General features: G+C 49.9%; 9 protein-coding genes across 20 annotated transcripts; 3 read left to right on the top strand and 6 right to left on the bottom strand.

Annotated features, from left to right (window-relative positions):
- Window positions 1-11,088: 11,088 nt before the first annotated feature.
- On the bottom strand, window positions 11,089-18,268 carry EMC10 (ER membrane protein complex subunit 10). Of its 2 annotated transcripts, XM_063092236.1 has the most exons (8): window positions 18,100-18,268; window positions 17,090-17,162; window positions 15,672-15,781; window positions 14,490-14,594; window positions 14,021-14,202; window positions 13,760-13,853; window positions 12,586-12,672; window positions 12,304-12,364 (listed from the first exon to the last, which is right to left on the bottom strand). In XM_063092236.1, exons 1-7 carry the CDS (start codon window positions 18,211-18,213, stop codon window positions 12,586-12,588), a joined length of 765 nt encoding a protein of 254 aa, XP_062948306.1. In that variant the 5' UTR covers window positions 18,214-18,268; the 3' UTR covers window positions 12,304-12,364. The 2 variants fall into 2 exon arrangements, with proteins under 2 accessions (XP_062948305.1, XP_062948306.1); XM_063092235.1 differs by lacking the exon at window positions 12,586-12,672 and having other exon boundaries at window positions 11,089-12,364; window positions 18,100-18,267.
- Window positions 18,269-18,345: 77 nt separating this feature from the next.
- On the top strand, window positions 18,346-23,982 carry GARIN5A (golgi associated RAB2 interactor 5A). Its single transcript, XM_063092264.1, has 5 exons — window positions 18,346-18,599; window positions 18,837-18,925; window positions 19,329-19,459; window positions 22,072-22,357; window positions 22,865-23,982. Exons 1-5 carry the CDS (start codon window positions 18,557-18,559, stop codon window positions 22,919-22,921), a joined length of 606 nt encoding a protein of 201 aa, XP_062948334.1. The 5' UTR covers window positions 18,346-18,556; the 3' UTR covers window positions 22,922-23,982.
- On the bottom strand, window positions 23,513-46,339 carry MYBPC2 (myosin binding protein C2). Of its 2 annotated transcripts, XM_063092202.1 has the most exons (28): window positions 46,200-46,339; window positions 45,048-45,125; window positions 44,444-44,530; window positions 44,131-44,279; window positions 43,546-43,663; window positions 42,768-42,816; window positions 42,541-42,600; window positions 40,272-40,468; window positions 39,902-40,034; window positions 38,128-38,252; window positions 37,930-38,035; window positions 36,672-36,844; window positions 36,391-36,556; window positions 35,227-35,333; window positions 34,853-34,882; window positions 33,846-33,985; window positions 32,606-32,765; window positions 32,417-32,521; window positions 31,807-31,995; window positions 31,223-31,357; window positions 29,213-29,380; window positions 28,943-29,031; window positions 28,641-28,836; window positions 28,173-28,312; window positions 26,932-27,091; window positions 26,613-26,749; window positions 25,067-25,253; window positions 23,513-23,646 (listed from the first exon to the last, which is right to left on the bottom strand). In XM_063092202.1, exons 1-28 carry the CDS (start codon window positions 46,216-46,218, stop codon window positions 23,636-23,638), a joined length of 3,414 nt encoding a protein of 1,137 aa, XP_062948272.1. In that variant the 5' UTR covers window positions 46,219-46,339; the 3' UTR covers window positions 23,513-23,635. The 2 variants fall into 2 exon arrangements, with proteins under 2 accessions (XP_062948272.1, XP_062948273.1); XM_063092203.1 differs by lacking the exon at window positions 45,048-45,125.
- Window positions 46,340-49,809: 3,470 nt separating this feature from the next.
- On the bottom strand, window positions 49,810-55,350 carry SPIB (Spi-B transcription factor). Of its 3 annotated transcripts, XM_063092240.1 has the most exons (6): window positions 55,328-55,350; window positions 54,269-54,296; window positions 52,493-52,565; window positions 51,977-52,209; window positions 51,409-51,559; window positions 49,810-50,108 (listed from the first exon to the last, which is right to left on the bottom strand). In XM_063092240.1, the coding sequence occupies exons 1-6, from the start codon at window positions 55,348-55,350 to the stop codon at window positions 49,810-49,812; spliced, it is 807 nt and encodes a 268-aa protein (XP_062948310.1). The 3 variants fall into 3 exon arrangements, with proteins under 3 accessions (XP_062948310.1, XP_062948311.1, XP_062948313.1); XM_063092241.1 differs by lacking the exons at window positions 54,269-54,296; window positions 55,328-55,350 and having other exon boundaries at window positions 51,409-51,524; window positions 52,493-52,558; XM_063092243.1 differs by lacking the exons at window positions 51,977-52,209; window positions 54,269-54,296; window positions 55,328-55,350 and having other exon boundaries at window positions 52,493-52,558.
- A 1,040-nt stretch (window positions 55,351-56,390) lies between these two features.
- POLD1 (DNA polymerase delta 1, catalytic subunit) lies at window positions 56,391-84,280 on the bottom strand. Its single transcript, XM_063092204.1, has 27 exons — window positions 84,229-84,280; window positions 73,381-73,589; window positions 72,886-72,999; window positions 69,700-69,852; window positions 69,491-69,616; window positions 69,252-69,420; window positions 69,086-69,167; window positions 68,886-69,015; window positions 68,372-68,538; window positions 68,019-68,123; window positions 66,283-66,423; window positions 66,091-66,201; window positions 65,284-65,475; window positions 65,014-65,102; window positions 64,821-64,937; window positions 64,436-64,549; window positions 63,997-64,144; window positions 60,919-61,014; window positions 60,573-60,710; window positions 59,503-59,678; window positions 58,986-59,138; window positions 58,753-58,855; window positions 57,917-58,049; window positions 57,721-57,834; window positions 57,362-57,414; window positions 57,186-57,283; window positions 56,391-56,569 (listed from the first exon to the last, which is right to left on the bottom strand). The coding sequence occupies exons 2-27, from the start codon at window positions 73,586-73,588 to the stop codon at window positions 56,464-56,466; spliced, it is 3,336 nt and encodes a 1,111-aa protein (XP_062948274.1). The 5' UTR covers window position 73,589; window positions 84,229-84,280; the 3' UTR covers window positions 56,391-56,463.
- A 1,444-nt stretch (window positions 84,281-85,724) lies between these two features.
- NR1H2 (nuclear receptor subfamily 1 group H member 2) lies at window positions 85,725-92,438 on the bottom strand. 2 transcript variants are annotated; one of them, XM_063092222.1, is made up of 10 exons: window positions 92,314-92,438; window positions 92,067-92,203; window positions 91,376-91,437; window positions 91,157-91,288; window positions 90,524-90,814; window positions 90,167-90,438; window positions 89,774-89,953; window positions 88,999-89,098; window positions 86,688-86,896; window positions 85,725-86,286 (listed from the first exon to the last, which is right to left on the bottom strand). In XM_063092222.1, exons 3-10 carry the CDS (start codon window positions 91,416-91,418, stop codon window positions 86,140-86,142), a joined length of 1,374 nt encoding a protein of 457 aa, XP_062948292.1. In that variant the 5' UTR covers window positions 91,419-91,437; window positions 92,067-92,203; window positions 92,314-92,438; the 3' UTR covers window positions 85,725-86,139. The 2 variants fall into 2 exon arrangements, with proteins under 2 accessions (XP_062948292.1, XP_062948293.1); XM_063092223.1 differs by having other exon boundaries at window positions 92,067-92,200.
- An 8,051-nt stretch (window positions 92,439-100,489) lies between these two features.
- NAPSA (napsin A aspartic peptidase) lies at window positions 100,490-107,900 on the top strand. The gene is made up of 9 exons (XM_063088731.1): window positions 100,490-100,581; window positions 103,989-104,130; window positions 104,212-104,335; window positions 104,526-104,644; window positions 105,264-105,463; window positions 106,611-106,733; window positions 106,828-106,972; window positions 107,396-107,494; window positions 107,715-107,900. Exons 1-9 carry the CDS (start codon window positions 100,490-100,492, stop codon window positions 107,898-107,900), a joined length of 1,230 nt encoding a protein of 409 aa, XP_062944801.1.
- A 4,402-nt stretch (window positions 107,901-112,302) lies between these two features.
- On the top strand, window positions 112,303-125,288 carry KCNC3 (potassium voltage-gated channel subfamily C member 3). Of its 5 annotated transcripts, none has more exons than XM_063092211.1 (5): window positions 112,303-113,172; window positions 117,408-118,515; window positions 119,396-119,398; window positions 120,140-120,331; window positions 125,152-125,288. In XM_063092211.1, exons 1-5 carry the CDS (start codon window positions 112,303-112,305, stop codon window positions 125,286-125,288), a joined length of 2,310 nt encoding a protein of 769 aa, XP_062948281.1. The 5 variants fall into 5 exon arrangements, with proteins under 5 accessions (XP_062948281.1, XP_062948284.1, XP_062948282.1 ...); XM_063092214.1 differs by lacking the exon at window positions 125,152-125,288 and adding an exon at window positions 120,582-120,685; XM_063092212.1 differs by lacking the exons at window positions 119,396-119,398; window positions 125,152-125,288 and adding exons at window positions 119,337-119,366; window positions 120,582-120,685.
- A 3,754-nt stretch (window positions 125,289-129,042) lies between these two features.
- MYH14 (myosin heavy chain 14) lies at window positions 129,043-216,382 on the bottom strand. 3 transcript variants are annotated; one of them, XM_063092200.1, is made up of 42 exons: window positions 216,307-216,382; window positions 210,952-211,362; window positions 206,334-206,490; window positions 203,152-203,179; window positions 202,917-203,019; window positions 202,257-202,280; window positions 200,804-200,896; window positions 200,366-200,429; window positions 197,612-197,710; window positions 196,413-196,553; window positions 180,050-180,145; window positions 177,363-177,481; window positions 175,954-176,106; window positions 175,651-175,824; window positions 175,136-175,309; window positions 173,587-173,701; window positions 169,869-170,056; window positions 168,157-168,278; window positions 166,273-166,342; window positions 165,979-166,139; window positions 164,762-164,870; window positions 162,205-162,336; window positions 161,128-161,334; window positions 159,586-159,723; window positions 157,596-157,719; window positions 156,807-156,978; window positions 154,978-155,190; window positions 154,296-154,440; window positions 153,409-153,615; window positions 149,877-149,981; window positions 149,641-149,793; window positions 148,245-148,493; window positions 144,746-144,958; window positions 141,299-141,511; window positions 140,020-140,181; window positions 139,018-139,146; window positions 138,355-138,443; window positions 138,147-138,270; window positions 134,888-135,096; window positions 132,161-132,269; window positions 130,372-130,544; window positions 129,043-129,927 (listed from the first exon to the last, which is right to left on the bottom strand). In XM_063092200.1, the coding sequence occupies exons 2-42, from the start codon at window positions 211,357-211,359 to the stop codon at window positions 129,774-129,776; spliced, it is 6,018 nt and encodes a 2,005-aa protein (XP_062948270.1). In that variant the 5' UTR covers window positions 211,360-211,362; window positions 216,307-216,382; the 3' UTR covers window positions 129,043-129,773. The 3 variants fall into 3 exon arrangements, with proteins under 3 accessions (XP_062948270.1, XP_062948269.1, XP_062948271.1); XM_063092199.1 differs by lacking the exon at window positions 216,307-216,382 and adding an exon at window positions 214,555-214,751; XM_063092201.1 differs by lacking the exons at window positions 202,257-202,280; window positions 216,307-216,382 and adding an exon at window positions 214,555-214,751.
- Between the last annotated feature and the right edge of the window lie 38,609 nt (window positions 216,383-254,991).

Genomic DNA, 254,991 nt, shown 5'->3' with positions numbered 1-254,991 from the left:
ACACACACACCACACAGACACACACACACACACACCACACACACACACACACACACAACACACACACACACAGACACACACACACACACACACACACAGACACACACACAGACCACACACACACAGACCACACACACACAGACACACACACCACACAGACACACACACACACACACCACACACACACACACACACACAACACACACACACACAGACACACACACACACACACACACACACAGACACACACACACACAGACACACACACACACACACACACACCTCTCTCTCCCCATTTGCTGCCTCCTCACACAAGGTCTTCAATGGTCCAGCTGCCTCCCCAGGGAAGAGGCCTCTGAACTTTCCTCATCTTTAATTTCCAGGTTATTTTTAAAATGTGATGTTTGTCCTATAGAGGACATACTACAGTGACTCGTGTCTCACAGATTACGCAGTAGACCTTGTGTCCTCCATATTTCATGTTTGATCATTTTTTCTAACAAAAAACATCTTTAGGAGGTCAGGATGCGGCGTGGGTCATGTTGTGGGGCCCAGAGATGCACTTTCACTTCTGTCATCCTCTTCCTCTCTCTCTCTCTCTCTCTACCTTACCCTGTCCCTTCCCTCTCGCCCTGCTCCCTAGGGCTTTCTCACTCATCCTCCTCTTCTCTTTTCCCTCCTCCCCTCTCCCATCTCTCGCTTGCTTTCACTTTCTTTCTCTGGCCCAGGCCTCTGCCGCTCTCCGCCTCCCACCCTGGCGGGCTTCCCTCCAGCGCCATGTCTGTCACGCGCACGCGCCACGCTTTCCTGCACGCGCTGATTTCCCTCACGGTGCCTTCCTGTTTCCCTTGCTCAGCCTCCTCCTCCTCCTGCTCCTCCTCTTCTTCCTTTTCCTCCTCCCTCGTCCTCCTCTCCTCCTCCTCTCCTCCTCCCTCCTCCTCCTCTCCTGCCCCTCCTCCTCTCCTCCCCCTCCTCCTCCCCCCCTCTCCTCCCCCTCCTCCTCCTCTCCTCCTCCCTCCTCCTCCTCTCCTCCTCCCTCCTCCTCCTCTCCTCCTCCCTCCTCCTCCTCTCCTCCTCCCTCCTCCCTCCTCCTCCTCTCCTCCTCCCTCCTCCTCCTCTCCTCCTCCCTCCTCCTCCTCTCCTCCCCCTCCTCCTCTCCTCCTCCCTCCTCCTCTCCTCCTCCCTCCTCCTCCTCCTCTTCCCTCCTCCTCCTCTCCTCCTCCCTCCTCCTCCTCTCCTCTTCCCTCCTCCTCCCTCCTCCTCCTCTCCTCCTCCTCTCCTCCTCCTCCCACCTCCCTCCCTCCCCCCCTCCTCCACCTCCTCCCCCCACCTCCCCCCTCCTCCTCTCCTCCCCACCACCCCCTCCTCCCCCACCTCCACCTCTCCTCCCCTCCACCTCCTCCTCCTCCACCCTCCACACCTCCTCCCACCTCCCCCCCTCCTCACACCCCTCCCACCTCCTCACCACCCCCACCACCTACCCCTCCCACCACTCCACCACCTCCCACCACCCACCACCACCCTCCTCCTCCTCCCACCTCCTCCACCACCTCCTCCCACCTCCACCCTCCACCTCCCTCCACCTCCCTCCTCCTCCCACCATCACCACACCACCCTCCCTCCCCACCCTCCTCCACCCTCCACCTCCCACCCTCCACCACCTCCTCCACCTCCCACCCACCACCTCTCCTCCTCCACCTCCTCTCCTCCTCCCTCCCTCCACCTCCTCTCCACCCTCCTCCCTCCACCTCCTCACCTCCACCTCCTCCACTCCTCCACCCTCCTCCCCTCCTCCCTCCTCCTCCCTCCACCACACCACCTCCCCTCCTCCCCCCCACCTCACCTCCTCCCCTCCTCCTCCCCCCTCCTCCCTCCTCCTCCCCCCTCCCCCCCCTCCTCCTCTCCTCCTCCCCCCTCCTCCCACCTCCTCCTCCCTCCTCCCCCCTCCTCCCACCCCTCCTCACCACCTCCACCTCCTCCCTCCTCCACCTCCTCCTCCTCCTCTCCTCCTCCTCTCCTCCTCCCTCCCTCCTCCTCCTCCTCCTCCTCCTCCCTCCTCCTCCTCCCTCCTCCTCCTCCTCCTCCTCCTCTCTTCCTCCTCTCCTCCTCCTCTCCTCCTCCCTCCTCCTCCTCTCCTCCTCCCTCCTCCTCCTCCTCTCTTCCTCTCCTCCTCCTCTCCTCCTTCTCTCCTCCTCCCTCCTCCTCCTCCCTCCTCCTCCCTCCTCCTCCTCCCTCCTCTCCTCCTCCTCCTCCTCCTCCTCCCTCCTCCCTCCTCCTCCTCCTCCTCCCTCCTCCTCCTCCTCCCTCCTCCTCCTCCTCCCTCCTCCTCCTCCTCTCCTCCTCCTCTCCTCCTCCCTCCTCCTCCTCCTCTCTTCCTCTCCTCCTCCTCTCCTCCTTCTCTCCTCCTCCCTCCTCCTCCTCCTCCTCCTCCTCCTCCTCCCTCCTCCTCCTCCCTCCTCCCTCCTCCTCCTCCTCCTCCTCCTCCTCCTCCCTCCTCCTCCTCCTCCCTCCTCCTCCTCCTCTCCTCCTCCTCTCCTCCTCCCTCCTCCTCCTCTCCTCCTCCTCCTCCTCCCTCCTCCTCCTCTCCTCCTCCCTCCTCCTCCTCTCCTCCTCCCTCCTCCTCCTCTCCTCCTCCTCCCTCCTCCTCCTCCCTCCTCCCTCCTCCTCCTCCTCCTCCCTCCTCCTCCTCCTCCTCCCTCCTCCTCCCTCCTCCTCCTCCTCCTCCTCCCTCCTCCTCCCTCCTCCTCCTCCTCCTCCTCCCCTCCTCTTCCCTCCTCCCTCCTCCTCCCTCCTCCTCCCTCCTCCTCCTCTCCTCCTCTCCTCCTCCCTCCTCCTCCTCTCCTCCTCCCTCTCTTCCCTCCTCCCCCCTCGTCCCTCCTCCTCCCCTCCTCATCCCTCCTCCTCCCCTCCTCCCCCTCTCCTCCTCCCTCCTCCTCCCTCCTCCTCTCCTCCTCCCCCCTCCTCCCTCCTCCTCCTCTCCCCTCCTCCCTCCTCCTCCTCTCCTCCTCCTCCTCTCCTCTTCCCTCCTCCTCCCTCCTCCTCCTCTCCTCCTCCTCTCCTCCTCCCCCCTCCTCCTCCTCTCCTCCTCCCCCCTCCTCCTCCTCTCCTCCTCCCCCCTCCTCCTCCTCTCCTCCCTCCTCCTCCTCTCCTCCTCCCTCCTCCTCCCTCCTCTCCTCCTCCTCCCCTCCTCCTCCCCTCCTCCTCCCTCCTCCTCCCTCCTCCTCCTCTCCTCTTCCCTCCTCCTCCTCTCCTCCTCCCTCCTCCTCCTTTCCTCCCTCCTCCTCTCCTCCTCCCTCCTCCTCCCTCCTCTCCTCCTCCCTCCTCTTCCGTCCTCCCTCCTCGTCCCTCCTCCTCCCTCCTCGTCCCTCCTCCTCCCCTCCTCGTCCCTCCTCCTCCTCTCCTCGTCCCTCCCTCCTCTCCTCCTCCTCTCCTCCTCCCTCCCTCCTCCTCCCTCCTCTCCTCCTCCCTCCTCCCTCCTCCTCCCTCCTCTCCTCCTCCCTCCTCCTCCCTCCCTCCTCTCCTCCTCCCTCCTCCTCCTCTCCTCCTCCCCCCTCCTCCTCTCCTCCCTCCTCCCCCCTCCTCCTCTCCTCCCTCCTCCTCCTCTCCTCCTCCCTCCTCCTCCTCTCCTCCTCCCCTCCTCCTCCCTCCTCCCTCCTCCTCCCTCCTCCTCCTCTCCTCTTCCCTCCTCCTCCTCTCCTCTTCCCTCCTCCTCCCTCCTCCTCCTCTCCTCCTCCTCTCCTCCTCCCTCCTCCTCCTTTCCTCCCTCCTCCTCTCCTCCTCCCTCCTCCTCCCTCCTCTCCTCCTCCCTCCTCTTCCGTCCTCCCTCCTCCTCCCTCCTCCTCCCTCCTCGTCCCTCCTCCTCCCCTCCTCGTCCCTCCTCCTCCCCTCCTCGTCCCTCCCTCCTCCCCTCCTCTCCTCCTCCTCTCCTCCTCCCTCCTCCCCTCCTCTCCTCCTCCCTCCTCCTTCTCTCCTCCTCCCTCCTCTCCTCCTCCCTCCTCCTCCCTCCTCCTCCTCTCCTCCTCCCTTCTCCTCCCTCCTCCTCCCTCCTCCTCCCTACTCCTCCTCTCCCCTTCACTCCGTCCTCACGTTCGCCTGCACCTGCTCCGCCCTCTGCTTCTCCCACGCGACTTCCCTGCCCACCCCACTCCGTCACCTCCACGAGGTCTCCACTCCCTGTCACTCCTGTCCGCGCGCTCACTCACGTTTCCTGTACCTTCTACAGATGTCCCTACTGCTCGCTCCTCCCCCTCCCCCACGTTCCTCCCTCAGCCCCAAGCTCCGCTCCTGGCCCTGACCCGTCCTCCTCGCCGTCCCTCAGCCTCTCTCCGCACCGTCCCCTGCCTTTCTTCGACTGCCTCTCAGTGTCCTCGACTTTCCCCTCCTCCTTGTCTCAGCCTGTCTTCCTCCCACACCTGCTGCCATACCTGGTGTTTCCAGCCTCCCCCTCACCCCCGCCCGGCCTCCCTGTCCCAGCGACGGCCACAGCCGCGGAGGCCCAGGCCCCGCCTGACGACCTGCCGGGACAGGGACCGGCTTGTCCGCGTGCTGGGGACATCCATCCTGCCTCGGACGATCGGTCCTGCAGTCCTTACGAAATCGTCTCATGTCCTCCCACGGCCTGGGACCATCAGTTCGTGTGTCTCCTCCACAGCTGCACATTCTTGTCTGTCTGCAGTTCATTAATGGGGACACGAGGACATGACCCCATGACTTGGAAGAACATGTTAGCACACAGGAGGTCACAACATGGACGGCGGGAATTGCTCCCTCTTCTGTGCCTTCGTCTTCCTCTCCCTCTCTACCTCATGCCTCTATTCTCTCTCTCTCATAGTGTGCCCTGCTCCTGTTGACATCAGTGACCTGGTTTTTTGCTTTTTTTCTTTAGTATTATGAGCATAGTCGTCGTAAAGTCTGTGTCTGACTTTTCCAGCAGCCAAGGGCTTGCCAGTCCTTTTTACTGTTTCTACTGACTCTTGCTCATGGTCCTTCTTTCCTTGCATGCCTGGTTACTCGAGACCCTGCGCTGCTCGTTGGATCTGAGAAATGACCTGCGGGACTAGGCCGAAGGCATATTCCTCTATAGCGATTTCCCAATTGTTCCGCTGGACGTTGGGGGCAAGACTTGAGGATCTGGGCCCAGGCTGCACCTCCTCGAGGTGGCTTGTCCACCCTCCCCTGGGCTGGAGCTCACTGGGGTCCCCTCATTGCAGGCCCCCTGTGAGGGCCTTGGGTTCCCCTTATCATCAAGGCTATCCAAAGGACAGTTTAAATTTCCCCAGATCAACAGATCCCTCGGAGCAAAGACGTCAGGCTGCTGCTCACCTCGATGAGCTCCCATCCCCTTCAGGCTGACCTACGTGTTCCTATGGTCTGGCCAGCAGTTTGATGCTTTTAAGATTTTCAGAGTTTATCCAGGTTCCCAGCCGTTTCCAGCTACAGGGTTGGTCCAGTGACCTGGCCCACTGTTACTGGATGTGGGAGGCGTTTTCAGTCTTTCTCTGCTTTTTATACTCTTTCTGTCCTGTCGCTTTCTCTCCTCTTTCCCCTTCTCACTCTCTCACCTCTCCTAGTCTCTCCCTTGCTCCCTTTTTCCTCTCTCCCCTTCCCTTCTCTCCTGCTGTTCTTTCTTCCTCCCTCCCTGTTCTGTCTTTCACATTCTGTCACACACACTTCTCTTTCTGTTCCCTTCCATCCGTCTCCTTTCTCCCCTCTCCCTTCCGTCAGGTCTTCTCACTCCCTTCTCTCAGCTTCTCTTCCCCTCCCTCTTGCCTCCCTCTCCTCCTTCACGGGCCCCTTCTCTCCAATCCTCCTTCCTCTCTCCATTTCTCTTTACCCTCTATTTCGATTCTTCCTCTCCTCCCTCAAGCTCTCTGCCTCCCTCTTTCATTTCGCCCCCAACCCCCCCCCTCCCTGGCTTTCTCTCCTCTCTCTCGTTTTCGCCCCGTTTTCTCTCCTTTCTCCGTCACTCTTCTTTTCTCTCCTTCTCCTGCTCCCCCTTTTGCACCCTCGCCCCCTCTGGCCCTCTTCCCCTCTTCTCCTCTCCCCCGCTTTGCTCTATCTCATAGTCTCTCTCTTCCTTCTTATCCATCTCCCTCCTCTTTCTCTTTTCCCTGGCTCCGAACCTTCCCCTCCTCCTCTCCCTCCTTTATCCCCATTCTGTTTTCTCTCCTGTCCTGGCTGTCTGTCCTGTCCCTCTTCTCTGACACAGCCTATTTCTCCTTCCTCTGTCCCTCTTCTCTCCTTTCCTTTTTTCTTTTCCTCCCATTTCTGACTCTCCCTTCTCCGTCTCTTCTCTGCCTTCTGTCTTTCCCCTTTCTCCACCTTTCCCTTCCATTTTTCTCTTCCTGTCCATTTCTTTTCTCCTCTCTCTGCCTGTCCCTTCCCTCTCAAGTTCTCCCTCCCTGGTGCTCTTTCTTCTCTTTCCTCACTTTCTCTTCCCTTCCCTCCCTGTGTGGTCTCCCTTTTCTCTTTTCTTTTTCTTGCACTCTCTTCCCTCCTTTCTTCCCCTCTCTGAACCTGTCTCCTCTCTTCCTCTTCGCATCCTCCTCTTCATTCCCACTCTCTCGCTCTCTCACGCTCTCTCCCTCTCTCTCTGGTCTCTCTCTTTTCTGTCTCTCCCTCTCCCCTTCCCTCCCCTCCCCAAGTTCTCAAACTCACTGGCCTCCTTCCCTCTGAGCCTTTTCTTCTCCCTGTCTCAGGGAGGCTCCTGCCCTGCCCAGCCCTCTGCACCCTGACCCTGTGGGATACTCTCCCTCTCCTGCCCTTGGTGCTGGAGGTTTCCAGGTTCTGAGCATGAGGCTGGAGTCCACCCAGAGGCCTGAACTGGCTTGGTAGCAGGAAGCTGGCCAGCCCAGGAATGGAAGGACCTTTGTGACACACATTCTCTCTCTCTTTTTTCTGTCTGTCCTGGACTCTGGACACTACCTCGAGGAATAAAGCCTGCTATAGGCCCAGGAAGGAGGAAACAAGAAACAGTCTCAGAAACAGGAAATGAGTTGCCTACAGACATTCAGCACGTAAGTGGCAGGGCCAGAACTTGGTAGGCCCCCTGGGTTGGCTCCTGGGCTTCTGTCTGAGCTTGGTGAGAAGGGCAATGATGACCTTCTGCTCCATTCTTCTCCCCAACCCTCCACCATCTTCTCTTCCTCCAGCAGCATGGAGCACATCAGTGAGGGAGGACCTCGCCCGACTTTCATTTCACAGAAGAGAAAAAAAATAGGCACCCAGTGTTTCTGAAGACCAGCAACTGCTAGGACAGTCTTCGTGGGAACCCTTACCTTGCCCAGAGGACCAACAGTGCCTTCTGCAGGGCACTTCTCTCCATCTAGAAGGGCCACCAGGATCTGGCTGATATATTCTCAGACTGCATGAAATCCTCTACTGCCACGTACTGGCAAAGGATGGAACTATAGCCCGGCTGTATTAGACACTGAGAATGGTCCCAAGAACAGTGACTAGAATTCCTGGGGGAGGAAGGACTTGGGGGTGGGGGGGGCGGGGTAGCCACAGGGAAGAAAGGGAGAACTTGTAAAATTCTGTAACAATGAACATGTTTGTGGCTAATCAAATATAAACATTCACACCCAGCAAGCTTCTTGGTATGCTAACTTAAACCTCTGAACTTCACATGTTTTCAAGTCATTCTATGGGTGGATTCTCTTCTGCATCCCCACAGAAATGCAACTGGGACTTATATTGTTGGAAAATCGGATTTGGTTTACACGAGCTTGCTTTGGAGACTCCATTTCCAGAGATTGGGCCAAACTGAGTTTGTTTCCTTTGTAATGATATTGTTATGCCTTGTTAAATGGAAGGTGGGTACAGAGGCTGATGGACTGACAGCTAAAGTGGCCCCAATATTTAGCCACTGATCCTCACCATGGAGTCTCTGATGGGTTAAATAAAGAAACCTGTAGAATTGTTTCCAGAAGCCACAATCTGGGGTAGTAAAGAATCTTACAAAATTCTAAAACTAGTCTTCTATACTTTCAAGGATTGCTTGCCATGCAACTATTTGCTAAAAACATCTAAATGGCAATATGAAGCCCTAGGCTGGGAAGAGGGGAGCTTTTTCATTGCTAGGGAGCAGGCAACATTTTAAGGGGCAAAGAAGGACATTCAAGGGATGAAGCAAGAAACGGGGTGTACACAATCCCTTCACTGAACAAATGCTCAGTGCCAGGTGCTCTCATGTCATCTTAAACCAGAAGTCATGAGGCTGGGGTGAGGGTCCAACAGAGAGAGAATGTGGGCTGAGTGGGGGGGTCAGGACAGTGGAGATAGAGGGGAGATGGCAGAAAGAGGAAGGAGGGATGGGGCTGTGAGGGGAAGGGAGAGTGTGAGAACAGTGCCTGAGGTCTGGCCTGGTGGTATCTATATGATTCATTAATTAAGGGCCTCAAATGCGTGTCTGAGGGGCTGAGACTTGTCCTAGGGGTACTAGCAGGCCATGGAAGGACATGAGCAGTGAAGCAGCGAGGTCAGCTCTGGTGTCAGAAAAACCCCAATGATGGACTAGAGGAGGGACACTGGTGGCTGGGAGGCCAGGGAAGAGGCTGGGCTGATGGTCCAGGTGGGAGAGGATGAGGCTTAAGCTAGGGACAGGGCCATGGGGACAGCAGTGAAGGGATGAGGCCAGGAGGAACTAGAGGGATAGAAATGATGGTGTGCAGAGGGACGTCACTGGGGCAGAGCCGCACTCTGGTCTGTGAAGGTGGGCAGGTGGTAGCACCACTTGAATAAGGATCCCTGGAGGAGCACCCAATCTGGGTAGGTGGGAGACGCATCCTGGGGAAGGAGCCCAGGAGGCAGATAGGGCTGTGGGTCTAGAGATGAGGAGGGTGGTCTGAGCTGCAGATAGGTTTGGGAACTGTTAATGAAGAAGGGCTGTTTGGAACCTCCAGTGCAGAGGGGTGTGGCTGAGACCCAGAGTGGCAATGGGGCAGCACACATCACAAGCACACACACACCCTTTGTCCCCCAGCAAGTAAGTCCCCATCTTGCCACATTCCGCAGATACATGCACATGTGCAAAATGATGCAGGAAGGTGGGAATTCCTGCAGCGATGCTTGGAACAACCCAAAGATCCACCAAAACAGAACCCATGAAATAAACTCTGAGCCATCCATATCACGGAATGAGGGTGTACTTTATATCAGAAATGGAAAGCTCTCCAACTTACATCAAGTGAATGGGAAAAAAAGCAAGAGCAACACACTCTTGCAAAACTACACGTGCATTTGCTTGTTATGTAGAGAACATCTCCAGAACAATGATCAGGTGACAGAAAACTCAGGCTGCCCCTAGGGAGGAGAACTGGATGGCAGAGCAAGGGCAAATGGAAAGCTTTTTGCTGTGGATCCTACTGTATCTTGTCAGTTTTGTACTAAGTGCCTGGAGACCCTGTCAATAAGACAAAAGAGTGAACAAGCTCTTCAGCGACAGGCAAGGGTCAGAAGAAAGTTTAATAAGAACAGAGCCCTGGGGAGCCTGTAGAATCTCAGACACTGAATTCACCATACATAGAATTCACCACAGAATAACTGACAACTTGAAAACAATCAAAAGTCTTAGAGAGAAAGAATGTAATCAGATACATAAAGATCCCAAAGCACAATCCATTAAAAAATAACCAGATAGTCCTACAAATGACTGGGAGATGGGACTGGCAGTTAGCTCATTTGGTTAGAGGCGGTGTTGGTAACACCAAGGTCAAGGGTTCAGATCCCCATACTGGCCAGCTGGAAAAAAAAAAAAAGACCGGGCTTGGGGGAGAATACATCTACAAATTAGACAAAGTGTTAAGAACTCTTTAGACAAAGTGTTAAGAACTCTTGAGCTGTGAACACTTTCCAAAAAAACATCAATCCTTGTTCGCATAGTGGTAAGAAAAAAAAAGAAAAAGAAAAAGCATCAGTAAATACCCCTGGGATAATCTAGGAAAAGAGAAAAGTGGACTTCACATGGAATGAAGACAGCAAAAACACAGCACATGCTACCTCTTGTTGGTGGAGAAAGAAACAGAACAACCCCAACCCTGGGACCTGGCTTTATGCACTGAAGCTAAAAAAAAAAAAAAAAAAACTTGTAAAAAGATAACCCCCAATGCCAGTAAGCACGTGACAGAACAGATACCCTCATAAATATTGAGAAAATGTAAATTGGCCAGACCCTTTGAGACTCTTAGGGTGGGGGTGGCAGGCCCCTGGGGGTGGACTCTGAGGCCCTCAGCAAGACCCAGAAAACAGAGGAAGAACTTTCAGACCTGAGAAACTTCCTCACATGGGAAGCACCAGAAGAACCCCAAGGAAAAGGAACTTCAAAACATACATGCTGCCGCTGGGCAAAGAACAAGAACAGCTCTCAGAATACAACAATGGCACAAACATGCTCCACCTCGCTCTCGGCAATGCAGAGTGTAACAACACCATGATACCTTTTCTTAACCTATTAGACTGGCCAAAACCCAAAAGTTTGAGAACACAGTCTGTCGGCGAGGCTGTGGGGACACAGTCCGCTTTCACAGGACTGGAGCAAAGGGGTCACCCCGTGGAGGGTGACTTGGCAGTATGGATCAAATTTACAAGTGTCATTTTCCTTTGCTCCTGCAGTCCCAGCTCTGAGGTTTTATCCCAGTTATATATCTTAATCGGTCAGTAGAGGGCTTCCTGGTGGGGCACAGAGAACAAGGAAGCTCTCTGGACCCTGGCAAGTAAAGATCTCTGGAATACACAGTGCCAAGCAAATAAGCAAGCACAGGACGGTGCACAGAATTTGCTACCTCTGTGTTACAGGAAAGGAAAGTACTACACGTTCACATCTCTTCGTGCTGGCATGAAAACACTCTAAGGAGGGAAAACAAAAAATGAATAAAAGTGATGGGAGGGAACAAAACTTTCCACGTGCATCTTCTCATCCTGTTTTGACAGTCGAGTCACAGGAATGCATGAAAACGCTTCCGATCTGCCACAGTAATTCCACTTTCAGTCACACGCCCCAAGGAAATCATTCAAACTCACACCAAAGAAAGATGGGACGGCCACATTCACTGTAGTACTATTTATAACCACATAAAGCAGGAAGCAGGCTAAAGGCTGAACATTCTGGGAACGGTTTAATAAACTGCCATACACAGCTGAGCATTACACAGTAATTACGATGACGACCATTTTTTTGGTTTCTGAATAATATATTAAGTGAACAGCAGAATTCAATAAAGCCTGTACATCAGAGCCATCCTGTAGTCAAAACAACAGTTGCACTTGACTGCTAGAAGCAGTAGCTTTTCCAAACATCTACGCATTTCAATATATCATCAATGTTTTTAAATAGACAACAGGCGCAGGGGTTGGGGGAGAGTATAAACAGCAAACGCCCAGCACTGGCAGTCCTCTCCTAAAGTCCCAGGCTGAGCCACGGGAGAAATGCTATTTATATCACCTGGCCCTTGATTCCACTAACTCAGTTTTTTGTTTGTTTACTTTAAACATCCTTTTTCTTCAAGGCCTATGGTGGTCCAGGAGCCCTGAAGGAAGGGATGTTTTATCTGCACTGGGCAAGTAAGGTTAGACCAAGACCCTGGCTGGGAGGAGAAGTCCAGCCCAGGGTGCAGTGGCCAGCCCACCTGGAGGTGGAGGTGGCTCAGGCACCCTCCAGGGAAGGCAGATGGGAGAGTACAGTGTCAGACGAGAGAGGGGGAAGCCATGGGAGCCTGGACAGAGCATCGATCCTGGCTGGGAGCAGGCAGCATGAGAAAACTATCACCACCCCCGCCCTGGCTCCCAGCATCTGGTGCTCCTGACATCATAAGGAACTGAAAGGCACAGAGACTGGAGAGAACTCGGCATGTTCCCAAACTGCAGGGTTTTGGGCAGGTGTCTAAGGGAGACACGAGGTCACAGCTGGCACAGTGGCCCAGAAGCTTGGACTCTGTCCCATGGGCAAAGGGAAGACCCTGGGGCTGTAGTGGGGCTCCAGGGGAGGTGGGGCTGCAGCAGACATGGGTGCCAGTGTCAAAGGGGCCTGAATCCAGCCACTCTTCCACCAACAGTAACACAGACGTCCAGAGGACAAGGGGCTCTCCCAGGTGGCCAGATGGCTCCTGGGGAGGGGGCATCCTTCTAACCTCATGGGATGGGGAGATGGGAGGGGTCGGCAAATCCTTCTTGGCATAACTAAGGACGCAGAGAATTCTGAGCAGGAAGGGAGTCCCCTGGGTGAAAGAGGCCAGAACACTAACCAGCCCCAGTCCCCTCACCGGCCACTGCCTCCACCACCACCTCCACCACCACCACCACCCTGGCCCCCGGCATCTGGCGCTCCTGACATCATGAGGAACAGGACAACAGGAATGATGTACATCCACTGTGGGCAGACAGGAGGATGGACAGACAGACACACAAGAGAGACAGAGAAAAGGAGGTGAGTGTGGGAATCGCTCTGCCCAGGGTGGGGAAGGTGGGGCCCGGTGTGGGGGAGGGGCAGTGGGGGGCGGGAGGCCCAGGTCCCCTACAGTCACTACAGGTGGGGGAAGGGCCAGCGGGGTGCAGGGAGGGGCAGAGGCGGGAGGGGGTCTCGGTCCTCACTCAGGCCTCCTGCGGCAGCGGCGTGGGCCCCGGGGCAGTAGGACGCAGAGCTGTGAGCAACACAGCCCCCCCCAGGATGAGGTGCCACTGAGGAGGAGGGGGAGTGGAGGTCAGTGGGGTCCTGCAGCCACCGGGGGGGGGGAAGACCCTCAAGCAAGCAGGAGGGCACAGCCAAGGTAGACAAGCTCTTGGCCTCTCTGGGCCTCAGTTTCCCTGCAGCTCAGCTGTTAGGCTATCCTAACATGAGGAGCTACTGAGGCTCTTGGGGTAAGCCACTCTGCAAAGGAGGGCTCAGGAATCATGGGCCATCAGCATCCTCCCACCCTTGTTTGACAGGCCAACCGGCCTCCAGCTGTCCCCTGCTTTGCCTGGGGGCCTGTGCCTAACAGGGACCAGAGGCTTGGAGGGAACCATCCTTCTCTAGATGAGCTGCCTCCTACTGCCCCAGGCCTCAGCCTCAAGGCCCCTCACCTCAGACCTGCTTCTGGTGGAATAGGCTCTTCCTCCCCAGTTCTAGGCGGGCCTCCTGGGCACCTTCACCCAGCACCCTGCAACCACAAAGCCCCTACCCAGGGCCACATGCCTCCCAGACCCGGCTCCTTGGCTCCTCTCCGCCTGCCTGCCCAACCTCCTGGAGCCGCCTCCCACTCCATCCTTTCCAAGCGTTCCTCATTCCTTTTAATTCTCTGCCCTAGCTCTTCCTCTCCAGCCTCACAGCTCCAGCCTGGCTCAGGTCAAGGCCTCTCCCCAGATCTTCATTCAGGCCTCCAACCTGTGCCCAGAGCTAGCCATCCCTCCCCGACTACACCCTCCACATTGCTCTTCCTCCAAACAATCCTCCAGTCAAGACTGTGACAGCTGTGCCTGTGTCTACCCCAGCCTGGGACCCAGGGTCCAGGTTGGCTCCTAGCACTGCTGAGCTCTGGGACCATTTTCTTGAGCTGGTGCGGGCAGGGCAGGGATGATAGGGCATGGGTCTCCACAGCTCTCAGCCCCTTCCATCCAGGCCTAGATTCAGCCCAGGTCCCAGGGGATGTGCACAGAGGCATCAGGAAAACAAGCAGGCCCCACACGCAGGAAGCCAGGAAGACAAGGCACAGGACCGAGGGCAAGGGAGAGGGCAGGGAGCTCTGGATGGAACAGGGTAGAAGAAGGCAGGGGGAGCCCCACTCACATATTTGGCAAAAAAGGACTTCTGTTCCTGGGGATTCTTGGCCTTCTGTGCCTGCTCCATCTCCAGGCGCTCAATGAAGGCTGCTGTCTCAGGGCTGCAGGGCGAGTGGAGGGAAGAAAAGGGGGTAAGGGGCTGGAGTCAGGGACCCAGAGACCCTGAAGCAGACAGGAAGAGCAGGGGGAGGAGGCCAGGACCACAAGCCAGCAGGGACAGCAGTGAAGGTAGCAGAGAGATCCCCTCCCCGACACCTTGAGCCCTCACCCTGGGGCCATGACTGGCGGCTGCAGCTGCACTGAAGTATTGAACAGCTCCAGGTCCACGTCCTCCACCTCGTGTCCTCGGCAGCCCCCAGGGTGTGTCACCACTGACACACCCACCACATTGCCAGCCACGTCCACATGCAGGGTCAGCTCGTCTGAGAGGTGTGACTCCATCAGGGAGCACTGATGGTGGGGAAGAGTGTCAGGAGTAGGGAAAGCAGGGGCAGCTGCCCAGGCTCCTCTGCCAGCCTCTTGTCCCCTCTCACAGGACCCCCAAAGCATCTTTTAAAACCTTCCTGTACCTCCCTGCCAACCTCAGGCAGAAGCCCAAGTTCAATTGCATCCCCAGTGTCCCCACAATGCTGCCCATTAAAGCAGCCACCACACTAGGGAATGAATAGTGGATGCAGGACTAAGGCATGTGGGAGGAGCAAGGAGGGTGGCTGGTCCTTGCCACCTTACCAACTCACCGCGGGAACAAAGGAGGAGACATAGCCTCCGGCTTCTGGGCCATCAGGGGCCCCTGGCCGCCGTGGGACCCGGACACGGTACAGACCATTCAGGGCTGCCACATCCTGCAGGGTGGGCAGAGGAGGGTGCTGGTGAGAAGAACGGAGTCCAGCCCCTGCCAGGCCATGACCCCCTACCAGGCCCAGGAAGGAAGGTCCTTCCCCAGTCTTGCCCACCTAGCATCCTGCACTCCTGCCTGCCCAAGACTCTTCCCACTGGGATGGCTCGGCTGGTGGGTGAGGCCAGGAGTGGCTGGGGCCATCCCACCTGCGGGAGAAGCCACCACGAGGAGAGTAGAGCCCAGCCCAGTGACAGAGTGAGTCCCAGGGACATCTTCCCTGTGCCTGGATCCAGCCACACCTGGTGCCTGTCTCATGCCTGCACTCCCCAGTTGCATGGGCATTAAGTTCTCTGGGGGCAGCTGCGACAGGGAATCATGTGGGCACCACGCGGAAAGGCTGGCTGGAGCAGACCTCACCCTCACATGTTCCACAGGGAGAGTGCCTGTGTGCACACGGCTGCCACAATAAGGCAAGTTTCCCAGCCTCCCCCTGCAAGGAATAGAAGTGGAAGTGGATGGTGCCAACTCTTGTGAGCTTTTCCTAAAAGATGTGGCTCCCTCTACCCTCCTCTACCCAGCTTCCTGGAGCCCCAGAGCCTCCCTGCACCATCCCTAAGGAGGTCCACAGGGCCTGGAAGGAGCCCAGGCCCTTGAAGAGGCATGAAGCAGAGCTACAGGAGAAGAGACCTCTTGTTTAACCATGAGTATTTTAAGGATGTCTTTCTCCTCACAACCAAATGTGAGTATCATTCTAAATGATCGTGAAATGTTTCGGCTAAATCCAGAAGGGTGAGAGGTGTCAATCATCTGAAACATTTGGGGTTAGAGGGTGTGCCAGGCAGAGGGAACAGCACAGGCAAAGGCCCTGAGGCAGGCATGTCATGCTCTGGGGCACTAAGGCTGACCATGGCACCATCCGGCCTGGGGTGGGCCTCATGGGACAGAGGAGGAGGACAGCACAAAGAGCTGGGATCTCATCTAGACCTGGAAGGAAGGCTGAATGGGGGGCCACAGAAAAGCAGATAGAGAGACTGCTGGATGCCACCCATCCTCCAGCCCAGCCCTAGGGTCCCCACCTCACCCTGAGTCGGCCTCGCTCCTCTTCACTGAGCTGCCGCTGTGACAGGGACAAGGTGCCATCCTGCTGGTTCCACAGCAGTGAGCCCCGCTTCTGAAAGTGGGCGCTGTCATCTGTGGGGATCCTGGGCTCAACGACCACTCCTTGCTGCACCCTTCAACCTTGGCAGGTGCTGGGAAACCTGGTTTCAAATCTCGGCCAGGTCTCCACCCAAGAGTGATCAGGTTGCTTCTGCATCCTTAGACTCCATTTTCCCATTTGCAAATTAAGAGACAACCCCACCATGTTCTGCCCTCCTGCCTCACAAGGCAGCCCACAGCAGTCACGTGAACCTCAGGGCTCCCAAGCCCTGCCTTTGTCTTGCCAGGTGACTCACAAGCAAATATGAGTATCATCATCCTAACTGATCATAAAATGTTTCAGCTGAATCCAGAAGTGTGAGGGGCCAATCATGTGAAATGTGTGGGGTTAGAGGGTGTGCCAGGCAGAGGGAACAGCACAGACAAACGCCCTGAGGTAGGCATGTCATGCTCTGGAGCACTAAGCCTGACCATGGCACCATTCAGCCTGGGGTGGTCCTCATGGGACAGAGGATGAGGACAGCGGGAAGAGATTGAGACTTAGTTTCCCCAGATGCAAAATACAGGGGCTGCAGAGCTCTGGAGCACCCAACCACATGGCTGTGTCAGAATCAATAGACTTGTACACTGGGCAGAATCTGACTTAATAGGTCTGGGGAGGGTCCCCAGCTTCAGGGTTTGTAAAAAGGTTTGGGAAACTCAGACTTGATTAGTAACCACTGCATAGCACTGACATCTGGCTCTGGGAACTTGGACGCTTGTGTCATGGCAGTTTAAGTTGGGCTTTGGAGCTGATTCCAGCTCTGCCATTCATTTACAAAGGGACGCTGTGTGGTACCTACTCTAGCCTCAGGTTCCTCTTCTGGAAAATGGGGCTAACACTAACATCTACTGCCTTGCATGACTACTGTAAGGGAAGGAAGAAAGGGAGAAAGGGAGAGAGGGAGAGACGGAGAGAGGGAGGGAGGGAGGAGGGGAGAGAGTGAGTGTGTCTGGCCGGTATGGGGATCTGAACCCATGACCTTGGTGTGATAAGGCTGTGCTTTAACCAATTGGGATAACCGGCCAGTCCCAACATTTGAGTTAAACAAGCAAAGCATCCAATCATTAATGCAGGGCACACAGCGACTGGTCAGAAGTCTGCTCTGAAATCATTACTGCTATGCTGACCTTTCCGAAACTGGGATTTGTCTTATAGGTACGGGGACATTTAAAGGAAGTGTTTCTCTTCTCCTATGTCCCTCTCTCCAGGGCAGAGCTATTAGTAATTCGATGGCATGTCTCACACTTGATGGCACCCGGACCACGTAAGTGCCCAGGGGAGGATGTTGCTGGACTCACCGATCTCGAACGAGTGCTCCAGCAGCAGCCCTACTATGCCACAGCCCTCACCCTCTCGGCCTTCTGCCCCACTCTGCAAGAAAGAGAGAGAACTCGAGGTGAGGACCCACAGACCCCAGGACAGACGGACTGGCGGGCTGAGGGAGGAGCCTCATTCATGACTTGGACTCCTGCCCCAGAAAACCAGCCCGTACAAACACGACTAACCTCGTTTCCAAGGCAACTATCCCTAGGTCACTTTCATATCTTGCACCATACGTATTCATGAGTTAAAGGACACTCTCCCTGTCCAAGGGCTTCATTTCCATGCTGATAACCAAATGACCTAGTTTTCACCTCAACAGCCCCAACCTCCAAGACGCGGCCTGAGTTGCACCCCTATCAAGCACATTCAAGATTGCACGCCTTCCTTTTCTCCAACTCTCCAAATTTCTTCTACCTCTCCGTCCTCCACCTACCCACGCCCTCGCACCTGCGCGACTTCGTTTCCACATTAAAGGATTCCGTGAGCTCAAGATTCCACCCCCTCATGCATATTCACGAACTGAACTCCTCTCTAATACCTTGAGCACCACCCCCCCTTTTTCATTTTAACCTCTCCGACGTCTGATTCCCCAAGATTCCATCTGGGACACACCCTCTCATGCATATTCACGACTGCGGTCCCCATACGTTCGTAACTTGCCCAACCTGCCCCTTGGGCGCCGCGTCATTTTCACCGCACCGAACGCCCAGGAGCCAAGATTCCGTCCGAGCCCGCCCCCTCATGTATACTCACTAGCTAGAGCCTTCCGAACTATCCCCTCGCTTTCTCTCCCACTCCTGCGGCCTTGTGCCCGGCCGACACCCCTCCTGCGCGTGCATCACTGCAGTCTGGCTCTCCACGGTTCTCCCGCCTCCTCTTCCCTCTCGGCCGTGCACAGCCTCGTTCCAACCTAAACGCACCTAAAGACCCATGACCCACGACTTCCGTTGGCCTCGCCCACTGTGCAGAACTAATGAGCACTCACCCCCCGCGCAGCGGCCCCAGCGCGGCACCCGCTGCCCCGGGCCCGGCTGGGCGCTGCTGCCGCCATCAGCAAGAGCAGGAGGAGCCGAGTTGCCCCAGCGACGGCCTCCGCCATCTCGACCCCTTCCCACCAGCCAAAGGGCGGGTGTGAGCGGAGCGCCGCGGAGCACACTGGGAGTAACCGGCCGTATCCTGACGCCCGTACGCCTGCGCCGGCTCCTCGCGCCTGCGCATTGGCGCCCTCCGCAATCGGGGCTGGACGGCAGCGGGGCTGTCCCCTTTCGTTGGGTTTTCCTGGGGCCGCCCCTCCAACGACGTCACCTTCTTAGATGTTCTCTTCTCGGTGACGTCATTCTACCCTGTCCCCGATATTGTGACGTGACATAGCCATTGGCCCCGCTGTCTTGTTTTCTCCCCCGGCTCCTCCCTCCACTCCCACAAGCGGTAGGGGCGTTGCGATGAAGCGGAGGAATGTGCCTAAGCCAGCCCTCGGTGGAGCAGGTGAGGCGGGACCGGGTGGGACGGCAGGTGAGAGGAGGAGCCAGGCCAAGAGGGGTTGGACCTGGTGAGGGAACCAGGTGAGGGATGGGGCCGGCAGTTCGGAAGCATCTGATACCCCTTTTCTCAACGCGGAGCTGCCCCCTGCTCCACCTTCGGGGCGGGCTGGGCCCAGCCTCCTGGGATAGACCCCCTAACTTCGCCCGCTAGAACACCCCCTGGTTCCTGCCTGTCCCACAGGCCGTCCCGGACGGCTTCAACGCCACCTAATGAGCGGCGAGTTCGACGAGCTGCGAGACTTCTCCATCTTTGAGAGCAACTTCGTGCAGGTGTGAAGCCCCCAAGACACCCTCAGCTCCAGAGCTTCGGCCTGACCCTCGACCTGACTTGGGAAACCTCTGCCGTCCCTCCTTCTGACCATTTTTTCCCATAACGTCCATCTCATGGGATCCCTGACCTCCAACTCCTCCTATGTGACCTCTGACCACTCCTCCCCCCACCCATACCTCTAGCCTTTTAGCATCTCTGTGAATCCTGGCCGCTGATTCCCTTGCCTCAGTTTCCCTGACTTGACAGCCATGATTTCTTGACCTTTAATCACAAGATATCTGACCCCCAAACTGATTTTCAATTCACCTGGTCCATGATCTTTTTACCCTACCAAGATTCCTGACTTCTGATCTCTTCTCAATTCTGCCCCACTTCTATCCTGTCTCTGACCTCTGGCCCCAGGTAACCCAGTTAGGAGAAGTCGCCAACAAAGTCACAATGGGGGTGGCAGCCTCCAGTCCAGCCCTGGAACTCCCTGATCTGTTGCTGCTGGCGGGCCCTTCCAAGGAAAATGGACATCTGGAGCTCTTCGGGTGACTGCCCCCACCTAAACCTAGACCTTTTCCTTCTCCGCTCTGGGCACCCAAGCCCCCAGGAGCACCTGCTGTCATCCAGACCACCCCTAGGGCAAGGAGCCTCGAATGGCTGCCAGCCCTGTCTGGGCTGCTGTCCACCCAGCAGAATAAAGACAGGGCAATCCACAGGGGCCAAAAACCAGGGTCTAGACAGGCATGAGGGAACACTCTTCAGCTATACCCTGGTAGGGGTAGGAGAATGACCATTTGTGCAGTGTCTACTGCATGCCAGGTGCCCCCTGGGCCATTCACATGATCTCATCTCAGACCTCATATCCTCACATGGTGGGGCTCCTTAGCCCCATCCTCCAAAGAGATAAACTGAGGCTCAGAGAGGAAAGCGAGTTTGCCCAGGGTCCCACAGTAGGTCAAGGATGGTCTGAGATTGGAACCTCGGGCTCCTCGTGATGGCTGATCTCATGATTCTTGAGCTCCCATGCCATGCTACATGCTGCCTGTTTTGGCCTTAGTTTTTCATTGAAAGAGTAATACAAACACGTGGGAAAACAAACATACTCCAAAATACAAAACAAACATGGCACTCTAAACAAGCGAGCCAACTAGCCAGCCCAACCTATCTTGCTTCTATCTAACCAACTTACAGCTCTGAGCTGTTCTGTAACAAGTTACCGACAGGCATATATGTGTTCACCCTTTCTTTAAAAACAGCAGTAGACACATGCTGTATGCTCTTTTTCTGCTGTGCTCACTCCCTCATCAGCACTATGTCAGTACCCATTTTATATCGGCATAGTACCAGCCACCACATTTATTTATTTATTTATTTATTTTGGATGTACGCAATTGAACAAGCTCTGCCCCCTTGAGCACCAAGCTTGTGTCCATCCTGTTGCTGTTACAGTGTAGAAGGAATGTCCTTGAACAATGTCTGCCTTCAGATGGCCTGTGTTCAAATCCTGGACTCCCTTCTTCACTGGCTTTGGCCAACCTCCCTACCTGTCCGTGCCTCAGTTTCCTCATCTGGGAAGTGGAAATAAGAGAGCTCACCTTCCAGGGCTATCAGGGGATAAACTGAGTAAATGTTTGTAAAGCACTTGGAACAGCACCTGGAACAGAGTGAGTACTCCACATATGTAAGCCGATGTTTTTCCATTTGGTAGGGGACATAATAAGTCACCCACTGAGGGACACTGAAATTTCCTCTGGTGTCTTGGGGTTATAGCCAATGTGGCAGGGGTTATCCATGTGAGTAAGTCTGTGGACAGGTGTGAGGGTATCTGTAAGACCAGTTCTTAGAAGTAATATTGCTAGGCCAGAGGGGAGTATGTGCCTACCCAATGTTTGGTTAAGAACATAAAGGAATGTTCCTGACCTGGGCCAAGTTCCCCACCTTCTCGACTGTTTCCTCCTCTGCCTTGTTGAACCTTTGAATCAGGGTGGGGGCCTGAGCAATTCATTTATTCAAATAATCAACAAACATCCATTGAGCACCTGCTATATGTCAGCTCTGCGTACTAGGGAAACAGCATTGGACAAAACCAGGCCAGAATCCTTGCCCTCAAGGAGCTCACATTCTACTGGGAAGGCAGACAGAACACATAGCCGTTTGTCAGATGGTGTAAGGATCTATAAGACAGGGCAGGGCCATGGTGAGGTCTGCAAGGATGGATGTGGTTGTAAATAAGCCAAGAGGAAACCTCCCTGGGAAGGAACTTCCTGAGAAAGATGTGAGGGAGATTAAGGGGTCGAGTCATGGGGATGGCTGGAGAAAGAGGGTGTACCAAGTGGAGGGAACAGCCTGTGCAAAGGTCCTGGGGTAGAACTGAGCCTGTGTTCGTGGAACAGTGAGAAGGCTAGTGTGGCTGGAGGTACAGCAGCCGAGGTCAGAGAAGGAACAAAGGGGCAGATCCTGCAGGACCTTGTTTTCACCCTGTGTGAGCCGGCAGCTGCAGCGAACGGGAGGCTAAGTAAGGCGTTAACTGGCGCCCTCTGACGGCCTCATGGAAAACAGACTAGGAAACAAGGGCTGAGGCCAGAAACCCAGGCGGGAAATTACTGTGGCTGGACCCCAGGATGGTTGTTGAGGGAGTCAGAAGTGGTTGGATTGTGGATACATTTTAAAGGTGGAGCCACCAGGATTTGATGGCAAGATTGGTTGAGAGTGTGAGAAAGAACGTCGAGTCAGGGGCAACTCCAAGATTTTTGACCTAGCAAGGCAAGAGGGTGGGGAGTAGGAGGCGGGAATGTAGTTAAGGCGGCAAAGAAGAGGAGTAGGTTTGCAGGAAAGGAGATCAGGAATTTGGTTGTTTGACATGTTGTGGTCTGATGATCGATCCGACATCCAAATGGAAATTTCAAGTAGGCAGTTGCATATTTGAGTCTGGAGTTACGGAGTTAGGACCAACAGGACACAAAAAGGTGATTTTGGGTTGGAAGGAAGTTGGGGATGTATTTATATTCAAGAGGCAATGGAGGCGAAAAAAGATTCCTTGCGGGCAGAGGGAGGAGTGGTCAGATGTGGGAGGCTGGACCCTGAGGGCGCCTGGAGAAGGGAAGACTGTTGATTCAGGGAGAGTTAAAACCTGAGACCACCCCTTCCACATGCCCAGGCTGTTCCCCTTGCAGTTTGTCCAGCTCTTCGTCCACGACGAAAGCCGCTGGCAGCTCAAGGTCAAGTTCTGCACCGGCCGCGCCTTCTACTTGCAGTTGCGGGCCCCGTCCGAGACTCGCGATCGCGAGTTCGGCCAGTGGGTGAGGCTGCTCTACCGCCTGCACTTCAATTCAGCCCAAGGAGCTGTGCCTTTCACACAGGAGTACTCAGCACCAGAGGACGACGAGGAAGAGGAGGAGGAGAAAGAAGAGGAAGAGGAGGAGATCTGGCTAGAGTGGGAGAAGGTGAGGGGCGGGACTCCTGTGTCTGGGGGAGGGGAGGGGGCTGGGAGCCTGGATGACTGTCTGAAAATGGAGGTGACCTGGTCCTAGACTCCTGAGTCCTTGAGTGGTATGAAGTTTGTGGGTAGAAGACAGCAGGGCCTGTAGGGCCTTGGTACCCCTAGCTAAGATGACTACAGTTTCCTAATTGGAAACATACCCAGACCCACCCGCCAGCGTCTCTACCCTTACCAAAGTGGGATCTGGAGAGGGAATGTGCACCCTGAAGGGGCGGGGGCAGCCAGGCCATATGTCCAGTTCCTCTTAAGTCCTGGAGGGAGGGGAAGGGCGACAGTCCCAGGAGATGGGGGCATCTGTGGAGCCTCTTCCTCTGGAGACACCTGGCTCCTTACGGTGGTTGCCATTCCAACATGGCTTCCCAGTAAGCACCAAGTCCCTTCTCCCCACTCTCAAACTGCAGATACGTCTGCAGGTCAAAGCCTCTGAGACAAAACCCTCTCTTGTACCCAGCATCAAGCCACAGAAGCCAGACTTGACCCACAGGCCTCCGAACTCTGGGGACTCTGATTCTTCTAACATCCTTTGAAGTCACCAAAGGACCAAAGTTCAAAGCACCTTACCTCAGGGCCTGGCAGATGAATTGTTAAAGTTAATAAAGATCTGCCACTTAAGACCCAACAACCTGGTCATGACCAGATTCGTCGCCATCACCAATTCAACATGGCTGCCTCCCAGAAGTAGCTTTTCCAGTATGGCTGCCTCAGTATAGTCTGCAGTTCGCCGTGTTTAGCTCCTTGGGCCACCAACGAGACCTAGTACTCACTATTACGACATGGCTACCTCAGCAGTCTTCTCAGTCTAGCCTTTGCTTCATCTTTGACACACTGCAGTTACCGTTGCAACCAGCCTGCCTCCTCTCTCTCCTAGGAGCCAGTCTGAGAGGGCTGCCTCCAGCTGCCTCCATGGCCTTGGGTTCACCTTTGACTCTCTGCAGTTGCTACGTTAATGTGGTTGCCTCACAGAAGTAGATGTTCCGAGATGGCCACCGCAACGTGATCTGTTTTATCATGACTGCCATTCCAACATGACTGCCCCAATGTGCCTAACCCCCAATGGGAGAAGGAAGGCGGAGCTACAGATTCAAGAAGGACAGACACATGAGAGCCCCAGACAACACTATTTTGTTCTCAGTGATAACTTGGGAAAGGAGAACACGGTTTGGGCAAGTCTGGGATTGCGGTTAGGACTCAGCAGCATTGTCTTGACAGGTGGGAGACAGTTTCACTGCAGCACTGTGGGGGAAATGAGGAAAGAGTAGGTGAGGTGGGTCCACCCAGGCCCCTCTGCCTGCTGTATCCGCATGACCAGCAGGGGGAGGAGCACGATGACTTGTCATCATCTAACACCTGTCCCTGACCACCATATGGCAGCCAATGCAATGTCATGGTGCCTGTGATTACTGTCATTTTGAACCCTAAACTGGCATGTTCTGAGCAGCTGCTGGCTATGAGTGGTCACTGGAATCCTGAAGTCAGTATATGGTGATAAAGGTGACAGCATAATATTAGGGTCAGCCTGGAAAAGCAGTGATCTAGAATGACAGACACTCAGGTCTGGAAAGTGTCCTCTGTGAGCCCTTGTTATGAGTCTGCAGCCACTTCTGTCTGCTGTGCTATCGTCAGGGCCAGGGGAAGTCTGAGTTGGTCAGAAGTCACAGTTGAGGAGGTACTCGGGAAGCCAAAATTAACGTCAGCCTGGTCTGTGGGACATGGTAGTGGCCTCCTCACTGAGCCTTGACTGGCCACCTTGTGATAGACTGGAGCCCAAGGCAAAGGAAGTGAGGAAGAGCATCCCAAGCACAGGGAACAGCACATGCAAAGTCCCAGTGACAGGAGGAAGCATGGACAGTTTGTGCAACCACCAGCACCTTGGTATGGCTGGAACATAGTATGGGGGAGAATGAGTACATGAGGCTGGGAGGGGGAGGGGAGCCAGATGCAGGACCATGAACACCAGGCTGAGGGGCTCCAGGGGCTCTGGGAGCCCTGGGTGGGCTGTAAGCAGGAGGAGCAAGTCAACTCTGGATATGGAGACCCTTCTAAGGCTGTTTGGGGATGGACAGGAAGGAGAGACTGGAGAAAGGGAGGACAAGACAGAGGCTGGACAGATCCAGGAGGAAGAGGATGAGACTGGAGCGGTGGGACACAGAAGAGGGGATGGGACAAGGAGAGGCAGGGGCAAGATGGACAGAGCTTGGGGACAGGCTGTGGTGGGGGAAGCATTTTTCTGGGCTCCCACAGCACCTGGTCCTCTGCCATAACCCATGTTTGTTTCAACTCTGTGTCAACCCATCTCCCCAAGTAGGTACACGCCCACTGAAGGCCTTGGGGATGTTTGCTAAGCTCATCTCTACCTCGCTCATCTCCACCTCATTCACTTGCCTATTATTTGTCCTTCAGCTCCTTTGGAAAAACCTTCTGAGACTCCTCCTGCCCAGGCTGGACCAACTCCAACCTGTGCTGCCTTCATGACAGCAAATATCACAGCATCATTCCTGTTTGGGTCTGAACCTGGCTTCCCAATCATCCTCCCAGAGGGCCCAGGTCCAACTCCTCTCTAGATTTCAGCAACCTCAGCACGGGGGCCTCCAGTTAAGTTTGCAAAGGACCCAAATGAGGGGTCAGCCAGTGTTGGAGACTGCCACATCCTCACCTCGGACATCCAGCTTGCACTCAGCCAGTGCCTCCCCCAGCTCATTGAAGGCCCGACAGGAGTAAGTCCCAGCGTCGAAGGGTGAGGGGCGGCGAATATTCAGTGTCAGGACTCCCTGGTAGTTGGTCATCAGGAACTTGGGATCTTCACGGATTTCCATCTTGTTCTTCATCCAGACCACCTTAGGCTGTTGAAGGAAGCGGGACAGGAGGCCAACTTAGGGTCCCCAATGGTGGCAAAATGAGGCTCTGGAGGCAGATTTAGATTCTCATCCTGGCTGTGCCACCTCCTTGCTGGATATCCTTGTGCTAGTCACTTCTACTCTCTGACCCTCAGTCTCCTCTTCTGTAAAAGCAGGTTGATAATCCCTACTTCATAGGGTAATGGGGAGGGCTCCTCACTGATCTCAGAATAAAGAGCTCACTCCTCATAGTGGCCCACCGGACCTGCAGGATTTGCCCCCATTACTTCTCTGCCCTTACATCACCCTCTCCCTCCTTCCCTCTGCTCCAACCATACTGGCTGCCTCACTGTTCCTCAAGCAGACTAGACAGGCTCCAACCTCAGTACCTTTGCACTGGCTTTGTTGAAAGAAAAAATGAAATGAATAATCAAGAAAAAAAAAGAAAGAAAGAATAAATGAAGTGAATGAGTGAGTGAATGAATGTTGTAAATAAACACATGGAGTAAATGAACTGAGTGAATTGATAGGTGAATAAATGAATGAATGAATTGGTAGGTGAATAAATGAGCAGAATGAATTAATCAGCAGAGTTAGTGAATAAAACAGATGCATGGAGATGGAGAAGGTGAACTAATGAATCCATGCTATGCCAAAGGGGGCTGAAGCTAAAAACCTGGAGTCTAGACCAGAAGTCAGCAAATTTTTCCTGTTGTGGGCCAGACAGTAAATATTTCAGGCTTTGTGGGCCCTATGGTGTTTGTTGCATCTACTCAACTCTACTGCCCTGCAAAAGCAGCCATGGACAAAACTTACATGTGCATGGCCCATGTTCCAATAAAACTTTATGGAGAGTAACAGGTGGCAGGCAAATTTGGCTCACAGGCTGTAGTTTGTGAACTCTTGGTCTACATGAGTCCCTGGAGCTCAAAGATGCAAGTGTCCTGTCCATATTCCCAACAGGAGTCTGGAAACCAGGATGGAGCAGGAAGACCCTGAGGAGTTGTGAAAATCTAGGCCACCCTTGCCCCCAGTGGTTTCTGTTTTCAAGAAAAACAGAAAGCTTATCCTTAGATAGGACAAGAGAGACTGAATGACCCTCTCCTCAGGCTGCCAAGATGAGCTGTCACCTGGCAATCGTGAGGCAGAGAAAAGGGCAGGAAGGCAGAGTGTAATTGTCTGAGACTTGGGCTCTGGCCAGAGGAGGAGAAAAACAGAAAGTGGGTTAAAAGTGAGCAAATCCCATGAAACAGAACTCGAAGAAGGGCTGGTGTGAGGGGGAGTGGGGGCTTCATCGTGCTGAAGATTTCCTTCAGGGTTCCACATGCCTGACATACACAGATCTGGGGCCCCTGTCCCCCGCACCTTCGGGTTGCCTCTAACGGCGCAGTTGAGAGCAGCAGCATATCCAGCCACGACCACCCGATCTATTAGAGGCGTCAAGAACTTGGGAGCCATTCGGAAATCATGTTCCTTGTACTCAAGCGGTTTGAAAGTGATTCCTGGTAAGAGGAGACAGACCTGTAAGGTGACTGATCTAGATTGTTCCCTGACCCCAACCAGGGAACAAACTCCAGCCACCTCTCCCCCATCGTCCGTCGCCATCAACATTGAGTCCAGGCTAGACCCCAGCCAAGGTGGTGGTCGGGGTAGGACCGGGCCCTGTGGAGGGGTATGGTGGCACCTGTCTTGAGGATGCGGGCTGTGTTCTTGGAGACACCAGGTGAGTCGCTGAGCCCACAGATGTTCTCACTGAAAACACGGAAGTAGTATTCGTTGCCCACGATGAGGTCAGACACAGTACAGCAGGTGTGCCGGTTGTGTTCATAGACGTTGAACCACTCCTGGTGAGGGGACAGAGAGGGATCAGGCAAGTCAGGGATGCAAGGGGAACAGATACAAGTGGACACAGACACAAGAAGGGCCAGGGTGAAAAAAGCTCACCCAAGTGTTAAGAAAACCCATCCCTCATCGCAGCACTGTTCGCAGTCTCCAACAGTCTGAAACAACCCAAGGGTCCATGCACAGATGGACAGATAAACAAATGTGGTTGATCCAGACAATGGAATGTTATTGGCCATAAAAAGGAATGAAGTGCTGACACATGCTACAACATGGGTGACTTTGAAGACACTGCCGAGTGAAATAAGCCAGACACAAAAGTCACATGTTATATGATTCCACTTATACCAAAAGTCCAAAATAAGTAAATCCAGAGACAGAGAGCAAATTGGTGGTTGCCAGGGGCTAAGTTGAGGGAAGAAAGAGGGGTGACTGCTAATGGGTACAGGGTTTCCTTTGTGGTGATGAAAATGTCTTGGAGGGCCAGCTCGTGGCTCACTCGGGAGAGTGTGGTGCTGATAGCACCAAGGCCACGGGTTCGGATCCCATATAGGGATGGCCGGTTTGCTCACTGGCTGAGCTTGGTGCTGATAACACCAAGCCAAGGGTTAAAATCCCCTTACCAGTCATTTTTTTAAAAAAAAAAAGAAAAGAAAATGTCCTGGAACTAGACAGAGGTGGAGGTTGCATAACATTGGGAAGGTACTAAATGTTGCCAAATTATTCATTTTACAATGGTTAATGGTTAATTTGGGGTTTTGTGTGTTTTTTGGCAGCTGGCCTGTACAGGGATCCACACCCTTGATCTTAGTTGTACAAGGCTGCTCTCTAACCAACTGAGCTAACTGGCCAGCCCTATAATGGTTAATTTTGTTATGTGAAGTTTACCTCAATAAAAAAAAGAAAAAGAAAACCCATCACACAGCAAATCCACCAAAAAGCTACCCTCCCACCCCTGCCCATTCTCCCAATCTCTCGGCCTCAGTCTCCCCAGCTGTGAAATGGGAACACTGGCACTGGCTCTAAAGACCCTGCAGCTTTTCTCCCCCATCATCCCCACCACGGGCCCCTCTGTTCTCTCACCATGGTTTTCTTGTCAGCTTTCTGGACAAAGTACCCCGTGATCTCACTGTTCCCGTCATCTCTGGGGGGCTGCCACTGCACCAGAGCATTAGTGCCCCACACCTCCTTCACCATCACGTTCTCCGGTGGCCCTGCCTTTTCTGGAAGTGGGGGTGGGGGGCAGTGTTCCACGCCAGCACAGGAGTTCTTAAAAGTCCAGCTCCTACCCTCCCGCCGCCCTCCCCTCCCTGACACCTGCTGCCCTCACCTCCTCTCCTACACCTCTTCCCCCACTCCCATTTCCTCACCTTTTTGCCCCATTCGCACCTCATACTCCCCCATTCCAGTCTCTCTTCACTTCCTCCCCTCCTGCGCCATCCTCATCTCGCCTCACCTCCTCTCCCACCCCCCATCTCATTGCCTCCTCATCCATTCCCCCCTGCCCCCTGGCCCATGGTCCCCTCCTCCCTGCCTGCCCCAGCTGCACACCCACAACCCGGATGTGGATGGTGGCCGTGTCCTTCATGTTCTCGATCTGCAGGCTCAGCTCATACTCCCCGGAGTCAGAGCGTGCTGCCTGGCGCACAAAAAACACAGTGTCGAAGTCGCTGGTCCGCACGTGCACTCGGGAGGTGTCCAAGGGCGCCCCACCCTTCGTCCACACCGCCTGGGGCCGAGGCTTTCCCTGGAGAGGAGAGGGTGGGTGGGGAGAGGTCAGCCAGGGCTTCACAAATGTGGAGGGGTCTTGCTGCAGGGGCTGATCCCTGACCCCTGACCCCAGCTTCACATACCTGGAAGGGGATGACAAGGTTGAGGTGTTCTCCCACTTTACGAATGTAAGTCTGGCGGAGATGGCGGGGAAGACGGATTTTGGGTTGCTCTGAGGGCACAAACACAGGGAGGGAGCTCAGCACTGGGCTGGGGGGACATTCGAAGGATGGAGAGACCAATGGTGATGAGGTTGTCTTGGGGAGGCCCTAAGGATGACACAGGGAAGGGCAGGTCAGATGATACCAACTTGGCCCTTAGAAGAGCAAGGTCAGGGGCCAGGGGTCACTCACCCACAATCTCCCGGATGGTAACTGGCTGGGCCAGGGTGGCCGGCTCACTGCGACCTGCAATGTTGACCCCAACGACCCGGAAGAGGATCCTCGCTCCTGTTGGGAGATCCTTGACGGTGAAGCCACATCGCTCCACGGGCTCGGTGTTAGCAGGGACCCATTCCTCAGCTATGAGAAAGGAGCCATGCTGGTAGATCCCATGGCCTTCCTCCTAGCCCTCAGCTCACTGCCCTTCCAGTGACTTGGGTTCCCCCACAATGATTACTGAGTTAATCCTCAGCAGCAGCAGAAGCAACAGCAGCAGCTAACATTTGTTAAGCATTTTTGTGTGTGTGTGTGACCTGTAAGGGGATCATAACCCTTGGCTTGGTGTTGTCCGCACCACACTCAGCCAGTGAGCGCACCAGCCATCCCTATATAGGATCCAAACCCGCGGCCTCGGCGCTCCCAGCACCACACTCTCCCGAGTGAGCCATGGGGTCAGCCCTGTTAAGCATTTTTCATGACTGGGTTCTAAGGTTGGCATATGTGTTAGCTCATTAATTCTCACCTCAACCCTATGTTCTCCGCATTCTAGGGATGGGAAATTGAGGCCCAGAGAGGTTAAGGAACTTGTCAAGGTCACACAGCTCAAACGTGGTGGACTAGGAATTAGAATCCAAGCCTGTCTGACTCCAGAATGCTCTTATGCTCTTCTCTACTGCCAAGGTCGGTACAGAGGAACAGGGAAAATGGCTCTGTCTGAGGGCACAGCAGGGGGAGGCTGGGGAGCAAGCATCCAGGTGTGTTCGGGAGAGTGAGTTGCAGGTGGTGGTCAGAACCCATTGGATTTCTTGCCTCTTGGTTACATGCCTTTCTGTGTTGTGTTTATGACTGTGGGTTGGTGAGCCAGTGTGGGTCAGACCAACCATCAATAGAGTGAACCCTAACAAGACTGGTTCTGAAACATCAGAGTGGCTTGGGCACATGTGAGGGAGGGGTCAGCCAGGGTAGGAATGGGGTAGAGAGAGCTGGGATGAGAAAGAGGGAGAAAGCTGACAAGAGTTCAGCCATCCATCACTTCCATGCACTGTCGAATGCAGTCCTCACTGTACCCTGTCAAGATGGAAGCTGTCTTCGCCATTTTTAGATGAAGACACTGAGGCTCAGAGACTTGGCGAAGGTCGCACAGAAAGTGCTGGGGCAGGATTGGAACCCACGTCTATCTGACTTTAAGGCCTATGATGTGGTTTTGAGGTGATCCCTTGTGGCATCCCTGTGAGATGACTGTGTCAGCAACATCTCCATAGCCACGGCACTGGTCCTGGCATGCAGTCAGCACTCAGTGAATGTTCATGCAGAGGACGATGGAGGGTTGGATATATGGAAGTTTGGATGATGGATAGACAGGTGGAGAGAGAATAGATAGTAGATAGACAGATGGTTGGATGGTCATACAAGTGGATGGAAGGAGGGAAGGAAAGATGGAGGTGAAGCAATAAATATATGGATAGAAAAATACTACTGTATGGGTGGATAGTCAGATCATGAAAAAGATTTTCAGAGAGATGGAGGATGGATGGATGACTGGGCAGGCAAGTGGATGGCTGGCAGGAAGAAAGAAAGGGAGGGAGGGAGGGAAAGAGGGAAGGGAGGAAGAGAAAGAGGAATAAAAGGGGGAAAGGAAGGAAGGAAATATGGGTGGGTAGATGGATGGATAGAAGGAAGGAAGAAAGAATAAAGGTAGTGGATAAATAGATGGGAGGACGGATGGATGCAAGTCGTTGCTGTACGGCGGACAGATGCTGGGGAGGGAAGGAGGAAGGGAGAGAGGACAAGCTGGTCACTTGGGGTCTGACTTGACTCAGTCCATCCTGTGGGATTCATGCCAGTACAGACACAGAACAAGGGCAGCCACTGCATGCCACCAGACATCTCTTTCTGCATGGCCCCGTTTCCAGTTCCCTGGACTGGACACCCCTTGGGGCTCTGTGTAGGCCACCCCCCTACCGGCCTGGCAGGGTCACTCACAGCCTTCCAGGCAGTACTCCACCAGGTACCCATCGATGCCGCCTGCCCCAATCCTACTTGGAGGCCTCCACTTGAGTGTGGTGGTGGTGTCTGTCACATCCTCCACCGTCAGGTGCAGGGGTTCACTTGTGGGTGCTGTGAGGATCCAGAGAAAGGGGAAATGGGGATAAATGAGAGGCTAAGGGTCAGCAGGAAGGGGCAGGGGGCAGAGGTGGAGTCACTGATCAAGAAAGGGATCAGTATGGTGGGCTGGAAGTCAATGAGTAAGGAAACGTCATCCAGGGTCATTAAAACATCAAAATATCAAGGGAGGACAGTGAAGTCTCCAAGGTCAGGGGTAGGTGTTAATGAGGTCAGAGGTCAATGAGGTATTCAGGCATCAGCACAGTCTAGGATCCTAGAGATCCGTGGTTAATGTAGTGGGTCAGGAAGAGACCAGGGGCATGTGTGGGGTTGGGGGCCAATGTGTTGGGTGAAAGGGATCAGAAGTCAGCAGAGTATGTGGGGACAAAGGTGTAGGGTCAGAGATCAACGTCGAGCAGAGTATAGGTCAGAGGTTCAGTGAGAGGCCCAGGAGGCTTTACCAATAGGCATAAAGGGCTTGGTGTACATGCTGGGCTGAGAGACTCCAATAGCATTGACGGCAAAGACCCGCATCTCATAGAGGACGCCCTCAATCATATTGGTGGACTCGTAAGTTGTCTCCGTGAAGACCTCAAAGTTCAGCTTCATCCAGCGCTGAGACCCCTTCTTCTTCCGCTCCAGGAGGTACCCTGAGGGCTCCCCAAACAGAGAGGAGCAGATGGTCATGGGGCGCTCATGGGGTCACAGTCCTTTGGGGCAGTGAGGGTCACATCTAAAGGATCACATGACAGAGAGTTCTGAGGACATGAATCTTGGGTTGATCTCAAGCATCACAAAGCTACCAGTCATGGAGTTAGAAATCAAGAGAGGTCACCAGTCATGAGTCAGGAGTCACAGAAAACCCAAGGCTACTGGCCAAAGGAAAATTCCCAGGTCGCTGGGGAATAAAGAATGATGGGAGAAGAGCAAAGGGGTTGTGGAGTAGCAAAGATGGAAAACCAGGTCTCAGAGGTAGGTCACTGAGGATGCAAAGGACTCTGGAAGGTCAAGGAAAAGTCAGAGGGTAGGGAAGGTCAGTGGTCATGGGGACAGTGGCACACAGGCACTCACCAGTCACTGGCTGCCCCCCGTCATACTTGGGTGGCTCCCAGACAAGGATGGCCCAATCCTCTCCAACTGAAGTGACTCGCACAGCCTCCGGAGGATCTGGGACATCTGAGGGGGGCAGGAGAGTCAGGGGGCCCCTCATGGCCTCGGGGAGCCACCCCATGGCTCAGCCCCTCAGCTTTCTCTGCTCACCCACAACCCGCAAGAAGATGGAAGCCACATCCTCGCCAAGGGGGTTGGTGACCTTGATGGTGTAACGGCCTTCGTCTGCCCGCTCGGCACTCTCAATCACAAAGCTGCTATAGTCCACCCGATGCTCGATGCGGGTCCGGCCCTCCGTGGTCGAGAACACCTGGACACAGCCACCAGATGTCCTAGCTCCACATCTTCTCCCCAAACCCAGGCCTGCCTCCACTCCCCCACCCTGCTCAAAAGTCTTCAATGGCTCCCCATGGCCACAAAACGCACAAGTCCCTGGACTCAGCACAAGAGCCCCTTTTGGATCTCCACCCAGCTTCATCATTCCTCTCTACTGCCTTCCTTGCCCTCCTTAAAAACACCAGACTGTCTTGTCCCCAAGACTTTGCAAAGCTGTTCCCTGTACATAAGACACTATACTCTTACTCATCCTTTAGGACCCACCCAGAAGTCACCTCCTCCAGGCAGCCTTCTTGGATGCCTCCCAGCTGAAAGTGGCTCCATCCCCTGGATTCTCATAGCTTCTGGTATCTCCCTTTATCTCTGCCTCCAACACCCTGGACTGTGACTGTTTGGGCACTTGACTGCCTCTCCCCAGAAGTGAAGGCTCCTGGAGGGCAGGGGCTGTGTCTGATTCATGTTTGTATCCTCAATGCCTACGCAAAAAGCCTGGCATAGATAGGAAACCTCAGGGGATGCTTGCTGAGTGAATGAATGAATGAAGATTTAGCTAAATCTGTCCATTTTACAGAAGAAAACTGAGGCATAGAGGAGAGATGAAAAATTAAATTATCCCAGGGCCTGGGACGTACAAGGTTAAAATACTTGTTGGATGGAAGGATGGAGGGACAGATGGATGGATGGATGGATGACATATCGATAAGTGGATAGATGAATTTCTGAATGGACGGATGGATAACTGGATTCATTGACAAATAAATGGACAAATGGATGAATTACTGGATGGATGGATGACTGGATTTATCCACTGATTGGTTAATTAGCTGCTGGATGAATAGGTTAATGAATGGAGCACCCACCATGTGACAGGCCTGAACCAGGTGATGGACAAACATAGTCTCCAGTCTTCAAAACAATCCTATGAGAACGGAATCATCATCCTTATCTTATGGAGGCTGAACTGAGGCTCAGAGGAGAAAAGCAGCTTGCCCCAAGTCATGCAGCAGAACTGAGAGGGACAGGAGCCCAGGTCAGAGGGGAAGCCCCAGCCTACCTCATCTCCCTTCAGCCAGGTGGCCACGGGAGGCGGCTCCCCTGTGATGGCAACGTCCATCCTCAGCTTATTTCCAGCCACAACTACAATAGAATTCTCTGAGGTCTTCCCTGAGCAGTCCAGGTGGATCTTTGGTGGCTCTGGTGGCACAGAGAGACATTGGGGAACTTGGGGGTGGGCAGCCGAGCCCTCCCAATCTCCACCAGAGGAATCCTCCAAGAAGCGAGGTTACAACAGCAAGAGAACCAGGAGCCCAAGTCCCCAACTGCCTCTTCTCTCAGACCCAGGAGTCCCGGCCCCCAGCTCCTCCTCCCTCAGACCCAGGAATCCGGGCCCCCAGCTCCTCCTCCCTCAGACCCAGGAGTCCCGGCCCCCATCCCCTCCTCCCTCAGACCCAGGAATCCGGGCCCACAGCCCCCTCCTCCCTCAGACCCAGGAGTCCAGACCCCCAGCCCCCTCCTCCCTCAGACCCAGGAGTCCGGACCCCCAGCTCCTCCCCCCTCAGACCCAGGAGTCCGGGCCCCCAGCCCCCCTCCCTCAGACCCAGGAGTCCGGGTCCCCAGCGCCCCCTCCTCCCTCAGACCCAGGAGTCCGGGCCCCCAGCCCCCTCCTCCCTCAGACCCAGGAGTCCGGGCCCCCAGCCCCCTCCTCCCTCAGACCCAGGAGTCCAGGCCCCCGGCCCCCTCCTCCCTCAGACCCAGGAATCCGGGCCCCCGGCCCCCTCCTCCCTCAGACTCAGGAGTCCGGGCCCCCAGCCCCCACCTACCTCGGACCCAGGAGTCCAGGCCCCCAGCCCCCTCCTCCCTCAGACCCAGGAGTCCGGGCCGCCAGCCCCTCCTCCCTCAGACCCAGGAGTCCAGGCCCCCAGCCCCCTCCTCCCTCAGACCCAGGAGTCCGGGCCGCCAGCCCCTCCTCCCTCAGACCCAGGAGTCCGGGCCCCCAGCCCCCTCCTCCCTCAGACCCAGGAGTCCGGGCCCCCAGCTTACCACAGTAGTCCTTGGTCTTACCTTGCTTAGGTACATACTCCACTTTGATTTCTGGAAAACAAAGAAGACTGGACAGTTAGATCTAAATCCAGTAGGCTCCTCATCCCACCTTCACAACCCAGAGGAAGAGGCAAGGGTCTGGCAGTCACTCTGGAACTGGGGTGCTGAGCGTGAGGCTCAGGCCCGTGAGCCACCCCTACTCCCGTGTGGACACACTTCAGTGTATACAATGCTCTCTCCCTTCATCTTCTTGTCTGACTCTTCCCATGAGCTCAACAGACCCTTGCTGTCATCCTTATTGTACAATTAGGGAAAGCTAATCCTGAAGGGAGGCATCCTGGGGTCCTGGGGTCTGGGTCCTACAGTCCCCCAGGAGAAGGAAGGGACATCTTCACCCAAGAAGTTGAGCTTGGCTGAGAGAGACAGAGCATAGCCATCAGGCACGAATGTGTAGTCTCCCTCATCCTCTGGACGGACGTCATCAATCACCAGCTTGTGGGTCCTAAAGGGTTGGGGGAACCAGGTAGGGGTAGGCCAGGTCAGCCTGGGGATCACCACGGAGCCAGACTGCCCCATCTGTTTCCCTCAATGCTACTTTGAGAAACACCCAGCATTTTTATTCAGGGCTGTGGAATGCTATGGCCTACTTCCTAGCTAATCCTACTTCCTACTTCTAAATCCTACTTCCTGGCTGTGTTACCTTAGGCAAGTTACTCAACCTCTCTGTGCCTCCATTTCTTCATCTATAAAAGAAGATCAACGATAAGAGTGTACATCAGTGTTCTTGTAAAGCATCTAGAAAAGTATGTGGTACAAAGCAAGAGCTCTGTGGGCGTGGTTCCTTATACAGAACATAGAGAAAGCCCACACCCTGCCAAAAGCTATCCCCAGGAAACCCACGAGTGCATGACTTTCTACCAGCAACATAGTGGCCCTGCATTCTGTAGGTAACCAGGTATTTGTCTCCAGTGTCCACATGTTATGTGTTATCTGTTGAATTCCAGCCTCTGTCTCCCTAACTGGACCCTCCCATGTAGACTGTACATGGTTTTTCCCTCCCTGTATCAGTTCCCTTGCAATGAAACCTTGCAGTGCCCCCTTTTGCCCACCAAGTGGTCGAGTCTATTTCCCACCCCTTGAATCTGAGCTGGTCTGGGACTTTTTTTGCTCAGTGGAATACTGCAGAAGTGACATTGGGACAATAGAAGGGGCAGAAGTTTCCAGCCTAGGCCACAGAGGCCTTGTTTGTTTTCATCTCTCAGGACCTCTGATTCTGCCATGTGTACATGCCAGGACTAGCTTTCTGGGGGATAAGATGCCATGTGGACAAGAGTGGTGGCAGCTGAGGTCCTGAAAGGGCCCAGGCAAGACTAGCAGAGCTGACATTCACCAACCACAGAGGCAAGAGTGAGGCCATCCTTGATCAGCCAGCCTCCAACCAACCCACAGACTTAAATTAATCCTTGTTCTTTTAAACCAGTGAGTCTGGGGGTGGTTTGTTATGCAGCTGGAGCTAACTGATACACACGCCCCACCATGCCCCCCAGCCCACTGCTCACCTCCCCACATGGGAGATGGTGATCCTCTTGCTGGGCCGCACCTCAATGCCATTCTTGTACCACTTGCCAGTCACCTTCTCGTCAGAAACCTCACACTTGAACACGGCCTGTTCTGAGGCCTTCACTGTCAGATCCGCGATACCCTGCAAGACTTCCAGCTGTTTCTCTGGGTGGGGAGGGAAGGAGATGGGGACGCCACTACTCCAGTCAGTCCACAAATACTTGTGAGCACCCACTGCATGCCAAGCACTGGCCCCCTGCCCCACCCCAAGGCCCCATACCTTCCACAATGAGCTCAGCCTCACATTGGCCACCATTGGTCATGACCTGATAGCGACCCCTGTCCTCCTGGGTCACATCTGAGTAGATCAGAATGTGGCGCTTCCCGTCCTTCTTGAAACGGTATCTGGCATTGTAGGAGTCCTCCCGGGTCAACTCCACACCGTCTTTCATCCTGGACAGAAAGGACATGAAAGGGGCAGTTAGGGGCCAGCACAGCTCTCGCTCAGGGTCTCCGAGGGTGAGTCAGGGACCAGAGCAGGGGGGTCAGAAGGGAGATCACAGGAGGGAGGAGAGATAAAGGTTGGCAGAAGCATCTTGAGTGATGGGTGGGTCACAGGTGGGGTCAGTGGAGACAGAGAGAGGAGGAGGTCTCAGGCCACAGGGAGATGCCTCAAGTTCCTAGTTGGAGGTTAGGGGAAGAGGTCAGAGCACAGAGTAAGCCTTAGGGTCTCAGAGAGATGTCAAATATTGTGGCCTCTGTAAGTGGTGTTTGCCCTGCCCAAGGCACTCCCCTCTTCCCAGTTCACTTATACCTCCTGATCATTCAGATCTCAGCCTGATTGTCACCTCCTCCAGGAAGCCTTGCCAGAGCTCCTGAGTCCCTTCCTCCTATTGAAAGCTGGTACAGCAACTATTACTGCTCCTTTCAACTGCTTGTCAGAATAGAACTTCTATATTTATTTGTGTGATGACTTGACTAATGCCTGTCTCTCACTTCTACACACACACCTCCACTGCCAATTTTCCACATTATAAATGCCATAAAAGCAGGTACCATGTTGACATTTTTTTCCTCCCCATTATGTCTTTGATATGCAGAAGAGTGGCACCACACACTAGATGCTCAATAAATATTTGCTGGATGGGTGAATGTATGTATGGATGGAGGGATGTATGAACCAATGGGATGGATGGAGGATGAATGGATGGATGAATGCATGGATGGGTGGGTGAGTGGATACATGGGTGGATGGACAAAAGACGGATGATTGGTTGAATGGATGAATAAATATTCAATGAAACAGCAAGGATCAGGAAAAGAACCCTAAAGAGGATGGGATGGGCAGAGGTCAGAAGTTCTGGAAAGAGGTCATGGGTGAAGGCCAGGATCATAGAGAAAGGCTGAGGTCTCCTGGTGGCTACTGAGTAAACGTTAGAAATCTCCAAAAGAGGTCATAGAGTGTCTCATAAAGATCAGGGCTGAGACAAAGCAATTGTGGGCACCTGTACAGAGATCAGGAATCAAGGATCACTTACCACATGACCTGGGCACCCTCTTCCGACACCTCCACCATCATTTCCACCCGGTCACCCACAAACACTTGCTGGTCTTCGAGGGGTGTGACAATCAGGACTGGAGGTTCTATGGAGCAGAGGAACAGAAGATCAGTAGTTTCAGGACCCTCTCCAGAGTTACACTCAGGCCCCACACTCAGGCCCAAATCTTGGCCTCACCTTTGACAAAGAGCTCGGTGAAACATTTCTCATCCTTGACGGCTGCCTCGTAGGCAGCATCATCTGCCAGTGTGCACTTGTTGATGGTGAGAATTCTCTTCTTACCGACATTCTCAAACACATACCTGGTGTAAAAGTCTCACCTCAACCCAGGGCATGAAGCAGCTGCCTAGCCCTGGATAGATCCTGTTCTCAGGGCAAGTCTCTCTCTCCCTCTCAGAGCCAAATTGTGTGGGAGGGGAGAGAGGATCCAATTTCTATTATTTAAATAACCACAGCAGAAATGCCAACTGTCAATCCACATCCATCATCTTCTTCCCTTTAGCAGGCAGCACCTGGCCACACAGCTGGAACTACATTTTCCAGTCTCGTCTGCAGCTGGAATGGCCGAAGGGCTGAGTGTGGGGAGGCGGAATATGAGTGGAAGTGATGCTTGTAACTTCCAGGGTGTCTCCAATTTTGAGACAAATTGCTTGCTCAAAACTTCTCTCCATCCCCCCCTCCTCTCAGTCAGAACACAGACATGCCCATGACCCTGCTTCACCAATGTGGATGAGGACAATGCCACAGAAGATGGTGTCGCCAACAGCATGGACAGAACCTGGGTCCCCAAATAGTCTCTTGGAGAAAAGCTGGCCCACTGTCCTCAATCAACCAGAAATACACTTCTCTCTAACTTAAATGTATTTTGGGAACTTTTTGTTACAGCAACTTAACCTGTACCTTAACTAACACAACTTTTTATCTTACCAAAAAAGCTCACTATGGGAATTTTTTTTTTTTTTTTTTTTTTTTTTTTGGTGGCTTGCCAGTATGGGGATCTAAACCCATGACCTTGATGTGATAAGGCTGCAGTCTAATCAACTGAGCTATCTGGCCAGCCCTCATTATGAGAGATTTAAAAAACACTGCCAAGGAAAAAAAATTTTTTTAATGCATCCATAATTGTCCACTGAAAGACAATTGCTGCAAATATTTTAGCCTCTTTCCAATCTTTTTATCTATACATTTGTAGATTAACATTTTGTGAAGCAGAAATGGGAAATATATTTTTTGCACATAACAGTAACCTTGGGCCAGCCCATGGCTCACTTGGGAGAGCATGGTGCTGACAACACCAAGTCAAGGGTTAAGATCCCCTTACCAGTCATCTTTAAAAAAAAAAAAAAGAGTAACCTTGAACAGTTTCCCGTATTAGTGTATATTTTAGAACATCTTTTTCAGTGACTGCATAGCACCTTAGTAGAGACCTGTACATTTTGGTTGTTTTCCATTTTTTGCTATGATAGCAATTGCTTCAGTGAACATCCTTGCAGCTAAATATGTATAACCATGATAATTCCCTTATAATAAACACCTAGAATTGCATAGTCTAAGGGCTTTGTAATACATTATTACCCTTTTGGAGATTTACCAATTTACATTCCCACCAGCAGCATTTGTGTACCCATTTCCCCATGTCTTCTCCAGCACTGGGTTTTATCATTTTGTAAAGCTTTTTCCCATCTGCACAGCACAAAGATTGTAGTTTTGTTTTGGATTTTTATTATTATTTGCAAGGTCGAAGGTGTATTTCACATCTGATTGGCTTATTTGGATTTCTTCTCGTCTGAATTCCTGTTCTTCATGGCCCTTCTCTATTTTTTCTAGTGACTTATTTGTGCTTTTCATATAGGTGTGGGAGTGCTCTTTCTTGGTTGAGAGTGCCTCATCTTATTTCTGAGCATTCTTTCTGGACTGAGATCTCCCCCCACAGGGATGGCCCCAAACATACTTGCTACTTGGTTTGATCTCCTGGCCGTTCTTGAACCATTTGAGGGGAAGGTCTGGATCACTGATCTCTACCACCAATTTGATCTTGTTGCCCCTGTCCACCTGGTAGGCTGGATCCAGCTTCTTCGTGAAGGCTGGAGATAGAGGGATGCAGAGGGGGTGGACATGAGGGGTCCTCATTCCCCGGGTCATCCCCATAAGTGCCAAGCCTCCCTCCGCCGACCAAGGGCTCTCCAAGCTCAAGGTCAGAGGCTCAATTACTCCTCAGACTGGGACCTCCAAAAGACAGGTCCAGGGTCCAAACATCAGATAAACCATGATTCTGGGGGCCCCTATGGGCAGGGCCCACCTCCCCTCAGACCAGTGCTGACCTTCACTCTTCTTAACCTCGACCTTGGCCTTCTTGAGCCGCTTCAGCATGCCACGGAGGTCTGTGATGCCATACTGGAAGGCGATTCTCTCGTACTCACTCTTCTTCGCCCCTTTCAGGAGCTCCCAGATCTCTGGGGGGATGCCTAGGTCATCATCATCTTTCTTCTTCTTCTTCTTCTCCTCCTCAACCACCTCCCTGAGGGTGGGGGAAACAGGTCCAGACCACCAGGCAGTGAGGAGGGGAAGGTCTGCTTCTGCCTGCTCCACTTGCTTGCTGTGTCACCTACCCAAGTCACCTGCCCTCTCTGGGCCTTATTCTTTTCTACCTGAACAATCGCCCCAGCCTCTTCCCAAGCATGCTGGCCTCCAGTCTCTTCCCTTCCAGTCTGTTCCGAGGGATACTTCTGATACCCACATCAGATGCCATCCTCTCCCTGTTCAAAACTCTTCCATGGCTCCCCCACTACCTTTAGTAGGAAACCCCAACTCCTCAGCCTAGTAATCTTGGACCCACCCGCCTTCCCATCTCCTCCTCTGCAACCATCCAGACCAAGCTACTTGTCTTTTCCTAAACCTCTGGGCTCTTTGCTGCCTCCCAGCCTTTATACAAAATGTTTCCCTGCCTTCATGGTCCCTCCCCACCTTCTCTTCTCTATAAACTCCTCTTCGTCCTACCAGACCTAGTGCCCAAGTTCCCTTCTCTGTGAGGCACTCCCTGTCCTCCAAGGCAGTGAGTTGCTCTTGCTGTGGGCCCTCACAGGCCCCTGTGGGACCCCATCCCTAACCACACCAAATAGTCTGTCTGTGGTTCAGACCCATCTTCCCAAGACAATGAGTGAGCAAACATCAGGGACCCAAACTGCTCTCTGTCCCCTGATCTCAGCTGATGGTGTGTTAGGCAGGAGGTCTCAGAAGATGTCTGATGAGTAAGAGAGTGAATGAATGCATGGATGGATCTTTGGAAAGAAGTACAAAAGGGAAGGCCACAAAGACATGATAGATGAGTGAGTGAATTTGGGGACATATGAATATTTGGATTGATGTACAGAGCAGTGGGTAGGTGGACTGATAAATAGGGGGGTTGATGGATGGCTAGGTTGGTGGATGGGTGGGTCAATAAATGAGCAGGTGGGAAGATAGATGGGGGATGGTTGGGTGAGTGGATGGATTGATGAGTTGGTGGGAAATGGTTGGGCAGGTAGTTGGGTGAATATGTTGACGGAAGATGGCTAAGTGAGTGATTGGCTAGCTGGAGACAAACAGATGAGTCTATTTGTAAATAGGGTTGTTGGGGATTTGGTTTGGGGACAGATGGATGAGTGAAGGATGGGTAGGTGAACCAGCCGATAATGAATCAATGAGGGAGTGGACAAGCATTATGCTGAACAATATGAAATTGCCAAAATTCAATCATTTTAACCATCAGTTTCATATAGTTCAATCTAACAGAGAGCTATCTGGGTGGATATGTGTGTCAGTAAAGAGGTGAACAGTTGATAGAGGAATGCCTGGCTAGATGGGTAGGTGGATGAGTAGATGGGTGGTTGGGATGTTGGATTCAGCTGGGAGAGAGACACAGGTGCAGATGGATAGACAGGTGGGAAGATGGATGGATGGTAAGAATGGATGGGTGGTGGAGAGGTGGATAAATGGGTGCCTCAATAGGTGGGGAAGTAGATGAATGTAGTGGGTGCCTGGAAGATGAATGAATGGGTTAACGAATAGGCAGCTGAGTGTAATGGCAGATGGGTGGATGAACAGGTGGGAAGATGGTGGGTAGATGAATGGATATGTGGGTAGACAGATGGGCAAATGAGCAGGTAGGTGGGTGGACGGATTAGTAGATGGATAAGTAGATAGCTGCTTGAATGAACGGATGAGTAGGTGGACTGGTGGGTGGGTGGAAAAGTGGATGATGGATGGTTGCTTGGGTGAGTAGGTGGATGAGTAGGTGAATTCGAGCCTAAGTAAATAGGAGAATGGACGTGAGGATGATGGGTTAAAGGCTGAGTAGGTAGGTGTATTGGTGGGCAGATGGTTGATTGGACGGGGTTGTGGGTAAGGTTTGGGCGAATGAGTGGATGAGTGGATGAACAGATGGCTGGAAGGACTGGTGGATCGAATATTGGGTCGGCAGGGAAAGATGGAGAATGTGGCAGATGGATAAGCAGGGGTGACAGTGGGGAAGCAACGGAGCAGGGGAGCATCAACCCCCATCCTCCTCCCCTTGAGCCCCATCTCCCCTTTATGTCAGCTGGGCGGGCTCACCTCTTCTTCAACAGGCTGCTGAAATCCAGCTCACCAGCATTTTCTGACTTCCCTTCACCCCTGTGGCCATTGAGAGGAGGTGTGAACCCCCCTGATGTCCTGCCCCCTTAGACTTATCCCGGAGTCCCCAATCCTCCCTTTTCCCACATTTCCCCCTCCCAAAAGAGAGCTTCCCATGGTCCTTGACACCAGGAGACCTACCTCTCCCCCGGGTCCAGGTTACTTACGCACGTTTGAAGCTTTCTAGATTCTGCCCAGAGGCATCCTGACGAGGTGCTGCGAAGAGGCAATGGGGGAAGGGAAAGTGAACTGGAGGCAGAGCCTGATCCAAGACCAGGAGCTCTTCTTCAGACCCTCACAGCCTGTTCCAGGCCCCTTCCCTCCATCTCTTGGACCAGCACACCCTCTCACCTAGGCCTGGACCAGCTCGTACTCATTTTCCTGGTTGCCACCCACCAGCCTCTCTCAGTGGCCTGTTACTCCCCTCCCACTCACACCTGGGCCAGCACGTCCTTCTTCCCATGCCTGGGCAATCTCATTCCCTGTGCCCTCCATATTTAAGCTGCCAACATCCACAGGTGCAGACCCCCAGAGACCGTACACCCTCAGGGCTCCACACACACATGCCCCCAAATCTGTATAAGCCTCCTATTAATCCTGTATCCCCTTCATACACCCGTGTTCTCCAAGCCTGGACACCTTCACTTCCCAAGCTTTACTCCTACTTTCTCAAACTTGGAATGTACATAACTGGCCTCCTAAACCTTCACATGTGCACCCGAAGACCCTAAACACTTTTAAGCCCAAATCTACACCGTGTCCTACTCTAAGCCTATAAATTGTCTCTCCCATTTTGGATACCCTGACCCCTAGATCTATACTCCCTCCTCCAAAAGCCTGCACCCACCTCAATCCCATGTCTGTACACTCTCCCTACACTTGGCTGGTGCATCCGCCCCCCATCCCAGAACTATAACCCTTTGCCCCCATCCCCGGCCAGCGCACCCTCCACATCGATGTTGAAGCCACAGCTGTCGCAGGTGTTCTTGGCTTTGACCTCGAGGCGGTAATCCCCACGGTCCCCCAGTACCACCTTCCCAATATGCAGCTCCACGGTGTATACCTGGGGGCCAGGGCCAGGGGTATGTGTGCAGGTGACCACTCCCCAGAGCCACCCCACATCCCCCAGAGCCCACTTCATAACTGTGAGACAAATCCTCATTCCTACCCCAAAGGAGGGGCCAGTGAAGACCTAGAAGCAGAGGGAGTGGCTTGGAACCCAGTGGCCAATTGTCTCCTTCCATGCCTGGGCAGTCTTAGCTCCTGGGACCCCACGTCCCTGACTCCCTGAGACCTTTCTAGGAATGCACATGGCTGTGCCCAAGTGTGCTCTTCCCCAACCCATTCTCTTCTACCCAGCACGACCTCTAACAAGCAGCCCTCCACAACCTCTATCCTTGGCGGTCCCATTCTCCATCTAGAGGACTCCAGGCCCACAATTATGCCTCAGGCAACAGGCCTCCTGAGAAGCAGGTCCTGCATAACTTCTAGCCCCAGCCCACACGCCCTCTCGTCCCACAGGGTCCTCACATTGCTAGCAGAGTCATGGGACTCCTTGAAGGAGAATCGGGCACCGCTCTTGCTGCCCAGCTCCAGCCACTTCCCCTTGAACCACTTGATGGTCGGTTTGCCTTCAAACTCCTTCCCGTTCACCTTGGCTGAGATCACCATGTCCTTTCCTGGGTGGGGATGGGGATGGGAGCAAGGGACCAGTCAGGAACAGTAAGACTCTCCAGAGGAGGACTGTGAGGGTGAGAGATCCCAGCCCTGTCCTCCCTCAGTCCTCAAAGTCCGGGCGCCCAGCCCCCCTCCCTCAGACCCAGGAATCCCGGCCCCCTCTCACCAGTCTCCACCGATACAGAGTCTGGCTTCTTCAGGAAAATGCCGGTGGGCTCCTCAGCAATGGGAGACTGGCCCTCAGGTGAGGCTTCTGCTCAGAAGACAGAATTAGGAGGCCTGAGATAGGCTGAGGAAGGGTCAGTAGCCACTTCGGGGAAGGGGTTTAGAGCCAGTGAGGGACAGTCTGCTCAGAAACCAAAGACCATGCGAGCAAAGTGGCTTTTCCTGACCTGGGAAAGACCACATGCACACCCAGGTGGCTGTGTGACTTTGGCCAGGCACCCCCACCCCTTTGGGCCTCAGTTTCCCCCTATGTGGATGGGAGGGTTCTAAATGCGCCTTTGGGATAAGAGAGATTTAAAGATAGACTGAGGCATTTGGAGCTGGGCAGGACTTGGTGACCAGTCAGTTGATGGAAGCTCAAGGTCTGGCTGAGGGGCCGGGCTCTGTCCTGGGGGCACTGGGGAGCCACAGGAGGGCTGTGAGCAGGGGAGAGGCAGGTCAGCTCTGGGGCCCTGTGGGGACAGACTAAAGGACGGAGAACAGGGAGAAGATGGGGAGATGAGATGCCAGCTCAGATGCCAGAGCCCAAGGGAACACCATCTCACCTTTAGGGACCTCTTTAGGGGGAGCTTCTTTGGAGGCTTGTTTGGGGGCATCTTTACCTTCAGGGGTCTTTTTGGCCTCTGTGAGGTAAGAGATGTTCACGGTTGAACATGTGCCCAGCATCCTCCAGAACCTGGGAATCCGGGCCCCAGCCCCTCCTCCCTCAGACCCAGGAGTCCAGGCCCCCATGCTAGGTGTAAATTTATCTCTATCCTGAGAGTCTGTGGGATCAGGTTTCCCTTATCCCAGGCATGCCACACCCCATCTACCCAGGCCACCAGATCCTGACCTTTTGGGTCCTGGTGGTATAATTAGCTTTGCCCCTGGGTTGGAAACTGGACACTTCGTGCTGACCACAGCATCCTTCACCTGCCTTGCCTGGCTCCTGGCCCGCTGGGGCCCCAGCTGCAGCACAGGGCCGGACCCCAAACCCAGCCTGGTTGGCCTGATGCCAGTGGACTGGACGCCCCAGGAGGGACCCCCACCAACCCCCCAGCATGGGCTTTGTATCTCCCATGTTGTCTTCCTCATCGAGAGAAAGCCCCACTCCATATACAGAAGGGGGTCCGTAAACTCCACATAAAGAAAGGACTCTAGCCCCTAGATGGAGAATTCCCCCTAATTCCTACATAGGGAAGCCTCAGTTCCCTTAGAAAGGAGGTTCCCTTCATCCTTACATAGAGAAGAATTTCCCTCTGTCTCCACACAGACGGGAATCTCTATCTCTATACACACAAGCACCCCATATCCTACTGAGAAAGAACCCAATCTTCACTCAGGAAAGTGGTCCAATCCCACCCAGAGGATGCCATCCCCAAATATAGAGGATCCCAATCACCATGCAAATACCCCCAACCTACACACACAGGATCTTCATCCCCATTGAGAAAAAGGGACCCCAATTTACAATCGGAGAATCCCCATCTCTCCCAGAGATGGGCTCCCCTCTCCACTACAGAAAAAGGAACCGGCTTACTGCAGGGGGAAGGGGACCCCCCATACACATGAGACCCCCATCCCACACAAAGAAGGGAATCCCCTCTTCACACAGAGAAGGCACCCCATTCTCCTAACTCCACAAAGAGAGGAGCCCCAAATCCCCATTCAGAAAATAAGACCCATGTCCCACATAGGGAAGGGGTCCTGGCAGCCACCTGGTTTTGCCTCAGGCATGTCGCTGGACCTCCTCCCACTCCTCTGACAGCAGCTGCGTCCTCTAGGCCCTAGGGAGGACAGGTGGGCCCCCAGGAGGAGCCCTTTAAGGAGTTCTGGGACTCCCAGCAGGCTCCGGGAGGCATTGGTCAGCCGCCCCACATTCCGCCCGCCCTGTGTTCTAAAGGGCGAGCAATAACAGCTGGACAAAGAGGCAGAGCCGAGTGCCAGGTTCCCAGGGAGGCAGGCTGGGGGCTCGGACACCCGGGCCTGAGGGAGCAGGCGCTGGAGGCGAGGGCTCCGGGCTCTCGGGGAGGAGGTGGCTGTGCGCCCAAACTCGCGAGTCGGGGGGCGGAAGAAGCAGGGCGCCGGGGAAACGACGAGGGCCTGGACGCCCGGGCCCTGAGATGGGGTCTGAAGGGAGTGAGGGCTGGAGCCAGGACTGCGGCACGAAGGGGGCGGGGAGAGGCGGTCTAGGAAGCCATTCTTAGCATCTGCGAGTCAGGAGTTTTCGGGAAACCAGAGCTGGGAGGGAGGGTCCGGTTTCCCAGCGTAGGCAGGACCGCTGCCGGGGGAGGAGGTCTCTGTGCCCGCGCTGAGGGCCCTGGGGCTCTGGGACTCCGGAGTCCCAACCCTCGAGCGTGGGTAGAATCGAAGTCCTGGGGCCCCAGCCACCTGGGGCCCCGGACTGGCCGCTGTCCCTCCTGGGACCGTGCCGACCCGCTCCCCGCGACTGTTCCCGGAGTGGGTGCGGCGGGCACCGGACGCGGGGGTGGGGCGGGTGTCCCCGGCGGGGACGGGCAGGGAGGCTGGGAAGGCCCTGGAGGGCTGCCCGGACGTTGGCGCCCTTCCCGGCAGGGGGACCCGTAGCTTTCGGAATGGGGTGGGGGGCCGGCTGGTTAGCCCAGTTGGTTAGAGCGCAGCCTTAGAACACCTGAGTCACTGGTTCAGATCCCGGAACCGGCCAGACGCCAAAAAAAAAAAAAAAGGTGAATGGGGTGGTGGCTGGACGCCGGGTGGGCGGAGAGGCCTTGGGGGAAGGACGGGACTGGGGCGGCCAGGTGCTGGGAAGAGCGGGAGGGGGCTGTGAAAGTGGCGGAGAGGGTGTAGGGGATTTGTGATGAGGGCGGGGGAACGTAGAGTGAGTGACCCAGCGTGAGAGAAGACAAGCTCCCCGAGTTTTCTTCCTGCGCATCTCCCCTCTCCCCTCTTTTCCAAAACCCCCTATGAGCCGGAAACTTCTCCCCCTGCAGGGAGTGCCAAGCCAACCCGGCTGCAGCCTTCCTGTGACGTCACGGGTTGCCAGGTAGACTGCCACGGCACTCCCGGGAGCCCAGCGAAGTCGTGGAGGCGCCCCTGCCAGGCGTGGCGCTGCCAACTCGAGCTTCGTGTCCCTCGCCGCCAGCCCAGGGGCTCAATCCAGAGACAGGCGGACAGAGACTCAGAGAATGGGGGATAGAGATCCAGACAGAAGAGGAAGCGGGGACGAGGTGGGGAAGAACTCTAATTGGCAGGAAGGGAGGAAGACATAAAAATGAAACGCAACTCCCAGTGCCAGCATCTCAAGCCTCTTATTTTGGCATTAGACGTCAGTCAAGACTGCCTATTCGATCTCCTATCTCATCTTCCCCTCGCTGTCGCTGTGTCTCTGAGAGCCAGTGGGCCCCAATGGAGGGGCAGGATTGCAGTCTCTGACAAAGGGTCCCAGGAGCTTTGTCTACCTTGATTTCTCTTATTTTATTTATTTTATTCCACATTTAGGGTGACGATAATAGCTTTTGCAGAAAGTACCTTCTTTGTAGGAGGAGGCCCTGGGGAGGATATTTTGCACCCTCTTCCTCCCTTCTCCCCCTCCCCCACCTTCTCATAAGGGCAGGTCCCAGTCCAGCAGCCGTTGTGTGTCCCCACGTGGACCTCTTGCCTCTCTGAGTCCTTGATGCTCCTCCTACTCCTCCTCCAGGCCGTCGGTGGGGCTGGGGTGGATTTCAGAAGGTGTGTGAAAGGCTCAACAGGGCTGCAAGGGCTTTTTAGAGATGTTCCTCCTCCTCTCCTCTTTTCACAGAAGTGACAAACTGAGACCAGGCAACAGCAAGTCATTCACCCTAGATCCCCAGCCCACCCAGGCTCAAGGACTTGGACCTCCAGCTCTTTGGCCCACAGCCTGTGATTCCCCCGGGGTCTCAGTCAGCGCTCCCACAGTTCATCCAGGCTTCAGCTCCAGCTGGGTTTACACAGGAATTGAAATGCAAATAGTTGGGGGTCAAACAGGCTGATGATTGAAGCTGCTGGAGTTAAGACAGCTGGGGTTGGCAGGGACTGGGGCAGATTGGAGAACAAATGCCCTGTTAGGAGGGGGCCACTGTCCTGCTCCAGCCTCTCCATACCGAAAAGCTGACCCACTGTCGCTGGATTGTTCAAAGTTTTAAGCGAAGCCAGAAATCTGCAAATCTCCCTATTTTGAAAGGTTGGCTGGTAATTCAGATTCCCTCCCAAAACACTGCTGTGAACTAAAAAGAAAACACCACCAGGGACCTGGTTTGCCTGGGTCTGGGGTGGTGAGTTGACCAGCTTGAGACCTCTAGTTAGAAATGACATGGGGAAGGGCTGCCAAGATCATCCAGAAATCAGTTGAGTGGCCAGAATGATCCTCAGTGTGGCCACACGGAGAGTACCCCAGGAAGGGTAGAGTCCCCATAAGAACTCAAGGCTGCTTGTGAGGTCCCTAAGGGGGCATATCAGATGGGGGACCTAGGAGGGCCTCATATGATTGAAGGATCCTAGATATGACAAGGGTATCCCAGAGGGGGCCCAGACATGACAGAAGGATCCCAGAGGGGCCATAGATGTGACTGGAGAATTCCAGACACAAGGAAAGTGACAGCAAAGTAGTTCCAGAGAATTAGGGACTCTCAAAGAAATTTGGGGGGACAGATGTGACAAGAGAGTAATAGATGGGCACATAGACCTGAAACTTGATAAAAGTTTCCCAGAGGGCTCAAGACATAACTTGGAGGTTTCAGATCCAACAAAAGGGACACAGACATGAGAAGAAGATCCCAGAGGGACTCCCCAAACAAGGCTTAAGGTTGCTGGCAGTGCCCCCTCCTGGTGTGATGATCTGTGGGCTCCGTGCCCCCCTCCCCATGAGATTGAAGATTCACAGACACACGAGGGATCTCAGAGAGGTCCCAGACCTGGCTGGGAGATCTCAGATATCACAAAGAGATCTCAGAGAAGCTCTTGGGATTCTGGAAGCACTGTCCGCTCCCAACCCCCCTTCCTCCATACACACACAGTATAGTTGTCTGTGGGTTCTGTGACCCAATCGTGCAGATCCCTGGAGATCCTGTTCATGATAAAGGAATCCCAGAGGGACCCCAGACACAACTGGGGGATCCCAGAGGGACCCTGAGTAGGGCTTAGGGATTATGTCAGCACCCCTCCCCCCAAACGTGGGGATCTAAGGTGTAGGGACGCCAACGTGACACGGGGACCACAGAAGGGTCCTGGCTGGGCCACGAAGTCCTTAAGCAGCTCCACAAGAGGTGTGGGGTTCCCGGGCCTCCCCAGGCAGGGCACGAATCCCTGAGAGCCCCGAGAACCTAGGTGAGCTCAAGCCCGGCGAGCGGCGAGCAACAGCGCACTGTCGAACTGGTAGGTGAGCTTGCGCTTGACCTTGCGGATCTCGCCGGTCTTGGCATAGTTGCGCAGAGCACGCGCCAGCTTCTGGTAGGTCATGCGCTTGCGGTTGCCCTTCTGCTGGCCCCAGCGGCGCGCAAGGAGCTCCTTGTGCTTCGAGGAGAATTGGAAGACGCCGGCACCCGGCTCCACCCACCACACGCACTCGCGCATGTCACCGCGCGTCAGCAGCCCCAGCAGGAACTGGTACAGGCGCAGCTTCTTGCGCGCCCCTGCAGTGGGAGAGGAGGACGCGTCAGGGGGGGTGTCCCTTAGGCTCCGCCCGCACGCCCACGCCACTCCCACCCCGGCCTCAATCTCCCAGTCCAGAGAAGTGAGGGGAAGGAGGTGGCTGTTAGGTACACCTGACTCTGTCTTGTCTCACCAGGGGCAAGTCAGTTCCCCTCGGTAAAGCTGTTAGCCCCAGAACTCCATCCCCCTTGCGTGCTTTAATTTTCAAGATTTGCGTTTGTCCTATTTTCTCTTCTGCGGCCAGCACATAGTAGTAATACATATTTGTTGAGCCCACGATGAAAGAATCTGTGAAATCGTGACAGTATTCCTCCAAGGGTGGCGGTGAATAGATCTGGAGTCGGTTTGAAGCCACCTGGCCATTTCTCCAGCTCCTGGTCTCCTAGCCTCTCAGCCCCAGACGGGGTGGGGTCCTGGGAGAGGCCAGAGAGACATCTGACTCCTGGGCTCCTATAAGCAGCAAGGGACCCTACAGAACTAGGGGTTTCAAAGCAGGGCATTAAGGGGCTGACTGTTTACTCAGTCGGTTAGAGTATGGTGCTGATACCAAGGTCCAGGGCTCTATCCTTGTACTGGCCAGCCTCCCCTGCCCCCCCAAAAAGCAGGTCATTGGATACAAGAATCCCGCCTCTGCTATTTCCCAGTTGTGTGACCTTTGGATGGTGACTTAACCTCTCTGATGGTCTCCTCAGCCATAAACAAGGCGTGTGTGTGTGTTTGTGTGTGTGTGTGTGTGTGTGTGTGTGTGTGTGTGTGTGTGTGTGTGTGTGTTTTCAAACCTTTATGGAGCATTTGCTTTGGTAGGCGCTTTACAATTATGAGCTCATTTAGTCTCCATCATAACCCTATGAGATAGGGATAATGACCATGATGCCGATTCTACAGATGGGAAACCGAGGCCCAGATAGGGAAAGTATCTAATGACCTCAACTTTCCAGGGGTTGAGCAAAATGGACGTTGTGCACAAGGACATAAGCAGGGGTTGAATAGTTGGGTTTTGGGGGGGTTTCTTGGTGGCTGGCTGGTACAGAATCTGAACCCTTTGACCTTGGTGTTGTAACACTGTGCTCTAACCACTGACAACCCCGTTATACAGACAGGAAACTGAGGCACACAGAGGTAGAGGCATTTGTCCAAGATCATACTGCCAGCAGGTGGCATGGATCTGGGAACCGCCTTCAGTGCTGGAGTACATAGTAGATGCTTGAGAAGCCATGGTTCTTTTAGCTGCTTACCCCCATCTCCAGTTGGAGTCCCCACATCCCATCCACTCCCACATACCTGCCTCAGATCCCCTCCCCTCAGGGCCAGTCACGAGGGCCTCATCTGACTCGCTGTCTGAGACCTCCAGGGCAGGACTGTCCAGCAGTAAATCTTCCTCCTCCGACAGCACAGGGCTGGAGTATGGGGCATATGCTGGAGGGCCCAGAGTCTGCGGAAGGTCAGGATCACCTACACGTCCAGGGTCCCCTTCTCCCTCCCTCTGCACTCCCTCCACTTTCTCCTCTCAGACCCCTGCTACAGCCCTCCCATTCTGGTCTCCGTCTTTGTTCACAATGTGGACTCTGGCCTTGGTTCAGATCTCCACGTCGTGGCCAGGGAACACCTAAACTACTTTCGTTGGAGCCTGTCCAACACAGATAACACAAGTCTGTGCTGTCTCTTGGTTTGTGTCTGTGCCTCTGTCGGCTTATTTGTGCAATGGAGTAATAATGCTGCTTCACCTCAGAGGGTTACTAAAGGGATAAAAACGGTTACTATGTGCACAAGTTTTAACGCGGTGCCTGGCACCTAGTAAACCTCAACCAAATGATTGGGATTGACTTCAACTATCTACCCTGCCCCTCACCTGGCTGGTGAAGTCCTCTGTGGGGTACGCTGGGAGGCCGGGCCCTGGGGCCTCCAGGCCGGAGGCTGGGTTGAGGCTCCCTGCAGGGCTGTAGGTTGAGGGTCCATAGCAGAGCTGCACAGCCTGGGGGTGGCCAAAGGTGGCTGCTGCTGGGTCGAAAGCTTCATAGGGGGCAGTTGGGACAGGTGCCAGATCCACAGGGAGACTCCCACAGGGATAATCCCACAGGGAGTCTAGAAGAAGGGCACTGAGTCAGAAGCTGGGAATTCTGATTGAGACCCCTTCCCACTAGAAGCCCCTAGCACAGAGGGGCCATTGTGGGCTGTGCAAATCTCTGACCCCAAGATTTGCATGAGGGAACAGATGGGTGGGAGAGGAAAAGGGAGGAGGTCTGGAGGCCTGGGCTACCCTTATCCTGCTGTGCTAGGTGATAAACTCCCCTGGGCCTCAGCTCCCACATCTGTGAAATTTGCCCAAAGCCCAGGTTTGGGGGGTGGCACGGCCAAGATCACTCACCAGGAGCCCCCTCTGAGTTGGGGTAGCTGGAGTGCTTACAGCTGTCCAGGTCATAGAAGACACCATCTGGATACTAACAGGTTCGAGGAGGGGAGGGGGTTATTTTAGGCTTCGGAGAGCCACTGCCCCACCCTGGACCCTTGTGGAAACTCTGGCACAAACGGGAGAAAAGAGGAAAGTCTGGAGAGAACAGAAACAGAAACTGAGAGACATACACACAGAGAGACACAGAGACTAGGCACCAGAGACAGTGGCAAAGAGAGAGACATACAGAGATACAGCAAGTAGAGACAGACACAAAGCAAGAGGGACACACAGAAGCCAGCTCCTGCTAAGATTGGGGGTTCCTGAGAAACCTAGCACTTTCCTGGTGTACCACAGGCACATCATAGCACCTGGGGAATGTAAAATTAAGAAAAAAACAAAAATTAAAACATAGCGCCTGGGAAGGTACAAAGGATGTCTCCAGCTTTGCCTGCCTGGTGGGGTGGTGGAGGGAGGTGAGGGCTGAGAGGAGGTGGGAGTGTTTTTACACAGGTGGGGTCTCAACGCTTCTTTAATCCACCTCCATATTGCTTTGATTTGTCCCAAGACTCATGTGTTGCTAGATACACCATCCCTATGACCCAGCAATCTCACTCCTAGGATTTACCCAAGAGAACTGAAAATGTGGGCCGGCCCGTGGCTCACTCGGGAGAGTGCGGTGCTGATAACACCAAGGCCACAGGTTCAGATCCCTATATAGGGATGGCCGGTTCGCTCACTGGCTGAGCGTGGTGCTGACAACACCAAGTCAAGGGTTAAGATCCCCTTACCGGTCATCTTTAAAAAAAAAAAAAAAAAAAAAACTGAAAACATGTGTCCACAAAATAGCCTTGTTCAAGAATAATCAGAGCAGCTTTATTAATAGCTCCAAACTGGAACCAGCCCAGGTGTCCATCAACAGGAGCATTGGATAAACAAACCGTGGAGCAGTCTGATGGTGGACTACTACATAGCAAGGAAAAGGAACAGACACGAGACACACACTTCATGTTGAGTGACGGAAGCCAGGCCCCAAAAGGGACATGCTGCATAATTCACTTTATGTAAAGTTCAAGAACAGGTAAAATGGTGGAAAATATCAGACAGGGGTATTGACTGGGAAGGGACATGAGGAAATATTCCGGAGCAATGGAAATGTTCTCTATCTTGATCTGGTTGGCGGCTACACAGGTATGTGTATAATACAAAAACTCATTGAGGTGTACACAAGATTCGTCACTTTACTGACTTGTAAGTCACACCTTAGTACTTCAAAAAAAAAAAAACCAACAAAACTCCAGGTCAGGATGTGATGGGGAAGGGGTACAAGCAGGGTTTTTTTCAACCACATCAGTAAGATTCTATTTCTCAGATTGGGTCATGGGGTCAGTGTGTTAGGTATAGTATTCTGTGTGTCAGAAATATTACAGAATAAAAATTTTTTTAATATAAAAAAAGGAGAAAAGGAAAGAGGGAATAAATGCACTTGCTGAATGGGGGATGGACAGAGAGAGGCACACAAAATCAAAAGAAAGTGGACTCAGAGGCTCAGAGAAGGCGAGACATCAGAAGCACATCTGTGATGGGGCTGGGGAGTGGCAGGAGATACCAAGGGAGAGTTCAGAAAGACAAACTGATGGCAGGGGGCGGAAGGAGAAACTGAGGCAGGGAGCAAGCCACTTCTCTGAGGGAAGTCATGGTAGGCCACGTGGGTTTCCCCACCCCTCCCTGGCCCCCAGGGCCCCAACTCACCAGACAGCTGAAGTATGGCCCGTCGAGCCTAGAGGGGGAGAGACACAGGGGCATGTCAGGGCTTCCTTCAGCCATCTGAGTCTCAAAGTGATTGGGGGACTGACGGGGGCTGGGGGGAGGGAGGCAGCAACAGCTGTGACCACCGCAGCTCTGCAGTCTGCTGGGTGTCCCTGTGTGAGACCAGCCCCACCACATCCACCCCCACTCCCCTACCGGGACAGGAAGTGGGGGGTGGGAGCCAGGCAAATGTCCCCCTCCCCCTAGGGATTTGCATAGATGGGGGGGCAGGGAAAGTGAGGGAGAAAGTCCCCAGGGAGAAGAGGTGGGGTAGGGAGGGGGCCTGGGCCAGTGGGGCCTTGGTTGGTGAATTGGTTAAATGGGTCCACCTTGGACCAGAGAGAGATGGAGAGATGTGTGGGCAGAGATGGGGAAACACAGAAGAGACCCAGATGAGGGGCACGAGGAGAGGTGGGAAAAGAGAAAAGTGTGGAAAGAGACATTCACACTCTGATGCAGTAATTATTTCTTGAGCCTCAGAAATACAGAGATGGGGAGGTAGACAGAAGAAGAGAGAGAGAATAGATGGACAGAGAGAATCGGAAAGAGGGTGAAAGATACAGAGACAAAGACAGAGCCAAGGAGAGAGCAAGAGTTAGAGAACGGAGACCCAGAAACAAAAAAAGAAACAGAGTGAGAAGCAGACAGGGGGAGCGACAGATGTAGCAAGACCCAGGGAGGGACAGAGACAGAGATGTAGGGAAGGAGAGGAACAGAGGTGGAGACCCATTTGCAGAGGACATCAGCAGGATGGGAGAGAAGAAAATGTCGCAAAAAAATGAGATCTTTGGGGACCAGGAAAGACAGCAGGGGTGCGGGGGATGGAGGAAAGAGTCTGAGATATAGAAGAATCAGAAGGGGCAAGAGATGGTGTGGGCCCTTCCCCTCCCACGCACCTGCCCCTGGGTTGAGCAGAGGAGACCACTGCCCGTGGGTGAGGCCCGGCAGAGGGGTAGCATGCGGTGAAGGTCCCAAGTGCAAGTTTAGGGGGACCCCACTTACTGTGCAGCCTCCAGAGCGAGCATGGTGGTGCTGGGATAGGCTGGGCTTGCCGCCCGGCTGCAACCACCACCCCTATTTATACCTTGGCCCAGCCCCGTGCTGTGGGGGGCGGGGGTGCCGGCCTGTGAGCTTGGCCCTCCTCGAAAATCCCCTTGGGGAGGTCAGGGGAGGGGGCTGGATTGCACAACCCCTTGGTCACGTGGCAGGGAGGGTGGGCCTAGGAACCATCTGGATTTGGGGATCCCCATAGTTGGGGGTGAGGATGGGGGTGTGACCCTGAGGGGCAAAGATGTGAGAAGCTGGATATGGGGGGACCTGAAAAAGTAAAGGAAGAATCAGGGAGTCACTGTGGTCCATGAAGGGGGAATCAGGAAATGGGGGGGAGATCTGGACCCAGGAGCCAAATTTCAGCAGGAGCAAAGGGGAGTGGGATGCTGGGAGCTGGTGGGGGAGGGGGGGAGGGCGCCAACAGGATTTATGTCCCTGAGGGGGGTATGAGATGGAGGTGACTCTGGAGCACTGATGGTGTCTGAAGGCAGTGGGGGGCTGTGGGGACAGATATGGGGATTGCCAGGGGGTCTCATAAGTGAACATTGAGGGGGGAACCCATATCCAAAACCGATCATCAGGACCCTGAATGGAAACATCCGTGGGTGTGTGACAAAGCAGGGGCCCTTGGTTGTGCTGTAGAGTGGAAGCCTCCATGCCAGGGGCTGCCCCAGGGGCTGGAGGAAACAGGTCAGCACCTGGAGGGTGGGGCAGCCACCAGGGACCCCAGGACTGGCCCCCAGGGAGGGGTGGGCTGGTGCTGGACACCTGGTGCCCCGAGCAGGGGCAGGGGAGAGCTTGTGGAGAAATGTTCGCTCAGGTCCATAGGGCAGGGGTCCGAGGGGAAACTGAGGCATGCCTGACCTGTGTGGGGCCGCAGTAGAAGCAAGAGCCCAGGGATCTTATACTACGGTGAGGAGGTCCAGTGGAGGCCTCAGTGAGGTCCGGGGCCTGGCACCAGGGCTTATGATATTGAACCTTGTCCCTTCCAATCCCCCAAAGACCAAACAGCAGGTAGCAAAAGGCCTGAACTTTATTAATTCTCACCAATCTCCTCCCCACCCCCATCCTTGTCAGTGCCACTGAGGTCACCAGGCCTCAGGGCCAGGGGGACCAAAGCGTCGCAGAAGCTGCTCCTGGTCCTCCAAGTCCTTCCGAACCTTCTTGCGCATGTAGAAGATGGGGCAGTCTCGGCTGTAGGCGAGCAGGTGGGGTCAGGGCAGAGTGGGCAAAGGGTGCCCCTGCCCGTGGACCAGAGGACTGGTGCCCAACCTGGGGATGGCGTGGGGGGCTGCAAGCACCTGTCCCTGGGGCAGGGGCCATTCCCAGGACTTTGGCTCCCGCCTGCTCCCCATCCCCTCCCTCCTGTTTGCTCAGCAGGCACAGGGGGAGCAGATAACAGCGGGTGCCCGCCAAAGTGCTGGGCCACAGGCTGTATATCACCTGTCACCTGGCCTGGGAACCTGCCCTGCCCACCTGTTCCCTGGGGAAAGCCCAGCCCCACCCTGGGAGAGGGGGCCAGGATGGCAACAGGTGTGTGTCCAGAGGGCAGCCATCTCCCAGGCAGACACTGGGTGACCGGCCCTGGTTCTCTGAGCACCCACAACCTCCTGGGGGCTGAAGGGCACTGGCCCATGTTGCAGACGGGAACACAGGCTCCTGAGACCTCACTGCCAGAAGGGGATGTAGGGAGGGGTGCTAGGGTCGAGAGACCCTGGTCGGGAGTTTGGTCCACAACGCACAGGTCTTGGGAGCTGGGAGGGGGCTGAGCAGGCCAGGGTGGGCATGGTGGGGCCCAGGAGATGCACACCTGGTGCAGATGACATCCTCATGCAGGCTGCCCTGACAGCGTTGACACTGGGTCCAGAGGCGTGAAAAGCGCTCCTCCAGGGCATTCAGGTGGGACACCTGGGGATAGCAGGAGCTGAGAAGGGTGGCCCTGGCCCCCCAGAAACCACCCCCTTCTGGCTTCCCCTGATCCCTTACCTCCTTCTGATATAGCTCTGACTCCCGGGGCTGGCAGAACTCACACACAGCTCCTGGGTGTTGGGGGGGAAGCAGGTCAGAACAGGACCTGCTGGCCTGGGCCACCCTATCCTTGCCCCTTCCCTGCCCGCTGCCCATCCCAGCTTCTGAAAGTCCCCTGGAGGCTAGAGAACAAGGGAGTGAGTGTGTAGGGAAAACTCCCCTGGGGAACTCCCAGGGCGGGGGGCTGTGGACCCTCCCGTTGGGGAGCAGGCAGAGGAGAGCCCCCCCACCCAGTCCCAGGGCCTGCTGGGCAGCAGTGCCAGCCTGTGGGGTGGGTGTCTAGGAGGGCAATGATGGAGGTGGGGCCCGGTGCTCACCCTGGTGGTTCAGCACAGTGCGGCAGCCGATGCAGCAGTTGCGGCGTTTGGCAAAGGCCAGGAGGCCACCCACCTTGCCTGTGAGCACTGTCTTGCAGCGTGTGTGGTCCCCCCCTGTAGGAGGAAAGGGCAGATGGTGAGTGTGGTGCCCTCCCCTGCTCCCAGGTACCCCCACCAACTTGGGCGCCCCTCATACGCAGCAGCACGGCTTCAGCGCGGCCCTCTCCCAGGATGGGCTCGAAGATGCGCAGGAGCGGCTTGGCAAGCTGCTGCTCCAGGTAGTACTGCGTGTCAATGGGCAGGCTGTGCTCCAGCACGAAGAGGGGGTCCTGCAGCAGGGGAGTCAGCAAGGTCACATGAGGGAGGGGACAGGGATGACATAGTCATGCATCATGTAAGGGCACCGGAGCCACTGAGGTCCTTTAGCCATAAATGGAGGAGGCAATGGTGTGGTGCAGCCACCAGGCATGGGTGCTGCCCTGGAAACTGTGGCATGGTGGGGGAGGAGAATATGGGTCTGAGATGGGGTCAGAGGTCATGGGGAGTCACTGGGCCACAGGCTCTGTGTCCCATATTGCAATGGAGGCCACAGGTAGGGGTCCCCAGGAACAAAGGAAGGGTCAGAGTTCATGGAAGCGAGGAAAAGGAAAGGTCGTGGAGGTCAGAGGTCACTCGACATCTGGGTAGCATGGGGGAGGACATGAATCCAGGGGAATTAGAAGCTGCAGAGCAGGGATCAGGGAGAGACAGAAATGGAAACAGACACACAGAAACAGAGATGGAGACGGAGATGCTCTGTGTACCGGGGGAGTCTGGGGCCCCCTTTCTATAAGAGGGAGCAGGAGAGGGGTCAGGATAATGGGGGATGGGGGAGGATGGAAGAAAGCCTCTTGGAGCTGACTCCCAGGGGTGTCAGAACCCCATGGGGCCCGCACAGGGACACACCCCTCCCCACTGGCCCGCCCATCCTGGAAAGCAGAAGTGAAAGCAGAGGAGAGCCAGGCGGGCGCGGGCAGCCCAGGTGGGCCTGACCTCGGACTTCATGTAGGCAGCCACGCCCTTGGCGGCGCCGATGATCACGTAGGGGACGCGGTCACCCAGGCTGGGTGCACTCCCAGGGTCCCGCTTCCTCATCCTGCGGGGAGACCGAGGTGGTGGGTGGGTGAGGTCAGGTGGGGTGGCAGAGTGGGGGGTGCAGGAAGTGGTAGGCACAGCTGGCAGGAGGGGGCTATTTCTGGATGGCCCCCGCCTCCTGCCTGTCGGACCTCTCAGCCAGCTCCACATGGGCCTGCTTGCCGGCGTAGTCAGCGGCCGCACGGGTAAGCTCCTTGGTGATGACCAGCTGGGAGATGTCAATGCGGTTGCACAGCAGGTCCGAGATGACCTCCTGTGCGTGGGCCACAGCACCCTTGGGGTCTCTGTAGGGAGGGTGGGCCAAACAGGCAGGCATCACCAGTGGCCACTGAAAGCCAGGCTGGCACCTGAGGGCTGGGGGACTAGGAGGGGATCTGTGGGTTGAGGCCCAGGGAAAGGAGGGGCCCTGCCTGGCCACAGGCTGCAAAGTGGCAGAGGAGGGACCTGAACCCACAGCTGTCCAACCCAACTCTTTCCACTGCTTCACCACTGAGGAGCTGGGCTTGACACCTGTGTCCCCAGGGGAGGTGGGGCTGGGGGCCGGGACTCCTGGGTTTGAAGAAGGAGGGGCTGGGGCTGGGCTCCTGGGTCTGAGGGAGGAGGGGGCTGGGGGCCTGCACTCCAGGTCTGGATGGAGGGTTCACACACCGGTCAATGAGCAGGCGGCGCAGTGAGGCGGTGACTAGGTTGGCCACGAGAGGGCAGTTGTCCCTGCGCACAGCCTCCAGGCCCTTGCAGTCCATGCGGTCGTGGGTGTCTGGCCGGGAGGAGAAGAGCAGGCCTGCATAGCGCTTCTTGCTGATGAGCAGGTAGGGGAAGTAGACCTGGGAGAAACCCATGGGTGAGACCTCTGAGACTGTGGGGGCCAGTCCCCAATCATGGGACTCCCCACCAGACACTGAGGACACACAGGGATGGTCGCTGAGACACAGGATCAGACACTTGGGGAGCTACACCCTAAAGTAGCAGAATGAACTCTAGAACCCTAAATGGCTCTTGAGCACCCTCAGCATGCCAGGGACCCCAATCTAAAACAGAGAGTGGAATAAACCTAGAGATGCCCCCTAAAACATGAGATCTAGACAGGGGGATACAATGAGGCAGCCCCTGAGAGAGAGAAGATTAAGATCCAGGGGTGAGCCCTGAGGCAGAGACTTCCTCAACTCAGAAGACTCCAAGTTGGTACACCCAGAGGTGCATGTTAGAACTATGGAGAATGAATATAGTGTGAGGTTTCCTGGAGCCAAGCCCAATGCACCCTGGGAGCCAGGAGACATTGGACGATGGTACCCATATCCAAGATCCCCATCAGGGTCCCCACCACTGAGGGACGCTCCCACACCTGACAGGCACTGGGAAACCCCCAAACCAGAGACACTGTGGCAGGGTTTACAAAATCCCACAGGATGATGTCCCGTGTTACAAAGCCCAAGTCTTTGTAGGTTTCCAAAACCAAGGCCCCAAATTCATGCCACAAAATAACTTGACACTGGGACTTATGAACCTGAAGAATGGGATGTCCAGAGTACCCCAATCAGGGCACCCCAAAACAGAGAGACCCTGAACATCAGGATCTCCCAAATCCAGACATGAGGTAACCCCCAAACTACTGCATTCTCAAGCTTTGCAGGCACCCCGAGAAACAGACCCCCTCAACTGGCAAGACCCATACTTGTTTCCACTCTGAGCCCGGAGTATAAAGGGGGGACCCCATATACCTTCTCAAACTCGAGCCGGATGGGCGGTGGGAAGTGACCTGATACCCAGTCCGCAGCCTCCTGCCCCAGAGCCATTGCCTCAGCCACAGAGGAGACTCCGAATTGGCACATGACAGAGTCAGTGTCACCATACACCACCTGGGGAAGGACTGTGTGAGGGAAGTCCCCTTCTGCCAACTGGGGTGGGCAGGGGGCAGAGGGGTGGGAGGGATTTGCTACCATGGGAGAACAGGCAGAATGTGACCAGGTGACTGGGAGGTGCGGGGACATATGGGCCCAGCTTCCCTGCAATCACCCCCACCTGTTCTGGGCCCACCTTAGGGCTAACGGTGGGATAGCCCCTGACCTTGGCATTGGCACCATAGCCGTTCTCCACTGTGTACTTGGACTCGACCAGTTGCTTGGTTTTCTCAATCATCTGACGCCCAAACCCAGTGACACTCTGTGGCGTGGAGAATAGAGCAGAATAAAGGCCCAGGGACCACCTGCAGTGGACACGAGCTAGGAGGTTCCCGCCTCCACCACTTCCAGGTGGTGTAGGCTTGGGCCAGCCACTCCACCCTCCTGGGCCTCAGCTTCCAAATATGCAAAAACGTTGCTACTAGGCTGCTCCTCAATGATCTGATGAAAAGAAGTGGGTTCCCTGGACTAGAGCTCCAGGCATGAAGGAAGAATAGACTACATCAGAAGGCCATTGGAGGGCCGGCCCGTGGCTCACTCAGGAGAGTGCGGTGCTGATAACACCAAGGCCACGGGTTCGGATCCTATATAGGGATGGCCGGTTCGCTCACTGGCTGAGCGTGGTGCTAACACCAAACCAAGGGTTGAGATCCCCTTACTGGTCATCTTTTTTTAAGAAAAAAAGAAGAGGCCATTGGTTCAGTGTTTCTCTGACACTGTGATGACCTGGGCAGCTCTCACTGACATGCCTTGCCCCCTTGCTGAAAGCCAGCAGTGCCACCTCCATCCCTGCGCAAATAGAAATGACCCTACTGACACATGACAAACGCCCCCAGGGTAGGGAGTAGTACCACCCCCATTGAGAAACCATTTCTTTCCAACTGTCTCTTTTTACAGATAAAGAAACTGAGGCTGGGGGGCAGGGACACCAAGGGAGTTGGGTGTGATTCTGTGGATCCAGTCTGGGTTTTTGGTTTTTTTTTTTTTTGGCAGAGGGCAGCTGGCCAATAGGGGGATCCGAACCCTTGACCTTGGTGTTACTGATACCATGCTATAATCAGTTAAGCAAACCAGCCAGGGCCCAATCTTTGTCTTTTAACTATAGCATTCAGTTAATTTACATTTAGTGTCATGATAGACTATTTGGGCTTAAATCTACCACTTTACTATCTGCATTCTACTTGTTCCACCTGTTCTATGTTCTTTTTGTTTTCCTTTCTTATCTTTTCTGGAATGATTCAGAACTTGTTTATTATTCTATCCCCCTGCCCCCATAAGCTTGAGAGACAGAAATAAGAGGCCAAGGGACAGAGACAGAACAGAGACAGAGGGAAGGGGCTGAGAGAGAAAAGACAGACAGAAAGGGTTAGCAAGCAGCAGCCCTAGAAGGCAAAGCTGCGCTCTCCTAGCCTGGCTCTGCTTAAGGGCTGGAGCCTAATATCCACCCCTTTCTACCAAGGAGGGTGGAGAGGCACCTGGGGACTATGGAAGGCCAAAGAGGGGAGCAGAGGTGTCATGCAGTAAAGAATTCACCCTGTCCAAAGAAAGGTCTGGCTCTTGCCTTGCTCCTGGGACGGGGACTAAGGGGTGTTGGGGACCTCTAAGAATGTCCTCCTGTCTGATAAGAGTGCCTCTGTTTACCTGAGACCTTAAGCCACATCAGGTAGTTTATGCTAACATGGCTTATGGTGGCAGCCTTGGGCCATGAGGAATCGGCTTGACCTCTGGGGCTAGAAATTGAGTAACTAAGGTCAGTCACATGGGTGTTCCATACCTACAAAACCAACCTCCAATAAAAAGTCTGACCCCAAAGCTCAGATGAGCTTCTCTGGTTGGCGATATTCTGTGCTGTCACACATCAGTGCTGGGAGAAATGAATGTTGCCTGTGCAACTCCACTGGGAGAGGACAACCGGAAGCTCCATGTTTGGTCTTTCCACGTTTGGACTCTCAGAAGCCCTGCCTGCCTGGTGCACCTCTTTCCTTTGCTGATTTTAATCTATCTCCTTTTGCTGTATTAAACCCTAGCTGTGAGTATAACAGCTTTTCTGAGTTCTCTGAGTACTTCTAGTGTATCATTGAATCTGAGAGTGGTCTTGGGGACCCCAGAACTGCAGATGGGTGGGTGCATGCACAGGCCCCTCCTACCAGAAGGCCCACCCACTGGCAATTCCTCCACACCTTCCTTCCATGTGAAGACTGACACAGCCCAGGTAGGGAGGGAGCTCCCCATGCCTGGAGGTAACCAAGCAGAGTGCACCACCACTAGTCTGGAAAGTGCTGAGACCCAAACCCCAGCAAAGGGACTGGACTGGAAGACCCTTCTAAAGCATTAGGCTGGGAGCTGAGGACTGATCCCAGTTTGGCAGAATCTTAGACCTTTTGTTTTTCTGTCCAAGCAGCAGAGCGGCTGTAGGTAAGCAGGCCCAGGATGCTGCTGCAGATGGTGAGGGAGACAATGGGCTTTTCTACCCCCATTCCCTCCCAAGGCCAGGCACTGACCAAGTACCCAACAAACATCTTCAGTGGGGCACTCACACCCATGGCAGCAGGGAGGACCCCAGCATGTGCTCCAACAGTGACTGAGGTCAAGTGACTCAACCAAGGACACACAGCAAATCAAGCGTCAGAGCCTGGCTATGCTGCTGGGTGTCCCTGAGACCTCTGAGACAAGGCTGTTCCTCCCATCAGTGGGAATCTGTCCTCCTTCCTCTTCCCCCTTGCAGGACCAGAGGAGGTGGGCTGGGGCATAGACTGCTATGGCAAGGGGTCTGTCCGGTGACCATGAAACCCCTCACATCTCTAGGCCTCTGTTTAAGTGTCACCTGCTCAGAGTGGTCTATCCTGCCCAGTCTTAGTGCTCTCTGCCCCACCCCCACTTTGTCTGTCTGCAGAGCCCTTGGTGCCCCTTGCATCTTAAACACGCTTACTGTTGTCACTGTTCGTGTCCCCACTAGTCTGTGAGCCACATAAGGACAGGAACTGTCATCCGCTTTGTCACCCTCTGTATCCCTAGGGCACAGGGCAAGGCCTGGCCCACAGCATGTATTAAGTGTCTTTTGAATGAATGAATGAATGAATGAACCAATTGCTCAAGCCATGTTGGCATCCCCTCTCCAAAAGGCCAGTGAATCAGGACAACTAGGCCTGGACTCCTGGACGCAGCTCCACCACATAGACCCTAGTTCTCCTACAGAGGGGGCCCATTTGCCTCCCGCCTGCCCTCCAGGGCCCTGAGGGCTCACCTGTGAGATTTCCAGGCATGGCAACTTGCCCACTTGGGCGCCGGTGAAGCCATATACGGAGTTGGCGCTCACCTTCAGCGCCAGCTGCCGCCCATCCAGGACCTGCCGTCGCAGAGGGTCTGTCTCCTTGGCCAGTTCGGCCTTGGCCCTGGGAGGGGGTGGGGGTAAAGGCCTCTCACATGGTGCCCCAGGTCTCGGGGGAAACTAGAGGGCCAGGGAGGAGCCCAGGACACTGGGCTTGCCGTGCACTGCACAGAAGCACCCGGCCAAGCAGGTGAATGAGAGCTACCTGGCGGGGGCGCCTTGTTCTAACTCACACACACCTGCAGGTGAGTGGGCTGGGCAGCACTGGGGTGACCCAGCAAGGGACAGGGATTGCCAAGAAGCCTTAGCAGGTCGGAGCTCTGAGCAAGGGTAGGAGGGGGGCTCAAGAGTCCACCTCTTCCGAGCGCTGAGCAGGTTCTCCAGGATCTGGGGTAGCAGCCCCTTCCGCACTGATGTCTTCACAAACTCATCCCCTGTGGGCGTTTTGATGAACTGATCCGAGGTCAGGCTGGGTTGGGAGATGACGGTGGTGACTACCAGGTTGCTCTCTCCTTCACTTCTAGCCCCACCTCTGCCCTAAAGACTGCATTGAAGACTGGTCCTGGCCTTGGCCCTGAGCACGTTCAGGCCCCCTCAAGCTGGCCCTACCTCTGGGGTCTCCTCCCCTTTCCTCCCTACTATTCCTGGACCTATGCCCATCTTCCCTGCCAGACTGGAAACCCCTGAAGGTCAGGCCCAGGCTAGCCTCAGGGGACAGGTGCTGAGTGAAGGCTTCTTACCCCAGTTTCTGGGCAGCCCCAGGCCGCAGAAGCGTGGTGTAGCACAGGTTATGGGCCATCATGATGGACGGGTACAGTGAGGAGAAGTCCAGGGTGGCAATGGGGACGTCATAGTACCTAGGGAGGAGGAGCCACAGGGAAGTGTCAGGGCCAGAGCCCTAGTGCTACCTCCAGCACAGCCTCAGGGCCTCACCCTTTAAGGGGCTCGATGACAATGGCTCCTGTGTAGTCTTCGCCACCCTCCGACTTCACCACAGGCATCAACAGCCCCTCGTGCATGGCCTGGGAGGGGAGAAGGCAGAAATGGAGGAGTGGGCACTGAAGACTGGAAAAGGGGGTAGAGAGAGACAGTGAGGAGAAAGCAAGTCCAGGATGTCATGGCCTGGAGAGGGGCGGGACGTGCCTGGTGGGTCCCCTCAGTGGTGAGCGGTGTGGACGGCCACCCTGGGCTTGGCCCACTGACCTGCCGTAGCAGCTGGGACACGACCTTGACCTGCTGGCCACGGCTGAGCAGGTAGCTGAGTGGCACACCGGTGACACGTGCCATCTCCATGGCATTCACCAGCACCATGAGTCGCTCAAGCAGCCGCAGTGGCAGGAATGCATCCTTGAGGCAGTACACAGCCAGGCGGCGGCGACTCTGGTCATTCCCGTTCTGGGGACAGGCACCAATGGGGTCAGGGGTCAGGAGTGGGAGGTGGGCCCATGGGAGGAAGTAGGAGTTGGGGCTCCAGGGTCAGTGTAAGGCAGCCTGGGGAGGGGGAGGGAGGCGAGATGGGGCAGGGGTGGCTTCTGAATGGCCAAGGAGCAGGCAAGAGTCTAGTAGGGATTGAGGTGGGGAGTAGGTCAGGGATTCGACAAGGTCAGGAAGAAGACGGGGCAATCTGAAGGGCTGGTGTGGACTCAGGGTCAGGGAAGGAGAGCACAGCAAAGGTCACAGTGACAAAGGTCACTGGAATAGGGAGAAATCTGGAGTCAGAAAAAGGCGGCTAGCAGGTTGAGGTCACAAATCACAGAAGTAGATGACAGAGTGAGATCAGAGCTTGAGGTAAAAGGTGGAGGTGCGAGACTGGGGAAGTTAGAGGCGGAGGTCGGGAGGGTGGGTGAGAGGTCAAGGTAGGGGACGAGTGTGAGACTGAGGTCAGAGATTGGGGCTGGAGGTGGAGGAATGAGGTCGGGGAAGGCAGGAGGCAGAGGTCAGAGGCTACAGGTGGTGGGGGGTCAAGGCCAGGTGGGGTTAGATCCAGGCAGGGTCAGGGGTGGGTGGCACCTGCAGGTCTGTGATGATGCTGTGCTGTACATCCTCCTTCTGCTCACCCAGGAAGTGGAAGCTCACAGCATTGAGAGTGTAGGAGCGCAGCTTGTACTCTCGCAGCAGCACCTGGGAAAGGGAGAGGGAAGGCTGGGCACAAGCAGGGGCAGCAGCATCCCAAGGCCAGGGACACAACTGGCCCGGACCTACCTGCAGCATATCCATCTGCACACGGCCCACCATGCTGACCACCTTGCTGTCCCGCCGGCCCATCTGCTTCGACTGGAACGATGAGTCCCGGATGTTGGAGCGGAGGCCGACCACACGGCCCAGGAAAGGGAATGTCTGTACCTGGTGGTGGGGGGTTGGGACAGCTACTTGGGCTGGGTGAGGCTACGGTATGGGGCAGGTCAGCCCATACTAAGTGTCCCAGGTCATGTCGGACACAGAAACTAACCACAACAGCCCCTACATGCGACACTGGGGGCTGGGAGCAGGGGCACCTCTGGGTGCAAAAAGACCCTCTGGGGCTGGGGTGGGAGGGCAGAGGCTAGTGAGGGAGTCTGGAGGGGGAGAAGAAGCTGCAGCTGGAGCTGGGACAGGGAGAATCGGGGGCCTGATGAGCTGTGGGGGGCAAGGATGGTACCCAGAGGCTGCAGCCTGTACCTAGATGGGGAACAGGGAGGGGCAGATTTGGGTAACAATGCTGAGCTCAGTGGGGATGTAGTGAGTGGACGGAGCCTGGGGTGGCCAGATGGGAGCAGAGGAGGAGGCAGACCGAGGAGCTAGGCTAGAGACAGCGGACTGAGGGCACCGGGGGGCAGGAAGGTGGAGAAGAGGTCCTTTCAGGCTGTTGGGGGCAGACTAGAGGAAAGGCTGAGGCTGGGTTGAGAGACCAGGAGGGAGAGGAGAGGCCTGAGCTGGGGCTGGAGCCGAGGGTAAGGGGCACTGAGGGGAGAGCAGGGTAGCGGTGACCTGGGTACAAATGCCAGGCTGCTTCTCCCTGGAGCTGTTGGGGCCATAAGAGTTTGTTTTATGTTTTCATTACCAAACTGGCCAAACATACAGAAAAGTAGGTAAGTAACATAACATACCCCATTAGGAGCTGAACTGGGTCCCCTATCAAAGACACGGAAGTCCTAACACTAAGCACTTCAGAATGTGACCTCATTTGGAAATAAGTAGTCTTTGCAGATGATCAAGTTGAGGTCATTAGAGTTGGCCCTAATCCAATATGAATGTGTCCTTATAAAAAGGGGAGATTTGGACACAAAGACACACAGGGAGGAAAGATAATGTAAAAAGACACAGGGAGAAGGCAGCCATCTGCAAGCCAAGGAGGCCTGGAACAACAGTTTCTTCCCTTACAGCTCTCAGAAGGAACCAGCCCTGCTGATACCTTGATCTTGGACATTTCAGCCTCCAGAACCATGAGACAATTTCTGTTGTTTTAAGCCACCTGGTCAGTGGTACTTTGTTACAGCAGCTTGAGCAGACTGATACACTCTTATATACTCACACCCACATTCAACAAGTATTACTACATATTTCAACAACACCTGCCACCTTCCTTACTCTTTGCTGACGTATGCTAAAGAAAGGCCTAGATTCAATGGCTAGTTCAATGGCTTGTTGAACTCCTGCATGCTTCAGTCTGCCCCACGAAATATACAGGCCTACTCTGAACTTAACCATAATGCCCACTTCACCTGTGACAAAAGCCACAGTAAATTTTTGAACTTTAAGCAGGGCAGGGCCAGGCCCCGGACACTTATGGAGCTGCTGGAGATGACAGACTGCAGGTACACAGAGCAAGATGGACAGCCTCAAGCAGGACAAAGCCACATGGAGACAGAGCAGAGAGGAGGCATAGGGCCCTGAGGTCCCCTCACCCCCCACCAGTTGGGGCATCTGAGAGGAAGCCTCCCCACCTGCCTTGCCCTTACCTTGAGGAACTGGGCCCGAGAGATGAGGTATGGGAGGTCAAAGTTCTGGATGTTGTAGCCGGTGATCACATCAGGGTCCATGGTGCGGACAAAGGTGGACCAGGCCTGCGGGTAGGAGGACACAGAGTCACCTGGTCTTTTCCCTATTTCAGATCCCCTTACTCCCAAGACTGTCCCAGAAGTCCCCTGGTGCTTCTGAATATATCGCAGAACCAGAGGGGAAACACTTAGCTCTCAATGCACAGGGATCCAACCAAACCCTTGGATTTGGTCATCTCAGCATCCAGGGTCCAGAAGGGGATGACTGAGATGTAGAGACAGGGAGAGGGGGGTGTTAACAGAACAAGAGCCACCTGGAGCAGTTCCTCTTCCTGCTCGTAGCTCTGCACCTTGGCGCCCAAGATGGGGGCGCAGGGCCGCAGGGTGAGTGCCAGGCGCAGGAAGGGCTCCGGCTCACCCCAGCGCAGGCCCAGCGAGCAGATCTGGATCACGGGGTCCCGCTCAGGCTCAGGGAAGATGCCTGCAGAGGGCGGGAGGAGAAAGATGCAGGAGACCTGACTCCTGCTTCTCCATCACAAACACTAGGGTGGTTGCCCCTCTGGATCTGCCCCAGCCCTTTCACATCTTTCTGACCCCACTGCCTGCAGACTGCGCGATCCACCCAGTTACCATTCTGTCCTTATCTCCAGGCCCACTCTCTCAGGATCAATCTCTTCTAGCCACACAGGCTGAAACTCTCCTGTCCCGGGGCTTTTGCACTTGCTGTTCCCTCTAGCGGGAATGCTCTCCCCGCACCCCTCTTTGCCTGAACCTGGCATGTTACAGACGAGCAGAGGAGGGGGAGGAGCCCAGGCCCTGGGGACAGACCTTTGCGGCCAGCACACTCGATGTCGAAGCTGAGCACGCGCAGGGGCGCAATGCGCTGCCACTGCCCTTCTGGCGGGTGACTGACCACGTCTGACCACAGCACGTCTGCTTCCAGCTGACACAGGGTAGCCTATGGGGCAGGGTCAATCAGCCGCAGCAGTGTCCCGGCTCCCTGACCCCGCCCTTGGAGAGCCCCGCACCTTCTCCTTCGGCCTCAAGAGGTATTTCCCAGCTGGGAGCTCCAGCCAGTTGCACCCAACGATATCCGTGTCCACCATGAACCTGGAGGGGACTGAGAGTCAGTAGGCAAAGGTTGTTGGGGGCGGGGTGGGGGCAGAGGTCGGAGAAGCGAGGTAGGAGCTGTACCGGATCTCGAAGTCCACGTTAGCCTCATAGAGTGCGAAGCTGGGGGTGCCCAGGCCTGCCACGCGGATGCCCTGCTCCAAGAGGCGGCGGGCAGGTGCCACAAGGCGAGGCAGCGCCAGGGTGATGCGCAGAAATGGTGAGGGGCCGTGCCCGTGGTACCCGAACATGCCTGTGGACAGAAGAGTCTGGGACAGGCCCTGCGGGGGCCCCACCCACTGGTCCCCAGGGGCGGCACTCACTCTCGCGGGAGCACAGCTCCACGGCCAGCACGGCTGGCCCTGTGAGCTCTTTTCCTCCGCGCTGGTCCCGGCTGATGGCTGTGTTCAGTTCCCGCTGCAGTTCCACCAGGTGCTCGGGCCCAAAACCTGGCGTAGGAGGGCGGTCAGCGGTGCAGGAGGCCTCTAGGAGGTGGCCAGGAGCCGGGTGTCCTGGGTCAGTGGCCACTCACCAGGGGGCGCCGGGGTGTAGAAGTACGGAGAGAAGCCGTGGATGTGGCAGCAGACAGAGACGCCCTCATCAGTGACCCCAAAGGCGCGGAGCACAGGCACGGAGCCGCAGGACGGGGGCCCCCAAGGCAGAGGCCGTGCTGGGCCTGGGGGGACTGTAGGATAAGGTATGGACCTCCTTAGACGCCCGCAGCAGGACCCAAGCTCTCCTGTGGTCCAAACACAGCCCCCAGCCCTGCAGCCTAGGGCCTCCTCCCCCGCTACCGGCTTCACCACACTGTTTGCTCTTCCTATTTGTCTCTTCCCTAGTTCCATTTCCACCATTATCCTCCTACAACCCATTTCCCACCAGGTAGCTACTGGGAGGCCCCCTCCTTACTGTTACAATATAAAAAAATTTCTTGTAAAAGTAAAATTGGCTTTTGGTATTTATGTTTGGTGTTATGAATTTTAATGCATGTATAGATTTATGCAATCACTACCAAAATTGGGACACAAAACAGTTCCATCACTCCTAACAGTTCCCTCCAGCTGCCCCTTTGTAATCAACCTCCTCCCCACACCCATACACACACTCCTGGCACCCACTGATCTGTTCTCCCTCACTACAGTTTTATCTTTTCTACACTGCCCAGATAAACGAAATCATCCAGTATGTTAGCTTTGGAGTGTGGCTTTTTGTGAGATAGGAGGTGCTCAGTCCCCCTGGAATCGGGTTTCAGGCCACTCCCCTTGGTCTCAAACCACCACGCTAGGACTCAAGCCTGGTCTGAGTTCTAAACTACTGTGGCCTGTAGCACCTATTTTCAGTAACAACATGTAGAGATTGAGACGACAGGAGGCAGATTTATGTAATCTCGGTGGCCAAGCATGCTCAGTAAAAAGGAGTTTACCCCTTAAATGACTTCCCACTGGAGGGGCTATTAAGCACCTAGGATTTTTTTTTTTTTTTTTTTTAGCAGCTGGCCAGTATAGGGATCCAAACCCCTGACCTTGGTGTTATTAGCACCACACTCTAACCAACTGAGCAACTGGCCAGCCCCAGCACCTAGAATATTCCAAGTGTATTTGGTACATGTGGCAGAATTTGACCAATAAGCATGCTCTAAGAGACTAACTGAACATGTGCAAGGCTAGGTTACATAACTGGGAGCCACTCCCTTCGTTGAATATTCATTAGACATCATGAATATGTATAGATAGAAAAACTATAAAAATGAAATCCAGGAAGAAGGCGGAGCAGTTGCTCACTCTCCTGGAGCCAGTCAGCACTTTAAGGTGTGTATTTCTTACTTTTTGTATTAAACTTGCTGCAGCTGCTGCTCAGTCTCTGGAGCCAGGCTGAACTTTCCCTGTGAAGTCTGTATTTCTCATTCTCTATATTAAACCTGTTTTCACTTTCTCCTCTGACTGTCTTGAATTCTTTCCCGTGGCAGAGTCAAGAATCTGGCAGAGAACAGGGTAGCTTGAGGCCTGCTATTGGGCCTCCCCACATCCTCCACTCCGGTATCATTTGCACTCACTCTGACACCTTTGAGACTCATCTATGTTGTTGCAGAGTCAATAGTTTGTTCCTTTTTATTGCAGAGCGGTGTTGCATGGTATGGATGTACCACAGTTCATCTATTCACCTGCTGCAGGACATGCGAGTCATTCCCAGTTTTTGGTGGTTATGAACAGAACTGCTATTAACATCCATTCCATGTACAGGCTTTTGTTTGAACCTAAGCTTTTGTTTTTCTAGGGTAAATATCTAGGGGTGGAGTTGCTGGGTCCTATGGTAAGAAAAGGTTTAACTCTGTTAAGAAACGGCCAAGGCCGGCCCGTGGCTCACTCGGTAGAGTGCGGTGCTGATAACACCAAGGCCACGGGTTCGGATCCTATATAGGGATGGCCGGTTTGCTCACTGGCTGAGCGTGGTGCTGACAACACCAAGCCAAGGGTTGAGATCCCCTTACTGGTCATCTTTTAAAAAAAAAAAAAAAAGAAACGACCAAACTGTTCCCCAGCATGGCTGCACCATTCCACATTTCCACCAGCAATGCACAAGAGTTGCTCCATGTCCTTGTCAGCACTTGCTGTTGTCAGTCTATTTTACTTTAGCCATTCTAATAGGGGTGTATTGTCTCTCCCTGTGGCTTTTATTTGCATTTCCCTAATGGCTAATGACAGTGAGTAGCATTTCAGGGGCTTCACTGCCATCCTCTTGGGTGAACTTTCTGTTCAAGTTCTTTGCCCATTTTTGACTTGGACTGTTTGTTTTCTCACCATTGAGATCTGAGTGGTCTTTATGTATTTGCAATACCAGCATTTGATCAGATATGTGGCTTGCAAACCCTTTCTCCTAGTGTGTAGCTTGTCTTTTCATTCTCTACAGGATAGACTTCTAATACACAAGTAGGAATGGGTCTCTCCATTACCAAATATGTCCCAGCTCACTTAGAATGGAAACCTTGAGGTCCTTGCTTGGGCCAACAAGATCTCAGTGACCTCCTGGCTTTCATCTTTGTCCTTTGTGCCCCTGTTCCTGCCACACTGGTTTCCTCCTTGCTGTGCCTTAAACAAACCTGACCTGCTCCCTTGTCAGGACCGTCTGCCTAGAATCCCTCTTTTCCAGACATCCCCTCAGGTCCTTAGCCCCTCCTCAGAGGCTTTCCCCAACCTCCGTGATACACACTCTGGCACCCTCCATCCAAGTTTACCTTCCTCTGTAACCTTCACCACCACTGGATGTTACGTTTCCTTTTTTATTGTCTCTCCTTCTAGAACACGAGACTTTGAGGGCAGAGACCTTGTCTGCCTGGAATCGGGCCTAGCTCAATGTAGATGTGCAGTAGCTTCTAACTGGATGAATGAATAAATAAATGGACAGATATGCCTCTCCCCTCTGCATGGAGACAACTCTTCTTACCTTCATGCCTCAGCTGGAAGGTGCTCCCCTCCTCCAGGAAGCCTTCTTGGACCCTTGCTCCCACCCACCCACTCTGACTCCTTGCCTCCTGCTCTGGCACCCCAGCCCTGTCCTTCCCTCTCATGGCCCTGGTCACCAGGGTGGGGACTTCCTGGGTCAATCTCCTCACACAGACACTGACTGCTTGAGGGGCAAAGCCAGGGGAGTTGACCTGGCCCGGTGTCCACCCCAGGAGCTCAGACCCCCCTCACTCTGCCTCTCTACCTGCCAAACTCACCCACATAATGGTCGATCTCCAACTGCTGGAAGATGAGGGGCTCCGTCTGGGGGTCGAGGGTGGGCGGGGTGGGCCGAAGCCAGCGAGAATCTATGGCTGACAGGGATAACTGCCCTGGGGATGGGGAGAAGTGGGGCTACATGGAGTCATGGTCTTCCCTCAGAAATAAGTAACTGCCCTCCCAGGCCAGCCCATTATTCCTCAGATGGCATCTGACCTACAAATGAAAAGTCAGGTGGAAGTGGTGGTCTGGGTCAGGCAGGAAACTCAGGAGAGATTGGGAGCCAAAGGTCAGGGTCAGGAGAGAAGTTAAAGGCAAAAAAGTTTGCATACTGGCATGGGGTCAAAGGTCAGCCCTTTATAGGACTCCAAATCTGCCAGAAGTTGTGGGTCAAAGTGGGGTCTCAGGTCAGCCTTGCAGCTGACTCTTCATCCAGAGGCAAGACTAGGAGTGGTAGGGAGGTTGTAGGGGGTTCCTGCTCTAATAAGTCTTACCATCTGCAGCCCCCTCCAAGGCTGGCTGCAACTCCTCCTCCTCCTGTTCTTGTAGCCTGTGCTCCGCCTCCATCTCCTCCATCAGTGCCAGCTCCTCCTCAAACTGAGATGGCTGAGGTGCCTCATCTTCATTCCAGAGGCCCCCACGGGCACGCTTCGGGGGCACCCCGGGGCCTGGGCCTGGGCCTGGCCGCCGTTTACCATCCATCCTGCTGGGCAAGTCAGGGCTTGGTAGAGGTTCTGACCAGAGATACCCCTTCCCTTGTCTTTTCCATGGCCTCCCATGCACCCACCATGACCTCAAGCCTTTTAATACTCTGGAGTAGTTAAAGAATAACACAACTCTCCACCTTGTAGGGTGATGAGGTGCCTGGCACATTCCAGATTATTAATTGTTAGCTAATACAGTTATGCCCCTTTTTACTCCCCACCTCAGTTTAATCCTTACCTTAGATGCTCAAGCTCTCCACAAACTTTTCCCTTTTTTGTCCCTTACAGACCCCTCATCACCTGCCCCGCATGCTCTCAACCCTTTCTCCCCATCAGACTTGGTCCTTGGCACATCCCTTTACTTCCCACAAACCTCTGGCCCTGATGCCCTGGCCTGCCCACCAGTCCATCTGCCCAGGCCTTCATTCAGTGAACAGCTGGGAAGCACTGACTTCACTCTAGGCACTGCATTAGGTGCCAGGGCAGGACCTGACTGACATATGAATCTGATCAGGTCCCTTCCAAGCTTATAACACTGCAGAGGCTACTGCATTAAAAAAAAAACCCTTTTTTTTGAAAGAATTTCAAATTCATAGACCTCTTGTATACCCTTCCCCCTAATTGCCAATATGTTGCTACATTTGCTTCCTCACTCCCTCTCTGCCTTCTGCCCTCTGACATATACAGGGTGCACACATCATGTTATCATTAGTTTTCCTGAAGCATCTGAGAATTCACTGCAGATACCGTGCCCTTTTATTGCTACATACTTTAGCATGTAGCTCTTAAGAACAAGGACATTCCCTTAAATAAGCACCGTACAATGATCAAATCCAGGACATTTAACACTGACTCAAGAATAATATAAAATAAATGAGTAATGAGATGGAAGCAGTAATAAAAAATCTCCCAACAAAGAAGACCCCAGGACCAGAGAGCTTCACTACCAAATTCTACTAAACATTTAAAAAAGAACTAATTCTAATTTTTTCCCAAATTCTTTCAAAAAATTAAAGAGGAGGGAATACCTCCAACCTCATTCTATTACCTTCATACCCAAACTGGAAAAAGACAAAACAAAAAAAGAAAACTACAGACCAATATCCCTTATGAATACAGATGTGAAAATCCTCAACAAAATACTAACAAACCAAATCCAATAACACATTAAAAAGATCATTCACCATGAGCAAGTGGGATTCATTCCAGGGACACAAGGATGGTTCAACATATGCAAATCAATAAAAGTGATCAACATCACATCAACAGAATGAAGGAAAAAAACCCATACGATCATTTCAATAGACGCAGAAAAAGCATTTGATAAAATCTACCACCACTTCATGATAAAAACACTCAACAAATTAAGTAGAGAAGGAATGTACCTCAACACAGTAAAGGCCTTACACAACAAACTCACACCTAATATACTGAATGGCCAAAAATAGGAAGCTTTTCCTATAAGATCTGGAACAAGACAAGGATGCCCACTTTCCCCACTTCTATTCAACAGAGTACTTACTGGAAGTTCCAGCCAGTGCAGTGAGGCAAGAGAAAGCAATAAAGGCCATCAAAATTGGAAAGAAGGAAAATCAAACTAGTCCTATTTGTAGATGACATGATCCTATACATTGAAAACCCTAAAGACTCCACAAAAAATTACTAGAATAAATAATTCAGTATAGTGGCAGGATACAAAATCAACACACAAAAATCAATAGTGTTCCTATATGCCAATAATGAAAGTTGAAGAAAAAATCAAGAAAGTAATCTGATTCACAATAGCTACCAAAAAAAATGAAAACACCTAGGAGTAAATTTAACCAGAGGTGAAAGATCTCTACAATGAAAACTATAAAACACTGGTGACAGAAACTGAAGATGACAGTAAATGGAAAGATATCCCATGTTCATGGGTTGGAAGAAATAACATCATCAAAATGTCCAAGCTGGCCAGTTAGTTCAGTTGGTTAGAGTGCAGTGTTGTAACACCAAGGTCAAGGGTTCAGATCCCCGTACAGGCCAGCCACAAAAGCAATCTTCAACAAAAAGAACAAAGCTGGAGGTATCGTAGTATGATGACTTCAAAATATACTATAAAGCTATAGTAACCAAGACAGCGTAATACTGGGATAAAAACAGATGAATAGATCAATGAAACAAAATAGAGAGCCCAGAAGTAAATCCACACACTTACAGCCAACTGATTTTCAACAAAGGTGCCAAAAATACACACTGGGGAAAGGACAGCCTCTTCAATAAATGGTGCTGGGAAAACTGGATACCCACATGCAGAAGATTGAAACTAGAATCCTATTTCTCACCACACACAAAACTCAACTCAAAATGGATCAAAGACCTTAATTTAAGACCTGAAACTATGAAACTACTAGAAGAAACCAAAGGAGAAACCCTACATGAAATGAGAATGAGGGAGCACTTTTTTGTACAAGACTACAATGGCACAGGCAACTAAAGCAAAAATAGACAAATGGAACTACACCAAACTAAAAAGCTTCTGTACAACAAGGGACACAATCCACAAAGTGAAGAGACAACCTACAGAATGGGAGAAACTGTTTGCTATCTACACATCAGACAAGGGGCTAATACGCAGAATATATAAGGAATTCAACAGCAAAAGACCAAGTAACTCAATTTTTCAATATATCAAAAAGACACCTGCACGCCCATGTTCATCATAACACTGTTCACAAAAGAGATGTAATCAACCTAAATGCCCATCAATGGATGAATGAATTAAACACTGGTATATATACACAACAGAATACTATTCCGCTATACATATACATATTAAATGAAATCCTATCATTTGCAGCAACATAGATGGAACTAGAAAACCACCATGTTAAGTGACGTAAGTCAGGCACAGAAAGAAAGATACTACATAATCTCCTCATAGGTGGAATCTTAAAAAAGAAAAAGAAAAGTGGTTCTCACAGAGTTAGAGAGTAGAATAATCTTAACCAGCGGTCAAGAGAGGAAGGGAGGGGAGGGGCGAGGACGAAAGGTGTTGGGGAGGAGAAGTGGTGGAGTAACAGGTACAAAACGGTGCTAACCACCCTAAGTGAATCATTGTGCAGTATATGAATGTATTGTAACAACACACTGTACCCCACAAATATATACAAGTAAATGTTAAAAATTAAATAGAAACAAACAAAAAAAAAACATGTAAATAGTGTGTCTCTCAATTTCTCCAATTATCCCCCAAATGCCCTTTATAGGAACCCACTCCCTCCCCCAATCCAAACAAAACAGAAACCAAATAGAGACTATTTATATGTGTTTATATGTTTTCTTAATTGTAAACTATAAAAAATTATTTTGGGGGTATACTTTGACAAGATATAATGATATAAAAGTATATATCCTGTGGTAGATTAGTCAAGATTGTATTCAGGTTAAATTTAGTTAAGTTGGTAACTTAACTGTGGTTCAGCAGGAGGACATTCTAAGGAGATGCACACTCAAGTCTTTCAGGGTAAACAGCCGTGACATATGCAAGCTATTCTGAACTCTTTTTTTAAAAGTGTGTGTATGTATATAGAAAGAGAGGAGAGAAAGAAAACATGCAACTCATAAAGTGAATAGCATAAAATGTTAAAACAGGTTCATCTGGGTAAAGGGTATACAGTTGTTCTTTGCACTATTCTTATTCTTTCAACCATCCTATAAATTTAAAATTATTATTAAAAACAAAAAAAACCCAACTGCATTTAACTTAAAAAAAAAAATTTAAAAAACTCCGTATCTCCCACAGTCCAGGCTGAGACAGAGAGGATTATGGGAACCTAGGGTAGACCCCAGACCCACCTGGGAGGGAGAAGCAGAGGACAACAGGTCAGCTGCCCTAGGTTCAAGCAAATACCTATGGATCCCATAACTACTGCTCCATATCCAGTCCCTGCTCTGTCCCTTTTATAACAGAACCCCCACTCCATCTTGTCACTGCCACAAGATGCCCAGCTGGAGGCTACACTTCCTGGGGTACAATGCTAGGCATGGTCACATGACTAAGGTCTCTCTCATGGAATGAGTGCTATGAGGTGTGCAATTTCTGGGACCCAGCAGTAAGAGGAAGCTATATGCCCTCCACCCTCTTCCCCTTCTCAATGGCTGGAACGTGGATGTGGTGGTGAGCCAGTCTCGACCACAGGCATGAGGACAACACTGAGCTCCTCAACAACCTTTTGGAACAAAGCCACCTATCCATCCTGCACACCTGCCTACCTTTGGAGAAATCAACTTGTAGCTTTCTTGGGCCACTGAATGTTGGGTGCTCTTTGTTATAGCAGCATAGCCTAGACCTTAACAAATACAGCACTGAAAAATTCTGGACTGGGGATGCATTATCTCAAACGTTGGAGATGGAATATAATGAATACTTCTCAACATTTACAAGCAGTCAGTTGGTTAGAGTGCAGTCTTTTAACATCAAAGTCATGGGTTTGGATCCCCGTACCAGCTAGCCACCAAAAAAAAAAAAAAAAAAAAAAAAAGGAAAAGCAGTCAGTTACTAATATACACAGTATGGATAAATCTCAAAAACACGTGTGCAAAAGAAGCCAGACACAAAACATACAAATTGGGGGAATAGGAAGTGACTGCTTAATGGGTAGGGGGTTTTCTTTGGGGGTGATAAAATATTTTGGAACCAGATAGAGGTGATGGTTACACAACATTGTGAATGTACTAAATGCCACTGAATTGCTCACTTTAAAATGGTTAATTTCACCTCAGTTAAAAAAGAAAGTACATATTGTATGATGCCATTTATGTAAGCTGTAGAATAGACAAAATTGATCTATGGTGCTAGAAAATTGGATTAGCAGCTGCTTCTGGGGTGGGAGAGACTGACTGGGCAGGGGTATGAGGTAATTTTCTGGGGTGATGGGAATGTAGTGTACATCAAACTGCACATTTGAGACCTGTGCATTACACTAAATGTAAATTACACCTCGATTAAAAACATAAAAGTTTGGAGGCTGCAATTCCACATATAGGGATTCATGCTAGTTATACTATCGCATACAAAAAATTGCATTTACAAGGTTATTTCCGGTAGTATCATTGTTTGAAATCCCAAAAGACTGGAAACCACCTAAATGTCCTCCCCCTAGGGGACTGTTTTCTGTTCACTGGAATACTATGCAGCTGTATAAAGGAATGAGGAAGCTCTCTGTGTACTGATATGGAAGGCTCTCAAAGAGGCATTGTTTAGTTGATAAAGCAAGGTGCAGAATGGTGTACTTAGCGTTTTATCTTTTGTATTTAAAAGAAAAATGTCTAAGAAAATGTTTACCTTGATTCTCGTCATTACGAAACGATCAAATCCAAAGTGAAGGGTGGCAACAATTGGTCTGGAATATTTAAACTGTCAGTGTCATGAAAGAAAAGTTATCATGACAACTAAATGTGTGTGATCCCAGATTGGATCTCGGATTGAAAAATTGAAATTGGCTATGAAGAATATTACCAGGATGACTGGCCAGATCTGAATAAGGACTGTCTATTCAATAATAGCATTGTTTCAAGTTAAATTGCCTGAATATGATAATTATATTGTACTTACATAACTGGGTTAGAGTTCCCAGTTCTTAAAAGATTCCTGCTGGAGTTTCGGAGATGAAGTATCATGATGACCACAACTTTTAAATAGTTCAGCCAAAAAGGAAAAAAGGGGGAAAAAAAAAAAAAAGTGTGCCTGTATGTGTTTACATAAAGCAAAATGAGGTGTCACTCTGACAGGTAGTGAATCCAGGCAAAGGTACGTGGCTGTCACTGTACTCATCTTGAAACTTCTCTGCATATTTGAAACTTTTCAAAATAATAAGTTAGGGGTATATACATAAAATAAAAATAGCAACATTTTTACAAGGTGAATAGGGGAATATGCATAAATATATCTGCTTTTAATGAATCATTCCAGAAGGAGCGATAAGGCACTGGTAATACTGGTTTCCTGGGAGGACAGAATGGGAAGAAGACTTTACTTTGTAACAGCTTTATTGAGATATAGTTCACATCCACATAATTCACTCACTTAAAGTGTAGATAGTTGGATGGTTTTAGAATATTCAGAGTTGTGCAACCATCATCACAATCAATTTTAGAACTCTTTCATCGCCCCCCAAAAAGAAAGGCCACACCCTTTAGCTATCACCTACATTCAGCCCATCTGTCCCCCCAGCCCTAGGTAATAATCACTAATCTGTTTTCTTTCAATAGGATTTGCCTATACTGGGTATTTCCTATAAATGGTATCCTAGAATATATGTCCTTTTGTGTCTGGCTTCTTTCATGTAATGGTTTCAAGGCTCATCCGTGCTGTAATACGTATCAGTGCTTCATTCCTTTTGTTTGTTCTGAGGCTGGCCGATATGGGGATCCAAACCCTTGACCTTGGTGTCACAACACTGCACTCTATCCAGCTGAGCTAATTGGCAGGCCTTTTATTCCTTTTTATTCCTGAATATTCTCCCACTCTATGGATTTACCGTGCTTTGTTTATTCATTCATTAGTTGATGAGCATTAGAGTTGTTTCCACCTTTCTGGCTGTTAAGAATTGTATGAGGAAGACTTTTAACTGACTCTCTTTGTGTCTTTTGAATGTGAACCACATATACGCAAGACTTACCTCACAGGACGAAAAAAGCTTAGTAGTATTTGCTCTGGCCATGCAAGTAGCCAAAGACATTGGGAGTTACGAGCTGGCGGGAGAGACCAGGGTGGGGCAGAGGAAGCTGAGGGGCTTATGGGAGCCCAGAGGTGTTGCCAGACCTGGCCTGGCAGTAGGGAGGCAGGAAGAGGGCCGACTGGCTGTCCTTGGTTAACTGGCTGTGCCATGGGGGTACGGTGGGAGGGAAGGTGTCACCAGGAGCAAAATCTAAGCTCCTGTAAGCGCACAGTTGAGACAGAGCAGCATTAGGAGGGAAAGCCCCCTACATGTTTCCTCTTGTCTGCCCTGGCACAGGACAAGAGCTTAGAAAACATCGTGCTCTTCCCCTCTCACAACGCTTCACTAGCAAGTACTCAACAGTGGCCTTGATAATAAATCAACACTGAATGCTCACCATGGGCTGGAGGCTGGTTTTCTGTGCCATTCATTCTCTTGGTGACCTCATCTGATCTCACCCAATCTGACAGCTTAAAATGCCAAATCTGACAATGCCTACTTTTATGTCTCTAGCCTAGGACCTCTCCCTAAATTCCAGGCTGACAGATCCAACTTCCCACTCAACATCCCCAGTGTGAGGATGTCTCTTCAGTCATCTCAGACTCCAGAGGTGAACTCCTGATCCCCTCAAACCTGCTTCTCACAACCCTTGTCTCCCCTGATTCAGTAAACAGCAGCTCCCATCAGGCCAACAACCTTGGAGTCACCCCAGCTTCTCTCTTCCCCTCAGAACACACACTGGTTCCACCTGCAAATCCCATCAGCTCTACCTTCCAAGAGATCTGAGCCCGACTGCTTCTTAGCTCCTGCATGGCTCCCACCCTGGTCCTTCGTCTGCTGCAAGAACAGAGAAGCTCCTCTAAGATCACTCACTTCCTTATTATGTGCATTGCTGTTTGTCTGTCTCCCCCTGCTGGAATATGAGCTCTGTGTGGGGAGGGATTGGTCTGTTCATTGAAGTCTCCCAGGAGCCTATAACAGTGCCCGGCACACAGAGAGCACTTGGGAAATAGGAATCGATGAATAGCCTCCTCTCCATCTCCCACATTCCACTCTGTCCCCCTCAGTGTATCTCCACATGGCAGCCAGAGGGATTCTGTACAAATACATCAGATCATCCCGTCCTTCCTCTGCTCAGAGCCTGCCCCTGACTCCCTTCTCACTCAGAGTTACAGCAAAGTCCTCACCATGGCCCACAAGACCCTGAATAACCTGGCCTCCTTCTAATACCACCTCCCATCCAATCCCCCTTGCTCACTTGGCTCCAGCCACTGGCTTCCTTGCTGCTCCTTAACCACTCCATCCTACCTCAAGACATTTGCACGGGCTGTTCACAGCCCTAATTCTCTTCCCCAGACATCCTGTGGCTCCCTCCCTTCCCTCCCCCAGGTCTTTGCTCAAATGTCACTTTCTCAATGAGACCTGATTAAAAGTGCTGTGCTTGCTGGCCCTTCCTGGCACACTCCATCCCCTTCTCCAGCTATATTTTTCTTGCTGGCACTTATCACTGTCTGGTAAACTGTATCTGTTCTCAGAGTTCTTAAACTGTGGTCCCTGAACCAGAACTTGTTAGAAATGCTAATTGTCAGGCCCCACCCTAGACCCACTGAATCAGGACCTGGGGATGGGGGGACAGCAATCTGTGTCGTAAAAAGACCTCCAAAGATTCCCATGCCACTCAAGCCTGAGAATGGAGGCTTATTTATCTTCTTCACTGTCTACCCGTGCTACTAGGATGGGAACTCCATGAGAGCAGGGATTTTGTCTGTTTCCGCTATACTTCACACACTACAAGGGCTCCTGGGATAAAGCAGGTACTCAAAAAACATTTTTCGGGGCCGGCCCGTGGCTCACTCGGGAGAGTGTGGTGCTGATAACACCAAGGCCCCACGTTCGGATCCCTATATATGGATGGCCGGTTCGCTCACTGGCTGAGTGTGGTGCTCACAACACCAAGTCAAGGGTTAAGATCCCCTTGAAAAAGAAAAAAAAAAAAACACAACATTTTTCGAATGAAGAATGAACAAAGAAACTCCAAGAATCATCACAAAACCCTCTGAGGTAGGTGTTCCTACTACCCCCTTTTACAATGGCCAGCACTGTGGCCCACAGAGGTGAAGCTACCTGCCCAAGGTGGCACAGCTAGCCCAGAGGGACAGACCAGGGCTCAAACTCAGGCAGGCTGGTGCCAGAGACCTACTGTTAACCAGCACTTCACACTGCTGGGCTCTCTCTGTGACAGTGGAGGCATAAGGGTGACTTGCCCTTTGCCCAGTGGGGGAGACAGTCTTTGAAGACACACTTGTCTGCTTGTTCACCACAGGATCCTGGCTCACACACATCTGCTGAGGAAATGATTAAATAACTACAAATGTAACTATTCATTTTTGCTCCCCGGAAAACTTCTACACACTTTTCACCTTTTGGCCTTATCCCTCCCTGGGCCTCTCTGTCACTGCTCTTGGACCACCCGGGCATGTCTGCCTTGCTCACCAGACAGGGACCTCTGGAGGGCAGGGCATGGCTGACTCGTCTGAGTACCCAGCATCCCCAACACAGCGCGTGGCAAACGTGAGGCCTCGGGAAGGGTATGCTGGATGAAATTCCCCTTTCTCCCTTCCAGTGTCACTAGCTCTGGTGAATCTTCCCTGAGGCCCCCCACCAGTTCTTCTCTCTGTTCCCAAAACTAGTGCTGCTTCATTATAGCTCACAGCACCATGGACTGAGATCACCTGTTCTTTCCCCAACCAAACTAAATTATCATTATCATTGACTTCCCAGTGCCCGGCAAAGGGCCTGCCACAACAGCAACTGTCTAAAGGACTGAAGAGAGGAGGGAAGGGAGTGGCAAAGCACCTGAGTGGGGAAGGAACCTCTCTAAGAAACAGGAGAAGCCTGGGTGGGGGAAGTGCAGAAAGGAGGGGGAAAGACAAGGCAACAACAGGTTCCTGGAGTGGGTGTAGGTGAGGCAAGGCACTGACATCACCCTAATCGGAGCTTAGTCCACCCACTATCCCTTCTTGCCTCTTAACTCTTCCTTCCACTCTTAATCCTGCAACAATGCGATCTCCACTCAGCGACCGGCGAGTTCTTCAAAACACAGGGGGAATTATGTTGCACCCATACTCAAACCCTCCTATGACTCCCCAATGAACCTAGAATAAAAGCCAAATCCCATACCAAGGTTTACAAGGCCCTACAGGATCTGGTTCCCCATCCCGTTTCCAACCTTATCTGTATTTCTCTCCTGTTTCCTCGGCTCCAGCTACAAACACTTCCAACCTAAGGCCTTTGCACTTAAGGGTCCCTCTGCCCAGATCTTTCCGTACAGAGCGGACCTCTCATCTCAAATGTCACTTCCCCAGAGGCTGATTCCTGATCGCTCCAGCTCAAGAAGCAGCAGGCTGCCCCTCCGGTCGTGATCACTTTACCCTGCCTATTTCACTTCGGATAAAGTATCACAGTTTGAAAGCATTGCTTTACTATTACTATGACCTATTGTCTTCTGGCTATCTTCGCCTACGGCAAGGACCTGCTCCGACTTGTTCATGCTGTAGCCCCTGCTTCTAGAACAGCGCCTGGCACAGAGTACTAAGTAAATATTTAGCGAACAGAAAATAATACCATGCCCGCACGAGCACCACTCAGTCACAAATGCCTCCCGGCCCGGTTCTCCCTTTGCCCTGAGGCCAGCGCATGCGCCTCCTGCACACCAAGGACTCCCCACCCCGCCCAGTTTCCCGCGCGTCCCCGCGCACTTGCCCAGGAGAGGACTAGCCCCTATCCCTCTTCAGCGCCCGCGAGCCAAGGGGATTCCTCTCGCCGCCACGTCTCACGCGACCGCTCACAACCGTCTCTCAGGCTTACGTGCCCGGCTCCTCAAGCCCCCTTCCATGCCAGGCCAAGTCCCCCCAGTTCCCCTTCCTCCTATACTCACCCGCTTCAAACAATGTTTCCCGCCACAGCCTACGCCGCCGTGACCCCTGACTCCGGCGCGCGCAAGCCCAGAGCAGCCGCAAGCCGAGCTTGGCCACGCCCCTGCCCGCCCTTGGGGAGGCGAGGCCACGCCCAACTGAGTCAGCCTGGTTTTTTCCAAATACTAGACAGGCCACGCCCCCTCCTGCCAACTTGGGAAGTGGCCTCGCCCCCTCGCGGACAAATTCTCGTTAACCCCGCCCCCCACGTCGTATAGGCCCAAAGCCACGCTCCCTCCTCGCAGCTGCGTTCCTGGCCTCGTGTTGTCTTCGGGCGCAACTAGCCTGGCCTCCCCGGCCCCACCCCGCACGGTCTCCCTCCCTCCCTCCCAACCTGAGAGCTGGGGTCTGAGCGCTGTTCGTCAGCTCCCCCGCTCGCCTCCCGCCCGAGGCCGCCCCGGGAGAACTACCTGGGCGCCCGGGCTGCATGACACCTGCCTGTCCCGCAAAGGCTGGCGGATATGAAGTCGGGTTCTGGCTTGGTCTGTTCTGTCTCCCGGCCTGTTTCCCCATCTGTAAACTAGACACAGCTCAGGGCGGGGTCACCTCTGGGGCGCCCAGCACACTACTTAAAGCGATCGCTTGTAACTACTCTCATTTCTGCCGACGCCTCTCCCTCCCCCCAAATAAACGTACCTTTCAGTACCCAGCCCATGCTTCCAAGCAACCCCCCCTTTGCTCTCGACCAGGACTGTCCATCCAACTCACTTCAGTGTTCCTTTCAGTCCTGGCACCGACGTGAGGCCAGCCCTGGCGGGGAGGGCGAAGAACTGGGAGAACCTCATGGTTTGCCTTTACTCCAAACTCACCAGCGTCTCTCATCTTCCAGACTTTGTATGTGCTGTTCCCTCAACTTGGAGACCCAGATCAATGGTACATGTGTTTTAAAATCCCAGCAAAGACATTGCCTCCTTTGCAACACCTTGCCTTCCTCTAGCTCCCACACTGCCATGTTGCTGCCTCCATTAAAAACCCTATTCCTTTACCTTGTTCACTAATGTTTCCAGTGCCTAAAATTGTGTGTGACACATAGTAAATGCTCCATAAATACTTGTCATGTGAATGAAGTTTGTGTCTCCAAAATGGCCAGCATAGTGTCTGGCTCATAAGAGGCCTCAGCAAATACCTGCTGACTTGACAAAAGCCCCAGTCGCCTCATAAACTTAAATCCTACTTGTCCTTCAAGAGCATGTTCTGATTCACCTTTTACACGGAGGCGACCTTGAGACTGTCAGGCACCTGTCCTGGACCCCTGCAGCAGCACACCCACATTGTCCTGGACTAAGATGGTGTATGTCACTCCCCTGCACATCAGCCTGGCAGCCTGGGGAGGCCCCTGGTTCCCCCTGCTGAATCAAGTTCAGGGGGCCAGTGTCAACAAAGACCATGGCAGCCCAGCCCCTCTCCATTTCTCACACTCCAGCTCAGGGCTGGCTTGTAGTCATATTTTATTTTCCTGTTTTTGTTTTGTTTTAGTTTTTATTAAATAAAAGCAGAGGAAGGAGGGTCCTATGGTCTCTTGGGCTGCGGGAGAGAGCCATGGGCCCTTTCCTTCCTCTGTTCAAGGTGCATTGCATGGTGGGCTTGGGGTGTAAGCTGGGTGGGAAGGGCAGCTGGGAAAGGTCAGAGTTCAGGACCTGTGACCCACCTACCCCTCCTGGAAGACTCGGTGGGCAGTGGAAAGCCTCCTGGACCCCAACTGGGGCTCATCCTGAAGGCTAAGGGCTGGCAGGGCCGGGGCCTGTGCTCCAAGCCACAAGATGGGACTGCAGGGCCAGGGCAAGCCCCTTTCTACTCCAGGAGGAGGAAGAGGTGACAGTGTCCATCTGTCGGAGGGTGGTCAGGCAAGGCTGTGGGGCAGAGTGGCTGGCCCCTCACTCATGGACGTCCCAGATCTCAGACAGCAGAGGTGGCAGCTTTTTGTCCTGGAGCCGCAGGGCAAAGACCTGCTCCGAGTGCACAGAGCTCAGAGTGCGCAGGCTCACGAGCTTCATCAGCATGCGTGGGAAGCGCAGCTGGTCCTGTGGGTGGACAGGAGGAGGTGGGTGCTGCCCTAGACCCTGCCCTGAGAGGCTCTGATCAGCCTACCAGACAGGAAGGTGGACCTCCCTCGCTGGGCCGAGCTGGGAGAGCCAGCTTGGGGCCCTGTCCCTGTAACTGGAGCAGGCCTGGCTCTTTGGTGAGGGGGACAGGGCCCTGAGGATAGGCTTTGCTGAGAGGACAGCAGCTGGAGCTTGGCATGCCCCAGTAAGGCAGGTAAGAGCCTGGGCTCAGACCAGGAAGCAAGACCCCAGCCTCAGACTGACCCCCCATGGGCCTGGACTCCCTGTCCCTCAGGACTGAGTCTGCTCTGCTGAAAGGAGCTGGGGGGACCTGCAACGGAGCAGCTGGGCTCTGGTAGCTCCAGACCCCTGCTCCATACCTGCGGCCTCTTGATGCGCGTGTAGGAGAGCAGTGCCTCTACATAGGGCTGCTGTAGCGCCTCCACGCGGCTTGGCTCCTGCACGTTGGGTCGGTCGGCTGAGAAGATGTTGATGGCGATAAGGAGGGCGTACTCAGCATCGTCCAGGCCCAGTCGCCGCATGGCCCGCGAGAACTCAAAGATGGGGTTGATGAACTCCACCTGCAGGCCTGCAGGGGTGGGAGGCCCAACCCAATCAATTCCAATTCCCTCCGCCCGAAACCAGCCCCCACACCCTGGTCCTTGGCACCACCCACAGTTGCTGGGTTAAGAAAAAGAGCAGTAATTATAGAGTGCTTTTCATTTCTGTTCACCTCTGTGTCCCAGGGCCTGAAAGAGTGCCTGGCACATATTAAATATGCCAAAATCTTGCCCAAATGACAAAATGAATAATGAGAGTGAACATTTTTTTCAATATTTTCTACTATCCTATCACCACCCTCACTTTCTGCTTGGATGGAGGTGGCGGCTCCTTCCCAGTTTCCCAGTATCTATCCTTGTCCCCTTCATGAAGGCAGAAAGAAGTTTCTAAAACCTATGTGACATCGTGTCAGTCCCTGTGCTGGCTTTCACTGATCTTGGGGTAGCGCCCAAACTCATTCCCAAGTCTGACTCTTTCATTCATTCATCAAACTTAATTATTGAGAGCCTACCACGTGCTAGGCCCCAGGGTACAGAAGTTTGCAAGATAAAGTCCTCACTCTCTTAGCACTTACATTTGCGGACTGAGGGGACAGATAATAGGAAAAACATAAGTAAAATACCCAGCCTGTCAGATGGTGGTGGATTCTATGGAAAAAGATGATACAGGGAAGGGTAATCGGGATCACTGAGAATCACGCTTATATTCTACACAAGGTAGGCAGGGAAGGCCTCGCTGCAGGGTGACATTTGAGCAATGACCTGAAGGACATAAGTGCTCTGGGTAGGGTGATCAGCTAGCTATCTGTTCTACCTGGGACTTGGGGGGTGGGGGGGTACCTAGGACACAAGACTTTCAGTATTAAAACTGGGATGGTCCTGAGCAAATCATCAGGATAAGTCGGTCACCCTCATATGGTGCAGAGGGAACAGCAGGAACAAAGGCCCTGAGACTGGAGCTCACTTGATAGGTTCAAATAAGAATGAGCAGGCCAGTGGGGCTGGAGGAGGGTGACTGAGGGGGAGGGGGTGGGAGCTAAGGGCAGAGAGGGAACAAGGCCGACCCTGAAAAGTTTTGTGGGCCACGGTGAGGACTTTGGCTTCTCTCTCAATGAGACGGGAGCCATGGAAGGCTCTGAGCAGAGGAAGGACGTCAGCTGACTTAGTTACTGATAGGATCCTTCTGATTAATGTGTGAACAGACACATCAGGCAGGGGTGGAAGCAGGTAACCCAGTGAGGGGCCCCTGCAATGTTCCAGGGAGAGATGACTGAAACCCGGGCTGGGGTAGTGGGAGAGGAGGGGATGGAAGAGGCCGGACTCTTGATCTTATCTTCAGCCCCATCTCCATGGGTCCTGGCTGCCTGGGCCTCCTAGTTTCTTAAGGATTTTTTTGGGAGAGCAGCTGGCCGGTATTGCCTCTCAGTTCCTTAAAACCATCCAGCTCTTCCCCGCTTCAGGGCCTTTGCACATGCTAATCCCCCTGCCAGAAACACTCTTCTCCCAGTCCTACCCTGCTAAGTTCATACTCAAAATGTTACTGGGACTGTCTTGGGTGGTGGGAGGACTGGGGACTAGAAGAAGGAAAGAAGATGGGTTAGGAGTGCATGTCCAGGAATGCAGAGAGGTGCCCCAGCGAGAACTGACTGGAGAGAGCAGGATTTACTAAGAAAGCTCAGAAGACGAGGGGGTGAGGCATTTGTGTACACACTATAGCAGCTACTCCCCTTTTCCTAGGCAATGCCTCTCACCCCTCAGGAGCTGCCTAGTCACATCCCCAGGTAAATGCTCTTAGAGGACAGGAGCCAGGGCTGCCCTATACAGCTGGGTAGGTTGCATGCTTCACAATGGACAAAGACCCAGCCTGCCGCCGTCAGGTAAGACCAGATTTGGAGGGGGTTGCTTTCTCCAAATTCCCACCAAGATGCTCTATGTGACAGCAGAGACCTCTCTCTCTCAATCTCCACTGTGTCCCACTGTACAGAGTCGGCACTCAAAAAGTGTACTCTTGTCTTGCTCTCATGTTGGCTCAACCCTCACTCCCACTTTGGAGATAAAGAAACAGATGCTGAGATGGGAATGAGATGGCCCAAGGTCACCTAGGCCCACTCAAGCCTGCCCTCGGCCCTACCTGCACGATGGAAGTCATCCTTGCTGTAGGTGAAGTCCTTCAGGAAGGTGATGCACTCTGTCTCGTGGTTGTAGCGTCTGGCCGTCTCCAGCAGCATGATCTGAGGGCAGCGGGGGGAGGAGGCTCAAGGAGGCCCCTTTAGCTGCTGGTCTTTCCACTCCTGGCCCAAATGGGCGGGTCCAATCTCGCCTTGATAGGACCATCCCTTACCCCCCTGACGCTCATCCTCTCAGTCGCACCAGCATGCAATGAACATGTTAGACACTCTAAGCTCTTTGCTTCCTCCTGGCTTCAGCACCCGCTTGCACAACCACCGCCCCAGCCCCATCCCCAGCTTTAAGACACTCTTTCCCTAGCTGGTTATGGAGACATGGGGGTGGGGAGTTTTGTCTGTTTTGTTCTCTGTCATATGCCAGCCCTTGGAAGGGAGCCTAACACATAGTAAGCACTCAATACTTATTCATTATCCTTGTTTGGATTCAAACATCAACTCATCTGAAAAGCTTTTTGGCACATTTTCTCTAAAGTGGCCCCTCTAACCCAATCTTCTGTTAGTCTCAGCCTCAGCCCTTTTTACTTTTCTCTCGTTAGCTCATAGGAAGTTCTGACTATCTTGTTTAGTATGTGGACATGCCCCTGTGGAATGTCATCCTGATGAGGGCAGAGACTAGTCTTGCTTGTTACTCTGCTCCCAGCGTCTGTCCTGAAGCTATCTCTGGATTCATTGTGGGCAGAAGGAAAAGACCTCACTGATGACAAGCAGCCTGGCTGTTACCTCGATGGTGGACGCCTTCAGGAGAGCAATCTGGTCCTCACGCCCAAGCTGTAGGAAGCCAGGCACCTGTTTGGCAAAGTCCACAATCTCCTGGACTGAGATGATGGCCAGCTCCGTGAAGTGGGCAAAGCGCTGCTGGCGGGCATCTCGGGACTGGGGGTCTGCGCCCAGGGGCCAGGGCTGGGACACAGGAGACCAGGGTCACTCCCAGGACTCCACCTGTGAGCCCAAGGCCATGGGGGCACCTTGAAGCAAAGCCTGCATCCTAGGAGACCCTCCTTTCAAAGTCCCTGCCATCTGGAGCCTCATTCCCTCCCACACTCTGGGCCATAGTCCTGCCGGCTCTACCCCACCCAGCCAGTCACTCCCCAAGGCTGTGGAAGTGGGCAGTACCGTGACTTTGGGCTGGTCAGAGAAGGAGCGTTTGTTGCACTGCAGCTGGGCTGCCACCAACTGCTGGATCATTAGTTCCTGAGCCGCTGTTAGCTGGATACCCTCGCCTTCCCCAGAGCCCTGGGCACCCACTTCAGGCCCTCCAGGGGATGCCCCAGGCCCGGAGGCTGTACTGCTGCTGCCCCCCGGCCCCACAGGCGACTGCTGCTGCTGTTGCTGCTGCTGTTGCTTCCGAATCTTCTTCTTCCGGATCTGTTCTTCAGAGAGGACGCCTGTGGGGGGCGGGGATACAGGTCTCAGTAGAGTCCCGGGGCTGGGCAGGGGCCAGGCTGTACCTCCCCCTCCCCCGGCACTCACACTGCTCCCTCATCCCTGCCTCCTTGCATTTGCGCAGCCTGCACTGCTGACACTTGCGCCGCATGAAGGCATCCATCTGGCAGGTCCCACCACCCCGGCAGGTATAGCGCCCAGCTCCGCCGTGGACCACACTGCGCCGGAAGAAGCCCTTGCAGCCTTCGCAGCTGAGTACATTGTAATGGAAGCCAGAGGCCTTGTCCCCGCACACACGGCAAAGCTCGTGGCCCAGCATCTTTGGAGCAGGGCCCTTCTTTCGCTTGCGCTCTGGCTCCTCCTCTGGGTCTGGGATGACTGCGGTAGACAGACAAAGACTGTGAGAGACAGCCACAAAGAGAAAAGCAGCCAGAGGGACAGACCCAAGAGAGATACCGAGGCAAAGAATCAGAGGACAGAGCCTGAGAGGAGGAGATGATGACACCCAGGAGATTACAATTCATAAGGAAAGATGTTCATGTCACTAGACCCCAAAGAATGAATCAAAATTAAAGAATGTCAAGGAGAAATGGAAGAAAAAAAATCAACAAGAAACAGAGGCCTGTTTCCATCCCTCTTACTGATCTTTCTCCCTTCCTAGATCCCTTCCCAAGCCCCCCACACCAATTCCCAGACCCCTGTTCCTGGGCCCTGTCTCACCCACGCTGCAGGCTGAGCTGGCCTCATCAATGCCTGGGACATCAGGGTCGGGACCCCCGGGCCACGGCTCAGGACCCTCCTCCTTTACAGTGGGTGAAGAAGAGGGGGCGCCGGGCTGTGGGGGTCCATTTCCTAGGAGAGGGAGGAAATCGAGGGAGGTACAGTTAGCTTCTCCTGCCAGTGCGTGATGGGGGCTGGGTGGGGAAGAGAGTAACTCACCAGGCAGTGGGGTGTCCAGGGAACTCGTGGTGGGGGAGGACATAGTGGGGTCACGGAGCAGCCTGCAGAATACAAGGGAATAGAGAGCCCTGTGCGATTAGGAAGGGTTGGGTCAGGCCAGTCTCAGGTCCTGATGAGGGTGCCCCTCTTTCTTCCATCTCTCCCAGACACTTACTGCAGCACAGAGACCCCCACCCCCAGTCCCTACCAGTCTACAAACCCTCCTCACCCATTCTAACACGGCCCGCCCCTTCTGCTCCAAGCCTTCCTAAAGTTTGGTATTAAGTCCCGCCCCCATCCCCTGGTTAGCTTAGTCGGCTAAGTCCCAACCCCCCTCTAGGTCCCACCCCTCCAGATCCCGCCCACCTGCTCCCTCCAGGTACCATCCAGGAGAACCTGCAGTCATGCTCTGCCCTCACATCCTCCGTCTCATCAAGCTTCACCCCATCTACTCTTACTAAGGCTCTACCTCACCTCTGCCGAGGAAGCACCCATATCTCTCATTCGGACCCCATCCCCTCGTATTATGCTCCGCCCCCATCTTTTCCTCCTAGGTCCAGTTTCCACGACTCCCATCAGGGGCCTCTCCAACAGCTTGCGCCTCCCCAGCAATACCCCACCCCAAGCCCCGCCTCCATCATCTTGCTCCAGGTCCCGCCCCATCTCCTCCCATCATGCTCCGCCCCCACACCTCGCTCCAGGTCCCGCCCCTCTCCGAGCACCAATAGGGGGCGGGGCTCATGGCTGCGCGCGGGGGTCTCGTGGGCGGTCTCTCGCGGGGTCTCCTACTCCCGTTGCCCTGGAAACAGCCTGTGGAGGCGCGAGCTACTGAGCGGAGGAAATGGTAGGAGAGAAGAGGCCTGAGCGGAACAGCGACTGGAACGCCGGAAAGCCCCTGCTCAGGGGCTCCTCCCGCGTCTCCCCACTCGCAGGTGCACCTGCCTCCGTCCCCTTGCTCTGCGTCTCTTCTTCCTCCTCGGTAGCCCCTGACACGCCGCCGCTACTCAGGTCCCTTCAAAAGTAACTTCGCCACTTCTTCCGGCAACCCCGCCGTGCGTCACTTCTGGAAAGAGGCGGGGAGTGAAAGATGACGGACTTCCGCCCCGTTTAGGACCTGCCGAATCGGCTGCCCCGCGCGGAGGTGGTATGCCTACCGGAAGTTGACTCCACCGGGAAGCTCCGCGGGGCTTCGGCAGAAGAGTTCCGGATCCATTCAATCGAATGTTGGGCAGGAGGGGGACATGGCCGGTCCCAGACCTTCCAGCCCCGCGCTTTGGGGATTAAGCCCACCAATGCTCTTCTCTGGGCCCTCTGCCAAAGATTTAATCGACTTTAAATCTCCCCAGCTATCGCCGTTTTTGCACATGACCGATTTAAAGCATGTTTGCCCTTTTTTCGGTTGTTACAAGTTTTCTGATTTTGGAGGCGCGTTGCTTGTTGCTTTTGTTTTTTTATTTTGGAGGCTGGTCGGTGCAGACTTTGGTGTTGTCAGCACCACGCTCTAACCAATTGAGCTAACCGGTCAGCCTGCTTATTGGTTTTAAATAAGTTAAATTACAAACCTGGACCTAGGAAATATACATTTTAAACATAAGTTGGTGACTGGAAGAATTAAAAATAAAAAAGCCTAGTCTCCCCTTACCAAAAAGGTAAAAATAATAGCTTTTCAAGAAAGATCAGCATATGTGAACAGGGAGAAGATGGAAATGGTTCCAAAGTCTTTCCCTAGAGAGTCACCCCAAAAAGGGACTGCGTGTTCCATGCCTTTCGTAACTTGTTTTGTCCACTCCGGGCGGGGAATTGAGGCTGCGGAATTTTCCACCCAAGGATATTAGCAGTAGAAGGAATCGTTAACATGGGCATCGGAGTCTGGCAAGTTACTTAGCCTCCCCGCGCCTCAGTTTTCTTATCTGTAAATTGAGAGCAACCAGAGTACTGACCTCATTATATATTGTTCTTATGATTAAATGAAGTAAAAAAAAAAAAAAAAAAAGAAAAAGAAAAAACATGAACAGGGCTGGGCTCAAATGAGGACTCTGAAATGTTGGAGCTATGTTTATTCCTGTGGGTGTTAAAGTTGTTTCTAACGTTCTGGGGCCGGCCGGTGGCTCACTCGGGAGAGGGCGGTGCTGGTAACACCGAAGGCCCCGGGTTCGGATCCCATATAGGGATGGCTGGTTAACTCACTTGGGAGAGCGTGGTGCTGACAACACCAAGTCAAGGATTAAGATTCCCTTGCCGGTCATTTAAAAAAAAAAAAAAAAAAAGTTATCTCTAACTTTCTACTATTAGAAAAGTGCAGGGCCGGCCCCGTGGCTCACTCAGGAGAGTGAGGCGCTGGGAGCGCAGCGTCGTTCCCGCCACGGGTTCGGATCCTATGTAGGGATGGCCGGTGCGCTCAGTGGCTGAGCGCGGTGCGGACGACACCAAGCCAAGGGTTGCGATCCCCTTACCAATCACAAAAAAAGAAAAGAAAAGTGCAAAAGACTGAAAGAGGTTAAAGATGAATCACAACACTTTTAGAGCAAGTCATAGCACTCAATCTCAGTTGCCCTACCTGTGAAATAGGGGAAATTATTCTTTCTTTCTTTTCATTTCTTCTTTATTTTTTGTTTTTGAAATTATTTCTTATGAAGGGTGTGAGGATTCAGAAAGTGCATTGCCTGGCATATATCAGCATTCAGTCCATGGCAGTTTTGTTATCTGAATCTAGTTGTAGACTAATATTCTTATTTTTAGTTGATCCAATATCCCCTAAATTTTTAGGAAAAATTATTGAGGTATAATTCACACATACTTAAAGTACAATTTAATGCAGAGTTGTGCAACCATCACCATAATCGATTTCGGAACTTTTTCACTCCAAAAAGAAACTCATACCCATTAGCAGTTACTCCCAATTCTCCATTCCCTGCCCCGCCGCATCCTCACCCCACGCCGCAGGTCAAGGCAACCATTAATCTACCTGTCTCTATGCAATTTGCCTATTCTGTATATTTCCTATAAATGGAATCTTAGCATATGTAGTTCTTTGTGACTGGCATCTTTCACTTAGCACAATGCTTTCAGGTTTCTTCTATGCCATAACATGTATCAATACTTCATTTCTGTTTACAGCTGAATAATATTCCATTGTGTGGATATACCACTTTTTATTTATCCATTCATCAGTTGATGGACATTTGGGTTGTTTCTATTCTGGCTATAATGCTATGGATATTCATGTACAAATTTTTTTGTAGACATGTTTTCATTTCTCTTGGGTATTTATCTTGGAATGGGATTGCTGGGTCATATTGCATGTAACTGTATGCTTAACTTTTTTAGGACCTGCCAGACTACATATACCATTTCACATTCGCATCAGTAGTGTATGAGGGCTTTAATTTCTCCACATCTTTACCAACACTTGTTTTCTCTTTTTCATTATAGCCACTGTAGTGTGTACGAAGTGATATTTCATTGTAGTTTTAATTTGCACTTTCTTGATGGTTAACTTTTTTCTTTTATTATAAATAATTTGTAATACGTAATTCTGCCTTTACTGTTCCGAAATTAAATTCAGAGATAATGTAACCCACCTGTGTACACAACAAGATATCACTTTACTTCACAGCTGTAATAGAAAAAATTTTAAAATGGAAATTAATTTGTAATAAAGTGATGTGTCCCTTAATGTAGGCACTCAAAAGACACAATAGGCAGCCAGATCTTATTTCCAAATGTAGAATCACTGTCAATTTGACAGCTACAGTGCAATCTGATACAGGAGTGTTGTATCATAAGCTCACATGCTTCAGGCAGCATTGCCACAGGTGACTTGATTTTTCAAAAATTGTGGCCATCTTAATAAGATTACCAATAATACAAACATATATAAGTTATATTAGCTTATATATGCATATATGTATACATAAGCTGCACCTCAGGAAAACAGGGTATATTAACATAATGCCAGAATTACACTTGCAGTTATATGTAAAAGAGAGTAGGCTGCAAGTCCAGTAAGTGACATCTATCCCCTATTTATTACGGAAATAAAGTATCCCTCCCCTGAATAAAACTTCCAGAGACAAAGGATGTGAAGGAGGGACACATATGGAAACTTGGGGGAAAGAAAGGCATTCAGGCATAGGGAACAGCCAGTGCAAAGTCCCTGAGGTAGAATTAATTTTGGCATTTTCAAAGAGCAGCAAGGAGGTTAGGATGGCTGGAGCTGAGTGCAGAGGAGGGGAAGGTGTGAGACAAGTTCATAGAGAGAACGCGGGTCGGGTCATGAGGCCTGGTAGGCCAGATGTGGCAGACACAGGCTGAGCATTCACCAAAACAGTTCCTTGCCATGGACACAGATGGACTACATTTCCCAATAGGCCTTGCAGCTGGGCGCGGTCACGTGATGAGATTCCAGCCAATAGAACAGGCAGTGAGAGAGAGCATAGCGTCTGGGTTGATTTCTGGAGCGTCAGAACCTGGGTTCAAATCCCCACCAAGTGCACCTGGGCTGCCCGCTCCCCACCCCCACCCCACCCCCCGCGTAAAATGTGGACGATAATCCCTCTCTTACAAGGTTAGACGATTAAATAAAATGATGGATTTGAAAAATCTAGTAATCCTTTACCTAACTGCACCCTGAGGCCTCTCTAAGGATTGTGTTGAGGTGGAGGCCAGAGGTCATAAACCGCCAAGCGACAAGATAGGGTGATTGATCCACGTCCCATTTGCTGGGCTATGTTCGAGAGGACATCTCCCAGCGAGCGAGCTTCAGCAGGGGCAGTCGGGGAGGGCTTTCCAGGGAGAAAGCATTTGTTCTGCCCATTTTACCATTGGGCCTCGCAGAAAGTGAGCGAGTCGGCATCCGAGGCAGTGGGGACCGCTACGGCAAAAGCAGAGAGGGTGGGGCTGGCCGGTTACTTCAGTTGGTTAGAGCATGCTGACAACACCAAGGCCCAGGATTTGATCCCTGTACCGGCCGGCTGCCACAAATAAACAAACAGAAAAGCAGGGAGGCTGGAAAGTACCCTGTGTGTTCCAGGCGTTCAGCTCAAGAAGTGAGTGGCAGGGTGCGGGGAGTAGGGGGCCGGAACCTTGGCTGGGAAAAATAGGCCCACACTGCCACCGTGTGGCTATTTTGGAATTTGCAGGCAAGGCCTCTTACTACTTAACACGCATAGAAAGTTGGGGCTGGGTGATGATGCCAACGGGGGTGGGTGGAGGGTGATTAGAGGGGGCCCACATTGAGGGTTCTGGTTGCTGAAACAAAGAGGGGTGGGATGGTGAGAGTTATTGTAGAGACACTGACTGTCTGCTTTTTCAGGGAAATCTTCCAGACCAAGTGGTCGGCAAAGTGGATCTTTACCATTATGTATCGTGTTTACTATGTGCCAGGCACTGTCCTAGGTGCGGAGCACACAGTGGCGAATCAAACAGATGAAAATATTTGCCTTCATGGGAATTAGATTCGAATGGAGAAACATGCAGTAAAGGTAATAAGTAATTTACCAACCAACATTTTAAGCTGACTAATGGCTCCCAAAAGATATTCACATCTTAATCCCCGGGACTATAAATGTTACCATATATGACAAAAGGGGTTCGCAGATGTGACTAAGTGAAGGAGTCTGAGATGGGGAGATTATCCTGGATTATCCAGGTGGGCCCTAAATGTAATTACAAGGGGCCTTATAAGAAGGAGGCAGAGGGAGATGTGATACAGAAGTCCCTCTGAAGACTGAAGCAAGATGCTATGATGCTGTCTTCAAAGACAGAGGAAGGGGCTGCAAGGCATGGAACGCAGCTCTGGAAGCTGGAAAGGCAAGGAAATGGATTCTTCTCTAGAGCCTCCAGAGGGAGCGAGGACCTGCTGATACCATAATTTTGATCCATTGAAACCATTTTGGATTTCTGACTCTCATAACTGCAGGAGAGTAAACGTGAGTTGTTTTAAGCCTCCAAGTTTGTGATAATTTGTTACAGTAGCCATAGGAAACGAATACAACTATTATAAACAATATCGCTGAATCTGAATTATTTGACTTTTCAAAGTCTTGGGCCCGCCCGTGGCTCACTCGGGAGAGTGTGGTGCTGATAACACCAAGGCCACGGGTTCGGATCCTATATAGGGATGGTCGGTTTGCTCACTGGCTGAGCGTGGTGCTGACAACACCAAGCCAAGGGTTAAGATCCCCTTATCGGTCCAAAAAAAAAAAAGTCTTGGCTGGCTGGTTGCTCAATTCATTAGAGCATTGTGCTGTAACACCAAGGTCAAGTGTTTGGATTCCCATACTGGCCAGCCACCAGAAAAAAAAAAAAAATTATTATAATAAAGAGTCTCAAAGTGTGTTTGCATGTGTCTATGTGTGTATGCATATATGTATGTATGCAAAAGGTAAAAGAAATTTCTGGGCTGGCCAGTTAGCTCAGTCGGTTAGAGGGTAGGATTATAACCCAAACCTCATGGGTTCAGATCCGTATGCCAGCCAGCCACCAAAAAAAAAAAAAAAAAAAAGTAATTCCTGAAGGAAGAAATACAAATGGCAAAAATATAGAGAAAAAGAAATAATGCCCAACAGCATTAGTAATTAGGGAAATAAACATTTCAACAACAATTAAAAAGCATTTTTAAAAATTTATCAGCTCACACGTAGCAGTGGTGAGGATGTGGAGGAAGTTGTTGTTATTATTGCCGGCTGACGTTGGACATGTACATCATTATAAGCTCCCTGGAGAGCAGTCAAGCACTGGCTGTCAAAATGTAAAACTTACATATGGTTATTGCTTGAGCAGTTGTAGTTCTAGAAGTTGACATGCAGTTATTATGGAACAGATGTACAGAAAAATATGGATAAGGACATTTCTGCAGTGTTGCTTATAACACTGAAAGGAGGGAAACAATCTACACAGAGAGTTAGTTATGTAAATGGTGTTACATTCATATTCTAAAATTCTACGAGCTTTTTAAAAGAAGGAGGTAGGGTGAAGTACCTACAGTGAAGGGTACTGATGTCTGCAACTTATTCTGAAATCCAGAAAATGAGATGGACTGAGGAATGGATTGAGCACAGTTAATCGTCTTCAGGACTATTGACATTTGGGGCCAGATCATTTTTTGTTGTGGGCGCTGTTCTATGCATTGCAGGATGTTTAGCAACATCCTTGGCCTTTACCCATTCATTGCCAATAGCACATTGCCAATCCCCACAGTTGTGACAACAAGAATGTCTCCAAACAATACCAAATGTCCCTTGGAACAAAAATACCCCCAGGGGTACAAGGATGGCTAGATGGATAAAATGTCATAAAGCAAATATGGACAAATGTTAATGGTACAATCTAGGTGGTGGGTGTATGAGTGTTCACTGTAAAATTCTTTCAGCTTTGCTGTATGTTTGGAAATCTTCATAAGATGTTTGGGAAAACATAAGGTAAATCTATATGCTCTGACTTTTAAAGACATGTAAAGGTATGATATTGAGTGATAGAAAATGGACAAGAAGGAAGAATTCATGTGATTAATTGTATGTGACATTCTAGAACAGTAAAAACTGAACTGTGGTTATAGAAGTCAGGGTATTGGTTACCTTTGGGAGGCACTGGCTGGGAGGCAGTGAGAAAGAACCTTCTGGGGAACTAGAAATGGTCTGTATTTCCATCTGGTTGGCGGTGCACACATATATAAAAATCTATCAGGCTGATAATGTAAATGCTCAAGTGTTTGGGAGGAAAGAATATGATGTCTGCAACTTATTTTAAATATATATGATTAAAAAGTTACAGTATTGGATGATAGATGGATCCCTGGATAGATGTGTAATAAAGAAAATTCAGCAAAACATATTAATTGTTGAATCCAGGTGGTGGGTTCATGGAGGTTCACTCTATAATTTTTTCAACTTTTCTCTGAGCTTGAAGATCTTCATATTAAATTGTTGAGGAAACTAAATAAAGCCATTGTGCTGCACACTTCGATTTGTGTGTTTTACTATAGGTAAGTTATATGTTTTTTTCTTAAGGTCCAAGGTTAAGTAAAAAAAATTGCAGATTCATAAGTACAATCTGCTTTTATTTACTGAAAAAAATATATAAACATGCGTGCTGATATTGACATGTGAATCTAAGCTAGAAAGCCAGAAAGCTCAAGTAGAGTTTCTCAAAAATGTTTGTGGTCCCATGATCAGTGAGTTTGTTTAAAAATACAGATTCTTGTGCCCAATCCCAGGCCTCCTGAACTAGAATCTCTGGGGGTGATACCCAGGAATCTGCATCTGAATTTCAACTAGATTTCTGATCTTTTTTTTTTTTTTTTTTTTTTTTTTTAAAGATGACCGGTAAGGGGATCTCAACCCTTGACTTGGTGTTGTCAGCACCACGCTCACCCAGTGAGCAAACCGGCCATCCCTATATAGGATCCGAACCCGTGGCCTTGGTGTTATCAGCACCACACTCTACCGAGTTAGCCACGGGCCGGCCTTAGATTTCTGATCTTTGTTAAAATTTGAGTAGCTTAATCGGGGAGAAGAGGGGGCAGATGGACAGAAAGAGACACTGTGAATTATTTTTATACTTTTTGGATGTCAGGGGACTATGGGTGATTTTTGTGTGTGTGTTTCTCAGTATTTTCCAAATGAAACAATAAGAGTCAGGGTCTTGAGACGCTGGCAGTCCCACTCAGTACAGGAAGGCAGGCATCTAATCAGACCCTCTCTCCCCTCCCCCTTGCCTGTCCCTCCTGCTTGCCCAAGCGAACACTTGTGGTTAATGAGTCTCTGAAAAGTGAAGTGAAAGTTAGAAGTAAAAATAACAGAGGCTAAAGGATGGGGGCTGGGTGGTCCCAGCTGAGGAGAACCCCCACCCCTCCACCACCAAAGCTGGGAGTGAGGAAGGCCCAGGACACGGGGTACTACTTCTGGTGACCCTACAAAAATACTCTTCACAAATCCTCAAAAATATCGCCCTTGTCTTCTGCCCCCTGCCAACCCCTCCCCCTGCCCGTCATCCGACGAAAGACTTCATGCCCTGGTCACCTCAGAAACCTGGAGGTGGGGAGTGAACAGGGTGGAGTCTCCGGGAAATAAAACAGGGCTCCAGGACGTCTGGGTCCACACCGGGGTCCCAAGGATGTCTCTGCCACCGCTGCTGCTGTCGCTGCTGCTGCTGCTGCTGCTGCTGCTGCTGCTGAAGGTGGAGCCCGCTAGGGCCACGCTGATCCGGTATGGGGACCCCTTCTGCCATTCCCAAATCTGGGACTGATTCTCTACTTCTTGCCCTTTAAGTCTGGGGCTCCCCAATTCAGTGACTCCCAAACCTGGCACCCCAGGATCCCTGACTCCTCTTTATTGGGTTCCCAAATCTCTAAACTGGGCTCTTGCCTCGGAGGGCTCCATTCTGACATCTCCTAAGATCTGAGCCCTTTTAAGTCCAAGATCCTCCAACTCTGAGACCTCTCTCCCTCCTCTCAGTACATGTTCTTGGGAGGTCCCTGCAGATTCCACCCCACCCTGAGTTCTGATGACCTGCTACTGGGGTCACTAGACATGTGACCCACCTCCCCATCTTGGAGACCCAGACCTGTGACTCCCCCAGATTCACATCCTCCAAACTGTTTAGGGCTCAAGAAGTCCAGTCTTGGGGACCCCACCCAAGGGGTCTTCCCCCTACCTTATCTCTGATGCCCACCCCAATCTCTCCATTCCTCTTTTCTCTTTATCCCCTGGAATGCTTGATTGGGGGGAGGGGAGTACTTTTACAGGAAGTGTTTTCCCCGCTTCACAATTTTGTGCCTCTCAAAGCCTGAGTCATGGTGAGGGGGGCAAAGGTGTGAGTGAGGGGGCAGTGCTCCAAGGAGTAACTCGAGGCAGGTACAAAAATATCACTGCACGAGATGTTTGTTAACCTGCTTTTTGAACCTAATACATCATGGACATTTTCCAAGACAATGCAAAGAGCGGTGAGTCTCAGAATGTTGTCCCAGGTGCAACAACATCAGCATGGCGCAGGAACTCACTAAAAAAGCAAATTCTGGGGCCCCATCCCAGACCTACTTAACCAGAAACTAAGAGATCTGAACTCTAACTGGTCCTCTGGGTCAGAGATTGGCAAACACTCAGCTCAAGGGCCAAATCCAGCCTGCCACCTGTTTTCGAAAGTAAAGCTTAAAGGCACCCAGCTACACTCATTCATTTACATGTTGTCTCTGGCTGTGTTCCTGCTATACTGACAGAGTTGAGTAGTTATGACAGAGACTGCACAGCCTGCAAAGCCTTTGCAAAAGCTTTGCATAACACCCTCCTCTCGATTCTGCTTCGTGCTAAGGTTTGAGAACCACTGGCACAGAGAGCTTCTTCCTCCTTCTTAGTGACTGAACGGGACTGCATTAGCAGAGCTAAACCACCCTCATTGCTGGTCATTCGACTGTCTCCAGTTACCAAACATTAGACACATCCTCATAAACACACCTGTCTGCACTCATCCAATGATCTCCTGTAGATGGACTTCCTAGAACTGAAATTGTGGTGTTAAGGGCCGACCCGTGGCTCACTTGGGAGAGCGTGGTGCTGACAACACCAAGTCAAGAGTTAAGATCCCCTTATCGGTCATCTTAGAAAAAAAAAAAGAAAGAAATTGTTGGGTTAAAAGGTGTGTACAATTAGGGGCCGGCCCGTGGCTCACTCGGGAGAGTGTGGTGCTGAAAACACCAAGGCCACGGGTTCGGATCCCATATAGGGATGGCCGGTTAGCTCACTGGGTGAGCGTGGTGCTGACAACACCAAGTCAAGGGTTAAGATCCCCTTACCGGTCATCTTTAAAAAAATAAATAAATAAAAATAAAAGGTGTGTACAATTAAAAGAAAAGGTGGGTACAGTCTTAAGACATTTGATACATATCTGCCAAATCGTCCACCAGAAAGTTTGTAACAATCTACTCTCCCTAGCCAACTGAGTATTCTCATTTCTTTGCCAATCTGCAGAGTGAAACAAGATTTCTCACTTTTTTTTTTTTTTTTTTCTTAAAAGATGACCGGTAAGGGGATCTCAACCCTTGACTTGCTGTTGTCAGCACCACGCTCTCCCAAGTGAGCTAACCGGCCATCCCTACATAGGGATCTGAACCCGTGGCCTTGGTGTTATCAGCACCGCACTCTCCCGAGTGAGCCACGGGCTGGCCCAAGATTTCTCACTCTTGTCATTTGTTTTTTTTTGTTGTTGTTTTTACTATTGGGATTGAACATCTTTCCATGTCTTTAGAAGCTGTTTGTAATTCTTTTGCAAAGTACCTGTTTATGTCCTTTGCCCATTTTCTTATTTTCTTCCTATTCTTTCTTTTCTCTTTTCTTTCTTTTTCTGTTTCCTTCCTTCCTTCCTTCCTTTCTCTTTCTTTCTGTTTCTCTCTTTCTTCTCTCTCCCCTCTCTTTTTTCTTTTCCTTTGCCCATTTTCCTACTGAGTGTTAAGCACTGTGAAGTTAGTGTGCCATAGTGTCATGGCTGTTTGTAGAAGGCGCAAGACTCTCAGGTCAGAGACAAAGGGCAGTATTTTGCTCCCAACAGTAATAGTAGCAAAAGTATCAGCATTTGTGTCCGTTTTCTTAGCACCTGTTTCCACAGGATGAAATGAAGAAAATCAAGTGATACCTGCACATGCAGTGAGGTGCATTCTAGAAGAACTCTGAGCTTAGGGAACTTGAATCTTTTATAATGGATCATAAGCCTGCCTACCATTTGCTCCAGAGGGAGACACTATTTATCTTCCAAGGCTGTTCACTAAACAAAATCTTTGAAGAAACAGTCTGGACAAAGGCAGCCAGTGCCTCTGCAGAAATGTGAGACCCATGGTGAATTGCCTCTGAACACTGGGCTGTTTATCTTGTTCTTATTTATTTATAGAAGCTCTTTGCATATTAGGGATATTAACTCTTTGACATACAACTTGTTTCCTCCAGATTTTTTGTCTTTCGACTTTAAATAACTTTGTGTGTGGGAAGGGGTGAGTACAGAGGCTTAAAATTTTAGTCTCACTCATCAATATTTTCATCCATGGTTTCTGATCTTGGTAACATGCTTAGAAAAGCCTTCCTTTTCCCACAGTTAAACATTTTACTTGCTTTTAATGCTCTTATAATTTTACATTCCACATTAAGTTTTGATATAGCGGGAAGATATTATAGTGTAAAGAGTGGAATTAAGATTGGTACTTACATTTTTTTCCTCCAATGGTAGGAAAAATAGTTCTCGACATCATGAAGCATGCAATGGTTCGTCATCCCGGGGTTTCATCATCCCGAGGTTTTTACAAAAGCTAGATTTCATGTTAGGATCTTTGGAAACCTTCGTGAAGGTTAAGTCTCTGGGAATGGCTTATTTTAAGGTATTTGGATATTAAAAGGTCTTTGGAAAGGTCTCTTTGGGATGGTTTGCTGTTGTAGAGTCTTAGGGGATATTTGTCATCCTAGTGTCTTTGGTACGGTTTCCTGGATGGCTGTTATTGTAGGGTTTCAAGTAATGACTGTTATTGCAAGCCCTCAGAGATGTTTAATTTGTCATTATATGCTATTGGGGAAAGTCTATCATAGAGGGTCTCAAGGAAGGGTAGCTTAACTGTTAATATCCTCTTTCCCTGCAGGATCCCTCTTCGCCGAGTCCAGCCTGGAAGCAGGACCTTGAGCTCACTGAGGGGATGGAGAGAGCCAGCAGAGGCCCCCAGCTTGGGGCCCCCATCCCCTGGGGACAAGCCCAGCTTTGTGCCTCTCTCTAACTACATGAATGTAAGTCAAGCCCCACATAGCCCCAACTTTATTCTCTCAAGCCAAACTCTTCATTTTCCCTGTCTCCTGTTTTGCCATTAGGTCCAGTATTTTGGGGAAATTGGGCTGGGGACGCCTCCACAAAACTTCTCTGTCGTCTTTGACACTGGCTCCTCCAATCTCTGGGTCCCGTCCAGGAGATGCCATTTCTTCAGTGTGCCCTGCTGTGAGCTTTCATGGGGGAGAATAAGGCTGAATGGGGGTGAGGGGAGAGGAGGGGGCTAAGCCTCAGTTTCCTAAAGGTTTCTGAGGCATCCTTCTCTTCTGATGCCCTCACAGATGATAAGGTCAAAGGGGCAGGAGGCACTGGGGAGACTCCCGTCCCGCAGTGACACCGCTCTGATATTCTGACCTAGGGTTTCACCACCGCTTTGATTCCAAAGCTTCCAGCTCCTTCCGGCCCAATGGAACCAAGTTTGACATTCAATATGGATCTGGGAGGCTAGACGGAATCCTGAGTGAGGACAAGCTGACTGTGCGTGACATTCACCCCAAGAAGGCTTGAGCTTGGGAGAATCCCAGTGTCTGAGATCATCTAGCCTAGAGAGTGGCTTGAGGAGGCAGTGCTTCCTGGGCAAATGGATGGGGCTTATCAAGTGGGGAGGCGGGGCTTCCTGCGTGATGGGGTGGGGATTCTCAAGGGAGGCGGGGCTTCCTGCGTGATGGGGTGGGGATTCTCAAGGGAGGCGGGGCTTCCTGCATAAAGGGGTGGGGATTCTCAAGGGAGGCGGGGCTTCCTGCGTAAAGGGGTGGGGATTCTCAAGGGAGGCGGGGCTTCCTGCGTAAAGGGGTGGGGATTCTCAAGGGAGGCGGGGCTTCCTGCGTAAAGGGGTGGGGATTCTCAAGGGAGGCGGGGCTTCCTGCGTAAAGGGGTGGGGATTCTCAAGGGAGGCGGGGCTTCCTGCATGATGGGGCAGGACTTCCTGGGTGAAGGACTGGGGCTTCTCAAGAAGGGAAGCAAAGTTTCTTAGGCAGTTCGGACTTGTTTCCAAATGTCCCCAGACCTGGGATTCATGCCTTAGTTTGGGGGGTCTCACGGATATGTAGGTAATGTCCTCCCAGAAGTAAATATCCCCATCTCAATCTACTCCTAGATTGGGGGAATCAAGGGTGTATCAGTGATTTTCGGGGAGGCTCTGTGGGAGCCCAGCCTGTCCTTCACTTTTGCTCACTTCGACGGGATATTGGGCCTCGGTTTTCCCATTCTGGCTGTGGAAGGAGTTCTGCCCCCGCTGGATATGATGGTGGAACAGGGGCTACTGGATAACCCTGTCTTCTCCTTTTACCTCAACAGGTATTGGGGGAGGGTCTCCCTATCTATGAGTCCTAGACCCAAGAAGGAAGATCTGCCTTCCTTCAGGAAGTCCCTTACCCAATGGGGAAGTACCCACCCTTCTTTCAGAAAGTCACTGACCTATTCTTCACTCCGGAAGTCACCCACCCAACACAGGAAGTCCCATCCTCCATTCAGGAAGTCACCCACCCAACACAGGAAGTCCCATCCTCCATTCAGGAAGTCTCCTACCCAATGTAAGAAACACCTGAACCCTCTTCAGAAGTCCCACAGTTTAAGCGATAACTTAAGACATAGTAAAGAAACTTACCATCAGTTCAAAATGTCCTGTGTTTCAAAATCAAACCAGGAAATTCTGTGTTCCACCCGATCAAATACTCAACTTTGAAACCCTCTCTTCAACATAAAGAAGGTTCAAATTCCACTTGAGAACACTCACCAGAAGCCAGGGATTGCCCGTTTTAATCCAGGAAGTCCAACCCACCTTTTGGGAGGTCAACATTATGATCAGAAAGTCCCACCCACCATCCAAGAAGTCTCCACGGTCCCTTCCAGAGGCCAATCACCCAAAGTGAGAAAAATCCTATGCCCACTTAGTTACTCAGACATCCAGCCCACTCTGAAACTACCACCTACCCCTTAGTATATCCTGCCCTCCTACACCTTCCAGGAAGTCCCCACCCTCTCTTCCCCTCACTCCCAGCCAACCCAAGTCCTCTCTAAATAACAGGACACGCAATTCAGAAAGCCTCACCACTACCCAGAAAGCCACCCCACTCCTACACAAGTCACACCTTCTAGAGCCAATTCAGAAACACGAATACTCTGCTTGGTTACTATGACATTGAGCTCAGGAAATTTCCCCCCAAAAGTTCTACCTTCTACAGCCAAATCAAGTAGTCCCATCCCCACTTCAAGAAGTCCCTAACACCCTAAAGTCCTAACCTCCATCAAGAACATCACCATTTCTCTTCACTTCTTGCTTTGCTTCCCAGACATCTAAGTTCCAACATCTAAGCCTTGCCTGCATTTCACTACCCCACCTAGAATCTGGAAACGACCCAACTGGCAGGAAGTCCCATCCCTGGCCATTCCTGGGGCTGGCAGGGGGAACGCTAGTGACACTGACAGCACTCTGCCTCTGCAGGGACCCTGAAGTGACTGATGGAGGAGAGCTGGTCCTGGGGGGTTCAGACCCCACACACTACATCCCACCCCTCACCTTTGTGCCAGTCACAGTCCCCGCCTACTGGCAGATCCACATGGAGCGGTAAGGGGCTTGGCCTCCTGGATCTGGAGCTGGGGGCTGGGGGCCTGGACTCCTAGGACCCTGCCTCTAATGAATGCCCCCTTCCCCTTCGCAGTGTGAAGGTGGGCACAGGGCTGACTCTCTGTGCCCAAGGCTGTGCTGCCATCTTGGACACAGGAACATCCCTCATCACAGGACCTACGGAGGAGATCCAAGCCCTGCATGCAGCCATTGGGGGAATTCCCCTGCTGGCTGGGGAGGTAAGGCTCCACTTCCTCGTGGGTGTAGACTGAGAGGCTGTTGGGAATTTGATGGTGGACACTGGGAAGGATGCTGGGGCCCGAGGGTGGGAAGCAGGTAGCAAGGAGGTATGCAAGGGCAGAAGGGACTGGACCTAGTGGGTGGCAGATGGGAGGGTAGTGGGAGGAAGCAAGTACTCCTCCCAGTGTCTACTCTGAGGAGCTCACCGAATGGTGGTGGTAGGGGTTGGGGGGAGGAATGATAATGCAGGCTTATTTAGGACTGGATGACAGAAGCCTAGGCGACAGGGCCTGTCCACACAAGGCCTGAATACCTAGCTGCCCAATATGGACATTACCCTATGGCACAGGAGATCTACGGAAGAGATTTAAGCACGGCAGAAATCTCCCATCTTTACTTGTTCCTCGTCTCTTCTCCCTCAGTACCTCATCCAGTGCTCAGAAATCCCAAAGCTCCCCCAAGTCTCCCTCCTCCTTGGGGGGGTCTGGTTTAACCTCACGGCCCAGGATTACGTCATCCAGGTAGGTGGCCGTCATAATGACGTCAGAGAGACGTCGTATGACTGGGCTTGAGAGGGTGGAGCTAAAGTGAGACATCACCAGGACAGGGTAGGGACCACAGAAACATTTCTTGGTCCCAGGATAGGGGAGTGGGAGGGAGTGTGCAAAGAAAACACTGACTCCCAGGGAACTGGTGCTCCCGTAGGGCGTGACACCCAGTGGCCCTATCACCGCCTTGCAGATTGCTCGAGGTGGCATCCACTTCTGCGTGTCCGGCTTCCAGGCCTTGGACATGCCTCCGCCTGCAGAGCCCTGCTGGATCCTCGGCGACGTCTTCTTGGGGTCCTACGTGGCTGTCTTCGACCGCGGGGACCTGAACAGCGGTGCCCGCGTGGGCCTGGCGCGCGCTCGTCCTCGCGGAGCGTGACGTGGAGGGGCGGGCCCGAGCACGCGCAGTCCTCCGGAGGAGGCCCCGCTTAGGGCGCGTGCACCGCTGAAAACGCGCTGTTGACCGGGTTCCTTCTTTTAAGCGCGTGATTGTTTTTTTTTTTTAATAAAAACTAGTGCCTAGACCTTCGGAGTTGAGGAAGAGAGGGAGGCAAAGGGTGTAACCCCCTTCTCGAGGCCCGACTGGTGAGGGGTCTTCCATTACGAATCCCATAAAGCCCCTTGCCTACTGCACCTCCTCAGAGGCGTCCGGTGCAGGAGAGCATCACGGACGCTGTAGTCCACGCCGTGCTCACGCCCTGCGGGGGCGGGCACAGCCACAACACGTATGGGAGGCGACAGGTCGCGACGGCAGCGACAGGTGACAGTGGGGCGGCTGAAATCAGTAAAGGTTTTCCCAACCCTTGTTCTAAGGGCGAGGATGCCCTTCCCGCGGACCTCATCGTCTGTTTCTCCTCTCTCTTCTGGGGATGCCAGGATCCCCGGGTCCGCCATAAAGGCGGAGCTTGAAGCCCCGGGTTGGAGGGAGCGGTGCTGCCCCTCCTCCGGCGGTGATGTCACTCCCCGCTCCGCAGCTTCTTGCCGCCCAGAGCTGACGGGCTGGGTCACCCCTCCCCCCATCGCCAGCCCGGGATCCCCCCCATACCCGCCTCGCCTCGACTTGGGGTGAGTACGGGGTAGGGGGCGAAGGTTCAGGGTCCGGGAGCGGTAAGAGCCCAAATCCCAGTTTTGGAGGCAGGGAGCTCGGGAGTCGGGAACCCAATATTACTGCGGAGAGATCCCCCTGGATTCCGAGCTTTCGGGGCTAAGGTACTTGAAGGGTCTCAGAGGTCCAAGGATCGTAGGCAAGGAGTCTCCATATGTTCAGTTTTAATGTCCAGAGACGCCCTTTCCTGAATTTGAAACTGATGGGAATGAGGGCAGAGGAACAAGGAAGGGTTCTGGAAGTCAGGGAGGGGAAGACCCTCCCCCAATTCCAGGGCCTTGGGGAATGAAGGAAGGAGTAATGGAAGGGGACGCCAAGGGGGACGGAGGTGGGAGTTGGGAGGTTTCAGGAATTTTGTGCCTCGGGAGCCTGGGAAAGGATCGATAAGGGAGGAGCAGGCGTGGGGAAAGGATCTGAAGACGTGGACAGACATTGGCTTCTCTCCTCCTGGTGTCCCTTGCCAAAAATCGAGGCCACTTCCCCCTGATCTGTGAACATAGCTAGGTGTCCCGTAACCCAAGCCCCCATCATGCATCCAGAAGCCACCTCCTCTCTAATGGATGGGTGGAGAATCCAGGCTCACTAATTCCCCACAAGCCCTGGTGGGGCCTGGGGAGGGCCACAAGGGAGTGACGGCATTCGATTTCCAAGGGCCTGATAAAGTCTAGACAATTCTGTTACTTCCTTGCCTACTACCTCTCCCCACCTCCCCTGGTCTCTAATCCTGAGTCTCATATCATATTCTCATCAATTCCAGTCCCCTTTCCCCCACCTGCCCCCACCTTCTCCCACACCTGACCTCTGCAAAAACGCTGATTTGGTAACTTGATCCCATGCCTGGCTGCTGTCGAAAGCAGAAAAGAAAAGTGTGTGTATGGGGGGGGGGGGTAAGGGAGATGGCTGATTTAAGTCCTTACTCTAGCCCCTACTCCCAGCCCTTAGTGCCTACCCAACCCCTGTTCCAGCCTCCAGCCCAACTTGCCCAGGAGCCTCACTCAACCCAGCCCAGTCCCTCACCTCAAGATTCACTGCAGCCTGGGGTACACCAGAATTCGAGGCAGAGAGGGGTTGGAAGAGCCGATGTCTTTTTTCTGCCCTCGTGGATCCCATCAGAGATTTGAGGGCTGCCCGAGGATCCTGGATTGAGGACAGTGGGAGAGCCCAGGGTCTGGGGAGTGAGGGAAACTACCTCCCTGTTATGCAAGACAGGCCCCACTTCTGCAACTCTCTCTGCAGTGACGCAGCCTCGAGTCCTGGCCAGGACGGGGGTTAGAGGGGTGGGGGCTGAGAGAAAGAGACAGAGACCCAGAGAGAGGGGATACAGACCCAGAAAGAGAGACAGAGACCCAGAAAGGGGTGAGACACGGGGAGTGGGTGGATACCAGAGAGGACAGAGAGAAAGAGAAGAGGAAGAGACCGAGAGAGAGAGGAAAGACAGCTAGAAAGCGAAATTGCAGAAACAGAGGGAGTAAAGAGACGGAGGAGGTGGGACGGAAGGTCGTCAGAGAAAAAGAGGGAGGAGACAGAGACCCAGCGAGGGGGCAGTGAAGGGGCAGAGACCCAGCGAGGGGGGACGAGCCTGGGGGGAGAGGGGGAGGGCAGAGACACAAAGAGGGGGACAGAAACTCAAGGAGAGGGGGACAGAGATGCAGAGACAGAGGCATACCCCTGGAGGGAGGGGAGACAGGCATAGAGGGAAGAGGGGCAAAGACTCAGAAGGAGGGGGATAGATTCAGAGACCCAGAGGGAGGGCAGAGACTTAGAAAAGAGGGACCAGACATTCAGAGGGAGGGCGACAGAGATGGAGGGACAAATAGAGAAAGGGGAGAAAAACGAACACCAAGAAACACAAAAACGGGCGCGGGGGTGGAGTGGGGAGGCGATACGAACCGACCGCCGCACGTGCAGAGGGAGGCGGCGGGCCAGGGACCGAGCATCGAGAGGATGCCTGCAGCCCCCTGACCCGCCCCCTTCCCTCCCACAGGCACCGCCTCCTCCCGCCGCAGCTCCATCAGCAGCCGCTGGCCCCGCCCCAGCCCTTGCGCCTGCGCCCTGCCTCCCAGAGTCTTGAACAGTCCAGGGGGCGGGGCCGGCCCGCTCCGAGGCGTTGTTCTGGCCCCGCCCCCAGCTCGCCATCTCCCCTCACCCCCACCGGGCCTCTGTGACACCTAACCCCGTCCCATTTGCCATTAGTGCCGCCCATTGTCTCAGTCTAGACCGTGCTTCCCGGAGCTTTGGCCTCTCCCCTCCTCTCTGTCTCACTTCGTGCTCACTCCTCACCTGTTCTTATCCATCCCTTGGTCGTCCAATCTGCGGTCCGCCGTTGTCTAGGCTTCGTCCCCTATCCCACACCATTAGGAAGTCCTCGCCCCGCCCTCTAAGGCCCCGCTGACCCTTAGTCAGGAACCTCTTCTAAGTTCTCTGACCCCCAAAAGTCCTCGTTCCACGTTCCTCCCCTATGTTCATCCGGCAGCTTTGCACCCTTTACAGGTCTCACTTTGCCCCTAGCGTCCGCCTCTCCCGTTCCTCTAGCCTCCCTTAGACCTGCCCCGCCCCCGCCCAACCTGGCTGCTTTCAAGCCCCTTCAAGCCCCCTCCTCCCTAGTCTCGCCTTCCCACGTCCCATTCAGTATGTTTTCTAGCACTCGTAGACCCCACCCCGCTTCCTCAGTCTCGCCCCATCCATCCAGACACTCATTCTCCCGGCCCAGCCCCGTCTAGCCAAGCCAAGCTGGCAGCCTCGGCCCCGCCCCTTCTTTACCTCGCCCCCTCCCTTAGTGCTATCCAGACGCTCTCAGGTTTCCCGGCCTTGCTCATCTCCGCCCCTTCTCACCAGGACTCGGTCTCTGTTGCCCTCGCCTTGACGCCTTTCAGTCCCGCCTCGTGCCATTCCGCAAGAAAGTGCTCCATCTCCAGTTCCCGCCCCTAGTTAATCCTGCACCCTCACTGTCCCAGTCCAATCAGGACTGTTTCTACTTTATTTGGCCGCGCCCCTTCTTAAGATACCCCCTGCCCCTCTCAAGAAATGTGAGTAGCCCAACCCGGCCCTCGCCATCTGTCCCTCCCCACCGGGTGCTGCCTGCCAGGGCTTTAGGTCCCGGCGCGCGATTTCTTGTTTCTCTCCGCCTTTTTCTCGGTCCAATCAGAACGGCCTCTCCCATTGTAGCTCCACCCCTCCCGGCCTGTCGGGCTCTTTTAAATAGTTTGAACTTGGCCCCTCCCTCTGTCCCGCAAGTCCCTTTTTTCGGTTCCATCAGGTCTATCTCACATCTAGCCTCGCCTTCTCCTTTCTTCCAGTGCTGCCTAGCCAGGCAGAACTCACGGCCCGCCCAGCCTCCTTCGACTCCCCGCCCCTCCTCTCTGCTCTCTCAGAAAGATCCAATCGGTGTGCTGCGTTTGCAGCCTCGTCTCTTCCAGTTTGTTAGTGTTACAGTCCCAGCCCCGCCCCTCCCGGCTTCAGCCCCGCCCCACCTCTCCTAGGCCAACCAATTCGGTTTCTCCTCCACTGCAGCTCCGCCCCCTCCGTCTTATCTCCTCCTCCCACCCAATCGTGTCTGTCTCTGTCTCTTACGGCCCCGCCCCATCCATCCATCTCCTGCTCCCACCCAATCACATCTGTCTCTTCCCCAGCGTCCCCGCCCCTCACGGCTCCTCCCTCCCGCCCCGCCCCCCGTCCAATGCTGAGCTCAGTCTGCGTCTCGTCCTTCCGCGGGCGCCAGGGGGCCAGCAAGCAGCAGCCGGCGCCACCGCCGCATCCACCGGAGTCCCCGCCGCCGCTGTCCCCGCGGCCGCCGCAGCAGCAGCCTGCGCTGCCCGGCCCCGCCGCGTCCCCGGCGGGCCCCCCGGCACCCCGCGGGCCCGGGGGCCGGCGCGCCGAGCCATGCCCCGGGCTGCCGGCGGCGGCCATGGGGCGGCACGGCGGCGGCGGTGGCGACAGCGGCAAGATCGTGATCAACGTGGGCGGCGTGCGCCATGAGACGTACCGCTCGACGCTGCGCACCCTGCCGGGGACGCGGCTGGCCGGCCTGACGGAGCCTGAGGCGGCGGCGCGCTTCGACTACGATCCGGGCGCCGACGAGTTCTTCTTCGACCGGCACCCCGGCGTCTTCGCCTACGTGCTCAACTACTACCGCACGGGCAAGCTGCACTGCCCGGCCGACGTGTGTGGGCCGCTCTTCGAGGAGGAGCTTGGCTTCTGGGGCATCGACGAGACCGACGTGGAGGCCTGCTGCTGGATGACCTACCGGCAGCACCGCGACGCCGAGGAGGCACTAGACTCCTTCGAGGCGCCCGACCCCGCGGGCTCTGCCAACGCCACCAACGCCGCGGGCGCCCACGACGCGGGCCTGGACGACGAGGCGGGTGCGGGCGGCGGCGGCCTGGACGGAGCGGGCGGCGAGCTCAAGCGTCTCTGCTTCCAGGACGCAGGCGGCGGCGCCGGGGGGCCGCCAGGGGGCGCGGGCGGCGCGGGCGGCACGTGGTGGCGCCGCTGGCAGCCCCGTGTGTGGGCGCTCTTCGAGGACCCCTACTCGTCGCGGGCCGCCAGGGTGAGCGCGCTTTCGGAGCCCCCATCCACCTCATCCCCGCCTCTCCAGGCGCCCTCAGACTCTCAGGAGCGTCCCATCCCAACCCCCTTGGTCTCTCTAAGCCTCTCAGTCTCTAAACCCGGAGTCTCCCGTACTCCTCTGAACACACCCCCCTCTCTCGGCCATCACCCAGATTCTCATGACGTCTCTCCAATCTTCCAAAATCTCGCAGACCCCTGTAAACCTCACCTTGCTTCTCCATGCCACCCTAGACGACCCTTAAAAACTTCCTCCCAGGATTCTCAAACAACTCCACCCTCGCCTTTCCCGGACCCCTCAGAGACTCTCAGAAAACCTTCCCCAGCCCTCAGAGTCTTCTGAGCACATCCAAACCTTCTCACCACTCTTGGCCACCCTCCAGACCCTCAGAAGACACCTCCCCAGCTCTCAGTTTCTTGGACCATCCCCAGTCCCTCAAAAGACATCCCTTCCCAACCCTCAAAGTGCCCTAGGCCCTGTGAACACTGTCCCTCACTTTCCCCGCCCCTCCAGGCTCTCCGAAGCCCCTCTTCAGCTCTCAGTCTCTCAGGCTCTTCCAGCACCTCCCTGATTCAGCCTTGGCCCTTCTCCCTGAAGATCTCTCTCTCCAAGGTTGAATCTCCTGGTTATTTTTTACCTCCCCCCTACTTCCCGCCCCATCTTCTGCTCCCAAAGTCTCAGAAGACTTCCCCACCCCAACTTCAGAGCCTCCTGGACCCCCCTGTACTTCCAACACTTCCCCCTCCCCCTTACTGAAACACTTGAGTCTTTTCTCATGGAAGCCCATGTTCACCCTGTTCACGTCCCTTCTTGCAGCTCCATGCCAATTCCCATCCCAAAGATTTTTTTCATAATGCTCCGGACTTCCCCCAAGCCTTTCACACTCCTCCCCAATGTCTGCAGAAAAGTCTGGAACCTCCGTAATATGCCTTTCCTCTCCAGAACCCCCATATGTCCTCCAGAATAGCTCTTCCTCATCCACAGACTCCCCCAGCTTCTCCTTCCATTGTTTAAACTGCACAGTCCACTCTTTACCTCTGGTAACCCCGCCCCCACCTTCCAAAGCCCTCTAACCTCTTTCCTACTCTGTCAAGTGACTTTCCCTTCTACTCCAAAACTTTACCTCAAACCTTGGGACCCCCTTCAAGTCATCAGCCCCTAAACTTTCTTCTCAAAACAGCTTCCAATTCTTTCTACTCTGCCTTGGGATCTTTCCACCTGCCCCCCCATCCCAACTCTGCTCTTTCTCCCTTTCTCAAGCTCTGTCTGTCCAAAAGTCCAGGACTGGGTCCCCGACCCTCTCCCTCTCCACCAAAGTGAACCAAAGAGCCTACAATCCAGACCTATCTCTCTCAAAAATTCCAGATTTTCCCCAAAGCTCTCTCCATCTCTACCAAAAAACTTTCCTCAAGCATCTATAACTTCCCAAGCTAAATGACTACCCTCCCCCCTTGTCCCAGAGACTCCTAGGGAAAATGTGTTGGAAGAGGGGGAACAGCTCAAAATGGGGGGCATTGGAAAGAGGGGGAAAGAAGAGCGATCCCGGGCCCCCTTCTAGACTTCTGGATACCCAAACACACAGAGGAGCAGGTTTCAGCCCCCTCCCCCCACCGTGCCGCGTCCTGGGCCGGGAAGGACGAGGAGCCGCAGTGCCGCATTCTCGCCCGGGGGGGGGGGGGGGAACAAGAGAGGGGGGCCCCAGAGCTACCGCATAAAGTTTGGTCCCCGGGAAGCGCTGAGTTGGCGAGATTTGGGGTTGGGTGGGGGGAGGTGGGGAGAAGGAAGTGCAGAACGGACGTGGCCCTACATGCCCTCTCAGGCCTCTGAGCAGCCCATCTCCCCATGGCCTGGGGCGCCCTTCCCTCCTGTGACCCCATTGAAGGGTGCTGAGGTGAGGGGAAGGATGAAGGTAGAGTCCTGGGATGGTCAGGCTAGGGGTCCAAGACAGCTACGGAGGTCATTCATTTATGCCACACATGTTTTTTGAGTGTCCGCGGCGTGCCTATTACTTTCCAGCCTCCAGGTGAGATTGCTTGAGAGAATTGGGAGCTGAGACTAATGCACAGTGGAGGATCCGGCCCTACCTCCCCCTCTCTCTCTTCCTCGTAATTTCTCCTTTCCTTCTTACAGGAACTCCATGCCCTTCTACCCCTTCTGCTTTTGAGCCACCCAAGGTAAAGGGTAAACCAGCCCGACGCTGTCCAGTCTCTGCAGCTGCGCACTGCGGCGGGTGCCCACCTTCCCCCGTGCCTTGGGAAGGAAGGAGTTAATCAAGCTCCTGGACCACGGCCTCTAGCCGGGAAGCGGCGGCACTGCGGCTGCGCGCCTGCCCACTTGGCTCCGGCAGGGAAGGGGTTAAGGTGGCGCTCTGCCGCTGCGGCTGCGCACTGCGGCGGGGGAGCTGTCCGCGGTGCTGGCCGCTACGCGCCCCGCCCCCCGTCCGGGCCGGCCCGCCTCCACTGCGGTGCCGCAGCCTGCTCGGCGCCCGGCTCGGAGGGGGCGGGGAAGCACCAGGCATGCGCTCTGCGGAAGGCCTCTGGCCTCTTAACCACTGCGGAGAAACGAAGTGGGGGGTGGGCAGAGAGGGCCAGCGCTGAACCCCAGCCTACCTCAAGGTCCATGGTCCTCTCTGCGGCCCCGACACTGGCCCCCTCTCTGCTCTACACCTCGGATTAAAGTGAAGCACCCCCTCCAAGCCCAGACCCCACCATCCTACCTCTGTGGAGAAAGGGTGGTGCAAAGAGGGACGGTGCTGGCCGCTGGCCCACTCCAAGGTACAGAGTCCTCTCTACAGCCCAGCACTGGCCCTCCTTTCCTGTTCTGCACTCCCGATTAAATGTCAAGTTCTCCATCCCCTTTCTCTTCCACTACCCATCTGATTAAAGCCCCCTCTTTACCCCAACACCTATCTCCTTCCCTCTCCAAGGAATTAACCCTACTCCTCTCCCTCTTCCCTCTATGTATCTGATGAAGCCCACTTTCATGTTTAGTAGACTGACCTGTTGCCTTCCTTCTCCAAGATCTCGACCCCGCCCTCTCTCCTCTTCAAGGCTTTCATCAAAACCCACACCATCCTCGGGCAGGACTCTGATTTTTCCTCACGTTGAAATGACTCGGGCACCTTCCCTTCCCCCCAATTCTCTGACAAATGGTCCTCACCTGTCTTTGGCCCTGGCTCTGCCCTTCTCCAACATCCAGCCCCTGACTCTTCCTCTCCAGAGCCTTAAACACACCACTGCCTCCTTCTCTACCCTCTTCCACTTATGTAGCCTTAGCCCTTCAATCCCTTCCCTCTTCAGGGAGCTGGCCCCCTCCTCCCCTCTGTGCTTCCACTCCTGCCCTGTCCTCTCTGGGTGAGGTCCTTATCCAGCCCTCTCCCTTTCCTGGGACTAGAACATTGGCACCAAGGTCCTTAACCCTTGGCCCCTCTCTGACACCTCGACCTTGCCTATTGACTGATGCCCCCATAGTGTCATAACAGTTCAGACCTTCTTACTGTGTTCCAGACATGGAGCCAAGCTTTTTGTACACTCATCTAATTTAAATCTTGTCACAATCCCATAAAAAAACTTGAGGTTCAGAAAGCTTAATCTCTTTGCCCAAGTTTGGCAGGTTAAAAGCTGGATTCAAACCCAGTCTTTTGGGTTTTTGGTTTTGTTTTGTGGTTTGTTTGTTTTTTTTTTTTTTTTTTGGTTTTTGTTTTCTTGTGTGTTTGTTTGGCTTTTGTATTCTTAACCACCTCATCATTCTGCCTTTCCACTTACCCTCTCCCCTTTCCCTTCCCTCAGTGCTAAGGTGAACCCCAAAGCCTCTGATACACAGAGGGTGTGTGATCTGGATTCCTCTCTTCCCCCATCCCATAATAGAACACTTGGACCCTGACACGGAGCCCTGAAATAGGACACAAGGAACAGGAGTATGGGGGAAGTGGTCTAGGTGACTGGGCAAGGGGCCAGAGATGCTGTTTCCAAGGAAGATGCTGCCCGTCTGCTGCGTCTGCTGGGGCCAGCTCCTCTCCCTTTCTCTCCCCTTTTGTTAGCTTCCAGGGGAGAACAGGATGTTGGAAGTGATGGAGCAACCGGGTTTGGACACCTGTCTTTCCCCCAGAGTTTGGGTCCAGGAGGCCAGTGAAGGGGGCATTGGAAGGGTCTTCTGGAGATTCTGGGCGACCAGATGTCTGGGTCACCTCTCTCCCTCTCTCCCACCCCATCCCGCAGTATGTGGCCTTCGCCTCGCTCTTCTTCATCCTCATCTCCATCACCACCTTCTGCCTGGAGACCCACGAAGGCTTCATCCACATCAGCAACAAGACAGTGACGCAGGCCTCACCAATCCCCGGGGCCCCACCAGAGAACATTACCAACGTGGAGGTGGAGACGGAGCCCTTCCTGACCTACGTGGAGGGCGTGTGCGTGGTCTGGTTCACCTTCGAGTTCCTCATGCGCATCACCTTCTGTCCAGACAAGGTGGAATTTCTCAAGAGCAGCCTCAATATCATCGACTGTGTGGCCATCCTGCCCTTCTATCTCGAAGTGGGCCTCTCGGGCCTCAGCTCCAAGGCCGCCAAAGACGTGCTGGGCTTCCTGCGAGTTGTCCGCTTTGTCCGCATCCTGCGCATCTTCAAGCTGACTCGCCACTTTGTGGGCTTGCGTGTGCTGGGCCACACGCTCCGGGCCAGCACCAATGAGTTCCTGCTGCTCATCATCTTTCTTGCCCTGGGGGTGCTCATCTTCGCCACCATGATTTACTATGCTGAGCGCATTGGTGCCGACCCCGATGACATCCTGGGTTCCAACCACACCTACTTCAAGAACATCCCCATTGGCTTCTGGTGGGCTGTGGTCACCATGACGACCCTGGGCTATGGAGACATGTACCCCAAGACGTGGTCGGGGATGCTGGTTGGGGCGCTCTGTGCCCTGGCAGGGGTGCTCACCATTGCCATGCCCGTGCCCGTTATTGTCAACAACTTTGGCATGTACTATTCACTGGCCATGGCCAAACAGAAGCTGCCCAAGAAGAAGAACAAACACATCCCCCGGCCCCCGCAGCCTGGCTCACCCAACTACTGCAAGCCCGACCCACCCCTGCCACCCCCGCCTCACCCTCACCATGGCAGCGGAGGCATCAGTCCCCCGCCACCCATCACCCCACCTTCCATGGGGGTGACTGTGGCTGGGGCCTACCCACCGGGGCCCCACACGCACCCTGGGCTGCTCAGGGGGGGAGCGGGTGGGCTCGGGATCATGGGGCTGCCTCCTCTGCCGGCCCCTGGTGAGCCTTGCCCGTTGGCTCAGGAGGAGGTGATTGAGATCAACCGGGCAGGTGAGGCTGGGGTGTGAGGGGTAGGGGTGGGTGGGTGGAGGCAGAGACCTATTAGAGGAGTTGGGGAGGCTTTTGGGAGGTCTGGAGGTAGTTGTTGAGGTTCAGAGAGACTGGGGTGGTCAGCAACAGAGAAAAAATGAACAACCAGAGCTAAGGTCAAAGAGGAGACACACAAAAAATTAGAGTGATATAGATTTCATGTGAAAGAGTTTTGGGGAGAGGGAGGCTTGCAATTGAGGTATTCAGGGAGGCCAGCAAGGCAGAGGCAGCAAGAGGCAGAGTCATCAGTCATACAGTGAGAGGGACTCAGAGGAAGAGAGGGCAGCTCAGAGAGAGACATGCACAGAGAGAGGGTCTCACACATGAACCATGGGCAGACTAGAGACAGGCCAAGGGGTGGTTGCAGCATCTGAATATCCCGGGTACAATCCTGAGGAAAGAGAGGCTAAAGGTGACAGTCTGAGGCAGTCGGAAACCAAGAGATTATCACTTAGATTGTAGAAAAAGAGATGAGACAGATTGAGCGGTGGGGGTGGGAAGGTCAGGGGCAGACTTCAGGTTCTAATAACGGTGACACCAAGAGAGGGAGACAGACATAAAAACTAAGTCAGATGTCAGAGCAGAGACCCAAGGACAGAAAAGTCACCTGACAGGAGGGCCCAGTCACTTTGTTGAGGGTAGTTTTCAAGGAATCTGGGAGAGAGGTCCAGAGGGATGTTGCTAAGAGGAAGAGATGAGTTGAAGGAGATTACAGGAGAAGAAGGTTTACTATGCCTTTGTGTGTGTGTGTCCCTCCCCTTGGGGGAGTCTGTGCCTCAGAGGCAGTGATTTGGGAGTCCAGGAAGAGGGAGGCTGGTGGGCCCCACCCCCATGCCTTAAGTAGGTCAAGAAAGGGAGCTGGGCCACCCGGCCCCCATCTTGCTCCCTCAGCCACTGACCCAGTTTCACACCAATTAAAAATAGCTGGAGTCAGAGCCTAGGGGACCCCAACCTTCCCCCTCCCTCATCTATCACCTTTCCAGCCCTTCCCCACGGTGGCGTTTCCAGCACCCAACATTTGTCCCTAAATAACCACTTCCCAACCTGCTACATCCTCCCCAATCATCTCCTCCAAACCCCCAACATCATATTCCAGCCATGCCCTACTCTGTTCACTTCAACCAACCACCTCCACCCTACACTGTGCCTCAGCCTCTTCCTCGCACCCAGCTTGCTTCGCCCAACCATCCTTCCGAATATCCAACAGCCCACCCGAGTCCTGCCCTTCCCAGTACCCAACACCTGGCCCAACGACCACTTCCTAGCACTCATTACCCTCCCTCAACCCACCTCTATCCAACACCCTGCCCCGACTACCCTTCCCTACCCCAGTTGCCCTCCCCTACACTCAACACCTTCCCCCAATGATCATTCCCTCCCCAAACCCACCAGCTGCCCCTCCTTAATATTCCCCACTGTGGCCCTCCCATCACCATTACAGCCACCTCTTCCCAACATCCTGCCTTTGAATCTTCCAGCACCCAACAGGTCCTCCAGCTCTTCCAACTCTTCACAACCACCCACCCCCACCATGAGTTCCCCACACCTCACTCTCCTTTGTGTCTTTGACCCCCTCGGGACACAGATCCTCGCCCCAATGGGGATCCAGCAGCAGCTGCTCTTGCCCACGAGGACTGCCCAGCCATCGACCAGCCTGCCATGTCCCCGGAGGACAAGAGCCCCATCACACCTGGAAGCCGGGGTCGCTACAGCCGGGACCGAGCCTGCTTCCTCCTCACCGACTATGCCCCTTCCCCTGATGGCTCCATCCGAAAAGGTGAGGTGCCCTCCACTGGCCCCCTGAGACCCTCCCTCTCTTCCCTACCCAGGGGAGGAAGGAGAGGGTTATGGGGGAGGAGGCACTGGACTTCCCTTCCCCCATCCCTTGGCCCCAAACTGCCTCCCTTACAGGTCACCCCCACCCCCTGCCCCAAGTTTCCTCACCACTGACCCTTCACCTGTCTTTATTCCATCTCCATTTCCTCCTACCCCACCCTGGACCCTCTGGCCTTTTCCCCCACCCCCAGCCACTGGTGCTCCCCCACTGGTCCCCCCAGACTGGCATAAGCCAGGCCCCCCAAGCTTCTTGCCCGACCTCAACGCCAACGCTGCAGCCTGGATATCCCCCTAGTGGACGAACCCCCTCCCCCCTGGGGTAAGTAGCCCCCACCCTATGATCCCTCTCCTCTGACTCCCCACTCCTTCCTGACTAACCCCTCTGAGAACATTTAGCCCCCACTGACCAAGACTCCTGCCCCCTCACTATGAACAGCTGCATCCAGTTAACCCCCAGCTCCTGACACTGACCGCACACCCACCTGCCCCAGGACTTGCCCTGCCCCTCACTAACCCACCAAAACTAACCCCAACCCTCCCTCCCACAGCTTGCACCTGACTTGCCCACCTCACCCCCATGACTGACCCCCATCCTCACCTCCATCATCTCTCTCCCTGCCTCTCTTGGTTTTTTTAAAATTCAATCAGGAAAATGGGGTGCATACCCAGGGCACTCTTCTGGGTGCAGGATGGGGTGAGAAAGGCTCAGCCACCCATCCAATCCACTGTGAATTCAGCCAGCACTTAGAGAGCAACCACATGTCTCAAGTGCTAGGTGCAGGGAATTTAACCATGAACAAAATCCATGCCCCCAGGAGCTCCCAGTTTAGTGGGAGTTCAAACACAGACCTAGAAAGTCACTGTTTGAGGTGATGTATGCTCAAATGGAGGCAGCACATGGACATGTAGTAAGAACATGCAAAACTCCCAGGGGTGGGAGGGGGACATCAGGAAAAAGTTTTTTTTTTTTTTTAAAGATACCTGGTAAGGGGATCTTAACCCTTGACTTGATGCCGTCAGCACCACGCTCTCCCAAGTGAGCTAACCGGCCATCCTTATATAGGCATCCAAACCCATGGCCTTGGTGTTATCAGCACCACACTCTCCCGAGTGAGCCATGGGCCAGCCCTAGGAAAAAGTTCTGATGTCTACAATGAGACTTACAGAATGGGCCAGAGTTCTCCTGGTGAGACTTAAAAGGTGAACAAGAGGAAGTGATCCCAATTTGACAGTAATGATTAGAGGGAACCACACAAGCAAAGCCTGGGAGATTGGATCCTAGAGGGAAAGGGATTAGTAAACAGAGGTAAGGCAGGAAAGCAGGGGTGACTGAGGGCCTGGGACCTTGTCCAGAGGACTGGGGAGGCAGGTGGACCAGGGAGAGACAGGGGAAGCTCTGGGGCCAGTGGGGGATGGACTGAGAGGGGAGACTGGAGGTCAGGAGCCCAGGGAGGAGGCTGGGGAGGGCCCAGGGGGAGAGGATGAGGCCTGAATGGGGCCAGGGCAGTAGGGATAGAGAGGAAGAGATGAGGCAGAGAGAGTCAGGGGTCAGGGATCAGGAGGCATGGGGCTGGGGACTGATAGCTGTAGGGAGGTGAAAGGGTTAGAGTGAAGAGATAATTAGTAAATGAATCATTCAGCAAACATCAAGCCCTTATCACATGCTAGGAATTTCACAGATATTCTTTAATCCTCATAACAACACCAGTCAACCCCTAGCTGATTTCATTCATGCATTCAACCATTCATTCATTCAGCAACTAATTCTTGAGGGCAGTTCCAGGCACTGGAGATTTTGAAGTTTACAAAGCAAGAATCTCCCATCACAGTTTACAATTTAGAACAGAGGCTGGCAAACTATGACCCAAGGCCAAATCGTTCAGCCAGCTGTTTTTATAAATAAAGCTTTATTAGAACATAGCCACTGTTACAGTAACTGTTGTTACTACAACAGCCAAATGGAATAATTGGGACAGAGTCCGTATGGCCCCGTAGCCAAAAAAGATTTACTGTCTGGCCCTTTACAGGAAAAGTTTACCAACTCCAGATTGGAAGAAGCAGAAAATAAATAATTAAGAAAAAAAGAGAAAAGAACAAGATAATTATTTTGGTCACTTCAGATAAGGGTTCTGCAAAGGCTTTTTTGAGGAGGTGACATGAAACCTGAAGGGTGAAAAGGGCCAGCCGGGCAGAAGAAACAAGTGCAAACTCCCTGAGGTGCTGAGTGAGATGAGCTTGGTTTGTTAAAGGAATAGCAAGGAGGGCAGTGTGGCTGGGGCCAAGCAGCTGAGGGGAGAGGGGTGCAGAAGGAGTCCAGGGAGAAGGATCATGAAGGGTGTTTTGGCCATGAAGAGGCTGGATTTTTTTTTTTTTTTTTTAGATGGCTGACTGATAGGGGGATTGGAACCCTTGACCTTGGGGTTACAAGGCAGCACTCCAACCAACCGAGCTAACTGGCCAGATCTAGGAGGCTGGATTTTATCTTAAATGCAATGGGAAGCCACCTAGAAGTATTTGATCTATCACATATTCATTCAACAAATACCTGTGGAATCTTCCTTAGAAATGCAGAGACAGGGGCTGGCCAGTTAGCTCAGCTGGCTAGAGCATGGTGCTGATAACACCAAGGTCCAGTGTTCAATCCCTATACTGGCCAGCCACCCCCAACCCCCGCAAGCCCCCAAAATCAATACAGAGACACATCCTAAAGAATCCCTGTTCCAAGCCTAAGGAGATGCCATAGAGTAACTTGTGGAGCCTCCACGGATGGCCTTGTCTAAACCCCCGTATTTCACAGAAGTTCAGGGAGGGCCATGACCAACCCCCGGCCACAGAGCAGATGGGGAAAAGGACCCAGGCTTCTGGACTCCTAGTCCAGAGGGGACTGTGGCTCCTCTTGTTCCATCCCTCCACCTCACCAACTCCCCCCCACATCATCCTTCATTTTCATTTTATTACCCACACCCACCCTCTCCCTGCTCCCACGTAATCCCTCCCCCCTGCTTGCACCCAGTCCTGTTATCACCCTTTGTTCCCCACCCCTAGGTTGGGATGGGCCCTCATGGAATTGGCAGGGGAGAGGAGGTGGGGAGGATTTGGGAATATCGTTGAAGGAGGATTGGGGTGGGGGTGGGGGTGGGGGGACGGGGAAGGTCCCTGCTTCTCTTGCCTATGATGCCAAAACCCATTCATTGAACTCAAATAATGGCCGGAGCTGATGGGGCTGGCTGAATTCTCTGCCGGAATGCCTTAGACCCTTCCCCTTCCCCCATTCCTCTCTTCCTCTCTGTACTTCCCCACGGCCCTCCCTCCTACCATGACCTTTCCTCCCCACTTGCCCCTCACCCTCCTTCCTTCAAAACCCTGCCTTTCTCCTGGCCTGTCCACCGCCCATGACCCTCCCTCATACCTCTTCCCGCACCAATCAATTGTTCCCACTTGCTCCCCAGCCCCTCCCTCCTGCCATCCTTTGACCTCTCCCCCCAATCCCCTCCCCCAGCCACCCCGGAAGCTCCTTCCATATTTGATGTCTCTGGCCACCCCATTTCACTGCTCCCCTGCCCCGGAAAACACCAGAGAGAAGGAAGAGATTCCGGCGTTTCTCCGTCCCCCCAACAGTGAGGCTGTGTTGGGGGGTTCCCCCTGGCCATCGTCCCTCCGCCGTGACTCTGTGTATTTCTGTCCCCAGCTCTTGTCACCGCCTGAGACCTCGTGAGACCCTCGGTCCCCCCCTGTCCCTTCCCCCCAGGTTAGCAATTGGGAATGGCTGGGAGGGGATGTCCCCAATATACTGGGCTTCAAACCTTCAAACCCTTCGTACGGTCAAGACCTTGTCCAAACAGTCCCCTCAGCACTGCCCAGAAGAGCCACAGACATTCCCCCCTCCATGCTGGCAGAACTCTGAAGACATTCCCAACACACTGCTCCTCAATCTTGGGTCCCATTAGCTATCTGTTATTAGACACTGTTAGAACCTTCCTGTCACCTGTCAGAAGCCCAGAGGCTTCTTGGACCCTCCAAAGATGCCCCCTTAGAACCTTCAGGGTGAGCCTTGCCCCTTGGCCCCTCTGACGGCTCTCGGGGCTTTCCTCTGACTCCCCCAGGGCACTGCCAGCTTTGACTCCATTCAGCTCCCTCACAGCCCCCACCACCTGCCTCCTCTCCTTTCCCTGCAACTAGGTTAGCTCCCTAGATCCCGCCCAGTTGGCCAGGCCCTCTCCATGGCTGCTCCCCTACATTCATTCCACTGCAGCCCCCTCCCCACGCCCCTGCCGCCCACCATCCCGCCTTGCTGCCCCCACCTTTATGCCTCAGATGAGGGGACCAACAGGGGGTAGGTGGGAGAGGGGCGGCCTGCGGTGGGAATGGGGCGGGGAGGCTCGGGGGAGCCACGCTGCCTCCTAATCCTGAGTCTCTCCCCCCTCCCCATGTCTGGACCGTTTTCGTTGATGCTGACTGACTCTCTGATATGTTCACTTTCTCTCTCCGTCTCCTTGGCCCGCCTCTGTCCATCTCTCTGTCTCTTGCCATCTGTCTTTTCGTGTCTGTGTCCCACTGTCTCCCTCTGTCTCTCTCTCCCTGCGTCCTTTCTGTCTCCCTCACCGTTTCTATATTTTTCTTTGTCTCTCTGGGTATCGCTTCCCTCTCCCACCATCTCTTTCTCTCTCTGTCTTTCTCCCCGTCTTGGGGTCTCTCTCTGTTGGACTCCCTGTACCCCTATCTCCTGCTTCCTCCCGTGTTTCTGCCCTGCCCACCCCCCAGGTTACGAGAAATCCCGCAGCCTGAGCAGCATCGCGGGCCTGAGTGGGGTGTCCCTACGCCTCGCGCCCCTTGCCACCCCCCCTGGCTCTCCCCGGGCAGCCCGCCATGCTCCCCCAACCCTGCCCTCCATCCTCTAGCGCTCCCCTCCCCCCTGTGGGGGGACTTGGGGGTGACCGGGAAGGTCAAAGGAGCTGGGGGTGGGCGGGTGGGGGAAAGGGTTTTTTAAAAAAATCAAAAAGTCATTAATAATATGCAACCGAGATGACGACGCCAGCAGACACCCCCGGGCCCCTAACCCCACACCTGGGCCCCCAGGATGGAGTGGGAGGGGCTGAAGCCCATCCCCCAGCTTCCACCCCCCAAAAAGCCTTCTCAGGTCTCCATGAGCCATAAGACATCCCCTCCCATCAACTTGTGTAAATAAGTCCAAATTATGCCATTTACATCTTGGAGCACCTCTCCCACACACATTCTGCATGCCTCCCCTAACCTGGATCCCCTATGCCAACTCCACCTCAGCAATAAGCCGCCAGGGGCTGCATGCCACATGTTCAAGGGAAGTGGTGGCCTGGGCAGGGGGCTGGGACCTCAAGGGGGACAGGCTGGTCTTTAAGCCACAGGAGGGTCTCCTGGCTTCCTACCCTTCACCCCAGGAGAGCAACCAACCCATCACATGTTAAAGGAAAAACAGGGAAGTGGAAACAACGTGGGAGAAGAAGAACAGTTACCCAAGCCAAAACCAGAGCCAAGCTCAGAGGGTGCGATTTGGCAGGGAGGTAGGCTGTGGACAGCTGCTACCTAGCCGTTAGGAGGATCTTTCTGGTGATTTCACCCTCTCATACTCCCGTCCCCCCAAGGGATCTGCTGGCCTCTATTCTTGCTGCATGGACTCAGACCTCCCATCCCAGAATTCCTGGGATAATTTGGCCCTAGCACACAAGATTCCCCAACCCCCATTCCATCCCCAGGACATGAGACCTGCACCCAGAATTCCTGAGACTGACCCTTGCACCCTGCACCCCCAAACCCCCACACACACCTGAGACTTAACTTCTGCAAACAGATGCTACCCCTCCCCCCAACACCCCCACCAAATTCCCTGGACTGCATGCCAGCAGTTCTCAAGCCTCCAAGATTTGACCCAGCTCTCCAGCCCAGTTTCAGCCTTTGGGATGCTCCAGATCTTTTCCACAACTCTGACATTTCCTGTACACCTCCAGATCCTCAGGCCTGCCCTCCCCCAGATATCCCCAAATCCCTAACATCAGGCTCATCCACCTCCAAGATAGGCTCAACCTGTCTGCAATTCCAAGGAATCAGATCTTCCCAGGGCACCCCTCTTCTTATGTCTAATCCTGCCCCCCAAAGCCCCTTCTCTGAACTGGTATCCAAAAGGTACCCTCGTAATGGAGACCAGTGTTTCCCAGAGGGGCGTATTTGTACCCTGGGTGGTGTGCTCAGGTTTTCAGCAGTACAAGGACAAACGCTTGTTTTAAAGTTTTGTCTTGAATGTGCACATTTTGCACATAAGCGGTACATCCAGGTATTGCTGGTTGGCCGGGACAGTTTATTTAGGTTAAAAGTTGTCTACAAATGATCATAGAGGCTGTGCACGAATGGAGTGACACTGAAATACCAGAAGCATGGAAAACGACAATATGCCCGACTCGGCTGAGATCCCAGCCCGCCCTTCCCCAGCGTTCCTCGCCCCGCTACACTCATTGGTGGAGAATCATTTCTCATATTCCATCCTGGCTCAAGGATGCGCTACCTCCCCCAAGCCCAGAGACCACCCCGGTCCCAGAGTCCTTAGCGGACCCCTTTTGTAGCTAGGGACCCACGGAATTAGCGACCTCCCTCCCTCTGCTCCCACGGCCTCAGGAATCCACCACCCCGCCTGAGTGTGGGTGGGGGTCGTCACTGAGCACGATTCTGGATGCAACGATTCCTATGCAAGGGGCATTTTGAGTCCCCCCCATCCTTCCCTCGGGCCCTAAACCCTGGTGAATCAGGGGTGAGGGGTGGGACGGGTTCTGGTGGGGGCCGGGCAAAGGGCTAGGGGATCCAGACACCAGGGTACGGGGTGGGGACTGATCATATTGCCAAAGGGTTCAACTTCTTTAAAAAGCCCCCAGTTTCCCCTGAGCCTCACGAAAGCCGAACGGGGCGGGGAAAGGGGGTGCGGGTCTTTACCAAAAGGGTACTGACCTCTTCTCAACGTCTCCCTCCCGCTCGCCAATCCGCCACATGTACCCAGCTTTTTAGTTCAGCTTTTAAAAACAACCACAGTCATTACAAACTACAAAAACGTGATTCTCGTCCCCTCCCTCGTCCCCCAAGTCAACAAACAGTGCGGGATTCGGGGAGGGAGAGAGAGCGAGCTAAAGGGACTACTTCCAAGTCCGGCTCCCCCTTTTCCCCAGCGGCCGCCAGGGTGCCTGCAACCACACGCATGCGCTGCATGACGCGCCCCTCCTGCACGGACACGGGGCAGGGGGCGGGGCGACTGGGGAGGACGAATGGCGGGGGGTGGAGGTGTCTTCCTGAGCTCAGCGGCTCTTCCTCTCCAACACACACACGTGCACACACACGCGCACACACACACACACAGAGCAATAAGTTTCGCTCACTCGAATGTGGGCGGGGCGGGCCTGGCCTGTCCGGGGGGACGGGGAGTGGCGAGGAGGCGCTCTCAGGGATGGGGGCGGGGGTCCGGAGTCAGTGTGGGGAGGGGAGGTCTACAAATCGTCCAACTCTGGTGCTAACGGCGGGTCTTCTTAGCCCACCCGCAGGGCAGGGAGGGAGGGGTTGGCAAGGCCTCTCCCCCGAGCCTCCCCCACGCCCACCCTGGGTGCATGAACCGCCCAATGCAGAAGCTGCCGCATGTCACCTCCCCTCCCCAAAGAAAAAGTGTCATGTCCCCTTCCCACCCACCGTCTCATTCCTCAAAAATAAAAGTTTCCTTTTCATTTAAAGTTGCTGCCTGTTTGTCTTACGGGAAGGTCTACTGATAGGGGTTGGGGGTACCCAGAGAGATTGGGACTTAAAGAGTGGCAAGGGTATGGACTTTGGTGGTTTGGTGGTCCAGACACCCCCTGGGCCACCAGCTCTCATGTCATTGTTTGGGGTTGACAAGTACCTGCCTCAGTTTCTCTGATGGTAAAAATGGGGATCAATATCCCTAACTGAAAAGTCTGTGAGGAATGAGTCTGGGGAATGTGAGCCCCTAGATGAGGGTGGCTAGTTCCCAGGGGTGGGGTGGACCTGGGTCCCCAGTGTGGGCTCAGGGACTGAGGGTCCCACACTCCATATTGCTGACTCTGAAGCCAGATTGCCTGGGTTCAGACCCTGGTGCAACTTTTTAGTAGCTGTGTGTCCTTGAGCAAGTCACTCAGCTCCTCTGAACCTGTTTCCACCGCTCTAAATGGACAGGAGGGGTCGTGATTTATTCACTCAGCAAATATTTACTGAATGCCTACTATGTGCCACACACTGTTCTAGGAAACGGAGAGCAATGAAATCTATACCTCTAAGGCTGTGCTCAGGGTTGGGACAAACATCATTCACTTAGCACAGTGCCTAGCATAAATAGTCACTGCTTTCATTTTTCTGCGAAGACTTGAGAGTTGGTCTGAGTGCGCATCCCTTCTGGCACTCTCTGACTGGGAGGCTTGGCGTGAGGGACACAACCACTCTGAGCCTCAGTTTCCTCATCTGTATAATGGAGGAATATCTTCGAGGGTGGGGTGAAGAGGAAATGAGTTATTTTCTGTTAAGTGCCTGGTCCACAGGATGTCCCCCATGCATGTTGCAGCCATGATTGGAACCAGCAGTCTCCTCCACCTACCACCCCATCAGAGACCCCCTGCAGGAACACATACACAGCCCCAGTGAAGGGTCCAGTTGGAGGTTGAAGTTTATTTCTGCCAGAGCCTGGAGGCTGAGAGTGTAAGGGAGACTCCTCCAGATCCCACAGCAAACCCCAAACAAGATCACACAAAGCAACCAGATAGGAGAGCAGAGTGTGGGGAGGGAGAGGAAATGAGAGGAGTGCCCTTATCCCACCCCTTTGTAAGGGTCCAACGCTGGTGGAGGCCTGTCACTTAGAAGTTCAATGGTGGGGGCAGAAATGGAGGGAGGAGAGTGGTTACATGGAGAGAGAAGAGAAAGAGAGGGAGAGAGACTTAGAGAGAAAGATGCAGAGAAAGACAGACAGACAGACCATGAGAGAGGGACAAACAGAGAGACAGAGACAGAGAGGAGCAGAGCAAATGGGGAGCCCACCTTGCTCCCTGTCTAATATATATAGGTCATTAACAACTGAAAAAAGGACAGGGAGCTGATGGGACCACATCCTGCCAATTACATCCATCTTCCCCCAAGCAAAAGAGCCCAGTCCTTGCCTCCCTACCTGGTTTGCTCCTCTGTGTTAGGGGTCATTGGTTGATGGGAGGTCTCAGGGGGCACAGGGTGGAGTTGATAAATGCCAAAGTGCCAGAGGGTGGCACCATTTCCAAAGTGCAAGAAGGCAGAGGGCAGAGTTCCTGGGATAGGTGCCCACGGGGGCGAGGGAGGGATGGGCCCAGGCCCTGTCCATTAGTGCATCTGGGTGCAGGGTGGGATCACTGGGGCTGGGCTGGTGGGGGGCTGTCAGACTCTGGGGGTGGTGGCCCAGACCCCGGCTCTGCCTCCTCAGCCTCCTCATCGGATGCCACACCCTCCTCCAGCCGGAAGACCTGCCGCACTGTGCGTGTGGTGAAGGTGAGGGGACCGCGTCTGTAGGGAGAAGAAGAGACAGGACACAGAGATAAAATGAGGGAGGAGGGGGACAGGAGGACATAGAGAGAGAGAGATGGGGAAAGACAGAACAAAATTACAGGAGAAGAGAGATGGACAGAGGGCAATGGTGGGGGTAGAAAGAGATGGGGGACAGAAAGACAAAGGGATGGAAAAAGATGAAGAATGGACAGAAAGATTGAGATACAAAATCAGAAAATAGAGGACACAGAGATGAGACAAGGAGAAAGAGGGGTGGGAAGAAAGAAGTTACCTTGGGTCTGGCTCTCCCCCAACACAGTTCCTGTTCCCACACCCCCACACACCCATGGACCCCATTTCTCCATCTTGCTGCCCCTGGCAAGGACCTGGCCTCATGCATCCCTAGGGTTTACAGAGTGAGGGTGCTGCCCACCCATCAGGCACATGTGTGGGAGGCCATACCGGAGTCGGTTCCTCAGCGTGGTCACCTCACGGTTCATAGACTCAGCTGACTCTGTGACATCCTCCAGCTCACGCTGCAGCCTCCGACGGCCGGCCTGAGCCCGGGATGCTTCCTCTTCGGCCTCCTCTAACTGCCGCTTCAGCTGCTTCGATCGAAGGTTTCCTTTCTCCAGCTTGGCAGGAGCAGGGGGACCAGGTCATATCTCAGGGTGCTGTACTCACCCCCACCCTCTCCACAGCCCACTAATCCCCAGCCCCATCCCTCCTGCCCCTGCTCTCTGTTCAGGCCTTGTCCTTTCCCCTTAAGACCCTTATGCCAGCCTCCACCCCAGCCTCCAGTCTCTTCCCTCCAAGCAGTTCCCCACATGGCCTCAGAAGGGTCTCTCTACATCCAAAGCTGACCCTGCCCTTCCCTGCTCACAGCTCTCTCGTGGCTCCCCAATACCCCTGGAAAAAGGTCTCAGCCCCTCAGCCTAGCATTCCAGGCCCTGCAGAGTCTTATTCTTGTCCATGTCTCTTCTTCCCATAAACCCACTGACCAGACCAACTTTGCCAACTTCTTTCTCCAGAGAGGGAAAACACATGATCTGACCTCATTTCTTATCATTCATCTCTCCCACCCCATTCTTCTCTCTAGCCATACTGGTCTGCTTTTTGCTCTGAATTTACCAAGTTTATTTCTATACTTCAGGGCCTTTGCACTTGCTGTTCCCTCTACCTGGATCTTCCTCACCCTTCAGGTAGCAGATCAAATGTCACCACTTCAGAGAGGTCTTCCTCTCTGGGGAAGACCCTCTAATCTAAAGACTATTCCACAATCCTCTGTTTCTTCCCCTCTCTTCATTCTCTTCTTTTCCTCATACCCCTTGTCACAATTTGTAATTACCTTTGCTTGTTTATGGGTTTACTGAGTCTTTTCCTATGCTGAATATGTGAGCCCCATGAGGGCAGGGATCTCCTGTCTCATTTACATCCATATTCCTAATGCCTACCACACTGCCTGGCTACACAGTAGTGGGGGCTCAATAATTTATTTGTGGAATGAATGACAAATAAAGCACAGCTGAGCTTTTAAGGGCACAAGGGCTATGTCTCTTCAGACAGACCTGGGATCTGATCCAGGCTTATCACCTAATAACTCTGTGACTTTGATGAAAACTATAGTCCCTCTTAAAGTTTCAGTTTCTTCATCTGTGAAATGGGGCTAGTGAGAAAACGCAAGTGTGTATTTTTTTAAAAAGTAGTTGCTTGAGACAGTAACTGTTCAATAAACAATTAAGGGCACAGACTCTGGGGCAAGAGTGCTGGGGTTTGAATCCTGACCCCACCTCTTACTAACTAAATAGTTTTAAACAAAGTTACTTCACCTTTCTGTGCCTCAGTTTCCTTACATGAATAAGAGTAGAAATAATAAATTCTACCTGATAGGGATCTGATAAGAATAAAATGTACTACATGCTATTTCTTTAGCACAGTGCCTGGTAAATAGAAAGCACTCTATAAACATTATCTGTTGTTATTTCAGTCCTGGTCTAATTTCTGAGTAGGGTTTCACTATCCTGGCTGCCTCAGCTCCATATAGGGCCCTTCCTAGATGCCAGAATTTATGGATTGCAAAGGCACTGATTCCAACCCTCTGCTGATGCTCCAAGCCCCAGGGCAGTATCTGCACTGAGTTCCAGTTCAGCACCTGCATGTTACTTCTTGTGTTGGTGGGGTCACTACTTCCTGAGATGGCCTGAGCTATTTCTCCACTCACCACTGCTCCCTAATGATGTCATCTGTTTACCTGGTCCCGGAGCTGATCGGCCACCCTCCGCTCTTCCTCCACCTGGAGCACCACTTCTTTAAGCCGCTTCTCAGCTCTGCGCACCAGCTTACCAGAGAGGATGCGTTCTCTGAAGAGAGGAATGAGGATTCCTCCTCAGGAGAGGTGTTCAATCTAGGGTTCTGTCCCCATAGCCTTGTCCAGTGGTTGTCATACTGTTCTTGGACTGACCTCTTCCCTCTTTCCCATCCCCCAACCAGCTCCCATGGTCTACTCTGGCCAGACACTGGCACCCAGGCTCCCTTCTCCAGGGTATCTATGTCCTTGGCTTCTACTAAGATATCTGATGTTCCTAAAAATGTCTCTAGTGATATTGTGATTTACAATAAATATATATTTGATTTTCATCTTGGTTTCCTGGTGCACAGCTCCTAAGACCCCAGGATGTGTCTTTTCGTGTGTTAATGAGATGATTGCTGGCTGGGGCTCCTGGACAGCTAGTTCCAGGAGAACCAACCATGTGATTAGAGGATTGGAACTTTCAGGCCCACCCCTGACTTCCAGGAAAGGGATAGAGGCTGAATTTTAAGTCAATCACCAATAGCCAATGATTTAATCAATCATGCCTACATAATGAGGCCCCCATAAAAACCCTAAGGAAGGGTTTTGGGGGCTTCAGGGTTGCTGACCACATGCAGGGTGATGTGCTGAGAGAGGGCATGGAATCTCTGCATGGTTTGGGAGAAGATGCTGAGGTCAGTAGGGGACCTGAGGGGTGTGAGGGGTCTGCTGGGTGGCCTGGGCCCACGGCTGAACCAGGCTGGAGCCCGGGAGACAGATTTAGCAGACACCAGCCTGTTGACAATTGTGGAAACCCGGAGTGTAGATGAGCTTGCCCAGGGAAAGTGTGTGAGTGAGATGGATAGAAGACACCCAGAGATGGTTGACGGATCTTTGGGCTTTCAGAGTGTCTTGGTCCATTTTGTGCTGTTAAAACAAAATGCCTGAGACTGGGTAATTTATAATGAACAGAAAGTTATTGACCTCAGTTTTCCTATACATAAAATAGCGATAACAATGGTCCTTCTCTCACAAGGATTATGTGATATCGTATGTATACACAGGTAGTCCAGCACCTAATATATATATATATATACTAAGTGCTCAATTAGTGGGAACTATCTGTATTGCTGTAACTATTGTTGCTGAATTGTACTGAGCCACAGAAAAATATATTGTATTGGAAGAGTGACATGTATTAAGCTTAATAATAAATATTCTGTTGGTTTTACTAGCACAGTTGTTCTCAACTGGGAACATTAAGGGGCTCTTAATGGTTGTTCAACAACTGGAGATGGAAACTCTTTCAGCCCCATACTGCAGCTGCTTCCTGGCTCTGAACATGGATGTGTGTGGGTGTGATGCTTAGTGCAAGTGCAGCCATTTTGTGACCAAGAGGGAAAGACTAAAGTAACTACACAGATGCTGACCCACAGCCCTACCATCTTTCGGCTGCCTGGCTCCTGACATCCTATGTCAGGAAAAGAAATTCCTCTTTTAGGAAGACTGATAGAAAAAATGGTCCCAATTCTCAATCCCTCCTGTATCTACACCCTTGGTAATATGACTTTGCAACTGCTACCATCAAGTGGTGATATCTACTTCCCCATTCCCTTGAATCTGAGTTGGCCACATAACTTGTGTTGGTTAACTGGATGTGGCAGAAGTGACATAGTGCTACTTCCAAATCTAGGCCTCAAGAAATCTTTAACTCTTTCCTTCACTCTTGGAACCTTGACTCTGCCATATGAACAATCCTGGACTAGCCTACTGGAAGATGAGAGGCCACACAGAGCAGAGTCAAGTTAAGTTTAGTTGTCCCAGGCAAGGCATTAGACCTATGACAGCCTAGCCAAGATGACTAAATCCATCTAGCTGACCCTCAGTTGAGCAGAGATGCATGAGTGAGATTCACCAAGCCCAGATGGGGAAAACCTATCAGCCAGCCCAAAGACTCATGAGCAATAATAAATAGTCATTGTATTAAGCCACAAAATTTTAGGGTGGTTTGTTACACAGCTATAGCTAACCACTACATTATTGTGCAAATCAGACTCTTAGTGGGTGCTATGGGTCAAATGTGTCCCCCAAAATTTGTATGTTAGAAACTTGATCCCTCTTGTAACAGTGTTAAGAGGGTGGGAAATCTGATTATAATATTTGAAAGGTGGGGCTTTTGAGAGGTGATTGGATCATGAGGACTGCACCCTCACAAATGGATTAATCCATTCATGGAGTAATGGGTTGATGGTTCAATGGGTTGCTGTGGGTGTAGATTAGCAGCTTGATAAGGAGAGCACATGAAAAAGCTCTTGCCATTCTTGCTGTGTGATACCCTGTGTTGCCATAGCCCGTATAGAGAGTCACCACCAAGCAGAAGGCATTCACCAGACGTGTTCTCAGGACCATGGACTTCCCAGCCCCCAAAACTATAAGAAATACTTTTTTTCTTATAAAATACCCAGTTTCAGGTATTTTATTGTAAGTGACAGAAAATGGACTAATATTGTGGGACTGCAGTTAACTTGCAGCCCAAAGCATTCTAAATGATATACGAAATCAGAAATTGTTAACATTATGATGCCTTCTAGATGTTTCTAACCCAGGTGTTTGTAACACAAGTTCCCTTCCTCTCACGGACCAGAATGTGGGGGTCACCTTCCACCCATGGTCTCCTCTCCCACTTACCTGCTCTCCTGTTCCAACTGCTCCTCAGCCTGTGCCAGCTTAGACTCAAGGGCAGCAATGATCATCTTTTGGCGGGCCCGAGCCCCAGCATCCTCCTCACCCAGGCGTCCCCGTAGCTCCTGGATCTGTCGTTCCAGCTGCTGCCGCCCACTTTCTGCCTTAGCTGAGAAACTGCGTTCAGCAGACAACTCTGTGGTCAATGACTCTACCTGTAGTAGGCGGGAAGGGGCAGCATGTCATGGTGTAGTCATGGTAGGCAAATCCAGAGACCTCCCAGAATTAAGCAAGCTGATAATTGTTAGGTGCATGGCACAGAGCCCAATACATACTAAATAGTCAGCAACTGCTAGCTTGAATTTGTGGTCATTGACTTATCACCCAATAGCATTGCCAGCACTGGGCTTTAATCTTTTCGATAGTTTTTTTGCTATTTTAATAAGTCCATGAGACCATCACAAACTTGTTTAAGTGCTATAAATTCTACCTCTGACTGTGAATGAGTCTATTTCAAGGGTTATCACACTTTTGTTTGCACCAGGGCCATCTGGGGAGCTTGTGGACAAAAATGCAGACTCAAGGTCCTACCCTCCAGAGATTCTGGTGGACAGAGCAGGTCTGGAGTGCGATCTATGAATCTGCATTTATAACAAGCATCTCAGGTGGGTGTGATAGGAGTGATATGCAAGATCATTTTGAGAAACACTGCCTCAATTAACAGTGGCTACTACATTGCAAATGTGTAAACACACTCCTAATAATAGTTCTTGTTTATTTACTCACCTAGTACTCTGAACAAGGCCCTGTGCTGGGGACACAGAAATGAGTCAGACCCAGTCTGATTCCTACTTTGTTTCATTCCACCTTCACAGGAACACACTGACATACTGATTAGCATTTTCTCTTTTATTTTTTAAACTTTTTATTCATTGTAAAATAAAAGTGATACAGAAAACCAAACACTAATCAAATGTATGGCTTCATGAGTTACTAAAAGGCAAACATGGGGCCGTCCTGTGGCTCAACTTAGGAGAGTGTGGTGCTGATAACACCAAGGCCACGGGTTCAGATCCCTACATAGGGATGGCCGGTTAGCTCACTTGGGAGAGCATGGTGCTGACAACACCAAGTCAAGGGTGAAGATTGCCTTACCAGACAAATTAATTAATTTAAATTAATTAAATAAATAAATAAATAAATAAATAAAATAAAATAAAAAGGCAAACATGGGCTGGCCAGTTAGCTCAGCTGGTTAGAGTGTGGTGTTGTAACAACAAGGTCAAGGGTTCAGATCCCCATACTGGTTAGCTGCAAAAAAAAAAAAAAAAAAGCAAACACCATTGTCACCACCACCCTAGTCAAGATATAGAACTTTGCCATCCCAGAAGCTTCTTTATGCACTCATCCTAACAATAGCCCCTTCCTTCTGCCCAAAACAGCACGTTATCCTTGTTTTTAGGGTAATCACTTCCTTCTACCTCTTCAGAGCTTTATTACTTTAGTTGAATCTTGCTCAGTTAAAAAAAGTAAATATAAAGAACTTTTTTTTTTTTTTTAAAGATGACCGGTAAGGGGATCTTAACCTTTGACTTGGTGTTGTCAGCACCACGCTCACCCAATGAGCAAACCAGCCATCCCTATATGGAATCCGAACCCGTGGCCTTGGTGTTATCAGCACCACACTCTCCCGAGTGAGCCACGGGCCGGCCCAAGTCACGCCATCTTTTACACAGTTGTAGTACCCTATGCTCCCTTCATTAAAGCACATATTGTCTTATTCATTTGATTTATAATGAGAACCTACTGTGTACTCAGCACTGTTTTAGGCACTGGGGATATAGCAGTGGACAAAAACTAAGACAAAGGCCCTGCTCTCAAGGTTCTCAAATTCTGTTGGGGAGATGAACAATAGACAAACAAGTAAATATATAATATAATACTAGGTAGTGATGATATGAAGAAAATTAAAGCAGAGAGAAATCACAGGAGGGAGAGTGGCTGTTTTACACAGTGTGGTCAGGGAACACTGTTTTAAGGGAGTTAGCCATTTGATGCACTCAGAGAAGAGCTTTCCAGGAGGAGGAAACAGCAAGTGCAAAGGCCCTGAGGTGGGAATAATCTTGGCTTAGTCAAGGAAAAGTGAGGAGACTGGTGTGGCAGAAGCAAAGTGAGCTAGCAGGAGAGGAGTTAGAGATGAGATCTGAGTTAGCTGGGGACCAGACTGTGTGGGGCATTGTAGGTGACTGAGATTTTATTCTAAGTGAGAGGGAATATGTGTAACACTCTGGAATATGACTGCCCCTCCACTGGCCTGGGGGTTCCCTAAGGGCTGAGGTCTAACTCTTCTCTGAGTCCCTAGTAGTGCCAGCGGATGGATCCCAAGAGGCCTCAGGATATGAGATTAAAAATTAATGAAGTAATGTAGACGGAGGTCTCTCTTCGGAAATCCCATTACTCTATTGTCTGCCTGGCAAACTCCTATACTTCCTATAAGATTTCTTAAGGCATCACCTCCACCAGGAAGCCTTCCTCTAGGCTAAGTCAGTAGTCCTTTCTAGGTTTCCACAGTGCCTTGTGTTTCCTCCAATTTTCCCTTATATTTCTATATAGGGACAGTCTGTTTTCTCCACCAAACTAGGATGTGTTTGAGGGCGGAGACATACAGTGATCCATCTCCAGGTCACTAGCATCACTCAGAATATGATTTGGGTATCTGGAAGCCTCAGAAAATATTTGCAAGTAAGTAAACAAACGAAAACATGGTTTTCTCCCTCTGCTGAGTTCCATGCTTTAAAATTCAGGCCAAATATCTCTTCTTCCAAATGATTTCTTGTGCCTCCTACAGAAAGAGTCTTCTTTCTCTTTGTACTGGGTCCTAGGTACTTCCATTATAACACTTGCCACCGTATGACAGTTTAGCCCAGTGTCTGTTTCCTCCGGGGAACTCCATAGAACAGAGGCCCCACGTAATTCATCTTTGGATCTAGCCCTTGAGAAACCTCAGAAATACAACTGAATGAAAGCATCATGCCTTTTCCCCCCTTTAAGAACTCCTATTCAACCTTCAAAATCCAAGTCCAATATTCCCTTTTATATATTTGTTGAATAATAAAAATTACTAGATAAATGAAAACAAGAATAAAAATCAAAAAACAAACAAAAAAAATTAAACTATATACATTTGTTGAATATGAGGACTGAAAATTATAGTCCCAGGTCAGCGGGGACCCAGGCTGGCAGGAGGTGGCTGAGCTGTGCCCACCTGTAGCAGCAGCTTGCGGTAGCGGTCATTGAGCAGCTCTGCATTGCTCTGCTCCTCCTCCAGTTCCTCTTCCATCTGCCCCAGGCGCCCCTCCAGCTGACGCTTCTCCTCCAGAATGGCTGCCCTAGGGAGAACAGGAAGGTGTGGAGTGAGAGGGCAGGACAGTCAGAAGAGGGTGGCGCACCCCACATTACCATGGGCCACCTACTTGCTAAGGTTGCCACTGGCCACCTCGTCTGCCATCTCGTCCCGATCCTGCTGAGCCTGCCGCCGGGCGCGATCTGAGGCAGCCAGTTCCTGTGACGACAGAGAGGGGCATCGGGGGGTGGGGTGAAGCTAGCTGAGCGCTGGTCTCATCCACTTCCTGTCCCTCATACTTGACACTTGAGAGTCTTCTGGTCTTTTTTCTACTAAGCACGAACATACTGTCCCTGGGTAACCATGGAATGAACTTTAATCTACAAGCAGATTTCTCTCAAATCCAACTCCTGAGCCCCTAATCAGTGTCCAGCTCTCGATGCCCAGCCCCTAGGCCACTCACCCTCTCCTTGTACGGAGCTCAGTGTCTCCTTTCAAGCCTGCTCCTCCTCCAGGTTCCCCCAGTCACTAGGCCAGACTCCTGTGTGCTCTTCTAGCTTCCGCTTGCCCCTTAGCACCCACAGGCCCCCTCCCTTCTGCCTCCTATTTCTGCCTTGTTTCTCCTCTGAGTGCCCTTGGCTCCACTTCAGGTCTTGTCCTCTCTCCCCAGCCTTCCTGCCACCAGTCTCCCTCCTCCAGTTCACTACCACAGAGCTGACCTCTCCCCTCCCCTGCCCCTCAGGTTGGCATTGGAGGCCATGTGGTCAGCCCCGCCCACCCCCCCAGCCCTTACCTCCTGCAGTCGTAGCACCTCAGCCTCCAGCCCCTTAAGGCGTTTCTCACTCTCCCGGTTCTGGACAAAGATTTCCTCCCGGGAGCTGCGTGACTCCTCCACCTCCCGCCATAGCTCTTTTATCTGGACCTGGACGGAAGGGTTCAGCCTGGCTACAGAGCTTCACAGGAAACCCCCCCACCCTCGCACAAGTCCCTTGGGGCTCCTTGGCTCCTTAGGAACAAGCAGGGCATTACTGGAGCCCTGCAGACCTGGGCTCCTACCCATGGGCCACTCGCTGTGTGACTTTGGGCAAGCATTCTCCCTCTCAGGTCTTTGGTTTTGTTGACTATAAAAAAGGAGGGGGTTGGCCTGGCTGAGCTTAGAAGGCAGCCAGAGGCCTGAAGGAGCCTGGTTTCATCAGACAGACCTGGATTTGGATCCTAAATTGGCTATAGACTTGCTGAGTGACCCTGAACCAGCCACTGCCCCTTTCTGGGCCTCAGTTGTCTCCACTTGAAAAACACCTTATAAGCCTAAAATGGGTATAAGATTTGGAGTCTGCAGTAATAATAATGATGGCAAACACTTACCAATCATTTACCTTGGGCCAGGCCCTATTATATATACATACATACTGATTTCCCTCAATCCTCACAATTCCAGTTGATAGGGACTTTTGGTGCCCACTGTATTGTACAGTACAGTACAGACTGTTTTTAAAAAAACATAAACCAGGTATAACTTTCATAATTAGAAAAAAAAACTAAAGTATTTCTATTTCAAAAATAAAATGAGAAAATTGGACTTAAAATTGAGCATTTCAAATAAAGGAAATAAAAAATATAAAAAGCAAGTGAGCATTTGAGGCACGGATGTTTCTAAATGTGCTGACTAATTTGGATGCTGCTCGTGGGGTCAAGAGGGCAGGGTCCGAGCTGATCGCTGGCCCTGGAGTGCCAATGAGGGCTCGGAGACACCTGGGGCCTCTCCTCCCTGGCACAGCTCAAGCCACAGCCTTACCTGCATCTTGCGAAGCTGCTTCACTGCCTCCTCCTTGCCCTGCCCAGCAGCTGCTGTCTGAGCCTTCAGTTCCTCCAGTTCTGCCTCCAGCTTCTTGCGGGCGGCCACAGCCAGAGCACGCTGCTTCCGTTCCTCATCCCGCTCCACCTCTGCATCCCTCAGCTGGGGGAGGGAGGAGGCGAGGAGGGGCCAGGTCAGGGGACAGGGCACCCAGGCTTTCTCTACATGGTAGTGACAATGGTATCTGCCCCCGGCCTAGGCCTCAGGCCCCATTCCTTCTGCCCCGACTCTCCATCCCTATAGCACCAGCTCAGGCCTTGCCCTCCCTCCTCACCCAAGCAACATTTTCAGCCTCTCATCTCTCTCCTTCAGCCCATTCCCACATGGCTCCAGAACGGTCTTTGTACACCCAGAGCTGACCCTGTCCATGGGCCACCCATGGCACCCCAGGGCCCCCAGGGCCAAGTCTTGGACACTCATCCACGACCGGATCAAAGGGGGCCAGTAGAGACAAAAAGCACAGAGACCCTCAGACTTGGGGCACCTTCTTCTATCTTCTCCCCCTCCCAGCTTCTAGCACCCCCCCCAGTCTGTTGCCCACACGGCCCCTGAGGGGTCTCTTTGACTCTCAGAGATAACCCCGCTCCTCCCACACTCAGCACTCATCACCTCGTAGATGGAAACCACTGGAAGTTCCTCGATTGAGTGAGAATGAATGAATACCTCAGAGAGGAGAGAGCAATGGAGCAAATGAGGAAGCAGGTGAATGACTAAGTGAATGAGAAAGTGAGGACATGAGTGAGCTTGTCAACAAGCGAGTAAACGAGTGCAAGAGTAGGCTGGGGGTGTGGAGGGCTGAGGTTTAGTAAACAGGGGCGTGGTTGGGCTGAGGAGAGGAGGTTGGTTAGAAGAGGGTAGTTGGATGGATGGAGTAGCAGTTAGACACAGGGCTGGCTGGGTATAAGTGTTGGCTGGTGGAGAGGCTGTGTATAGATGGTTGAGGTGGTTGAATAGACGGAGTGATAGATGGGTGGATGAATGGATGGAAGATGTATGGTTGGATATGTCAACAGGATGTGTGCGTGGATTAACGGGTCATGGTGGGCTAATGGGTTGGATAACAGAAAGATAGCTTTGCAGGAGGAGGGTGGTTGGCTAGCAGGAGGGACTTTGGTAGAAACACTGAGCAGCAGGTGGGGGGATGAGAACCCTTGCTGCCTTTCTTGCTGCCTGTATGCACCACGGCACACCCCAGATGGACCGCACCCCATGCATGTACCTGCTTGGCCAGCTGCCTCCGCCTTTCCTCACCAGCCTCGTCGCGGCCCTGCAGGTCACGCTCGTGCTGTGTCTTGAGAGCCTGCACAGTCACCTCCAGGCGCAGCTTGGCATCCTCGGCTGCTGTCAGCTCATCTTCCAGTTCTGTCACTTGTGTTCGCAGGTCATTGGTTGCTTGTTCTGCCACCCGGCGGGCTCGTTCCAGTTCATGCACCTGGTGGGGAGGTAGAGTGAGCACAGGGTGCCTGGGTCACTGGGGGAGGGAGAGGCTAGGACCCTGGGTAGAGTGGGGGAAGCTTTGATGGAGGATGGGGAGGCAGCAAGTTGATACGTCCATTCTACTTTGTTCATTCAACATTTACTGAGCACCTACTTACTGTGTCTCATTCTGAAACATCCTAAAACGTATTTTATTAATAACCTGCGCAAGATAATTCTATCATGTGAAGCTCTTGAGAGTCTAATTCAAGTGTTCGTCAGCTGAATTTCACTCGTGGTGGATTATTCCCTTGGAGTTTTGTAATTCTGGATTGTGAACTCACCTCACTGGGGCTTCATCTTCAGGAATCCTGTGTGAAAAGGGGTTGAAGGCACGCAGCCCCAGGGCTATCAGTGCTGGCTTCTGCCAGTCTCCCCAGAGTCTCACTTTCCTCCTATCTATTTCTATTTCTTTTCTTTTTTTTTTTTTTTTTTTTGTAGCTTTGGGGTTCCCAGATCTTTCAGGGAGGTGTAAATTAAAACCTCGAATGCTCTGTGAAAACAGACCTGGTCTTATGAATTCTCAGAGACCCCTCCTTGTGCCTCTCCTTAATTGTCACCCTTGACCTTCAGGACCTCTCTGTTATCCATGCTCCTGGCACTGAGCCCCTCTCCTACTTAGCCACAATGGTCATTTAACACTTGCTTATGTGACTCTTTGTGTAACACCCACCTCCCACACTGGACTGTGACTTCCACAGGGCAGGGATGCCACTGCCCAAGTAACCTATCCTCATTAAAATTCTGGTCAGTGACAGTGTCTACTTTCACCCCTAGGGAGGGACCTCCTGGTCTCCCTGTTTGACACCTGCCAATTTATTGTGTTTACTCAAAGGGATCAAGCTTTCTGCCATCCACCTCCTATTGCCCACAAAGGCCTGTGGAGTCACTACAAATAACTTCATGGTTTTCCCAAAGGTCAGATCTTAACTGCTTGAGTATGAGCTGAGTTTCAGCTCTAGTATTCCTGGGGCTGCAGGCTGGGGTATGTCAGGGGGATGGGAGTTCTCTTCAGGCCTGGCTGAAAAAGTTCCATTGGATCAATGCCAAAGCACATGGAGAAGATAAATTCCTCATCTGTCGCATCCCTAGCAGTACATTGTTGGGAAATAAAAACAGGGTTTTGGGAGGGTGTCTGCCCAGGGACTCAACTAAACACAGATTCTGCCAGTGCCTCCCACTGTTAGTGAGGGTGGCCTATGTCCCTGGGCCTGTCCTATCTGGTGCTCCACAGATGTATTTAGTGGATGAAAGAAGAAAGGATGGAGTGGAGGGTGTGGTTGGCCATCTTGACCTTTCAGAAGGCTGGGACACAGGCTGGGTAAGGGGAGCCTGGGAACAGGCCTAGGGAACTCCCTCCAGGCCCTGGAAGGATGTATGAGTCAGGGGAAGACAGAAGCCTGGTGGGGGAGCCTGTGTGTGCTCAGTGGGGTTGGAAGTGGGTAAGGTGAGGAGCCCTCATCCTGTGTGTGCGTGTGTGTGGTGTGTGTGTGTGTGTGTGTGTGGTGTGTGTGTGTGTGTGTGTGTGTGTGTGTGTGTGGTGTGTGTGTGGGGGGTGTGTGTGGTGTGTGTGTGTGGTGTGTAGTGTGTGGTGTGTGTGTGTGGTGTGTGTGTGTGTGTGTGGTGTGTGGTGTGTGTGTGTGTGGGTGTGTGTGTGTGGTGTGTAGTGTGTGGTGTGTGTGTGGTGTGTGTGTGTGTGTGTGTGTGTGTGGTGTGTGTGTGGGGGGTGTGTGTGGTGTGTGTGTGTGGTGTGTAGTGTGTGGTGTGTGTGTGTGTGGTGTGTGTGTGTGTGGGTGTGTGTGTGTGTGTGTGTGGTGTGTGTGTGTGTGTGGTGTGTGTGTGTGTGTGTGGGTGGGTGGTGTATGGTGTGTGTATGTGTGTGTGTGTGGGTGTGTGTGGGTGTGTGTGTGGTGTGTGTGTGTGGTGTGTGTGTGTGTGGTGTGTGTGTGGTGTGTGTGTGTGTGTGTGTGGTGTGTGTGGTGTGTGTGTGTGTGTGTGGTGTGTGTGTGTGGTGTGTGTGTGTGTGTGTGGTGTGTGTGTGGTGTGTGTGTGTGTGATGTGTGTGTATGTGTGTGTGTGGTGTGTGGTGTGTGTGTGTGTGTGTGTGTTTGTGGTGTGTGTGTGTGTGTGGTGTGTGTGTGGTGTGTGTGTGTGTGATGTGTGTGTGTGTGTGTGTGTGGTGTGTGGGGGTGTGTGTGTGTGTGTGTGTGTGTGTGTGTGGGTGGGTGGTGTATGGTGTGTGTATGTGTGTGTGTGTGGGTGTGTGTGGGTGTGTGTGTGGTGTGTGTGGGTGTGGGTGTGTGCGTGTGGTGTGCGTGTGGTGTGCGTGTGGTGTGTGTGGTGTGTGTGTGTGGTGTGTAGTGTGTGGTGTGTGTGTGGTGTGTGTGTGTGGGTGTGGTGTGTGTGTGGTGTGTGTGTGTGGTGTGTGGTGTGTGTGTGTGTGTGGTGTGTGTGTGGTGTGTGTGTGTGGTGTGTAGTGTGTGGTGTGTGTGTGTGTGTGTGGTGTGTGTGTGGTGTGCGTGTGTGGTGTGCGTGTGGTGTGTGTGTGGTGTGTGGTGTGTGTGTGTGTGTGGTGTGTGTGTGGTGTGTGTGTGGTGTGTGTGTGTGTGATGTGTGTGTGTGTGTGTGGTGTGTGGTGTGTGTGTGTGTGTGTGTGTGGTGTGTGTGTGTGGTGTGTGTATGTGGTGTATGCACTCGTATGTGTACACACCTACGTCAGGTTCTCAGGTTGTGTGTTTTGGTAAGTTCTCTTCACGTTCTCTCTCTCTGAGTTTTCACACGTGTGTGGTGAGTATTCCTCACACTCTGAGTGTGAACATATGTGTTTAACGGGAGGCTCTCCTCACCTTTCATGTACGTGAATGTGAGCATGCATACTTTGTGAGCTCTCATATCCTGTTACGTATGTTTGATGAGAGAGTCTCCTCGTGTTCTGTGTATGGTGCCTGGATCTCCAGTGAACAGCTCACCCGACTTTCCACGTGTGTGTGAACACACGTGTTTGGTGGCAGATTCTCCTCACACTCTGTTGGTCAGCAGCTCTCCTCCGGTTCAGTGTTTGTGCGTGAACATGTGACTTTGACGGCTGGTATCTTTCATGCTGTGTGTGTGAGGGCATATGTGTGTGTGTGTGTCTTCCCTCATCAAGTGTGTGTACAGGTGTGGCTTGGGGAGTGGAGGCCTCACTCACACTCTTGCCGACGTCATCCTTGCTGCTCAGTAGCGCCTCCAGCTCGGCCCGCAATGCCCGGTTCTGGCGCTCCAGTTCCTCACGTGCCTCCTGCTCCTCTTCCAGTGCCCGTGTCAGCGACAGGGCCCGGGCCTCACGCTCTCGGCCCTCTGCCTCGACCCGCTCACGTTCTTCTACCGCTCGCAGTACAGCTGCCTTCTCCTCTGCCAGGAGCTTCCAGGTTGAAGGATATGAGGTGAGGGGAAATAGATTAGCTGAAAGGAGTATACAAGGGATGGGGAAGAAGGAGCAGCCGGGGACAGAGAGAGAGAAACAGAGAGACACACACATGCACAAAGAGAAAGAGAGAGGCAAAGAGATGGGCAAAGGCAGAGACACAAGAGGGAAGTAGAGGGATTAAAGTTGCAACCACGTCCCAAACCAGCTCAGCTCCTGAATGGATCAAACCCACCAGTCCCTCAATCTACATACCCAAGAGAGGAAAGGATATTTCTTCCTCTTGTTAAAATGGACTTCAACCTTTACTGTTGTTGTTTTTTTAAAAGATATGGTAATTGGTAAACAAACTTACAAGACATGCAAAAAAGGAAGAGAATAGAAATCATACTTAAGAGAAAAATCAGAATGAAAACAGACTCATATATGAGCTACATGTTAGAATTATCACACGAAGACTTTACTATGATAAGTAAATTTCAGAATAAGATGAACATAATGGGTGAAAACACAGGATTATTTTAGGAGAGATTTGAAACTGGAAAACAGAACCACATAGAAATGCTAGAACTGAAAACAAAGTATCTAAAATTAAAAAGCCATTGGATGAAATTAAAAGACGATTGGACACATTAGAAGAATCAGCAAATTAGAAAACAGGCCAATAGAAATTATTCAAACAGAGCAAAGAAAGAAAAAAATTATAAAAATAATTTAACACAGCTTTAATAACCTGTGAAAGAATATCAAGCAGTCAAACATACATGTATCTGGAGTCCCAGAAGAAAGGTAAAGAAAGAGTAAAGGAAGAAGTGAAACTGTCTTTATTCACAGAAAACATGATCATCTATATAGAAAATTCAAGGAAATCTATATATTTTTTAAAAACCCTAACATTAAATAGTAAGTGAGTTTAGCCACTCATTTTAGTAGAACACTAGATTAATATTCAAAAATGATTATATTTCTACAAACTAGCATTCAGAAATTGAAATAAAAACAATATCATTTAAAACAGCCTCAAAACCATGAAATACATAGAAATGAATCTGACAAAAAGTGTGAAAGACGTACACTGAAAAGTATAAAACATTTCTGAGATAAATTAAAGAATATTTAAATAAATGGATATATATAATATGTTCCATGGTCAGAAAACTCAATGTTATTAAGATGTCAGTTCTTCCCAAATTAATCTATAGATTCAGCACAGCCCCAAATCAGGAGTCTTTTGTTCTTAGAAACTGACAAATTGATTCTAAAATTCATATGAGGGTTTGGATCCCTATCCTGGCCAGACACACACAAAAAAAGAAAAATTAAAAAATGAAATTATAAAGGATCTAAAAGAGGCAAAACAGCCTCAAAAAAAAAAAAAAGAAAAAGAAATAGAAAAAGAAAAAGAAAAAAGAAGTGAGTAACACTACATGATCTTTCAACACACACACAAAAACAAGTCAGTGGAGAACAAATGGTCTTGGAACAACTGGATGTCTATATTCACAAAAATTAACTTGAAGCCACGGTAGCACTACACATATAAAAATTAACTCAAAATGCATCACAGACCTAATATAAACCTAAATGTAGAAAACTTCTAGAAAAAAATAGGAAAAAATCTTTATGGCATTGAGTTAGGCAGACTCCTTAATCACAACACCAAAAGCACAATACATAAAATAACCAATCAATGAATTGGACTTCACCCAAATTAAAAACTTCTGCTCTTTGAAAAACTCTATTAAGAGAATAAAATGACATGCCATGGAGTGGATGTAAACATTTGCAGAGCATATATCTGACAAGTAACTTGTATTCATAATATATAAAGAACTTTCAAAATTCAATTATAAGAAAACAATCCAATTTTTTAAAATGGGCCAGAAGTTTGAACTCACACTTCACCAAAGAAGATATATGGATGGCAAATAAGCACATGAAAAGATGTTCAACATCATTGGTCATTAGAGAAATGCGAATTAAAACCACTACACACCTGTTAGAAAGACTAAGGCTTTGTTCCTGAAAGCCAAACACTGGAAACAACCCAAATGTTCATCGACTGGCTAATAGATATGCAAAATGTGGCTTATCTATACAGGAATAATACTCAGCGGTAAAAAAGGAATGAATTATTGGTACATGCAAAAACATGGATGAACCTCAAAATAATTATCCTGTTTCAAAGAAACCAATTGAAAAAGAGATTTATATGAAAAGAATTTATATAAAATTCAAGAAGATGCAAAAAAATTGATGACCTTTGGAACACTATTAGGCTATCAAAAATATACGTGCATTTGGAGTCCAAGAAGAAGGGGAAAAAGAGAGTGTGGGACAGAAAAATATTTGAAGAAATAATGGCTGAAAATTTTCACGTTTGATCAAAAAATCAACTCATAACAGTAGGAAGCTCAGCAATCCTGAAGCAGTATACATACAAAAACCTATAGCTGGGCATATCATAGTCAAACGGCTGAAAACCAAAGACAAAAAGACAATTTTTAAATCAGCTAAAAAAACACATCTCATTACCTACAGGGAAACAATGATTTGAATGAGTACTAACTTTTCGTCTGAAACAATGGAGGCCAGAGTTAATGGAATGACATCTTCAAATTGTTGAAAGAATAAAACTGTTTACCTAAAATTCTACGTCCAGTGAAAAATCTTTCAAATATGAGGGCAAAATAATGCCCCCTCCCACTGCTGCTACGTTTTCTAGATGAACAAAATCAGGCACAGAAACATTGCACAGTTTGCCCAAGCTACACGGTTAGAAAGAGATCGAGCAGGGATTTGAACCTCAGGCTCGCTTGACCTTAACTCTCTGGGATTCTGTGATTTTAGCTCATCCTCAGGCTGCCAGATGCTTGGCATTATTCCCATTTTCTAGATGGGTAAACTGAGGCTGAGATGAGAAAAGCAACTTGCCTGAGGTACCCAATGAGTCAGCTGAACAAGTGAAATCTGTTACTTCATTTAATCCTTATAAGCACCCTCTGGGGTGCTGAGAGGCTATTCCTATATTTCATCACCCAAACTACATCTTTGAAATTAAAGGTGGTGCGACTAATAATTATGCTTAGACAAGAGGCATAAAAGTGGCTGACAGAGGGGTGTCCTGTTTTACAGAGGCTCAGAGCCAAGAGTGTGTTGCTTCTTGGTGCTCCACCACTTCAGAGCTGAGCGTGACATCTCATGTTACTGATTCCTCACAACGACCACGGGAAGGATAGATTAACTGGCTAATTTCCCAGCTGGGTAAACTGAGGTGCCCCACCTGGTCGAACTTGCGCTGCTTCTTCTCCAGCGTGCTCACGAGCTGCCGCTGTTGCTCCAGGTCCACAGTGGCATCGTCCAGCTCCTGCTGCAGCAGGCGGCGGCCCCGCTCCAGCCGCTCCACTACCTCTGTCTTCTCTGCCAGGCGCTGGGTCAGGCTCTCGGCCTCGCGGGCTGCCCGGCGCCGTGCCTCCTCCCCTGCCTCCAGCAACCCCGCCTCCTCCTCCTGGCGCCGCCTCCACTCTGAGAGCTGGGGGAGGAGAGACAGGGTGGGTAGCAGTCATGGCCATGCTGAAGATATGAAGTGGTGGTGCCCCATTTCCCAGATAAGGAGACTGAGCCCTGGAAAGGGAAAGAAGTCACTCCACTGGGCTCTTCTCTCTCGGAGTGGAGTTGATGTTGCCAGTGCCACGAGCCCAACTCTTTCAGGGGATTAAAATGACTCCTGCCAGCACCAGAGAGGAATCAGACCTAGGTTCTTCCCTGGGAAACCCTCAGTCTCATGGGGGAGGCACAGCATTACAGGCAGGGTGATGGAGGCTGAGGAAGATGTATAGCAGCATGGGAGTCCATGGGAAGGGTTCAGAATCTGTTTAGAACATTCAGGAGAGACTTCCTGGAGGAGGTGGCATTTGAGATGAGCCTTGAAGTATGCATGGGAGTTTGCCAGTTGAAGGATATTTGCAGGTACTCATTCATTCAACAGCCATAACCATACCTGAGGCTCTACATTGGTCTGTGCTAGGGACCCAGATCTAACTCAGGTGGCATTCCGCTTTGAAGGGGCTTACAGTCTGGTGGGGAGACTCATGGGCAGAGACAGTCCCAACCCAAGATGACCGAAGTTGACACAGAGGAGAAAGAGGGGAGTGGTCAAGAAAAGCTTCTAACAGCAGCTGCTAAATTCAGAAGAATGAAAGGGTTTTCCAGGTGAAATGTGGCAGTGAAAATAGAGATAATACAACTAAAGATGAAGGAAATAACAGAATACATGGCCTCAAGTGCCCTGCTGAGAAGCATGGGCTTTGTCCAGGGGTTAACGGGAAGCCACAGGAGGGCCATGAGCAGGGCAGAGGCAGGGTCAGCTCTGGGTGTAGAAAGAGACGTCTGCGGCTATGTGAGGGATGAACTGGAAGGGGAGAGGCTGAGAGCAGGATCTAAATGGCAGAGCTGGGGCTGGAGCTGTGTGGATGGAGAGCAGGGGATGAGGCAGTCAGGGGGCAGAGGGACAGGGCTGGGCATGGTCTATAGGGAGTGAGGGAGAGTCAAGAGGTGAGAATAACACCCAGGGGTCTGGCTTATGACTGGGTGGATGGCAGGCCCATCCTTGAGCTGGGGAGTCTAGAGGAACAGCTTGGGGGACTGCCCCCTCGAAGGTCTTGCTCAGGGCTGCTCACCTGCACCTGGGAGGTCTGCAGCTCACGGCCCACCCGCTCCCTGGTGGCTGCTTCCTCCTCCAGCTGCTCCCGCAGCCCTGCCAGCTCAGCCTCCATGGCTCGCACCCGGGACCCCAAGGCCAGCTTCGCCCTGGTCTCCTCCTGCAGCAGCTCCTGTAGATGGAGGGGACAATGTCAGCTGTGGTCAGGAGAAGGATGGGGGGGTAATGGTGAGGTTGAAGGGTGGGCTGCATCACCTGGGCATCATGTAGCTGGGCTTCCGTGCTGCTCAGCTCCTTGCTCAGCCTGATGGCTTTGGACTCAGCCTCACTCAGCACCCCAGACACATTCTCAAGTTCAGCCTGTGGGAAGAGGCAGCTGGGATGAAGCTCTCTAATTGTGGCTTCCACCCAGCCAATCCCATCTATTTCTTGGTCTGAAATCTCTACCAGACATGGCTGGTGGGAATATAAAATGGCACAGCTGCTGTGGAAAACAGTCTGGAAGTTTCTCAAAGGGTTAAACATAGAGTTATCATATGACCTAGCAATTCCGCTCCTAGGTATGTAGCCAAGATAAGTGATAACATATGTCTATGCAGAAATAGACATGGAATGTTGATAGCAGCATTATTCACAATCATCAAAAGGTGGGAACCACCCAAATGTCCATCAATAAATAAATGGATGAACAAAATGCAGTATATCCACACAAAGTGTATTATTTGGCGATGAAAAGGAAGGAAGCACTGATACATGCTACAACATGGATGAACATTGGGAATATTATGCTTAGTAAAAGAAAGCAGTCACAAAGACCACATATTGTATGATTCCATTTATATACGATCTCCAGAATAGGAAATCTATAGAGACAGAGAGTAGATTAGTGCTTGCCTGGGTGGAGTGCAGGAAGACTTGGGGGATGATGGCTAAAGAGTATGGGATTTCTTTGGGGGGTGATGATAATGGTTTAAAATTAGACTATGGTGATGGTTGTACAACTCTGGGAATATACTAAAATCCATTCAATTGTACACTTTCAGTGGGCAAATTATATCGTATGTGAGTTATATCTCAATAAAGCTGTTCCTTCCCCTACCCCACCCCACAAAAAATCACCACCACAATGATCCTGGGCAAGGCTCCTGCTCCTTCCTGCTCCTCTGCTGCAGAAAATAGGCAGTTCATCACTGCCTTCCCCTTGGACTATTCCCTTCACAAGGGCAGAGACCTCCTCATCTTCCTTGCTGTGTCCCCAGGGCCCACAGCAGGGCTTGGCACACAGTAGGTGCTCAATAAATGTTTGTTGGACAAGAGTCTCCAGCACTTCTGCCTTACCCTGAGCCTCCTTATCTCCCTTTCTAAAGTGCACTTGAGGAACAAGTTTGGGTTTAAATTCTGTATAAGAAAATTTATCTGAAAACTTGGAATTGCTGTCATAGAACAGGACTGTCCAACAAGCCTGCCTTGGGTCCCTCTCACTCTCCAGGGGAATGAAACTCTCTCTGACTTACACTGTGGAGTTATATGAAGAAGACGGTTAAGTTGCAAATGATTCTGCCCAGTAGAGAAGATAATCTAAAGCTTTAATCAGTTGTCTCTAAACAAGCCACTTCATTCCAACATTCTCCCTCTTGTTGAATATACATGTATATCTATGTCTCCACTTGAACATCTTTGCTATCCTGCTTGGTTCCTCATAAATGCTTTAAATACATCTTTGATGTATGCTTACTATGTCTTTGTTCATGAAAGTCACGATTTGAACTTTTAAAAATTATATTTTGACCTGGACCTGGTATTTCTGGCTATATGACCTGGGACAAGTGACTTCCACCTTTCTGGGCCTCATTTTCCTTATCTATAAAGTGGGTATGATAACATGACCTACCTCCTAAGGCTGCTATGAAGATTACAGGAAATGAATATAAAGTGCCTAACTCAGTGGCTAGCATATATATCTAATGCTCAATAAATAAGAACATTTTACAGTTTTTGAGAGTGTACTGTGTGCCCAGAATCTATTCTAAGTGCCTTACTAAGTATTGGCTCACTGACTCACACACCAACCCTATAAAGTAGATACCAGTGTTATTCCCAGATTATATGAAGAGAAGCTGAGGCACAGAGAGGGTAGGCAATTTATCTAAGAACACACAGCTACAAGTGGTAGAACTGAGATTTGAGCCCAGGCAGAATGGCTCTATCCAATATGGTAGCCTCTAGCCACATGTGGCTATTTAAATTTAAATTTATAGTAATTAAAATGAAATAAAAGTAAAAATTCAGTTCCTCAGCTGTACTCCCCATATTTCTAGTGCTCAGTGTCACATGTGGCTAGTGGATAGTGCAAACAGAATATTCCCATCACTGAAGAAAGTTCTACTGGAAAACTGCTTAAAACTCATTCTACCAACCTCTAGCTCTACTTTTAGTGTCATTTTTACTTTTGTAATATGTAAAGAGCTTAGTAGAGTGACCACCAAGAAGCATGATTCCATTTGGGACAGACCCTAACTGTACCCCCAAATTCATTCTTCCCTGCTCCCACCATGAAAGACTATTAACTAGGACCATGGCTGCCAGCTGGAAACTACATTTCCCAGACTCCCTTGCAGCTAGCTGTTGTCATGTGATTAAGTTAGGGCCAATGGAACAAAAGCAAAATTAAACATGCAAATTATGTCACTTTTTCTCTTTTCCCCTTCCTAAGCTCGAGCACAGATGTGCGCACAACCCTGAAGATGAGGTCAAGGTTCCCTCAGGTATGGTGGAACAAGACAAAAGAATATGGGTCTTGAGTGATTTCATGGAGCAGAGTGCCTGCCAGCCTCCAAAGCTTACCCTGAGCCTATTTCTTGAGAGGGAAAAGACACATGTCTTTTCTTTAAGCTGGTGAATTTGGGAGGCTCTTTGTTATAGCAGCTTAACATTTACCATAACTAATACACTATTTTAATCTGGAAATTAAAAAACAGTAGTAGTGGTTTCCCTGCAGGGGGTGGGGAATTAAAAGTCATTCTTAAAAAAACAACAACAACAAAAAAAAAACCCTGTCATTCTTCCCTTCATTCTTTTTACTTGTTTGTATTCTCGAAAATGAATGAATAGGTCATTTAGTTAAAAACAGAATAAAATTAAGTTTTAAAAACCCACTTTTCGGGCCGACCCCGTGGCGCACTCGGGAGAGTGCGGCGCTGGGAGAGCAGCAGTGCTCCCACCACGGGTTCAGATCCTATATAGGGATGGCCGGTGCGCTCACTGGCTGAGCGCGGTGCGAACGCCACCAAGCCAAGGGTTGCGATACCCTTACCGGTCACAAAAAAAGACAAAAAAAACCCAACCCACTTTTCTTAGAATAGTCACAGTATGATATTGTCCTTGTACTGATCCATGCATTCACACCATAAATTTCTAATCAGACCATGAATTATTCAAAGTAAGAAAAGAAGAGAAGAGAAAGTAAGGATGTGGCAGGGTTAAGAGCCAAAGAGTCAGACACATCTGGGTTTGAGTTTCAGCTCTGAGTGACCTTAGGCAATCAAATTGACAGCTCTAGGTCTCAGTTTCCTCTTGTGTAAAATTGGAACAATATTAGTTTTTCCTTACAAAAAAAATGCTTGATATACAGAAACTGCCCACCAAATATTAGCTACTCAGGCATGATTATGTTGGAACAGCTGGATGGGACAGCAGGGTTGATGTGGACCAAAAAGAAGCCCAGAGAGGGCAGGTATCTCACCCAAGGTTACACAGCAGAGACCCCTTCATTGGCTACCCCACTCACCTGGGCTCGCTGCAGCTTCTCAGCAGCCTCCACTCGTGCCCGCTCCCCATCTCCAGCCCGGCCCTGCACCTCCTGCAGCTGGGACTCCAGGCGGCGCCTCCGCTGTTCACCCTCCTGACGTGCAGTCTGCAGGCTGCTCAGCTCCATCCGCAGCTCGGACACCTCAGCCTCCAGGGCCAGCCGGGTCTTCTCCCATGCAGCTTTGCCCTGGCCAGGGAGAGAGACAAGCAAAGGTTTATGAGTCCTCCTCTCCACCAGGTCAGGGCCTGTGCACTGGCTGTTTCCTCTGCTTGGAATTCCTTGCTCTTTCTTAAACACTCAGGCATATTCCTGCCTCAGGGCCTTTGCGCTGGCTGTTCCCTCTGCTTGGAATTCCTTGCTCTTTCTTAAACACTCAGGCATATTCCTGACTCAGGGCCTTTGCACTGGCTGTTCCCTCTGCCTGGAACATGCTTCCCCCTGAAGCCCAGATGGCTCACCCCTTACCTCCCTCAGTTTTTTACTCGGATATCACCTTCTCACAGAATTCTTCCATGGACTCTCTAAAATCACACCCCCTCCCTCAGCACTGATTCCCCTTTCCCTGTTCATCATGGCCCCATAGCACTTACTACCCCAATATATATTATAAATGTGTTTATACTGTTTACTCTCTGCCTCTCTCACTAAAACGTGAAGTCCACAAGGGAAGGCAGTATCGGTTGTTTTGTTTACTGCTGGGTCGCCAGCACCATCCTCGGGACATAGTACGTACTCAATTAATGCTCGCTGAATGAAAGGCGAATGGAAGACATATTCGAAGAACCCCAGGAAGATGACCAGCCATAGGTACCTCCACCAGCCCGGCGTCCTGTTCTCCCCACTCCCTTCCCCCTGCCTCAACCTACCCTCCGAGCCTGCTCCAGCTGCTCAGCCAGCTCTCCCAGTGCCTGGCCATGGCGCTGCCTCAGCTCCTGCACTGCCACCTCGTGAATGTGTGTCTCCTCCTCCAGAGCCTTTTTCAACTCCGTCACCTCCTGTTCCCTCTTGGACCTTTTATTGAGAGAAGGGGAAAGGGAACAGAATTACAGAATAGAGGAAGGCAGGGACTGTGGGGGAGCCCCTTGACAGCTGGTTGTGCCTGCCTCCTCGTCGTCTTTCCCTTCAAGGACGGGGACCTCACTCTACACTCCCAAAGGGATCTTGGCAGTGATGCTGTGGGAAGAGCGTGGCTTGAAGGGTGAACTCTTACTCACCTTTTAAACCCTATTCAAAAGACCCTTCCTCAGGATAGTCTTCCTGGGCCCTCTATCATCTGTAATGCCCTATGTTACTCCATTAAAGCATCCTTTGTTCAGAATCGGGTCTATCTTTGCTTCCCCTGAGACTAGGAGTTCCCTAGGATGATGTCTGGGTCTGACTCATGTCTGCCCTAGCTAGGCTGAAGCTGGGCCCAGAGCCGGTGCTCAATAAACAATTGTTGAATCCTTTAACCCTTGTGTACACAGAGACCTCACACCCGAGTCCTCTACCCCCTACCCCTGCGCTGTGTGCATTTGGGCTGTGCAGCCACTGGGCCCCGGGCCTCACCGGAGCTCCTGCTGCGCATTGGTAGAGTCCAGCGTGTCCTCTAACTCTCCCCGCAGTGCCTCCAGCTCCTCACCCAGGTCCCGGCGCTGCTTCTCTGCCTTGGCCCTGGCTGCACGCTCAGCTTCCAGGTCCTCCTGGGCCTCAGCCAGGCCTGCTTGTGCCTCCCTCAGGGATTTGAGCAGCTGAGCTCGGGCCCCACTCTCATCCTCTGCCCTGGGGTGACAAAGACCATGAAGTTGGTACAGGAGCAGACAGGAGTGAGGTGATGATTTCTAGGGGTGGAGAGACCAGACGTGGGCTTTGGGGGTGGACAGTCCTGGGTTCAAATCCTAGCTCTGTCAATAGGCACATGATTCCAGTATTTAGAGCCTCAGTTTTCTTAGCTGCAAAATGGGAATGACGCCAACAGTAATCACAGGTGATGCTTACTGAGTTTCTGCTACATGCAAGCCCTTTACTTGTATCACCTTATTTAACGTTCATGCGAAATGAGGAAACAGGCCCAGAGTAGGGAAAGCACGTGTCCAGGTCACCTGGTTAGTGAGTGGTAGGGCAGACCTAGAGTCCCTCCTCATAACCGCTATGGGTTATGGCTTCTCACCCCCCCATGCAGTGTCACTGCAAAGAGAAATTGAGTCGGGCTGCAGCGTTCATCACTCAGGGAGCCATGCAGGCCTGGGTTATTATCCCCTGCTTGGCCACCTGCCCTGGCAAGTGACAACCTCTCTGCACAGCAGACTCCTGGTCTGCGAGAGGACATGAACAATGAACACCCCACTTCACAGGGGTTCCCTAGAGGACAGCAATAAAAATAACACAAAAGACCACATGTTGCATGATTCCACTTAAAAATACCCAGCACAGGCAAATCCTATTCGGACAGAAAGCAGATGAGTGGCTGCCAGGAGCTGGGAAGGAGGGGAATAGGAAGTGGCTGCTTAATAGGTACAGGGTTTCCTACTGGGGTGACGAAAATGTTTTCAAACTAGAAAGAAGTAATGGTTGTACAACATTGTGAACGGACTCAATCCACTGAATTGTACGCTTTCAAATGGTTACTTTTATGTAAATTTCACCTCAATACAAAAAAAGCAAAAGCAAAAGCAAGGGTAATAATCAAAAGTAGTAACAAAACACTCAGTATTTACTGAGAGCTTAGGGTGTGACAAGCGTTAAGGAGCACTTTCATATTTAATCCCCACACTAACCACAGGAGTAGAGCTTCTAACTTGCCCCCACTTTACAGATAAAGAAACCAGGGCTACAGCAGTGATGTCACATGGCCAAAAAGGGGAGAAGCCAGGATTTGAACCCAGAAGTCAGACAGACAGACACACACACACACACACACACACACACACACACACACACACACACACACACATACACCATGTACCATCAATTCTACAATGCACACTTTTTCACATTTTAACATCTCTGAAATGGAGCTGCACCTATAATGAAGGGTGTCTTAGACTGCGTGAAGCATGGTGCATAAAAAGCACTGGAAATACCAAGCCCCATATCTGGCATACAGTAGGAGCTCAATAATTGTGAACAAGTGCAACTATAATTATTATGATTCCTTACACAAGCAGCCACTTGTGAAATCACAGGTGACTGTGGGTTGTTCAATGTGGAAGGCTTGGAGCTCTTGCTATCTCCATTTGACAGAAGGGGATACTGAGACCTGGGGAGGATGTGGCTTGTTCATGGCTAGTGAGTGGCTCAGCTGGTGTATGTGTCCAGGAGTGTCTGACTGGGGTGTCCTGTTGCTGCCAGGCCATGCACCTGTGCTGCTTCCCCTACCGAGCCCACCCAGCCCGCACCTGGCCAGCGCAGCCTGCAGCTCCTCTTCCTTGCGGCCCAGCTGGCCCCGCAGCTCCTCTGCCCGCTGCTGCTGCTCCACCATCTGTTCCTGCAGCTCTGAGCTCTCCCCATCTAATCGCCGCTTCAGCTTCTCCAGCTCCTGGCGGCCCTTCTCCTCCTTCCGCAGGCGGTCTGGAGGTGGGAGTGGGGGCCGTGCAAGGGTGTCCAGACGCACAAGCCCAGCAGCTCCCACAGAGGCCATGGCCCCAGCACTCACCACATATAAGGCCGAGCTCAGCATCTCCTCCAACACCCTCTCCTCTTCCCAGCATCCCCATCTCGGGGACCACCCCACCATCCTCCTAGACCCCAGGCCAGACCCCTAGGCACTGTCTTCTCCTCACCCCAATGGCAGCCCCTTGCTCCTCCCCTGACTCTCTCTGCCACATGTCCACAGCCCTGTCTTCTCCTCAGCCTCCTCCTTGTGCCCTTTCCCTTCTGTTTCTGATTCTAAGTCCACAGCAAGAGATGGAGAGACAAAAATGGGTCTGAAACAGACAGTTAGTGGAGCAGTTAGATGGAGAGAAAGTGAGAGTGACCTAAGACATCAAGGAGAAAGAAAGAGTAGGATTTAGAGATACATAAAGAATGGAAGAGCTGGGAGGACACGCAGTCAGTCCTGAGCACTCTTTCCTATCCCATTTAGCAGAAATGACCATTGAGACCCCACAACATGAGGCTTGGCCGAGGTCCCCCATTGGAATGTGCACCGACCCCCACAGCTCCCCACTGGGCAGGTGGGCACTCACCCTCCATGTCTGCAATTGTGGCCTCATATTTGAGTCGTAGCTTATTGAGGCTCTTGATTTTCTCTTCCTCCTCCGCCGCCTGGGACGAGAACTCAGCCAGACGCTCTTCCAGCAGCCTCCGCTCCTGAGGGGCAGTGGGAGGTGTGGGGTGGTCAGGAGCTGGGCCTGGAGCAGCCCCTGCCAGACCTGCAGCTTCTGGTGCTGTTTTCGTCTGCATTTCTGCTCATCCTCACCCTCCCCTGACCTTCATTCTCCCAACCTTCTCCCTCTTCTTCCCATCCTGTGGGTCCAGACACCCATCCCACTCCCACTGGTTCACACTGTAAACTGCAGTGCAGTAACTCTCATTATTTAAAGTACACCTCCATTCATTAACCCATTATCCCTCTGCTGGACACTGAAGTTGATTCCAACCAATTGCTGTTACAAACAATACTGCAATGAACATCCTTGCACATCTGCTACATTTGTGTGTGAGTTTTGGACCCCTGCTACTTCTCAAAGCACGGTTCATAGGCCAACAGCATCGCTGTCAAATGGGAGCTTGCCAGAGATTCCACATCTTGGTTCCCACCCCAGACTGGCTGAATCAGAATCTGCATTTTAACAAGCTCCTCATGTGAGTCAAGTGCACATTAGTGTCTGAGAAACACTGGTCTAGAACAGGACTTTTCAAACTGTGAGTGGTTTTGGAAATTAATGAAGTGGGTTGGCCCTATCCTTAAAAAGAATGAAATGGAACAGAGTAGAATAGAAAACTTCAGAGCCAGTGTCTGGCTTACTGTTTTCAACTTTTCACTGTCTCCCTATAATACTATTATGTATCTATGCCCTTGGCCATGTTGCTTTGTTGAGTCTCCCACTGAAGTCAAGAATGTAAAGTCAGCCCTGCCCCACTGAGGTTGGGCCTGGCCATGTGACTTGCTTTGGCCAATAGAATGCTGGTGGATGTGATATAAGCAGAGGACTTAAAAGTGCTTGTGTGGTCTGGTCTGGCCTTTGTCCTTCTACCTGCCACCATCAAAAGAGCAGGACCTGTGTTGCTGCTGGTCCTTCAATGCAGGACAGCCTGGGGCTAAGCCCAGCCAATCCACACTCATGGGGAAAATATTGCTATTGTAGCTGCCGAGACCTGGGGGCTGTTTGTTATGCAGCACTATCACAGCCGAAAACTAATACATGTAGTGATGGTAAGGAGTGTTTTGTGAAACTTCTGACTCAGTTGTGCATGCATGTGTGTATGTTTCAGCTCTGACTCTCAATGTATAATATATTTATTCCTGTGCATTATAGTCAAGAAAGACTGTGATCTATAGCAGCACTATCTGACAGAACTTTCTAGAATAATGAAAATGTTTTACACACTGAACAGTACAGTAGCCACTAGCCACATGTGGCTATTTAGCACTTGACTTATGGCTAGAGAGACAGAGGACCTGAATCTTAAATTTTATTTTATGTTAATTAGTTTAAATTTAAATAGTCGCATGTGGCTAGTGGTTACTGTTTTGGACAGTGCAGTTCTAGAATACATACCTACAAGTAGAATTCTCGGGTTGCATGGAATACACATCCTCAACTCTGTACTAGAGATTGCCAACTTACTCTCCAGAGTAGATGACACAACTTATACCTCACCAGCAGTGCATAAGAACACTATTGCTATACATCCTCACCAATTCATAGCATTTTCCAACTTGAATATATTTGTTGATCCAGTGAGTGTGAAATGTGATTTTAATTTTCATGTCACTGATGTCTAGTGATCAAGTATCTATCTATTTATGCTTTTATTTGCCATTCACTCCTCTACGTACTGTGGGCTAATATCTTTCGTCTATTTCCCTATTGGCAGTTTAGCTTTTGCATGTTGATTTCTTGGAGCTCATTCTACAAAGTGGACACCAACCCTTTAGCCATCAGGCTTGTTGTCACCATGCAAACACGCCCATCAATGCATCCCTCTCCTGGCTGCTCACAGGCCCCTAACCTTGCTCAGCTTGGCATTCTGGTCTTCCAAGAGTAGCAGGTCCTCCTCAAATTTCTTCAGCTTTGCCTCTGTTGTCACCTTCTCCAGCTGCAGCTTCTGCCTTGCCCCCTCCTCAGCCTCGAGGTGGGTCTCTAGTTCCTGGAGTGAGGAGGAGGGAGGAGTAAGAACCTAGGGCCTGAGGGATGGAGTGTGATGGGGAAGGAGGGAGTAGAGGGATGGTTCAAAGAACCTCGGGGGCTTGTGGCTCAGACAGGTCAATACCCTGGGTGAGGCTGGGAAGGATCAAACTCTTACTGGTTTTCCCATTTCATTCATTAGCTCAACAAGCATTTATTGAGTGCCTAGTGTATGCCAGGTACTGTTCTAGGCTCTGAGGATAAATAAAAATCCCTGTCCTTATGGAAATTACATATGTATTGTATGTTAGTCGGGGAGGGATGCAGATTATAAACAGTAAACATAACAAATAAACAAATCATATAGATGGCTACTGCCCATGATGGCAGTCACTGGGCACACTGGAAATTAAGATTCAATATTACATGCTGCCTAAGTACAGCCTTCCTACTCAGTCTGCTCTCACAAATAAGGTCCTCTAGCCATTTAATCCTCCTTATCAAGGGAACCAGGCACAGTACCTGCTTTTCCCTGAGAAGCACATTTCAGTTCCCTGCCAGCCCATGGAATTAAACAAACCACTCACGTTTCCATGGCAACCAGGGGTCACCTTACCTTCTTGTTACTACAAAACTGGTTTTCCAGAGTCTTGCTTGTTCACTCTATTCTTGAATGCAATCCCCATGTGGCCTTTCATGGCACTTGGGCTATGAGTATTTGTGACTAATCAACTGCTGTCAATCTCATCTGTCCAGTGCCAGGTGTCATGTGTTCGCCACCATCTCCATAATGCTAGGGCAGGATCCCTCCCTCACCAATGGGGTGTAGAGGAGGTGATTAAAACACTTTTGAGGTCTTGAAATAGGGGTGATCAAGAAACTAAATTTTCTACTTTAATTTTATTATAATCTAAAACTCGACACTCAGTCACTGGAAAACTTTTAAGTATGATTGGAACAACTTGGGTATGTGAATCTGTAGAGTATCTATTGGGTATGTGAACTGCAGAAGTTATGAACTAAAAATAAAGATCAAGTATTTCCAATAAAAATTTAGCATCTGAACTGAGATGTGCCATAAGTATAAAATGCACACTAGGTCTTGAAGGGGAACCATGAGAAAGCAGCCTGCCTATGAATGCAGCAGCATAGAGGCAGATGGACCCAGGGGATGGAGGGAGGCAGAGTCCTGAGAATATCACTTGAATGTCTGGATCCAGCCATACCTGAAGCATACACATTCTAGAGTCTCCCATTATTTGAACTAAAAAAAATATATATATATTATTTTGCTTAAGTCACTCAGAGCTAAGTTTTCCACAAATTCATGGCCAAAAGAGGCTTGTTTTGCAGAAGCAAATGTGGGTGGTGTAGACAGGAGTCTGGGAGAGGGTGACCTGGTGGGCACATGGAGTGGGGGATGGACCTGTATATGCTGCTGCAGCCTCTTCTTCTCAGTTTGGAACTGGCGGCTGCACTCCTCCTCCTCGCCCACACGAGCCTCCAGCTCCGACACTACTAGCTCTAGTTCTTGCTTGCGGGCCGCCAGCCGTGCCCGCATCTCCTCAGCTTCAGCACACAGCTCTGCCTCTGCTCGTAATTGTTCTGCCAGGTGGGTGCGCTCCTCTTCAAGCTGGGGACAGGGCAGAGGGTCAGTGGTCAGCAGGCAGTGCTCCCAGGGCAACCCTCAGTGCAGCACCACGTCCCTTCTGCCCTCTAACTTGCTTTGCCCCTCAAGACCTCAGGGGCAGGAGTGGGAGACATAGTCCCCCAAACTACTCCTCTCCCAGGTCCCTATCTCAGATTGACCTCACATCCCCATAATCACTGAGTCAGACTCCTAGGTTTCTCACCTTCCTCACTTCCATCAGGACTGATGACAGCGCATCAGTCCCCAGCTCTATCCCTTTTGCCCCTAACTCTCTCTGCCCTAGCTCCTTCATTTCTGTCCCCATAGCCCCAGTAGGCTCAGGTCTTGTTCCCTCCCACCAGACTCTCTCCAGACTCCTCCCCTTCCACTCCATTCTCCAAATAACCCCAGAGGGGTCTTTCTACCCACTCACATTTCATTTAATACTCCTATACCTAGAAATTTAGTCAAAATAAATAATTCAGAGAAAGCAAACATTAAAATGCTCAAGAAGGGGTTTGCTCCAGTGTTATTTTAAGGCAGCAAAAGTACTGGAAAGAGTTAAAAGCCCACCGCCTGCATACCATAGTCCTGCCACAGTGGAGCCCCTGGCCTGCCCCCAAACCCCACAGCCCAGGTTCCTGAGCATCCTGGTTCTGCAGGACTCCCCCAACCCAACCTGGCCCATACTGTAGCTGCACCTCCAGGGCTCTACTCCCGCACCTCGTGGCTCAACCAATCCCTGCCTGGCCCCGGTGAACCCTGACTCTACCCCCACCCTATCCCTTCTATGCACAGCCCAGGCCTGCGCTTGCTGGCTGCGCCAGAAGCCCCGCCCACACCGGCCCCGCCCACACCGGCCCCGCCCCTCACCTGTGCCACGCGGCCCTGGAGCTCGCCCACTTCGCGGGCGCTCTGCTGCTGCAGCTCCTGCACTTTCTGCAGCTCCTGTACCTGTGCCTGCAGCACCTCATCCTGCCGTGTCACTTGCAGCAGTGGCTTCACCTGGGGGGGAGGGGTGGTGGAACGACTGCCTCCCAAGGTAGGAGGCCACTTGGCCCCAGGGATAACACCATTCTCCCCGACTCCTAGTGGGGCCCAAGTTCTTGAGTATAAATCCCAGCTCCTCCACCTGCTAAGCTGTGTGACCTCGGGCAAGCACATCAGTGTCCTCATCTTGACAACAGTCCCTGCTTTACAGGGTTTTCAGATTAAATGAGTTGCCATTTGTAAAGAGCCTAGAAGAATGACAGGTACGTGGCAAGCACCACTAAATACATTTTTTTCTCTCGGCTAAAGGAACCCCTGCATCCAAGAGACACTGCAGCAGCTGCTATTCTGTGGGACAGCGTTTGTTAAGATTCTTAGTCCAAGGTCCATAGTGAGAGATATGCTTTACTTTGTGTGAATCAGGTCAGGGGGACAGGTATGAGCATGCGCTCTCTCTCTCTCTCTCTCTCTCTCTCTCTCTCACACACACACACACACACACACACACACACACACACACACACACACACACACACACACACACACACACACGGGGACAGGTATGAGCATGCGCTCTCTCTCTCTCTCTCTCTCTCTCTCACACACACACACACACACACACACACACCTGAAGCAAAAGTTTCACAAAACCACTCTCCACCTTGCTAAGTGGGATCCACTCTGACAATTTCTGTTCTACTGTTTGCTACCCAGTTCTGCACAACTCTGCTTGATTCTTTTCCACTCTACACAAATCAGTATTTCATTATCTTTTTCGCCCTAATTCATGGCATTTATTACAGTTATCATTTTACATTTCTCTGTGGGATTCATGAATTAATGCCTGTCAAACCAAACCCCGTCCCTACCCCTCAAGACCTAGGCAAACTTTTTCTTCAAGGTCCAGCTAGGAAGTATCTGAGGCTTTACAGGCGATACGGTCTCTGCTTTGCCTACTGCACTCAGCCAGCGCAGCACAAAAGCAGCCACAGACAGGACACTAACCAATGAGCCTTTACAAAAACAGCTCTCTGGCCTGCAGGCTATAGTGTGCCAACTCTTGCCCCAGACTGCGGGCTCCATGGGGGCAGGACCTTGTCTATTCTTACTCACCGTTTATCCCAGCCCCTATAAGAGTTCTTGACATACAGTCGGTGCTCAGTTAACACTGGCTGAGGAAATACAGGCTGACCTCACAGACATCTTATTCAGAACTACACTGAATACCTCTTTTTGCCCCTAAACCTCCCCAGTTTCCCACTGGGGGATCACCCAGGCTCCAGGGGGCATGTTGACCTGGCTTTGCCCCTCTGCTTTTGGTGGGCATGTGATGCCAGCCTGGCCCATCTGATGTGGACTAACTGGCTCTGGGACGGTCCCATGACTCTAGCTGGGATAATAAGTGTGACACCTGGGAATCTGGCTGGAGCTGTGTGATAAGAGGAGACCGAGCTGGCCAAGATGGTGGTGGGGGCAAGCCTCCTCCTGCTGGTGACTCCTGTGCAGGAAGACTCTACTGGTGGTCATCATGGAGGAAAGCCAAAGGGAGACACAGAATGTCGGACACTGACGTCACTGTTTGGACCCTTGTGCAGTGAAGGGTGAACTCAGCAGGCCTCAGTTGTCTGAACTCTACATGTTTCAAAGAAAGGACTGATCCTTGACCGGTTCCTGGGAGACAGCTTTTAAGCTCTTGAAATGTCCTGCCTAATAAAGAGTGTGTTTGTTTATCTGGGCCTTGGACCATACCAGATAGGCTATGATATCAAAGACATGATTACAAAGTGACTTATGGTGGGGGCCGTAGGCCATGAGGTATTAGTTTGATCTCTGGAGGGGCTGGAGACTGAGTGACTAAGGTCAGCCATGTGGGTGCTCCTTGCCTGTGTGATCAACCTCCAGTAAAAATCCTGGATGACAAGGCTTGGGTGACCTCCCCTGATCGGCAATAGTTACTGAGTGTTGTCACACACTGTTACTGTCAGAAGTAGGCGCTATCCACACAAATCCATTGGGAGAGGGCAACTGGAAGCTTGTGCCTTCTCTCTCCTGGACTCTGCCTTATACATCTTTTACCTTTGCTGATTTTAATCTGTATCATTTTATGGTAATAAACTGTAACTGTGAGGATAACAGCTTTTCAAAGTTCTTTGAGTCCTTGCAGCAAATCATTGAACCTGAGGCGGTCTTGGGGCCCCCTGACTCAGCCCTGGATCCAGTTGCACCTGAAGTCTTGTATCTTTTAACCATGTTAGTTAGAGTCAGATTTTTTCATTACATGCTACCTAAAAATCCTAGCTCACAAAGGTTGGGCTGATTGGCCCCATTTTACAGATGCAGAAAACTGAGGCCCAAACAGAAGAAGTCACTTGTCCAAGCAGATCAAGCCCTAAGGCCCTGTCCTCTCACTGCTCGGGACACCTCCCCTGGCTGCCCTCACCTTGATAAAGAGCCGCCACCACTGCCAGTGTCTCAGCTTGAGGTAGGCCGCACAGTTCCGCTGCATCACCCTCAGGGCACTCTGCTGCTGCTGCCGCTTCTGGAAGGCCCTGGGTGGGAAGGTGGGCGAGTAGGAGAGTGGAGGTTCAGCCCCTCCAGGACCTGCCCCCTTAGCAAGGGAGCCAAGCTCCCTTCACTTAGCCATTATTAAATGCTTCTTGTTTGCAGATACCATTCTATTATTGGTAGATCTTATCGTGTTCAGCCCTTTAGTCTTCCTACCCTTGACTTCTCTGCCCTGTCACATAGATCCGGCCCCATCCAAGGCCTCATCCTCTCCCACATGGACCCTCACCCCAGCCTCTTCCTCAGCCTCCAGTCTTCCCTCTCAGTCCATCCCTGACATGGCTCCAGAGGAGTCTTTCTACACCCAGAGCTGGCCCACTCCTTCCATGCTTACAGCCCTCCCACAGCTCCTCAACACCCCAGGACAGAGTCCCTACCCTTCAGCCTCATGTTTGGAGCACCTTTCCTGCCACTCCTTTTATTCTTCAAGCCACTTCTTAGGAGGAAGGAGACTATCCCACAAACTTCTTGCATTCCTGAAATATGCCAGGCTCTCACAACACTGGGCCTTTGCACAAGCTGTCTCTCCTGCTTGGAACTTTTCTGCTCCCCTTCATCTACCTGGCCATCAAGTGACCTGGGGGAAGCCTGGGCCTGAAGAGGGCTTCCTCACTGCACTTCTACGATACCCGTCAAAGCACATCTCATCCTGGATTGTGACTCTTCGTGCCCACTTATATCTCTCCTCCACACTGGAGTCCCTTGAGGGATTAGCCAGGTAGGGTGAACAACTTGAGCTGGTTTGCCCTGGGCTTTTTCTGTTTTAGCACAGAATGTTCTGCATCCTGGGAAACCCAATCCCAGATGAACCAGGGTGGTTGGTCACCCTGTGGCCAAATCTAGCTCTTCTTTATGTCCCCAGGATTACTCAGCACTGCGCCTGGCCCATAGGAGCCGTAGGGACTATAGAACCAAGAAGTCTGGGCACCCAGCGACTCCATACACTTGTTTCTCAGCCCTTCCACCATCCTGTGGGCCCTGAGACCTGTGGCCATCCAGTCAACCCCTCCCTGACCCAGCCTCTGGGGCCATCTGGTCAACACTTCCCTGACCCAGCCTTGGCCAACAGGACCCAAAGAGACAGCATGGTACCTGCGAGCCATGTATCCCCGGGCAGCTGCCTGGAAGGACACGATGATGTCTGTGACCTTCAGGTCCCGTTCCTCTTCCAGCTGGGCCAGGACCCCTGCCCGGAAGAAGATCTTGCTCTGTCCCACACGGTAGAGGTTGGGGTCCAGTTCCAGGGCCTGGATCTGTGAGGGGTGGAGGAGAGGAGTGATGAGCGGGGAGGGGTGATGAGGGGGGAGGGGTGATGAGGGGGGAGGGGGAAGGACGTAAGTCCCAGCCTGGGCCCCTGCACTCCCTCAGACAGCACTCCATGCTCACCATCTTCTCACAGGCTTGCTTCCCATCCATAAAGCCCTTGGGGATGGCATTGGGTGTCAGGATTTCATACCTGCAGCAGGGGAGTGGAGAGTGACAGCAAACTGTAGCTGAGTGCCTGCTGCGGCTGGGCACTGGGCTCAGAGCGACAAATAGTGATGACAATGATGACGATAACAGGAACAGAAACAAAAACTAACATTCGAGCTTTTACTGAGCACCACACGCTGCGGTAAGAGCGTTACCACCACCACCAAGGACAATAGCACTGACAATAAATGCTCCCACTCCTGGACACTTATTGAGCGCCGTTTATGAGTGTCTTATTACGCCCTCCCCATAGTTCATTGATTTTTTTTTTTTTCTTTTTTTTCCCCCGCCCAGAGCTGGCCAGGATGGGGATCTGAGTCCTTGACCTTGGTGGTACAAGGCTGTGCTCTAACCAACTGAGCCAACTGGCCAGCTCTGACATTTTACTGAGATTTAAAATAGAGGTGCATCTCAGAATGCAAATGTGAGAACGACAAACAGCAGCTGATGTCTGCTGAACACTTATTATGAATCAGGGTCTGAGTGAAGTGCTTTATAGCAGTTTCTCTCAAATTTCTGAGAGCAACTCGGGATAAAACAATACATTTTGTATAAGCATATGTGTCTGTTCTCAGAGCCTTTGCCCCTACTGTGCCCTCTCATGGGATCTTGACATTTTATGTAAAATAATAATGTATATGATATATACAATATATACACACATACATCATATACATAATATATAAATCATATATAATATGCATTATTTTATGACTGGTGATAGAGAAACTTTGATATGTGTTCATTTATGTGGATTTTTCCTTGTATTTAATTTTAACTAAGTAATATTTAAATTAAAAAAACTGAAGCAGTGTAAAATATTTTTGTGTTATACACAACTTTGTTGTTTTAATAGAACATGTCACTTTGATCACTGGAAATTTAGTGCCCAAACTGAGATGCACATGAGTATGAAATACTGGATTTCAAAGACTTGGTAAGAAAACAGAATGCAAAATATCTCATTCCTAATTTTATTTTATTTTTATTATACTTTTTATTTATTCCATCTAAACTTATTTATTTATTTTTTTTGCCAGCTGGCCAGTAACACCTTGACCTCGGTGTTATCAGCAGCACACTCTAACCAAGTGAACTAACTGGACAGCCTACTTTTTAAAAATATTGATCACATGTTAAAATTATCTAACATTTTGTACGCACTGGGTTAAATAAAATATCTTGTTAAAATTAATTTTGGGCTGGCCGGTTAGTTCAGTTGGTTAGAGTGTGGTTTTATAACACCAGGGTCAGGGGTTCGGATTCCTGTACTGGCTAGCCAAAAAAAAAAAAATTAATTTCGCTAGTTTCATTTTACTTTTTAAAACATGGCTACTAAAATATTTTCAATTGTATATGTGGCTCACGTTCTATTTCTAAGGGACAGCGCTGTTATATACAGTTTGTGGAAAGCATTTATGATATAATATTATCTATGTTACTTGCTTTTTAGACTTCATTATTTTCTGTTCAATCTCATTATACCTCATTTTAAAAGAAGTGCAGATTGCAACACACTATAGCGATTTCACGTTCATGGTTTGGGGACCACCGCCCTAAATAGCAGCAGCAACGCACCCAATACCCCTTAGTGCTATGTGCACTTTCTCTGGGGAGTGCATCGAGTTGTGATATTGCTCTTCCATAACACAGAGGAGGAAACTGAGGTTCAGTAATGTGAGCAACTTGCCCGAAGTCCCCCACTTCAGAAGTAGCAGTGAGGGGGGTTGAATGCAGGTATAGTCGCTTCCATACCCGAGCCCTACCCAGCCCCTCCACCTGGCCGGGCCCGCTCACCGCTGCCGGAACTCCTGGAAGAGGATACGGTTGGGGAAACCCTGGCGACAGATGCGGATGCCTTCCAGAACACCGTTACAGCGTAGCTGGTCCAGCACCAGCCGTGGCTCCAGCTTCCCAGCCTGCAGACAGCAGGACAGACACGCGAGGTCAGCGGCGGCCACCAGGAGGCGCCATTCATAGGACCACAGTCAGGCGAAACCAGGTAGAAAGGCATGTTTTTGCAGGTCAAAGATGGTTGAATCTTTTTTTTTTTTTTTTTTTTTTTAAAGATGACCGGTAAGGGGATCTCAACCCTTGGCTTGGTGAGGCCAGTGAGCAAACCGGCCATCCCTATATAGGATCCAAACCCGTGGCCTTGGTGTTATCAGCACCGCACTCTCCCGAGTGAGCCACGGGCCGGCCTAAAAATGGTTGAATCTTGACAATTTAATATGATTCAGCCTGTAACGTATTGAGCACCTACTAAGTGTCAGGTATTGTCCTAGGCGCTGGGGAGGCAGCAGTGCTCAAGCTTGGCAGAAATGCCTGCCCTGGGGCAGCTGAAAGTCCTGTGGGAGAAATTGACAATAACTGAGGTCAAGCAGTCACAAACAAATGTCAGAAGTGGAGAAGAAATAATAAGTGCTAAGGAGAAAAGAGCTGCAGCGAGGCAGGGCTGGGGGCGCTGAATTTGCTCACAGGATAATCAGCAAAAGGCCTCACTGGGAAGCTGATATGAATCAAAGCCCGTGAATCATTTTTGGTGGCTAACTTTTGTTGCTTTTTCAAAAGTAATACACAAATGATAAACATCTAAACAGTACAGAAACTCAAATGATGCATGCTGTCATTTTATATACCCCCAAGAAAGAGGAAACTTGGCAATTACACTCTGAGAGGCCACTGATTGTAAGCCACATCCCAACCTCAGAGATGCTAATGTGGAGAAATGTGTCTTAGATTTGATAAAAAGTGATATTTGCAGACATGAGAAAAGAGATATACCACACAGACCCACCCAGTAATCACAGCCCCTACTTTCTCGAAGGGCACTGTAAGCCTCGGGCACCTAATTTTGTGTTCTAATTTTTCATTTACATTAGCTCTTTTCTGTAGGGCCTGTTTTCTAATTTTCCCAACAAGAAAATCTTCTGCTGGCCTGTGAAGCTGGGCATGGTCTTCCTACCCTTATGTAACACCCCCAGCCCCAATGGCCTTCTTTCATTCTTTGTGCTTCTCGTGTTCTTACCTACCCCTGGGCCTTTGCACGAGCTGTTCTCTGCCTGCAGTACCACTTATTCTTTAGAGCTCGGTCATCACCTCCTCCAGGGAGGCTTCCTTCACTTCACTGACCAGATCAAACCCTATGTGACACTTACCACCCCCTACAAATTCCACTTGACATTCAGTTTAGGAACTTAGTTGAATGTCTGTGCTTCTCATTAGACTGTGATCTCTTTAAGAATAGGAGTTGGCTGTGCTTTTCTCTCCAATGTATTCAGTACCTGTACACGGCACGTAATCGGTGCTCAATAAATTTAAGTCAGATGAATGAATGAATTTTCCCAACAAGGCACTGAGACTGGGAATGAAAGCAACTTGCTCAAAGTCACAACAGCAGTCAGCAGGGAGGGGCAACCCTGAATCAGATGTGGCTCCAGCCAAGTCCAGCCACCAGTCCTTCACCCACTGCTAGACCCACCCTGTCCTCCCCAGACTGGGTCACTCACCCTCTTCTCGTGGTTGGGGACAATGCACCGGACAAAACTGGGGTTGGTGTTGCTGAGTGTAGCCATGAGGCGGCTCAGAGACTCCTTGTAGAGCTGTCCCACAGTCCGGAACATGCCCCGACGGGGGCGGCCACCTGGTGGGCTGTCCCCGAGGCTGCTCACCTGTTCTAGCCCCACAATGCCCTCCACTGTGGGGGGAGAAAATAAGCGTAGAGAGGAAGGTCAGAGGTCAGTTTTAGGGAGCTGGGTTAGTCAAAGGTCAAGGGTTTTATCATTTACAGGGCTTGCCACTTTATATATGAAACACCTCACACAGCCTGGTAAGGCTGGTATTACCAGCCCCACCCTACAGATGGCCAAACTGAAGCTAGGAAAGGTGGAAGACTGTGCTCAAGGTCACACAGCTTGGAAACTGGAGATCCAGAATTAGAACCCAGGCAGCATGAGTCCTCTCGAACCCTGATTTTTGACCCCTCTTCTCCTCAAGGACACAATCTCTGTTTCTTTATCAATAAATGATGATGATGATGACAGCAAAAGCTTACCTAGCACTTATACTCTGCCAGGCATTGCTCAGAGTAACTTACATACAACGGCATAATAAGTTTATAAGAATCATTGCCATTTTACAGATGAGAACACCGAGGCACAGAGAGAAAACGGTGATAACCAAGCCAGGGCAGTGACATTTTAGGAACCTGAAACAGCACCACATGAAAAATTGTAATAAACTCTTGATTTTATGTGCATTATTGGAAATAGGGCAAACTGCCTCCATATCAATCTTTCTTCCACAAGGCCTGATTTCACATTAATTCTATTTTCTCTATTGCTACTTGGTGGTGCCACTTTGGCTAGTGAAAAAATACCCACTCCTTCCTATCACCTCGAATTCTATGTATTGAATCATGCCAGGTTTCTCAGGAACCCACAGCTAGGGCAGAATCTGATATTATGTAAAACTCAGCCCACCTAAGAGTCATCAGCAGTCAACTAGATAATCCGTGCTTAGGGCAGGCCCTGGTGCATGATAGGGGCTCAAATATGGCATTTTCCTCCCCAGGTTCAACTCTTTCCCCCACCCCCATACTCCCAGCTATTTTCAAAATGATAATCATCATTTATTCACTTTTTATAGCACAGCTAAGAGCTGGGACTCCGGGACCCGATGTCCTGGGTTCAAATCCCTTCTCTGTTATTTACTGGCTGTGTGACTTCAGGCAAGTTACTCAACCTCTCTCTGCTTTGGTTTCCTCATTTGTACAATAGGAGTAATAGTACTAACATCTACCTCATGAGGTTGCTCAGAGGATTCTGGGTGTCAATTATTATAAAAGGGCTTCCCACAGTGAATGGCTCATAGTAAGTGCTCAAGAAATGCCAGCTGATATTATCCCATTTGTTTGTACTTTTGCATGAAGTTTAGTTAGGAGAAAGGGTTCTGATGCCACAGACTCTGGAAACTGCTGAGGGGACCAACAAGGAGAGAGAGAAAGAATGAAAGACCTCTCCTGAGCAAAGGGGACAGATGTTCAAAACCAGGTGCCCAGCCCAACAAGTCCACCCTCCTCGTCCAGCAAAGCTCACCCGTTGATGCACAGAGACACCCACCCCCTGATGGAGAAATGGCAGAGCTGTGCCTCCCTGCAGATCCTGGGGGCAACGATGGGAAGGAGCCAAGGAAAGGGAACTGCTGGAAGCCCCCATGTTCTGAGGGGTGAGGATAGATGAGGGGAGATGGAAGAGAGATGGAGGGGAGAGATGCATGAAAAGAGAGGAGAAAGAGAAGGTGGCAGGAAGAAAAAGAGGAGAGGGTTATTAGTCAACAGCACAGAGCAAAGCAGGAAGGAAACCTGAATGTTGGCCATAAACTTTTTTTTTTTTTTAAAGATGACTGGTAAGGGGATCTTAACCCTTGACTTGGTGTTGTCAGCACCACGCTCTCCCAAGTGAGCTAACCCGCCATCCCTATATAGGGATCCGAACCTGTGGCCTTGGTGTTATCAGCACCACACTCTCCTGAGTGAGCCACGGGCTGGCCCCTTGGCCATAAACTTTTAAAGTCTTGTTCATCTTCGTTATCTACATCAGGGATTCCTTCTAGAGCATCTACACTGAGGGCTTTCAATGTTGGCTAAAAGGATGAATTTCCTCTGTGAGAATTGAGTGCAAGGGAAAAAAGAAACTCTCTCTCCCTAAAGGCTGAGAGTATGTCTGTTTTATTAGGTATCTCTTTTTGCCACGGTTGCCAGGAAAGTCAAGAGCTAACTTAACACTCCCAGCCCACTTGTTGCTATTGGCTCTCAGAGGAGAGCTTTTCCATTGTGTTGTCAGGGATGCTGGGCATTCAACTCTGAGCTCAAGGCAGTTGTAGCAGAGATTAATGCACAAATGGCTCCAATTCCCCATCTTCTTGTTTTCACACCCTTGGCCTGCAAGTTGCAGCTCCTTGAATCTGGACAGGCCTTATGACTAGCTTTGTTTAGGATAATTGTGGAAGAAGTGACACTGTGCCAGCTCCAAGCCTAGACTTCAGGAGGCTTTGCAGCTTTCACTTTCTCTCTTGGAACCCTTTTAGAGATAGCCACACACAGAGTGGGACAAATGAGGGATGACTGGAGGGAATCATGTGTCCATGAAGGGGACACAAATTTTAAAGAAACAAGGTCGGTTTTCAGTCTGGAGTAGGTGATTTCCATAGCAGAATCTGGTTCTGTGACTGAGCATCAAACACTGCTTTTCAACTCCTCTTGTGTAAACTATATGAGACAATAAAATCAAATTTCTTTTTCTAACATCAGCTCGCAAAATTAAGGGACTCCATGCTCTTTTGCTCTATGAGTTTGTATTGGGAACCATTCATCTCACTTATTTTGTTCTCTTGCCTAATTGCATGGGCTGGTACTTCTACAGCTATGCTTTTCACTTCAATAAAAGATTAGGACAAACTGACAAATGCCAGAAATTTGGAATCAGGAAAAACCAAGATACTGATTCTGCCTGTTTTATAAGACTATTTCTCAAACGTCCTCTAATGATGAGAAGCAGCAGACAAGACTTAGAAATGTCAGGGTCCTACCACAAAGGCATTTGGCTTTTCTGACTATGTCTCCTAGAAGCGTCAGTCCCAAAAGACTGATGGCCAAATTCAAACAGGCCTTATTGGAGTGCAAAAACCCTCCAAAACCATGTCTCAGGCTGTGGTTCCTTTACTCTTCCCTGGAAGCCTGAAGGGGACTTTGTGTGAGATCAAAGAAAGCAAAACATAAAAGTTGACTAACCTGCAAAACATCACCATTCTGAGTTCTCTTCTTGTTATTAATCGTTTTTCAGTAGAATCTTTTTACTTTTTTAGGGAACATATGCTATCTATGAATAACAAGTTTACCTCTTCCTTTAAAATATTCATATACTAATTTCTTTTTCTGGTCTAATTGCATAGACTAGTATTGCTAAAAACACCGTTTAAAAGCAGTAGGCATCCTTGTCTTGCTTTTAATTAATGAAGTATTTTATCATTGAGTATGATGCTGGCTTGAGATGTCAATCAATCAATCAATCAATCACTGATTGGAAACGCTATTTGTGAGACAGCTCTGGCTCTAAGCAGATAACTCAGGTTCAGACCTTGGCCTCTGAAACAAAGGTGCTCACACTGTGGGTTGGGAGAAGGGCTGCTCAGAGCTCCAGGGACAGGGACAGGGACGCCGGTCCTCACCGTCTTTCCAGATCTCCGCTGTTAGCCGATCTGTGCTCTGGTGAAGCAGGGCAGCCACATTGTCATTCAGAGGGTCCATGTTTTTCATCAGCCACTCATTGGCCTTGTAGTCAACCTGAATGAAGCAGGTAGAGGGTGGTGATGGCTGGCAGGCTTACCAGCTCTCCAGATCTCCTCAAGAGCCTCTCAGAAGCTGAGGCAGCCAACTCTGGGGCTCACCACAAAGAAGAGCGTGTTGGTGCCACCTTCTGTCCATATTCTGAACTGCACCTCCACCAGCAATGCCCCTCTTCCTACCTTCCCCATATGCCCCCTACCCACCTCTATCACCTCATCCACCACCTTCTTCCTTATTCATTCTACTCCAGCCACACTGGCCTCACCCTTTCCTCAAACATGCAAGCTCATTTCCACCTCAGGTTTTTTACCCCTGTGGTTCTCCCCACCCAGGATTCTCTTTCTGTGGATTTTCACATGACTGGCTCCTTCTAAGTACTTAAGGCTTTGCTTTGAGGCTCCCATAGAGTCACAGTCCTGACCACCACAATTCTCTGCACACATTCTTCCCACCAGCCAGCGTCTCCCAAATTGCAGGGTCTGGATCTAACTTATAGCCAAGCACAGGACTGGGCACACGGGAAGTCTTAGAAGACAGGTGGGAAACGAACTGTGTTCTAGCCACAGAACACGTGGGTCTCCTGCCTCCCAGCCTTCGTGCACTCTGTTCCCTCTGCCTGTAAAGCCCTTCCCACCTTTCCCTCCTCTCTGTTGACTACCTGTTACTCATCATCAAGACCAGGGCTGGCAAACTACATGCCACAGGCCAAATTCAGTCTGCCACCTCTTTTTGTAAATAAAGTTTTATTGGAATACAGCTTTCATTTGTGTCTTCATTTATGTATCATCTGTGGCTTCTTTCATGGCACAAGGGCAGAATTGCATAGCTGTGACAGAGACTGTCTGGTTCACAAAGCTGAAACTATTCACTATCTAGCCCTTTACAGAAAACGTTTGCTGACTCTTGATTTAGATTTCAAATTGAGCGCTACTCTCTTGTGTGAAATTTTTCCTGGCGTTCATTCCTCCTCTGGGCTTTGACACTACCCTTAGCTGCCCCATTAAAGCACCTATCAGCTTTATATTCTAATGGTTTATATTTGTTTCCCTCCAAGATAAAGAACTCTGTGAGGACAGAAACCATGTCTGACTTGTGTCCCCAGCTTGGCTCGGCATAGAGTTAAGCACACAAAAGGCCTTTGAACATGTTTGCTGAACAAGTGGATAGAATGTCCATAGCTGTCCTCCAGGTGAGCTCCTACACCTCCCTCATAACTACTGCAAACATCCCCTCCTTGAGGAAGGCCTTGCTTACTTCATCAGACAGGGCCCTTGCCTCTCCGTGGGCTCTCCCAGCCACTGCCCTGTCTCTGTCTGCACACCAGGTGGCCACTGCTTTCCCTCTGCACCCTCCCCACATCTGTAGCCAAGCAGAGACCTCTGGATCTCCACTCCTGCCCACATGCCCCAAGGCCGGCCCCTAGACCCTTACCTTGCCTGCATAGTGCAGGACACTGAAGTCAGCCTGATCCCGCAGGTGCCTAGGCCTCTGGAACTTGGGGTGGCTGCCCTGCTCCTGGGCTACCTTCTCCACAAAGGACTTGTCCGTGGCTTTTGGGAACCAGCACTCCTCATCCAGCAGGGCCAGGAGCCCAGGGGGGTTCGCCTGATGGCAGGAGGAGAGGAAATTAGATCCCCAAACTTTAGACACTTACGTTGCTACTAATTTTTAGTTCTTATAACTAATACTTAGACATACAACCAAAGCTGAGAACAGTGATTATGGTTAGAGCCTCTGATTAACCTACTGACTGGAGATGGATGCATTCCTGGTCCTAATCATCTAATGGTCACAACGGATCTAGGAAGCAGGCACTATCATCTTCCCCACTGAACTGATGGACAGCCCAGGGCCCAGCAGATGAGAAACTAGACAGAGATCACCGAGACGGTGGAGAACACAGCATTTGAACCCAGGGTGGGGGTGGGGAGGGGCTTTGGGCTCACCGGCCGTTCAATAAGGTCAATACAGGGCTGTAGGTCGAGGCCAAAGTCGAGGAAGGTCCAGGGGATGCCCTCGCGCTGGTACTCCTCCTGCTCCAGGATGAACATGGTGTGGTTGAAGAGCTGCTGCAGCTTCTCATTGGTGTAGTTGATGCAGAGCTGCTCGAAGGAGTTCAGCTGCAGGAGATGAAGGGACACAGTGAGAAGCACAGCAGTGGGGTGGGGGCGCAGAGACCCAGAAAGAAGGAGACCGAGACCCAGAGGGATGAAGCCCCCACAGCCCCTGTTGCAGTACAAGGAGCAGACCTGGAAGATCTCGAAGCCTGCGATGTCCAGGATACCCAGGAAGGAGGCGCCCTGGCGGGGGCTACGGTCCAAAGCACGGTTGAGGCGCAGGACCAGCCAGCGGAAGAGGCGCTCATAGGTAGCTTTGGCCAGGGCCTCCAGCGCAAAGTCAGCCTGCAGGGCAAGGCGCGCCGTGAGGGCCCAGGCTGCACATCAGCCGGCAAGGCAGTGGTGGACTGAGCCGGGAAGGGGCCCCTGAGCAAGGGCCCCTTCATGGTTCCCCTCCCAGCCTCTTGATTATAAACACCACCAAGAACGATGACACGAACAATAGGAGACCATTGCTAAAGTCCTATTGTGTGTCAGGTAGTATGTGAAGTGCTTGCGGCATGTTAGCTCATGAATCCTCCCCTGACCCCACAAACCAATTTCTACGGCACAACAAATTAAGAGCGTGAACTTGGGAGCCAGACAACCTGGGTTCAAATCCCAGCTCTACCACTTAGAGGCTGTGTGACCTTAGGCACATGAATAAACCTCTCTGTGCCTCAGTCTCTTCATCTGTAAAATGACGACTAACAATAATACCCCAGCTGAGAGTAGAACCTGGGTCAGTGTGACTCCCAAATTCCACATCTCCCTCATTGTGTCTACTTCATCCTGGTACTTCAGTACCCAGCCCGGGGCCAGCAGAGAGGCATCTGCCCAAAAGCTGGATTCTGAAAACCTCCCTGGCCTGTGTTCACTCTTCTCCACCCCCTGCTACCACCCCGGTCTGAGCCACCACGGTTGCTGGCCTGGACTATGGCAGTAGATTCCTCATGACTCCCTCCCTCTACTTGTGCCACCTGGACCCGACGCTTCACGCAGCAACCAAGGAAAGGTCTACATAAAAGAAAAAACTGAATCAAGTTGCTCCCTGGCTTAAAACCTCACTGACTCTGAATAACACTCACCTCCTTACTGCGGCCTCTAAGACCTCATGTGACCTGTCCCCTGCTGACAGCTCTGACTGTGGCTTCAACCACCCTCTCCCTTGTCCTCTTGCCTCACTGACCTCCTTAATGTCCCCAACTTGCCAAGCATGTTTCGGTCCCAGGGACTTTACCCTTGCTGTTCTGTCTGCCTTGAACCATCTAGGTCTTACCCAAACATCACCTCCTCCGAGTGGATTTTATTGACCACCTCATCCTCCTTCACAGAAGGCATCACTGTCTAAGAGCATTCTGTTCATTTATCTTTTATTATCGATTTCCCTAAACTTGAGCTCTGTGATTACTTCTTTTTCTCCCAGCACCTAACCAGAGCCGGTAACCCAGCAGTCACTCAGAGAAAATCCGTTCAGTGAGAAAAATGGCAAAAACTGTTTAAAGCCCCAATACCATGGTGCCAGGCTCTTCCTCTGCCTGCCTACCACCAGCCCCACCTACCTGTTCCTTGGTCTGGGCTTTCTGCACATAATCTCGGCCAACTTTGATGCGGGGGGTGAGCAGGGCTCGAGAGAAATCTGTTACCCCCATTCCCAGGAGGCGGCAGAGCTTCTGCGCAGCTGAGGGCGAGAGAAACCAAATCCGATCAGCACGAGGAAGTGGCTTTGGCCATGGACTGGGGGAGAAGGTGCTATCCCCCACGGTCGGGGGAACGAAAGACAGGCCCAGGCTTTCCCACCAGAGGCAGCATGAGTCCTAAAAGTAGGTACATTCCCTGACCCAGTAATTCTATTTCTAGGAATCAGAGTTGGCAAAAAATAATCCTGGATGTAAGCAAAGAATAAAATACAAGGATGTTCATCACAGTGTTCTTTATAAGGGGGGAAAAAATCAGGAAACAACCTGAATGCTCAGTAACTGGGGATTGGTTAGACACGTCACGGTTCATCCATGTGAACGGATGTTCTGCAGTCACTAAAAATTACACTGGGAACTCACTGCACAGTACACTTAAGATGTGCGCCTATCTTGCTATGTACACTTCATTTCAAATAAAAAAAGGAACTATAAACAAATATTAGATGCCAGTTAATGTTATGCAGGCTGAAGTGCATAGGTGTGAACTATACTGATGTCTGCAACTTTGAAATGCACCAAAAAATAAGATGAATGAAAAGATATGCAATAAAGCAAGTGCAGTAAAATACTGACATTAGAATGTAGGTGGTGGATATCCGGGTGCTTACTGTGGAATTCTTTCAAATTTTCTGTGTGTTTGAAAACTTCATAATAAAATGTTGGGGGGAAAAGCTGTTGGGATAAACATTCATACTAAGGTAGCCAAACACAAAATAAATATTTAAAAATTAATTGCTCATCTATATTGCGGAAAAGAGGGTGAAAATTTAAAACAAATCAATAAAAAGGCACCACTTACAATTACAACAAGAGTAAAAAGTCCAGGGTGGAAACCTTTGGTAAAAACAGAAACATAACATGTTCTCCAAATAAATCCTTTCAACTTTTCTATACGTTCGAAAATTTTTACAAGAAAATATTGGGGATATATTTAATGAAATGGAACAAAGTGTATAATATATTAAAAGGAAAACACCTAGGCTACAAAACATTATGGAATATGTCTTATTCTTGTAGAGAAAAAAATTGCATAGAAAAATACCTGGATGCCAAAATATTAAATAGATGTTTTTGCAGAAGATGGGGGTGAGGCTGTGTGGGCAGGTGCGTTTCTTCTTTCTTCTCTTAATTAAAATGATAATAAAGAAATTTTTTCAAGCATCTATCACTTCCATAATGAAAAAATAGCTACTAAAAATACTCAGCCCCAGCAGAAAATTAAAAAGAAAAGAAACACATCTAGAAGGAAATATACCAAAACGTCAACAGGGATTATTTCTGAGAGGTGAGGTTATGAGAATTTAAATTTGTCCTTTGGGTAGGTGTGCAATTCCAGTTTCTAATTTTTTGCAGTGACTTTGCATTACATGGGAAGCATTTAAGAACTGAAAAAAAAAAAAAAAAAAAAAAGACTTGAAAAAATAGCAGATATTGTGCCCTGGAGTACTACACAGCCATTAACAGGACATTGCTCATAGGGTTCTAAGCCTTTGATGTGCCCTTTGCCACCTGGTGAAGCCCATGGACTGCTTCCCCAATCAATGTCTGCAAACATAAAAAGAAAAATATGCAGGATTTCAAAGGAGACCAATGACAAGGATATACAGTTCTACCCACGGATCCCAGATTAAGAAATCTCGGTAGAGTCAATAACCCGAAAAGTTACCCCCACCCAATGCATAAAGGAAAAAGGCAGGGCTCGAAACATTTTGTAAGGTTTGACTCTGATTTTGTAAAATGAATAAATAAATGCACGTGCATGGCATGCCTGCTGGGTTTGTGAACACAGCCCTTAAATGCCACAGATAGTATCGCTGATCAACAGCATCGTGGGGAATGACCCCTTTCCTCATATTTTCTGTGCTGTGCAGCTTTTAAAAATGAGCCCATAGGATTTTGTGATCTGGACAGAAAGCTCCTCTTAACTCCAGGGGAAGAACGATTTCATTCCTGTGACAATTTATATCCATGTTGATATAGAAGTAGAATAAAGCCCAGAGAGAAATACCCCAAAATGGGAGTAGTAATTATCTCTAGGGAGTATGATTATGGGTAATTTTCTTCCTTCCTTTATACTTTTCTGTCTTGCCAGATTTTTGCCCTTCCAGCTTGTATTATTGTATAATAATAAAGAAGCATAGTTATTTCCGTTCTGGTTTTAAAAAAGAAATATTAACTATAATTCTGTTTTTGAAAAGCAAAAAAAAAAAGTGTATATATGCAGAGCCCAGAAGCCAGGAGGAGATATAGCACATGCTAATGGCGGCTTCTCAGAGGGACTGGGATGACGGGGGATCCTGCTGTTTCCTTTTGGTGTGCTGGTTTTGTTCAAACTTTTAGCAGATCTCATGCTTTTTAGAATCAGGAAAAGAGTGGTAGAGTGGATTTTGGCAAAGACTCAGCAGAGGTCAGGAAATCAGAGTGGTCCTGGGTCACAGGCAGGCTGGCCAGGCTGGGGACGGAGATGCTCTCTACTGGAACAGGGGACTCAGGAGGGCTGGACTTGCACTGAGGGCCAGGCTGTTGGGAGGCAGGCTAGGTGGCAGCACCTGTGTTGTCAGGCATGGTGGCTTGATCAGTGTTCCGTTCTCTCTTCAGTACAATGTTGCCGAACTGGAGAACCGCGGATACCATCCTGAGCATGGCTGAAAGGAAGCAAGGTGAGAAGTTACATGGGTGGCTCTGGACCCTGATGCACAGTCTTAACTAGACCCTTAAAAATTTAACTTAAAAACCCTAAGGCAAATTATACCACCACCTCTCAGCTTAAAATCCATCTGTGACACTGGGCAGGCCTTGAAAGATGTGAATGGATCAATGAACTTGGGTTTATTTTATATCCGAGGTTTGCTTTGTCACCATTTAATGTTTGCTCGTGTCTGTCTTACAAAGCGATGCGTTTAGTAGTAAAAAGGACTTAGGCAAGTGAATGAGGAAGGTCGAAGTGATATGCAAAGATTTCTAAAATACAAAGTGAAGAATAACAAATGCAGAACGGTGTTTGGCATACTGCTCTCTACTTAGAAAAGGGAGAAAATATAAAATACAGTCGGTTCTCATGACTCAATGCTAGTTATGTTCTACAGAGTCACTTCAAACCCTGAGTTAGCGAATATGACTCGTTCCTAGGGAGAGATAAAGGATTTGGCTCTGGTCACAATATTTTCATCAGCCATTGATACAGCACCTTGTTTTGTGTGCGTTTCGGTTTAAAGACACCTTTTGTACTATATACTGTTGATTTGTTCACATCGAACTCACGGTCGACAGCCCTGTAACTCACACCTGAAGGCAGCTTATCTAACATATTTTCTCTGTAAGGCACGTCACAGCCTTCTTGCATTTACAAACACTAGATGGTATCTCAGCTATGTTTGGGGAACATTTCAGAAAGTCAAATCACCAACAAAAAAGCACAAAAATGTAAAAAACATGGCACTAAATATACCATGAAAAGGACACTGATTTACAGTATGAGCTGAAACCAGAAGGCAAAGGTTGCCTTGTTCAAACTCAGCTGAGTGTGCATTGGGTGATCACGTTTTTCCCCTGTCTACATATGACTGCAAATGACCACGAAAGCACCAGGAGTATTGAGTTTGGGGTTACAAATAAATTTAGTGAGTAGGTGAATTCACAAATGCAGAATCCATGAATGATGAAAATAACTGTGTTTGCTTGTCTATGCAGAATTCCAGAAAGCGAGTTGTAAGTGGGTAGTGCTGCCCCCGTCTCAGTGTCTTGTAGGGGTGTGGAGTGTCCTGGATGTCACACAGACTGGGCAGGTAGGGGCCCGGATGCAGACACCCTATTGTACTACAAGAAATTCCCTGCATCCCACATGACTTCTAAACATCCCACTGGACACTTGCTCATGGTCTGTAATAATCTGGAACTAATCCCCAACTGTTTTATGTGTAAACACAGAAGGGTTTTACGGTTGGCTTTAATATACAGTAAATTTTCCAGGAGGGCAGCCACCATGTAATCCAAGGGAAGACTGCTCCAGGTTTTCTTTAGAACTTTATCAAGATTTGGTATTTGAACCAGTAGGACACGTCAGGCTGTGCGTGTGTATTTGCTGCTTTCATGGTGATGCTATGAATCAATGCAAGCACCCAGCTACCTCGACAACTGTTTGTTCTAGAACAGTCTTCATGATTTATGGATTGAAATGGACATCGATTTATTTTCACTTCCCCGTGCCACACCCTGTTCCAAACACCTATAAATGACCTCATCTAACCTTCACAACAACTCAACAAGGCAGATCCTGCTATGATTCTCATGTTAAGGATGGGGAAATTGAGGTACATCATCAGTCTGCCCAAGACAACCCAACTCACAAGCTGGCAGAGCTGAGATTCAGACAAGGGCAGACTGTCTCTGGAGTCTGTGCTTTTAATTTCTGTCCTTCCCCTTTCCTCCTTCTTTTTAACATATATTTTGAATGTAAATATGTAGGTATAGCACGCATACAGAAAAGCGCACAAATCACATATGTCCCGCTCCCTGAATGTTTAAAAGTGAATGTACGTTTGGAACCAGCCCCTCCAAAGCCCCCTCACTGGACATGGCTGAATTTCACAAACACAGGTTGAGTGAAAGAAGCCAGATGAGAAAGTGATTCGATTTGGACCGAATCCAAGAACAGGCAAAACAACTCCATGCTTTTAGAAGTTGGAATAACAGTAATGTTGAGGGGGTGCTGGTGAAGGAAGGGGCATGAGGGGGGCTTCTAGGTGCTGGTTATATGGGGTGTTCCCTTGCAAAAATCCCTGGAGCTGAATGCCTAGGATGTGCATGCACTTTTTGTGTGTATGCTATACTGTGACACAAAGTTGACTTAGAAAAAGGTGTGTGGTGGGGAGCGGGGAGGGACTGGCATCCCTTCTGGAGATACTCCTGCCAAAAATGCGCAACTGGATTCTAACCATGAGGAAACACACCCAAATTAAGATAAAATAACTGGTCTGTAATCTTCAAAAGTGTCAAGGTCATGAACAATACAGACAGACCCAGGAACAATTCCAGACTGAAGGAGAGTAAAGAGATGTGATGACCAAATACAATGTGTGATCCTGGACTGGGGAAGAGAGTGTTTTTTATTTATTTTTGTTTTGTTTTGCTATAACGCATATTTTGGGACAATTGGCATAAAGTCTGTGGATTAGATAATAGTACTGTGCTGATGATAATTGCCTAATGATGTCATTGTACTGGGTTTATATAAGAGAATGTTCTTAGGGCATACACTCCGAGGTACTCAAGGGGGTGTTAGGGTGAATAATAGCCCCCCAAAGATGTCCACATGCTAATCCCTAAGACCCATAGATATGCTACTTTACATGGCAAAAGGGACTTTGCAGGTGTGATTAAATTAAGGACCTTGAGATGTGGAGATTTTCCTAGATTATCTAGAAGGACTCTAAATGTCATCATAAGGAACCTCATAAGAGGGAGGCAGAGAAAGGTTTTACACACACAGAGGAGAATGCCATGTGAGCAGAGGTTAGAGCAACACTCCGTGAGGACAGAGGAAGGGGCCACAAGCCAAGGAATTTGGCAGCTTCTAGAAGCTAGGAAAGGCCAGGATGCAGATTCCCCCCAGAGCCTCCGGAAGGAACCAGCCCTACCCACACCTTGATTTTAGCCCTGTGAGACTAATTTTGGGCTTCTGGCCACTAGAAAGAGAATAAATGTACGTTGTTAAAAGCCATTGCATTTGTGGTTATTTGTGATGGTGGCAACAGCAAAGTAATGCAACAGTAATACGAAGGGGTGCCTCATCTGCACGTTAATGATTATATACCTTTTATTCCTTTTGAATTTCATACCTTTTGAAATGTAGGACCTAGTCCAAAGAAAAAAATTCACTGTTAAAAAAGGACTTGGTTTCTGGAATTAGACAGTGAGACAGTAGTGATGGTTGCACAACCTTGTGAACGTGCAGTTGGCACTCTGCTTCCACTGGTTCTGTATCTGTGGGTTTAACCAACCATGGATCAAAAATACTTTGGGAAAAAAAAGTGGAAAAAAGGAAAATATTTTGGAAAAAACAATTAAAAATAATACAAATAAAGAACAATACAGTATCACAAATATTTCACAGTATTTACATGGTATTAGATATTATAAGAAACGGAGGGATGATTTAAAATATATGGTAGGATGTGCATAGGTTATATGCAAATACTGTGCTTTTATATAAGGACCTTGAGCATCTGCAAATTTTGGTATCTGTGGGGAGTTCTGGAACCAATCCCCCATGGATACCAAGGGATGACTGTACTACAAACCACTGCATTGTGTGCTTCTCAATGCTGAATTTTATGGTATATAAATTCTATCTTTTTATTTTTTACTTTTTTTTAAAGATGACCAGTAAGCGGATCTTAACCCTTGACTTGGTGTTATCATCACCACACTCTCCCAAGTGAGCCATGGGCTGGCCCCTAAGTTCTATCTTTAAAATGAGGTCTTGGTATAGTTTGCAGGGATGCAGAGATCTGCATCAAATATTAATTTTTCTTCTCCATCTCTACCAAGACCATAAGTCCTTTTGGAAGTGTCTACTTCTTACTCATCTTCCTATCTAGCCCCTAACTGTGTACTCTGCATACAGTAAGCACTCTATAAGTGTTCCCATGAATGAACTTTAGCCTGCCTGTTATGGCGGAAGAATTCCTTCCACAGTCCCCAATATTTCTGGGATTCAATCTAAATCCTTATCAGGGTTTACAGCACCCTGTCCCTGACCCTCCAACCCCCTCTGGGCCCACTGTCCCCTCACTCACTCCAACCAGCCACACCAGATTCCTTTCAGTTCCTCTAGCCTCTGACACTCATTCTTGCCACAAGGCCTTTGCCTGGGCAGTTCCCTCTGCCTAGATGCTGATCCCACACCATCCACATCTAGTTAATTTCTGCCCTTGGTGCTACTGGTGACCTCGTTGGCCCTGGGAAGTGACCCTGCCTGCCCCAAGTGATGGCATCAGGGGGCCCAGCAACCTTGCTGGCTCTAGGAAGCAACCCTGCCTGCCCAACTGCCAGCAGTAGCATTCCCCACTGCTGCCTCAGACACCACAACAGCCACCACCACAGCAACTGCTACTGCAAGGGCAGCTTGCTGCCACACCAGCAGCCACCACCATCTTATACGTGGCACACTGACCATTAGTCAGCATAGACAGAAGAAGAGTCAACAGTGGAGCCCAGGGAAAGAGGAGAGAAAATGCAGACTTGCAACTCAGGAGCTCAGCCCATAGGAGGAATTACACTTCCATAAGCGTTAGCACACCCGGGGGTGGGAGGTACATGTGCAGCCCACAGGATTGCCTTGATCCAGGGAGAGACACATGCGGAACCCCCCCCTCCCGAGAGTACAGAAACCCGGGATACCCAGATAGAGTAAATAATAAAATCCCCAATCACCACCAAACCATCCCCCAACTGGGGGAAGCAAAGTCCCAGGAGTAGCCTATGCCTGTAGGAAAGAGGAAAAGAGAAAACCACCCAAAGTCACCCATTCAAACTGAGGAGCACCAGTATAACCCAATGTACCCATCAGGGTCAGGGGAGCTAGCTGGGGTGCCAACAGGCCCACCCACCCCAGCCAAAGAGTGACAGGGCACCCAGACACTTCTCCCAAGAACTCAAGAGCTTGCCCTTGTCCTGGGCAAATCAACATAGTGTCACCAACTTCAGCAAGGGATCACTAAATGCCCCAGTGACTAGGCCACAGAGGCACTCACACGCAATTCCAACACTGAATACGGCCAAAGTACCTACACAGAGACTACACTACTGTGTCTACCTGGAACCAATACTAAAACACCCCACTCAATAGTCAATATAAAACACATCTACAGGAGGAAGTCTCTCTCCGCAGAGCCCACTCCAGAGTAATAGAAGAAGTAACTGCTCTACCAGATGATTAGATGTCAACATAGAGATACTAGAAATATGGAAAAAAACAAAAAAATATGACATCACCAATGGAATACAATAATTCTCAAGTACCAGACCCCATGGAGCAAGAAGCCCTTGAAATGACTGAGAAGCAATTCCAAGCAATAATGTTAAGGAAATTCAATGAGGTACAAGAAGACTCAGTTAGATGACACAATGAAATGAGAAAAAGAGAAGAGACCCAAATAACAAAAATCAGAAATGAAAAGGAGACATTGCAACAAATACCACAGAAATACAAAGAATCATTAGAGAATATTTATAAACAACTATATGCAAGCAAATTTGAAAACCTGGAGGAAATGGATAAATTTCTGGACATATACAAATTACCAAGACTAAACCAAGAAGACATAGAAAACATGAACAGATCAATAACAAGCAATGAGATTGAAACAGTAATCAGCAGTCACCCAACAAAGAAAAGCCAAGGACCAGATGGCTTCACTGCTGAACTCTACCAAACCTTTAAAGAAGAATCAATACCAATTCTCTTCAAACTATTCTAAAAAATTGAAACAGAGGCCATTCTTTGAGGCCTCTTTGAACTCATTCTATGAGGTCAGCATCACCCTGATACCAAAAATAGACAAAGATAAAAGAAAAAAATAAAATTACAGGCCAATATCTCTGATGAACATAGATGCAAAAAGCCTCAACAAAATATTAGCAAACTGACTACAGCAACACACAAAAAATTATATACCATGATCAAGTGGGATTCATCCCAGGATGCAAGGATGACTCAACATACACAAGTCAATACATGGGATACGACACATAAACAAAATCAAGGACGAACCCCAGATGATTACCTCAATAGATGCAGAAAAAATATTTGACAAAATTCAACATCCCTTCATGATAAAGACTCTCAGCAAATTAGGTATAGAAGGAAAATATCTCAAAACAATAAAAGCCATATACAACAAACCCACCACCTATATCATCCTGAATGGGGAAAAGATGAAAGCTTTTCCCTTAAGAATGAGAACAGGACAAGGACACCCACTCTCTCTTCTATTTAACATAGTATCAGAAATACTAGACAGAGCAATCAGGCAAAAGAAAGAAAGAAAGGGCATCCAGATTTGACAAGACAAAATCAAATTGTCCATTTGCCAGTGACATGATCCTATATATAGAAAAGCCTAAAGACTCTACAAAAAAACTCTTTGAGTTGATAAACAATTTCAGTAAAGTCACAGGATACAAAATCAACATGTAAAATCAGTAGCATTTTTATACTCAAACAACAAACTAACAGAAAAAGAAATCAAGAAAGCTATCCCATTTATAATCGTCATCCAAAAAAATAATATATTTAGGAATAAAGTTGACCAAGGAGATAAAAGATCCCTACAACAAGAACTATAAATCACCGTTGAAAGAAATTAAAGAGGACACAAAAAGATGGAAAGACATTCCATGCTCTTGGACTGGAAGAATTAACATTATGAAAATGTCTATACTACCCAAAGCGATCTACAGATTCAATGCAATCCCCATCAAAATACCAATGACAGTTTTCACAGAAATAGAAAAAACAATCCTAACATTCATATAGAGCAACAAAAGACCCCGAATAGCCAAAGCAATCCTGAGCAAAAATAAATAAATAAATAAAGCAGGAGGCATAATGCTACCTGACTTCATACTACAAAGCTATAATAACCAAAACAGTATGGTATTGGCATAAAAACAGACACATGGAACAATGGAACAGAATAGAGAACTCAGAAATCAACCTACATACTTACAGCTAACTGATCTTCAACAAAGGCAACAAGAACAGAACACACATTGGGGAAAAAACTGCCTTCTTCACAAATGGTGCTGGGAAAATGACCTCCATATGGAGAAGAATGAAACTAGACCTGTACCTCTCGCCATGTACCAAAATCAACTCAAAATGGATTAAAGACTTAAATATAAGACCAGAAACTATAAAACTCTTACAAGAAACATAGGGTAAACACTTCAGGAAGTAGGAATGGGCAAAGACTTTGTGAATATGACCCCAAAAGCACAGGCAACAAAATGAAAAATAAACAAATGTGATCATATCAAACTAAAAAGCTTCTGCACAGCAAAAGAAACAGTTAACAGAGCGAAAAGACAACCTACAGAGTGGGAGAAAATATTTGCAAACTACACATCCAACAAAGGACTAATATCCAGAATATATAAGGAACTCAAACAACCTAACAGTAAAAAACAAGTAACCCAATTAAAAAATGGGCAAAGGAGCTGAATAGGCATTTCTCAAAGGAAGATACACAAATGGTCAACAGACACATGAAAAAATGCTCAACATCACTCCGAGTGTCAGGGAAATGCAAATCAAAACCACATTGCGATACCATCTCACCCTAGTTAGACTAGCTACTATCAAAAAGACAGAATAACAAATGCTGACAAGGATGTGGAGAAATGAGAACCCTCCTACACTGTTGGCAGGACTGTAAATTGGTGCAGCCATCATGGAAAACAGTATGGAGGTTCCTCGGACAACTACAGATAGAACTGCCATACGATCCAGCAATGCCACTGCTTCATATATACCCAAAGGACTGGAATCATCATGTTGAAGGGATACGTGAACCCCCATGTTTACTGCAGCTTTATTTACAATAACCAAGAGTTGGAACCAACCTAAATTTCCATCACTAAATGACTAGATAAGGAAAATGTGGTCTATTTACACAATGGAATACTTCTGTGACATAAAAAAAAAAAATGAAATAGTGCCATTTGCAGCAACATGGATGAACTTAGAGAAAATTATGTTAAGTGAAATAAGCCAGCCACAGAAAGAGAAATAAGTGGGAACTAAAACAATAAACAATAACCCAAATAAATAAGGTCTCTTCCAGCTATTAAGAAAAATAATAAAATAGGGCTGGCCCGTGGCTCACTCAGGAGAGAGTGCAGTGCTGATAACACCAAGGCCACGGGTTCGGATCCTATATAGGGATGGCTGGTTAGCTCACTGGGTGAGCGTGGTGCTGACAACACCAAGCCAAGGGTTGAGATCCCCTTACCAGTCATCTTTTAAGAAAAAGAAAAAAGAAAGAAAGAAAAACAATAAAATAAAATAAAATTTTGGGGCCAGCCCATGGCTCACTATGGAGAGTGCGGTGCTGATAACACCAAAGCCACGGGTTCAGATCCCTACATAGGGATGGCCGGTTGGCTCACTTGGGAGAGCGTGGTGCTGACAACACCGAGTCAAGGGTTGAGATCCCCTTACCGGTCATCTTTTAGAAATAAATAAATAAATAAAATAAAATAAAATTTCTGCCCTGCCATCAGGGCTCAGCCAAGTGCCACCTAATAGTCAGTGCCCTACAGACTACATCATGCGCTGAATGAATCAATATATTAGGAATAGATGGCAAAGAATTAACTAAATGGGGGATACATTATTGAATGGGGGAGTTTGCTGTGTGACCTTGGGCAAGCCAGGTGGCCTCCTGGGCCTTGGTTTCCCCACCAGGACACTGGGGAGGCTGGGCTCAGTGGTCTCTGGTTCAGCCCTCTTAGAGTTGGGGAGCCCTGGGAATGCTGGGAGGCTTCCAGGAGGACCGGGGGCCATCTCCCACCCAGTCTCACGCCCCAGGGCCTCTCCTGGGCCAAGGTGTTTGGAGAACTCAGGGCTGGCATGTTGGGTGGCTCCTCTAGGAGGGACATTTGACATGCACCTGAGTTGGGGGGAGGGACAGGGGCCTGGGTCAGGCAGCCCCATCTCTCATGGCAGACTCCCAGGAACATTTCTGAGGGGACCTGCCTGCCAGGAAGGCATGAGGTGGGGGTTCTGGAGCCCGGCAAGGATAGGGCGTGGGCTCCGGGCTCAGCCAGCTGGGGAGAAGATCCAGGCCCATGAGAAGGACAAACACTTCCAGGGCTTCAGTGTCCTCCTCTGTGAAAGGGGACAATCACAGCTTCTCTGGACTTGCACCATCCAATATGGCAGCCACTGGCCACGTTCAAATTTAAATTAAATTTAAATTGAGTAACATTAAACGAAATTTAAAATTCAGTTTTCAGTCACACTGGCCACTTTGGACAGCCCAGAAACAGAGCATTTCTGTCATCGTAGAGAGTTCTACAGCCAGCAATTCCTTAGAGACTCACACCGCCATTGTGCTCACTGTGTCCTCATTAACCCACACCATAACCCCATGAGCTGGGGTCTGTTACCATCTCCACTGTACAGGTGGAAAAGCTAGAGAGGGGATATCACTGGTACAGGAACAGACAGTGGGTAAGAGGCAGAGCTGAGATTGAACCCAGATTATCTGGCTTAACAGTCTGAGCTTTTAACCCTCCGATGACTGAATACAGGGCCAAGAATGTTGTCTGTTTGGATCCCTGCTATGTCCCCAGTGCCTGGAACACGGCCCAGCAGACAGAAGGCACTCAATAAATTTTTGTCAATAACTGGCCTCCTCAAATCAAAACAACTTAGAAGAAAGTGACTATTATTGTCCCATTTTTGAGATGAGGAAACTGAGGCTCAGAAAAATGAAATACTCATGATATTGACTTGCTCAAGGTAAAGAGGGGAGGTAAGATGCAGAGTCCATACTTGACCCCTGTATGATGGGGCAAGTCCCTTTCCTCCACAGAGTGTCGATTTTCTCACTGTAAAATGGGGGTGAAACCATTTTGCCTTCAAGGACCACTGTGAAAATTAGCAATAATTCACAGGAAGGGCCTGGCACACAGTAGGAGACTAATAAAGTACAACTAATATTACTGTGGCTGTTAGACTATGAGAGTCTCAAGGGCAGGGATGGGTCTGACCCTTCTCTGCCCCCAGCATGGCCCAGCACAGAACCCAGCCTCCACGGAGGCTCAGGCGATGTGTGTGGAATTAACGAATCAAAAATTATATTAATAAATACATGAATGAATGATTGCATGAAAAATAAATAAACGAGTTAACAAGGAAACAGAATGCTGCCCTACATCAGCGACTGTTCTCTGCCCTGTATCAGTGCCTCCCAGTGCCTGGGCCACCCCCATTGCAGCACACAAACGCCCTAGACCATAACCCCCTCTCTCCACATCTGTCTCCCCCATCAGACTGGGAGCTCCTTGAAGGCCAGGCCTGCATCTGACTCATGTATATTCCTAGCATTGCCCAGGACAGAAGGCCTTGGCTGGGAAAATGTTTCTCAAAGTGTATTCCAAAGAACCCCAGCCTTGAGAAAGAGTTCTCCAGCCATACAACTCTGTGAACTGCTGAATATTCCAGCCTCCCATCTCCTACCAGGGTAGCATAGGAAAGGTTTTCAGAGCTCCTGTGGGAATATGTTGAACCCAGAATTTCCCAAAATTTAGATGAGCAGGAAAACCTGTTTATGCCCCCAGAGTAATGTCTATTGACATCTCCAGGCATTTACTTTGAGAACTGCTGATTTGGGGCTATTATAACTAATACCACATCATCCCTCAAAATGTAGGCCAAAGTCACCTGAAACAAAATTTACAGAGTCACACCCCAACCTACTGCACTGGATACTCAGGGAGACAGCGCAGGACCCATACTGCATGTGCACGTGTGTGTGTGTGTGTGTGTGTGTGTGTGTGTACTCAGAGAGACAGCCCAAGACCCATACTGCATGTGCACGCTTGTGTGTGTGTGTGTGTGTGTGTGTGTGTGTGTGTGTGTGTGTACTCAGAGAGACAGCCCAGGACCCATACCGCATGTGCATGCTTGCGTGTGTGTGTGTGTGTGTGCATGCTTGTGTGCGTCTGTGCACGCTTGTGTGCGTGTGTGTGTGTGTGTACTCAGGGAGACAGCCCAGGACCCATACCGCATGTGCACGCTTGCGTGTGTGTGTGTGTGTGTGTGTGTGGATACTCAGGGAGACAGCCCAGGACCCATACTGCATATGGACACTTTTATGTGTGTGTGTGTGTGTGTGTGTGTGTGTGTGTGTGTGTCTGTGTCTGTGTGGATACTCAGGGAGACAGCCCAGGACCCACACTGCATGTGCACGCTTGTGTGTGTGTGTGTGTGTGTGTGTGTGTGTGTGTGTGTGTGTGTGTGTGTGTGTGTGTGTGTGTGATTTAACTTCTTTTTAGGAGAACTTTGAAAAAAAAGAAAAGTTTTGTGAACCTCTGTGCACTCAAATTCTGGGCTTAACACCTTTTACTATACTGCTCTCTCATCTCCCCTTTCTTGTTTATTATTATCATTACTTTGCTAGACTATTTTAAATATTTTAAAGCAAATCCCAGACATGGTATCACTGCACCCCTACTAATCACTTCACTTGATATGCATCTCAAAAGACAAGTAAATAAGGACATGTCTTTATAGTCCTGCAATGCTGTCACCTACCACCTGGTCTAACAAACGTAATGATCATTCCATAATATCAGCTAAGACTCAGTCCAGACTCAAGTTCCCCCAGCAGCCTTTAAAATGGCCTTTTACAGTTGGTTTAGGAATCTGCGTTTGTGCCAAGAACCCAGGTAAATATGATACCCTGATGACTTGGCGGTTAGCTCTCCCTGATGACTTCAGAGCAGCCATCACAAGCAAGCCTCAGCCTGTGGACGTGTAGGGCTGGCCATGTCGAGTCCTGCCTCACACGAGAGGCTGGCACACCTCCCAGCATCCCAGGCTACTTGCTCAACTTCTCAGTGTGGCATATGGCACTAGGGGCTGGCTGGAGGAGACAAGAAGTGAGGAGGGGGATAGATGGAGGCCCTACCTCAACTGGCCCCAAATGCTTTCTGCCCTGGGCTGCCCATGAGCAACCCCGGGGTGTCCATCTGCCTTTCTGAGAATGAATCATGGGCTGGCTTTGGAGGCAGACCTAGATTCCACCACAGCTCTGCTTCCTCCTCCTCTTCAATTGAGGTGAGTCACAGGGCAGGACATCCCACCTCTCTGACCCTCTGTCTCCTCTTTTATCAAAACAAGAGGCTATGAAAGGGTGACTGGCTCCATTCCTTACAAGTGAAACACAAAATAAAACTGTAATGAGATCCCATCCCACTGCCACATCAGCAAAAGGAAAAAGCTTCCGACCTTGGTTGCTGGCACGGATGTGAGGACTCCAAGTATATGGCAGGGGCAACTGGAAACTAGGTTGATTCTCCACAATTTACAAAACACTCACACCTGAGTTGGGGCTGGGGCCAGAGGCAGAGATAAAACATAAGCAACCAAAAGTTCATAATTGTTAGAGCTGGCAACAGGTGCCCAGGGATTCATTCCTCCCTGCTGTCTGCTTGCATATGCTTTTAAACTTTTCCATAATAAAAAGATAAAAATCAGGGCCGAGCCCGTGGCGCACTTGGTAGAGTGCTGCGCTGGCAGCGCGGCGACGCTCCTGCCGCGGGTTCGGATCCTATATAGGACTGACCGGTGTACTCACTGGCTGAGTGCCGGTCACGAAAAAAAAAAAAACGACAAAAAAAAAAAAAAAGATAAAAATCAAAATTATTCAGCAATAAAAAGGAATGGAGTACTGACACATGTCACAGCATGGAAGAACCTTGAAAACCTGATGCTAAGTGAAAGCAGCCAGTCACAAGCAATCACATATTGAATGATTTCATTTATACGAAATGTCCAGAATAGGCAAATCCATAGAGGCAGGAAGTAGGTTAGTGGTTGCCAGGGTCGGGGTAGTGATGGGGCTGATGGCTAAGGGGTACAAGTTGGGCTACTGAAAATGCTCTAAAATTAATTGTGATGACAGGTGCACAACTCTGGGAATATGCTAAAACCCACTGAACTGTATACTTTAAATAGGTGAACAGTATGGTATGTGAATCATATCTCAATAAAGCTGTCAAATTTTATTTTACAGCTGAACAAAAGCAAAAATTGTACATCTCCTTGGACCCAGCATTTCATTTCTAAGAATTGATCCTACAGATCTGTTCACGCATGAGCACAGCATATTCACAGCAGCTTTCTTTTTCTTTCTTCCCTTTTTTTTTTTAATCATTCCAGTAACAAAAGAATGGAAGCAACCTGTATTAGTCCGTTTTGTGTTGCTATAACAGAATACCTGAAACTGGGTAATTTATAAAGAAGAGAGGTTTATTTGGCTGACGATTCTGGGACAGCTGCATCTGGCATGGGCCTCAGGCTGTTTCTACTCATGGTGGAAAGTGGCAGGCAGCTGGAGGGTACAAGCAGATCACATGGCGAGAGGAAGCAAGAGAGAGAGAGAGAGAAGGTGCCAGGGTCCTTTAAACAATCGGCTCTCATGGGAATTAATAGAGCGAGAACTCACTCACTACCCCCCCTCCCCCAGGGAGAGCATTAATCCATTCATGAGGGATCCACCCCCATGACTCAATCAGTTTCCAACACTGCCACATTGGAGATCAAACTTCCACATGAGTTTTGAAGGGGACAACACATCCAAACTCCATCACAACCTAAGGGTATGTCTGCAAGGGATTGGTTGGAAGAATCATAGTTCATCTAAACAATAAAATGTTATGCAGCTGCAAAAAGGACTGAGGGACATCTATATGTACTGAAGCAGAATTATGACTAAAACACACCACTGGTGGAAAAGATGTGGAAAAAAGCACCCTACAATGGGAGAGATGAGCTGAGTACTGAGTACACTTAGTATTGCCCATAACAGACCAACCTGGGCCAGATGTGCCAGGTGTTAATCTGTTAGTTGCTATATCTGGAAAGTCCAGGGGCATCCCAGGTGGAAGGTCAGGGAGCTAGGGGTCCCGCCTGTAGCAAATAATGTCCAGGAACTTTTTATTTCAGTAGAGAACTAGCTTCACATTTTTCTCATCAGCATGGCTGAACATCAGCCCTGGGGCTAAAGACTTTCTCCTTTTATTAAAAAAATACGAGTAACATGTGTCTTTTCTTATATGCATATGTGTCTTTTCTTATATCTTGTATGCCTAAAATATTTCTAGAGGAGACACAGGAAACTTAACAGTGGGAAACTGATAAGGGCCAGGGAAGCAGTGAGGGAGACTTGGTGTTCTCAATATGCCCTTTGACCATCCATTTTCAGGTTATGTCACTACCTGCATCTATTGCTGCAAAAGTTTTGTTTCTAAATTGCAAAAATCAGAGCTGCTGTCTGTGCCCACTGCACAGTGGGGAGAGCGCTGGAAGGGTCATGTGAGCTGACAGGTGTCAAGAGGCCAGGCGGGGCCTGAGGGAATGGGCTGGGAGGCCCAGGCGCCCACTGTGGGTGAGATCTGAATTTGTTTGCCAGCTGCCCAGCTGCGGAGACATGCAGACTGGGGAATTACGTAACCGTTGCTGGGAAATCCAGCCTGGGGTAGACGGTACCGGGGGGGGGGGGGAGGCCCAAGACCCTTTGTCAATATGCCCAAAGAGGCCAGACTGTTTGCAGCCTGGGTAGACAGTCAAGCTGAAACTCCACCACCAGCCCTCCCAATTCAGCCTTGGAGCCAACAACAGCTCTGGGACCTTCCCAAGGCACCAGAGACCAGAAGAGAATCAGACACAGAAGAGGCCCCAGCTCAGCCCTGGAAACACTGAAGGGTCTTTCTTTGAGGGTTTGGTTAAAAGGATCATAGTTCATCCAAACAATAAAACATTACACAGCCTCGAAAAAGACAGGTGTCTCTATATGTACTCATTATGGACTGAATAGTGTCCTTATTCCCCTCCTCCACTCCCCCCCCCAAATATATGTTGAAGTCCTAACCCCCAGGACCTCAGAATGTGACCTTATTTGGAAATAGAGTCATTGCAGATTTAATTAGTTAAGATCAGGTCATACAGGAGTAGGGTGGACCCCCGCCCCAGTATGACTGGTGTCCTTATAAAAAGGGGATTTGGGACACAGACATGCACACAGGGAGAACACCATGTGAATATGAAGGCAGAGATAAGGCGATGCTTCTACAAGCCAAGAATGCCAAAGATGGCCAGCAAACCCGCAGAAGCCAGGCGAGAGGCATGGAACAGATTCCACCAGGATGAACCAACCCTGCCAGCACTCTGATTCCAGACTTCTGGCCTCCAGAACTGTGAGACAATAAATTTCTGTTATTAAAGGCACCCAGTTTCTTGTACTTTGTTACGGTAGCCAGAGCAAACTAATACAGGACTGAAACAGAACCATTGTCAAAATATGATGTTTGGTGAAAAAAGGTGAGGGTAAAGAGCCCTCATGTGAGATGACGAGCTGTGTATTTAACACCAGGGCCACCCAGCCTACAACCAGAGCAGACCCTGGGCCAGGGTACTGGGCCTCCCCTAGACCTTCGCCCAGCCTCTTTCCAGTCTCTTCTGCTCCAGTATGTCCTCCACCTGGCACCCAAGGGATCTTTCTGCTCCCAGAGCTGACTTCCTCCATCCCCTGCTCCCAGCACTTCCGTGGCTCCCCAGTGCCTACGGGACAATGTTCCAGCCCCTTTGGCTGGCGTCTGAGACTCCACCTGCCTCTGCTGTTCCATCTCCTAACTCCCCTCTGTGACACCCTAGACTGAATCACTGCAGAACTTTCAATCCCTCATACATGTCACACCTTTCTTGCCACAGGGCCTTTGCACAGGCCTGGCATGCTCTTCCCCAGTCTTTCCCTCTGCCTGGAATGTTCTTCCCCAATATCTCCAGTGCTCACTCCCTCACTCCCTCCAGGCCTTTGTTCAAATATCTTCATCTCAGTACACCCTTCCCTGGTCCCCTACTTAAAGCTGTATCCCCTGCTTCCCCCATCATCTTCTAACAGAACACATAATCCCTTATTTGTTTGGTTTATGGTTCTCGTTTAGTCATTCTTCCTGAGGCAGGGATGTCTGTCCATCTCATTCCCTGCTGTGGCCCCAGAGCCTGCACACAGCAGTCACTCAATAAATGCTTGAGCAAATAAACCATGGCATAAATGGCCAAGTCCCCTGGCTGCCCACATGATGCCCCACCCCCAGTCTTCCAGGGTGCTCACTCACATGTGATTTCCTCATGGGTGAATCCCAGGACCCGCAGGGACTCCAGTGTCTCATGGAAGAGCTCCCGCTCCTGGCCAGGAGAGGACGACGGCCCATTGGTCAGGAAGCGGTAGTGGGAGAAGGGCTCAAGGAGCAGGTCAGCTGCAGGGCACAATGAGTGTGGGTCAAGGTCAAGGGTGAGTGGTGCAGTCAGACTCACATCCCGGATTCATCGATGGTGACCCTAGGATGAGTGACTTCCCCTCTGTCAAATGGGTGAGGGTCCTGTTCTCACAGGTTTGGTGGGAACGGCCAGGTGTGGAGTGGGGGTTTAGCACATATGAGATCACTCCTCTTTGCTCCTTCCACAGATATCCTCTAGTCAGGGAATTGCCTAGAGCAGGCAGGAGCTACTCATCAGGAGAAGAAACGGGCCAAGGGAGCCCAAATCAGGAGAGGCAATGGGGCGGCAGGAGCCAGCACCAGAGGACATATGGCTTCAGAAGCCACAGTGAGTGGGAACCTGGGTGAGGAAGGGTGACGTGGGAGCAGAAGCCAGGAGGTGGCACAAGCTACGGGTTGGAAGGAGCCAGAATACGAGGAAGCCAGGGGGCAGTGGGGGCCGGGACAAACCAGAGCCTTGGGCATTTCAGCAGCCAGAGGCAGAAGAGCAGGGAGCGAGAGACAGGAGGCCTCTCAGGCAGGAGTCAGTGCCCAAGAACCAGGGGCTAGCAGGGGCCAGAGGAAAGGGGCGCCCCGAGGCAGCCGGAGCCAAGAAGCAGCACAAACCAGGATCCTCAGGAAACACGAGGCTGCAGGAGCCACAGCAAAGCCAGTCACCACATAACCCCGGCTGGAGTAAGTAGAAGCCACGAGCAAGAGGAGCCACAGCAAACGGGAACCTTGGAGCCTCAGAAGCAAGTGTGAGCAGGAGTCACAGGGCCATGGAGCCAGGATAGGCAGGAGCCATGAGGTGGCAGGGGCCATGTAGCCAGGACAGCAAGCGTGAGGAAGACCCAAGAGAGAGCTGGAACCAAAGGGCAAGAGGCAACAGAATACACTACACAGCAAAAGCCAGAGGCCGCAGAGCCTCACAAAAATAGATGCCTGACACATAGTGGTGCCCTTGCTTTCTTCCTCCTCCGGGGCCAAGATGCCAGAGGCCCCCACATGGGTCCCACCACACCCCCTTGAGTAGGGCAGAACAGGGCAACACTGACCTTTGAGCTGTTCCCCAGCGCCTCCAAGCAGCTGGTAGAAGATGTGGAAGCTGCACTCATCCTTGGCCTGGCGGATGGCTCGGGACTTCTCCAGCAGGTCTGGGCAGAGGTGAGTCAAGGTGCTAGAGTGGAGGGGAGAGAACCTCGCCCGGCCCCCTGGATGCTGCCAGGCCACGACAGGGGCTGGCCGTGACCATGTTGCCCCCTTTGATTCTGTGAAGCTGTGGAGTTGTTCAGAGCCCAGCCTGGTGACTTTGCCACTAAGTGGATGAGTGGCTTTGGGCATGTCACTTAAGCATACATGCCTCAGTTTCCTCGTCTATTCAAGGGGTTTAGAAATAATACTCCTCAATGAGTTGCTCTGAACGTAAATGACTTAATATGTGTGAAGCACCTCAAACAGTGCCTGGTTCATAATTAATCACAGGTGAGACTATCTCCTGCCATTATTATTCTCCTAGCCTCAGTTTCCCCATATGGATTTTGGGGCTCCCACCTCCAACTAGACTCTGTCACTCTGCATGCTGTCTCCTACTAAGAGAGTTACATGGCATGTTTGCACACTAAAAAGTGGCAGGACATCTTGGAGCAAAATAAACACAGGATACCTCATTGACCCCACCATGTGCCCAAGCTCACGGACCAGCGAGCACAAATTTTGAAGAATCTACTTTGGGGAGCTTTGCCCAAGATCAGCTGCAAACCTGAGGTCCATTTTCCAGAAGCCCTGAGGTGTAACCTGCTTGCGTTAGTTGGGGAGATGTAAGGGAAGGGGCTTCCACAAGACAGGGTGGGGCAGGGGAGGTGCACATAGACCATGCAATCCTGGGTAACAATAGCCCTGAGCCTTGGTTTCCTCCTCTGTTAAATGGGTATGATAGCAGCATCTGTCTGCTGGGGTGACAGAGAGGAGGCATGGAGATGACAGAGGGAGAGCTCTCCAGGATGGCAGCAGGCACACAGTAAACACTCAAGAAATGCTGGTCACAATGATGCTGGCTCTGGGGATGATGCTGGTGCTGGTGCTGGGGGTCAGTCCGCACAGGCCAGTGCTCCCCACCCAGTGGGCCATGCCAAGACCCATCTGATTGGCTTGGGGCTGGGCATGTGCCTTGTGAGCATCAATCCACATTCTGGTCATCAGCCCCTGAGACAGCCAGCATGAGAGCTGTGCCCAGAGGGTGCAGCTGTGCTGGCTGGGGAGCACGGACGGGAGAAAGTCAGCAGTTGGAAGCAGGCAGAGAAGACAGTGTGGATATAAAAGGAGGTTGCAGGAACCAAGGGGAGGGGGCATGAGAAGGCAGGATTGATGGGGCAGGAAGAGCCACAAACTCTAAGAATCCAGGTGACCAGAAGCCACGAGGAAGGAGGTGGCACAAAGCAGAGAACAGGGGGGCCACAGCAACTGCGGGAAGTTGCGGGACATGAGGCTGAGCCCAAGGAAGCAGTTCCCAGGGTGCAGCAGAAGCAATGGGAGCCAGCTGCCTGACAGCTAAGACCTGTGATCCCTCATGCCCTAAGCCGTCTTACCAGAGGCCCTTCCCACAGATTATGGAAGAAAGTGAGCTCATCAGGTACCCCTGGGGAGTGGGAACATGGCTTACTATGAGCAATTGTTAACATTATGATTAATATTTATCAATGATACGGACATTGCTAATTCACTTGAATCATTAATTGCTTGTTCTTGAGTGCTTACTATGTGACCGGCGCTGTGGCTAAGCATTTGACTTACACGGTCCTCCAAACCCCTCTAGAGTAGGTTCTATGTTCCTTTCTCTTCTACAGAGGGAGCAATTGAGGCACAGAGTAGTCAAATCACATGCCGTAGATCCCATAGCCTCAAAGCAACAAAGCTAGGATTTGAACCCAGGTGGGTATTATTTCTTGGCCCATTCTCTCAATTTCTGCACTCCTGGAGCACTTGTGTTTTATTGTTTAAATTTCTTTAAATGTTTGCATGCCACCTGTGCAAAAAACGATGAACACAGCAGGCCTGAAATGTTCTCCTTGGAAAGACCTGCTGGCAAGCTGAGCCCTGGGCTGGTGTCTGGGAACCTGGATTTCTGGAGGATTCCCAGCATTCCATTACTGAGAGGAGGGCTCACTGAGCTTCAATGGTTTGTGCAAACAAAGTGGCTTATGCTGAATATCTGCTTTCCTTCTGGGAGGCTGGAATTTGGGTACGAGTTAGGCAGAGAGTGCTATGTGACCTGCCCCCAGTAATAGCCCTGGGCACTGAGTCTCTGACGAGCTTCCATGGACATCTCACATGTGTTGTTACACCTCACTGCTGGAGGAGTTAAGTGCATTCCGTGCGGCCCCACCGGGAGAGGACTCTGGACACTCACACCTGGTCTTCCCTAGACTTTGCCCCCTGTGGCTTTTCCCTTTGCTGACTTTGCTCTGATTCCTTTCACTGTAATAAACCATCGCCCTGAGTATGACTACAGGCTGAGTCCCTGAGTCCCGTGAGTCCTCCTAGCAAATCACCAATCCTAAAGGTGGTCTCGGGGATCCCTGACCCACCACCCCACAGCAAGGCTAGCCTTATAAAGACAACGGAAGCCCTTGCCCTCTTCCATGTGGAAATGCTGCAGCTGAGCACCCGGCACCCCTTCTGGACAGCTGGGCACCGGAGTTCCCTGCACCTGTGGCAGCCTGTTTCTTCTAAGTGGTGAGATCCAAAGAGCAGCCCTCCTCGGCCACCACCCGTGATCTTCCTGGGTGCCCTTCAGGGTTGCGAGAGGATACAGGTCTCAATGTTGGCGCCCACGATATACCCAGCAACGTCAAAGTTGATGCGAATGAACTTGCCCTGGGGGGATAGTGGTGGGAGGGCTTCAGCTGAGGGTCCTCTTATCCACCCGCAGACCCGAAGAGTGCCCCAAACCATTCGCCCTCCTCTCCCAGAGCTGGGGCTGCCCCTTGACTTTCTCTCTCCCTCTACCTGAACCCAACGGTCATTTTGAGCCCCCACTGAGGGACTCCCTGGGGAATCCAAGGTCCAGGCTGCTTTGACTTCTTTCTTCAGGACCCTGGTCCCCAGCCCCCTCCTCCCTCAGACCCAGGAGGCCAGCCCCCCAGCCCCTCCCTCACCCAACAGACCCACATGTCTTGGCCCCCAACACCCATCCCCCAGCTCCTGTACCCCTGACACACATCCATGCTCTGCCCTCCCCCAGCACTCACAAATCGGGAGGAGTTGTCATTCTTCACCGTCTTGGCGTTGCCAAAGGCCTCCAGGATGGGATTGGCCTGAAGAAGCTGCCGCTCCAGCTCCCCCTGCAGGGCGTGGGAGAGGATGCATCTGTGAGAACGGGGCGGGAGGCCAGCCCGGCCAGCAGCTGCATCTACAGCCAGCTGAACACCTGCGTGTGAGGGGCCTCTGCGCATGGGTGTTGTGTGCCCACTTCTCTGCCTCTGGGTCTTGCCCACCCATCTGTTGTGAGGGGAACAGGGAGATGTCTCCAAGACATATTGTTGAGTGAAAACCAAATCAAACAAAAACAAGTTGCAAAACAACACCTGCAATGTGATCCCATTAATAAAGAAAAAACACGACAAAACAAGACTCTTATTTCTACAGATATATACATGTTGGTAAACATACAGAAAATGGTGTGCAAGGATACACACCAAATTGTCAACAGTGTAAGCCATTCCAAGGAAAGGGGCCGAGAGAAAGAAAACAGGATTTCACTTTGATTTTTTTTGTTGTTGCTACAATGAATACTCATATATTACTTGTAGAATTTTTTTTTTTTTTAAGATGACCGGTAAGGGGATCTCAACCCTCGGCTTGGTGTTGTCAGCACCACGCTCAGCCAGTGAGCCAACCAGCCATCCCTATAGAGGATCCAAACCTGTGGCCTTGGTGTTATCAGCACCGCACTCTCCCGAGTGAGCCATGGGCAGGCCCTACTTGTAGAATTTTTAATTAAGGGGGAAATCTATACCATCTGCATAAAGTGCTTCAAACTGTCTGGCATACAGTATGCATTCAAGAAATGGTAGTTTTCTTCTCCAGCCAGGCTGCTCCATGGTAGGGACCTTACTCTGATCTCCCTCCAGTCCCCTCGGTGTCAGAGCCAGGCACTTAGTAGGTGCTCAGTAATAATGTGTGTTTTCTCTTAGTCTACAACTTGCTTATGTTAGGATGAAATGGTATCAGCTAGGTGTGTGGCTTTGTCAAATGAAAAAACATATGCAAAGGGGAGGGCACGTGGCTTGGCACACAGAAGCACTTGATACATGAGTTCATTTCCCTAGTAAGCTGTCAACTCTCTGGGTTGTGTGAATGCACAGCACCTGTAGGCCCTGTCTACACACATTTAGTAGATCAGCAGTAAATGACAGTTTTGCTCTCTGAGTTGTTTCATGTTGGTATCTGTGGCCCATCTGCACACACACAGTAGGCTGCCATAAATAGCCAAGGGGGCCCTGCTTCCATGCACAGAGTAGGACTGCACTAAACAGCAAGCAGGCCATGGGTGCATGCAGTAGGGCTGCCATAAGCAGCAATGGGGGCCCTGGCAGGTATGTCTGTTGGTGCCTTGGACCCTGTCTATTAGGAAGACCGTGAGCTGAGGTGGCCAGGGCAGCATTAGGGGTAGTAAGAGTGAGGTGATCCCCTGCTACTCACATAAGACATGTTGCTGGCGGAGGCCTGAGGAAGTCACGGGACACGAGACATGGATCAGGACACAGCACATGAAACATGGACAGACACAGGTGAACCGGTGGTCTAGGGCAGTGGTGAGGTAGCGGGGGCAGAGGAACTGGGGAAAACAGGAGTGTGGAGTGGGGTGGCCTGGAGGCAACCACACGCCTGGGTTTGAATCCTACTATAACCCTTCCTGATTATGTGACCAACAACTTAGTCACCCCACCTGTGCCTGGGGTTTCTCATCTTTAACACAGGAAAACAGTGTTAAGTTAATGTGAGCAAAGAGCTTAGAATAGTGGGGAACACTATATAATGTTCACTTAGACAAAAAACTGGGCATTGTGCATACCTAAAACCAGGCCCGACACACAGTAGGTGCTCAGAAAATGAAGCACCTACTAAGTGCCAGATGCCATTCCAAGGCCCTCGCATCTCTGCATCCACCCTGCCCCGCTCCAAGTGCCACCCCAGGCAAACAGTAGGTACTCAGGTGACTTGGGCAGCCACAAGAAGTCCCCACACTAACCATGGCCTTCCATAAGGGAGGTAGGCAATGTGGTGGGTGGAGCAGACCCCAAGATGGAGGAGGCATTGCTGTTGGCAAGGCCAGGGGCTGTCCCAAGGCTGAATGCTTACAGGGACACCTGGCTCCTTCCTGCCCTTTGGTGAGGATGCCACATGGGCAAGGTACTGGATGACCTTCTTGGTGTTTTCCGTCTTCCCAGCTCCAGACTCCCCACTGTGGAGAGAAGGGGAAGCAAAGGCAATTAGCCATAAGGCCAGGCAAGCCCCCGCTGCCCTGCCCATTCCAAACAGAGCCACGCCCAGCGGGGACCCCTCCTCCTCCAGGAAGTCCTTCCGAATTACTCACGTGCAGAGAATGGACTGATCCTCACGATCTGTAGGGGACAGAGGAAGGGGGCCGTATCACCAGGGAGGGTCTCTCCAGCAGGACCCCCTGGCCCTTACGCTGGCTACTGCCTTTTCAAAATCATTCTTGAGGAGTAAAGAAAAGCTTGAGTTTTCATGCATGACACTCCTGAATTCTAATACCCCGCCCCGACTAGGCCTCGCGCTCACTGTGTGACCCTGGGAAATCAGCTGTCCCTCTCTGAGCTTGATTTCCTCACCTCTAAAGTGGAGACAATAAATCCCAAGTGAACAGAAGATGAGAGCACTTCAAAAAGTTAGTGGAAAAATAGAATTAAAAGATAATACAAATCTTTCCATGAACTTTTTGAAGACCCCTTGTATCATTCATTCAACAATCTCAATTAGAGACTGTACAGTATGTCACCTGATGATGGGCGTGAGAAATTCAAAGACAAGAGAGTGAGGTCCTGGACTCCAGAGTTTACCCTTTGATACAAGATGTCTCCTCCAGCATCTACCCTGGCCCTGACACAACCCTTCCACAAATGCACACTGACCACCTACTAAGCACCAGGCACCAATGGGATTGAGGAATTGGCAAGGTGTCTATCCTCATGGAGCTTCCACTTAAGTGGGGAAAACAAAAAGACACAGAAACTACTTAAGAATCTTCTGCCTCCAAATGTCCATAGAGCCAGGATTGAGAAACTCTGCTAGAAAGTAATAGAAAGTGACTTGGGGAGGGGGAGAAGGGAGAAGACCAGGAAGCCTTCTCAGAAGAGTTGACATTTAAAGCAGGGGAGAGTGTTCCAGGCAGAGGACACAGCCAGGGCAAAGGCCTTGAGGTAGGACCAAGTTAGGAAAGTCTGGGAGACAGATAGGAGGCCATTGAGGCTGGGAGAGGGGACAGAGATGGTGAGTGGTGCTGACAGGTTTTGAAGCCATGATTAAGTGGTCTGGATTTTTTTTAAGAAGGGGGATAGGCCTCTGGATGGTTTTAAGCCAGGAAGTGAGCTGTATTCAATAGGGCCTCAGAGTCAGCAGCCTGGCTTAGAAAGCCATATGGGCATGGGTTCAAGACCCAGCTGCCTCTCTGCCTTCCTGTGTGACATTGGGCCAGCCCTCTGGGTTGCTCTGTGTCTTGGTTTCCCCATCTGAAAAATGGGGCTCAAAACAGCCCGTCTCACAGAGTTGTAGTCAGAACTCAGGGAGAATGTTCAAAATGTGATCAGCACGGTTCCTGGCACAGGACAAAAGTACAATACACAGTGTGACATACAGAGAGGCAGCAGCAGGGGCCCCACCTTGGCCACCCACCCACCAGTGTGACCATGGGAAATAACTGCAGTGCTCTGTGCCTCTGTTTACCCACGTGGAAATCAGGGCTAACAAGAGAACCTACTTCATGGGGTTGCTATGAGGTTAAATGAGTTAACCCAGCAAAAACTGATAGAACTGACAGGAGAAATAGATGAATCCACTATTCTAGTTGGAGACTTCAACACCCCTCTATCATAAATAAACAGATCCGACAAGTAGGAAATCAGTAAGGACACAACTGAACACAACACCATCAATCAACCAGAAAGAATGGACATCTGTAGACTATGTCATGAAACAACAGCAGAATGCACATTCTTCTCAAGCTCACATGGAACATTTCCCAAGACAGACCACTTTCTGGGCCATGAAACACATCCTAGCAACTTTGTTTTTGGTGGCTGGCCAGTAATGGGGACTGATCCCTTGACCTCGGTGTTACAAGGCTGCACTTTAACTGACTGAGCTAACCAGCCAGCCTTTAACAACTCTAAAAGAAAAGAAATCATACAATGTCTGCTCTCAGATCACAATGAAATTAAACTAAAAATCAGTAGCAGAAAGATAACTGAAAAATTCCAAAGTATGTGAGGATCAAACAACACCCTTCTAAACAACATAAGCATGAAAGAAAAAAATCTCAAGAGAAATAAGTTAATCCATGTAAAGTGCTTGGCACAGAGTAGGCACCCACCCTTACTTTATTGTATATTGATTCCTAAAATATATAATAACTAGCATATAATAATAGCTAAAAATTATTATAAAAATAAATATGTAACAAATTATATAATCAAATAAACTGTTACCTATTACTATATATAAGTTTATAGTGTGAGTATATTTTCTATGAGTATGTTCTATTACACAACATGAGTATATTATATATTGTCTATTATACCAGTGGTTCTCAAACTTGAGCCCACATAAGAACCATCTGGGGACCTTGTAAAAACACTGATTGCTAAGCACCACCCGCAGTTTCTGACTCAGCAGATTTTATCTGAAGTAAGGCCCAAGTTTTCATTTCTGACAAGTTCCTAGATGATGCTGATGTTGCTGGTAAGGAGACCACACTCTATGAACCACTGCATTACACAATGTAAATATATTATTATAATATAGAACAGAAATACATTAAACAAGTATAATACATTCAGTATAAACATACTGCTGTATACTATTATAGTCATATGCTATAAACTGATATAAATGTTTAAATGTTTACCATGTATTTAGCATATACTAAATATTTATTAAAATAGATGATATATAACAAATACATTATGTATATTACACACATTCATTACATAATTTTACCCCTTACCAGCCAGCCACCAAAAATAAATTTAAAAATTAATTAATTAATTTTGCCAGGGCTGATCTACATTGTCACAGGGTGAATGGCAGCCCGTTAGGCAGGGCTAGGGTACACAACCTAACCAGCTACACACAGCAGCCTCAGGCCGTCATCTGTCTAAGGGGCTGCATATCCCCCAAGAAAATGTAGATCATGTCTATAATTCAACAATAAATGTTGAATGAATGAACACTGGGAATTACTGTCTCAAGGGAAACTTTTACAGAAGCCTGGTACCAATTGGCTCCCAAACAATATTGTTGAGAAAAGGGGTGAACATACAGATAGATAAAAAGGGGCCTGCATGGTAACATCTAGGATCTTCCTCACTCAGCCCTCTATTTCTATTCCCTCTGACCCCCTAAGAAGTGTCACCGAGTCTGAAATCCCTGAGCTATCATCTGACCCGGACCCTCACTCCTGGCAGCTCCCTGCAGTGCCTGGCCCAGCCTCCACTGAAGAACTGCCTCGCTGGCCTAAAGCCCCAGACCCACACTCACCCTGGAGCATGCTTCGGTAGGCCCCCTCAGTCACGGCATACACATGGGGAGGCACCTCGTGGCGCTTCTTGCCCCGGTACATCTCCACAATGGCCTCCGTGTAGATGGGAAGCTGCTTGTATGGGTTGATGACCACACAGAAAAGGCCGGAGTACGTCTACAGTGGGCAAGAGGGGAGAGGGCCTCAGCTGCCTGCCTGCAGCCCATAGAGCAACACAGAGCTGCTGGGTACAGCTGGGCAGGTTGTACACTACACAGTGGTACCTGCACATGGTCTGTCTACACTACGACAATGTAGATTTGAATATTTGTTATGAATATTTTCAGACTGATGATAGAAAAGAATCTTTCCAAATTGCACAAAGGCACTATGTAGATGAAGATTTGCCCCAAGAGAGAATGTGGGCTTTGCAGCCAGCCAGACTTGGGTCATAGCCTGTGGTTGCCTGGACTTACACACACATGAAATTACCATGTGTGAGATCGTCCGAGTAAACATTCTTTGCAGCTGCAAAAAACTGGAAATGAACTAAATGTACATTCACACAATGGATTCCTACGAATCCACTGAACATCAGTGTACAGATATGGGACTATCTCCAAAATACTATCAAGTGAAAGGAAATGAGTTGAGAGCTGTGCATGATAAGCTGCAATTTGCATTGAAAAAGGTGGAAGAGGAATATTTTTATATATTTGCTTGAAGACACATAGAACATCTCTGGAAGGGGGCTCGTGGTATCTGAAGCAACTGAAATGCAGCGGGAATAGATTCACATGTCCTTCTATGATTGTGTTTAGTGGTACATTCTTATTGGAGAAAATACTAAATTTTAGGTTCGAGGTGCATGAAAATAAAGATATAATTTTTTTTTTTTGCATCCAAGTTCATGGACCCCCTGAATCATATACACACACCCGTTGGGCCTAGATTCAGGACTCTGTAACAGTTTAAGAACCAGTCCATCTCACAGGAGTATCAGAGAGGCAAGAGGCACTCAGCATACAGAGAGGCAATTAGATCACTAGAGAACTAGCTAGCCACTTAGCTAAACCAGCCAGAGAGATAACTAGCTAAGCTAGCTGAAGTTAGATAGCTAAACTAGCCAGAGAGTTAGCTGCTTAATGGCTTAGGTAGTTAACTATTTAACTAGTTAGCTACTTTATCCAGCTAGTCACCTACTTAGCTAGTTAGCTGGATAGCTGGTTACTTTGCTGGTTAGCAGCAGGACTGCTTTACACTCCCAGACAGCCTGGGATTCTCAAGCAGGGTAGGGTGTGGCCATCACAGGCTACCCGTCTCCCAGGTGCCAACCTTCTAACGGTGGGAGGGTGGGTGGCCAGCCAGGAGTAGAACAACCGGTTTGCTGGGCGTCTGCCCTCCCGGCCTTGCAAGGGCTGCTCCTGGGAGCTCTCTGGCTCTCAGAGGGCGGGGCAGCCAGACCACATTCCCTGGGAGGGTATCTCATGGCTGCTGGCGCCCCGGCCCCCACTCCTAGCTGGCGGGGGAACCCACTCCCCATGCCACCCCCCCAATGCCTGTCCCCTCCTACCAGCCACACCCCATTCCCAGAGTGACAGAAACCTGAGCTACCCAAAAAGGCCAGAGGGGCAAAGGGCAGAGGCTGGTGTACCCAGAGAGGGTTGGGGACACCATGTCACCAGGATGGAGCTGATCTGGAATGGCTGCCCCAGCCCTCAGGGCTCTGAAGACAGACCTGTCCCCACCTCTCTACACCCCAGAGACATTCCCCATAGTCTCAGTTTCCTCCTTGAGAAATGGAGGACGACACTCCCCACCTCATTACAAAGGCTGTAGGGATTAAGGGAGATAATGAATAAAAACCAGCTGGGCCAAGGCAGAGCCCATATAATGCACTCTAAATATGGGTCCTGAGACTCACATTTCCCATCCCCCCTGGGAGTCAAGGACTTGCTCAGACTTTGAAGCCACGCCATGCTGAGTTTGAGTTCAGATGCAGCATTTTCTGGTTAAGTGTGACTTTGCACAAAGGGTTTGCCCTCTCTGAAGCTCAGTTTCCAGCCCTGTCACCTAGAAGGGTTCTAAGAGGGAAATGCTAGTGCCTCTCAGAGCAGGGAGCTCCATTAATGGGTTCCCTCCCTGCCCCAATAGTCCAAGTAAAGGGACTGAGAACCTGAGCAACTCAAGGCCAAACAGCCTATCAGTGGCAGAAACTAGGTTATTGGAGCCCCACACACTCCACTTTCTACTCGGCAGCACTACCTTCCCCACCACCAGTTGGCCAGTCAACAAACATGTATTAAACACAAGTCCTAAGACAAGTAGGGCGGAGCTTGAATCATAGCTCTAACATTTTCTAGCTTGGTGGCTTGAGCAAGCAACCATTCTGAACTTCACTGTCATCCTCTAATGGGGACAGGAATAGCACTTCCCACAAAGGGTGGCTGGGAGCCATCCACAAGTTCATGAGGTATGCACAGGGCTTAGCATGGACCCCAAAACACTGTATGTTCAATACGAAGACGTTATCAGCCGTCTCCAAGCTGTTGAAACAGAAGGCTATAATCCTTACCTCACAGCCTTATGTGGATGGAGAGAGGGTCAACAGGATCATATTGCAAAGAAGTTTATAGCAGCAACCAACAGACAAAGCAGGCACTCACTAAGTGCTAATGATTATTATTAAGGCCCAATTTGCTTCCCAACTTGGCTTCTGGAATCTTCTATCTCACTTTCACTTCTTAGGCCTCAATTCTCTGGCTCCCTGGCCACAGCCTTAGCTCAGGCCCCACCATATTTTCCCTTGAACTTTCTGAATAATACTCCTAGTGCAGTGGCTAGCATCTGGGGTCTGGAGTCAGACCAACCTGAGCTCAAATGCTAACTTAGCCCTTTTCCAGCTATGGGCTCTGTCCAGGTCCTGCACCCTCTCTGAGGCTCCATTTCCCGACCTGCAGAATGGGGATGAGAGCAGATACCTCACAAGGTTGCTGGAAGGGTGCAGAGTATTTACTGAAAGACAAAGTGGCTCAGTATTTTGGGTGTCACTCTGATCTCCCGGGCCTTTGGTGATATGCAGGGAAGTGGATCAGGCAGAGGCCTCTTTCCCAGAGCTTGTAAAGGTGCGTGAGTAATCGGAAGGGGCTAGTGCAGTGGGAGAAGGCGCCAACCTTATTCAGGATCAGACAGCCCTCAATTCAAATCCCACATCTGCCACCACAAGCTGAGGGGCCCTAAGCCAACCACTGCCCTCTCAGAGCCTTGGTCTCCAAATGAGAGTTAGACTTCCTAAAAATATTCTAATCTTGGGCTTTGTGACCCTCCAGAGGGTGGATGTTGGAGCAAGGCCATGAGACCCCACCAGTCTAAGCTGGTGTTTGGAGCATGACTCTGGGGCCAGCTGCCTGGCTTCAAATCCTGGCATGACTCCTTCATGGCTGGATCACCCAGGCCCCCATCACTTAACATTCCTTAAACATCAGGCATTATCAACAGTCCCTGGCCCAGAGGTGAGCTGATAACCTACAAGCAGCACTTAGAACAGTGCTTGGCACATCATAAGTCCTCAGTTAATATTTGCTAGCCACCCATTATTATTATTTTTCATTATTATTGTCAACATTCCTTGTCAAACTCTCTAATCCTGTTTGCTCTTATGTTAAATGGAATAATAACTCCTTGGCTGACCATTAGAACTACCCTGGAAGCTTATTAAAAAACCAATGCCCATGTCATGGTCCCAGAGAGCTTAATTTAAATGGTCTGGGGTGGGGCTCAGGCCCCCCAGAGCTACTTTCTAAGAATTCCCCAGATGATTCTAACATGAAGCCAGGATTAAAAACCATTACCCTACCCCATCCATTTGCTGTAAAGATTAATGTGACAGACATCAAATACTTAGCACAGAGGTGGTTTGACCACCATAGTCAACCTCACTATCATCAATTCCATCTTAATCGTAAGAGGCACCATAGCAAAGTGAGAAAGCCTGGAGCCAGACTACCCAGGTCTAACTGCATGACCTTGGTCAAGGAACTTGACCACTCTGCGCCTCAGTTTCTTTATCTGTAAAACGGGGACCAAATGCTTTATAATTGTGAAAATTTATTGAGACAACTATTTTAGAAAGCTTAAAAGAATGCTTAGTAAATGCTTAACAATTGTTAGGTTTCATTGCTATTAACTTTCTCTGGGCCTCAGTTGCCTCTTACGTAAAATGGGGATAATAATAGACCCTACCTTACCTAAAGTGAGATTAAATAAATTAATGTATAGAAGGCCTTTAAGACAGAGCTAGCATGTCGTTTCTATACTCATTGGTTCTCATAAATTATCATTACAGATCCATATCCCTTTTTCAAAACCCTTGGGGTGAATTATATTTGAGAAATCGGAATTTTTTATATTTTAGAAAAACAATACGATTTATCTATCACATATGTTACATGACACCCCTCATAGGGTCTGAGGCTGTCCTAGTAATCCAATAATTTATAACTTGGCAACTAGGTGTAGGACTAGTTAACAGGACATGGGATAACGATTATAACTAGCCTCAAGTTAATTCAGGTTGGGATGCTGACACTCAGCTGCCCACCCCGGACAAGGCTCTCCCACAGGCAGGAGGCCACTCACATAGATGAGGCCTGAGTAGTACCGCTCCCGAAGGTTGTGCAGGACCGAGGCCTCGTTGAGGCAGGTCAGCTCAGCCATATCCTCCGCCTTGCTGAACTTGGGTGGGTTCATGCGCTGGATCTGGTCCCGCGGAAGCCGCAGCCGCCGCCCACTCTCCGCCAGCTCCACCTCGGCCTCCTCCTCTCCCTCATCTCGCAGCGCCGCTGCCTCGAACCCATGGAGCTCCGAAGGCACCCACACGAGGCGCCGGGCCGTCCACTCCACCTGTGGGGAGGTGCCCGAGCTCCCAGGCCCGCCACCCACGCTGGGCCCGCTGGGCGCAAACAGAAACGACTGGGCTGCCTCAGGCACTGGGCCCGGCCTGGGGGGCACCTTCCGCCCAGGCACCGACATGGTCACCGCTGCCATGGTCTGCAAGGGAGAAAGAACGGGGTGGTGGTCAGGTGTGGGTAGAAGTCAAGTGACGCTCCATCCCCAGTGCCCCCCATCCCAACCCCAATTCCCCCAGGCAATTCCCTCTGCTTTCCTTCACCAGACTTCCTTTCACACTTCTGCAAAATGGGTCAATAGACCTAGCTTACTCATTCCATTCATTCACCTCTCTACCCATTCGTCCATTCATTCATTCATTCATGCAATAATTACTTAATAAGCAAGGCTGAGAAGTAGGCATAGTTCTAGGCCTTGACAACGGAGCAATGAACAAGTCAGAAAAAGATCCCCTCCTTCATAAGGAGTTTACATCCTAGCCCTGGTCTGTCCAGTACGGGAGCTACCCCCACATGTGGGCTGCTCTGCACTTGACTTGCAGCAAGTGCAACTGAGGAAACAAATGCTTAATTTTATTCCATTTAATTAAATTCAAATATAAATAGCCCCTTGTGGCTACTAGACACTTGGTTTTCTAAGTGTAAAATACACATCTGATTTCAAAGACTTAGAATGACAAAATGATAGCTCATTGGTATTTTTTTATTTGATGACATAAAATAATGATATTTTGAATATATTGCATTAAATAAAATATATCATTAACATTAATGTCACCTGTTCCTTTTCACTTTTTTTCTTTCTTAATCTAGCTAATAGAAAATTTTAAATTCCAGGGCCAGCCCGTGGCTCACTCGGGAGAGTGCAGTGCTGATAACACCAAGACCATGGGTTCGGATCCTATATAGGGATGAACGGTTCGCTCACTGGCTGAGCGTGGTGCTGACAACACCAAGCCAAGGGTTAAGATCCCCTTACTGATCATCTTTTTTTAAAAAAAAAAAGAAAGAAAGAAAATTTTAAATTCCATATTTGGCTTGCATTCTATTTCTACTGAACAGAGCAGCTCTAATCCCAGGAGACAGATTAAAAGATAAATAAGTAAATTATACAGTATGTTAAATGGTGATAAAATGCCAAGGAGATAAATAAAGCAGGGAACAGAGGATGTTGGGGTTGAGGATGTTGAAGTTTCAATCAGGGAGGCCAGGGAAGGCCTCTCTGATGTGGCATGTAAATAAGGACCCGAGAGATGAAGGGAGTAAGCTATGGGAAAGTCAGGAGGAAAAGCTTTCCAGACAGCCAGTGCAAGGGCCCTGAGGCAGGAAGATGCCTGTATGTCTGTGGCTGGTGTGGCTGGAGCCGAGTCACTGAAGGGAAGAGGGTAAGGAGGTGAGGTGAGAGAGGGAATAAAAGATACAACCTTGCTTTTACTCTAAGATATGAGCCCAGGGAGGATACCGATGTAATTTTTGTCATTCAGGTTTTTTTCTGACCACCTCTGGTCACGCCTTCCTCACGCCTGCAGAACAGACTCAGATCTTACCACCTCAGTTAACAGTTACTTCCTTCTTCCAGACCTGGCTTCCTTCTCTTTAAATTGGGGAGGCTGGCCTTATTCACTCACTCCTCCATTCATCTGACACTCTCGGAGGCCTTTCAAGCACCAGGCTCTGCTCAGAGTGGGTCTGGGGACCCAGAGATGAGTCAGACAGGTGCCCTGCCTCAAGGAGCTCCTAGCCTGGGGGTGAACCCAGCCCTAGTCTCAGATCACGACAATGGAACATGAGCTGTAAACTATGATGGAGGCAACCATCCCAGAGTAAGCCAGAATGTGCCAGGCCCCTCCCTGCCCTCCAGGGGGCCACAGACTGTAGTGGACAGACACAGCACTTCCCCAGCAGTCCAAGCATCAGTTGGAAAAAAAATATTCTCCCTGTGCCACATTGTGCCCTCCTCCTGAAGAAGTCTGCCCCTACTCTCTTCCAGTGCCCCAAACATACCCACTACTGTCCCAGCACATGAGTCACAGAACACGGGAACACTTCTGCCTCCCCCACCTCAGTGCTTCTACGTCTGCCCCTCGGGCCTAGAGACACCTGCCGCCATCATCCCCATACCCCTGGGGAAATATTTCCAAACACCCAGCTCCCCTTGAAGTATCCACAGATCTGGTCTTGCCCTCAGAGCTTCTCTACATGGAAACTCAGCTCTGGCTCATAAGTCCCACTTCGTCCCAGACCATGTCCTCATCCCCCAGCACCAGCCGTTCTTGTTCCTGATGCTCTTGGGCCTCAAACCCTGGACCCCTGCACTCCAAAAACAGTGGGGCATTTCTCCACCAACCCCACCCCCAACCTCTAAATGGCCAAGGCTCACCCCAGGCCCCTGTGTGGCCTTGATACACCCAGAGCCAAGCTCCATCTCTGGGACTTTACCCCATACCCTCTACCCACCCCACCCTACCCACTTCCTCTCCAGCGCTGTGGCCTTTGACCAGGAAGGGCTTGGGCGTTTTTGCAGTCACCCAGTCTTATGTCTCCCCTCCCCCTGGAGCCAGAAGTCCAAGCCCCTATCCCTGTCCTCCCCCAGGCTCACTAGTCGGGGTCCCTAGCCTCCTAATCTTCCAGGACCCAGGAGTCTGAATCCCCAGCCCTTTCCTCCCTTGGAACCACAAGTGCAGGCCCCCTCACCTCACTGCAGCTGAGCTAGAGGTGAGGATGCTGAGCCTGAGGATGAAGAAAAGTCCTGATGAGCCGGGCTTGCAAGTCCTACCTCCAAAGGGCTGAGCCCCTCTGGCTACCCCGCTCTCCCTCAGCCAGCAGGAACGCTCTACCAGGGCTCATTACTATCACCTGGGCAGGTGAAAGCACCTGCCCTGGGAGGGGCAGAGACTGCTGAGCTTGAAAAGGAAAAGGAGCCAGGGATCCACCCCTGGGGCAGGGGTTGGGGCCCTTGGCATCCAGCCCTCTGACTTCAGCTTAGTGCTATGATTCAGGGATTGCAGTTCAGGAGTTCCGGTCCCCCACCCCCTCCTCCTTCAGGCCCAGGAATCCAGGCCCCCAGCCCGCACTCCTACAAACCCAGAATCCAGGCTCCAAGTTCCCGCTTCCTTCAAGACCCAGGACTCCAGGCCCCCAGACCCAGGCCCCAGTCCTTTCCTCCTTCAAGACCCAGAAGTCCGGGCTCGCGGCGCCGTCCTCACTCAGACCCGGGATACCTGGTCCCCAACCCCCCTCCACGGATCCAGGAGTCCGAGCGCCCAACACCCTTCTCCCCAGGATCCAAGCGCCTGAGTCGCCGCCCCCTCAACCCGCCAATCCTCAGGGCTACCTGGAGGCGCCGGCCAGAGCAGGGAGATGGGAAGGGGGCACGAGAATCCCAGGACCTCTTCAGAGCACTCAGGTGCTGCTACCTCCGCGGTCCAGCGCGGGGCGGGGCCACGTCGCGTCCCGGGGCGGGGGCCCGGCTCTGAGGTCACCAAGCACCTGCCGGTCTGGGGAAGAGGGCGGGTCCTGGAGCTGCTGGGCCTTTGACAGGGAGAAGGAGGGGGGACTGGGATGAGCCAGTCCCCAGGTGGGCGGCGGCGGCGGCGGCGGCGCCCAGGGCTCCTCCTTCTTGCGGGCAAAGGTCAAGGACCTGCGGCGGAGAGAACTGAGGATTCCTGGGATTCGAATCCCGCTCAAGCTTTCCGGGGCTCAGCTTTCCTCTCTGTGAATTGCGGCCAATTAAATTAATAATAAAACGAAGCGGAGAAAGTGCCCAGCCAGTGCTTCATCATTTCATCTCTCTGAGCCTGTTTCCTCAACACTGGAAATGGAACAACACGATCCACTTACGAGTACCAAGGAAGACGACAAAATGTTATTGTGGCCTCCTGAGCTTCAGTCTCCTCACGGCTGACATGAGAACTAAATAGTGATAAGAGCGCCTACTATGTGCTAGGTGTTTTTCTGCTCTTTGAACAGCTCTTCCAGATCACAGAATGCTCTCGAAACCAATGAGATAGAAACGATCAGCATCTCCATTTCTCTGATGGGGAAACCGAGGCACGGAGCAGCGAAGTAACACAAGCAAGATCATACAGTCAGTAAGAGGGCTAGGATTTAAGCCCAGACCGTTATCTGCCGTTCTGAAGGAGGGAAATTGGGGAGAACGTGTAGTATGTCCTCAGAAACGTCAATTTCCCCGTCCCAGGTGGTGACTCTGCGAACTTCCCCCACCCCTTCTACGTCTTAGGGACCACTGCACCCCTTAAGGGACTAGTGTGGGATTAAAAAGGTTAAAGGACACAGCACACAGCTGTCTCCGAAGTGTTACTCTCCACCCCGTCCCCCTGCAGTCACCGCCTCTTTCCGGTCTCAGTTTCTTCGTCTCTGTAAAATGGGTATAATATAACCCACCTCGCGTTAATATGATAGTGAAGAAAATTATTTACTTATAAAAATAAAAGCGCCCAAGTACATTGTAAGTGCTCAAATATGTCTTTCCCCAGGGCCGGCCCGTGGCTCACTTGGGAGAGTGCGGTGCTGATAACACCAAGGCCACGGGTTCGGATCCCATACAGGGATGGTCGGTTCGCTCACTGGCTGAGCGTGGTGCTGACAACACCAAGCCAAGGGTTGAGATCCCCTTACCGGTCATCTTTTGAAAAAAAAAAAAAAAAAAGTGTCTTTCCCCACCCATCTACCTCTGCCAGCCATGACCCCTTTCTGGGCCACACGTGAAAACAGAGACAGTCATCCTGGGGGCGGGGGATTGAAGGCGATGACTCAGGTATTAAAGCGTCCAAGGTCCCAGAGAGAGCCTCAGTTTCTCCTTCTGCGGAATGGGCCCCGGGACGTTAGCGAGGACCCCGACCCGGCCTCGCACACGGTCGCAACTCGAGTTGGGGGAGTGTCGACGTCTCGCCCACCCCCTCCGCCGTCGTCCGGCTGCGCGCTCAAGGTGAGTGTACGCCCTACCGCCCCTCCCGCTCCGCCCGCGCCGGCCTCCGGGGCCCCGATCGCAGCCCCCAGGCTCCAGCCTCTCCGGGCCCAGTTCGGCTCCGCCGCCCCCCGCGGTCTGCCGGCCCCAGCCACTCACCGGCTTCCAGTGCTGTCGGGAGACTTAGGCCTGGGGAGAAAGAGGGGCGGGCCCGCCAGGACAGCCCCGCCCTCACGAGCGCAGCAGGAGCCAATCGGCGCTCGCTGCGGCAAGCTACGGCCCCGCCCATGGGGGGCCGTGACCGCCAATCAAGGAGAGCGGCTGGCGGGTGGGGCCAATCACAAGTTGCCAAAGCGTGCCAGCCGTGGGAAAAGAACCAGGCAGAGAGAGGAGCTAGGCGGCGCGGTCGTGGGTGGGACCCGCGGTTTGACGGGCAGGGGCCGTGTCCAATGGCAAGACTCGAGGGGCGACCGGGGGCGGGAGGCCCAAGGGGCCCGGGTGAATGGGCCGCTTTGTGCACTAGGCATGAATGGAGACCTTTGTGAGCGCCCGCGTGGGGGGGGCAGCTGGAGGCCGGAATGCCTGGGTCCCCCGGTAGCCGGCGGGCAGGAGAGACAGGAGAGAGGATTCACTTTTGTCGAACGCCGACCGCGTACCAGGCACTCTCCCAGGCTCTCGCCCGCCGGGGAAGTGTGGGCTGTGATACCATCAGTAAAAATGATGATCGTGTACTGAGAGCCTGATGTATGCCAGAAGCTGTGCTAAGCGTGTTACCTGCATGCTCTCATTTAATCCTTACAAGGAACACCTTGAAATTGGTGCTATTAAGATTTTCATCTTCCCTATGAGGTAAACTGAAGCTTAGGAAGAGGGTGTTAATTGCTGAAAGTCACAGAGCCTGCAAATGGCAGAGCAAAGACTTGGATCCTGACACATCTGACTCTAGAACTTGTGTTTTTAACCACAACGCTATGCCCAAACGTGGAGTTATGATGCCCAGTTTACAGATGGGAAAACTGAGACTCAGGAGAAACAAGAAATTTCCCAAGGTCACAAAGCCAAGGCTCCACTGAATCTGGAGATGGCATGCCAGCCGGGCTCTGCTGCTGATCAGCTATGTGGGCTTGGGCCAGTTGCTGGGTTTTTTGGAGAATCTATTTCTGCACCTGCAATGGGAGTGGTCTGTCTTCTTTCACCCTTGTCTTCCCAGCAGTCTACTGTTAATGGGATCCTATCAAACTATTCAGATCAGGTCCTTCTTCTTTTCAGAACCTTCCATGGCTCCGTTTTCACTCAGTAAAAGTCTAAGTCCTCACCATGGCCCACGAGGCTTTGCACAATATGGCCCCCTTGCTCTCTCTGATCTCAACCCTCCCTCTTCCCTTCATTCTGCTTTAGCCACACTGGCCTCTTGGTTGTTCCTCAGTTCCTCAGGCACTCCTCAGGCATGGTCCTGCCCCAAGCCTTTGCATTCTCTGTTCCTTCCACTAGGAATGCCCTGCCTCTAGGTTTTGCGTGGCTGCCTCCCTCTCACATGATCAATTCTGCTCCTAAGTCACCCCTTCTGAGAGGCCTTTCCTGACCATCCTATATAAAACAAGTCCCCTCATCACTCTCCCCACTTGACCCTGCTCTGTTTTTCCTCATAGCGTCGGTAGTGTTTATCATTCTGTTTATCTGTTTACCATCTGTGTCCTCACTAGAATTTAAGTCCTACGAGGGCAAGGATCTTTGTTTTGTTCAGTGCTGAATCCCCTGACACACAGTAGGTGCTGAGTAAATGTTTGTCTAATAAATAGTCCTTGTATTAATTAATTCCTTGTATTGTGTGGATTAAATGTATTAGTGCACACAAAACACTTAGTACAGTCCCGGCACTGGGGAAAAAACTAAATAAGTAAATAATGATTATTTTTTCTGTTGTTATTTATTGCCCTACGAACAGCATGCAGGAGAGAAACTGTATACATATAAAGTCCAGAACATGGAAAAGAAATCAAAGAAAGGGGAAGCGAAAATTTGGGAGGTAAGAGATGGAGAGAGAAAGAGACAAGAGTAGAGAAGCTGTAGTTGGGTGTTGAGGACAGACCCACGTTCTAGCATCCAACTTCCAACACATTTGCTCAGCAATGGCAGTTTAGTTACAGAGCCAGTTTAGTTACAAAGCATCAAAATTGCCATGGCTTCGAGATTGCCACAGCCACCACCCACATTATTGATGGGGAAACTGAGTACCAGGGAGGGAAGCACTTTTCCAAGAATAGCTGCCCTGATAATACAGCTCATGTTTATGAAGCCTGACTGTGTGCTGGGAATGTAACCATCATTCTCTCAATGCATCCTCATGCCAGCCCTATGAGATTGGCACTATCATTATGCCCCTTCACAGGCCAGCAAAGTGCCCACAGTCTCCCAGCTGCTGCTGGTGGCAGATCTGGGCGCTCCTGAATCTGTGCTTTTAACCCAAACATAGCTGAGGACTTCTGTCACTCTGGCTGGAGTATTTTCCATGGAAGCATCCTGCTGTAAGGATAACAAGAGCTGCTGTTTATTGAGTGCTGACTGAGTGCTAGACATTGGGCCCCTTATACGTATTAACTCATTGGATTCTCTCAACAACCTTATGGCGTTGGCACTTTTATTATTCCCATTTGATGGATAGAAAATAGGCTCAGAGACATGAAAATCCTCTGACTGAGGACACCAGGGAAGAGTGTGGACTAGAACACAACAGAATTTCAAGTAGGAAAAAAGCTTCTAGTACCCACATTCTAACCATAATCTGGCTGGTACCTGGTGATGTCATTAATCCTGCTCAATCTATAGGGTAATTGATGACAGCACTGAGCTTCCTTTTGCTGAGGGCATTCTGTGAGCTGGAGGCCTGAGCTAAGTACTTTAATAGCTGCTGATATTTATTGTGTGCCAGGCACAGTTCTAAGCTCTTTATATGTATTAAATCCCATAATGCTCCCAATAACTCTAAGTGGTAAGAACTAATGTCATGCCCATTTTACAGATGAGGACACTGAGGCACAGCTTCCCAAGGTTACAATTAGAAAGCAGCAGAGCCTGGATTTGAACCTACATAGTCTGGCTCCAGAGCTTGGGCTATGGATCACTATGAAACCGCCAGAGAGAGGCTGAGACCCAAAAACCAAGTATGAGTGAGGTGCTGCACTGACTCTGAGCCCTCCATCTGTCCTCCATCCAGCCCTGCCAGAGAGAGTCCTCAGGATAAATCCCCAAACTCATTCCCTTGGCGATCAAGGCCTCCCCACAAGCCAGCTATGACTTCACTCCAGTCACTGGGATAGTCCCCGTTAAATTGTGAGCCCCTGGCTGTCAGGGTCTGGGTCTAATCCCTCTGTGTGTTCCCAGGGTGCAGTATAGGCTGCAGCAGAGAGAAAACTCAGCCAATGAGGGTGGATGGAATATCAGGATGAATGTGTGCTGGGGAAAGGGAAACAAGAATGCGGAAGCATTCTGAGTCTCCTGGGGAGATGGATTCCTGCCAGGGGCATGGCCCTCAGGCCTGACCTTGTTATGCAGAATCTGAGCAATGGGCAGCACAGGTATGAGGAAAAAGCCAGCTAGGAGCTAAGCTGATACGCAAAAAAAAAAAAAAAAAAAAAGGAGATGGAAAGGGAGGAGGCTGTAGAGCCAGGGACTGGCTACTTTGTGGAAGAGAGTTTGGGGGGATTTTTGAGAGAGGAACAAATTGGGAGAGAAGCTTCTATGCCTGGTGGAAGAAAGAGGGCCTGAGTCTTACAGAGAAAAAGAGAGGGAGGAAGAGGGTACCAAGTTTTGCTGTCAGTCCTGACTGAAATCCTGCCTGGGCATTTTCTCTGCGGCAAAGACTTGAATGGTTCCAGTATTTTATTTTTGGTCACTGGGCTGTTGTTTTCTTGCATGTGACTCAGAGCTGGAACTGGCTCTGAGACAAAAGCAAGCTGGTGGCCTCATGTGGGTCACAGATGAGTGACAGGCTCAGTTCTTCAACAAGAAATATTTATTGTGTGCCTACTATGTGCCAGGCAGTGCTCAAGTTCAGGGGTTAGCAAACTTTTCCTGTGAAAGGGCAGATAGGGAAATATTTTCAGTTTTGTGGTCAGATGTTCTTGACTCTAACTGTTCCACTCTGCCCTTATAGCATGAAAGCAGCCAGAGACAACATGTAAATGAATGAGGTTGTGTTCCAATAAAACTTTATTTACACAAACAGGGAAAATTTGGTCCGTGGGCTGTGGTTTGCAGATTCCTGTTTCAGACACTGGGGAGAAGGTGGTACAAGGACATGATCTCAGCCCTCACAAAACAGATATTAATCTCCTCCCTACACAGCAGACAGAAGCAACTAGTTCATGCCTTAGTCAGATCCTATTCTCCCCCAACTTCCCCCACCCCCTGCTCAGAATCTTCCTCTGGCTCTAGTCACACTCAGTGTTAAAGCAAAGTCCTCACCATGGCCCATAGGGCTCCATAGCATCTGGGCCTGTTTGTCCATTCTCCACCCTCACCTCCCTCCCTCTCCCCATCTCTAACTCGGCTCCAGATGCACTGGCCTCCTAAATGCTCTTCAAACACATTAGGCTCAGTCCTGCCTCTGGGCCTTTCCACGAGTGTGTAGAGGGCTCCCTGGTCTCACCCCAACCCCTTCCCCTTCTTTCTACCTAGAATGCTCCTCCCCTAGATAACCTCTTGGCCCCCTCACCTCCTTCCAGTCTTTGCTCAACTCTCACCTCCTCAGCAAGGCCTTTCTTGTCTGCTGGCCCACTAGAATGTCAGCTCTGCAAGGGTGGGGATTTTTGTCTCTCCTTTCGCCCTGCTCTGTTCTTGTGCCGTGTTCTACAACAGAGCCTGGCACAAGGTCAATTCTCAGCAAATATTTGTGGAATGAATTATTGCATTCTGATGGTAGACACAGACATCAGACAAGTGAACACATAATTATAGAGCACAATGGCAGGTTAGGATAAGTGCTATGAAGAAAAGTTAAAGGAGGATAAGAGAGGCAAGGTGACTGAGCTATTATTTCATTATTTATTTATTTTTATTTTTTTGGCAGCTGGCCAGTATGGGGATCTCAACCCTTGACCTTACTGTTAGAACACTACACTCTAACCAACTGAGATAACCAGCCAGCCCCTGGGGTATTATTTTAGAAAGAAGGTTAGAGAAGGCTCTCTGAGCAGCTGACACTGGGGAAGGAGCATATGACACTTGATATTGATGAATATATAAGTGAATGGATGAATGTGTGACCATGAGTGGATAAATAAATAGATGAATGAGGGAACAGACAACCATTTGAACACATGGATAAATGAATGGAGGCTATACACAATGAATGAATAAATAAGTGGGTAGATGGATGGAAGAATCAATTAACATTAGAAGAGGATGGACAGGTGAACATACAAATGGACAGATGGATGGACAGATCGATGGATGGATGGATGATTGGATGGGTGGATGGGTAAGTGGTTTTTCATGCCTCCATGTCTTTGCACATGCAGTGCTTTCTTCCTATTATTCCCTCTTCCCGTCTCTCCACCCCAGGGAACTTCAGGTCAACTTTCCTAGACCCCCTCTATGCTCAGAGTATGTAGAGGGCTCCCTGGTCTTATGTCACCCCCATCCCATGCCCTGCCACAGTTTGCTTACTCTCCTACTAATACTTTGGTCACACTGGATTCGCATGATCTGTCTGCCAGTACCTTTATAAACTAGCAATCTCTTGAGGGCTGGGCCTGAGTCTGCATCATGTCTGTGTCCCCAGTCTGTCCCAACACAGAGCCAGTATTCAGGGTTGGGAGGGCTTCCAGAGATGTGGGCTGTGCACATGGGTGAAGGATGAAGTGAGTCTCTGAACCTAAGGACTGGGGAGGCAGATATCTCTGATAGCATTGTTGTCTGTGAGCGTCTTCATATTTGAGTGTGGGACTTGGAGTACGTTGGGCATCTGGGAGCTGGCATGTGTCTGGGTGGAGGGTCTGCAAGGGGGCCAGTCTGCACTTCTGGCATCTGATTTGGCCCGCAAAATCCTCAGACTGTAAAATTAGGAGACCAGTTCATTCAGTGTGACCTTGGGAAAGTCCCATCCCCTCTCTAGGCTTCAGTAAATGGGTTATTCTAGCGACTTCAAGGCCTGTGTTCAGTGCTGACCTGCTAGGAGTCCATGACCCACTCTGTTGCTCCCTCTGCTTGCCCTGATCACCCTGAATTGTAACCCTCTCTGCCTCCCCTACCAGCTCCAAGAACCTAGAGGACAGGGTCCAACCCATTCCTGGGGCTGGCAGCTTCACAAAGGTCAGGATCATAATCATGCTAGGTCCCTGGAAACTCCTAGCACAGGATCTGGAACACACCATGACTCCAGGGAGATTATTGACTGAGGAAATGAATGAAAGTATGACTTTTTTCACCTGGTGAGCTCCTACTCATATTTCAAAACCTAACTCAAAAGTTCCCTCTTCTAAGAAGATGTTTCTGACTTCTTCTGCCCGGCCAAATAACAATAATTAGTACTTTTATAATACATGTTGGACTTACTTATACATATATATCGAATCATTTAACTCACAAGAAGTTTTCAGCATCAGGAACTATTGTTCCTCGCCCTTTTATGAATGGAAGAAAAGGCAAAAGTGATGGGGTGTCAATTCCATGATTAGGTTACATAACACTGAGTTCTATCATGCTAGGTGACTCTCTCTTGTTCTCTCCCCTGCCTTCTCTCTGTGGTTTGATAAAACAAGCTACCATATTTGGAGACGCTCATGAGGCAAGAAACTGAGGGTGACCTCACCCAATAGCCCGTGAGAAACTGAATCCTGCCAACAACCACATGAATGAGATTGGAAACTGATCTCTCCCTGTTCAAGACTTCAGATGAGACCACAGCCCCAGCTGACACCTTGATTCACAGCCTTGTGAGACCCTAAAGCGGAGGATAACTAAAGCTATTTTTAAAACATTGTTTTCTTGGGCCAGCCGGTGGCTCACTTGGGAGAGTGTGGTGCTAATAATACCAAGGCCGTGGGTTCAGATCCCATATAGGGCCGGCCGGTTCGCTCACTGGGAGAGCGTGGTGCTGACAACACCAAGTCAAGAGTTAAGATCCCCTTACCGGTCATCTTTAAAAAAAAAAACATTGTTTTCTTTTTGCATTAAAGCCATTTTAATCATGCAAGATGGAAAAACAATCAAACAAGAGGGTAACATTTCCCTTGACCAACATCCTCCATCTCACTTTTCCAACCAGCTGTCCCCCTGATAATATTTCATTGTAGATTTATCTATTATTAAGTGCTTATTATTTTTGGAAGAGGTTGCTAATTATAGCTGCCCTTCTTGGGAGATTGTATGTGCTGGCACTGTTTAAATATTTTACACACATGAACTCATTCATATCATACATCAGCTATGTGAGGCAGGTGCTGTAAATACTCTCATAACATAGATGGAAAAATCATGCCTGGTGGAGTTTAAGGTGTCATTGCAGCTCACATAGGTAGAGTGGCAGGACTAGGATTTGAACCTGGGGAGTCTCACAACCACCCTAATGTTCTGCCCCTGAGAGAACCCCCAGAGGAGCTGATCATGATTACCTCTGGGTCTGTGGTCCCATCCTCGCCTGGGCAGCTCACTCAAAAGGCAGGTTCCTGGGCCCCACCCCAGAGGTGCCAGCTGAGCAGATCTGGGAGTGGCCCGGGAATCTGCATTTTTACGAGTTCCCAGGTGATCTCGTGGCAGCTGGTTCTCGGTCATACTCGGGCAAAAACACTTGGCATCATCCTTGATTCTTCTTTTCTCTTCACCTAATACATGCAGTCTATCAGCAAATATGGTCAACTTGACCTTCAAAATATATCCAGAATCTAATGCCTTCTTGCCACCCCCACTGCCACACTCTGGTCTAATCTACAGTGGCCTCCTGCCTGGGCCATTGCCATCGCCTCCTCTCTGGTGTCCCTGCTTCTGCTTCTCACTGTGTCTGTTCCCCATATGGCAGTCAGAAGGATCATGTTAGAACCCACTTCAGCTCACCTCCCTCCTGTGCTCAGGGCCCTCTCATGGATCCTGTCTCAGAGTAAAAGCAAAGTGTTCACCATGGATCACAGGGCTCTGTGGGATATAGCCTCCTATGTCCCATCTTTAAGTTCACCTCCCACTTTCTCCCCCTCACTCATCCCATTAATTCCACACTGACATCCTTGCTGTTCCTCAATTGCAACAGACACATTTCCACCCCAGGACCTTTGCACAGGCTGTTCCCTTTACCTGGAATGCTCTTCCTCCCAGATATCCCCCTGGCTCCTCCTGATTCATTCAGGTCTTTGCTTAAATGTCACCTTCCCAGTGAAGCCATCTCCAGTCACTCTGTTTAATACCACAACCAGCTCCCAGGCACCCTGATCCCCTTCACCTGCTCTCCTGTTTCTGTTTTCCCATAGCATTTTTAACCTTTGAACATATTAAACCATTTACTTATTTGCTGTTTTTGTTATTTATCATCTGTCTCTCTTTGACTGCAGAATATCAGCTCTCTAGGAGTGGTGACTCTGTTTCATCTACTGTTATGTCCCCAGCACCTAGGACAGTTCCTTGCACACAGTAAGTGCTCCGTAAATCTGTTGGATAAATTAAATAAACTCTTTGAGAAACTGTGCTCTAGCTGGTAGGATGGTGGGGAACTTTTACTTCCTTATTACTTTTACATGCTGCTGGCATTTTTTTTTTTTTAAAGATGACCAGTAAGGGGATCTTAACCCTTGACTTGGTGTCGTCAGCACCACGCTCCCAACTGAGCTAACCAGCCATCCCTCTATAGGGATCTGAACCTGTGGCCTTGGTATTATCAGCACCACACTCTCCCAAGTGAGCCACGGGCTGGCCCTGCTGCTGGCATTTTCTAACACTAACTTAGTTACCTTATAATAAGGTGGGGGGTAAAGGCCACCAAAGCTAATCTTAAAACATGAAATTTTTTTAGGGCCGGCCCGTGGCTCGTATAGGGATGGCCGGTTAGCTCACTTGGGAAAGCGTGGTGCTAACAACACCAAGTCAAGGGTTAGGATCTCCTTACCAGTCATCTTTAAAAAAAAAAACTATTAAATTATTTTAAATCAAAACAATTTTAATTACACAAGGCGGAAAAAATTTAAACAAGAGGGTAACATTTCCCTTCACCAGCTCCTTCCTTCTCACTTGCCCTTCCAGGTGCACGCCTGATAATATTTGCTGTGGATTCTTAAAAAAATACTTACTATTTATTTACATCAAGGGTCAGGAAAAGACAGCCCACAGACCACATCCAGCCCACAGCTCGTGTTTGTAAATAAAGTTTTATTGGAACACAGCCACACTCATTGGTTTAGTATTGTCTGGGGCTGCTTTCATGCACAAGGGCAGAGTTGAATAGTTGCAGCAGAGACCATATGGTGCTCAAAGCTGAAAATATTTACCATTTGGGCCTTTACAGAAAAAAAATTGGCCAACTCTTGATTTACATATATAGATAAATAACTGAGAAATATCCCTTACGGTTTTCTGTGTTTAGGGAAATAGGATGATACTTGATATGGGAAACTGAGACTTGCTTTTCTTACTTCGCAATGTGTCTTAGGGGAACTTTCCATGCCCCTCCATTTAAATTCACCGTTTTCACACTTTAATAGTATTCCATAGCCACAGTCTATATGTACCGTTCCTTTGACTCCTCTCCCATTGGTGGAGATGTTAGTGGCTTCCCATTTTTCACCTTGACAAATGTCAATACAGTGAACATCTTTCTTCCTACTTCCTTATGCACCAGTAGGGATATTGCTGGGTCAAAGAGTATAAACAGTTAAGATTTTAATAGATGTTGCCAAGCCACCATTCACAACAATACTATTTTCCTTTTTAGGAAATAAAATGAAAAAGAAACCAGTCCAGTCAAGTATTTATTACACGGTTGTCCCATGAAAGGTTCCACCTCTTGGGGAGGTTTACCTATAATTCCCTGACCCCAGGGCACACCACAGACTCTCTCAGCCCTTTGCAGTAACTGTCCCCTTCCGCACCTTTCTCTGCCTGATGAAACGCTGCTAGGGTTTTGAGACCCACCTTAAATGATGGGGCAAAATTTTGTGACTTTAACTGTGCATTTATCCTGGACCCAGCAATACCACTTTCAAATAGGTACTTTAAGGGAAGCGTGTACAAGCCACACATGAGAACATGTCCAAGGATGCCCAGGGCAGCATTATGGATGGGAATGGGAGTGTGGAGTCAACATGGGGTTTATTACTTGGGGGGTTGGTAAGTAAAAGAGACTGGATTCTCCCATGGTGTTCTAGAAGCAATAAATCAGAGTTCTACCTGGTGACACGGAGAGATCATAAAACATAATATCGAGTGGAAAAAGTAGGAACAAAACAAGTCTATAGCACAATTTAAAAGATATAATTTATCTTTCATGTCAATTTAGGAGAAATAATTACACAAAACAAGACTATCTGGTCTATAAGTGTATCCAAGAATGCATGAACATTCAATGTATTGGGGTTTGTCCATGGGTACTGCGGAGGAAATAAGAGTGCTGTCAGAGAATTAAAAGGAAAGATATAAAAGAAAGCAAAATAGACATATGGACAATGACAGAGACAAGAATTGCACCTAACTCTACCCCTTGCAAAAGAATCCATATTAGAGGGTGATCTCATCTCAGAAACCTTCCCCAAACTGAGTCCCCAACACTCCATTCCTCTCTGAGCCACAATCAGTCACTCTCTCCTCTCATTTCCTGCCAATGCCTTCTGCCACCACCACTAAAGCACAATTTCACTAGATTGAGGCCGTGTCCATGGCTGCCTCCCCAACCACAGTAGGAACATTTCAAAGGCAGGAAACAAAGTGCCTCAATTTCCTTGATCTGAGAAGGGATACTATGATAAAAGTATCTACCGTACAGAACTGTTAGAGGATTAAATTAGTTAATTCATGTCCTGTGCTTTGTGCCATGATTCTGGCACATTGCAAGCATGGAATAATTGTTGGTGGCTATTCCTATTATTAATAATATCATTATTATTATTGGGATTGGCCTCATGACATTGGGAGAGGCCTCACCCCAGTTCTTCCTCCTGCAGGAAGACTTTCCTGGTTGTTCCCTATGAAGCTCTGCCTGTACCCGTGGCACCTCCACTATAACCTCTTTCCCAGGTGTGGACACTGCCTGCTCACCTGTTCGTCTCCTCCACTGGGCTGGGAACTCCTCAAGGGCCGGCACCAGACTTGGTTTGACTTAGGTTCCTCAGTGCCTGGCATAGCAGCTGGTATCCCTTGGGCCTCTGAAACCGTCTGCCCACCTGAATGGAATGCAGGCTGGGAGGGCAGATAAGGCAGGTGTATAATTAACGAATATATGGCGGGCTGTATATGATAACAGCTTGGTGACAAGGGTAGAAACCATACATGCTGCGTCCCAATCTGGTGCCAACTCACCTCTTGCCTCTTCCCCTACCACTCCCCTGAGTGCTCCCTGCATTCCAGGCTCCTGGTCAGCACACCTGTCCCAGGAACTACCTACAAGCCTGAGCCTGAACCCAGGTAGGGCCCTCTCCTCAGAACATGCTACCTTCCCCTTCCTCATCCTCACTGGGGCAGGTGACGCTGATGTGTGGGAAACATCCACGACTAAACCATCCCAGAGAACAAAGGATTTCTGATCTTCGTGCAAGTGCTATGGATCCCTCAGCCTCTGATAAAACTTATGGACCCATCTCCAAAATAGGTATTTTTTCTTTTTTTTCTTTTTTTCTTTTTTTTTTGTGGCTGGTCGGTCAAACCCTTGACCTTGGTGTTACAAGGCGGCGCTCTGACCAACTGAGCTAATCGGCCCACCTCCAGAATAGTTTTTTAGGTCAATTTTATTGAGGGATAATCTATGAGCACATTTATAATTTTTGTGTGTATATACTTACACATTTTATATAATATATACATATATAACCCTTATATATGTATATATTAGGGTGCTTCAAAAAATTTGTGGAAAGATTCATATTATCTTTTAATTCTGTTTCTCCACAAACTTTTTGAGGTACCCTCATATATATGAGGTAAAATTCACCCTTTTTCATGTACAGTTCTGAGTTATGACAGATGCTTACAGCTATGTAACCACTGCCACAATCAAGACACAGAACAGATTCATCACCCCTGAAAATTCCCTCACGCCCCTTTGTAGTCAACCCTCCCTCACCCCTAGCCCCTGGCCGTCACTGCTCTGTTTTCTGTCTCTGTAGTTTTGCCTTTCCCAGAATGTCATAGAAATGGAACCATATAGTATATAACCTTCTGAGTCTGGTTTCTTTCATTTAGCATAATGCATTTGAGATTCATCCATGTTCTTGTATGTATCTGTAGTGTGTGCTTTTTCACTGCTGAGTAGTACTCCATTGCACAGATGTACCATAGTTCGTCTGCACATTCCCCAGTTAAAGGATATTTGGCTCGTATTAGCCTTTGGCATGGCAATTATGGATACAGAGTAATGTTAAATATGTAAAATTAATGTGTATTATTTATTATAATGAGATACCACTGCACATCCACCAGAATGGCTAAAATAAACAAAACTGACAAAACCAAGTGTTGGTAAGGATGTGGAGCAACTGGAACTCTCAAACACTACTGGTGGGAATGTACAATGGTACAATCACTGCAATAGGCAGAATAATGACCTCCCAAAGATGTCCTCATCCTAGTCCCTGAAGCCTGTGAATATGTGACCTGACATGGCAAAAAGGAGTTTGCAGATGTAATTCAGTTAAGGATCCTGAAGTGGAGCAATTATCCTGGACTATCTGGATGGGCCCAATGTAATCACAAGGTCCTTATAAGAGTCAGAGAAAGAGATGAAATGAAGAAAGCAGTGTGAGAGTGACACAATGGAGATTTGAAGATGTGACACTGATGGCTTTGAAGATGGAGGAAGGGGCCACAAACCACACAATGCAGGTGGCTTCCAGAAGCTGGAAAAGGCCAGGAAACAGATTCTCCCCTAGAGCCTCCAGAAGGAACGCAGCTCTGCTGACACTTTGATTTTAATGCAGTGAAACCCATTTTGAACTCTGATCTCCAGAACTATAAGATAATAAGTTTGTGTGGTTTTAAGCCACTAAGGTTGTGTAATTTTGATACAGCAAGCAGAGGAAATGAACACAACGGCTTTGGAAAGTAATTTGGTAGTTTATAGGTATTATTTATTTATTTATTTATTTATTTATTTATTTATAATTATTTTTAAAATTTGGGGGCTTTTTTTTTTTTTGTCTTTTTTTTTCATGACCGGCACTCAGCCAGTCAGTGCACCGGCCTTTCCCATATAGGATCCGAACCCGCGGCGGGGGCGTCGCTGCGCTCCCAGCGCTGCACTCTCCCGAGTGCGCCACGGGCTCGGCCCTTGGGGCAGTTTCTTATAAAACTATTATATATATTATATAATAGTGTGTGCATATATATATTATATGTGTAATATGTATATGTTATGACCCAGCAATCCTACTCCTAGGTATTTACCGGAGAGAAATTAAAACATATGTCCACAAAAAGACTTGTATGTGAATATTCATAGTAGCCTAAACATAACAAATTGGGTCAATAATAAGACATAACTTTGTACTGTTGTTGTAAGATTGCATGAGATAAAACATGTCAAGTGCTTAGAAATGTGTCAGGCACGTAGTAAGTGCTTTATGATTGGTAGCTATTATTATTGTTAACTATAGCATCATATTATTAATTAATACAAATAATATATTGTTGTAGTAATAATAATAACTGACCTGTCTGTGTATCAGTTAGGAAATATATTGCAATGGGCCAAGCCCATGGCGCACTCAGGAGAGTGTGGTGCTGATAACACCAAAGCCATGGGTTCGGATCCCATATAGGGATAGCCAGTTAGCTCACTGGGTGAGCGTGGTACTGACAACACCAAGTCAAGGGTTAAGATCCACTTGCCAGTCATCTTTTAGAAAAAAAAAAAAAAGGAAATATATTGTATTAAGTAAAAAAAAAAACCCAACTAACAGCTAGCTTACTGAGTGTATTAGTTTTCTAGGGTTGCCATCACAAAGTACCACCAATTGGGTGGCTTAAATAAGAAAGATTTATTTTCTTGTAATACTGTAAGCTAGAAGTCCAAGATCAAGGTGTCAGCAGGGTTGGTTTCTCCTGAGGCCTCTCTCCTTGTTTTGTAGATGTCCATCTGCTCCCTGGGTCCTCACATGGTCTTCCCTCTGTGCGTGTCTATGTCCTGATCTCTTCTTATAAAGACACCAATCTTATTGGATTAAGGCCCACCCATGTGACCTCACTTTAACTTAATTACCTCCTGAAAGAGCCTATATCCAAAAACAGTCACATTTTGAAGTACTGGGAGTTAGGACCTCCACATACGAATCTGAAGGGGTGGGCACACTTCAGCCCGTAACACTGAAGAAGGAGGCTGATGGTAGACGGGGTGGGAAAGACTCTCCCTGCCTCGTTCTGGTGTTTTATTCTAGAGGGGACAAACGTAACTAGAATAACACCCCTGGTTTCTCCGTGGCCCTCATTTGCCCCTCGTCAGTTGAAAAGTAGGATTCAATGTGGTTGGTGAGTTTGGGCTGACCGAGGATGTACCCAGATCCTAGAGGACGATATTTCTTTACTTTTCCCCTGAGGTCTCCTTTTGGTCTATACAGAATGCAACTCTAAAGGATACCTGCAAAATTAAATTAAAAGTAAAATAAAATAATAAAAATAATGAAATGAGATGAGATTAAAGGAATTTTGGGAGTTCTCTCTCCTTTTTTAAAAAATTTATTTTTTTTCTTTCGGCAGCAGGCCAGTAATAAAAATTAATTTTTATACATACTTACCTATACATACTTTGTATATAAGTTTTCTATACTTTGTATACAGTTCCATATACTTTGTATATATTTGCATATACTTTGAATTCATTTGCATATACTTTGTGTACAATTCCATAAAATTAATGTCATCAGGAGTGAATTCATGTTCTCCTTTTTGACTTTGTGGCCTGCTATTTGATAAAATGTCTTCAAGTGTTTGGGAATTTTGGCTTTGGGGATTCATTTTGATTGGGAGTGTTTATCCATTTTTATGTTATTTCTTTCCTTCTTTCTCCCTATGCTCCCTCTGTTCTCACCTCTTCTTGTCTAGTGATATTTGGATTACCTCTACGGTCCCCCCAGAGCCATAGAGGCATAGAGGCCCTCACCCAGCTTCTATAATGGATTTGGGAAGGTTCTTGCCCTGCAGTTCTATTGAAGTGGTCTCAGACTGAGTCACTGGCAAGCAGGCAGCTGCATCTCAGTTTTGGACACAGGCTAGGTCTATATCCACTTTTCTTCCTAAGTTCACAGCTTCTTCTAAGCAATAGCCCAGGACCATATAGTACCACATTTCTAAATATTTAAGAATTACAAACTTTTATGCATTTCTGGTGAGAATGTAAAATGGCACAGCCGCTGTTGAAAACAATATGGCAATTCCTCAAAGAAATTAAATATAGAATCACAATGTGATCCAGCATATACCCAAAAGAACTGAAAGCAAAGACTCAGACAGGTATGTGTACACCCATGTTCACAGAAGCATTATTCACAATAGCCAAAAAGTGGGAGCAATCCAAGTGTCCACCAACAGATGAAGAGAGAAACAAAAAGAGGTCTACACATGCAATGGAATATTATTCAGCCTTACAAAGGAAGAAAATTCGGACACATGCTACTTCACGGATAAACCTTGAAGTCATTATGCTGAGTGAAATAAGTTTGTCACAGAAGGACAAGTACTTATTATTCTACTTAGATGAGTACTTAGAATAGTCAAATTTATAGAGACAGAAAAGAGAACGGTGGTTGCCAAGGGCTGGGACAGGAGGAATGGGAGTTGTTGCCTAATAGATTTTCAGTTTTGCACATCTCTCAGCATTGGACAGATCATCTAGGCAACAAATCAACAGAGTGACCATTATTCTTTCAGAAGGAGAGAAGAAATCTAGGGTGATCAGTGGTGAGAGGGGGTGAGGGAGAGGGGGATGGGTACAGATTGGGCAAGGGGCATAAAGAATAGTACGATTTCTAACAATATACATACTAATAATATTGATTTGATCAACATATGTCAACACCGAATCCCAAAAATATGTATAATCAATTACGATTCAATAAAATAAAATTTTAAAAATTTTAAAAAATAAAGAATTTCAGTATTGTGAGATGTGAACAGTTCTGGAGATGGTTGGGTGCGAGAGTTGCATAACAACATGAATTCACTTAATGCCACAGAACTGCACATTTCAAAAATGGTTAAAATGGTAAATTATATGATATGTATATTTAATCACAATTTAAAAAAATAAATCAAGCTAGCAATTTTGTTAAATTAAGTACGTTCTGTCTTGTTACCTTGACATATATACCTTCATTGCAACAAAATTTTGAAATACTGGATGGATTTGTTTGGTTATTATGAAGTAGCAAAATAGCAATGATTGCTTATTATTATTATTATTATTGCACTCTGATGATGGGGGGTGGGCAATGACTGGATGAGTAACAAAATAAAGCAGCACCCAGCACACAAATGAAAATAATATGAGGAATAGTCGAGGACATCAAAATGTTCCTCAGCTCTCATATCCACAGTTGTGAGTACCCACAGAACCAAAAATTGGAACAAGAAGAAAAACAAGAATTAGTGAACATCACTACTAGGAAATAATACTTCGCAGTGCAATAAACTCTTACATTCATGCTATCTGGGTGGAGGATTGGACAAGTTAGTTATCTTGACTTTCCTCTTACTTAAGAACTTCAATGTCTAAAACCCTCTCTTCACTCCAAAACAGCATCGATCTCAATATCAGCATAACCCCAAAACCTCTTGGCATTTGGGTACAGACTTTATTTCAAGGATGTAGTTCAAAAGCTGTGCAGCTACATTACCCTGGGGCCTGAATGGTATTCGTCACGAGTGTAGATGTTTACGGATCCCAGTCATGCTGTGTCCACCCTGAGCACCAGATCCTGAGTGACAAAGGTGCCCGTGTGTCCTTTAATTAGTTTATTTTGTGTATGTTTGTTATAAGAGAGGGCTTCTAAAACACAGGTCCTGGGCAAGGGTTCCAGTGGCCGAGGTCTATGAGCGGCACAGCACACGATACTATATCTTAAAGATTTCTCTGTTGGTACATGCTTATTTTTCTCATTAAAAAAAAAAAAAACTATTGAACAAAATTTCATAACACAGATGTTTTATAGCTTATTTTATTTATATATTTATTTTTATTGAATGGCCAATCCTTTCCCCACTGATTTTTATTTTATTTTATTTTAACTTTTTACTATCAAAAATTAAATACATATACAATGAAACTGGCTACAGCAACCAACAACTCACGGCCAGTCTTATTTTATTTGTACCCCCCACCCACTTTCTGCCTTCCCCCTGGATTATTCTGAGCAAATCCCAGTTTCATAACATTCGTCTGTATATATTTCAGTATATGTCTCTAAAAGGTAAGAACTCTTTTATAAAAGACATAACTGCAGTATATAATCACATTTTAAAAATCAATAATAATTCTTTAATATGATCAAACATTAAACATGTTTAAATTTCTCCAATTCTTTCTCCCTCCCTCTTTTTTTCTTATAATTGATTTGTTTACATCAGCATCCAAACCAGTTCTGCTTGTTGCATTGGTTGCCATATCAGCTGTCTCTTAAGTTTCTTTTAATCTATTGGTTCCCCCTTCATCAATTTTTCCCCCTTTACCCCATAAAGTTTCCCCAGGTCTGGATTTCACGGCTCCATTGCAGTAGTGTCGCTCCCATTTCTTCTGGCCTGTAGAGTTTCTGTTGAGAAGTCTGCTGTTAGTCTGCGAGGGGCTCCCTTATGGGTAACTTGACACTTTTCTCGTGCCTCTTGTAAGATTCTGTCTTTGCCTTTGAGCTTTGCCAGTTGGACTATAATGTGTCTTGGAGAGGATCCTTTTGGGTTGAATCTGTCTGGGCATCTTTGAGCCTCCTGGGTCTGAAGGTTCGTGTCTCTCCCTATACCTGAGAAGTTTCCCATTATTATTTCCTTGAATAGGTTTTCCAAGCCTTTTCCTTTCTCCTCCCTTTCTGGAACACACATGATTCTAATGTTTACGAGCTTCAGTTTATCTGGTATCTCTCTTAGATTTTCTTCATTTTTTAAAATTCTTTTTTCCTTTTTTTGTCCACTTGAGTTATTTCAAAAAGACTATCTTCAAGAGCAGAAATTCTTTCTTCTGCTTGTTCTGTCCTGCCGCTTAAGCTCTAGGTTATGTTTTTTATCTTGTTGAGTGAATCTTTCAGTTCCATGAGTTCTGCTACATTTTCTTAAAGATATTAATCTCTTCGTAAATTTCCTCCTTCATATCCCGGGGTTTTTTTTTTTTTTTTTTTTTTTCTCTTTTCATTATGTCGTCTGAGTCTTCTTGTATCTCAGTGAGTTTCCTTAAGATTGTCGCTCAGAATTCCTTTTCAGTGATTTCAAGGGTTTCCTGCTCTACAGGGCCTGGTGTTTGAGAATGACTGTATTCTTTTGGTGTCATATTCTCTTGGATTTTCATATTTCTGGTATCTCTACATTGATGTTCAGTCATCTGGTAGAGCAGTTGCTTCTTCTATTACTCTGGAGTGGGCTCTGAGGAGGCTGTGGCTACTGCTGTGCTGGCGAGCTGCTTTTGTGGCAGCTGTGGTTGTGGTGGTGGCCGTGGTGGGCCACCCATACGGAAGTGGTATTTGGGCATGCCCCTTGCCTGCTTCTGGGTGGTGGGGGCTGTCCTTGGCTCCTGCCTAGGACCCTGGGTATGCTGCTTGCCTGCTTCTGGGTCATAGTTTATTTTAAACAATCCACAGTTGATGAGTTGGCAAACATTTAGATTTTTTTTTCCAGTATTTTGCTCTTATAGACAAGGAAATGGAAAACAAAAAAGAATGTTTTCATACATGCCTCTTTATGAGTGCAGGCCAATATTTTTTCGCTAGGATGGACGCTAGTAAGTAGTACTGCTGGGTCTTAGGGGGTCTGCCTTTTTTCCTAACACTCTATTATGGAATGTTTCAAGCATATAGAAAATTTGAAGGAAAAAGAAAAAAAAACAATAAGAAGTGTGCAGTGGGCACCCATGTAGCCACTGGCTGGGTTCTACAATAGTTAACATTCTGCCGTATTTGCTTATTATATGTGCATCCATTTATTCTTCTGTCTCAGTGGTTCTGAACTAGGGAAAAATTCATCCCCTGGGGGGCATTTGGCAATGTCTGAAAACGATTATTGTCATAACCTGTCGCAGGGGAGTGCTACTGGCATTTAGTGAGTAGAGGACGTCATCAACATTCTACATTTTAAGGCCAACCCCCTTCCCCATAAGAAAGAATTCTCTGGCCCCAAATGTCAATAATGCCAAAGTTGAGAAACTCTGCAGTCTATCCGCTTATTAGAGTAATACGCAGACATCAGTATGCTTAAGTCCTAAACACTTTATCACACACATTACTAACTCAAGCTCAATATCTATTTACAGCCTCTCCCCCGTTTTGAGATAAAATTGTACTGTGAGATGCACAGTCCTTAAGTATATTATTAGATGAGTTTTTACAAATGTATATACCTGACCATAAAAAATATAGAACATTCCCAGGGCCGGCCCGTGGCTCACTCGGGAGAGTGTGGTGCTGATAACACCAAGGCCACGGGTTTGGATCAGCAGAAATTTATTATCTTAAGTTCTGGAACTCAGATGTCCAAAATGAGTTTTCCAGGGTTGTGTTCCTTCTGGAGGCTCTGAAAGAGAATTAGTTTCCATTCCTTTTGCAGCTTCAAGAGGCTGCCTGTATTCCTTGGCTCGTGGCCTCATCACTCTTACCTCTTCTTCTGTTGTTACTTCTCCTTCTCTGACTCTAACCCAGCTGCCTCCCTCTTAGAAGGATAAAATAATCCAAGATCATCTTCCCATCTCAAGATCCTTAACTTAATCACACCTGCAAAGTCCCTTCTGCCATATAAGGCAACATAGTCACAGGTTCTGAGGGTTAGGGTGTGGACATCTTTGGGGGCTTTTATTCTGCCTACCTTTTATTTGGGGGATGGAGCTGTAATTCTGCCTTCCTCGTCAACATTTAGCATTGTCAGTCCTTTTAATATTAGCCATGGTGATAGGTGTGTCTCACCGAGGTTTCAGTTTGCTTTTCCCTGATGACTAAGGGGTTGAGCATTTTTTTTATATGATAATTGGCCATTTGTATTTCTTCCGTCGTTAAGTGTCTGTTTAGATCTTTTGACCATATCTTAATCGGGTTGTTTGTCTTTTTATAACTGAGTTCCAGGAGGGACATGTGCATTTTTTATTTGACGGTCACCACCAAATTGTCCTCTACATTCAGTTCCAATGTACACTCCCATCATCCACGTAGAAAGTTTCCAAATTGCCCCTTTTAAAAATTCTTCTCTCCCTCTCATCTGTCCTTCTATCTCCTGCTACCTCAGTAGTCCTTGAGGCTTTGTGCCTTTGGGGATAACATGGCAAATTTTTATACTTCCTGGGGAGTAGTCTGAGCTGTAGAACATCAGTGTTCAATATAGTAACCACTAGTCACACAAGGCTGTTTAAATTTAAGCGAATTAAAATAAAATAAGATTCAAAATTCAGTTCCCAAGTCTACTAGCCATATTTTAAGTGATTAGTAGCCACATGATGCTGGTGGCTACCGTGTTGGCAGCACAGACATTCCAAATTTCCATCCTCATGGGAAGTTCTGGAAGTCCTTGCAGAGAAACCAATTTATCTTGTAGTCTCTTGCAGTGACTGCCTTTCCTAAAATTACACAGATGTATTATTATGCTAAACAACTGCCTTTCCACTGGGGGTGAGAAAAAGAAGAAATAAAGGAGAGGAGAGAATGAGAAAAAAACCATCCAACCATAATAATAATAATTGTCTGGCACTTCGTAAGTACTCATTACATTTTTTTAAAAAAAATACACACACAACTATCATTTAATGAGTATTTACTGAGTGCCAGGTACTTTCTTGACTACATTATCTGACATATGTTTATTCCCAGAGAAACAGGGGGAGCGAGAGAGAAAGATAGTCATGCCAATCCCTTTCTTTTCCAAACAGCAGAGGGATTAACTCTTTAAACTACACTCACCTCTTGGGGCCAGCCATCTGGGAAGGAAATCTCTCTGAATTGTGTCATGCACTTATGCTAAAACAGGGCTCATTATCTTTCCTGCCAAACCTGCTCTAACACCCACATTTTCCCTCTTGGTAAATGGCTTCTCCATATATCCAGTCATCTAGGTTAGGGACGGGGCACCATCCTTACTGCTTCTCTTCTCCTTATTCAACCCCCGCAGACGGGCCTTCCTGCTCCCTGTCTCTGCCCCAAGCCCTCCTCTCATCCACATGGCCACAGCCTTGATCGAAGCCTCTTCCTCTCCCACCTGGACCCTTGCCCCAGCCTCCTCCCAGGCCTCCAGGTTCTCCCCTCCAGCCCACCCCCTACACATTCCCAGAGGGTCTTTCTACACCCAAAACTGACCTTGTCCATCCCACCTCACAGCCCTCCCATGGCTCCCCTGTACTTCTAAGACAACAGCCCAGCCCTTCAGCTTGGTATTGTAAATGGTCTCTTTGATCTCAGCATGAGCACAGCTCCCTTTACCTAGAATTCCCTACTCCCTTTCCCTGGTGAACTCTCACTCATCCTTTAACATCCAACTCAAATACTCTCCTCTTCCAGGAAGCCTTCCCTGACCCTCCAGAGAGGTCAGTACACACCGTCCCCTAAATCCCTGCAGTACCGTTCAAGACCCGGGTCACCCACTGGTCTCTCTCTGCTGTGAGTTTCTGACCACCAGTCAGTCTTCCTTTTGAGAATGTAACCTCCCAGAGGGGAAAAGTTTTACTCGTGTGGGTCACCACAACATCTTGGACAGGGCCTGACACACAGTAGATGCTCGGTGAATGTGTGTTGGGGAAAAAACAGTGAATAACAGTCAACATCAAAAGAATCTTGTACAAGAACTGGTAAGTTTATAGAGGAGAAACAAGGAAGACAGCCCTATAAGCAAGTGATCGAAACTAATATCACCAGTAATGGTACCAACCAATGTCAGGGGCGTCCTGATACCATCCAGCAAGGAAGACATGGCATCACTTCCATAGTGTTCCTGTCCAAAGTGCATAACCTGAACCTAATCATAAGGAAAACATCAGACAAACCCAAGTTGAGGGACATTCTAAAAAATAAATGGCCAGTACTCAAAAGAGTCAAGGTCATAAAAGTTAAAGAAAGACTGAAGAGCTGTGACAGATTGGAGGAGATTAAGGAGATATGACAACTAAATGCAGTGTGGGATCTTGGATTGATCCTGAGTCAGAAAAAGGACATGAATGGGAATATTAGTGAAATCTGATAAAGATCTAAAAATTAGTTCATAGGAATGTTACAATGTTAATTTCATGGTTTTGATCATTTTACTGTGATTAAGTAATGTGTGAACATTCAGAGAAGCTTGGGTGAAGGGTACGTGGGAATTCCTTGCACTATTTTCGCAACTTCTTAGTAACGCCTGAAATTATTTCAAAATGAAAAGTTAAAAGAAAACGAGCCATGTGTGGAAAAACTTCACATGTGCCATATTTCTTTAACCCTCTCAGCATCATTATCTCAATTTCACCAACATGAAAACAGGCTCAGAGAGAAATAATTAAGGGACAGAGCTGGGACTTGAACCCATGTCAGCCTGGTTCCACTGCTTGGATATTTAAGAATTCAACACAATTTTTTTGAGCACTTGGCCAAGCATTGTTCCATGTCTGTCCTCCTGGATCTCAACTTCTAGAGAGGGAGACAATGAACAAGTAAACAATATAATGTAATATCATATAATATAATGTCATGTGGTGATGTTTTTTAAATGCTGAGCCAGGGGATAAAGAGGACTTAGGAAAGGGATGAACTCTGAGGGTAGGAAATGAAGGAACAGGGAAGGCAGAAGTTTTAAGCCTCTGAGCCTTGGCTACCTGCTTCCCTTCTTGGTGCCTCTAAGTCTGTACTGTCGTCTATGAGGCTCTATTCCCTCCCACAGGTGTCATAATTAGTTGAACCTTCTCTTGACTCAGGGCTGTTATCACAAATATTGGTCATTAAACCTATGGTTATTGAGCAATATGCTCCGACCAGGGATTCTCACAGTTTAATGTGTTCAGTAAATGTGTCAGGAAAAAAACAGTTAATAATAATAATTAACATCAAATGAGCCCTGTGTAAAAAGTAGTTACTTTACAGAGGAGAAACTGGGCAGACAGCACGTTAAGCAAAGGACCACAGTTAGTAACCCTAGTAATGGGACCCACCGACCTCAGGGGCCTCCTGACGTTGTGCACTGAGAAGGACACGGCATCACTCGCAGGGTTAACAGGAATGTCGTGAGGGATCTTGTTCAAATGCAGATTCTGATTCATGGGGGCTGGGGCGGGGCTGGGGTTTGTTATTTCTCATAAGCTCCCGGAAGACGCCGATGCTTCTACTCCATGGACGAAATTTTGACCAGCAAGACCACGGCTTCTTAAACTGAAGCAAACCTGAAAATCACCCGGAGGACTTGGTGGAATGTAGATTCACTGTGCTCCACCTCAGACTCTCTCTCGGGAGCCGTCCTGGGCAGAGTTTGGCTCCTCAGTTCTTCCACCCTCTTTGTGATCAATTCCCTATATTCAATGATCTCCTGTTGTTTGCCTGGCCAGACCCAGACAGAGACACACATCTGGAACTAAGAGGGGAGAGTGGGCATAGGTCAAATGTGCTCAAGATGTGGTCATGCTATAACCCTGCATGCCACAGTCCCGTGAAACTAAACTGCATCGTCCTCTGTGGACATCCAGTGGTTTCTTGCCGATTTACCTTTGCCCAGGCTGTTCCCCACACCTTGAATGCCCATCCCCTTTTCCATATATCTGGATTTTACTCATCTGTATTAGCTAGGACTGCCATAACCAAGTACCATAAACTGGGTGGCTTCAAAAGCAGAAATTTATTGTCTCACAGTTCTGGAGGCTAGAAGTTCAAAACTGAAGTGTCGACTGGGCTGGTTCTTTCTGAGAGCTATAAGGGACAATCTGTTCTAGTCCTCTTTCCTAGTTTCTTGTAGCCTCACACATTCCTTGGCTTGTAGATAATGTCCTCCCTGTATTTTCACATCATCTTCCCTCTACACATGTCTGTCTGTGTCCAAGTTTCCCCTTTTCATAATAACACAGTGACACTGGATTGGGGCCCACCTTAATGATCTCTTCTTAACTTGATAATCTGCAAAGATCCTATTTCCAAGTAAGGTCACATTCACAGGTACTGGAGCTTAGGAGTTTGACACCTTTTGGGGGGACAAAATTCAGCCCATACACCATTTTTCAAGGCTTAAGTCAATCCTGATCTCTCCTTAAAGTGTTTCCTGATTGTTCAGCTCTCACTAATCTGCTGAATCTCAATAGCCTTCTTCAGACTAGATTACATGCAGACTTGTCTAGTTTTCCTTTTTTTTTTTTTTTTTTCTGTGTTTCGTAACTGTCTTCTTAGGATATGAGCTTGCTGAGGTCAGTTCCAATGCTTTAGACACTCTCTGTTGCCTCAGTACGTTGATACAAAGAAAGTGTTCACTCTACATTTTCAGAGTGATAAATGAATTAATTCAACAAACATGTATTGAGCACCTGCTAGGGACAAGCCCTGGACTAGCCCACAGGCACACAACCGTGAACAAAACAGACAAAATCCTTGCCCTGATGATTTTTACAGCCCAGTGGGGAGAGACAGACAAAAACAAGATAAACAGATCAGATGGTGAGACACACTGTATTCGTTTGCTAGGGCTGCTGTAAAAAAGTACCACCAATTGGCTGGCTTCGAAAAACAGAAATTGATCGTCACACAGCTCTGAGGTCAAAGTCTGAAATCAAGGTGTCGATAGGACCACACTCCCTCTGAAACCTGCGGGAGAGAATCCCTCCTGGCCTCTTCCTAGCTCCTGGTGGCTTATGGGCGATCTTTGCTATTCTTTGGCTTGTAGCTGAGCTGTGTCACTCCAATCTTTGTCTTCATTGTCACATGGCATTTTTTCTGTGTGTCTCTGTGTCTTCACATGACATTCTTTTTATAAGGACACCAGTCATATTGGATTAGAGGCCTACCCTGCTCCAGCATGAGCTCATCTTAACTTAACTAATTACATGTACAATGTCCCTATTTCCAAATAAGGTCACATTCTGAGGTACTGGGCGTTAGAATCTTTCTGGGGAGGAGACGCAATTCAACCTCTAACACTCATGAAGGCAAAACACAAAGCAGAGAGGAGGGCCAGGAGATGGTGGGGTGAGGGGCTGCTCCCTTAGATCAGGTGGCCAGGAGGTCCTCTCTGTGCAGGGGACACATGAGTCACAGCCTCAAGGAGGCAAGCTAACGATGCTCTCTCTCCTAGGAATAAAGAACGTAGATTTCGTTGCCTGGCAAGTAAGACACTTCTCTTGGCATCTCAGAGGTATTTAAATTGTTCTTTCTTCCTGATCACTTCCTGGTTTGAAACTGGTGAGATTAAGAGGGAGTAGACTCATTGAGGTGTGGTTCTCGTAAGAACCTGAGAATTTTTCCACCGTGTCGAATTCACTAAATCAGTGGCTCTGAGAAGCCCCAACAGCTGGGAGGGTGAGAAGCCATCAGATCCCAATTCCAGTGAGAGGTCGGGGTCCTTTGCTGAGTACCAGCTGCTATGCCAGGTCTCAAATTGTCACAGCCAACACCCCTGCCTGCCTTTATTTAGAATAACATGCAGGCAGAAAAGGAGCACACATCATAAGTATACAGTTCAATGAATTATCACAAAGTGGGCACACACACGAAACAGAGCATCCCTGAGCCCCTAGAAGCCCTCCTGTGCCCCCTCCTTTCTCCCTCCTCTTAACTCTCCCTCCTCTTAACACCACTATCCTGACTTCTAACACCATACATGAGTTTTTCTTCCTTTTGAATTTCATATAAATGTCATTGTACAGGCTGTACTCTTTTAAGTGTCTGGCTTTTTTTCACTTAACATAGCTTCTATATTGATTGTTTATTCTCATCGCTGTATGTTAGGGGCTGGCAGACTACTGCCTGGGGGCCAGATCCAGCCTGTCACCTGTTTGTGTAAATAAAGTTTTGTGGAACATAGCCTCACCCTTTCGTTCACTATTGTCCATAGCTGTTTAAGCACTACAATGGCTGCAGCAGACACCACATGGCCCAAAAAGCCAAAAATATTTATTATCTGGCCCTTGACAGAAAAAGTTTGTCAACCCCTACGGGATGGCATTCCATTGTACAAATATAACACAATCTATTTATCCATTCAACAGGGAATGTATATTTGCGCAGTTTCCAGTTTGGGGATATTACAGAGGACTGCTAAGAACATTCTAGTACAAGGTTGTCAAACTTTTTCTGTAAAGAGCCAGATAGCAAATAGTTTAGACTTTGGAGGCCACATAGGATCTCTGTGACATATTCTTCCTCTTTTTTTTTTTTTTTTCTTGTTTACAACCCTTTAAAAACATAAAAAACATTCTTAGTTCTGGGCCATAAAAGAAGAGGCTCAAGACTGGATTTGGCTCCCTGGGCCGTACGTAATGTACTAAAACATCCCTGTTTTAGTACATTAATTTTGGTGAATACAAATATATACACAACTGTTGTTGAGTATGCCAATGTTTTCTTTTTATAACAAATGTTTCATTGTATTCCTTTACTCTGTTGAGATGAAATTCATGGGTAACCTATCCATACACATAATTTTTAAAAACCAAATAACTGTAAAGCAGAAATAAAGTGAAAGTAATTTACAATAAAATCATATAAATTCTAATATGCAAATGTTGATGCATTGTGGTAGATGATTCACAAATATTTAGTTTTTCCTCCTCTGAGCACATAAATTGTATTTCCTGTTGTGTGACTTTCTTGGACCAATGAAATGAGAGAAGAAATATGTGTCATTTCCAGGAGGAAGGAGCGTATTACCTTCTGCCTCCACCTCAGTAACTGGCCACAGTGTCCCAAGAGAGGCTGTTTTGTCAGCCTGAGTTCAACAGGGAGGACTATGAGGATGTGAGGTAAAGCGCTCAGCGGGCAATGATGGGCATTAGCATGAGTAAGAAGCATATATTTGCTGTTTTATGTCTCTGAGATTTGGGGTTTGTTTGTTACTGCAGCATAACCCACTTTATTCTGACTGCTGTAACCATGATCACATTAGATCAGTGATTTTCAACCAGGAGCAATTGTTTCCCTCACGGGACACTTGGCAATGTCTGGAGACAATTTTGATTGTCATGACTGGTGGAGCAGTGTACTATCATCTGGTGGGTAGAAACCAGGGAAACTGCTCAACATTCTACAATACACAGGGCAGCTTCTACAAAAAGAATGATCTGGCCCCAAATGTCCATAGTGCTGAGGTTGAGAAAATCTTCCCAAGAGACTTACTACTTTTTATTGATTGATTGATTGATTTTTGGTGACTGGCTGGTATGGGATCTGAACTCTTGACCTCAGTGCTTGCTGCTTGGTGTTATCAGCACCACACCCAAAGAGCCTTACTTCTGAAGTGTAAACCAGGGACCAGAAGAATCATCAACTCCTAGAAGCTTGGTAGAAATTTAGAATCTCAGGCCCCACCCCAGACCTTGCAAATCAAAATCTGCATTTGAACAACATCCCCAGGGAATGTGTGTGCACACTCAAGTTTGAGAACCACTGACCTAGGCGACATAATGAAGTAGCTCGCATGGATTATACAACAGCCATGACAGCGACAGCTCCAAACCCAACCTGACAGGAAGACCTATTAGCAACTGAAAAACCATGAGCAACTCTGCTGTCAGGTGAGAGATGTTTCCAAAATGGTGCTCAAACTCTCGAGGACCCCTGCACAATGGAGTGCAGTCTTCTATCAATTTACACAGCAGCTGCACCCTGGAACAGTCAACATAAACTCAAACTGAGCAAGAAATATTTTGTGTTTATGTGTAAAACAGATCTCAGGCTCAGATCATTATTATTACCAGGTTTTTTTAATCTACTCAAATGTCTGGCAAGACATTGGAGAGTTGATTGGGAAGATGGATGGTTCTACATTTTTTGCAGAAATGTCTCATACATTATAGGATGTCATAGCATCCCCAACCTTTGTTCACTAAGTTCCAGTAATTCTCTAGTCACTGAGATAATCACCTTCCCATTGGAAGGGCCACAAACTGGGAAGGGCAAGTGCTTGTCCTGGTTACTTCATTCCTGCCTTCACTCATTCTTTCACACATTCACTCATTTGTTATTCATCCAATAAATAGACATACTGAGCATCTATTGTGTGCAGGCGAGGGGGATACAGCAGTGAACAAAATAGAAGTCCCTGTTCTTTGCTTATTCTCTTATCCCACCCCTGCCTTTCCCTAGAGGAGCCCTGTCCTGAAGAAATGGAAGGCAAACCACATACGTAATTTTAAATTTTCTAATTTAAAAAAAAGTTTAAAGAGACAGGTGACATTCATTTTAATAACATATTTTAATTAACCCAATATATCCAATGCGTTATCATTTCAATATGTGATCATTCTAACAAATTATAATGAGATACTTGACTTTCTTTTTTTTCACAGTAAGTCTTTGAAATATGGTGTGTATGTTACACTCACAACCCATCTCAATTCAGACCAGCCTCATTTCAAGTGCTCAAGAGCCAGGCATAGGGGCTGGCTAGTTAGCTGACTTGGTTACGGTGCAGTTTTGGTAACACCAAGGTCAAGGTTTGGATCTCCATACAGGTCAGCCACCAAAAAAAAGAGCCAGGTGTGGCAACTGGCTGCCACATTGGGCAGCACAGCCCAACCTTTAAACTCAACATTCCTGAAACTAGAGTCCTTTTAGGTCTGGGCTAAGCCTCCACCCTCTCAGCTGAATTTCCCTCTCTCCACCAAGGTTATTATCATTCTCTCTCCAAATCCGTCTCCCTCTTCCCTTCTCACCATCTCCTACCCGGTCTTCCTTTGCAATAGGGCTTATATTTGCCCTCTCCTCTCCAGGCTCATTGGTTGTTAGTAAGCATTCTTATTATTTTTTCTCATTCATGCATTTACTCATTCATACATGCATCCAACAGATATTTATTGAGCACCTACTGTGTACCAGGTATTTTTCTAGGGGCCAGGAAGAAGTTTGTGTCCTCGTGGAGCTTACCTTTAGGGGGGGAGACAGTCGTTAATCAGATAGTCAAACTCCCAAATGTAAAATCCCCTCCCTGTTGAGGCTACCATGGAAAAATGCGTGGTGCTCTGAGAATATATAACAGAGGAATGTGGCCTCGTCGGGACCATCTGGAGGGCTTCCCTGAGTTTTCACTTGAACGGTGAGTGGGAGTTATTAGGTTGAGTGGGAAGGGAAGGTGATCCAGGCAAAGGAGACAGCATGTGCAAAGGTCATGTGGTGGGAGAACTGAAAGGTACGTGCAAAGGACAGAAAGAAGGTCGGTGCTACTGGAAGAAGCAAGCAGGATAGAGTGTGAGGTGAGGCTGGAGATGTAGGCTGGACTCATCATGCAGGACCAAGCGGTGAGGAGTGTGGACTTCATCCTGAGGCTTTAAGCAGAGAAGAAAGGATAGGATTTGGTTGTAGAAGGATATCCCTGGGTGACAATGGAAAATGGATTAGAGGAAGCAGCAGGGAGATGGGCAGAGCAGTGAGGGGGCTGCTGTGGTCACCACTCTGAGGTGACCATGATGACTTCATTCATTCATTTATTTATAAAGAAGCCTCTTCCTTGACCTCTGGACTTGTTTGTCTACCTGTCCACTTGACATTTCCAGGTAGGTATCTAATAGACATCTCATACTAAAACTGAGCTCCTAACCTCTCCCCCTCTGTGTTAGTTCCCTACAGCTGCTGTCATAAATTACCACCAACTTAGTGGCTTAAAACAACAGGAATGTATTTTCTTGCAGTTCTGGAGGACAGAAGTTTGATATCAGTCTTTCTGGGCTAAAGGAAAGGTGCGGGCTGGACTGGTTCCTTCTAGAGGCTGTAGAAGAGAATATGTTTCCTTGCCTTTCCCAGCCCCTAGAGGCCACCACATTCCTTGGCTTGTGGCCACTTCCTGGCATTTCTCCAATCTCCATTTCATTGTCACATCTGCTACAACTGTGCCTTTGATCCTTTTGTGCTCTCTTATAAGGACCCCTTTGATGACATTAGTCCCAACTGGATAATTCAGGATCATCTTCCCATCTCAAGATCATTGACTTAATCACATCTGCAAAGTCCCTTTTCCCACGTAAGACAACATATCCACAGATTCCAAGGATTGGGATGAGGACATCTTTGGGGGACCATTACTCAGCCCGCCACACCTTCCAGACCTGCTCCTCTCCATCTTCCTGTCTCGGTGGAAGGGCAGCTCCATCCTTCCAGCTGCTCAGGCCAAACCCCTCGGAGTCATCCCAGACTCCTGGCTTTCTCACATCTCACTCCAATTTGTCAATAGATGCCATTGACTCTACTTCAAATTATGTTGCAAATTAACCACTTCTCATTACCCATATGCCACCACAATGACACAGCCACCTCCTGATCCATCTATTGTCTCCTCACTGGGCTTTCTGCTTCCATCTTTGCTCCCTCCACAGCCTATTCCCCAGTCGGCAGCCAGAAGGGTCCTGTTAGAACCTAAGTCAATCTCATCCTTCCTCTGCCTAAAACTCTCCCCTGGCTCTCACCACACCAAGAGCAAAAGCAAAGTGTCCCCTCCCCACAGCTTGAACGATCTGCCCCCATCACCCTTCTGAGTCCTTCTCCAATCTTTTACTCTTTCCCTCATGCCCTCAGTTGCTTTCACACCTGTTTCTTTGTTATTCCTCAAAAAATCCCAGGCAAATTCTCACCCTAGGGCCTTTGCTCTTGCTGTTACCTCTGCCCGGAAGGCTCTTCTCCGAGATAATCCTGTGATTCATTCCTTCATGTGTTTTTTCAGACTTTACCTACATGCCACCTTCTTGGTAAAACCTCCTCCAACAGAACCATGATGTTGGCAACTCCTCCTGCCATCTCTTACCCTCCCTTCCTGCTTTATTTATTTCACCTTAGTGCCTAAGAACATCAGATACATTATCTATTTTATGTGTTTATTTATGGCCTGTCTCCCCTTTAGAAGCTCCAGGGATCTGTGTCTGTGTTGGTCACCGTTATAGCTCCAGCATCTAGAACACTGCATAGTATGAAGTTGGTGCATGTGCTCCTCCTATGAATGTATGAATCAAGAATTTCTACTGCATGCCCAGAGCAGAACTGGATTCTGCAGTAGCTCAGATAAGTCTCCCACCCGGAGGAGTCACTGTCTAGGGTGGGGAGGGCTGGATCCTTAAAGGATCCCACAGAGCAGTCTGATAAGGGCTGTAGGGAGGAGAGTTTGAACAAGGGAGGAGCCTGAGGAGAAATGATTGCCTCAGCCTTGGGTAGAGCAGGATGACACCTGAGAACAGGACAATGTTTTCCTTGGAAACAGCACTTAGGCTGGATTTTTTTTTTCTTTTTTTTTTTTAAAGATGACCAGTAAGGGGATCTCAACCCTTGGCTTGGTGTTGTCAGCACCACACTCAGCCAGTGAGCAAACCAGCCATCCCTATGTAGGATCTGAATGCCTGGCCTTGGTGTTATCAGCACCGCACTCTCCCAAGTGAGCCACCGGCCAACCCTTAGGCTGGATGTTTTAAAAATGTTTTTTCATTTACCTTCCCACCCCCTCCTTGATTTGCTCCTTGAAAAATCTTTAGGGTTTTTAAACACTGAATCCCTTGAACTCAAGAGGCTTAATTATGAAGCAGGGTCCTGTAGATTATGAACAGTCTATCAGCTGCTAATGACAAGTCAGAACTGATTTTCTTTTTCTTTTTTTTTTTTACAGAACTGATTTTTCAAGAAAGATCCATTATCACAATGATGTTTCTTTTTTACACGTATTTCTTATTCATCCACTTTAACACCAAGAAATAATTCACATGCAGTAAAGCCTACAACTCTTAAGTGTGCAGATCAATGAGTTTTCACAAATTGAACACACCTACGTGGCCACCACCCAGATCAAGAAATAGGATATTTCCACCCCCTCAGAAGATTCCTTTGTGCCCTTGCCGATCAATACTTCTCCTCAACCTCCAGAAGCAACACTGATCTGCTTCTGCCACTATAGATCAGCTTTGCCTCTTCCTGGATTTCATATGAATGGAATTATGCAGGGAGTACTCTTTTGTGACTGGCTTCTGTCCCGCGTCATAGTGCATTTGAGATCCATCCACACTGCTGTGTGCATCAGTGGCCTGTTCCATTTCGTTGCTGAGTAGCATTCCGCTGTATGGACCAACTGCAGTTTCTCTAGCCACTCACCTACTGATGGATGTTTGTGTTGCTTCCAGTTATGGCTACTATGAATAAAGCAACTATAAACATGCTTGCACAAGTGAGTATATGCTTTCATTTCTCTTGGGTAAATTCCTAGGAATGAGATTCCTGAGCCATAGGGTAGGTACATGCTTAAGAAACAGCCAAGTTATGTTGCCAAGTGGCTGCACCGTTTGGCACCCCTCCAACAGTGTGTGACAGTTCTGATTGCTCTGCATCCTCGCCAACACTTGGAATTGTCAGTGTTTTTCATTTTAGCCATCCCGATGAGTGTACAATAAATGATAGTTTACCAATTCAATATTAGCAACATGGGTGTTTGAAATTATCCCCTGCCTTTGTTAAGCCCAGCACCATTTCCTGAGAGTGGCTTTTCAAAGAACATTTGAATGTAATAGCCAAGCTTGACGACTCAAGCTTGACTCATTACGTCAAATAGTTAATGTATATTTTATAATTGGCATTTTCTTTTGATGGTTAAGAATATAACATCCTGTCTCAGAGGTACAGATAATAATTAGTTTTTCATAATGGCCTGATGCCTTACAATCTTGAATACTTTTCTTTATTAGGCAGTATTGTGTGCCGTAAAACAAGCCCTAAATTTTGGTTCAAAGTAGTAAGTGCATATAGTGTAAAAACTCTCCAGAAGGAGTACAAAAGGGTATTCAACAATAAGTTTCCCTTTCACCCAGACAGCTAGAATCTGTTTCTACAGGTCGCAATTTCTCGCAAATACTTTCATGATATTTTTAGGCATGCAAAGCCTATAAAAAGAAATCGTTGCCTCTTCTACAGCCCTACTGCAGGAGTAGGCAAACCATGACCTATGGGCCAGCTGTCTGTTTTATTAAATAAAATTTTGTCGGAACACAGCTGCATCCGTTCACTTACATACTGTCTGTGACTGCTTTTGCTCCACAAGAGCTGAGTCATCGTAATTGCAGTAGAGACCCTATGGTCTACAGTGCCAAGAATATTTACTATCAGATCCCTTGCAGGGAAAGTTTGCTGACTCCTGCACTATTATTAAAAGCTAACACTTTCTGAATGCTTACTATATGCTATATGTAGGAGTGGGGTTTTTTTTACATGTTTTATTATTTAATCTTCACCAAAGCCTTTGAGATTATGAATATTCTATTTGATAGATGAAAAAATGAAGGTTCACGGAGATGAAGTAATTTTCCTGAGGTCACATAGCAAGTGAATGAAGGATGGGCAGAGGACTTGTCCCTTGCCTTTTCCACTTAGTAGTATATCTTGAAGAGGATTTTATTGGTAATTGTGAACAGATATCACATTCGTTTTTAACAGCCCCCTCCTGGGATTTATCTGACAGTCCCCTCCTGAGAAACATATAGGTTATGTCCCCCTTTGCTAAGATTGGCAGTACTGCAATAAATATCTTTGAGCTTAGTTCTCTGAGTTCATGCGCAAGTGTTATCTGACGGCCAAATTCCTAGAACTGTAGTTTCTGGGTCAAAGGGCATATGCCAGGCTGTGACTTTGGTGTGGAATGAAACTGACTGGGCCTGTGGGGAGGAGAATGTGGAGGCATCCTGGGCAGGGAGACCTGCATAGACAAGGGCATGGAGGTGTGAACAGGTCCACGAGTGGTTGGGAGGCTACACAGTCAAAGTGATGAAAAGTATGCAGGGGAGTGTGGCCAGGTGTCTCCTATGGCTGGCTTCTGCCCGGGGCACTGGGAGCCATGGAAGGGCATTGAGTAGAAGAGGGGCAGGTCAGCTCTGGAGCCCTGTCGGGAAAGGACTAGACAGGGTATACTGGAGGTAGAGAGGCAGGGAGGAGGCTGGGGCTGAGTCCTCACCTAACAGAATTTGCAAGTGGATCACAGGTGATGCTTCTACCGCTGCTCCAAGCTCGGGTTTGCAGAACAGTGTCTACGTGCCAAGGCCTTTAAATTCATCATCCCATTTTCCCCTCACAATAAAACTATTGTGGAGACGCTTATGTTGTCCTCATTTTACAGATGAAAACACTGAGGCTCAGAGAGGGAAACATGCTGCAGGTCGCACAGCTCATAAGAAGCAAAGCTGCGATTCTGACTCCACAGCTCATACTCTCTCTTTCTAAAAAAAAAATTTTTTCTTTTTAAAGATGACCGGTAAGGGGATCTCAACCCTTGACTTGGTGTTGTCAGCACCACGCTTACCCAGTGAGATAACAGGCCATCCCTATATGGGATCCGAACCCGTGGCCTTGGTGTTATCAGCACTGCACTCTCCCAAGTGAGCCACGGGCCAGCCCAAAAAACCTTTTTCTAAGGTGTAATGTACATACCATAGAATTTACCATTTGAACATATGCAATTCAGTGTTTTTTAGTATATTCTCAAGGTTGTGCAACCATCACCACTATCTAGTTCCAGAACATTTTCATCACCCCCAAAAGAAACCCCATACCCATTAGCAATCACTCTCCATCCCCCTCAACCCCTGGCAACCACTAATCTTCTTTCTGTCCGTATGGATTTGCCTGTTCTGGACACTTCACGTAAATGGAATCATGTAATATGTGGTCTTTTGTGACTGGTTTCTTACACTTAGCATAATATTTCCAAGATTCATCTATGTCGTAGCATGTGTTAGGACTTCATTTCTCTTTATGGCTGAGTAATAGTCCATTGCAAGGATAAACCACGTTTTGTTTACCAGTTCATCAGTTGGTGGACATTTGGTTTGTTTTCACTTTTTGGCTATTGCAAATAATGCTGCTAGGATCATCCATCTGCATGTTTTTGCGTGGACATATGTCTTTAATTTGGGTATATATCTAGGAGAGGAATTGTTGGGTCATATGCTAATTCTGTGTTTAAGGTGTTTTTTTTTGTTTGTTTTTTGTTTTTTTACAAAAAGATGAGCGGTAAGGGGATCTTAACCCTTGACTTGGTGTTGTCAGTACCACGCTCAGCCAGTGAGCTAACCGGCCATCCCTATATGGGACCCGAACCCATGGCCTTGTTGTTATCAGCACCACACTCTCCCAAGTGAGCCACGGGCCGGCCCATTTACCCATTTCTTAATTGGGTTATTTGTCTTTTTATTGTTGAATTGTGAGAGTTCTTTATATATTCTGTATATAAGTCACTTATCAGATATACTATTTGCAAATATATTTTTACATTATATGGCCATCTTTTCGTTTTCTTAATACTGTTCTTTGAAGCCTAAAGAACTTCAAATTTAAAAATTTTGATTAATCTTCACTAGCCCATACACTTAATCACTGCCCACTATTGCCTTGTGCTTATACAGTGATTCACAAATGGGGGACATTTGGCAATATCTACAGACATCTATAATTGTCACAACTGGGAGTGCTACTGGCATGTAGTGAGTAGAGGCCGGAGATGCTGCTAAACATGCTACAGTGCACAGGACAGCCCCTCACCAGGAAGACTCATCCAGCCCCAGATATCAATAGTGTTGAGGTTGGGAAATCCCGATATTTATTGATAAACATAACAGCTAATATTAGGGAGGCCTCACAGCATGGGGTTAGGAACACAGGCTCTGGGGTCAGGCAGCCTAAGTTCAAATTCTGACCCTACCACTTACTCACTGTTTGATTTGGGACAAGTTGTCTTACCTGCTTGTGCCTCTGTGTCCTCATCTGTAAGCTTGGGGACAATGCCGTTACTTCCCTCACAGGGGTACTGTCAGGATTAAATAAATTGCTATGTCGTAAGTCTCAGCACATGGCCTGGCACAGAGTTGGCGCTCACCCAATGTCGGCTGTTGTAGTGGATTAAATTATGTCCCCTCAAAACTCCCTGAAGCTTGAACTGTGTTCCTCAAGTTTATGTATTAGAAACTAAGCCCCCACTGTGATGTTAAGAGGGTGGGAGATCCTATTATGGTAATTGAGAGGTGAAGCCTTGAAGAGGTAATTGGATTTTAGGACAGTGCAGTAGTGAATGGATTAAAAATGGTGATCAGGGGTGTGGTTCTGAGGGCTTTAAAAGAAAAAGAGATTCTGTCTTTCTCTCTTCTCTCTCTGCTTCCACCGTCTTGCAGTGTGAGACCCTTGGGTCACTGTTGCCACCACCAGATGGACTTTGGACTTCCCAGCCTCAGAAACTGTAAGCAATAAATTCCATTTTCTTTATAAATCACCCAGTTTCAGGTATTTTGTTATAAGCAACGTAAACGGACTTATACAGCTGTGGTCTTGATTGAGCATCGACTGTATACCAGATGCCCTCTGAGATGTATAGTAACTTCCCTCAGCTTCATGTCAGCCCAGTGAGTGCCACGGTGCCCTAGTACAGATGAGGAAAGTGAGGCACAGAGAGATTCAAGCCTCTTGACCAAGGTCACACAGGGAGTACGTGGCTCTCAAATAGAGGTTGAAAGGCAGGAGGAAAGGAAAGAAGGGAGGGAAGGAGGAAGGAAGGAGAAGCCAGGAAAAAGGAGAGACACAGAAGCAGACCTTGAGACGGGGACAGAGACGTGGGTGGGGTGGGGGGTGGACAGAGACCCAGAGAGAGGGGGAAAGAGACCCAGAGAGAGGGGGAAAGGCAAAAAGGGAGAAAAACAGAGTGAGTGACCTAGTTTGAGGAACAGGAGGGACACTTGAGATTGGCAGCGGGTATACAGCTGGTGGCCACCTCACACCCCAGCCCCCTGCCCGGAGAGCCGGTGGGGAGGGGCGGGGAGGCAGTTTGCAGAGAAGCCCCGGACCTGGGGAGGGCCTGGAGCCATCTGGCCTGAGGGGCAGCCTGCAAGCCAAGAGTCTAAGCAGACACCGGTGTAGCCGCCCCGGGCGGGGGATGGAGTGAGAGGAAGCTGGCAGGAGGGTGTGACGTGCCTCACTTGGGGTGTGAGAGTCACTGACCTGAGGGAAAAGTGCCCCACCAGACAGGTCAAGGGCCCTGCCTCTGCCTTGAGGCAACACCCGGCCCAGCCAGAGGCATGTGTGCGTGTGCATGCATGCTCTATTTACTCAGCAAATAACAGAGCGCATTATTTTATTTTTAAATCTTTTTTTATTGGGAAATGTAATACACATCCAGAAAAGAATGCAAAACAATGTGCAAGCAAGTATACATCAATGGGTGAATGGATAAACAAAATGTCGTTTATCCATACAATAGGATGTTACTCAGCCTTAAAAGGGGAGGAAATTCTGACACACGTTACATCGTGGATGAACCTTGAGGACATCATGCTAAGCGAAATAAGCCGGTCACAAAAAGACAAATACCATACAATTCCACTTAAATGAGGTGTCTAAAATAGTCAAATTCATAGAGACAAAAAATGAAATGGTAGTCACCAGGGACTGGGGGGAGGGAAAAGGGAGTTAGTGTTTAATGGGCACAGAGTCTCAGTTTGGGATGATGGAAAAGCTGTGGAGGTGGGTGGTGGTGATGGTCGCACAGCAGTGTGAGTGCCACTGCTAATGTGAGTGCCACCCAATGCCACTGAACTCTACCCCTCAAAATGGCTAAGATGGTAAATTTTATGTTATGTGTCTTCTACCAATTTTTTTTAAATGTAGATCAGATCATGTCATTTATCCTTACTTTCAGAATAAAAATATGTAAGTTGTTTTAAAAACCCATAGTGTGCAGTTTCATTGATAATTATAAAATGAAACCCTTGCAGTCACCACCCAGGTCAAGACACAGAACCTCACTGACCCCCTGCAACCTGCCTCAGTTAGAGCTCCCTCATCCCTGCTAAAATAACCTCTCTCTGTCCTCATTTCTCCAGCATCACTCTCCACACAGAGAACATAGATCAGGAAAGTGCGCAGCTCCAATCCCACTGTCTGCTCTTGCCTGTTTTGAGCTTTATAGTTATGGGATCATACATCACTTCTTCCTTCATTCCTTCTTTTGTAAACATCATATTTGAGCAACGCACCTAAAACGTCGTGTAGGTATCTAGATCGTTCATCTCCACTGCTGTGGGAATTCCACTGGATAAATACGCGACAGTGGGTTTATCCAGTGAATCTCCTGTGAATGGATATTTGGGTTGTTTCCAGCTTGGGCTCATTACAAAGAGTGCTGCTGTGGACGTTTGTGCTCGTGTGCCCTGGTGGCTGTGAGCACCGTTTCTCATTGATATATACCAAAGAGAGGGTGTGCATATGGCCAGCTTTTGTAGATCCTGCCAAACAATTTTCCAACATGGTGTCTCAGTCTATCCTCCCACAGCCATGCGTGAGAACAGGCCACTATTTTTGCAACCAGACAATATGGACTGGGGAGAAGACAGGGCATGGG

The sequence above is a fragment of the Cynocephalus volans genome, chromosome 3, assembly GCF_027409185.1.
Source record: "Cynocephalus volans isolate mCynVol1 chromosome 3, mCynVol1.pri, whole genome shotgun sequence".
Taxonomy (NCBI): Eukaryota; Metazoa; Chordata; class Mammalia; order Dermoptera; family Cynocephalidae; genus Cynocephalus; species Cynocephalus volans.
Note: the sequence above shows the minus strand (reverse complement) of the source record. Positions and strands in the feature narration are given on the sequence as shown.

Excerpts from the sequence above, each read along its gene's own strand:
- NR1H2 (XM_063092222.1), bottom strand. The coding sequence starts at position 91,418 with ATGTCCTCCCCCACCACGAGTTCCCTGGACACCCCACTGCCTG. Across the intron at positions 91,289-91,375 it reads CCTGGACACCCCACTGCCTG|GAAATGGACCCCCACAGCCC; the intron begins GTGAGTTACTCT and ends TCCCTCTCCTAG. Across the intron at positions 86,897-88,998 it reads GGATGACTTCCATCGTGCAG|GCCTGCAGGTGGAGTTCATC; the intron begins GTAGGGCCGAGG and ends CCACCCCTGCAG.
- POLD1 (XM_063092204.1), bottom strand. The coding sequence starts at position 73,588 with ATGGATGGTAAACGGCGGCCAGGCCCAGGCCCAGGCCCCGGGGTGCCC. Across the intron at positions 59,139-59,502 it reads CGCCGCCTGCTCATTGACCG|AGACCCCAAGGGTGCTGTGG; the intron begins GTGTGTGAACCC and ends CCCTCCCTACAG. Across the intron at positions 56,570-57,185 it reads GAGGATGTCATCTGCACCAG|CCGAGACTGCCCCATCTTCT; the intron begins GTGTGCATCTCC and ends GCTCGCCTACAG.
- GARIN5A (XM_063092264.1), top strand. The coding sequence starts at position 18,557 with ATGAAGCGGAGGAATGTGCCTAAGCCAGCCCTCGGTGGAGCAG. Across the intron at positions 18,600-18,836 it reads GCCAGCCCTCGGTGGAGCAG|GCCGTCCCGGACGGCTTCAA; the intron begins GTGAGGCGGGAC and ends CCTGTCCCACAG. Across the intron at positions 18,926-19,328 it reads TTGAGAGCAACTTCGTGCAG|GTAACCCAGTTAGGAGAAGT; the intron begins GTGTGAAGCCCC and ends CTCTGGCCCCAG.
- MYBPC2 (XM_063092202.1), bottom strand. Across the intron at positions 36,845-37,929 it reads GAGGGTGCCCAGGTCATGTG|GATGAAAGACGGTGTGGAGT; the intron begins GTAAGTGATCCT and ends CTTTCTGTCCAG. Across the intron at positions 29,381-31,222 it reads GGAGTACTGCCTGGAAGGCT|CTGAGGAATGGGTCCCTGCT; the intron begins GTGAGTGACCCT and ends CCTTTCTCATAG.
- KCNC3 (XM_063092211.1), top strand. The coding sequence starts at position 112,303 with ATGCTGAGCTCAGTCTGCGTCTCGTCCTTCCGCGGGCGCCAGGGGGCC. Across the intron at positions 113,173-117,407 it reads ACTCGTCGCGGGCCGCCAGG|TATGTGGCCTTCGCCTCGCT; the intron begins GTGAGCGCGCTT and ends CCCATCCCGCAG. Across the intron at positions 120,332-125,151 it reads TGATGGCTCCATCCGAAAAG|GTTACGAGAAATCCCGCAGC; the intron begins GTGAGGTGCCCT and ends CCCACCCCCCAG.
- NAPSA (XM_063088731.1), top strand. The coding sequence starts at position 100,490 with ATGTCTCTGCCACCGCTGCTGCTGTCGCTGCTGCTGCTGCTGCTGCTG. Across the intron at positions 104,336-104,525 it reads TTTCTTCAGTGTGCCCTGCT|GGTTTCACCACCGCTTTGAT; the intron begins GTGAGCTTTCAT and ends ATTCTGACCTAG. Across the intron at positions 105,464-106,610 it reads TTCTCCTTTTACCTCAACAG|GGACCCTGAAGTGACTGATG; the intron begins GTATTGGGGGAG and ends CTGCCTCTGCAG.
- SPIB (XM_063092240.1), bottom strand. The coding sequence starts at position 55,350 with ATGCTCGCTCTGGAGGCTGCACA. Across the intron at positions 54,297-55,327 it reads CTCGCTCTGGAGGCTGCACA|GCTCGACGGGCCATACTTCA; the intron begins GTAAGTGGGGTC and ends CTCCCCCTCTAG. Across the intron at positions 52,210-52,492 it reads CAACTCAGAGGGGGCTCCTG|ACTCCCTGTGGGATTATCCC; the intron begins GTGAGTGATCTT and ends CCCTTCTTCTAG.
- EMC10 (XM_063092235.1), bottom strand. The coding sequence starts at position 18,213 with ATGGCGGAGGCCGTCGCTGGGGCAACTCGGCTCCTCCTGCTCTTGCTG. Across the intron at positions 17,163-18,099 it reads CTGGGGCCGCTGCGCGGGGG|AGTGGGGCAGAAGGCCGAGA; the intron begins GTGAGTGCTCAT and ends TCTTTCTTGCAG. Across the intron at positions 15,782-17,089 it reads GGAGCACTCGTTCGAGATCG|ATGACAGCGCCCACTTTCAG; the intron begins GTGAGTCCAGCA and ends GGATCCCCACAG.
- MYH14 (XM_063092200.1), bottom strand. The coding sequence starts at position 211,359 with ATGGCAGCGGTGACCATGTCGGTGCCTGGGCGGAAGGTGCCCCCCAGG. Across the intron at positions 203,020-203,151 it reads GATCAGTCCATTCTCTGCAC|TGGGGAGTCTGGAGCTGGGA; the intron begins GTGAGTAATTCG and ends TTCTCTCCACAG. Across the intron at positions 175,825-175,953 it reads CAGGCTTCGAGATCTTCCAG|CTGAACTCCTTCGAGCAGCT; the intron begins GTCTGCTCCTTG and ends CATCTCCTGCAG.